This window comes from Oncorhynchus tshawytscha, linkage group LG12, assembly GCF_018296145.1.
Source record: "Oncorhynchus tshawytscha isolate Ot180627B linkage group LG12, Otsh_v2.0, whole genome shotgun sequence".
Classification (NCBI taxonomy): Eukaryota; Metazoa; Chordata; class Actinopteri; order Salmoniformes; family Salmonidae; genus Oncorhynchus; species Oncorhynchus tshawytscha.
Genome location: NC_056440.1, coordinates 37,457,326 through 37,745,241, shown reverse-complemented (window position 1 = coordinate 37,745,241; position 287,916 = coordinate 37,457,326). Strand labels below are relative to the sequence as shown.

The window sequence follows — 287,916 nt, the reverse complement described above, 5'->3', positions numbered from 1 at the left end:
CCGACGTGAAGGATATAAAAACCGATGCTGGCACTAAGATCATACTCAACGAGCTGTTTAAGGCCATAAGCAAGCAAGAAAATGCTCATCCAGAAGTGGCACCCCTAGTGGCCGGGTCACTTTAATGGAGGCAAACTTTTTACCATTTTACCTCATTTCTACCAGCATGTCACATGTGCAACCAGAGGAAAAAAACTCGAGACCACCTTTACTCCACACACAGAGACACATATAAAGCTCTCCCTCGCCCTCCATTTGGCAAATCTGACCATAATTCGATCTTCCTGCTTCCTACGCAAAAACTAAAGCAGGAAGTACCAGTGACTCGCTCAATACGGAAGTGGTCAGTCAAAGCGGATACTATGCTACAGGACTGTTTTGCTAGCACTGACTGGAAAATGTTCCAATCACTGCCTACATTAATAAGTGCATCGACGACGTCGTCCCCACAGTGACTATACATACATATGCCAACCAGAAGCCATGGATTACAGGCAACATCCGCACCGAGCTAAAGGCTAAAGCTGCTGCTTTCAAGGAGCGAGACACTAATCCAGACGCTTATAAGAAATCCTGCTATACCATCAGATGAACCATCAAACAGGCAAAGCTTCAATACAGGAATAAGATTGAACCCTACTACACCGGCTCCGACGCTCGTTGGATGCGGCAGGGCTTGCAAACTATTACAGACTACAAAGGGAAACCCATCCACGAGCTGCACAGTGACGTGAGACTATCAGACGAGCTAAATGCCTTTTAGGCAACCTTCGAGTCAATCAACACTGAAGCATGCATGAGAGCACCAGCTGTTCCGGACGACTGTGTGATCACACTATCTGTAGCTGATGTGAGAAAGATCTTTAAACAGCTCACAACAACGTCTGCCACGCTGATCCCCAACACGGGGGCCCTTCAGGGGTGCATGCTTAGTCCCCTCCTGTACTCCCTGTTCACCCACGACTGCGTGTCCAAGCATGACCCCAACACCGTCATTAAGTTTGCAGACGACACAACAGTGGTAGGCCTGATCACCGATAACGATGAGACAGCTTATAGGGAGGAGGTCAGACACGTGGCAGTGTGGTGCCAGGACAACAACCTCTCCCTCAATGTGAGCAAGACAAAGGAGCTTATCGTGGACTACAGGAAAAGGGGGGCCAAACACACCCCCATTAACATCAGCGGGGCTGTAATGGAGCGGGTTGAGAGTTTCAAGTTCCTTGGTGCTCACGTCATCAACAAACTATCAAGAACCAAACACACCAAAACAGTCGTAAAGAGGGCACGACAACACCTTTTCCCCTTCAGGAGAGTGAAAAGATTTGGCATGGGTCCCCAGATCCTCAAAAAGTTATACAGCTGCACCATCAAGAGCATCCTGACCGGTTGCATCACCGCCTGGTATAGCAACTGCTCGGCATCCGACCGTAAGGCGCTATAGAGGGTAGTGTGTACGGCCTAGTACATCACTGGGGCCAAGCTTCCTGCCATCCAGGACCTATATACTAGGCGGTGTCAGAGAAAGACCTTAAAAATTGTCAAAGACTCCAGTCACCCAAGTCATAAACTGTTCTCTCTGCTACTGGATGGCAAGCGGTACCAGGGCGCCAAGTGTAGATCCAAAAGGCTAATTAACAGCTTCTACCCCCAAACCATAAGACTGCTGAACAATTAATCAAATGAGCACGTTTGTCCAAAATATAATTCCAGCAGTCTCAAAAAGGCTTGGGTCTTATTCTGCTGACATGATGATCAATGATTGGCTGCCATTTGACAAATCAAAATAATCTTGCACTTTTGTCCATAATAATATCATTGTATATTGTAGGCTATACCCACACTGTATCTGCAAACTGTTGGCTGGAGTGCACGTGCCAATACCCGAGTGGGCACATTTGCTATACCTATACAACATTTGTCGTGACAAAATCAATTGTAGGCCTAGAGTTGAAAAAAGTCAATTAGATGGAAACACAACTCTTATGGGAAAATGTGCATGTTGTTTTTAATTCAGATTTTAGAATATTCACATGAAAATCTGTAGCCAATTGGATGAAAACCTAGCTATAGACATCCTAAAGACTCTGGCAAGTGTGTTAGTCCGGCTTCACTGTGATTATACCTGCACATCATGGTTCACCAGCAGCCCCAAACATCTAATGAATAAGCTACCAGCCAAACAAGCTTGTAAAAATTGTGTTTAAACTCCCCCCTCACACTCATCTGGAGGTCAAGCATTTGTTGTCTCTGTAATGTGTCTATCTATCTACAGTTGAAGTCGGAAGTTTACATACACTTAGGTTGTAGTCATTAAAACTTGTTTTTCAACTACTCCACAAATTTCTTGTTTAACAAACTATAGTTTTGGGAAGTCCGTTAGGACATCTACTTTGTGCATGACACAAGTAATTTTTCCAATTGTTTACAGACAGATTATATCACTTATAATTCACTGTATCACAATTCCAGTGGGTCAGAAGTTTACATACACTAAGTTGACTTTGCCTTGTAACAGCTCGGGAAATTCCAGAAAATTATGTCATGGCTTTAGAAGCTTCTGATAGGCTAATTGACGTCATTTGAGTCAATTGGAGGTGCACCTGTGGATGTATTTCAAGGCTTACCTTCAAACTCAGTGCCTCTTTGCTTGACATCATGGGAAAATCCAAAGAAATCAGCCAAGACCTCAGAAAAAATAATTCTCTCTATTATTATTCTGACATTTCTTATTCTTAGGATCACCACTTTATTTTAACTGACCTAAAACAGGGAATTTTTACTTGGATTAAATGTCAGGAATTGTGAAAAACTGAGTGTAAATGTATTTGGTTAAGCTGTACGTAAACTTCTGACTTCAACTGTATGTAATTGTATATGTATTTATGTTAAAAAAAATAGGGACCACAATGCAATCCAGCAAATAAAATTAATAAATCAATCCAGACTGTGCAGAAGGCCATTTGATGAATGGAAGGACACATCATTGCAAAACACCAAACAGTTGAATGACATTCAGACATTGTCATGCCAAGCCTTTGATGCTGGGTAGGCCTACAAGGTAGGGAGGGATGTATTTTCTGTTTTACAAGATTGACATGGTCTTTTTATAGTGGTGTTGAAAATGCAAACCATGATATTGAAGTGCCTGAAGTAGGTATGCTTTGTTTATTGGTTGTGTGATGCATTGGCACAGAAAGCTGTTGGTGGAAAATTTGTTGCATGTTTTTTTAATATATTCATAAATATGGAATCAAATGTTGAAAATGTGATTTCTCCCTTGCGAATCATTGTCTGCAGCCGGCTCTGACTTTAGTGTCATGAAACAGGCAGGGAGCGTGAGCTCGTCCATGGTGGTAGGTGAACCCTCAACCTTCTGGCTCGTAACCCTGCGTGGCATTGACTTTTCCACAAAAACATGAAGTGGCAAAGTCGATATCCCCATTTATAAACACAGGGCTTCTACATTTACTGTTATTTTTTGTCGTAAACACTATTTTGATATAATTCTATGAGGGGAGAGGGTGTGCAATTTATTTTACAGAACAAGGGAAGGGTCATGTGAAAATATTGTTTACATTGGGGAGGAGTGCACTATACAGTATAGACATACACTACCGTTCAAAAGTTTGGGGTTACTTAGAAATGTCCTTGTTTTTGAAAGACAAGGATTTTTTGTCCCTTAAAATCATATCAAATTGATCCGAAATACAGTGTAGACATTAATGTTGTAAATGACTATTGCAGCTGGAAAAACAGACAGCTCACAAGTCCTCAACTGGCAACTTCATTAAATAGTGCCCGCAAAACACCAGTCTCAAGGTCAACAGTGAAGGTGCAACTCCAGAATGCTGGCCTTCTAGGCAGAGTTGCAAAGAAAAAGCCATATCTCAGACTGGCCAATAAAAATAAATACAAATAAAAGACTAAGATGGGCAAAAGAACACAGACACTGGACAAAGGAACTCTGCCTAGAAGGCCAGCATCCCAGAGTCGTCTCTTCACTGTTGACGTTGAGACAGGTGTTTTGCGGGTACTATTTAATGAAGCTGCCAGTTGAGGACTTGTGAGGTGTCTGTTTCTCAAACTAGACACTAATGTACTTGTCCTCTTCCTCAGTTGTGCACTGGGACCTCCCAATCCTCTTTCTATTCTGGTTAGAGCAAATTTGCAATGTTCTGTGAAGGGAGTAGTACACAGCATTGTACGAGATCTTCAGTTTCTTGGCAATTTCTCACATGGAGTAGCCTTCATTTCTCAGAACGAGAATAGACTGATGAGTTTCAGAAAAAAGGTATTTGTTTCTGGCCATTTTGAGCCTGTAATTGAACCCGCTGATGCTCCAGATACTCAACTAAAGAAGGCCAGTTTTATTGCTTCTTTAATAAGCACAACAGTTTTCAGCTGTGCGAACATGATTGCAAAAGTGTTTTCTAATGATCAATTAGCCTTTTAAAATGATAAACTTGGATTAGCTAACACAACGTGCCTTTGGAACACAGGAGTGATAGGCTACAGAGGCCAATTATCAGCAACTATGTAGATATTCCATTTAAAAAATCAGCTGTTTCCAGCTACAACAGTCATTTACAACATTAACAATGTCTACACTGTATTTCAGATCAATTTTCTTTTCTTTTAATGGATAGAAAATGTGCTTATCTTTCAAAAACAAGGACATTTCTAAGTGACCCCAAACTTTTGAACGGTACTGTAAATGTATCTGCATTTTGTCATTAGTGCAGAGGCAATAATCAATGGGAAGCATAGTACAGATTGTACAGATGGGGGAAATTGTATAACATTTAACAAGGGAGAACCAGAGGATAACTCTTTGCTTAAGGTAGGAATTATTGCAAGATATGTGTCTGTACTTATTTAGCATTTTCTCTTTCCCTCTCGACATTAGCTTGACTGAGTAGTCTGGAGACTTACTTTCCAGTCAGCTCTCTGAGCACATCTGATTCACTTTGCCATTCCCCCTTTAAACGAGCCCCGCCCCGAAATCAGTCGATCAAATTCTGCAACAACTCAACCTCGTCTGTCCAATCATAACCCACTGGGGGTGGTCTTAGGATGGTGGTCCGGGAGGTTGTTAGCCAATAGGATTTACTGCTCAGTGAACTAACGGTTCACGTCAACTATCGTTGGTTCTCTGAACCAGACATTATTCAAGTTTATGTTGTAGTTATTTAAAGAGACACGATGAGGTGATATAGCGGAATTTAATTTTGAGAACTAACAGTCGGTTACTCCTAAACATGTATGAAGGCAGTATCGTGTATACATTCATTTGGCTAACTCCTCAATTCAGATGCACTTTTTTTATTTAAATGTTTCATAGTGTCGCAATAGTATATCCCACCCTGCTAAGCAGTGGCTTTAGTAGGCCTAGGCTACACTCAACATTCAGTTTATAAAGTTAGCTGGTGGTATGTGAATGAGCATGCGACGCCAATTCATTCACAAGCTCCCTTCAGCACAATCACGTTGTTAGTCTCATTACTTCATAATATTACTTGCAGTTTCATATGAAAGTGAACTGGTATAAAATTGTCAGAATCTTAAGTTTACTTTAAAATCATTGCATGGTTGAACGTATCCAAATACAAATCATTAGCCAACTATGTAGAGAAAATCAACGGCAAACATATCGAACGTGTTTTAGTTTGTGCTGTCTTATTATGGTGCTTTAAAGTAAAACACTGACCTCAGCCACACGGAAAGCACGCTACATTTTAACATCATATACCGTCATTGATTTTAACACACCCACCGCCCACCAGAGACCAAAACGACGCCTTGTTCGAGTTAATTTGAATCTGGTAAGGAGGGAGTGGAGGTCTTCCGCCCGTCCTCTGCACTGTGAGCTGCTATTTCTCCCGCTGCCTCAGAACAACACAGTCGATTTCCGTTAGGCACCGACTGTATGGGCAGAATAACAGGTTTTTTTGACAGCACTAAGTAGAAGTATTTCTTATTATCGAAGACAGTTTGCGAGTAGATAGCTACATATAAACGAGCAATTTTATATTCGTTTCAAGCGTTGTCTGTAGTGAGTATGAGGCAAAGTGAGAAGTAGCAGCTATCTTCGAGGAAAGAAAGTCAAAATAAAGATCAGAACCTACAGACAGTATTATCGTTAGTGTTATAAATAATTTCAAATTTGCCAAATTAGCTAGTTTGATAGCTGGCCAGCATCATGACTCGGAGATCATGTGCAATTTACGCTACTGGGATTCTCTGCGCCCATCTACTGATAGTGGGCATCGCATTGGTCGTGGCTCAAGTCTTCCAAACAATGATTTACAATCGGCTTAAAAAGGTGAGTTGTAACTTTTTCCCACTTCAAACATGCATTTTATAGTTTTTTTGTTGTCTGGTGGCTTTAACTTGTTAACGTCTGTTGTCTTTGCACTGAACAGCAGACGGTGAGTCACATTTCCCATCCCTTCTCGTTACTAGTTTTCAACCTGAGCTCAGGAGTAGACGTAACATAGTAAACGTGCCTTTATGGGAGTTTATCATTTATTTCGTGTGATATGTTATGAATTACAATTTGTACGATATGTTACGGATTGCAATTCGTACAATATGGTACACAATGCAATTCGTACATGTTGCGAATTTGCAAAAATGTATATGTTACAAATCCTTGTTTGTTGTGGTTAATGTTCGCTAGGTGGCAAGGTGGTTAACGTTAACTAGGCTAGGGGTTAGGAGTTTGGTTAAAGGGTTAGAGGATGGGTTAGCTCCCATTCCAAGTAGTTGCAAAGTAGTAAGTAGTAGGAAAGTTGTTCGTGATAAGATATGAACACGCAACCTTTGGGTTGCTAGACATTGAATTTATACCTCCTGTCTTATGTAACCATACCAAATGTAACACATCATACAAATTTCAGTGTCCCTGTTTACTATGTTACGTATAGTCTGAGACTAGGCTGGAGCTTTAAATGTGATGTTTGCTAGCTAGCTACAGCATTGAGTTCACTCAATCCCCAGCTCCAGTCATTAGCCCACCCAACATGGGTCAGTGCAACATACCATGCATTCCAAGGTCGCCAATTTATGTGCTGCATTTTTTTTTTTTTACCACCAACCAGTGATGGTTTTTGTGGTAGGATCGCAACATTTTATCATTCATAAATCCGCAACATTGATTCAAACCTCTTGAACAGCTCTGCATGTAAACTCAGTGTATTGTAGTAGCCTATGGATGGAATCTCTGGCAGATTTACAATGCGGGGTATGCTCATGTCACAGTGCGTCGTGGTAAGACCATCACCATGGCTGGGTGCTCTCAGAGCAAGCAACCTGCTTTATTCCATCAGTACAATAAACCCACTATAAATAACATTTTTAAATCATACTTAGCCAAGCTTTATTATACACGATACAGATGATTTGAATTAGAACTGCTGCACCTTCAACTGCAGTGTATTCATCTTATCTACATGTGTGTCTCACAATACAATTGATTTGGGATTTAAAGTTTTATATGAGCTTCCCAAGTGGCTTATTGGGTTTATCAGTCAGGGGTTGTAGTAGGGTAGGAATCCCGTCAGAGGAGGGTAGGGAGGCGTGTGCGTGCGTGCGCATTGGTGGGGGGAAGGGAGAGAGCTCGTGAAGGCTCGGAGTCAAGCTTCCTTTTGGAATACTTTGCATTTCATTCTTCCCCGTCTTTGCTGACAAGGTTGAATACCACACTATAAAAGAATCTCCCCCAAAAATGTCCTAGAGATCTGAACAGGTTCAATTTCTTTTTCTGAAACTGCGAACCTCAGCAGAAATGTCAAACTGGCAGGGAGAGTATACAGACACAAACAGCCCAATGTTCCCTGCCACAGTTTAATTGCTGTTGTTAAATTTGCGTCTGTGTTTATTTCGGATATGGTAGTGTCATCCTAGACCTAGAATACATAACATCAAGAAATGAAACAAACAAAAAATTATCAAATATCAGCCTATCAGGCGCTTTACGTTCAATAGAGTGCCCGAGTCGTATGTGGACATTGCCGGTGACTGAAAAGATACATGAGAAATAAAGAAGTTCTGTCCATCCACAACTGTACCACTTCTAAAACTGATCTGATGTTTCATGTCATGGTGCACTTTTAGAACAACTTCCCAGTATCCTACCTAGAGGACTTCTGGTAAAAGGGTGTGGATGGGAGAGGAGTGTTTAATTCACGTATGGAATCTGACGGACTCCTTGGCCTGGAGGCAGGATATTTTTTGGTCAAACAGCAGTCATCTGTTAGCTTGTTGTTTCAGCCCTGGCCTGATCTAGGTCCAGAGGACTGCTCTTCCAGGAAGAAACCCTCTGCTGCTCCTCAAACTATATTTTGTAGGGTAGAGTAAAAAAAACTTCAACAAATTCATGGGTGACAAACCTGTTTACTTAAATTCAAACAGGTTTCTTTCATAATTCATAGATGGGGAAAACCAGAGAGAAATATGGCACTGAATGTAATTTCATGTTATCTAACCACAACTCCTGCATATATTTTGGCTTAAGTTTTAATTTGTTTGTGAGTGACCCTAACAGTTGTTATGCTTTCATGTCCTTACCACTCATCATGTGACCCACCCCCACCCACCAACTACATGCACATAGTGAGTTTGATTTATGATAAGATTGATAAACCGCAACCCTCTGTCCCTGCTTGCTTGTGAGATCAAGGCTTTAAGCATTTCTAAGAGATGTCTATGGAAGCCTTTAGGTGGCCTTCCTTTTTCAAGGTTGGTAAACACAATAATTCTTCTAATCTAGACCTTGGTTTTAGTTAAAATGTTGTATACACAGAAACTGTCACTCTTGAATTGTATCTGTTTGAAAGGGACTCAGTTTAATCTAGAAAACAGAACAAACTTCACTGATTGTGAAATTTGGAAACTTGGTAGAACACTGCTTTGACTGAATCGCGTGTTAGTGTTTCCCTCACTCTCTCATATCCTGTACGCAATCAGTGTTTGGCTTTAAACGCATTCAATCCAACACACAGCATTGGGATAGCTACCTTACTTTGGCTTTACTTTTTAATTCACACCATTCAGGTGACTCAAATGATCTTGTAAAATAAAAGGAAATGTCTTCAAAGTATCATAGGCTTTTTGTTGCTTGTTCCTAAATAACTTGGATATTTTCTTTAATGAGAAGCGATATTTGACTCTATAGCAATCATAATTTGCTGTACAGCATTGATTATTCAATTAGAGTTGATTCACATTCAAGGCTCTAAAGTGCGACCATGTTGGTTACATATGCTCCGAGATGTTTTATTTTGGGAGTACCAGTGAAAGATCCCCCCCCCCAAAAAATTATTGTAATGATAGGCTTCACTGTGCAGTTGTTTCCGAGTGACCTAGAGAGAAAAAAAACCGTGAGTGCAGATTTGTTCAGTCAAAAGCCTAGATTTTAAAGATTGCCTGTATTTCTTGTAACTTTCTGAAGAGGTAATGGCTTAAGAATGCCTCTGTTGACCACTTTGTGTAGCCCGTCAGCAATGCTGAAACAGTCATTTCTAAAGGCTTTCTCATAAAACATAAATTAAATGTTAATTGCAAAGTCGGCTTACCTTTTTGAATGATTATATCATAAAGATCTGTATCAATCGGGTCGTCTTTTGTTTTGCAAACTCTGCTATTGCGCATGCAGTACAGAAACACTGCCAGCCAAACACCAGCCTCTTGAGGTGTGCAATTGAAATTTAAAGGGCAACAATACCCTCCAAAATATGATTTCTTTTCTTCCCTAGACCTCAAGTGTTCTTCATGGGCATTTGTTTACACCTTGTCCAGTAATGTTACCTCATTAGCTAGCTTTTGTAGCTAACAACCTGGTTACTTTACCAGTACATCTGAACATTTGGCGGCACAGATGGAAAGCAAAAGGATAGCTTCTTTAGAAGATTAATGACAATACCATTGAATGAATGACAGAGCTCATGTCGTCACTCAAACTTTACCTTCTTAACATCAGTGTAGAATTTTCAATGTAATGCATCTCAATAGGTTGCTCTCTTACACCGTGTAGAAATGTGATATTCCACAAATGACTTTAATTTCAATGACCTGTTTTTTATCAACATTTTAGCATTTTATAGTAAACAAATGTTTTTACAGGGTTAAATATTAGTTTCTAGAGTACAACGTTTGCTTAAAAAGTAGCTAGAATTTATATAGACCAAATATGCTACATACAGTGCATTCGGGAAGTATTCAGACCCCTTGACCTTTTACACATTTTGTTATGATACAGCCTTATTCTAAAATGGGTTATAGTTTTCCCCCCTAATCAATCTACACACAATACCCCATAATGACTAAGCGAAAACAGATTAAGATTTTTTTTGCAAATACTTAATTACATAAGTATTCAGACCCTTTGCTATGAGATTTGAAATTGAGCTTGGGTGCAACCTGTTTGCATGGATCATCTTTGAGATGTTACTACAACTTGATTGGAGTCCACCTGTGGTAAATTTAATTGATTGGACATGATTTGGAAAGGCACACACCTATCCATATAAGGTCTCACAGTTGACATTGCATGTCAGAGGAAAAACCAAGCCATGAGTTCGAAAGAATTGTCCGTAGAGCTCAGAGACAGGATTGTGTCGAGGCACCGATCTAGGGAAGGGTACCAAAAAATGTCTCCAGTATAGAAGGTCACCAAGCACACAGTGACCTCCATCATTCTTAAATTGAAGAAGTTTAGAACCACCAAGAGTCTTCCTAGAGCTGACCGCCCGGCCAAACTGAGCAATCGGGGGAGAAGAGCCTTGGTCAGCGAGGTGACCAAGAACCTGATGGTCACTCTGACAGAGCTCCAGAGTTCCTCTGTGGAGATGGGAAAACCTTCCAGAAGGACAACCAGCTCTGCAGCACTCCACCACTCCACCAATCAGGCATTTTATGGTACAGTGAGTGGCCAAACAGAAGCCACTCGTCAGTAAAAGGCACATGACAGCCCGCTTGGAGTTTGCCAAAAGGCACCTAAAGGACTCTCAGACCACGAGAAACAAGATTCTCTGGTCTGATGAAACCAAGATTGAACTTGTTGGTTTAAATCTCAAGCATCACTTCTGAAAGAAACCTGGCACCATCCCTACGGTGAAGCATGGTGGTGGCAGCATCATGCTGTGGGGATGTTTTTCAGCAGCAGTGACGGGGAGACTAGTCAGGAGATCCTTGACGAAAACCTTCTCCAGAGCGCTCAGGACCTCAGACTGGGGTGAAGGTTCACCTTCCAACAGGACAATGACCCTAAGCACACAGCCAAGACAACACAGAAGTGGCTTCGGGACAAGTCTCTGAATGTCCTTGAGTAGCCCAGCCAGAGCCCAGATTTGAACCCGATCAAACTTGTCTGGAGAGAACAGAAAATAGCTGTGCAGCGACGCTCCCCAACCAACCTGACAGAGCTTGAGAGGATCTGCAGAGAAGAATGGAGGAAACTCTTCAAATACAGGTGTGCCAAGCTTGTAGCGTCATACCCAATAGGACTTGAGTCTGTAATCGCTGCCAAAGGTATCAACAAAGTACTGAGTAAATGGTCTGAATACTTATATAAATGTAATATTTCATTTTTTAAAAATTGGCTAGCTAACTATATAGCTAGGTGTCGTCATCTAAAATAACCCTAATTTATAAGACTTCTTATTTGATTAATGGTGGTCTGACCCATCTATGTGAAGCTAGCCACAATAAGTATTAGCTGCAATAGTGGACTTTGCAGTTAGCCTTCAAAATAAATGTATGACATCATTCTACTTTTTGTATTCTTTTGCAAACCTGTCATTGACATACTTTTAGTTTGAAGGCAAACCGCAAATTCCATTATTGTGCCTAATCCTTATTGTGGCTAGCTTCACAACACATAACCCAGTCCGGTCGAGCTTCACTAGCCAGATGAAGGTAGCTGGCTGACTATAACGTTAGCTTTGGGCAACAGGGTTAAGTAGCTGGCTATTTATTTTCATTAAATTAAGTTAAATTTCAATAGGCGAACAACAAGTGGCAACCTAGCTAATGCTTACTCACAAGGATTCCTAAATCATTGATAAGAATAGTGAAAATGACTGCAGTTTCTACTGATCATTGTTTTCAGGCTGGTTGTATTGGTGCTAGCTAGGTACCAAGCTAAAGCTAGCTACCACAGAAGTTGTGGTCAAACAAATGATGCTTTATTACCAGCGCGGTATTGTAAACGCATAATTCGTGGCTGGTGTTTGCTTGATTGCCGACTTTTTTGTACAGCTTTGACTGCTACTGTATCTTTTTTGACACCAAAGACCCAAATGGTGTTCCATAGTATGTATGTCTTGAAGATAATAGCAGTGACTCTTTTACTGTGTAACTCCGGTAGGGCGACATCTGAAAAATAGCGCACTTGGTAGTGTGTGTACCGGTGCTTGATCAGTCGGCGAAAGCCAACATCACCCAGACAGAGAACGGTTGATTGTCAAGGGCAATGAATTCCATTATCTTGGCTTTAATGGATTTCGCCTTTAAGTTGTCTCGCTGAAAAATTATTACTCTTTCAAATGACTGTTGACTGCTTGATCCACACAGCAGACATTGTGTGCTCGGTTAAGAATGCTGTGCTGCACGTGTAGCGCAACATTTTACGCGCTGTCATTACGTCATGTACCTACGTTATATAGGAATGCACAGTTGCTTTAACATCGGTTGGCATTTTTAGCTCTTATCAGCCGATTCCGATATGTTCACCAATATATCGTGCATCCCTAGTTGTGCTCCTAACTTTTTATTAGAACCCTGTTTACAAGACTTGTGCTGGAAACTAGCCTATTTCACTGCTGCAATATGCCCGCTCGAAGTTATGATCATGTTTAAAAACTGACTGGAGTCTAAATGAAGCAATAGGCTTCTGTTTTGCCCCTGAGGACTAAGCCCCCCAGTTCAATGCTCTAGCTAGGGTGTTCTGACCTTTGGCCCAGTTGTATAGTGTGTGTGTGTGTGTGTGTGTGTGTGTGTATGAGCCAAAATACTGTTCTAACATTTAAGACTCCACAGGGAGTATGCACCTCCATTGTAATGAGTCATTCTACCATCTTATATCATGGTTGCACAAAAGTCTTGACAGGAAACAAGAGTTTTTGTGCATCCCTGTTGGGCCACACCTTAAAATAAACATCCTCTTTCAATCACCGAGCTTCGGTGAGCTTCTCTGAGACTTCAGCTGAGTGAGCTGTGTGAATGATGGTAAAGGCCTTTCCCAAGTACACCTCACTTTACTCAGAGGACAGAGAAAGCAATCAGGAACCCCTTACATAAAGGACTGGGGAAGTGAGAAATTTCTCACTTGAAGTTAGTAATACCAATATCTCTTTACGGTAGGCCCTATTGGCGTCGAGTACTTACCAGTATTTTATGGATCAACAGACCGCTTAACAGTAATTTGCTCTTCAGATTTGACAACCATGTTTCAACATGCTTCATTCATTCATTCAAAGTGTTGAATGTCACTGCGTTAGTTTTAATTACAGTTGAATTACCTTGTTGAAGCTACTGTCTTTTCTAGTCCAGGCATGATGGCTAACTTTAACCACTTTCCTGTATTCAGATGATGACTAATAGGACAGTGATGCTAGTCCATATTGTCTTTTCAAACTGTCATGCTGCCACTATTGTGGGTAGTAATTTAGGCTTTTTGAAGATTGTCCTGAGAAAAATGCAAATATCTTTCTCATCCTGCTGAAGTCGACAGAGACTCCCCCTGGGCAGTTTTCACTCAGGTTTTCTGCTTGTACTGTCAGTTATTCAGCTGTGAAGGACCTTCCCCCCTTACCCTGTTTTGGTGTGCTGGCATAGGGTGTACACTACATTAATTGCAGTGTGTGCTCTCTCCTGGCATAACCTGAGAAGGATTGTTGGTGGATGATGCTGCCACAATCAAAAATGTAATTGCTTGAAATATCCTTAGTTTAGAAATGAATTAAATGGTTTTAAATTGCATTTTTAGGCTAAATAGCTTTCTATCCCTCCGGAATGTACTACTGTAAACAAATTATGCTTGGAGATATCATTGTTGTTTTGGTCTGTCCTCCATCATTAACTGTATTTCTCTCTTTTTTTGTTGTTGTAGGAATTGACCTTGACTGAGGCGAGCCAAGTATTTGAGTCGTGGAAGAACCCACCACCTCCAGTCTACATGGAGTATTACTTCTTCAACGTGACCAACCCTGAAGTGTTCTTAGCAGGGGGCAAGGCAGCTGTCACCCAGATTGGACCTTACACTTACAGGTAGGTTGACAACACACTCACTGCTCTCCTTTCAAATGAGATGGCCTCAGTTCACAAAGGGCTTGAGATCAACACTCGTAACTCAGACTTCAGTGGAACTCTTATATCGATACCAATGAAAGGTTATTGCTAATATTTGTTTTTCGTGTGTATATCTCAAGTTCAGATTCGGTCCACTATGTATTTGTTTTATGATCTGTTTGTTTGATCATGGGAAGCTGGCGATGCAGGTCTTGGGAAAGTCACATGGGGGAGGGGGGAGGATATTTGTTTGGAATGACAACCTTTCTACTCACACCTTTCCATAACAGGGAATACAGACCCAGGGAAAATGTAACTTTCCTCGAAAACGGAACCAAGGTTTATGCCCTGAACCCCAAAAGCTTCGTCTTTGTCCCAGAGAAGTCCCGGGGTAATCCAGAGGTCGACATTCTGAGGACAGTCAACATCCCAGCTGTGGTGAGTTAGTGTGTGTGTGTGTCTCTGCTTGTTACCTCTACATACTTGTAGTCTTCACATATGCACTTTATCTTAGCTGCCATGGACATGGTATATCCGCAATACAGTGTGTTGGGCTGCAGATTAACTAGTGGTTAAGATCATTGGGTCAGTAACTGAAAGGTCTCTGGTTCGAATCCCGAGCCAACTAGGTAAAACAAATCTGCCGGTGTGCCCTTGAGCAAGGCTCCGGGGACGCATTCAATAATGGCTGATCCCTGGCCATGACCCCACTCTCCGAGAGTGGAATATGCAAAAAACACATTTCCAATTCACACTTGTACGTATGTGAAATAGGACAAATGTAAGCACCCACCTAATCATTATTATAAACTATGGTGCAGTGCCTTTCTAAGAAGACATAGAAACATGAGGGTGTGAATCATTCCACAGCTGTTTTGTTTTGGTCAACTTTAACCTCTCGAGAGTTTCAGTATAGCCACTATAACAATGTACTGACATTCCTTTACTGCTGAAGTATCAAACTCATTCCACTGAGGGCCGAGTGTTTGCGGGTTTTCGCTCCTCCCTTGTACTTAATTGGTGAATTAAGGTCACTAATTAGAAAGGAACTCCCCTCACCAGGATGTATAGAGCTTAATTTAAAGGAAAAAATAAAAACCAGACACTTGGGCCTCCATGAAATTTTGATAACTCTGCTTTACTGCATCATTCCAGTAGACTTTCCAAGCATTATGCTAAACGCCATATTATGACATCATGGTGACTTGTTCCTATAAGCTTGTTACTTTATCACAGACACTTTTGTGAACTTCAATTTCCAATGACAAGGACCAGACCAGATGGCAACAAAAGCTATGGACTTACAAATGTTGCTGATGGTTGTGTTGCATAGTGCCTATGATCTCTAACCCCCTCTCTCTCTCTCTGTTTCCTCCCCTCTCCCTGGACAGGCGGTGATGAACGAGCTGAACTCCTACTCTTTCCTGCTGCGCACCTTCGTCTCCATGTGGATGAACTCCATCGGTGTGGAAATCTTCATGACCCGCACCGTTCACGAGGTGCTATGGGGCTTCAAGGACCCCCTGCTCTCCAAAATCCACGCCATGAAGCCAGAGGTGGACGAGATGTTTGGACTGATGTGGAAGGTAAAGCACTGTTTGTATTCAGTAAAAACCTTGAAATACTGTAATAAACCATATGGTCACTCAGATTACAGTTCAGAGCTGGTCCTTGTTAATCCAGTCATTCACTAAAGGTATAGCCTTGCTAATGGCCGGTCTTGAAATTGTGATTTTAATAGAAGTGTTGACATTCCTCGATAAATCCTGTAGTCATCGGACCTGACGGCTGTTGGTAGAGATTGAGAGACGGGGATGAGGTATTGTGGGGTCATCACATGATGAGAGTGAAAATGACAATATGCTGAGGAAGCTTGCTTAGTTCCTCTTTTTCTGGGGCTTTGGAGACTTGTGTCTGCTATTCTGCCTCACGCAATAAAAAGCAACCAGTCCGATTTAATAAACAAGTTCAGTGCATTATTTGGAAAATCCCAGAAAGAAGTAGACGGGTAGAATTTTACCTGGACCTAAACTTTCAAATCTCAATCTCAACTGTCAAAGCGTTTATCTGGAAGGGACTTCTTATTGTTAGTTTGGCACTCTTACGGAGTCTTAATGTTGCCCATTAGGGTTGGGCGCTATCCATATTTTCATACTGTCATATTGTTTCTGTACCATACCGGGGTATTACTGGAAGTGCACACAAAACAATTTAGGCAATGGGGATCTTGATCCAGGAGGGGATTGAATGCCTCTGCTGTAACCAAGAAGCTTGATCTTGACATCTAGCCACTTAGTTAGCAAATCAAATGCAAAACTGGAGCCCTGAGCTGGATATATTTTATTTGACATGAGGGTATGAATCATTCCATACTTTGAAATCTTAGATTTCTTATAGTTATAATTCTAGTTATAAGCAGTGGTGTAGCACCCCCCCCGCCCCAGTTTTTTAAAATGGTATTGAAAAGCATACCCTCCGTATTTAGAAATACCCCGGTATAAACGGTACATCGCCCAAACCTACTCTCTAGAAAACTGTATTATGAGAAAGAGAAAACAGACCTGGATGGGCAGGCTACAGTAATAGTGGCATTTTTATTTGAGCCTTTAGAGCACAATATTCCTCGTCAGTACATTTCCAACAACGACAACCAGCCACTTTAAACACAGAAATTACTTCCCAATTCACTTAACAGCAATAAAGGAAGATGTTCTAAATTTAACTCTGCTTGTTTGTCTGTTTCTAATTCTGTACCTGTCTGCTGTCCCCCTGTTTGTTGGATGTGTTTGTTTTGATAAGACAGTCTCGCTGAACTATTGTTGCTCTCTCTATCCTCCCAGAAAAATGGAACTGACGAAGGAGAGTTTGTGTTCCTGACTGGCGAACGGGACTATATGGAATATGGCAGAATAGACACGTGGAACGGGCTGACGTAGGGACCCTTTTCCTCTGTTTTTCTTCCTTCATGTTGTTGTGATTAATGGATAACAAGAGTTTCATGTCATAATTTAGCTTTTTGGTCCTTGCCCCGGCCATTGGGTTTACTCAATGAACAGGGATGACTTGGTATCTGTCCAATTCAAGTATTCAAAGTCCAAGGTTATTCCCAGTTGCTCCCTGTCATGACAGAGCAGATTGCAAAATGTTATGTTTAATGGCTTCCAGGCAGTTTAAATGGAATCAATATTTGGTTCCGTTATGTTAGAATAACCTTATGTAGACAAATGCGTCCTCTTGATGTCTAACATTTCCCCTACCTTTCCCCTATCAACAGTGAAATGTCGTGGTGGTCCTCTAACCAGAGCAACATGATAAACGGCACGGATGGCAGTGTGTTCCACCCTCTGTTGTCCAGGAAAGAGCTGCTGTACATCTTCGCTGCTGACCTCTGCAGGTACGTCACAGTCATATCTCCAAATCTTGTATTATCGGTAGTCTATGATTTTTGTTTACAGTCAAAGTAGCAAGTACAAAGAGGGGCTGTGGTTTAGGTGACAACCAGGAATTCTTGGAAACGACAGACTCGTATCCCTATCAGACTGATAAACCATTGTAGAAGACGTCACGCCCTGATCATGGTAAACAAGTGTGAGCTGAGCATGGCCCAACCAACACCACGATGCGTGAGGAGAAACTGGGAAAACGGCACATGATATGAAAAGGAAGCTTTGACTCAGTCGAAACAGTTGCACTTTATCTTCTCATAGTTAGCCACTGCTCAGCACGGTATGTGACACATTTGAGACCTCCGACCTCGCACTCTTCTCTGGAAATGCCATGTAGAACTGAATGAAGAGTTTCAAATTCCTGCCATAATGCTGATATAATGAGAAAGTCCTACTACACGTCTTGTGTCCATATCCTTATTCCCACTTCTCCCTGTGTTCCAGGTCTATCCACCTGGCTTATGTTGAGGATGTGGAAGTGAAGGGCATCCCAGCCTACCGCTTCGCCCCTCCACGTGATGTCCTGCAGAGTCCTAAGGAGAACCCTACCAACGCCGGCTTCTGTGTACCAGCTGGGGACTGCCTTGGCACCGGGGTGCTTAAAGTCAGTGTTTGCCGAGAAGGTACGAGACGGTTCGTCACCCTGTTGCAACACTGGTTTGCTTAACAAAGCATCCCCCCCCCCACTTACCCACTGTTTGAGTTGACTAACAACATAACCTATTGTTTTGGACTGAAAAGAATACCCCAGTCAATCCAGTTCTAGCTGCGCTTCCAGCTGCAGTAAATATCAGAAATTTCCCATGTTTGACTATCCAGATTTTACAATGGTGTAGATGGTGAATGATTAACTCTGGATGAGGGCTATAAAACACTTGAATTGCCTGCATAGCTGTGGACTTCAGGGTTAGGATACAGCTAATCTCTAAATGATTTCCTCTCCTAAAACAATCCATGTACAAACACATGGCATATAAATGCCCTGCTGTAACCCTTAATTCTCGTGGGTAGATGCCTTTTTAAGTCCTGTACAGTATGTGTGTTAAACATCCGCATTCACGGTGTGGTGCAGCAGAGAAAGTTCAACAGTCTGGATGCTGTTATGACGGAGTCATCTCCGGACCTAGACGTGAACTACGGCCCTTGTTAATGACTTTTGTCAGTTTGAATTCCGTTTGTCAGATATTGCAGTTTTGAGTCGTTTCCATATTCCTTAGTGAGGGTTGTTAACTCACTCAAGTTGTGCCACATAATGAAATGGAACACATTCTATTGTGTCTCTGAGGTAGTACCTTGTGGAACTTCAGAATGGTCATTATGACCTCAAAGGAATGGTTTTTCTCTTGGGTTATGAAAAACAGCCATGATTTCACTGTCTGCTTATCAGAACCTGGTATGGGCTGCCTTTCCAATGGCTTATCAGAACCTGTCCGGTATGGGCTGCCTTTCCAATGGCTTATCAGAACCTGTCCGGTATGGGCTGCCTTTCCAATGGCTTATCAGAACCTGTCCAGTATGGGCTGCCTTTCCAATGGCTTATCAGAACCTGTCCGGTATGGGCTGCCTTTCCAATGGCTTATCAGAACCTGTCCGGTATGGGCTGCCTTTCCAATGGCTTATCAGAACCTGTCCGGTATGGGCTGCCTTTCCAATGGCTTATCAGAACCTGTCCGGTATGGGCTGCCTTTCCAATGGCTTATCAGAACCTGTCCGGTATGGGCTGCCTTTCCAATGGCTTATCAGAACCTGTCCGGTATGGGCTGCCTTTCCAATAGCAAGGAAGAACTCTACACATATTTTTGCTATCTGTTCCGCTGTCTCTGTGCTTGGGTTATAATATCAGATAGCAGACATTAGCAATATCTCACATCTGTCCATGATATTCCCTTTTAAGATATTTCATTTTCCTCAGTTTTCAAACATTTGACTCTGTTTTGCTTAATCCGCCCTGATGGCAGTCCAGGATAAGGATATAGGTTAGTTGATCATATTGGTTGCTCGTGTTTTATTTTTGTCTCTAAGGTCCAATACAGCCGTTTCTCAATGTCAAATAATTTCTGGGTAACAATTAAGTACACAACTGTGATTTTGTTTTCAATTAAAATGGTAAAAAAGAAACAAATAGCCTCTTGGCAAAGAGCAATTTCTCAAGCAAGAATTTTGCTAGGACCGTCTGGTAGTGGTCTGAGTGGGGAGAGAAAAAAAAGGTGCTGTTATTGGTAGAGAGGTTTGGAACTCTCTTATTAGTCTGTTAACAAATTTAGCACCTGGTGAATTTCACCAGGCAGGCCAAAATTCCATCCAACAAAAACAGGCTGAAATTTCAGGTGCCCTTTTCAGACAGCTCTTACACTAAAGGGCATTATCATAATTTTCACAATTTCATAGTATTATTCCAACGTCAGAGTGGAGATGTATATAAAACACAGACAATTTTTGACTGCACTGGGCCTTTAAATCGTGTTTTACCCCCATCTCCTTCCTCTTGTCCATAGGTGCCCCTATCGTGGTGTCATTCCCTCACTTCTATCAGGCCGATGCCATGTACATTAATGCTGTTGAAGGACTGAGCCCCAACAAGGAGGAGCATGAGACTTACCTTGACCTTAATCCAGTATGAACAAACATTTTATCTAACATGTATGTCATAAGGCCAATATGTGGGATTTGTTATGGGCCCTAAACTCAGTGGCCAGTTTATTAGGTACACCCATCTAGTATCGGGTCGGACCCCTCTTTAGCCACGAAGGGATGCACCTGGTCAGCAACAATGTTCAGATGCACTGTGGCGTTCAAACTTTGCTCAATTGGTATCAAGGGACCGAACATGTGCCAGGAGAACACTCCCCACACCAACTCCACCAGTCTGTACCGTTGACACTAGGCAGGATGGGGCCATGGACTCACGCTGCTTACGCCAAATCCTGACTCTGCCATCAACATGACACAACAGCAACTGGGATTTGTGTTCCTGTTTGGCCCGCCTGTTAGCTTACACGATTCTTGCCATTCTCCTTAGACCTCGCTCATCAACAAGCTGTTTTTGCCCACAGGACTGCTGCTGACTGGATGTGTTTTGCTTGTTGCACCATTCTCGGTAAACCCAAGACACTGTTGTGTGTGAAAATCCCAAGAGGCTGTCCGTTTCTGAGATACTGGAACTGGCGCACCTGGCACCGACGACCATACCACGCTCAGTCACCTAGGTTACTCGTTTTGCCCATTCTAACGTTCAATCGAAACAGTAACTGAATGCTTGTTTGCCTGCTTTATATAGCAAACCACGGCCATGTGACTCACTGTGTAGGAGCGAACCATTTTCATGAACGGGTTGGTGTACCTAATAAACTGGCCACTGAGTATACTGATTACATCGTTACATTATAAATAGACCGTATTTAATAGCCATTTGACATTTTTTGCATTTGTGTGTTTTATGAAGGATAGTAACATCTCATCCTGTGTTCTTGGAATCTGAAGTACCAGTGGATTATTAAAATAAGCTGTCTCCATATCGGAAAGGACAAGATGTAACTGCATTTTAAAGAATATTTTATTTTGTATTTCTAGACCACTGGGGTCCCCATCCGTGCCTGCAAGAGAGCCCAGCTCAATATAATTTTGAACAGAGTTCCAGGCTTTCCGTAAGTAAAGACCAGAACAGTTTTACACACTTTGAAGCCTGCTCTTTTCCCACTCGATTCGTATGAAGGATGAGAAGACCCATTGTTGAACCTTGTCCTCATTACATTTTCTCTTCCTCAGCAAAACCAAACATCTAAACGTTACAATTTTCCCTATCATGTTTGTCAATGAGGTAAGGCATATCTCCCTCCCTCTCTCTCTCTCTCTCTCCATTATTTTGTGAAATTCAGTCGGCCTCACGTGCAGCCTAGGAATGTCAAATGAAGTTAAAGGATTTTCTCTGGCAAAATTTTTAATTACTGGTCTATTATTAAGACTAGTTAATAACTGGTTTGCAGCATCTCACACCAGTTAATTAAATAGTAAAGACGGGTTGATAACCGTAGTGACCTCCCCCAGACGGCCACTATCGACGATGACTCTGCTACCCAGATGAGGACCCTGCTGCTCATCGTGACCCTGGTGTCCAACTTCCCTCTGCTCATCGTGGGCATGGGCGCCATCCTGCTCGTAGTCTTCGTCCTCCTGGTCTGCAGGTCTCGCCAGAAGAAGGTAAGACCTCCCCTCTACCCCTGCACTTACTCCCAGGACACCCCAAACAAGGATATTCATTGGCTTCTTCTGAAATATAGTGTAAATTGTACATTTTTAATTTACAATTGGGCACTTCACTCACAATGTCAGTTGTGGTGAAGGATTCCATAAGTGGTTATTAGTCTATAGTGGTGCAATGTCACAACAAAGGTTTAAAGTTAGCTTTGTTCAATGTTTATCTGTTTATAGACCATTTATACTTCTATATTAACATCACTGGTCTGGTGACTGGGGGTAACCTCTAACTACTTACATGATAAAACTCACATGGTCAGCATGTCCTACCTCCTATAATGTCTGTATCAAATGTTATTCCGGCTGGCCTTTCTAACAATTGAAACCACTGAGGTCAGAACAGGAAGTATACATCTGAATTGAGCAGTTCCTCATTGGCAGACAAGTCACAATGATGACAGTCTACAGTGACGTACAGGCACTGAACTCTAGTAATCCTGTAGGTTAGCCAGTGTACTTTCAACACTTATCTGTGTTTGTCGTGGTTAGTCTTTCTGACCCCTTGTGCATGACCCCATTCCCCACCCATCAGTCATGACTCGGATAAGAGTTATCTTAGTATCTTCCCCACGTGTTTCAACAAAACAGATATCGGCCTGCCGGCATGTTCATGCTGAGGAACAAAGTAGGAGTTCACATCACAGACAGAATTGGTATTTTAAAGTATTCAGATAAAGCTTGTTTTATCAAATAAAGCTGTAAGAACTGTATAGTTAACATATTATGATAAAACATTTCTGTAACCCCCCCCCTTTTTTTCCTTTCTGTTTTTAGAATGAAGTAAAACGTATTGATTTTACTGAAGCTTTTCATTCTTTTACTGTAAGTCTTAATTTTGCTTCGTTTGCTATTTTCTTTGAGCTGTTAGCAATTCTTGCTTGTTGCTTATAATTTTAAATTATCTTCAGGGATTATTTTTACACACAAGTATGTGGACACCTGTTCGTTGAACATCTCATTACAAAATCATGGTCATTTATATGGAGTTGGTCACCCCCCTTTGCTGCCATAAAACAGCCTCTATTCTTCTGGGAAGCATTTTCACTGTTGGAACATTGCTGCGGGGACTTCCATTCAGCCACGAGCATTAGTGAGGTCAAGCACTGATGTTGTGTGATTGGGCCTGGCTCACATTCGGCATTCCAATTCATCCCAAAAGTGTTCCATGGGGTTGAGGTCAGGGCTCTGCAGGCCAGTCAAGTTATTCCACACCGATCTCGACAAACCATTTCTGAATGGACCTCGCTTTGTGCACGGGGGGCATTGTCATGCTGAAACAGGAAAGGGCCTTCCCCAAACTGTTACCACAAAGTTGGAAGCACAGAATCGTCTAGAATGTCATTGTAGCATTAAGATTTCCCTTCACTGGAACTAAGGGGCCCGAACCCTGAAACAGTCCCAGACCATTATTCCTCCTCCATTAAACTTTACAGTTGGCACTATGCATTGGGGCAGCTAGTGTTCTCCTGGCATCTGCCGAACCCAGATTTGTCCGTTGGACTGCCAGATGGTGAAGCGTGATTCATCACTCCAGAGAACGTGTTTCCTCTGCTCCAGAGTCCAATGGTGGTGAGCTTTACACCACACCAGCCAGCACTTGGCATTGCTCATGGTGATCGTAGGCTTGTGTGAGGCTGCTCGGCCATGGAAACTAATTTGAAGCTCCCGACTAACAGTTCTTGTGCTGACGTTGCTTCCGAAGGCAGTTAGGAACTGTGTAGTGAGTGTTGCAATCGAGGACAGACCATTTTTGTGCGCTATGTTTCCACTTCACAATAACAGCACTTACAGTTGACCGGGGCAGCTCTAGCAGGGCAGAAATTTGACGAACTGACTTGTTGGAAAGGTGGCATCCTATGACGGTGCCACGTTGAAAGTCACTGAGCTCTTCAGTTAGCCCATTCTACTGCTAATGTTTGCCTATGGAGGTTTGCATGGCTGTGTGCTCAATTTTATACACCTGTCAGCAACGGGTGTGGCTGACTTAGCTGAATCCACAAATTTGAGGGGGTGTCCACATGCTTTGTGTGTATATATACTGAACATAAATATAAACGCAACGCAATGTAAAGTGTTGGTCCCATTTTTCATGAGCTGAAATAAAAGATAACAAATTGTTTATATTTAGCATTTATAATTTTGTTAAGTATAAATGCATGCATGCATGCATACACTGAACAAAAATATAATTGCAACATGCAACAATTTCAAGTTGTTACAGATCGTATAAGGAAATCAAGTCAATTTAAAAAATTTCATACGGCCCTAATATGGATTTCACATGACGGTCTACAGATGCATCTGTTGATCAGAGTACTTAAAAAGTTAGGGGTGTGGATCAGAACCAGTCATTGTCTGGTATGACCGCCATTTTGTTTCATGCAGCGCGACACATCTCCTTCGCATAGAGTTGCACAGGCTGTTAATTGTGGCCTGTGGAATATTGTCCCACTCCTCTTCAATGGCTGTGCCAAGTTGACATGTAACGTGATGGTTTCAGTTTCCAGGAATTGTTTACAGATCGTTGCAACATGGGGCCGTGCATTATCATGCTGAAACGTGATGGTAGTGGATGAATGGCATGACAATGTGCCTCAGGATCTCGTCATGGTATCACTGTGCATTCAAATTGCCATTGATTAAATGCAGTTGTGTTCGTTGTCCATAGCTTAAGCTTGCCCGTACCATAACACCACTATGGGCCACTCTGTTCACAACGTTGACATCAGCAAACCGCTCACCCACACAACATACACGTGGTCTATGGTTGTGAGGCTGGTTGGACATACTGCCAAATTCTCTAAAATGACATTGGAGGCGGTTTATGATAGAAAAATGTACATTCAATTCTCTGGCAACAGCTCTGGTGGACATTCCTGCAGTCAGCATGCCAATTGCACACTCCCTCAACTTCAGACACCTGTGGCATTGTGTTGTGTGACACAACTGCACATTTTAGAGCTGCCTTTTATTGTCCCCAGCACAAGCTGCACCTGTGTAATGATGCTGTTTAATCAGCTTCTTGATATGCCACACCTGTCAGGTGGATGGATTATCTTGGCAAAGGAGAAATGCTAATTAACAGCGACGTAAACAAATTTGAGCACAACATTTGAGAGAAAAAAGCTTTTTGTGCGTATGGAACATTTCTGGGATCTTTTATTTCAGCTCATGAAACATGGGACCAACACTTTACATGTTGCATTTATGTTTTTGTTTAGTGTATATCTATCTCATTCCTGCTTCATATTATATTTGTTCTTTAAGTTGAAAAATATTTTGGGTTTGTACAGTGACATTAATTCATGATATACCCACAATTAGTTTATTCTATAACATTGCATTAAACATTTCATTTTCATGTGTAAAATTTTTCCAATTTAGTTATACATATATAAATGGGTGTTGTTTTCATGGTGGGATTATTATGACCTTTTACAAAATGTTTTTCCCTCTTCAGACGGCAAAAGACGACACTGCCTACACTCAAGTCAGCGACAAACCAGAGGTTGAACCATCAGAAAACAACCACACCAACCAGCCAATGAGGAATGGCTCCTACATCGCCATGTCTCCTGTGGAGGCTCAGAAGTGTTGATGGAGGCTGCAGTGTGTGGAGGGGCAGGTGGAGCAGCCTGGTGGAGCAGCGGTATTATAACCAAGGCAGGGTTTTGCAGTGCGGACATGGGGTTTCACTTTTGGGGACTGTCCTACTCTCCTGCTGAGCATGGCCTTTCTTCCTGCCATAGTGCAAAACAACATCTCCGGTCTACTACTAATGTCACTTGTCTTTTTTCTGTCGAACTCACCGTTGATTTCATGACACAACACTAGTTATCTCAGCCAGGACAATAGGTTTTGTGAGTATTTTCTGCACTTTGAAGTAGAATATTAGTCAGTATTCTCAATGATTAACAACCACTGAGGCACCACTATCAGCCTTCCAACAGGGCGCAAAGAGCACTGACTGACCGTAGTATTTACCTGAACAATGAAGATCAGGAGGTCCTCTAACATTTCTTTGTAACGGTGTTTGTGAGGTTACCTCCAAAACAAGCCAACAGATTAAAACCTTTGCTCCTTAAGTTAAATAGTATGACCAGTACTATTCCCTCTCTCCCTGTAACTGAGTTTTCAGTGACTCAGAATGTGGGTTTGCTAACAAAACTGTGTACTTCCTTACCATATCTGTTTTTTAGAGAAAAAAAACTATAGAAGGGAAAGAGAAAAAAAAAAAAAGAAATGAACTGAGCCAAACTATTCATATTATGTTGAGCAATCAGTCAGGTCACATACCCAAGTTGTCATGAAACAGAATTTGTGACTGTGTGCATGTCTTACACTGTAGTGTCCAGTTTTGATTGGACTATGGGTTGCTTTTTCTTGATGCAGGCACTGTGTAGTATGACAACCGAGAGATTTAGCTTTTTTTTTTAACATATTGACATTTTTTGGAAGCCTTTTTGAAGACATGTCAAAGTCCTCAGAAGATAAGACATTAGTAGATGGCTGCTTTTCCCATTATGTGGTGTTAGGGGATTGTACCTATAGCCGAAGTAGATATACCATAAACCTTCATCTAATATTCAAAATGGAAGAAAAACCTACATTACAAGGGAGACTTGAACCTTCTTTCTGCCTTACAATTGTTCAGTGTGTTGATTCTTCATGTGGATGTGGTAAAAAGCTGGATATCTTAGTTGTACATGCGTAATGGGGAAATGTTATGCTACCTCTGACCTAATCCAGCAAGTAGTCAAAGGTGTGACTAAAACACTTTTTAATTTTAAGTGTCGACCCACGTTGTGTGTCTGCACTGATACTTAGAATAAGCACAATTTGGATTGCTAATACAGTCCTCATAAGGTAACAGGTCTTCACATAGACTGTACCCTGCTAGAAGCATATTATACTACTTGTATTTACAGTTGTGTGTTTTAACACTGCATTTTTGGGAAAGGGCTCGTAAGCAGGCGTTTCACTGTAATACAACACCTGTTGTATTTGGCGCATGTCACGTGCACCAAATGGGCTTGTATACGATTTGATTTGAAGACCGATGGGTGCCCTGTAAAGAAAACAACTAAGTTCTAGAATAAACGGTCAGGCCCTGCACACTGCTTCTGCTGTGCATGTTATGTCGAACAGAGTCAACTGGCTAGCCAAGGAGCTTCAGGTATTCAGACAAACATGACACTTGAATCACTATTTGTCTTACTGTATGTTTTGATGTGGTGTTTTTTGTTGCTGTCGTCGGTCACTAGTCTCTGTGTCGTGTCAAGGCTTTTGGCAGTCGCTTCTGGAAAAAATGTACTAAGTCCATAATACTGTCAACTTCAAAATGTGATTCCTGCACTTTCCAAAAAAAGAACTTGCCCTGTATTTTTTTGGGCTTATGTAAAATGCAATGGTCCTTCGGTGCATTTCAGTGGTTTGACCCAGGGTTGTTTTTCATTGGTTCCTAAGGTGTAATTCTAGATGGACACTTTGCCTTTGTTACTTGCTTTTAGGCAGAAAGAATATTTTTATTCTTTATCTATTATTGCTGCAATTAATTACCATAACCTATGGGCTTGTATTTTTCTGTGGAGAAACCATCCATGCTCATATTCTGTTTAGGGTTGTTCCAACAAACTGAGATCAACTCTTCTGAATTGTTAAGTCTGGTCTGTGAACTCCTTAAATGTTTAAGAATATTTGAGCATAGGATACAATGCCCAAAACTTGCTGTCATTTACTGGAATTAGCAGATAACTATAGATAGCAAAATTGTAACATCAAGTATAATGGTTTTTAACCCCACTTATGTTAACTGATGAGGACTTGACCTCAGTGGCTGAAGAATTGTCTATATTGAGAATTTTGTTTCTGTGGGTCATGATGGCTTGGGTTGTTAAAACTGGAAACTGTTTCTGGAGGTCTAGATGGATACTCTAGTAAACAAATGAAGGAGAGTTGTTCAAGTATTAGTTTGTTTGGTTGTGCCAGTAAGGACATCTGTCCGACATGGCTTTGGGCTGTACTATGATAAACTGGTCCTGATTTTTATATATCAAGAACCAATTCACAATAGGCCTTTTCAGTTTGAAACCTACTGTACTTATCAGGCAATTATTGCATTGTGCAAGCATGGCTGTACTTGTATAATCATCACAGTATATCATACTATCCTTTTTTTTTAAACTTTAACATATAAGACCTTGAACCAGAGCCATGTGTGTTGTATGCTTAACAGTGCGCATGCACGCACACACACCTACCTGAGACACTATCTGACTGACTAGTCCCATTCACCTTTGTACCCAATCATTCATGTCCATTCGCTCCTCTGTGCGTGACCAAAGATAACCTACATGGATCTGTTCTAGCTTGTGTCTACTCTCCTCCGAGATAACGGTTGTGTCACCGCCTACCTAATAGTAGTGGCACCATATACCTTTTATACAGTGCACTATTTTAGGCCAGGGCCCAAAGGGCTCTGGTCAAAAGCAGTGCACGGTTTAGGGAATAGGGTGCCATTTCAGATGCAAGCCATCTAAAACAGTGCCAGGATCCAATTGCAGTGTATTTACAACAGTGTTTGAGTTGTCTTTTCCCAACAAGACAAGAATTCCATAACTATTGTTCATATCAAGAGACTGGGGTGATCTGTATTGCTTGTTATGCACAAATGCTGCTCTAATGTGTGGGAGAAAAAATACGTTTTATGTATTGACACAACAATATAATGTTATGTAAAAATACATTTTATTAAATGTTTTTTTAATCTGACACAATTTATGTATCCATATGTTCAATGTTGTCTTTGTTTTTCTGAATTTGTATGTTTTTTGTTGTTTGGTCCCTTTTTTTTCTGTTTAGTAATATTCAACTTGGTCATCAATCACATTTCAGTTGAACATTGAATTTTTCTGTCTCACAAATGTTCTTAGAGAGAATTCTTAGTTGGTCGTGTGTGTTGGATGATAAGCTTATGTAGACATTTTTGTACAGCCAATGTACTGTTTTGTCAAACTGGAGTGATTTTTAATTGGAAGGCTGATAATGTGTATGCATGTGGAGGTAGATTGCCTTAGTGCCTGGATGGGTACATGGGTCGTGTACAAGCAGATTGCCTTAGTGCCTGGATGGGTACAAGGGTCGTGTACAAGCAATCTAACCCATAGATGAATGAAGCCCTCCTTCATGGAAAAACCACGGTAATACCATCCTTTTATTTCCTGAAATTGCTTTCAAGTAACCAATTTAGTTAAGCAGTGTGGCAACTGTATATATTTTTTTCACATTTCATTTTGTGTACATTTCTAAAGGTCTCAGTCACCATCTAACAGACATTTTAATGTTACTTCTGAGTTTAAGTTTTTTGCTGCTGAAAATGACAATCGTCATGTTGGGTGAAAAACTATTTCAAATGTAATATACATTAGTTTTGATAATTTACACTGCACAAATGTTTATACAATGCTTTTGGAAACATTTTTAGTGTATTTGCCAAAAAAAAAATAAAGTAGCAAAGAATACAGTTGATGGCTGTGTTTTGCTTTTAACACGATACCAACATTACCATTAAATACTGTTTTAACTTTTAATTAAGACTAGTTGATAAACATTTTTTTCTGCTCATGGTATTTATTGGTGCCTTCACATAGTATGTTTAGAATCTGCTTTCAGTTATTGAGGATTTAGGTGAGCTTTGTGCAGCTTATCCTAACTATAAGAAATGGTCACAAACTATAGCTTTAACTTATCAAAATAGTACTGTTTTCCTCCTTAGTAACACCTTGCAAAACTGTTCTAGTTTTCCCAAAAATGTTGGGTTTTCCAGAAATCCCAGTTAAAATATTCCTGGAATTGGGAGCAAATAAGCAGGAAATCTGATATCCTTCAATCAGGATTTCTGGGAAAACAAGGGAATTTAGGGAAAGATACCAGAATTTTGTGGGGTTGTGACTGAGAATAGGGTCGGCGGGCAGGCTGTGCCATGTGTGTTACCTCTGTAGAAGTCAGCCACCACCCCCACAGGCCCTTATATGGATTCTGGGAAACAAAGGAACACAGTAGTTTCAAAACATAAAAAAACCTTGCCTTGCTTCCAGCATAGAATAATGCTGTTTGTCCCTCTTCTAACATGACCTCAGGCTCAGAATTTCTATAGGCCATCCTATTCTTCCTACATACATTGGAAATGGACACTTATGGCATGGTTTTCCATCTCCATATCTTCTACCATAGTTTTGACAATGGACATACCACCATGCTGAATTTCAGGCATGTTTGGGCAATGCCTGGGTGTAAAGCTTATGTTTTTTTAGTGTTCTCATGTCCTTTTATTCCTGTTGAGTTTAGTAATTCAAATGTAGGAATTCAATGAACATCAATCTTTTTTTCTTCAGAAATCATACATGCAAGCAATAAAACAATATTTATTCATCACGAAAGGCTCATGCAGGAGGAGTGTAGGGCAAATTGTGCACTTCTACCCATGGTTGTATCTGAGGTCTTATGGTCCCCTTTCCTTCCTGACGGCTGACATGAATGAACATGACAGGTGAAAGAGGTGTGGCCTATCAGTAATAATTAAGGAAAGGAAGTAATCGAGTACTGAAACTGTCTTCTATCTGATTGGATATATCTGCGTGAACAAGTAGTGTGTGTGCGCCATCTGGTGGTTACTAGTAGAGCTCAGTATTCACATTTAAAAAATATAAATGCATTGCGCGGCTTGCAGTGTTTCTTATTTACTAATACCAATGTTTTCCTTTTGGATGTTTGACATTTTTATTTGAATGTATTGTTATATGATATTATGATCAAATACTTGCAACTATTGATCTCCAGTGCCTGTATTCTTTTGTACCTCTAAAGAAACTCATTGTTGCATCAAACATACTTTTTAAAAAATGATTTCCAGAACTTCCATTGTTACATTACCAAGTTTGCTATCATGTCATCAAGATTTTATGTGTGACACACACACACACACACAAATAAAATACAGAAACACTCTACCTGATATTCTTGGATTCATTACCCATACGTACACAAGCTTAGCATGTTTGGTTAAAAAGATTAATTCAAAGTAATGTCACTTATGTTTACATCCAATGCATTCCCAATGTTACCTTCCGATATGTCAAATAACATTCCAGCATCAACAGCAACTTACAGTAATTACAAGTGAATCAAACATCTGGCAAAGTTAAAGGTTGCCCAACAATTGCATTTTTAAAAATTGTTTCTTTATGATGGAAGGAATTATGGGTCTTTAGTAAAAGTTAGGACAATTACAGTGATGGGTGCAAACATTTGGAGAGGCAGGTTCTGCGTCGTCCTCCTGTAGTTGTGTTTATACAGTAAACCAGAGGGTGACACTGAGCTGGAGTTCCGCTCTTGTGAGAAAGGACCGATGTCCCCATGGAGATATAATCCTACTGCAACATCCAGTGAACCGGTGTCTGTTGGTAATGACCTTACAGTCCGTACACTAAGTGTCACTAAATTGATGGCTTTATCACTAAAGCACCAATAACAGTTAGTCCAGATGTATTTCTGGGAGTCTGACATCAATTGGATTTTTGAAAGTTTAAAATGATGCGTAAGTTACTCTGCTTGGAATGACAACGACGTGTATATTGCTCATTGGCCTCTGCATGTGGACTAAATGAATGCAAACCACATCCCTCTGTGGTGTCTTCTTGACCGTCAACCTATGATGAACATTATATCCATCCATCTCTCTCACCACCAAGGAGATGAATGGGCTTCTATTCACCTTCTAGCCTGTAACACTCCATAGTGTCAGTATCTCAATGTGCGTCAACGATCAAAGCAGCTTGTTGGTTGATTTGTTTGTTCTCGATTTCTAGTCCCTGAGGTAATGAACAAGCAGTCTCTTCCATCCTCTCTCTCTCTCCATACGGAACTACTCCCACTAGTAGTAGTTCCTGGTCTGGGGTGTATTGGGTCTTGAGTGTCTGCTTTTTTCACTTATTCCCACTACTCCCTCATATATTGGTGCACCCCTCCAGCCCCACTGCTTCCTCATATTGGTGCACCCCTCCAGCCCCACTGCTTCCTCATATTGGGGTCCCCCTCCAGCCCCACTGCTTCCTCATATTGGTGCACCCCTCCAGCCCCACTGCTTCCTCATATTGGGGTCCCCCTCCAGCCCCACTGCTTCCTCATATTGGTGCACCCCTCCAGCCCCACTGCTTCCTCATATTGGTGCGCCCCACTGCTTCCTCATATTGGGGTCCCCCTCCAGCCCCACTGCTTCCTCATATTGGTGCACCCCTCCAGCCCCACTGCTTCCTCATATTGGGGTCCCCCTCCAGCCCCACTGCTTCCTCATATTGGGGTCCCCCTCCAGCCCCACTGCTTCCTCATATTGGTGCACCCCTCCAGCCCCACTGCTCCCTCATATTGGGGTCCCCCTCCAGCCCCACTACTCCCTCATATTGGGGGCCCCCTCCAGTTTTGTCAGGTCAGTGGCAGTCCCCATGAAGCTCCCCTATCCAGCCGGCTCTTGTTGTCGGTCAGCAGGAAGGCCTCCTTGAACTCATCAGGGTTGCCTTCCCGATTGGTGTCTATGGTGATGGACAGGTCCGAGATGGCCTCGTCAGTGATCTCCATCTTTAAGTAGGCACTCAGCAGCTCCCACATCTGACGGAAGCCCTCCATTGTGATAAACCCTGGAGGGAAGAGGGGCTGAGGAGGAAGGGAGGGAGAAGCAGGAGAAAGGGGGAGAATGAGAGAGAGGGAGAGCCAGTGGGAGGAGGGGAGAGATGTAGTAGGAATGGCTTCAGTTGGCTGGATGTGACACTAGGAGATCAGTAGGTTAGTTCTCAACTTGGCGAGTCAGCCACCATATGCTGCTGGTCTTACCCATCCTATGTAAACCCTTAGACATCTGTAGCCTGACTGTTCTCACCCTGCGGTTGTGGCAGGCCATCCTGCTTGCACTCATGGGAGTGGCTGATGAGCTGCATGTTGTGTTTGAGGAAGACCCGGGTGACATCTGGCCCCCAGGAGCAGCCACCTCGCTGGGCACGCAGCCATTCTGAGGCATGGCGTCACTCCACAGCAGGTCCAGGATCTAATCACAGAAATAATACAGCATATTTTTAGTAGCATTTTTTCAGATCCAAAGACTTTACAATAGGGAATAAGAAAAACAAATACAACATTAAACAAATGACTGGTATATGGATATAAGGGGATATAGAGAAGACCATGCCTGCATCTCAAATGGCACTCTATTCCCTAAATAGTACACTAGTTTTAGCCAATGCTTATACCCTATCCACATCGACGGGACAGTAGTGGTGAAGGTGGAAAGTTAAGTTCCTCGGCGTACACATCCCGGACAAACTGATTTGGTCCACCCACACAGACAGCGTGATGAAGGAGCCGCAGCAGTGCCTCTTCAACCTCAGGAGGCTGAAGAAATTCGGCTTGTCACCAAAAATACTCAAACTTTTACAGATGCACAATCGAGAACATCCTGTGCAGCTGCTCAGCCCACAACCGTAAGGCTCTCCAGAGGGTAGTGAGGTCTGCACAACGCATCACCGGGGGCAAACTACCTGCCCTCCAGGACACCTACACCACCCGATGTCACAGGAAGGCCAATAATATCAAGGACAACAACCACCCGAGCCACTGCCTGTTCACCCCGCTATCATCCAGAAGGCGAGGTCAGTACAGGTGCATCAAAGCTGAGACCGAGAGACTGAAAAACAGCTTCTATCAAGGCCATCAGACTGTTAAGCAGCCATCACTAACATTGAGTGGCTGCTGCCAACAAACTCACTCATCTCTAGCCACTTTAATAATTACATTTATTACATCCAATTTTTATCACTAGCCACGGTCGGAAATAGAAGCACAAGCATTTCGCTACACTCGCATTAACACCTGCTAACCACGTGTATGTGACAAATGACATTTGATTTGATATATCATATGAGAATATACTGAACTCTGAAAACACTATTGGCGGATTCAGTCGACTAACTCTTGTACTGTAAAATCCCTTTCATACACAGACCAAGATCCCACGAATGTACCACGCCTGCTTCTTGGTATATCTGAACGAGGTAGGGGTAACAGCAAATTCCTCCAACAGGAAAGTTTGCCATTCTTGTAAATCATTTGTTGTGATTAACTTGTGATGTGTTCATTTTCTAGTTATATGTTGAATAAAAAGTAGGCTAGAGTTAAACGCAATAAAGTTGGCAGATATGTTCTGGTAATTATAAGAGCTGGTTAGCCAGCCACACTGAACAAAAATATAAACGTGACATGCAACAATTTCAAAGATTTTACTAAGTCACAGTTCATAAAAGGAAATCAGTCAAATCTATGGAGTTCACATGACTGGGAATACAGATGTATCTGTAGGACACAGATACCTTAAAAAAAAAAAATAGGTAGGGGCGTGGATCAGAAAACCAGTCTGGTGTGATCACAATTTTCCTCATGCAGCATGACGCATCTCCTTTGCATCTTAAACATGCTCAATGGGTGGCATGTCTGCTGAGAATTCAGGCCATGGAAGAACTGGGACATTTTCAGCTTCCAGGAATTGTCTACAGATCCTTGCAATATGGGGCTGTGCATTATCATGCTGAAACATGAGGTGATGGCGGCGGATGAATGGCACGACAATGGGCCTCGGGATCTCGACACAATTGCATTCAAATTGCCATCGATGAAATGCAATTGTGTTCATTGTCCTTAGCTTATGCCTGCCCGTACCAATACCCCACCACCACGGGGCACTCTGTTCACAACATTGACATCAGCAAACCGACATCTGCTCAGTACAGTTGAAAGAAGGATTCCTCCATGAAGAGCACACTTCTCTAGTGTGCCAGTGGCCATCAAAGGTGAGCATTTGCCCACTGAAGTCGGTTACAACACCAAACTACAGTCAGGTCAAGACCCTGGTGAGGATGGCGAGCACGCAGGTGATCTTCAATGACAGTTTGTGCAGAAATTCTCTGGTTGTGCAAACCCACAGTTTCATCAGCTATCCGGGTGGCTGGTCTCAGACGATCCCGCAGGTGAAGATGCTGGATGTAGAGGCTCTGGGCTGCCATGGTTACACGTGGTCTGCGGTAGTGAGACCAGTTGGCTGTCCTGCCAAATTCTCTAAAACAACAGAGGCAGCTTATGGTAGAGAATTGAACATTCAATTCTCTGGCAACAGCTCTGATGGACATTCATGCAGTCAGGATGCTAATGGAGTTTGAGTTTATTTTATTTTTACAGGGACAGTGTCTTCATGCATTTTGTGAAAGTGTGATATGTGGTGCAGTTATGTGTGTCTGATGGCAGTGATTTCCAGACATGGGAAACTCTCACAGACAAAGCGGATTTACTAAAGGTGCTTTTCCTTAAGGGAACTATACAGTCACCTCTCATGGCAGACCTTGTGGATCTGCTGCCATATGTTTGGGTTTTCTGTTTAACAAAAATACTGAGTGGAGGGGGAGCCAGGCCATTTAGGATCTTGAATACAAGATCTTGATAGGAAGCCCAATAGCCATCATCCCAGTTACATCCTCAGAAAGCATGAGCTCCTGCGTCGGTGTATTGCACAAGATTTTCCCGACGCAGGAGCTCATGCTTTGAGGATGTAACAGGGATGATGGCTATTGGGCTTCCTATCAAGCACTTTGAGAGCCTGTTTGTAGACAGACTGAATAGGTTTTAATGTTGTACAGCAAACTTGGGCCCAACAAGTCAAGCAGTATGTTAAGTGGGGGAGTATCATAGATTTTAAGTACAGTTTTGCTACCTCTGTAGTCAAACAATTTTGTATAAATCGGAAATTAGCTAGGTTAAATTTGGTTATTTGAATTATCTTTTTCACATGCTTTTTAAAAGAGAGGTTGGAATCAAGTATGATGCCAATGTATTTAAAATCAGATACCACCTGTAGCTTCTCCCCTCACACAACAACATCTGGCTCAATAGCATCTGTTGCCCTCTTTGTGAAGAACATGCAATCAGTTTTATTCACATTGAGATGCAAACGAGTCACTGAGCCAGTACGGCCAGTACGGAGAAGTCCAAATCCCTATCTCCATCTATGGCTAATTCATAAAACGTCCAATTTTTGCTAGCTAACAGTAGTCACCGGAGGATAACGACACAATGAGATGCAGCAATCAAAACAAATTCTCTCAATGATGTTTGGCTTTTGATGTTAAACTGGTTTCCTTTACACTTTTTTTTGTTGGTGCGCCAGGACCATTCACAGTTTAGCTCAATGCTGATTGGCTATTATTTATTTTTAATCAAGGGAGGTCAAGTGTTCACTGGCATTCAATGCTAAGGGTGGCAACAATGCCATACTCTTTTTGACCAGACAGCATCGGATAGGTGAGCTACACAGAGAGACAGAGGGCCAGTGTTTCGCTCACTCAAATGCTTTCTCCTGTGAGACACAGTCGTTGCCAAAAGTTGATGACACAAATATTCATTTTCAAAGTCTGCTGCCTCAGTTTGTATGATGGCAATTTGCATATACTCCAGAATGTTATGATGAGTGATCAGATGAATTGCAATTAATTGCAAAGTCCACCATGCAAATGAACTGAACCCCCCAAAAAAAAAAATCCACTGCATTTCAGCCCTGCCACAAAAGGACCAGCTGACATCATGTCAGTGATTCTCTCGTTAACACAGGTGTGAGTGTTGACGAGGACAAAGCTGGAGATCACTGTCATGCTGATTGAGGTCGAATAACAGACTGAAAGCTTCAAAAGGAGGGTGGTGCTTGGAATCATTGTTCTTCTTCTGTCAACCATGGTTACCTTCAAGGAAACATGTGCCATCATCATTGCTTTGCACAAAAAGGGCTTCACAGGCAAGGATATTGCTGCCAGTAAGAAGGAGAGTGGTTCAATTGTTGTTAAGAAGGCTTCAGGGCGCCCAAGAAAGTCCAGCAAGCACCAGGACCGTCTCCTAAAGTTGATTCAGCTGCGGGATTGGGGCACCACCAGTACAGAGCTTTCTCAGGAATGGCAGCAGGCAAGTGTGAGTGCATCTGCACGCACAGTGTGGTGAAGACTTTTGGAGGATGGCCTGGTGTCAAGAAGGGCAGCAAAGAAGCCACTTCTCTCCAGGAAAAACATCAGGAACAGGCTGATATTCTGCAAAAGGTACAGGGATTGGACTGCTGAGGACTGGGGTAAAGACATTTTCTCTGGTGATTCTCTTTCCGATTGTTTGGGGCATCCGGAAAAAAGCTTGTCCGGAGAAGACAAGGTGAGCGCTACCATCAGTCCTGTGTCATGCCAACAGCTGGACCCCACAGGCCCACGGTGGGGTGCAAACCTTTCCCCGCATGGAACCCTGGCCTCTCAACCAAGAATGTCAAAACTGCACTAAAAACATTGAAACTTCGTCACACTGCAAAAGCGTTGAAATGGTAACAGTTGGCATATGATTAAGTTTACAGTCAAATACACTGTTACACACATCTTGGAGGGAACGCAACACCCTGCTACACTCAACTTCCCGTGGAGTTTAAGAGGTATGTGACTGTAGGCACGGGTAAGGATGACAGAGGCAGAGAATATTACCGTTTACAGGGAATTTATTTCCTTAACAAGGTAAAATGTGGGAAAAGGGGACTGGACGGAACCAAAGCAAAATAAAGTAAAAGTTAGAGTACCCTCGCCTACCCACCTAAACTCCACCTGGCGCACTAACCAAAATACAGGGTGGTCCACCCATGTCTTACCTAGTGTGCATAGACAGAATACATACTACGGGTATATGTATGCCCACAGGCCTCTTGCCTAATCACTCCCAAGGTGCCTTCCCCTTCCGCCCTGGGAACAAATTAAACAGAACAATACAAACTTAAAGTGAATCATTTCAATAATCAAAAACACTGTCCTTTTGGCATACACATACCTCAGCAGGACCAGCTACAAAACCCTTTACAGAAACGTATACAGGACATACAAGGAAGCTCTCTCTCTCCTAACAAAGGAACACTGGCTTTATCCAGCTGCAGAAGGAGTTTGTAATTGCCGACAGCTGTATCCCCTAACGAGAGGGCGGGATCAGAGCTCCAATCTGCAATGGGGCCGACCAATCAGCTGCTTGGGGGAATCCAGGAAGCCATCCTGAAACATTCACACACACACAAACAAACTCAAAACAGCACAGAAACTGGGGAACATAACATGCACGTTTTGCAAACACAATGTATATGTGCGGCTATTCCACCTGATTCCATAGAAGTGGCTCCCTGTGCTTTGTCTGAACAAAGTGATAAAATAGAATGTGTTATGCATCTCTCAGTACAAGGTCACAGGTTTAAGGGTTAGTACCTTGTTCATCTAATTGGTTCTCACATTTGTTCAGCCAGGAAATGGTAGACTCAAGTAGACAGAGCAGACGTCTTAACAACCAAATATGATTTAAGGGTAAAATTAGGACACTACTGCGACCAACCTGCCTCTTTTTTTTATTTTTACCACAACTCAGATATTACGCTTTCCTTAATTTTTGGTTTTCTTCTCCCTTTCTACTCCCTGAACAAATGTGCTACTGGACAGATCATACCTGATTACTTCATTGTATTACTATAGTCTTTCATTTCAGATGATCAGCCTCGCTAAGAAGCATAATGCTGTCAATATACTGTATGAGTTTATTGGTCGCATACACAGATTTGCAGATGTTATTGCAGGTGCAGCGATTTGCTTGTGTTTCTAGCTCCAACAGTGCAGTAATACCTAGAAATAATAATATGGGAAAAAACAATACACACGGTAATCCAGAAAAATTATAAAGTTGAAATGAAGAAATATCAGAACGAGCAACGTCAGAGATCGGAATATATATATATATATATTTTTATACACATATGTACATAAATATTTACATACATATAATGGTGTGTAAGACATTTTGGACAGTGTATGAATAGAAAAAGTGTGTACAGCAGTAGGTATATAGGATTAACCTTGACTAGAATGCAGTACATACATATAAATTGGGTAAAACAGTATGTAATATAATTAAAGTGACCAGTGTTCAGTGACTATGTACATAGGGCAGCAGTCTCTAAGGTAGAGTACCGGGTGGTATCCGGCTAGAACAGTGACTAAGGTTCAGGGCAGGGTACTGGGCGGAGGCCGGCTAGTGGTGACTGTTTAACATTCTGATATGGCCTGGACATAGAAGCTGTTTCTCAGTCTCTATATTCCAGCTTTAATGCACCTGTACTGTCTCCACCGTCTAGATGGTAGCGGGGTGAACAGGCTGTGACTTGGGTGGCTGAGGTCCTTGATGATCTTCTTGGCCTTCCTGTGACACCAGGTGCTGTAGATGTCCTGGAGGGCAGGCAGTGTGCACGCACCCCTACCTCCTGTGTTGAGGATCAGCATGGCAGAGGTGTTGTAGCCTAACTTCACCACTTGGGGTTGGCCCGTCAGGAAGTCCAGGACCCAGTTGCACAGGGAGGAGTTCAGAGCCAGGGCCCTGAGTACTACGGGGCGATAGTCATTTAGTTCAGTTACCTTCGCTTTCTTGGGTAAAGGAACAATGGTGGATATCTTAAAGCAAGTTGGAACAACAGACTGGGAAATGGAGAGATTGAATATGTTTGTAAACTTTTCAAACTGTGATCTGATAGTTACTTACAGTTCAGTGACCTTTCCTTTTTTAGGTTTCCTGCTGCAAACCTGCATCCCGATAACTGGTGCCAGGTTTTACCTGGATGACTTCAACACACTAGTCATCTCCTCTGTGTATCTGACCCAGGACTACAGCTGGACACCACATATCAACCACCATTACCCTACTTACTAAACATGTCCATTCTTCAAGTATTCAATACTATGGTATGTAAATGTTCTGTAAATAGGACCTACTTCATTGTGTATGGTCCTGCTCACATAACTGACGTTGCAAATGAAAACATAGGGTTACTTTGAATGAGGTGTTACTTTTAATGTCTGTTGTTGCTAATCAAGTTTTTGGGGATTTCTTATAACTATAATCACCATATTATTATCATTCATGGCATAGGCCTACTTTATTGTATAGTTATTGGGGCTGACATGCAAAGCATCATTGTGGTTGTGTCAAAATAGCTTCATTATATTGTGTAAAAAGTATTTTATCCTGTGTAAGGTTGGATCCTTCATGTACCTAAATACAGTGCATTCAGAAAGTATTCAGACCCCTTGATTCTTTCTACATTTTGTTACGTTGCAGCCTTATTCTAAAACTGATTCAATCGTTTTTTTCCCTCATCAATCTACACGCAATACCCTACAATGACAAAGCAAAAACAGGTTTTTAGACATTGTTTCAAATGTATTCCAAATATAAAAACGGATATATCACATTTACATAAGATTTCAGGCCCTTTACTCAGTACTTTGTTGAAGCACGATTGGCAGCGATTACAGCCTTGTGTCTTCTTGGGTATGAAGCTACATGTTTGGCACACCTGTATTTGGGGAGTTTCTCCCATTCTTCTCTGCAATTCCTCTCAAGCTCTGTCAGGTTGGATGGGGAGCGTCGCTGCACAGCTATTTTCTGGTCTCGCCAGAGATGTTCGGCCGGGTTCAAGTCCGGGTTCTGGCTGGGCCACTCAAGGACATTCAGGACATTGTGTGCTTAGGGTCGTTGTCCTGTTTGAAGGTGAACCTTCGCCCCCAGTCTGAGGTCATGAGCACTCTGGAGCAGGATTTCATCAAGGATCTCTCTGTACTTTGATCTGTTCATATTTCCCTTGATCCTGACTGGTCTCCCATTCCCCACAGCATGATGCTGCTACCACCATGCTTCATAGTAGGTACAGTGTCAGGTTTCCTCCAGATGTGACGCTTGGCATTCAGGCCAAAGTGTTCAATCTTGGTTTCATCAGACCAGAGAATATTGTGCTTTAGGTGCCTTTTGGCAAACTCCTACCTTCTGGTTGCAAATTAAGGCTACCCAGCAATGGGTTTACCATGCTGTTTCCTTTACTGCTAGCACGCAAGGTTCATCTGGAACCTGCACGGGTTTGGTAGCACTCAGTTTTTCATACATTAGTCAAGTGTATGAGTCACATACATTTAGTCAAGTGCCATTTTAGGTCTCTTCCTACAGTTTCTATGGTAGTGTTGGAATAGTGCCTGATTTCAGATCTCATTTTGGATTAGAAAGTTGGCTCTGAGTACGGGTTTACTACAGACGCTACCTTTCCGTATACCTTTGGGGAGACTTTCGGACTAGTAGTCCACAGTTCATAGTTTTTTTACTTTACGGATAATAATTGGTGAATCTTTAGTGGGCCTCAACCTCATAGACCTAGCGTCAGCATGTAACACACTAGGCGAATCACATGAGTCAGGCACTACTATGCTGAGTTGCATCCTCATGTGCCATCTTTTCCTGTTATATCCAATCAGCACAACTGTTCATTGCAACACAATGTTTAATCTCTCCACTAAGCTACTTGCTATGTCCTATTTTCCAGTATATGCTCACAGCTTCAGACGAGTGTGCAAAGCCGTCATCAAGGCAAAGGGTGGCTACTTTGAAGAATCTAAAATATAAAGTGATTTGTTTGACACTTTTTTGGTTACTACATGATTCCACATGTGTGATTTCATAGTTTTGATGTCTTCACTATTATTCTATAATGTAGAAAATAGCCCAAATGAAGAAAAATTCATTGATTGAGTGGGTGTGTCCAAACTTTTGACTGGTACTGTATATATTTCTCACACTGACTGACTCACCCAGTTCTCCCCCGGATATGGAGAAGTCTCTGTCCAAAATGACTCACTTCTGGACCCTCTGGGCGTTTGAGTTGGCCTTAGCTCTATGCCCTCCTGGATGGCCTTGTAAACAGCTGGCTCCTTACTGGCTATAATCTCAGAGGCCTTGGTTTCCATGACACCACGCTGCTGGCAGAACGCCAAGGCCTCTGGGGTCAGCTCGTCCGTCGTATACCCGTTGTCGTCGACTACACACTACGGAGGGAGAGTGGGGCCCAAGGTTAGGAGTGATCCAGGAGTCTTTCTGAACAGAGCCTGGTTCCAGATCTGTTTGTGCTGTATAATTCTATTTGAATTGCTTAATAATTCTAAAGCAATAATTCTAAAGTATACCAATGAACATAGGAGTTGGCAATACAGTCCACATCTAATCTTTGAGGCCTTACTTTGAGTGTGAGCATCATAGAGAGGAATTTGAGCTTGTCTCCGAGCAACATGGCGTTGCTGATGATGGCGGTCTCTGCTTTCACTGCATCCTCAATGGGCACAGGTGGAATATTCTCTCCTCCTGCTGTTATGATCAGCTCTGCAGGACAAGATATGTCATACTTAGCTAGATATTTAGATCATAGATCTACATGATGTTCAATGATGATTATCTTGTATATCCAGGCTCAAGGTAGGAGTTACCCTTAGGCACAGACTTAGGATCAGGGGAAGGTACACAAAGGAAACAGCATCTTTCTCACATCAACACCCAACACTGGCAGCCATGTTGTGTAATGGCTATATACAGTACTGTCCATCTAGAAAACAAACTAGAAATAAGTACTATACCCTTTATCCTCCCTGTGATGAACAGGATGTTGTCCTTTTCGTGCTTGCTCCAGAGTGCAGCCAGCCCTCCTGGTCCAAGGCCTCATGACGCCCCCAGAAACAGATCTCACCATTCCCATCCTCGTCTGGCTTGTCCAACTTTGTCTGGCAGCCATTCACCACCTTTCCACAGCTGAGGACAACATCAAGATATTCTTTGTTGTTGACAGTTTGCTGTCAACTCTTTCTACGGAGAGACCACAAAGCAAGAATGTATTAAATGTCACTTTTATATCTGATGGCTTATCGGTATCAATTCATGTTTTGCTATCACAGTGCTAGCTTTGTCAACTACAAATGAATGAATGTAAACAGTTATTAAAAATTGTCAGTGGACATCCTAGTTTTCCAGTTGCTGACCTCATGATCTTGAAGTTATTCTCCCAGGAGATGGTGTGAGGGCCGGTGCTTTCACTCATCCCATACAGCTCATACAAGGGGAGGCGAAGGCTCATGAAATACTCCAGGGTCTCCATAGTGATGGGTGCGGCCCCTGTTAAGCAGTTCCTGTAGCGGTCCAGGCCCATGGCCCATGGCCCAGTGAACCTTCTTAAAAACCAGGTTGTTTGCCAGCATGAAGCCCCAGGGCAACAATATTTGTATTTGTTTAACACTTTTTTAGATTCCATATGCTTTATTTCATAGTTTTGATGTCTTCACTATTATTCTACAATGTAGAAAATAGTACAAATAAAGAAAAACCCTTAAATGAGTAGGTGTATCCAAACTTTTGACTGGTACTGTTTATCTTACATCATCCAGAAAACAGTCACTTTCAAAATATTGATTTAATTGCTTATTGAGGTAAAACAGAATACAATATGGAATTTTATTGAATAGTTTGGGGTAAGCCTCATCCTCGAGGAATGCTGGCTTTGAGGGGCATTTCTTAGAGACAAGGCCTACCCCAAACTATTCAATAAAATTACATATTGTTTTCTGTCTCTGTTGTCATTCAGTTAAGCTTGTACTCACTTGAACTCGGGTTGTCAACAAACTTCTGCAATTCAGGTTTAGGCTACAGAATCAAAAGTCATTCAGATAATTCTGATGCTTGTCTATTTTACATTTTGAGACCAACGTTATAAACCCAACTTTTGGAGAAAATTAGGCTACTAGAACTTCTGTAAATGGGTCATTCTACAAAAATGTCACGGGTTTAATATATTGTAGAACATTATCTGTACCATGAAACTGGCTTGTACCTGAGTCTTGGTTTAGTGACATATTTTGAGTTTTAAAAAAAAGATCTCCCACATTAAATGTTAAAATGCAAAAGCAAATATTAGCATTATTTAGTGGATTACATAAAGGCCCAATGCAGACGTTATCTCAGTATCAAATCATTTCTGGGTAACAATCAAGTAATTTACTGCGATTGTTTGCAGTCAAAAATAAACAAATTCCCAGCTAGCACAATGTTCTGAGAACCATGTTTCTTAGAGCTTAGTGAGAGCTTGGTTTTCCTATGATTATTTTGCATTCAACCTTCCCACAATGTTCTGGGAAAGGTATAGGATACCCAGCTAGCACATAACATTCTGAGAACCATGTTTCTTAGATGGGATTTCAGTAACTCAGCATAAGGTTTTCTACAGGTTTCATCATGGTTATATTTAAAGTCATGTTCTCAGAACGTTAAGAGAACTTTCCATAAAGACCACAAGAAAACAGTAAGGTTCAAAGAACGTTCTATGAATGTTATTTAAAAACATACATTCTGTTCTCAGCGTCAACAAAACTCAGGTTCAGGTGTGTTGGCCGTGCCCACTAATTGGCCACATCTGATCTTAATGAGTGCTTGTTTCCTTTGAAATGGGGTCTATTTGAATAGACTAAAATGAACAGCTTTGGTGCAGTGGACTAATTCCAAATGATAGAAAACAGATCGTAGGTTTGACTCAAACTGATGCTGTGGCACATATATATATATATTATTTATTTTTGCATATTTAATGCTTTAGCAGACTCATTTTCATGTGTCCTATCTGTGCTTGGAGTTCAAAACAGTTAACCTAAAATAAACTAGCAGTGTTACTAAAAGTCGTATTGAAACATATAAAAAAACATATAAACTCAGCAAAAAATGATTGTTACAAAAATAAAGTTGCACACTCTAAATATGTTCCCAACAATTTAATGGGTATAACCACGCAGTGCCTTCTTCAGATTTATAATTATTTTAATACAGTTTAGTTACTTTAGTCAGCACCTCTTCAAAAAAATGGGTGTGCATCAGCATATTATTCTTAATTGGATCAGTGATTGTTGCCACATGGGGGCATTACAGTATCATAAACTGTAACTAATGTGTGTGTATAACTTTTTCATATGGTGTAAAAAGAAATGTTCCATTTTGTAGTTATTCATTAATGATAGTCAGATATTATTGATTCAATGATTAATTGAATACTGTAATACGTAAAAACATTTTGAACATAATATTGAACCCATGTTAACCGAAGTAGGTCAGCATTCTGCTGCATGTTGTTGACAATGGGTTCCCGGTGCAGGTGTGAATGTTGGCTAATAAGGAGCTCATTGCTCTCTCAATGGATCATTTGATTGACCCATTACATAAAATCATCTCTTTGGGGATTTGGATTATATTCAACCTCAGAAATGGCAGTTGCCTATCTTGCTGCAAGCACATAAGGGATTTAACTCCGTACAATCAGTATGCAGCCATCAGTCATCTTTCCCCACAAATAAAATGCAAAGTTACTTTGACCAGTCGTTGATTTGATCAATTTGTCTGTTCAAATGTTGTTTGACAATTGGCCAAATTCTCTTTGTCCTACATTGGCCTTGACGCCTCATAAACTACAAGGACACTGCGTTGAAACCAAATGTGAGAACAGCAGTCAGTCTGGTTGACCAGGCTAGTGGCCTGGAGGGCTTTGAGAGGACATTCCTTCAAATCTCAACTGGCCCTTACTGTCTGTCACTCACACCACTGACAGTCGTTACCCCCTAAGCTTTTCTTCCCACTGTAGTTAGGTTCTGAAAGGAGTGGATAGGTGTAAACTATATATGAATAGAAAAAAATCGTGAAGCTTACTTTCAATTGCCCCTCCCTGTAGCACACAAGAAATGTCCATTTCAACTGACACAGGGGGATTTATAGCTGATTTAAGGTGAAATCGCCAACTCTGTTTGCCAACCCTGTTACTTTATTTGGTACTTAAAAGGCACTTACTATAGTCCATTTTTTCTTGAGATGGCAAAAATTGTTTATATTAAGTTGATCATGTGCTCTATATGAAATAATTTTAAAATGAGGTGAAATCAAGTTTCTTTTCACAAAGTTACACATGTCAAAAGGCACCAAATTGGTGGAACAACCTATATATTACTTACCTACCCAATCCTGTTGGATCTTTGAGGGGAAAAGTGGTCATTTTAAAAACTAGTGATAATTTGATGGTAATTCTAGTGTTAAGAATTTGAGACCTATTTGTGTGGAACCTCAACGTTTATGGCTTCAGTTCTTAGAATGAGAAACTTTGCCGTGGGTTCCTGTAGTTTGGTGACATCAATAGGTTCAGATACAGTACCCGAAGAAGACCAACCACTGGTTGGTGTCACTGTTTGCAAATACGGTGCATTCAGAAAGTATTCAGACTCCTTGACTTTTTCCACATTTTGTTATGATACAGCCTTATTCTAAAATGGATGAAATTGCTAATTTCCCCCTTAATCCACACACAATAACCCATAACGACAAAACAAAAACAGTTTTTTAGAATTTACATAAGTATTCAGAGCCTTTACTCAGTACTTTGTTGAAGCACCTTTGTCAGGTATTACAGACTTGAGTCTTCTTCAAGCTATGGGGTGGCAGGTAGCCTAGTGATTAGAGCATTGTAACATTATTTGAAAGGTTGCTGGATCGAATCCCTGAGCTGAAAAGTTGAAAATCTGTCGTTCTGTCCCTGAACAAGGCAGTTAAGCCACTGTTCCCCAGTAGGCCGTCATTGTAAATAAGAATTTGTTCTTTACTGACTTGCCCAGTTAAAGTTCAATTAAAATGTAAAAAATTAAATCCTTGATGAAAACCTGCCCCAGAGCGCTGTCGTGTCTTTACTATCATTAAACTGAAGATTCATCTTTATCAAATGACTCTCTGTAATTATTATTACACGATTAAACAGATTAATCATGTAACTGTAATTAACTAGGAAGTCGGGGCACCAAGGAAAATATTCTTATTACAAAGTTAGAATTTTCATAATATAACTTTTCAGATATTTTCATATCTGATCAATAGTCTTCTGATTAATGAATTCTTCTTTACCTCACGTTAGTCTCATTCCTCATTCAATCTGCACGAATCCAGTCTTAACTATGAGTCATCCATACATCAATTGTCTTAAAGTCATTTATTTACTAATTAAGTAATTCACAGAAATGCATAAACAAACAGTAGATAGTTACAAGGAAATGATAACGGAGTTTCCCTAGTGGGATAAACCGGCAACGTGGCTTGGTGTACAAAAGGGGAGTGGGGGTCAGCTGAGAAGTCACTACAGAGTTGATCATTATAACAATTGAAATGCTAATCCTTTGCACATGAACTCATTAGGGAACAATTGCAATCAATATATATATTTACGCTCAGTGTGTCGTCGGGGTCTCTGTTAAAAAAATTGTTTCTGTTGGAGAGTGTCCATCCTCTCTCTCTCTCTATCATGGTTAGAATGGATAGTTCAGAGAGACATTCATTCATGTCGTTATGGATAGATGTTTCGGCGGTTGTCGGTCTTCGCGTTCAATGATACCGAATTCCTAGCTGCAGACTAGTAATTAATATCAAAGACTTGTTCTTATTCTGTCGGTATCGATAGTCTAAGAGTTTAACCACATGTTATGGTTAAAAGATTCAGCCATCTACTCAAACCTTGGCTCTCTCGTTATCGGGGTAAGCTGGTCTGCAGCCTTTGTCCTCTCGTAACTGAGGGAAATATGGTCTGTTGAGAAATTCTCAAAGTGGGTTTTTTATTCGGAACACCGATAAGGACTGTCTCATGACGCCTGGTCCTGTCTGTGCCCCTGGGGGCGTGCCAAGGACTTAGTGAAACTTTTTAGGAAATTGGAGTTTCCTTCATTAAACAGTTCAAAATCACATTACACAATTTTACAAACTGTATCATCCTCACTCATTCATCTTAAACAACAATTAGATGTAAACCTCATATCTGAGGCTATTATATGAAGAGCGTTATGGTAATGTGCCCGTATTGTCTCCCACGAGTTTCACAAAATTGTACCAAACGGACCAGTTCGTAGCTGGATTCTTCACCGATCTTGTATACCTTCTCCAGAACATAAATGTAGTTTGGTTCTCCAGTTCTGTGAGGTGGAAGAAATTCCTTTGTTCTCTATGAAAATTCACTCTGTCTCTATACTGTGGCCATGAGGAGATAATCTCCTCCAGGAATTTACGACCTCTCTCTGACCACATCAGCCTGGGTGTAGGAGACAGGGAGAGGGGGATGGGGCTTGCTGTACCCAAAGAGGGCAACGTCATGACAGCGCTCAGGACCTCAGACTGGGGGTGAAGGTTCACCTCCCATTAGGACAACGACCTTAATCACACAGTCAAGACAACGCAGGACTGGCTTCGGGACAAGTCTCTGAATGTCTTTGAGTGGCCCAGCCAGAGACCAGACTTGAACCCGATCGAACATCTCTGGAGAGACCTGAAAATAGTTGTGCAACGACACACCCCATCCAACCTGACAGAGCTTGAGAGGATCTGCAGAGAAGAATGGGAGAAACTCCCCAAATACAGGTGTGCCAAGTTTGTATTTTTTGTAATTTTATTTAACCTTTATTTAACTAGGCAAGTCAGTTAAAAAAAAAATCGTATTTAAATGACAGCCTAGGAACAGTGGGTTTACTGCCTTGTTAACAGTGGGTTAACTGCCTTGGCAGAACAACAGAATTTCACCTTGTCAGCTCAGGGATTCAGTCTAGAAACCTTTCGGTTACTGGCCCAACGCTCTAACCACTATGCTACCTGCCACCCCAGGATCTCTCTGTACTTTGCTCCTTTCATCTTTCCCTCGATTCTGACTAGTCTCACAGTCCCTGCTGCTGAAAAACATCCCCACAGCATGATGCTGCCACCACCGCCCTTCACCATAGGGATGGTGCCAGGTTTCCTCCAGACCTGACGTTTGGCATTCAGGCCAAAGAGTTCAATCTTGGTTTCATCAGACCAGAGAATCTTGATTCTCATGGTCTAAGAGTCTTTAGTTGCCTTTTGGCAAACTCCAAGTGGACTGTCATATGCCTTTTAGTGAGGAGGGGCTTCCGTTTGGCCACTCTACCATAAAGGCCTGATTGGTGGAGTGCTGCAGGGATGGTTGTCCTTCTGGTTGGTTCTCACATCTCCACAGAGGAGCTCTGGAGCTCTGTCAGAGTGACCTCCAATGCCTTAGAATATTTTTGCTACCCTTCCCCAGATCTGTGCCTCGACACAATACTGTCTTGGAGCTCTACGGACAATTTCTTCAACCTCACGGCTTGTTGTTTGCTCTGACATGCACTGTCAACTGCATAGACAAGTGTGTGCCTTTCCAAATCATGTCCAATCAATTGAATTTACCAAAAGTGGACTCCAATACAATTTTAGAAACATCTAAAGGATGATCAATGGAAACAGGATGCGCCTGAGGTTATAAGGTTATAAATATTTATGTAGATAAGATATGTTTTTATTTTTTTAAACTTGCAACAATGTCTAAAAACCTGTTTTCACTTTGTCATTATGGGGTATTGTGTGTAGATGAATAAGGAATTATTTGTATTTAATCCATTTTAGAATAAGGCTGTAATGTAACAAAATGAGGAAAAAGGGAAAGGGTCTGAATACTCTACCAAAGGTGCTTCAACAAAGTACTGAGTAAAGGTTCTGAATACTTATGTAAATGAGATACTTCAGGTTTTTTTTAAATCTAAATTTGCAAAAAATTATAAAAACCTGAATTTTGCTTTGTCATTATAGGGTGTTGTGTGTAGATTGTATGAGAGAGACAATTCAATCAATTTTCGAATAAGGCTGCAACGTAACAAAATGTGGAAAAACTCAAGGGGTCTGAATACTTTCCAAATTTACTGTATGTAGCTAGTATAAAGCCTCTTCACAAATGGTTTCTATCAAGTCATAGCTATAACATCACTGGCACCGTTCTCTGATGAGGAGATTTTTAATTGCTGTTCCAGTGAAAAAACAGACACTAACTTGGACAGCAGCAAGTAAGGTGTGTGTGAGGTACTACCAAAGTTACTTTTTTTGTCCAGAAGAGCTTGTTGGCTTGAAATCGTTTCTGATTTTATTGATCTAGTTCATTTAACACATAAACAGTTACATTTCAATATTTCTTCATGTACACAGAAAAGCATTGGGTAAAATTCCAAACAATTGTTGTGATTCATAGTATTTTTATGGGATCAAAAACATAACATTAATGATAAAAGAATATGTTTCCGTATCATTGTCCTTCACTTAAAGTGATGTGTACTATATTGCAGTGCTAAATGATTGTCCTTGGTATGTCCTTAGATTCTCCTTGAACATGTTGAGAGAAAATAAGTGTTTTTTTGCAAACATATATTTTACAAATAATAAAATAAAAGTCTATGACAGTGATACGACTTTGAAAGTATTGCTACGGTTGCAATTACAGTTATTATTATTATTTTTTACCAGAAGCACAAACTGCTTGCACAGTTGTGGACACTAGATTTGGCAATGATGATTATATGGTTTATTTACAAAAAAGTGCTAATATCGTTGCTGTGTAATCTTATGTGCATAAAAACAGCTTAAATATTGACATAGAGCAGATATATTTGATAGGTCAATAACTACAACAGTCCAATGTTCTCCAGTCCTGTTTGAGTGCCTCTGTTACTCTTGTGCCATTCCATAAATAGCATTGATTTTCTCCTGGAACATTTTGACAACAACCCCCCTCTTTAGCTTCATGGTAGGTCCTGGAGAGAATATTGAAGAAAGAAAGGATATTGAACCAGACTTACTGTGCTCTCAAAATAAGTGTCCCCTCTTTCCTGTGCTCCAATCACATTTGATGTACTCAACAGCTTGGAAGAAAGATTATATCATGTAATGGTATCCAGAGGAATGTTGTTTAGTTTGAAACAGTCACACGACTGCCTCGTCAGATACGGTACGTGATGAACATTACTGGTAAAACATTCATTTCAGATACCGTATGTGATTAACTTCAGATATTGTGCGTGATAAACATTACTGGCAAAACATTTACTTCAATCTCGACGTTCTTTGTAAAAGTGTGTCAAATTCTGAAAAAGCTAATTATCTATTGAAAATTACATACAGTAACATCACAAGACTAGCTTTAGTTTAACAATCTAAGTTAGTTTAATATACAGTACTATCAAAAGTTTGGACACACCTACTCATTCAAGGGTTTCTCTTTATTTCTACTATGTTCTACATTGTAGAGTAATAGTGAAGACATCAACACTATGAAATAAAACATATGGAATCATGTAGTAACCAAAAACGTCTTAGACAAATCAAAATATATTTTATATTTGAAATACTTCAAAATAGCCACCCTTTGCCTTGATTACAGCTTTGCACACTCTTGGCATTCTCTCAACCAGCTTCATGAGGTAGCCACCTGGAATGCATTTCAATTAACAAGTAGCCTTGTTAAAAGTTCATCTTAATGCATTTGAGCCAATCAGTTGTGTTGTGACAAGGTAGGGGTGATATACAGAGTTGCCCTATTTGGTAAAAGACCAAGTCCATATTATGGTAAGAACAGCTCAAATAAGCAAGGGGAAATGACAGTCCATCATTACTTGAAGACATGAAGGTCAGTCAATCTGGAAAATTTCAAGAACTTTGAAAGTTTCTTCAAGTGCAATCGCAAAAACAATCAAGCGCTATGATGAAACTGGCTCTCATAAGGACTGCCACATGAAAGGAAGACCCAGAGCTACCTCTGCTGCTGAGGATAAGTTCATTAGAGTTAACTGCACCTCAGATTGTGGCCCAAATAAATGCTTCAGAGTTCAAGTAAGAGACACATCTCAACATCAACTGTTCAGAGGAGACTGTTTGAATCAGACCTTTATTTAATTAACCTTCATTTAACTAGGCAAGTCAGTTAAGAGCAAATTCGTATTTACAATGACGGCCTACCCAGGCCAAACCCTAGCCAGGACGATGCTAAGCCTATGGGACTCTCAATGACGGCCTGATGTAATACAGCCTGGAATAAAACCAGGGTCTGTAGTGATGCCTCCAGCACTGAGATGCAGTGCCTTAGACCACTGCGCCTGTCACGACTTCCGCCGAAGTCGGTCCCTCTTCTTGTTCGGGCGGCGTTCGGCGGTTGACGTCACCGGCCTTCTAGCCATCGCCGATCCACTTTTCATTTTCCATTTGTTTTGTCTTTGACTTACACACCTGGTTTCAATCCCCCAATTACCTGTTCATTATTTAACCCTCTGTTCCCCCATGTTTGTGATTGTTTCTATGTAGGAAGGTCCGTTATTGTGGGTTCTGTTTTTGTATTGCATTTATTATATGTTGAGTAAAATACGTTTACACCAGCTACACCCAGACTTCCTTACAGCGTCACTCGGGAGCCCGATGGTTGAATTGCTGCAAAGAAACCACAACTAAAGGACACCAATAAGAAGAGGAGACTTGCTTGGGCCAAGAAACATGAGCAATGGACATCATACCGGTGGTAATCAGTCCTTTGGTCTGATGACTACAAAAGTACTTCCAACCGCAGTGTCTTTGTGAGACGCAGAATAGGTGAAGGGATGATCTCTTCATGTGTGGTTCCCACCATGAAGCATGGATAGGGAGGTGTGATGGTACTTTGCTGGTGACACTGTCAGTGACTTATTTAGAATTCAAGGCACACTTAACCAGCATGGCTACCACATCATTCTGCAGCGATACGCCATCCCAGCTTGTTTGCGCTTAGCGGGACTATCATTAGTTTTTCAACAGGACATTGAGCCAAAACACACCTCCAGGCTGTGTAAGGGCTATTTGACCAATAAGGAGAGTGATGGAGTGCTGCATTAGATGACCTGGCCTCCACAATCACCCAACCTCAATCCAATTGAGATGAGTTGGACCGCAGAGTGAAGAAAAAACAGCCAACAAGTGCTCAGCATATGTGGGAACTCCTTCAAGACTGTTGGAAAAGCATTCTTCATGAAGCTAGTTGAGAGAATGCCAAGAGTGTGCAAAGCTGTCATCAAGGCAAAGGGTGGCTACTTTGATGATTCTAAAATATAAAGTGATTTGTTTAACACTTTTTTGGTTACTACATGATTCCATATGTGTGATTTCATAGTTTTGATGTCTTCACTATTATTCTATAATGTAGAAAATAGCCCCCAAAAATACAAATCCTTGAATGAGTGGGTGTTTCCAAACTTTTGACTGGTACTGTATATATTTCTCACACTGACTGACTCACCCAGTTCTCCCCCGGATATGGAGAAGTCTCTGTCCAAAATGACCCACTTCTGGACCCTCTGGGCGTTGGAGTTGGCCTTAGCATTTACTCGCTCTATGCCCTCCTGGATGGCCTTGTAAATAGCTGGCTCCTCACTGGCTATAATCTCAGAGGCCTTGGTTGCCATGACGCCACGCTGCTGGCAGAACGCCAAGGCCTCTGGGGTCAAGTCGTCCGTTGGATCGCCGTTGTCGTCGACTACACACTACGGAAGGAGAGTGGGGTCAAAGGTTAGGAGTGATCCAGGAGTCTTTCTGAACAGAGCCTGGTTCCAGATCTGTTTGTGCTGTATAATTCTATTTGAATTGCTTAATAATTCTAAAGCAATAATTCTAAAGTATACCAATGAACATAGGAGTTGGCAATACAGTCCACATCTAATGTTTGAGGCCTTACTTTGAGTGTGAGCATCATAGAGAGGAATTTGAGCTTGTCTCCGAGCAACATGGCGTTGCTGATGATGGCGGTCTCTGCTTTCACTGCATCCTCAATGGGAACAGGTGGAATATTCTCTCCTCCTGCTGTTATGATCAGCTCTGCAGGACAAGATATGTCATACTTAGCTAGATATTTAGATCATAGATCTACATGATGTTCAATGATGATTATCTTGTATATCCAGCCTCAAGGTAGGAGTTACCCTTAGGCACAGACTTAGGATCAGGGGAAGGTACACAAAATCGACCTTAGATCAGTGTCTTGAGGAAACAGCATCTTACTCACATCAAAACAGAACACTGGGAGGCATGTTGTGTAATGGCTATATACAGTACATCTAAAAAATAAACTATTTTTTTATTTCTTTTTTATTTCACCTTTATTTAACCAGGTAGGCCAGTTGAGAACAAGTTCTCATTTACAACTGTGACCTGGCCAAGATAAAGCAAAGCAGTGCGACAAAAACAACAACACAGAGTTACACATGGGATAAACAAACGTACATTCAATAACACAATAGAAAATCTGTAACAGTGTGTGCAAAGGAAGTAATGAGGTAAGGCAATAAATAGGCCATAGTAGCGAAGTAATTACAATGTATCAATTAACACTGGAGTGATAGATGTGCAGATGAGGATGTGCAAGTAAAAATACTGGTGTGCAAAAGACCAGAAAAATAAATAAATATGAGGATGAGGTAGATAATTGGTTGGATGGGTTATTTACAGATGGGCTGTGTACAGCTGCAGCGATTGGTAAGCTGCTATGACAGCTGATGCTTAAAGTTAGTGAGGGAGATATAAGTCGCCAACTTCAGTGATTTTTGCAATTTGTTCCAGTCATTGGCAGCAGAGAACTGGAAGGAAAGGTGGCCAAAGGAGGTGTTGACTTTGGGGATGACCAGTGAAATATACCTGCTGGAGCGCGTGCTACGGGTGGGTGTTGCTATGGTGACCAGGGAGCTGAGTTAAGGCGGAGCTTTACCTAGCAAAGACTTATAGATGACCAGGAGCCAGTGGGTTAGGCAACGAGTATGTAGCGAGGACCAGCCAACGAGAGCATGCAGTTCGCAATGGTGGATAGTATATGAAGCTTTGGTGACAAAACGGATGGCACTGTGATAGACTGCATCCAATTTGCTGAGTAGAGTGTTGGAGACTATTTTGTAAATTACATCGCCAAAGTCAAGGATCGGTAGGATAGTCAGTTTTACAAGGGTATGTTTGGCAGCATGAGTGAAGGAGGCCTTGTTGCGAAATAGGAAGCCGATTCTAGATTTAATTTTGGATTGGAGATGTTTAATATGAATCTGTAAGGAGAGTTTACCGTTGTTATTGTTGTCCACATATTCTAAGTCAGAACCGTCCAGAGTAGTGATTCTAGGCAGGCAGGTGCAGGCAGCACCTGCCCGCCTAGCATCACTACTCTAAGTACTATACCCTTTATCCTCCCTGTGATGAACAGGAAGTTGTCCTTGTCGTGCTTGCCCAGGTCTCCAGAGTGCAGCCAGCCCTCCTGGTCCAAGGCCTCCTCAGTCTTTTCGGGCTCGTTCAGGTAGCCCATGAACACATGACGCCCCCAGAAACAGATCTCACCATTCCCATCCTCGTCTGGCTTGTCCAACTTTGTCTGGCAGCCATTCACCACCTTTCCACAGCTGAGGACAACATCAAGATATTCTTTGTTGTTGACAGTTTGCTGTCAACTCTTTCTACGGTGAGACCGCAAAGCAAGAATGTATTAAATGTCACTTTTATATCTGATGGCTTATCGGTATCAATTCATGTTTTGCTATCACAATGCTAGCTTTGTCAACTACAAATGAATGAATGTAAACAGTCATTAAAAATTGTCAGTGGACATCCTAGTTTTCCAGTTGCTGACCTCATGATCTTGAAGTTATTCTCCCAGGAGATGGTGTGAGGGCCGGTGCTTTCACTCATCCCATACAGCTCATACAAGGGGAGGCGAAGGCTCATGAAATACTCCAGGGTCTCCCTGGTGATGGGTGCGGCCCCTGTTAAGCAGTTCCTGCAGCGGTCCAGGCCCATGGCCCAGTGAACCTTCTTAAAAACCAGGTTGTTTGCCAGCATGAAGCCCCAGGGCAACAGGTTCTCACTGGAATCCACAACAAACAAGGAAGAATGCCACACATGGTGTAAAAGATTAAAGAGATTCTCTGTTACCTCTGTATATTTTTTTAAGCAGTTCTGATAGTGGCACTCACGAGCCAAAAGTGGTCCCCGGAAATTGTGCACCACGTCATTGCTCGCTAGCTCTCGTTTTGCTGTGTGTGCATCTTGCTAGCTGTCTCTCAAATGGTGAGAGGTTGATTGGCTGAAACTCAAATTGCTAGGGGCCTGGCCCACATGGTGGAAAATGTAGGGAAAATGGCGCTGCAAAGCTTCCAGTGAACAAACTAGGGGTTTGCTGGCTAATTGAGGTAAGACAGTGATTCTGCCCATAGATTATGCATGTATGAACAAAACAAATTGACATATCCAGCCCAAAGCGGGAGGATTAAAAAATATTTACTAGTCGCCAAACTTGGCTGGAATTGAATCTAGTTTAGAATACAAAAAATGCTATTTGGGCATGAGTGAGGATGTATGTTTTTTTTTATTGTTATTGATAAGATCATGTCTATGGGTGAAATTTGATGCACTGAAAATCTGCATTATTTCTGAAGTACGGGTTTGATTGAACAACAAGAACCTGAGCTAAATCCTTACCCATTCATGGCACTGTAGCTGGCTTGCAATCCGATGGATTTAGCCCAGTCTGCCACTCTTTTCCTCATACCAGAGGACTTGGCACCAATGGCTTTCATCTTCTCCTGCATCTTCTCCCACACACGGGGAACTCCCAGGAAACTGGTGGGGCGCACCTCTTTCAGAGTAGTCCCCAAAGAGCCCTATGAAATCATAAAGTTGCTGGTTATCAAGTCATATCAAGTTACTCCAGTCCAAGTTACTCCAGTCCCACCCTTCCCAACCAAGTCAAAACCAAACCACCACAATTCAATCAATTGTTCCCAATGGAAATAGCATTTTGAATGGAAAGTAATGCACATCATCAATTTCTGTAGTATAATAGTTATGGATTCTGACCTTCAGGGCATCTGGTTCTGCGAAATACGTCACCGCTGCGAATCTCATGGCGATCCACATGTCGTTGACCTGGGCAGCTACATGGCTCAGGGGCAGGTAGCTCACCACCACCTCCTCACCATGTTTCAGATCTGGCATGATGCCCGCCGCATTTGAAGTCCAGGTGATCTGAGGAGAGAGTCGGTTACCACTTAGAGGAAAAAACCATACGCTACTTTTTTGTTTGTCCTTACCGTGAACAATACATGGACAAAATTGTGACTTTTTCACATACTGTATCCAGAGCACAGTGGCCACAGAGCTATCTCAACCATATAGTACTACTGTAATGTGTCTGAGGGAGCCACCACATTCTGTGAGGAGGAGGGGAAGGCCAGCTGGTTACTGCAGTACAGTAAATGTACATGTAAATATAGAGCTTTTTCCTCAATTGGAATACTCACATTGTCATGACTCAGCATGACCCCTTTGGGGTTGCCTGTGGTTCCAGAGGTGTAGATGAGTGTACAACACTGGTTAGCCCTCTGACTGTCCACCACAGCATTCAGCTGTTCATCAGACACCTCCTCACCCAGCTTCATAAACTCAGCCCACTGTAGGAGGACAGAGGTTGAGTCGGTAACACCTGATTCACATTATAGAGCCAATCCGAATCATACTGTGCTGGCTTAGATATTTTCTATTCACATGATCCTTTTCAGAAGGGTTCCAACAACTATGGTGGCTGTGTTAACAAAGCCAGCCCAGTGCAGCTGGACTTGGCTCTGTTTGCTCAGTAATGTGAATGGATTAACAGTCTCACAGTTACAGTGTAGGAAAGGAAATATTCTAGGAAATAATGTGTGCTACTAACATTTCTATCTATTAGGCAAATAAATCATGTTTTTTTTTCCAGCTGGCTAAACTTGATCTTGTTTATAGATATTCTTTTGATGCAAACTTACAGTGTACAAGTTTGGCAGCTTCTGTTGCAGTTCATCTTTGTACTGAACGATAGCTTTCAAGTGTGGAAGCTTGTCCTTAATCTGAAAGGTATGGACAAAGTAGGAATTTTAGAATGAATCATTTTGGCTCAAAAAAAACAACATTTTCACTTGATCTACTTACAAATAAAACAGCACAGTAATGGATTAATTCTTTTTTAATGTGTACATTATTTGCATAATTCTGTGCATAGGTTTTATGGCTATTGGTATTTTTCAGTTTTCTCCATATATTATTGTATACAAAATAATTGATGCTTTTGTCTCACCCGTTTTTGCACACCTACTGTATATTACTTGACATGGATAAATAAAACCAAAGTGTATTCATGTTTTCCTTATGTCTACTGTGTCATTTATTGTGATGTTAATGTGTCAAATGTATTCAACTGACCGGATGTACATGCCTCTAGAGGTTATTTAAGTAGGTGTGTTTCACAGTGGTGTATCACCTGACGAAGATCCAACTCAGATCGAAACATATGTTTTTCTGCGTTTAATAAAATCACAATGGGAGTATACCAGAGTTGTGTACATTTCTTTTTTTATTTTATTGGCAGACACGACCAGGGGAACCGTATAGTTCAGTATATGTGTTATGGGGTCTCACCTGGAGGATTTTGAGGAGCTGTTTGTGGTTCTCCACCACAAGGACATTGGCCTCACAGTTGTCTGCTACATACTGACAAGCCTCGGGGGAGTTGGTGGTGTAGATGCCTGCAGCAAAACCCCTGGCACACAACACACATCAAACAACTTTCTTATTGAGGCGGTTTAGACTGTGAAGGCGGTTTAGACTGCTGAAGCAGCTGGTTGTCCAAGTCACACAGCATTTACAGTATGAACAATAGTGCAGGGTAGTGCATGGTAAGATAGTGTATGGTAAGATAGTGCATGGTAAGATAGTGCATGGTAAGATAGTGCATGCTAGATGTATAATAATAGGGGCGGCAGGTAGTCTACTGGTTAGAGAGGTGAGCCAGTAACCGGAGGTTTGCCAGTTCGAATTCCGGGTCTGACGGGAAAATATTTGGCCTGCCGTTGTTCCCTTGAGCAAGGCACTTAACCCCCCACAACAACATCTCCCCAGGCACCCAGTGTGGCAGCCCCCCCGCATCTCTCCAAAAACCTGTGTATGTACAGTATGTGTGTCTTTCAGAGAGGGTTAAAAGCAGAAGTCAACTGTTGTTATTATTACCCAGCCAGGATACAGCCAATGTCTGAGATGAACCACTCTGGAGAGTTAAAGCCCAGAATACCGACGCCATGGTAACGCTCCAGCCCCAACTACAGTAGAGAGAGGAAGAGAAAGAGTCCGAAAGAAACATTTAGAATTAATAAGAATGTGGCACACTGCCTCATTTACTGTTGACCTACGTGATGCTTTGAAAAGTACTCCAGTTTATAGCCTCTCCTTGACACTGGAGACGTAACTTGAATCTTTGAATTGAATCTAACACACCCAAGTGTTGGTTTTCACCAGCACCATTCTTACAAGGAGACAGACATGGCAATGAGAAAAAAAAGGAAATTATTTCTGCTGTGTAAACATTCATAATCCCCTTTCTCTGGAGGTAAAATTCTAAATAGTCCATAGCCTAGGGATCATCAACTAGATTCAGCCTTGAGACAATTTTTAATTAAGCAATAAGGCCCTTAGCCGTGGTATATTGGACATATAAAACAACCCCCTGAAGTGCCTTATGGCTATCATAAACTGGTTACCAACATAATTAGAGCAGCAAAAATACATATTTTGTAACACCCGTGATATACCACGGCTGTCAGCCAATCAGCATTCAGAGCTCAAACCACCCAGTTTATAATGAAAAGTATGAAAATGTATGCACTCACTAATGTAAGTTGCTCTGGATAAGAGCGTCTGCTAAATGACTAAAATGTCAAATTTTAAATTTTAAAATGACAAATAATTTGTAGACCGCAGATTGACTGCAAGAAGCACAGAAATATATGTTTGACTAAAACATAATAATTTCAAACCTTGCTTACATTTGTGTACGATCACGCATCTCTCTATTATCTGTGGGAGATTTCTTAAATTAATTTCACTTAGCGCTTATTTATAACAATGAAAAAAAAAATTTAATAGTAATCAACATATATTTTTTTTAGCTTAGAAAATTTGGGGGTCTAATAAAACCACCCGCTGGCCAAATCTGGCTCAAATTTGCCAGTTTTCAGTGATCTTAACAGATCTTCATTAGAATTCACTGGCAAAGTTCAAAAATACTCATACGCCTCTGTATAGATACAGACACTAAAAAATGCAGAATACATCCTGGTAAAAGTACATCATAACATAGAACTTTGAGAGATTATTTTCCATTAAATTCCACGCAAGCATAGAACAGAGAGCAACTAAAGAGCACAGACACCGACACAACAACTACACCAATAAACAGACCTTGAGGAAGCTCTTGGCCGCCAGTCGGCACTGCTGGAAATACTCCCTCCAGGTCAGGGTGACCCACTGCCCCTCTTTCTTAGATGCCAGTGCAGGCAGGTCTCCGTAGTGCTCCACCGTCTCCAGGAACATCTGGTGGACGGTCATGGGGGCCTTGCAGCCCAGCCCTGTCTTAGTCATCCTCAGCTTGACCGCCTGATTCCTAAAGGAGCACCAGAGCTGCTCCGCTGGGGCCAGAGACACATCCGACAGCTTCAGGGGCACCGAGGCACCTGTAGTGAAATCAAATCAAATCAAACGTAATCTGTCACATGCGTCGAATACAACAAGTGTAGACCTTAGTGTGAAATGCTTACTTACAAGCCCTTAACCAACAGTACAGTTCAAGAAGAGTTAAGAAAATATTTACTAAATAAACTAAAGTAAAAATAATAAAAAGTAACACAATAACATAACAATAACGAGGCTATATACAAGGGGTACCGGTACCGAGTCAGAGTGCAGGGGTACAGGTTAGAGGTCATTTGTACATGTAGGTAGGGGTGAAGTGACTATGCATAGACAATAAACAGCGAGTAGCAGCAGTGTACAAAACAAATGGAGGGGCGGGGGGTCAATGTAATAGTCCGGTGGCCATTTGATTTATTGTTCAGCAGTCTTATGGCTTGGGGGTAGAAGCTGTAAAGGAGCCTTTTGGTCCTAGACTTGGCGCTCCAGTAGACTTGGCGCTCCGCTTGCCGTGCGGTAGCAGAGAAAACAGTCTATGACTTGGGTGACTGGAGTCTCTGACAATTTTATGGGCTTTCCTCTGACACCGCCTATTATATACAGTGGGGAGAACAAGTATGTGATACACTGCCGATTTTGCAGGTTTTCCTACTTACAAAGAATGTAGAAGTCTGTCATTTTTATCATAGGTACACTTCAACTGTGAGAGACGGAATCTAAAACAAGAATCCAGAAAACCACATTGTATGGTTTTTAAGTAATTCATTTGCATTTTATTGCATGACATAAGTATTTGATACATCAGAAAAGCAGAACTTAATATTTGGTACAGAAACCTTTGTTTGCAAATACAGAGATCATACGTTTCCTGTAGTTCTTGACCAGGTTTGCACACACTGCAGCAGGGATTTTGGCTGCCGCTGGGCAATACGGACTTTCAGCTCCCTCCAAAGATTTTCTATTGGGTTCAGGTCTGGAGACTGGCTAGGCCACTACAGGACCTTGAGATGCTTCTTACGGAGCCACTCCTTAGTTGCCCTGGCTGTGTGTTTCGGGTCGTTGTCATGCTGGAAGACCCAGCCATGACCCATCTTCAATGCTCTTACTGAGGGAAGGAGGTTGTTGGCCAAGATCTCACGATACAAGACCCCATCCATCCTCCCCTCAATACGGTGCAGTCGTCCTGTCCTCTTTGCAGAAAAGCATCCGCAAAGAATGATGCTTCCACCTCCATGCTTCATGGTTGGGATGGTGTTCTTGTGGTTGTCTTCATCCTTCTTCTTCCTCCAAACACGGCAAGTGGAGTTTAGACCAAAAAGCTCTATTTTTGTCTCATCAGACCACATGACCTTCTCCCATTCCTCCTTTGGATCATCTTGATGGTCATTGGCAAACTTCAGACGGGCCTGGACATGCGCTGGCTTGAGCAGGGGGACCTTTCGTGCGCTGCATGATTTTAATCCATGACGGCGTAGTGTGTTACTAATGGTTTCTTTGAGACTGTGGTCCCAGCTCTCTTCAGGTCATTGACCAGGTCCTGCCGTGTAGTTCTGGGCTGATCCCTCACCTTCCTCATGATCATTGATGCCCCACGAGGTGAGATCTTGCATGGAGCCCCAGACCGAGGGTGATTGACCGTCATCTTGAACTTCTTCCATTTTCTAATAATTGCGTCAACAGTTGTTGCCTTCTCATCAAGCTGCTTGCCTATTGTCCTGTTGCCCATCCCAGCCTTGTGCAGGTCTACAATTTTAACCCTGATGTCCTTACACAGCTCTCTGCTCTTGGCCATTCTGGAGAGGTTGGAGTCTGTTTGATTGAGTCTGTGGGCAGGTGTCTTTTACACAGGTAACGAGTTCAAACAGGTGCAGTTAATACAGGTAATGAGTGGAGAACAGGAGGGATTCTTAAAGAAAAACTAACAGGTCTGTGAGAGCCGGAATTCTAACTGGTTGGTAGGTGATCAAAAATACTTATGTCATGCAATAAAATGCTAATTAATTACTTAAAAATCATACAATGTGATTTTCTGGATTTTTGTTTTAGATTCCGTCTCTCGCAGTTGAAGTGTACCTATGATAAGAAATTAGAGACCTCTGTATCAAATACTTGTTCTCCCCACTGTAGGTCCTAGACTGCAGGAAGCTTAGTCCCCTCTGTAGTGCCTTAGGGTCAGATGCCGAGGAGTGCCATATCAAGCGGTGATGCAATCGGTCAAGATGCTCTCGATGGTGCAGCTGTAGATCTTTTTGAGGATCTGGGGACCCATGCCAAATCTTTTCACTCTCCTGAGGGGGAAAAGGTTTTGTCGTGCCCTCTTCACGACTGTCTTAGTGTGTTCAGACCATAAATGATCTTTGGTAATGTTGTCACCAAGGAACTTTAAACTCTCGGCTCACTCCACTACAGCCCCGTTGAAGTTAATAAGGGCCTGTTTGGCCCGCCTTTTCCTGTAGTCCACGATCAGCTCCTTTGTCTTGCTCACATTGAGGGAGAAGTTGTTGTCCTGGCACCACACTGCCAGTTCTCTGACCTCCTCCCTATAGGCTGTCTCATCAGGTCTACCACTGTTGTGTCATCAGCAAACTTAATGATGGTGTTGGAGTATTGTTTGGCCACACAGTCGTGGGTGAACAGGGAGTACAAGAGGGGACTAAGTATACACCCCTGAGGGGTTACCGTGTTGAGGATCAGCGTGGCAGACGTGTTGTTTCCTACCCTTACCACCTGGGGGTGGCCCATCAGGAAGTCCAGGATCCAGTTGCAGAGGGAGGTGTTTAGTCCTAGGGTCCTTAGCTTAGTGATGAGCTTCGTGGGCACTATGGTGTTGAACGCTGAGCTGTAGTCAATGAATAGCATTCTCACATAGGTGTTCCTTAAGTCCAAGTGGGAAAGGGCAGTGTGGAGTGTGATTGAGATTGCGTCATTTGTGGATCTGTTGGGGTGGTATGCGAATTGGAAAGGGTCTAGGGTATCCAGGAGGATGCTGTTGATGTGAGCCATGACCAGCCTTTCAAAGCACTTCATGGATACCGACGTGAGTGCTACGGGGCGGTAATATTTAGGCAGGTTACCTTTGCTTCCTTGGGCACAGGGACAATGGTGGTTTGTTTGAAACATGGAGGTATTACAGACTCGGTCAGGGAGAGGTTGAAAATGTCAGTGAAGACACCAGTTAGTTGGTCCGTGCATGTTTTGAGTGCTAGTCCTGGTAATCCATCTGGCCCAGCGGCTTTGTGAATGTTGACCTGTTTAACGGTCTTGCTCACATTGGCTACCGAGAGCGTTATCACACAGTCATCCAGAACAGCTGGTGCTCTCGTGCATGCTTCAGTGTTGCTTGCCTCAAAGAAAGCATAAAAGGCATTTAGCTCGTCTGGTAGGCTCACGTCACTGGGCAGCTCTTGTCTGGGTTTCCCTTTGTAGTCTGTAATAGTTTTCAAGCCCTGACATATCTTATGAGCGTCAGAGCCGGTGTAGTAGGATTCAATCTCACTCCTATATTGACGCTTCGCTTGTTTGATGGATCGTCTGAGGGCATAGCGGGATTTCTTATAGGCGTCTGGATTAGTGTCCCACTCCTTGAAAGTGGCAGCTCTAGCCTTTAGCTCGTGGATGTTGCCTGTAATCCATGTCTTCTGGTTGGGATATGTACGTACGGTCACTGTGGGGTCGACGTCATCGATGCGCTTATTGATGAAGCCAATGACTAAGGTGGTATACTCCTCAGTGCCATTGGATATATCCTGGAACATATTCCAGTCTGTGCTAGTATAACAGTCCTTTTGCGTAGCATCCATGTCATCTGACCACTTGTAGTATAGGGACAGCAGGGGCAGCAGTTTCCTGCCATCAGTGGTAGTTTATGAAGTAATCTCAAAGACTAGTATTCCCCTGCCCTGTCCCCAGTGGACCGCAGGCAGGTACAGAATGAGAATGTGTTCTCAGTGAACTTACTTTGTAAAATAAGGGTTAAATAAAACAGAAGTCGGGGTGTGTGCCTATTTCTGAGAATCAGACTGGACTATCTCTATCCCACCCTCCTTCGCTGTCTCAGTGTGAAGCATAACCATTTGAACCCTCTTAACTAGAGCTGGGCTGCCTGTATCATATTGATTCAGAGAATAGGGGAAGCTATGGAATGTCCCTGCCTACCCACCAATCAGGTTTGATTGGTGAAACTGGCTCTCATTAAATAGAAAAGGTTGATTGATCAAAATCATGCAATGGGGGACAGGTAAATCATTTTCTTCCTCAAGAGATGAAATAACACATTTCCTCGAAGGTCAGAATAACTGTAACCTTGAACTGATTATGCTTTTAGGCACATTTCTGTCAACCTGTTCCACACGTTTCTTTATAACTGCTGTATTATGAACTACAAAACATAATCATGTATCTCTTATAGGTGATAAAAATCTGATCTGCATCAGTTAATTAAGTTTAGTCCATATCCTATAAAAAAACAAACATCTTAGCTCTACCTATGATCACCATAAACTGCTATTACCTGAGAGAGGATCCCATTGAGGTCCCTCTAGTCCGGGTGATCTGGGTGGTTTGGCTGGTGCTTCAGGTATGCTTGCTGGGGTTATCATTGCAGGTTCTACAGCAGCTGTCTCCTGGCTGTCTTTGCCCTCTCCATCTGACTCGGACTCAGAGTTTGGTTGTGGATGGTCTACTACTCCTCCATTGACAAGGGGACTGTTCTGTTGGAGTTTGGAGACTGGTGGTAACTGTTCGGTTTCGCCAAGAGGAATGTCACTCACACAACTAGAATGAAGCACATGAAAATAAAATATGCTTTAAAGAAACACTCAGTCATAAAATACTGTACCATTATTTGGTGAATATTTAGCAACTATAAATTGGTACTTCAACTGTCCTGACAGAATTTGTTCTCCAGCATAGAAGATTACTATAAGTCCACATACCTCTCAGAACTCTTCTCTATGACAGGAACCCCATTGAGGACAATGGAATCCTCTTGTTCAGACATCTTGTAATTGCTTAAATAAAAGACGTAAATGATCTACATTGGACGTGCAGAAACCACTAGATCATGATGAACAAGCTTTACATATCAAATTAATAAAATCTCTAAATAGTTTGTGCAAAGGCTCCTGATATTCTACTGATTCAAGAGAAAAAGTGTAACCTCCTGGATCTTTATATGAGTGGGTATTGCAACATGACAGCATCAGGGGTAGTGTGTCAATAGCTGCTTAGTTCAATTGATAACGAATGGCGAAATTAAAGGGTTTGTACCAAAAAACCTGTAACCATTTTCAGAGCTTTTTCCGACCTTTCACTTAAATATAGCAGGTTACACCAAGACGGTTGATTTTTAAATTAGAAAGTGACTGAGAAAGAGCTGGTATTTCCGCCGACAACCCCATTTTTTGTCTTATCTTCAAAGGCAGATCTCAGTCAAGGTCCTGTACAGTAGTTATCTCCACAGGCACACATAGTAAATGTGTTGGTTTTTAACATGTCTCAAATACAACATAGGCCCAAAGCATGTAGTGCACATAGAGTAACATGTTGGGTTACTTGACCATGATACCTCATCATTATCTCCGACATGATGTCAATCAGCCTAAGATGAAAAATGTCAGTGAAATCATCCCATCTTGTGTTTTATCTTGAAATTGAAGACAATTTTCACACATATCTACTCTAGTTTTAGCTATGACAGTTATAATGATGACATGCCTTGAGTATACCATATTGCCAAGAAGCTGCTGAACATGTATGGAGAGAGAAAAATGGATGCGGTCACTTCAAATTCCAAACAAGTAGTTACAATATTGAGACAGAGCTCATAACAGTGACATAGCATTTTTCTCTGGTTCATGAGGACATTGTTTTGTTTCACCACTTCAACAAGAAAATAACAGAAGATCCGTCCAGATAGATCAGATAACTATGGTCAAAATGTCTCTCGGCAAAAGTTAATCATAATTGCAAAACAATTGCCTAAGTTATGTGGCATAGTAAACACTGAACTTTTGCACAGAATGCTGCAAACATGAGTGCTTACTGATGTTTGTGCAACAAAAAAAACAATGAACTGAAATAAGATAAATTGGATAGAATCTCTATGCGCTCTTAAAGGATCAATGCACGCGTTTTTATCTCAATATCAAATAATTTCTGGGTAACAATTAAGCACCTTAACATGATTGTTTTAAATTAGAAATGGTAAAACAAAATGAACAAAAATAGCAAGAGCAATTTCTCAAGCAAGAAATTTGATAGGACTGTCTGTGAGTGGTCTAAGTGGGAGTGGAAAACTAAAAACTAGCTGTTATTAGCAGAGGGGATTGGAACTCTTTCTTATTGGTCTATTTATTGCCTGGTGATGTCACCAGGGCAGGCAGGTCAACACTCTATCCCACCAAAACAGGCTGAAATTCCAGGCAGTCTTTTCAAACACTAAAAAGGCATATCATCAATTTCACAATTTCACTGTATTATTCCAAACTCATAGCGTGTAAATACATATAAAACACAGATAAATCAAGTTTTTGACTGCACTGGTCCTTTAACAGATTACCTCTAAACAGGTAGCAAATGGACACAAAAATATACAATTCTGTATCTATGTTCCTACATGAGCAAGGCCTCAACCCATCAAGTAATGAGCTGTCCATTTCAAATATTGAAATATATTTTAGTATGTGTGTATCTCTCCAGCAGCATCAGCTCTAGAGTGACCCAGGCTAGCACTGTATGTGTTGGCTTTAACAAGACAATAAAGAATAAGCCTGAGCCTGTTGGCAAAACAATAAAACCAGAGGAACCTGCTTGTTTAAGTTTAGTTCAAAAATGTTTTTTGAATGTATGTCCTAAGATGTAGGCCAGGTCATGTTTGTTTGTTTGCTTTGAACACATGTATATATCTATATATAGATTAGGCAACCAATACATGCAGCTATTATAGGTTACCGGTCAAATTCTTTTCACTCTGAACATGCCTCTGCCCCTGAAATTCAAACATTACATTGGATTTATACCGTGAAGGCTACTGTATCAGTACCAGAAAGCAATCTAAAACTCAAAATCACAGTTACTCTTGGTTATAATGGTTAGACAATTACATGCAATTATAGGCAACTTAACACCTCCCAGTATCAGTCAATGCTTTGCTGTAGATGCTGAATAAATAATCCTACATATTCACCAAGGTTTATAATGCAATAACTGTCCAACTGCTTCAAATTGATTTCACAAACCAAGACAGATGGACCAATGTAAACCAAGACAGATAGACGGACAGACGGACAGACGGACAGACGGACAGACGGACGGACGGACGGACGGACGGACAGACGGACAGACGGACAGACGAACAGACAGACAGACAGACAGACAGACAGACAGACAGACAGACAGACAGACAGACAGACAGACAGACAGACAGACAGACAGACAGACAGACAGACAGACAGACAGACAGACAGACAGACAGACAGACAGACAGACAGACAGACAGACAGACAGACAGACAGACAGACAGACAGACAGACAGACAGACAATTGACCCTAGTTCCCCACTCTGACATGTGAGCAAGGACTGTAGGAACATGTTGCAAGAGCTGTCTGTGATTTGTAGATTGACGTGGTGGTCTGGCATATGAAAAAATAGCCTATCGTGAAAGAATTGTAAGCACACATAAACAAATGTATTAATTCATTCCAGAGTAGTAATATTCAGCAGAATATTATAATACCTTTCTATTGAATAAAGACAGAGCAGATATCCTACCTTGTTCAGAGACTTTGTTCAGACAGGGATAGACAGAGGCAGGTGCTATATGACATCACCTTGACAGGAGAGAGTGCAGGGTAAACTTGGATGGACCTCGATGTGATGTGCACAACGTGGGACTGTCACCCAGGACAGCAGCTGATAAGCCTGTGGAGGTATGTATGGGGAACAGTACTATCCAACTCAGGTCTGTATGCACTCTTACGTAATTTCCCCCACACCTGAGGGTCAAATAGCTAGTTAACGATCCATCAGTAGACTTGAACAAAGGTTACCTTCTGCAGCAGTAGGTGCTGGAAACTGACAAGGAGGTTGTGTGGGGGATAGCAGACTACATTACAGCCTATGGATCTAAGTTAAGCCTGTGTTGACATTGCTGTGCATGTTTACATGAATGTTAAACAGTTTTAAGACACATGTCATGAGAAACATATTTCTGATTCTAAGAATATGAAGTAAAACCATCACTTTAGCTCAAGACACTGGTCATTTTGACTGGACTAAAGCAAGCTATTGTGTCAGCCCTTATCAGTTCTAAATCATGGGGATGTAACATTAATCGATATAGTAAGATAACTTCTGAAAGTTTATGAGAAAAGAAGAGACTTTGACCCACATACACAGATCTTTAATCTGTGGAACAAACATTGTGCAACAACAACTTGTTGTAATGTGAAACACCTCTGCATTGAAATAAGTGTAACAAATTAATGCCAACTAAGTTGTTTTCTAAGATTAATATATATTGTTATTGTCCCGTATTTAATTTCCAGTGGTTAAATTCTGTATTTTAGATCAAAGTATCAGTCTTATGTTGTGTCTTGAGGGGTGTTGGATTGTATGAGGTGAGAACTGCAATAATCTGAAACTGGACATGGTGTTTTAGTAAATGCAGGTGAGAGTTCAACCACGTGCTCGAGTTATTCTGGGCACCAAGGTCATTTAGTCATACCACCAGTCACACCACACCTGCCCTCACTTATCATTGCCGCAGCAAGTCTGGAGATATGCCAGAAATATTAACAAGGCTACAATATCAAAATTGTACATAGCAACAACTATATATATATATATATATAGGCCAGACTTGTCTATGAAATTGGGTCCTGCTTGTGACATCTCAAATTTGTTTTGCTTTAATTTAAAAAAAAATAACATTCAAAATATTTTTGTTTATTAAAAAAAAAAAAAGGTACATACAGGAAAACTGTACAATTACATTAATCAACAGCAGACTGAACACAGCAGTGCAGATCAACTCAAGATAAAAACGTAGTATTCAATATCTTTAAATATTAGCACTTCAAGTACTGGTGGGTAATAACATTCAATCTGGATAACGACACAAAACAAATTATATGGCTAGAGAAATGTATCGACAAATATTACGAAAACAAGCAAAACCCCAAACATGACGGAGAGTAAACATGGAGAACCAATCTCCAAAAGAAAACGTGAGTCGATGGATACAGACGACTTAAGCTTTTCATCACCGGGAATCTGTTAAAATCAATAAATTACAAACTGGGAATACTTGAACTAGTCAGTAAAGATATAAACGAATTGTAGGCGAGCCTACAAAACAAACACAATAAACAAACAAGCTAAAAGGGACAGTCAAGAAGATTGAAATGGACGTTAATGAACTTAAAAAGGAGAACATCTTTCTGAGAAAAGCCTAACCGCTCGTGTTCACTAGCACGCGATATATTTCCCAGAGTGGCTCGGTTGTGGGCGTGCTGGCAGCATAAGGCAGCACTTTTGATTGTGCGTCAAGAATTCAGCATAGCAAGTTTGTATGAAGGTCTGGGTATTAAATGGGTAAATAGTTGAATCCTTTCTCAATTTCAGGAATTTATTCACAGGTAAATAATAATATGCTTTAAAACGCTCTGGTGACAAACACACTTTGTTGCCCTGTTTCCAATCGTCCACATGGCTGAATCGTCCACATGGCTGAATCGTCCACATGGCTGGGAGAACCTATTCAAGCAAGTAAATACATTTTGAAAATGTAAAAAAAAAAAATGATGCATTAAATATCACCAGCTGCCTAACTTCATATTAGCTAGGTATCTTGATGTATTTATCACTGTAAAAAAAAAAAAAAAAAACTCCAAATGCATTTGTAGGTAGCTAGCTAGCTGTCAAAGTGAGAGAGTAGGCTATTCTGGATAGGGCAGTTACTTTGTGTAGTTTCAGTCCATAGAAGTGATGACGGAGAGAATAGTAACATAATATTCAGTGCGGTCTATTTTGAGTATGATGAAGTCATAAGTCATATGATGATGTTTCTTGTGAGGTCTTTGGTCCTCAGATACAGAGAGCTGTGAAAGCCTGTCTGCAGATGAATAGGTCCCAATGAAGAGCAGTGGTTCTTAATCCTGGGGACTCAAAGAGGTGCACATTGTTGTTTTTGCCATAGCACGACACAGCTGATTCAAATGATCAACTCATCTTCAAGCTTCAAGTGGTATTTATGTATTCATTTGTGATGCTATCCTTGGTGGGGCAAACCCCCCAAAATTGTGATGCACGCCAGAAAAGCCACTACACATAAAAACATAGCTGATATGGCAGACTTGCTTAGACAAATGTGGTTTCTAATGACAATTAAGATGTACAAACTATGGCATAAGGGGACGACAAGCGGATAAGGGGCAATCCATAATTTCGATTAAGACATTCATGAGAAAGCGCCGACGGACATAGTCAATTACTCTTTGTTCAGCACTTTTGAAACGTACAGCGTGTGATGAACACGATGGGAGACAGAGAGGTGGTTTCAAGCGCAGGGCGCAGCAGGTGTTTATTTGTAAAGGACAACAGGAGGAGGCAGGAAGCTGGGTCCAGGGGCAGGCAGAAGGTCATACACAGGGGGTCCAAAAAGGCAACAGTACAGGCAGGGAAAGGGCTAGTAATGTCGTCCAGGAGATCAGGCAATAGCTTAATAACAGGAAATACGAAAGGCTAAGGTACAGGCAGGGAATAGGCAAAAGGCGTCGTTAGTGAGACAGGCAAAAATGATCATGCACGGGAGGATTACATTACAGGAAAAACAGCGCTCCGAATAGAAACAAACAATAGCTCACAATGATGAGGTGCAAAGAACTGAACTAAATAGTGTGTGATCATAACTATTCATCATGAACAGGTGATCGGAATTCAGGTAATTGGGATCTGGAGAGTGAGCTGTGTTCAGGGGATCCTATGTCTTTGAGAGTGTGAGCTGGAAAGTGGGCTGGAAAGTGAGCTGCGATCAGGGAATCTACTGTTTGAGAGTGGGAGTTGGAAGCAGACGTTACACAGCGACAGAATTCAGAACATTGGCCGTTATTACAGTGTGCTCCCTGTACAACAAGTCAAAATAAATGGGGCATATAAACAGACAATGAAAGCTCTTACAATATTCGATGATTACGTTTCTGTAAATCAGGTTATAGGCTATTTGAGCACCACCATGTTAGAACAGTAGATGAAATTAAGAGGTGAAAATAGACCAACTTATTAGGGTGAGTCACATTGAACGCCGTTTGGGTCTTTGCGTGTCAAAAAAGATAACATCATATAACACGATTTGATGCATTAAATAAGCTGTTTTAATAACGCAATTATATTATAGAATGTTGTGTGTGCTGAATTTGCACGTGCAAGCCAAGCACCACAACTACTATCAGTAGCACTGTCAAAGTTGTACAAAAAAAAGTTGCCAAACAAGCACACCACGGGCCACGAACAATGTGAAAATAGATCAAATTATTAGGGTGAGGCACATGGGCTACCAACAGCTTACTACACAACATGCACTTGGTATTACTTTCTTAGCTACAGTATACATTTCTCCCTTGCAGAGTACATCATTTATGTAGCAGCATATGTAGCCGATGTGAAATGGCTAGCTAGTTAGTGGTGGTGCGCACTAATAGCGTTTCAATCGGTGATGTCACTCCATCTGAGACCTTGAAGTAGTTGTTCCCCTTGCTCTTCAAGGGCCGCTGCTTTTGTGGTGCAAAGGGTAACGATGCTGCGAGGGTGGCTGTTGTTGATGTGTGCAGAGGGTCCCTGGTTCCAGCCCAGGTAGGGGTGAGGAGAGGGACGGAAGCTATACTGTTGTATTGATGCTGTTGACCCGGATCACTGGTTGCTGCAGAAAAGGAGGAGGGCAAAAGGGGGCGAGTGTGGATTTGCAAGTAGATTGACAACTGATAATGACTGCTAGCTAAGATTTTGAAAGTAAGATGTTGACATGATCAGTCCAATCAAAGCTAATGTAGATATAACGTGATTTGATGTCATTCTGTGGCCAATGACCTTGAGCCTTCTTGGATGGGCACTTCTAATATAACTCCATGGCAGAACCCAAGGGGAATTTTTTTTCGAGCTCTAACCTTAGAGTTGTGGATGACGTACTGTCCCATGAGTGACAAAAAACTGAGTCAATCATGACAGAAAACTGAGCCAATCAGGCACAACGCTCTGTATTTTCTGCTGGCTAGCCTCACCACCACAGAAAGCACTGAGCTAGGCTGAAATACCTGCATTTTGGAGCTGCCTTACTCAAGAAAGCAAAAAAGACACCATGTTTGTATGCGGCTTTATTAACTCAATTTAAAAATATATATATTGTTTGTTTTTTTAACCTAAAAGTGTGGCGCTCAAAACAGGTGGGGCTCTACACACACGTGTGTGCACATGCATCTATCTATCCAGTGTCATCAAATCAAATCAAATTTTATTTGTCACATACACATGGTTAGCAGATGTTAATGCGAGTGTAGCGAAATGCTTGTGCTTCTAGTTCCGACAATGCAGTAATAACCAACAAGTAATCTAACTAACAATTCCAAAACTACTGTCTTATACACAGTGTAAGGGGATAAAGAATATGTACATAAGGATATATGAATGAGTGATGGTACAGAGCAGCATAGGCAAGATACAGTAGATGGTATCGAGTACAGTATATACATATGAGATGAGTATGTAAACAAAGTGGCATAGTTAAAGTGGCTAGTGATACATGTATTACATAGGATGCAGTCGATGATATAGTGTACAGTATATACGTATCATATGAGATGAATAATGTAGGGTAAGTAACATTATATAAGGTAGCATTGTTTAAAGTGGCTAGTGATATATTTACATCATTTCCCATCAATTCCCATTATTAAAGTGGCTGGAGTTGAGTCAGTGTCAGTGTGTTGGCAGCAGCCACTCAATGTTAGTGGTGGCTGTTTAACAGTCTGATGGCCTTGAGATAGAAGCTGTTTTTCAGTCTCTCGGTCCCAGCTTTGATGCACCTGTACTGACCTCGCCTTCTGGATGATAGCGGGGTGAACAGGCAGTGGCTCGGGTGGTTGATGTCCTTGATGATCTTTATGGCCTTCCTGTAACATCGGGTGGTGTAGGTGTCCTGGAGGGCAGGTAGTTTGCCCCCGGTGATGCGTTGTGCAGACCTCACTACCCTCTGGAGAGCCTTACGGTTGTGGGCGGAGCAGTTGCCATACCAGGCGGTGATACAGCCCGCCAGGATGCTCTCGATTGTGCATCTGTAGAAGTTTGTGAGTGCTTTTGGTGACAAGCCGAATTTCTTCAGCCTCCTGAGGTTGAAGAGGCGCTGCTGCGCCTTCTTCACGATGCTGTCTATGTGAGTGGACCAATTCAGTTTGTCTGTGATGTGTATGCCGAGGAACTTAAAACTTGCTACCCTCTCCACTACTGTTCCATCGATGTGGATCGGGGGGTGTTCCCTCTGCTGTTTCCTGAAGTCCACAATCATCTCCTTAGTTTTGTTGACGTTGAGTGTGAGGTTATTTTCCTGACACCACACTCCGAGGGCCTTCACCTCCTCCCTGTAGGCCGTCTCGTCGTTGTTGGTAATCAAGCCTACCACTGTTGTGTCGTCCGCAAACTTGATGATTGAGTTGGAGGCGTGCGTGGCCACGCAGTCGTGGGTGAACAGGGAGTACAGGAGAGGGCTCAGAACGCACCCTTGTGGGGCCCCAGTGTTGAGGATCAGCGGGGTGGAGATGTTGGACATGATTTGTTGTAAGGGATATTATACTTTAGTAATCCACAATGACCTAGTGATGTAAAAGTCAAATAATGACATTATCATCCATATTCCTACAGATACCTTTTAACTGGAGATCCCTTCAAAAAGATTGCCAACAGTTACCGTGTAGAGTACTGCCAGATTGGGTGACCAGGGCCATCTCGGACTGCCTCCTGGGGAATTCAGGCGTGTGAAGGCTACCTGTGTCCTGCATAACTTCATACGAATGGACACGAGGACCAGGAGGGGATCTGCAGCTCCCCGCCGTGTGCCAGAGGAGAAGTCTGCTGCTCTGCAGGATGTTTCAAGGATGGTGTCCAACAACGCAGGAAGAGAGGCAATCTGTGTGCGGGAGATTTTCACCTCCTACTCCTACTCCTGCTGTTCCCTGGCAACACCATAGACTACACTATGCACAACCAAAGGCTCTTCCATTTACTTAGCTATGTCAACTGCAGTTATTCTATTCCCAGTTTCTTTCCCTTTGATTTCTGCTTCTCGGGTGAGGGTACTGTTTAGGTAATGGTGTGATGTCTGTACAAAAACAAAACAGGCTATTTTAAGTCCCTGTTGGGGTTTGTTTCCTTATTCCTTGTCAATCATTGGCTCATTGGTGAAATTAGCATTTTGACAACATCTTTAATTAAATCGTTCAAAAACCTTTATTAATGCAATTGCAGACAGAAGTTGACAACAGGAACATAACGCATGTTTCCGAGTAAGTTCTGCAACATTTAAAAGGTCCCAAGTTATTTTATTAAACCCGAAGTCCAGCCCTTGTGATGTCACTGTATACGTCATTACCTTCTACGCTTCAGACCAAGCCCATGCATACACAGCTACATAAACTTGCAAGAGAGATACAATAGTTCCAGTGTTTCTAAGGCCTAGGCAATAAATGTCTGCTCCCCAAAGTTGATTTATTGTGGAATGTCTGACTAGTCTCTTATCTCCTACACTCCCCTGCAGAGTTCTGTCTCAGTCACACATTTCTCAGAGGGGTCTCTTTATACGAGGCAGAGTCTAGAAAACAACTGTGGAACAATACTAAACTTCTATAATGAATATATATATATATTGTTAATCTGTAGTCTAGGACCCTATAAATGTAAGGAGGTCTTATGACCCCTCCCCTTCTATTAATACAACTTAAGCATAACCAATTATTATAATACATTGAACATTTGGTACAGCCCCTATTATGACCCCTAGGTCAACCAATTTAATTTCCCCCTTTGAGACTAATTAGTCTCACAGCTTTAATCATAATATTCTCATCTGAAATCAAATAGATTAGGCAAATCCCCTGGATCCATTTGATCCCAGGGATGGGATTCCCACACACCCTTTTGACCTCCTCCTTTTCCGCAGCAACCAGTGATCCGGGTCAACAGCATCAATGTAACAGTATAACTTTCATCCATCCCCTCGCCCTGACCCGGGCTCGAACCTGGGACCCTCTGCACACATCAACCACAGTCACCCACGAAGCATCATTACCCATCCCTCCACATAAGCAGAGGCCCTTGCAGAGCAAGGGGAACAACTACTTCTAGGTCTCAGAGCGAGTGACGTAACCGACTGAAACACTATTAGCGCGCACCACCGCTAACTAGCTAGCCATTTCACATCAGCCACAATAGCAGAGCATAAGATTTGCCAAATCAATGTTACACTGAGTTAATTAGTTAAGTTATTCTTAATATATGTTATTTCTGATGTTATTTAATGTTATTAGTTATATTCTATTCCAATATTATAGTCCAATTTTTTTTGTTTTTATGGGAATAAAAAACAACTATTGAAAACCTTTTGCTCCTGAATGTCACCTTATAGACTGCTGGGATGTAAAATCTTGCATTATACAAATAATATTTTGTGTAATTGTACATAATGTATTGTTTGGAAAAGGAACAACAAAGAAAATTCATGTGCAGGTGAGTTAAAAAGAGGGACTTTACATGGAATCTCCTCATAGTTCAGATATTAATGGTGACATTTATTTCCCTTTATAATTTATTTACCTATGCATATACCATTTTTTTTTGCCAAACGTTGCTTGTTTTGTCTAGTAGGAGGCACTCTTTCCTCTGGTCTAAAAAAAATATCCCAATGCCCCAGGGGGACGTTAAACGGGTGTCCTGACTCTCTGAGGTCATTTAAGACCCCATGGCATTTATCGTAAGAGTAGGGGTGTTAACCCCGGTGTCCTGGCTAAATTCCCAATCTGGCCCTCAAGGTCACCAAATAATCCCCAGTTTACAATTGGTTTATTAATCCCCCTCCCCTGTAACTATTCCCCGGGTCGTTGCTGCAAATGAGAACGTGTTCTCAGTCAATTCACCTTGTAAAATAACGGAAATCCTCAAAATAGTCAGAATTCATCTAAAATAACTCAAGAAATCTGTCAATATTGACGTTTTTGCCGAGGAGATCTTAGGCGCGCAATTGTACATATAACTAAGATGTTTGGTGCATTATTTCTCTATGGGAAACATGTGCATGAAAACGAATCGTCTTTCGTTGAATGACAACAAAGACTCCATACACTTGACCAATCACGGACGAAGGGGTGTAGACTTCGGCTCCCGAACTGGCCTTGATAAAAATGTCTGCCGAACAGCGCAAACACTGCTGTGGCAGTGCACCACTGTCAACTGGAAAACGTCAATGAACCATTCTAATAATGCCAACCACTTGGTGAGTAGGCACCACTGTGCCACCTGGACGACACATTTGCCCATGATCATCTCCGTCATTAAATAAATGCTGACGAATAAGATTCAAACAATTAGGTTTATTCTCAGAATAGCTACATCAGTTCGGCATGTAGGGCGTGAATGGCAAACACTTGTCCTGAAACATTGTGCCTGCGAAAATGCATAGCTATACATTAGTTCAGAATCGTGCGTTACATGATTGGTGTAAAATGTTGTAGACATAACCTTTTAGATTAGAATAACCATTCCATTTATAGCATACAGTTTCCAGTGGCCCAGACATTATTTTAACTCGAATAGTATTTCAACCTCCACATAGAGGCGATATTCCACGTTTGAGGATGTTGGACGAGACACACATAAGAAGAATCTACTGTCATTAGCAACAACCGTGGCGGTGCCCGCAATGTTGACTTTACAGTCATTAATTCATTTAAAAAAATGACTTGTGTTTAGAAGCGACCATATCGTTAATACTAAGACCGAATTTAAATAACCTGCATGGATCTGTGCAAAACTACTTCAATAAGTGTATAATGTTATTTGAAGGATTCTTTCTCGCTGACGAAAGGTAAGATCCATAAGGTTTCGAAAGCCGCGTCGCAAGCGATAGCTTGTGGGCCAAGGTAATGGCTGGGACTTTAGGGAGAAGGCAGAATGCCGCCCAGGGTTTTCGAGAGCTAGCTAGTATCATATGTCAAACATTGACGTCAAGCTGGGTTTTGGCTAACTGTTTTTTGGGCATGGAATTAGACCTACATTTGAGTGCGAATAGTTTCCAAATTAAAGTTTACCCCAGACCTGCTTCCCATATTCAGGAGACAGTATGATAACATCTTAACAGGTAATAATGGAGTTGGAGCTGGATGTTAAGTGAGTGTCACAAAGTTTTGGTTGTTAATCTAGAAATATTGATCAATATGTTTGCGCCAGCCTGCAACCGGTCTGTTTACGCTTTAGTCATTTACTTTGTTATTCTCATAGGGGGTGCTTCAACCAAACACACATTGTTTCCACTAGTGTTGGTGGTAGTAGTATCAAAGTATTTTGTGTCTGTGTCTATTTCAACATGGTTATTTTTCTCTCTTTGCTTTCCCAGGAGCCGTTTCCTGACCCAGGCTGTTATGGCCACACCCAGTTCCACCTGGTCCCTGATAGGTATCGCAGGGACAAAATGGCTTATCTGAATCTGACTGACCAGATTGAGGTCTACCTGAGCTCATGGCATTGACAGTCTATTCACATGGACAGGAGCACAAGCCATGTATCATGGTGTGTAGTCATTACTTGAATATCAGGTGTTATTCTCCTTACCACCCTAAGCGTCAGTAACTTTTAATTCATTTTACCATTCAGCTGTTTTCTGCCTGCTCTTGAATACATTTATTCATGATACATTTCAGTTGTGAATACCATCAATTGTTGTTAAAGGACATTTTGTAAACTTGAACAAAACATCATCAGGTTTCTGGAGCCATGAGGATGTGGCCAGGTCCTTTGTGTCCCACTATTGGCCAGTACTTCTCTTTCTTCTGTTACCAGCTCAACTCCCTGTCCATGAGACGGATGCTGTGAACCCCAGGAAGAACTTGTGCTGGGGGACAGACAGTATTCATCTGTATGATATGAAGCATGGTGTTGTGGTTGGGCTGGATGACAGGGTCCTCAAGCTCCTGGTCTGGTTCCTACTGGGCAGGTCAGGTGGACATGGATAGATGGTGTATGCAGGGTGAAATAAGTGTTTTTGTTGAATTGTTTCCATCTGGATTCAACAGTGGCAAATGTAAATTAATGTACACTGTGTGTGTGTGTGTGTGTGTGTCTCTGGTATGATCTGGCAGAATGTATTCATGTGGAAAGTAAAAACAGTTGCATACAGGGTTGATTGTGTCCATATCACTAAGGACCTATCATGGTTCAAACACACCAACATAGTTGTGAAGTGGCCACAACAATGCCTCTTCCCCCTCAGGAGGCTGAAAAGATTTGGCATGGACCCCTCAGTTATTCAAAAAGTTATACAGTGGCACCATTGTGAGCATCTTGACTGGCTGCATCACCTCTTGGTATGGCAACTGCTCGGCATCTGACCGCAAGGCGCTGTGGAGGGTAGTGCGTGCCTACGGCCCAGTACATCACGGGTTGAGCTCCCTGCCATCCAGGACCTCTACCAGGCTGTTTCAATGGGGAAAGATTGGCTCGTACCCCGCTTCAGTGATTATTGTTGAAAACCCTGCTTCCGGTGTTCTGCTGTTTGCCACTAGGTGTCGCTTAGTCAATGTGGACAAACGGCACAACCACAGATGGAACAAGGAGACTGATGTTTCACCGGATGTATAAATCTGAAGGATCCGGTTGGAATTTCCACCCCTCACCAAATATGGTGAGAAGAGGAAGCCCAGTGGGAGAGTATGGAGCGAGATGGAACTGGGCTGGCATTCTGCTGATTTTTCTCATAGAAGAAAAGCCCGATTTCAATTAGTTATCTTTTCCCAAAACTAGAATCTGTTACAGAGTGCAATAAGTTTTGTAGATGTGACCCTTTGCCAAAGTTCCCTAATGCAAATAAATGCTAGAACGCACAAATAGGATCTCGGTAGCTTGTCCTTTGCTCTGCCCACCTCCTTGCTTGTTCTGCCCACTCTGCTTAATTTTCTCCTATGAAAAACTGCACAGATGAATGATCTTGTTAGTTATAAATGTATTTGGCACAACCATTTATCAGGGATACCGACAAAGATGATTCATCATTAGGATTTTTATTTACCATTCACATACAACAGGAAAGTTTCATCTGAGTTAGGACAACAATAATATAGCATTTTAAAATGTATATTAAAGGCACACTGCTTTAACACTGACAGATAATGTAACATAAACATCATATGGGGACTTCAAGGGATTAATTATATCAGCAAAGCAGAGAATTGACTTGTTTGTCATAGTACAAGGCACTGCACACCAACTACCATATGTAATTGATAAGTGTAGTTAGGCTAGAAGAGTGCAAGAATAAGAAGACTTTTCAAACAAGAAGACATTGGCATTTATGTCAAACCATAGGCACGCACATCATGTTAGGCAAAAGTGAAGGCCTCTCAAGCGATCTCACCAACCGAACCAAGCAACACACTGTGCTCAGATATCACTGCTATTTTCACAACCTCATAGGTACTGGTAGTATGATGTTGACTGAAACATGGACAAATAAAGATAAATTATGTCAAAATGCAGAAAAATATATTGTTGCATTATAATTATTGACCCAAAAATAAAACAAATATTTTACTAATATGTCTCAGTTGACACATTCAGAAAGGGGGACATTTTGTCTTTGGTAGAGGATGTCCTTGTTTTTGTGAAAAAGGTGTTCCTGCAACAGTTTACCATAAGACGTTTTCTTGTTGAGTAAGGTTATGAAACTACTTAGAATTGTGCTATTGATTTATGAATAAGAAATGGTTTCAGCGACACTCAGAAAACAAAACTTGGCACTAGGAACATTTCTTATAATTTATTTACCCTGTTGATGCTGTATCGGTTTAAATCTTTCGTTGTCTCGTTGTGGTATTCTCATCAATTCCATTATTACCTTCCCTTGTCCTAAAATAGCAGAAGTTAAAAAGAACATCATAGTCTTGAAAAGATACCGCATGTGCAAAGTAATGTCACTGTAAGAATCAGTCAAACAATACAATTCCCTTGAGTAAGGTATGATTAGCTTAAAAAATACTCACAATTTATGTGTTGGTTCAGCATGCACCCCATTTTCTGAGAATAAGAAAATGTGAGTTTAGTTTTATACAAAGGATGACCTTCATGTGATAAAGAACACATTGTACATGGAGGATAAAACAATGGCCCTGAAAGCTACTGCAAAGCTGTATACACAGCTGCTTGCTTAGCGAGTATCGCTTCCTCCTGATTCGACTTGCATGTGACACGTGACCGCCTCCCAAAGTGTCTTACCAGTCGCGCAAAACACGAAAAGCTAGCTGTTCGCTGGCACGCTTCAGTCCGAGTAGTAAGTTCCCCACATCCCGATGTGCTACACAGAGCTGTATGTAAAGCAGTGTGTATGTTATTACCTGTGGGCGAGTGACTGCTCCTCTGTGAGCTCCACCTCTCATAGAGCAGAATGAGGAGGACCAGGATGATCACCTCAGCCACGATGGCTATGAAGGGTTTCAGAGGCTCCATGAAGGTGATGACCCGAACTTCCACCCGGCTCACACTGGCCTTGATGTTATAGATGGCACTGCAGACATAGACACCAGAGTCCTCCTCTGTCAGGTTCATCACAGTGAGCTTGGTTGTGTTTCCATCCACACTGATCTTGTAACGAAGGGGGTCAGTAGTTGCATTGATGAGTTCCTGAAATCAAAAGAAAACAATGGCACGAAGCCTCTAACACGAAGTGGTAGTATTGATAATTGTCATAACTGTCAAATGAAATAACATATGATTTATTAATGGTCAACTGTAAGTTGAATGAAATAAAAACATCTTAGGTTACAATATGTAACTAATGTTGATGGCGTCTCCCTTTACACATTGATTACATTGTGGCAACCTTCTCACCTGCTCGGTTCCGTTTGCTCTGTACCAAAGCCAAGTGTTAGGGGGAAGCTTGGTTTTACAGGCCATCGCAACAGAGTCACCCACATACGCAACAATCGGCTTGTCCTTCTTATCATCCATCTCTGGGGCTGGAGGAAAAGAAAGGGACCAGTATCAAGATGCTATGTATAGGCACACTTCATTATTCAATAGAAATTGCCAGGGCCTTGCACAGATGGGTTTTTTCTCAATTTCTGTGTGTAACAGTATAACTTTAGACCGTCACCTCGCCCATATCCGGGCGCGAACCAGGGACCCTCTGCACACATCAACAACAGTCACCCACGAAGCATTGTTACCCATCGCTCCACAAAATACCGCGGCCCTTGCAGAGCAAGTGACGTCACCGATTGAAACGCTATTTAGCGCACACAACCGCTAACTAAGCTAGCCGTTTCACATCCGTTACATGTGCATCCTTGTAATGTTGTGAATGATCACGTCACTATACTTTTTATTTAATAAAAACATACGTGTAATATTGGATGACAGAGAACATGTAGCCTAACTTGACATGCCTGTAGCAATACTTGGCTATGCATGAGACTAGAGAATGTGAAATATGGTGTATGCATTGCCTTATGTCATAAAACATACTGTACCTGCCACATTGAAATCAATTTTTGCCTCCTCGGTATCACTAAAGATGCATGAGTAGTTCCCAAGGGTATCCCCAGTAATTCTGAATCTGTAAAATATATAGTCATAGCTTAATTTTCACTTACACATGTCTTGGGAAAATATATCTAAAATATAATTGTTTTGTCAGTCTAAGAAACATTCACTGTCAAATGTCAATTAGGCACATCATTAGAAGATGTTGGCAAAGCATGGCCTCTGGCCATGGGCCAGAATTGGTTACAGTCAAGGAACCAATTACTCTGGGATACAATATAACAGAGGCTAAGTGTATAATATTAACTGCTTCAGTAGTGAAATATAACCTAAGTCCTGACGTACCAAAAGTGTATTTGCACAAAGTAATACACAGTAGAGGTCTTCACGGGTCCACCCGAACCTGAATAGGCGAGACCTGACCCGGGACCCAAACTTTTCCCTCTGGTCCGGGTCATGCCCTGTTTGATTGTCATCGGGTCCCAGACCTAATCTTGGGTCTATGTAACTACAGCTGATAAACTCGAGTGGACCTGAATGGACCCGCTCTGCATAGCCTATAGCATATTTATTTTACGCTAATAAGCTGAATTGATTGACTTATAGAAGGCCTAGCCAACATATAAAGACCTATTCGTTAACCTGAAGAGCAGCTTAGCTGATAAACATGTTGTTTTTTTGTCACTCTGGTCCAATTGGGTTTGGTCTAGACCTGGACCCGTTAGGGTACGGGTCTAGGTCTGGTTGTCAGGTCCATTCGAGTTCGGGTCTGACTGTTCTCGGGTCCAGATCTGATTGTCTTCGGGTAAGTTAAGGTCAAAGTCCAAGTTTTTGGACCCGAGAAGACCTCTAATACATAGCTGCCTAATTTGGAGAGTAGATACTGAAGATATTCTCCCTACCTCTATAATTAACATTTGGGTCCATAGACCATTGTATATTTACATGTAGATGACAGGCTGTTACATTTCAGATTTACATTCTCTATCCCTGATGGAATAATGAATACATACTTACACTCTTTTGAGATTATATTGTTCATTCTCCAATTGTACAGTAAGCCGAGAGTTAGTAATTTCACTCCCATCTTTTCGCCAGTACCCGGTAATGTTTGGTAATTTGTTTGGATTACCGGTCCAGGTACATGCTAGCTCTAAATCGATGGGTTTCAAGATTTCAACTTTTTCAACCAGACTGTCACCTGTGTTTAGAATTTTGGTGGGATTTCAAACAGATAGAAAGAAAGAAGCTAAAATGAGACATCTGTTCAACCCTATAATACAGCTAAAATAGATATGTAAACTTTACACAAAACATACAGATGAACATATACCAGAATTTCAGACAAAACATTTTCTAAAGTATCACAAGATGACTGAGTGAAGAATGAATTAAGCATGTAACACTACACGACTGTACACAAAGAAATTGTGTACAGCAACGACACAAACTTGTGACTAAACAAGAACACTCTAGTAGTTACCTTTCAGGACTGCACTCTTAAAGACTGTTGTGACTGGAACTGTCAAAGCCAACGGAGGATTTGTTTCTGCTATAAGGGAAATGAACACAAACATTATGTTGTTTGATATGACGAGTGTTACTGAGTGATGTGTTGTGTTAGATTTGTTCCAAACATAAAGCTTTCTATTCAGGACATAAAATTCGATTTTACTTTAGTGCCTTGTTGCAAACAGGATACATGTTTTGGAATATGTTTTATTCTGTACAGGCTTCCTTCTTTTCACTCTGTGGTATCTTTCCTCTCCAGCAACTAAATTATGAAGGACGCCTGTATCTTTGTAGTGACTGGGTGTACAGATACACCATCCAAGGTGCAATAACTTTACCATGCTCAGAGTGATATTCAATGTCTGCTTTTCATGTTTTATTAATTTATAAAAACAATTCCACTTTGACATTATTGGGTATTGTGTGTAGGCCAGAGACACACATTTTAAAGGCAGGCTGTAACACAATAAAATGTGGAAATAGTTAAGGTGTGTGAATACTTTCTGAAGGCACTGTATGTACATATTTTTTCAAAGCTCAGTAGTCTAAACACTTAGGGGTAGGGTTGATCCACGAAAAGAGTACATTTTGCATCCCTTTGATATTTTAAGTAGAAATTCTGCACCAATATTGCATTATAAAGGCCTGTTATAATTCTGCCATTTAATATAGACCACATATAAAATTCAATAAATCACATTTTTAATATGAACAAATGCTCGCTAAATTGCCAAAAATTCTGCATTTTGTTATGTCCCTCTGTGCACCCTCTGTGACTTCTTGGAAGGTTTTAACCCACTTAACCTCAGCATTTCTCAAAGTTTTCACCATCATTTTAAAGCGCTAGTTATGCCATTAGTTATTTTGTTGCTTTTACATAGTCATTTCTGAAGATTATTACTTATTTATTAGTAATTCATTTACACTCACCAGCCAATTTATTAGTTACACCACCCTATTCCCGAAAATAGATCGCTCCTACAGGCAGTGAGTCACGTAGCCGTGGATTGCTATATAAAGCAGGCAGACAGGCATCGAGGCATTCAGTTACTGTCCGATTGAACATTAGAATGGCCAAAACTAGTGACCTAAGCGACTTTGAGCGTGTTATGATCGTCAGTGCCAGGCATGCTTTATTCAGTATCTCAGAAACGACCGCCCTCCTGGGCTTTTCAAACACGACTGTGTCTTAGTGTTTCCCGAAAATGATGTGACAAAAAAATAATAACATGCAGTCAGCGACAGTCCTGCGGGCAAAAACAGCTTGTTGATGAAAGAGGTCGAAGGAGAATGGCAAGAATCTTGCAAGCTAATAGGTGTGCCACAAACAAACAAATAGCGGCGCAGTACAACAATGGTGTGCAGAACGGCATCTCGGAACGCACATCAATCCTTGTCATAAATGGGCTATTGCAGCAGATGACCACACAGGGTTCCACTCCTATCAGCTAAAAACAAGAACAACAACTTCAGTGGGCACACGATCACCAACACAGGACAACTAAGGAGTGGAAAAACATTGCCTGGTCCGATGAATCCCGGTTCCTGTTGTGTCATGCTGATGGCAGAGTCAGGATTTGGCATGAGCAGAATGTGTCCATGACCCCATCCTACCTGGTGTCAACGGTACACCCTGGTAGCGTTGGTGTACTGATGTCCAATCTGGAGCAACTTTGTGATGCCATCACGTCGGCTTTGACCAACATGCCTGTCGAGCGTCTCCGACTTGTAGAATCCATCCCCCATAAGAATTCAGGCTGTTCTGGTGGCAAAGCGTGTTCCGACCCGGAACCAGATGGGTGTACCTAATAAACTGACCGGTGAGTGTACGCCTGTCCCTCATAATATTTTGAAACTATTCCATTAGTTAAAGACAATTCTAAAGAAACATTCAAATAGTGAAATAGTGTTTAAAGAAATCACTTTTTGGCCATTTTGTGGTGGAAAACTGAGCGGGTTGAGCATAACACGTCAACCCTATTACATATAGAAAAACAGGCTAGATATGTCTTAGCAATTTAAAATGTTTTTGTGAAGCTTATATTCCATTGTCACTCACTGTTGCACACAACAAGCTTCCATTACCCCTATCACAAGGTGATTCATGGCTGATTTAAGATTCAATCGTCAACCCTGTTACGGTCACCCTTTATTTGGCACTTTATAGGCACATACTATAGTCATTTTTAATTTAACCTCTTGAGATGATTAATTATGTTTTTTTATTAAATTGAACATGTAGTATTTCTTTTTACTAAGTTACACTACCCAAAAGGTACTCAATTTGGTGGAATGACCCAGTAATGTACAGTGGCTCCAGAATTTCTGGCACAAACAAATATAAACAATATAATTTTAGAGATAAACTCAAAATACCAACATGTGAGAAATACTGTACTTTATTAATGTTTCAATGGAACCAACCAAAATAATTTATTGATTTATTTCAAAATCAATGTCCTCCAAACCAAGGTTTCACAATTAATGGCACCCTTAAAGATTATTGTAAATAACATCTACCAAAATTAAACCACAAATTAAATTCCACTTATTTAAGTTTATCTAAGTCTTATTGAGCCATTACATCACTTCCAGTTTCACTAGGGTATAAAAATGAGGTAACACACATGCAGTATCCCGCTGTCATCCAACACCATGAAGAAAACAAAAGAACTAGCAGTTCAAAAAGAGACCGATGGTCGTAGACCTTCGTAAATCTGGTAATGGCTACAAGAAGATCCACAAACTATTGAATATACCACTGAGCACTGTCAGGGCTATTTTGAATGTTTTAATAAGATATGGAACAGTTGAAAACCCCACGGGTAGAGGATGCAAATGCATTTTGCCCCCCAGGATCGGGAGGAGGATGGTGAGAGAAGCAACACAATCCCCAAGAATCACTGTGAAAGAATTGCAGGCTTTGGTGGCGTCTTGGGGTCACCAGGTTTCAAAACGCACCATCAGTCGCCACCTCCACATCCACAGGCTCTTTGGAAGGGTTGCCAGAAGAAAGCCATTTCTGACCCCAAGACGTAGACACAAGTGCTTGGAGCCAAATGTCATTTAAATTATGTCTGGAAGAAGGTGCTCAGGTCAGATGAGACCAAAATGTAATGTTTTGGTCAGATATAGCATCGGCATGTTTGGCATTGAAACAGAGATGCATACAAGGAGAGGCACCTCATACCCACTGTGAAATATGGAGGGGGGTCAGTGATGTTTTGGGGCTGTTTTAATTCCAGAGGTCCAGGGGCACTGGTTAAGATTGATGGCATAATGAATTCTAACAAGTATCAGGCAATTATGGCTGACAATCTGGTTGCCTCTGTCAGAAGGCTGGGACTTGGCCGTAGGTGGACTTTCCAACAAGACAATGACTCGAAACATACCTCAAGATCCACACAGAAATGGTGCTGTGACAACAAAATCAATGTTCTGCCATGGCCATCTCAGCCGGACCTCAATCCAATCGAAAACCTGTGGGCTGAGTGGAAGAGGGCAGTTGATAAGCGCAAACCGAAGAATGTGAATGCTCTAGAAAGGATCTGCATAGAGGAATGGTCCAACATCCCTCCAAATGTGTTCCTTAACCTTGTCAAACATTACAGGAAAAGACTCCATGCTGTTATCCTTGCCAGAGGTGTTTGCAATAAGTACTAAATGAGGAGTGCCAATAATTATGAAACCTTGACTTTGGTGAAATGTATTTTGTATTAAATAATTGAAATATTTTGGTTGGTTCCATTGAAACATTAATAAAATACAGTATTTCTCACATGTTGGTATTTTGAGTTTATCTCTATAATTATATTGTTTATATTTTTTAAAGTATTGTTTGTGCATTGCCAGTCAGGGGTGCTAGTAATTTTGGAGCCACTGTATATGACATACAACTGACATTTAAGCAGTTAACTGCCACAAAGGGTAGTCATGTAAAGCACAGGGTGCTTACAATACACACTTCAAAGTCATTGCCAGCAGCACACCACCAGTAACGAAAAATGATCTCAGTAACGAAAAAAAATGGCATCTCTGGTGATCCATACAACAGACCCAATTATTGGTCCAATGTCCTTCTGATACATAATACTGAAGGATTAGAAGCATATTGAATACACCACACCAATGCAGTTACTGAAATCTAATGCACATTTGCAGATGTACTGCTGCAGCTAAGACTCTCAGCCACACTTGTTCCACTGGCTACAAGGTCACATCACAACCAGCCAAGCAGAAAGTCCTGTCTACAAAGCTGATACATATAAAATCCAGAATCTGTATTTACTTGTATAGATGCCTCTCCAGAAGAGAGGAAACAGGATGAGCTGAAGGGAAAGGATCCAGGGCGAAAACATGGTTGTTTCAGTCAGTCAGCTAGTCCTGCGTTATCTGCTGCATAGAGTTTTTCTATAAGATCTCCCTCTCATCAGCTGCCTGCTGCTCCTCTCTCTCATCCCCTTCCCTCCCCTTCCCTCCCCTCCTTGTTCTTCCCCTCAGCATCGGTGACGCAGCAAAGATATCAGCCTGCTGGTGTTCCTCTATTATTCATACAGACACAGACCGAGGGTACAGACAGTCCTGTCCCATGGTGCAACAGTCACCTTGTCATGGAAGGTGCAAAAAAAGTACATTACAGTGAGTATCAGATATACAGGTCTTGTAAGATGTGATGTAGGACGGCTGTAAGTCACATGGTACAGAATGCCTGTCATCTTGGAGATCACTGTCCAAAGTCCTTGTCCATTATTCCCATCAAATGATATGTGCAATATCACGTTTATACCATAAACATCACCTATGCTAATATTAGCAACGGTTGAGTTTACTTCTGTATTCATTACTATTTCTGTATTCACAGTTGTTATATTCTAATGAAATGTATATCTTTAAAGTTGTTTACCTCGGACAAAACAGTATAGTTTAATGTATTGAGTGTAGATCTGGTGATTTACTCAGGGGTATACAGATTCCACTCTGTTGGCAACAGGGTACTCAGGCTATGGTTGGTGATGTAAGGGGATTAAAGTCAAATTCACACACGTAGCATGAGACGAGTAGTGAGTATAGCACCACGCCCTGTCTGTAGAATATAACACTGTCCCAGTCTAAACCACAATAGTACCCATCTCAAAAGCAGTCCCTGTGAACTTTCACTTTCATTACTTATATTAAATGTTTAAATTTATACTATCTTTCCCCAAAAGGATTAATCCAGATCATGGCGTTGGCAGAAATTCCTCAGATTTTAGTCACCCGGACCATCAGTGATCAGCCATGCCCTTCACAGCGCCATCCCCCAGTCGGAGGCCTCTCTTGGCTTAGCCCGCTTGGAGACCAATCGAATTCAGGGACTCAGTGAACAAAACTTGACAGAAAAAACAAAAGTGCTGTCTGCAAATCCCCTGGTAGGATATTCACCCTGCTGAGGCTGATACTGAGTAGTCGAGCAGTTTGGTGAAGAGCTACAGTAGTAGAGCACTGTCCAGTCCAGCTCTCTACTGCAGTGTTCTACCAGGGGAAAAGGAGACGTCACCATGTCCACCGAGGGGATGTCTAGAGAGGAGGCAGAGGAGTACCAGAAACAGGTGGTGGAGGAAAAGTAAGTCACTACTACTAGCCCTTATTTTACAGTACTGTAAAAGTCATACAAAGTGATAATCAAACAACTGCAAAGGAATGCTTCAAGGTTGGGGTCAATTCCATTTCAATTCAGCCAAATACAAGAAGTAGAGATTAAATTCTTATTCAATTGAAATGAAATGTAAAATAAATTATGCTCCTGAATCTGAGGCCAACCTCATTGGAATGATTAAAATCGACATTTTGGATTAGATGTATTCAAAAGCAAGCAAGAGCAGAGGATTTACTTTGAAACGTTCCCTTTTTTGAAAAATGTTAGCAATTTTTTATTATCCTAGCTATGTGAAGTAAAAAAGACAAACAGTTGTAAGGGAGATACAACGGCAATTTACACCTGTAAATGTACCTCTAGTCAAGAGAATTACACTGATGAAAATACAATGAAATATATTTTACAATTTTTATGAAGAATGCTTTACCAAATAGTAGGGGAGTCAAACTGGTAGGCAGACTAACCTCCATGCAGTCCTATATTACTTCACACTCAGATTATTTCAGAATTACTGTCTGTCTCCAATATCTGAGAGTGGTGGGATTGACAATGCTGCCATAATCTGGAGATTAATAATATATATATATATTACTCTGCTGCCCCAGAAACTGAGTCATTTATATTGTTTTGTTTTCCTACATTATCTTATTTAGAGCTGACGCCTATAACGTGATTGATTGATGTGGAAACTGCAGTGGCCATGAATAATTATCATTGCACAGAAGCATAGAAACAGATTTATATCTCTGAAAACAAATAATGCACATTTTTACACAACCAGCATCACGCAGTGAAAATACAAGCTGTTTACCTTTTAAGAATTTTGTAAGAGTTATATGATCGACTGCTGGACAATATATTAATACGCTTTTATAGGTTTGGTAACAAGGTTTCTTTTCTTGTCTGAAAACAGGATGGAGAGAGATTCCGAGTTCTTGGTAAAGAAAGCTGAGAGGGCCACACTGAGAACGTGCTTAAGAGACAAATACAGACTACCAAAGGTAAGACAGTCTCCTGTCATTGTCCTCCATTCTCATGTCATATGAAACAAGAGGAGAAATGCTCATAAATACTTAGATAAAAATGCCCTCAATAGCAAAATGACCCACATTTGTAATTTCCTGTGAATGACGTATGGTGATAATCTTATGCAATTTCTCAGTAAACGAGAACACATTATCACAAATGAGTAACATGATGAGACAGAGGCTGTGTCGGTCAGTGTCAGAGTGCGTGACTGAGTACATTTACAGGAGCACATGGCCTGCTAGTCAGATAGGCCTGAGTAGAGCCAAGAGATTAAGGCATAAAAAAAGCCCAGTGACCGCAGCTATCCTGCGTTTGAGCCCCAGGCCTGAAATGCCCTGTGTGTGTGTATGCCATCTATCTCAGAGGCCCTGTCAGGGTCATAGAGGGTCACATGTGATGCTAAGCTGTTTTCTTTAGCTGTTGGACCTAGAGACAGCAAAGTTTTAGGACCATGTGTCTGGATCAGGTGCCTTCCGACCCAAAATCTTACCTGGTCAGGAAATACCTATAATATGTTTGTTTTTTTAAATGGGCCAGGAAGAAAAAATATAGAATTTAAACATAATATTTATACTGTGCCTGGGCATAATAATGTCCTCCTCAGCCAGTCTGAACAGTGATTCCTCTTCAGCCAGTCTGACCAGTGCATTGCTTGCTGTCTTTAGAGTGAACAGGACGCAAACCTGATGGAGTTGGCAGGGGACGACATTGACGTGCCTGAAGAACTACTCAAAATGGTGGACGAGGACGCCACAGAGGAGGAGGAGAAGGACTCTATCCTGGGCCAGATACAGAACCTCCAGAACATGGACATGGACCAGATCAAGGAGAAAGCCTCAGCCACCATGGTTGAGATGAAATCTAAAGCAGAGGAGAAGTGCTCTGTAATGTGATGTGATGAGAGGAAACACTGGTTCAGTTGATCTGAGATTAGTTCCTAAGCACCAAGTTTGACCAAGGATAGGACTTCCAAGGTTGGACTTCCCTGAAATATTCTAGCTTTCAAGTATTCTAATCTAGACTGTGGGCTTGGATTTATCCGAAACACATACAGTAGTCCTACTACACAATCTAAATTTAACCAGTCTTAAATTGGTTAATCTGTCAATAGAGGGCCCTCTCTCCTGGAGAGATGACTCTTAATCTGTCTTTCTCAGAAAGCTGTGGGGAGGAGGTCAGGAAAAACATCACAGGGATGGCAGTAAAAGTATTTTTGTTGTTGTGGTTAATACGGTTTTATTTTTTTTTATATACAGTAAACCTCATGTCTTCTTTGCAAGACGGTACAATTAAGAGGATGTCATGTCATCACGGTTATAAATGCTCTGAATTGTTTCATGTTAAAAAATACGTTCCTCTGAATCTTTGGTAAAGCCTTTGTAAAACGGACCGTATACAATTGGATTTTGTACTTGAGCACGTTTGTAATAAATATAGAGATGTTTCATAAGAACCCCATGAAAAACAATCCATGTTCAGAGCTGTGGTTTATATAATGAGAGACAATGCCTCCATGTGGATAAAATCATTACATTTTACATGAAACTGCTCTTAAAGTTTCCGGACATATATCTCTTTATAGGATATGAAAGAGGCTGGTTCACAGGCTGACTACATAGCATGCGTCGCGTGCACGAGCGTTGCAAAATAAATGTAGGAATCTATTGTATTCAATTATTGCACCCACACTGCTTGCGCGCTCCAACGAACATCTGCGTTGCCAAGGGCTAAAGTAGAAGTCAGTTCTATTTGTGACGCAGATCGCGCTGCAAGTCCTGCCTCTCCCATCTCCTCATTGGTTTATAGAAGCAGGTACCCACGTGCCATCTCCTCCTTGGTTATACCCACATGGGTGACTGAAAGACGAATGAGGTCAGTGGCGGTAATGCACCTAATTTATGAAAGTTGCCAATCGCAATATAAAGTCAAGAGAAGATAAAGTCTAGAAGGAGGAGAGATGACTGGAAACGATTCGGTTGACCGTTTTATGTGTGGATTAATTGTCGGAGTAGAGGACCTTGTGCATTTCGGGTAAAATAACAACTCAATGTTTATATCCCAGGACAAATTAGCCAGCAACAGCAAGCTAGCTAAATAGGACAAATTAGCTAGCAAGTGCAAGCTAGCTAGCTAAATTGCCATAAATGTTTAATGGTTTTCGACCTGTCCCCAAATTAATGGAATTGGTTCAGAGTTTGTTTTGATATTTTAACCTGCGTGTCGTGATTGCGTTTGGTGTGGGGGGACAAAATACATTTATGCACGATGGCGCACGCGCACAGCCAGTTTGGGTTCCGTGTAAGACCGGTTTAGCTATTCAAAGCTCAATAGTACACATTATATGAGAATTATCTAATAAAATTAAAGATATTTGCAAAAACCACAAACTTTTCAAGAGATATGTAACAGTTTGACATTATTAAGACGTATTTCTGCAGCAACAGGAAATGTGGATCATAATGAATAGAAGTTCGTTGTAGGGGTTGATACATTTTTCATTAGGGCAAATCAAGTCTGACATTTTAAAATCGAATTTACTAACATTAGAAGCCTTTTAAAACCTTGAATACACTACAAGTTTGCATTTCCTGTAGTGCAGAAAAATTCTCAGCAATAAAAGAGTGCTCAGATTAAGATCCTACATCTGTAGTCAAAAATACAAAATACATATAATATCCATTTAAGCCAGGCACATAGAATACAACAGGATTTACAGAGCAGGCCTACACTAGGTAATGTCAGTTTCCTCCCCAAAATCCCCCAATGCCATAGCCTGGTACCAGATCTGTTGACCATCGGAGTTGGCTAGACAGCACAAATAGATCCTGCACCAGGCGACCAATGCCCCAGAGAGGGCCTCGTCACTTGTGGTGAAGCTGCAGGCTATTCATGAAGACCGTTTGTGTTAGGGGCTGTGGGGCAGGTCTGCAGACCGCTGTTCCTCATGGTGCACTGTAGGTCTATGGCGATCAGGGGCTTGCCGATGTTGACGTCCGTGGTCCACTCCACCAGCTCATTCACAGCTTTGAAAGAGTACTGTAGACACACTGTGAACCCCAGCAGATTCTACAGAGATGAAGGAGTAGAATAATATTTTTTTTGACCTTATGTATTTATACTAGAGCTACAATGGAGATCAAAACTCTTGTCCAAGGTGAATACTGCCCTAAGATGACACCAGCTGCTCCTACAGGAATGTAGTTTTAAAATGTTTTTTTTTTCAAGAGATCAAACAAAAGGGGCAAATACAGTATAATAAAGTAGTAGTAATGTGAGAATGTAGAGAGTGGTGATTATATTGTACGCTTCTGTGGAGAGCTGAGACGTGTGTACAGGCAGTGCTGGGGCAGACTGCTGGAGAGCAGGAAGATGTGAGTCTCCTCTGGGGCCTGCCTTTTCATCGGTTTGGGGTCAACATGTAGGAAAAGATTATAGAAAGTATTCACACCCCTTAACTTTTTCAACATTTTGTTGTGTCAGAGCTTGAATTTAAAATGTATTAAATTGAGATTTTGTCACTGGCCTACACACAATACCCCATAATGTGAAAGTGGAAATACGCTTTAAAATTTAAATTATTTTACAAATGGATTAAAAATGAAAAGCTAAAGTGTCTTGAGACAATACGTATTCAACCCCTTTGTTATGGCAAGCCTAAATAAGTTCCATAATAAGTGGCACGGAATGACTGTGCAATAATAGTGTTTTAATAGTTTTTGAATGACTACCTCATTACTATACCCCACACATACCAATCATCTGTAAGGTCCTACAATCGAGCAGTGGATTTCAAACACAGATTCAACCAAAGACCAGAGAGGTTTTCAAATGCCTCGCAAAGAAGTGCACCCATTGGCACATGGTTAAAAAAGCAGACATTGAATATCACTTTGAGCATGGAGAAGTTATAAATTACACTTTGGATGGTGTATCAATACACCCAGTGACTACAAAGATGCAGGTGTTCTTCCTAACTCAGTTGCCAAAGATGAAGGAAACCGCTCAGGGATTTCACCATGAAGAAAACTGAGGATGGATCAACAACATTGTAGGTAGTCCACAATACTAACCTAGTTGACTGAGTGAAAAGAAGGAAGGCTGTACAGAATATAAATATTCCATAGCGTGCATTCTGCTTGCTACAAGACACTAAAGTAATGTGGCAAAACAATTCACTCTTTTTGTCCTGAATACAACGTGTTATGTTTGGGGCAAATCCAATACAACATATTACTGAGTACCACTCTTCATATCAGCAAGCATAGTGGTGGCTGCATCATGTTATGAGTTTGCTTGTTATCGTTAAGGACTGGGGAGTTTTTCAGAATAAAAAAGAAACTGAATGGAGCACAGGCAAAATCCTAGAGGAAAACCTGGTACAGTTTGTTTTCCACCAGACACTGGGAAACTAATTCACATTTCGGCAGGACAATAACTTAAAACACAAGGCCAAATCTACACTGGAGTTGCTTACCAAGAAGACCGTGAAGGGTGTATCCAAGTTACAGTTTTGACTTAAATCTACTTGAAAATCTATGGCAAGACCTGAAAATTTGACAGTGCCTGAAGAATTTAAAAAAATAATAATGGTCAAATATTGTACAATCTAGGTGTGCAAAGCTCTTAGAGACTTACCCAGATAGCCTCACAGTTGTAAATCACTGCCAAAGGTGATTCTAGCATGTATTGACTCAAGGATGTGAATACTTATGTAAATTAGATATTTCTGTATTTCATTTTCAATAAATTGGCAAACATTTCTAAAAATGTGTTTTCACTCTGTCATTATGGGGTATTGTGTGTAGATGGGTGAGGAAATACAACATATTGAATCCATATTGAATTCAGGCTTTAACACAACAATATGGAATAAGTCAAAAGGTATGAATACTTTCTGAAGGCACTGTAGAGTCTGTAAAGACAGACTCTGCAGTCTGCACAATGCCACCTATGCTCCTAATGTTGTTTCAGTAAACCCCAAGAAAGGAAAATGCTCTCATTGGTATTGAACAGAGCTGGGAAGAAACATTATGGCATCAGTGGCATATTGCGTTTAAATTCCTTTCCCTATCCTCCTATCCCTTTGGTGTTCACGGATCTGAAACGCTTCGATGGATGGATTGGATTAGGCTATTGGATTAGTTACACCTTTTCAGATCTGTGAACACTTGAAGGGGTAGGGGATAGGAAAGAAACAGTGAGAAATTGGTGACAGGAGATTGGGGAAGGAACAAGTTTGCATAATTGAACTGGGTGAAAGACTGTAGCATCTCACCAGGGAGAAGTTGGTGACGTGGGCCTGGCAGAAGGACATGTCCTGTGGTTTCTTCATGATGTGGGTGTAGATGACCAAAACGTCAGAGAACTCTGCAGCGAAGCCCAGCTTGAGCTGAGCCCCACACTCAACGTCCAGAAACATTATCTCAGGCAGTAAAAACACAACGTTACATCCACCATAAGTACATTGAGCCCAACCTGTTTTGAAGGGGGTGGGGGTGGGGGGAGGGGCTGGACATGTTATTTTGCCATTAATATGCGTCACATATCAGTTTGGATACAATGTAAAAAATAAAATAATTGAGTTCATAAAGCTGCATTCAAACATGAGCTGTGTTCGAATACTCATACTAACCACACTAACTATACTATTTGTGATTTAAATTGGGTATGTAGTATGCTTATTGGTCATAGTATGGATATGGTTAGTATGCCAAAAGTTCCCGGGTATCGTATCAAATTTGCCAAAATACGAAGTATACAAGCAGTGGGCACCATTTCCGTACTTTTAGGGCAGTTGTTCAGAAAATGGGCGTGGGTTCAGAATGTTTTCATATTTGAAGAAAATGGGGGAAAATATACAGCCGAAGTCCAACGAGAGTGGATACAAACTCATTGCTTTATCTAATTATGACAAATGTTAAGAAAATGTAGAGCAATTTAATTAATAAAGTAATAACTTTTCAAATAAGTTATGTTGCACATTATGTTGGCTGACAATTTGTTAACTACGCTACCCTTATGAATCACATAGCATTACAGCAGTATGTACCGCTAACAAGCTATCAAGAGGTTGCATAGCAACAGCATCAACTTCCAGGAGACAGGCGAAGCGCTAGTACAATAAAACTGTAACAATACTGTTAGTTTACAGTATACTAAAATGAACTAATAGTATGTAGTATATACTCATTAAGTATGTACTATACAGTATGTTAGTATGGGTATTCGAACACAGTTATGGTCTCTTTTTTGCTTTCTTGAGTAAGACAGCTCCAAAATGCATGTGCTTCAGGCTAGCTCAGTGCTTTCTGTAGTGGTGGGGCTGCCAGTGGAAAATACAAAGCGTAGGGGTTGGTAATGTTCTCTAGTTGCGCCGTGATTGGCTCAGGTTTCTGTCACTCATGGGGACACTGCGTCTCCACCAAATCTAAGGGTAGAGCTAAAAAATTCAAGCTCCTTTGGTGCCGCCATAGAGTTACATTAGAAGTGCCCATCCAAGAAGGCTCAAGGCTAAAATGACGTCAAACTACGTTATATCTACAGTGGCTTTGATTGTACTGATCATGTCAACATTATACTTTCAAAATTTTAGCTAGCAGTCATCCTCGCGAATCAAGTCGACAATCTACTGGCAAACTCGGAACTGGGAAATCTGACTTCAGTGAGTTCAAGACAACTGTGAACTCAGGAAAAAGCACCATAAAAAAAGCACCATAAATCCAGATAATGTTTGATGACAAAATTTGCCCACGGAGGTCCGCCGCACAACCTTCCTGTTCAAGTGAGCACAGCACAACAAGGTGAGTCCAAAAATGTATTGTATGCTGCTGCATAAATGATGTAATATGCCAGGGAAATATGTATATTGTAGCTAAGAAAGTAATACTAAGTGTATGTTGTGTAGTAAGATGTTAGTAGCCCATGTGCTTCACCATAATAATTTGGTCTATTTTCCCCTCTTAATTTGCCTACTGTTCTGACTTGGTGGTGCACATGTAGCCTATAACCTGTTTTAGAGAAATGTAATCATTGAATATTTGTGAGGGATTTCCTCCTCTTCTTCCGAAGAGGAGAGGCGAAAAGGATCGGAGGACCAATATGCAGCGTGGTAAGTGTCCATGGTTCTTTTAATAAGAAATAGTACACATGAACAACTGAATACAAAAACAATAAACGTGGAATGAACGAAACCCAAAACAGTACCGTGTGGTGAAAAACACAGAAACAAACACCCACAAACACACAGTGAAACCCAGGCTACCTAAGTATGATTCTCAATCAGAGACAACTAATGACACCTGCCTCTGATTGAGAACCATACTAGGCCGAAACATAGAAATCCCCAAATCATAGAAAAACAAACATAGACTGCCCACCCCAACTCACGCCCTGACCATACTAAATAATGACAAAACAAAGGAAATAAAGGTCAGAACGTGACAATATTGTAAGAGATTTCATTGTCTGCTTATATGCCACCTTTATTTACCTTTATTTATTATCCTATGGTTCTGACTTGGTGTACAGGGAGAACACTGTAAGAATGGCCCATGTTATGAATTCTGTCGCTGTCCATTTCAAAAGTGCTCAACAAATAGTTATATTAACTACGTTCATCCTAGCTCGCTCATTAATGTCTTAATCAAAAATACGGATTGCCCTTTATCCGCTTGTCGTCCCCTTATGCCACAGTTTGTACATAGAAACCACATTTGTTTAAGCAAATCAGCCATATCAGCCATGTTTTTTGAAAATGCAGTAAATTAAGCTGAATTAACTGTTTTGCTGCCAGACAAGGCTCTGCTGATAGCCAGGTGTAGCAGTGGTGTTGGGACTGCTGTTGGGATGTAGGCCCTAACAGTTTGTGTGCACCATTAATGTATTGTTTAGTGTTGTGTTGTGTTGTGCTATTTTGTGTAGTGGCTTTGCTGGCATGCATCCCCCACCCCCCCCAAAATGGTTTGCCCCTCCAAGATTTAAATGCTGAAATCCCCACTGACTGTGAGCCTTGGCCCACTGACGGTTGTGAGCCAGGTCCATGTCAGAGCTGTCATCAGGCACAATAGGGTCAGTCAAGAGCCCTGAGCTCTGATAGGCTGCTGCGGATCTCCAGAGCCTGCTTCCCCTTAGTGGCGTCGAACTGGCCCATGTCTGGACAAAACAAACAACACCACAATAACATTATCTCAGGCTCTCACAGAAGAGATTTGTCAGGCAAGGTATTATTGCCATGATAATCAATTCATGGAGGTACTGTATACAGGGTAGGAAAGGATATATATATTTTTTTGTTTCGCTTTTACTTACTTTGCATGGTACTGCACTAGAGCAAATCTGTGTATTTTATTATTAATTGACTTGCATACTCCATGAACACAAATAGTGACATTTGCAAAATGATGATTATTTTACCAATACATAATTGGTCCATTACTCCATACCCTCAGCCACTTTGTCCAGCAACACAGTGATCTTCTCATCCTCCAGAAGACGTTCCTTCAGAAACTTGATGAAGACACCGTTGGTGAACCTGCTAGCCCATAAGCATCTGCATCTTGGTAGCTGCACAATAGAAGAATGGAGCCACATAGAGGAATATATCATTTCATCTGTTCCTACAAAGTAACATGCTACAAATAGAAGTTTAGATATATTTTTGAGTAATCAGATTACTTACGTTGCATATCCAAAAACCATGTTAGCTGTGACCCTCAATAGTATGAATATTTATAAAAGAAAAATGAAATAGTCTAACAATATAACAACAACAGTATGGTGAGGGGCTTTATATCCCATGTTAGTAACAGGGAGTGGACACTGAATATTAGTGAAAATCAAATGAACATACTGTAGCATAAGCATCACGGCTAGCATACCTCCTTGGCACAGACATACGTTCAACTTTGATTTACATTTGTTTGAGATGTCAAGTAACGTCAATTCAACGTGAACTCCCCCGTTGGACGAGTAACTGAAACGTTGCAATATTGAATCCCTGAGCTGACAAGGTAAAAATCTGTTATTCTGCCCCTGAACAAGGCAGTTAACCCACTGTTCCTAGGCCATCATTGAAAATAAGAATTTGTTCTTAGCTGACTTGCCTGGTTAAATAAAGGTTAAATAAAAATTCTCTGCAACCTGGCTTGAGGTGAGTAAAGGACTCCCTCTGCTGGAATCAGAGTTTTCAGAAGCTACACTACCTGACCAAAAATATGTGGACACCTGCTTGTTGAACATCTCATTCTGAAATCATGTGCATTAATATGAAGTTGATCCCCCCCTTTGCTGCAATAACAGCCTCCACTCTTCTGGGAAGCTTTCCCACTAGATGTTGGAACATTGCTGCGGGAACTTGCTTCCATTCTGCCACAAGAGCATTAGTGAGGTCATTCACTGATGTTGGGCTCGCAGTCGGCGTTCCAATTCATCCCAAAGGGGTTCGATGGGGTTGAGGTTAGGGTTCTGTGCAGGCCAGTGAAGTTCTTACGCAGCGATTTCGACAAACCATTTCTGTATGGACCCTTTATGGACCCTTTCTTTGTGTATTGTCATTCTGAAACAGGAAATGGCTATTTCTGATTTAATTTAAGACATTATCCCCGATTAATAACAAAAATAATGACATCCTCTTTAATCATTATTAAGAGATTTAAAATGGCACTTTATTTTTATTTTTTGTGTGTATTTCAACTCTCTTCTTGTTTTTAACTGTCTGTTTTGTTTCGCGTTAGATGTGTTTGATGCAGTAATGTAAGATGTTGATTGCTGATCATTTGTATAATTGTGCTTGATATTTGTAATTTGCACTTGGAATAAAAAATGTATTCATAAATTTACGTAAAAACATTTAAAAAAGGCCTATCAATTTTGTTCACTGGGTAGGCACGTTTGCCTACAGAAAACATTTTGCTCCTCTCTAGAGCATTTCTGACAGGAATTTAGGCTGTGAAGTATGCCTACATGCACATACACAGTAATTCTCAGGGATAATGTTTTGAGAGTTGCACCAGCCTCAGAAATAGCAGCCCAAATAAATGCTTCACAGAGTTCAAGTAACAGACACATCTCAACATCAACTGTTCAGAGGAGTCTGAGTGAATCAGGCCTTCATGGTCGAATTGCTGCAAAAAACAACTACTAAAGGACACCAATAAAAAGAAGAGACTTGCTTGGGCCAAATTGGAGGTTTTTGGTTTCAACTGCTGTGTCTTTGTGAGACGCAGTGTGGGTGAATGGATGATCTCCGCATGCGTATTTCCCACCATAAAGCATGGAGGAGGAAGTGTTATGGTGTGGGGGTGCTTTGCTGGTGATACTGTCTGTGATTTATTTAGCATTCAATGCACACTTAACAAGCATGGCTACCACAGCATTCTGCAGTGATACGCCATCCCATCTGGTTTGGGCTTAGTGGGACAATCATTTTAGACCCAAGCCACCCCCTGTACCCAGACTTTGAACTACTCCCCTCTGGGCGCAGGTATAGGGCACCCCTCAGCAGGAAAAACAGAACTAGACAATCATTTGTGGCAGGTGCGTCCCTACTAAATAGCTCGGGTGAATGTTCCTATCGACTCAGTAAGGGCCAGCAGGCTAGTCTTCAAAAAAAAAATGTTTTTAATGTATTGGTATGTAACTGTTATGAAAGTTGTATTGTCAATTTAGTTTTGTATTTAAAAGCCACATTAAACGACACTGCAACCACATTTCCCCATGGGGGACAATAAAGTCAGTAAGTAATGACCCAACACACCTCAAGGCTGTGTAAGGGCTATTTTACCAAGAAGGAGAGTGATGGAGTGCTGTATCAGATGACCTGGCCTCCACAACCCCACGATCCCTGTTACTTAAATTGTTTTGTTCATCCCCCTCAAAATAAAAACTACTTCCGGTAGGGGCGCTGAGAAGTTACTGGCCTGGTCGGTGCTGCTTCTTTGAATGCACACCAGATTGAAAGGTACTGGGGCAAATGCTGTCTCACCACAAGTTTTCCGGCAGCTCTTCCCTTCTCCCTGTTTTCTCCAAACTATATTTTCTATTGAACTCCAAGAGCAAATTCCGTACCTTTCCATGAGGTCACACTCCCAGCTCATCACAACCCACCTCAGTGTTGCCCTGAGCAACCAACGCCACATAACCTTGTAAATTAACTGTGTTTGTCTGCCCTGTATTGACATTTTTCGTATTTCTGATGACCCACAGTTCATAGCTATTGTTTGGGGTGACAGTGGTTACGAGTGCAGCGATCACATTGTTAGCCACATCTCTCTTCTATCAACTGTTTTGGGTCATTGGTTTTTGGTCTTTCAGTTGTTTCTGTCCGGGAGAGATTCTGGGTAAAAGTGCTAAACACTAAATATGTTTCAGTAAATTCATTAAGCTGTTATTAATAATCTGTCAAATCATTCCAATTGTACAGAGTAGGCTCCCTCCTCCTTTTCAATACTGATCTTAGCCCCTCATGACTATACTCAATGGTCCCTAAAACTCTTATTTAATTTGACTTTGCACTCTCTTGTACTATAGTAGTGAAACTCCTTAGATCACATAAAGGGGAAATATAGCCCTGCAGAATATGGTTGCAAAGTTTGTGTCCAATATACTGCCACATTTACTCACACACATAAGATTACATACAGAGAAGCATAGTATGTATGTCAAGCCTAGGGGATTTCTTAGATTTATGGTTAATGGTATTTCGTTGATGTTAATCTCTAATTCATTTGATATACAGTGGGGCAAAAAGTATTTAGTCAGCCACCAATTGTGCAAGTTCTCCCACTTAAAAAGATGAGAGAGGCCTGTAATTTTCATCATAGGTACACTTCAACTATGACAGACAAAATGAGAAAAAAAATCCAGAAAATCACATTGTAGGATTTTTAATGAATTTATTTGCAAATTATGGTGGAAAATAAGTATTTGGTCACCTACAAACAAGCAAGATTTCTGGCTCTCACAGACCTTCTTCAAGAGGCTCCTCTGTCCTCCTCTCGTTTCCTGTATTAATGGCACCTGTTTGAACTTGTTATCAGTATAAAAGACACCTGTCCACAACCTCAAACAGTCACACTCCAAACTCCACTATGGTCAAGACCATAATTTGTGTAATTTGGGGGCCAATGGTGTATGTAAATGTATATTATTATTAAATATAACTTGTTTTGTCTCATGAATTCCACATCTTCAATGGGATTGCATTGTATTAATCTAAGTTGCCATTGTTGTATAACTATGGTGTGTTTATATGTTTTCATACATTTGTAATGTTCCACAACATGTTATGTCCAGGTACAGGTAGATTGTCATGGGCTAATCAAAGATGGTGGATAAATGAAGATAGTTCACTCAGGCTGTTAACTATTGGAAAAACATTTAAATTCCTCTCTACTTAATTCCTGTCTACTTCCTGTCTCTCCCATGGTGATAGCAGCTAGGTCTGGTCTTCTTAGTTCATTGACTTCCATTGAAACATTAAAAAATGAGGGAGTGGGATGCCTGCTTTCTCTTCAGTCTCTAGGCTAATGTTCGTCTGTGACCTGTGTGTGCGCCCAGGGATCTCTCCCCCGTGAGAAGGAAACCTTTACATGCTGGTGGGAGCCTGGTTTTGATTATCCACCACCCACCAAATCAAATAAAGTGTATTTGTCACGTGCGCCGAATACAACAGGTGAAATGCTTACAGTGAAATGCTTACTTACAGGCTCTAAACAATAGTGCGAAAAAAAAGTATCTGTGTGTGTGTGTGTGTGTGTGTGTGTGTGTGTGTGTGTGTGTGTGTGTGTGTGTGTGTGTGTGTGTGTGTGTGTGTGTGTGTGTGTGTGTGTGTGTGTGTGTGTGTGCGTGTGCGTGTGCGTGTGTGTAGGTAAGTAAAGAAATAAAACAAGAGTAAAAAGAGATTTGAAAATAACAGTAGCAAGGCTATATACAGACACCGGTTAGTCAGGCTTATTGAGGTAGTATGTACATGTAGGTATGGTTAAAGTGACTATGTACTGTATATATTATGAACAGAGAGTAGCAGTAGCGTAAAAGAGGAGTTGGTGGGTGGTGGACACAATGCAGATAGCCCGGTTAGCCAATGTGCGGGAGCACTGGTTGGTCGGGCCAATTGAGGTAGTATGTACATGAATGTAAATAGTCCGGGTAACCATTTGGTTACCTGTTCAGGAGTCTTATGGCTTGGGACTAAAAACTGTTGAGAAGCCTTTTTGTTCTAGACTTGGCACTCTGGTACCGCTTGCCATGCGGTAGTAGAGAGAACAGTCTATGACTAGGGTGGCTGTGGTCTTTGCCAATTTGTAGGGCCTTCCTCTGACACCGCCTGGTGTAGAGATTCTGGACGGCAGGCAGCTTTGCCCCAGTGATGTACTGGGCCGTACGCACTATCCTCTGAAGTGCCTTGCGGTCGGAGGCCGAGCAAATGCCGTACCAGGCAGTGATGCAACCGGTCAGGATGCTCTCGATGTTGCAACTGTAGAACCTTTTGAGGATCTCAGGACCCATGCCAAATCTTTTTAGTTTCCTGAGGGGGAATAGGCTTTGTCGTGCCCTCTTCCGGACTGTCTTGGTGTGTTTAGACCATTCTAGTATGTTGTTGATGTTGACACCAAGGAACGTGAAGCTCTCAACCTGCTCCACTACAGCCCCATCAATGAGAATGGGGGCGTGCTCGGTGCTCCTTTTCCTGTAGTCCACAATCATCTCCTTAGTCTTGGTTACGTTAAGGGATAGGTTGTTATTCTGGCAACACCCGGCCACGTCTCTGACCTCCTCCCTATAGGCTGTCTTGTCATTGTCGGTGATCAGGCCTACCACTGTTGTGTCGTCTGCAAACTTAATGATGGTGTTGGAGTGTTGCCTGGCCATGCAGTCGTGGGTGAACAGAGAGTACAGGAGGGGACTGAGAATGCACCCCTGAGGGAGCTCCAGTGTTGAGGATCAGCGTGGCAGATGTGTTGCTACCTACCCTCACAACCTGGAGGCGGCCCATCAGGAAGTCCAGGATCCAGTTGCAGAGGGAGGTGTTTTGTCCCAGTCCTTAGCTTAGGGATGAGCTTTGAGGGTACTATGGTGTTGAACGCTGAGCTGTACTCAATTAATAGCATTCTCACATAGGTGTTCCTTTTGTCCAGGTGGGAAAGGGCAGTGTGGAGTGCAATGCATCATCTGTGGATCTGTTTGGGCGGTATGCAAATTGGAGTTGGTCTAGGGTTTCTGGGATAATGGTGTTGATGTGAGCCATTACCAGCCTTTCAAAGCACTTCATGGCTACGGACGTGAGTGCTACGGGTCTGTAGTCATTTAGGCAGGTTGCCTTTGTGGTCTTGGGCATAGGGACTATGGTGGTCTGCTTGAAACATGTTGGTATTACAGACTTAATCAGGGACATGTTGAAAATGTCAGTGAAGACACCTGCCAGGTGGTCAGCACATGCCCGGAGCACACGTCCGGAGCACACGTCCTGGTAATGCGTCTGGCCCCGCAGCCTTGTGTATGTTGACCTGTTTAAAGGTCTTACTCATGTCAGCTACGGAGAGCGTGATGCTCTGATGACAGCTGATGCTCTCATGCATGCCTCAGTTGCTTGCCTCGAAGCGAGCATAGAAGTTATTTAGCTCGTCTGGTAGGCTCGTGTCACTGGACAGCTCGCAGCTGTGCTTCCCTTTGTAGTCTGTAATAGTTTGCGAGCCCTGCCACATCAGACGAGCGTTGGAGACGATGTTGTATGATTCAATCTTAGCCCTGTATTGACGCTTTGCCTGTTTGATGGTTTGTCGCAGTGCGTAGCGGGATTTCTTGTAAGCTTCCGGGTTAGAGTCCTGCACCTTGAAAGTGGCAGCTCTACCCTTTTGCTCAGTGTGCATGTTGCCTGTAATCCATGGCTTCTGGTTGGGGTATGTAGTACAGTCACTGTGGGGACGACGTCCTCAATGCACTTCTTGATAAAGCCAGTGACTGATGTGGTGCATTCCTCAATGTCATTGGAAGAATCCCGGAACATGTTCCAGTCTGTGATAGCAGAGTAATATTGACGGTAATGGCAGCTTTCCTACTCGCCTTCTTCGGGTCCTGACGAGGCATCCGGCTCTTCGTCCTCCGGCTCTTCGTACCTGCGTCGCTTCCTCTTGCGAATAACTGGGATGTCGGCCCTGCCGGGTGTTTGGAGAATATCTTGTGAGTCTTGCTTGTGAGTGATCGCTGTCCTGATATCCAGAAGCTCTTTTCTGCCGTAAGATACGGTTGCAACGAGCCCAGGCTCTGTCGCAGCCGGCCGCGACCGGGAGGTCCATGGGGCGACGCACAATTGGCCTAGCGTCATCCGGGTTAGGGAGGGTTTGGCCGGTAGGGATATCCTTGTCTCATCGTGCACTAGCGACTCCTGTGGCGGGCCGGGCACACTGCACGCTAACCAGGTGCACTGTGTTTCCTCCGACACATTGGTACGGCTGGCTTTCGGGGTGGATGCGCGCTGTGTTAAGAAGCAGTGCGGCTTGGTTGGGTTGTGTTTTGGAGGACGCATTGCTTTCGACCTTCGTCTCTCCCGAGCCCGTACGGGAGTTGTAGTGATGAGACAAGATAGTAGCTACTAACAATTGGATACCACTAAATTGGGGAGAAAAGGGTGTAAAGTTTAATTATTTTTTGTAAGATACGGTTGCAGAAACATTATGTACAAAATCATTTAAAAATATCGCGGGAAAAAAACACATAATAGCACAAGTGGTTGGGCGCCCGTAAAACTGCTGCCATTTCTTCCATCATCACCTCAAATCAAATCAAATCAAATTTTATTTGTCACATACACATGGTTAGCAGATGTTAATGTGAGTGTAGCGAAATGCTTGTGCTTCTAGTTCCGACAATGCAGTAATAACCAACGAGTAATCTAGCTAACAATTCCAAAACTACTACCTTATACACACAAGTGTAAAGGGATAAAGAATATGTACATAAAGATATATGAATGAGTGATGGTACAGAGCGGCATAGGCAAGATGCAGTAGATGGTATTGAGTACAGTATATACATATGCGATGAGTATGTAAACAAAGTGGCATAGTTTAAAGTGGCTAGTGATACATGTACTACATAAAGATGCAGTAGATGATATAGAGTACAGTATATACGTATACATATGAGATAAATAATGTAGGGTATGTAAACATTATATTAAGTAGCATTGTTTAAAGTGGCTAGTGATATATTTTACATCAATTCCCATTACTAAAGTGGCTGGAGTTGAGTCAGTGTGTTGGCAGCAGCCACTCAATGTTAGTGGTGGCTGTTTAACAGTCTGATGGCCTTGAGATAGAAGCTGTTTTTCAGTCTCTCGGTCCCAGCTTTGATGCACCTGTACTGACCTCGCCTTCTGGATGATAGCGGGGTGAACAGGCAGTGGCTCAGGTGGTTGTGGTCCTTGATGGTCTTTATGGCCTTCCGGTGACATCGGGTGGTGTAGGTGTCCTGGAGGGCAGGTAGTTTGCCCCCGGTGATGCGTTGTGCAGACCTCACTACCCTCTGGAGAGCCTTACGGTTGTGGGCGGAGCAGTTGCTATACCAGGCGGTGATACAGCCTGACAGGATGCTCTCGATTGTGCATCTGTAGAGGTTTGTGAGTGCTTTTCGTGACAAGCTGAATTTCTTCAGCCTCCTGAGGTTGAAGAGGCGCTTCTGTGCCTTCTTCACGATGCTATCTGTGTGGGTGGACCAATTCATTTTGTCTGTGATGTGTACGCCGAGGAACTTAAAACTTACTACCCTCTCCACTACTGTTCCATCGATGTGGATAGGGGGGTGTTCCCTCTGCTGTTTCCTGAAGTCCACAATCATCTCCTTAGTTTTGTTGACATTGAGTGTGAGGTTATTTTCCTGACCCTCACCTCCTCCCTGTAGGCCGTCTCGTCGTTGTTGGTAATCAAGCCTACCACTGTTGTGTCGTCCGCAAACTTGATGATTGAGTTGGAGGCGTGCGTGGCCACGCAGTCGTGGGTGAACAGGGAGTACAGGAGAGGGCTCAGAACGCACCCTTGTGTGGCCCCAGTGTTGAGGATCGGCGGGGTGGAGATGTTGTTACCTACCCTCACCACCTGGGGGCGGCCCGTCAGGAAGTTCAGTACCCAGTTGCACAGGGCCGGGTCGAGACCCAGGGTCTCGAGCTTGATGACGAGTTTGGAGGGTACTATGGTGTTAAATGCTGAGCTGTAGTCGATGAACAGCATTCTCACATAGGTATTCCTCTTGTCCAGATGGGTTAGGGCAGTGTGCAGTGTGGTTGAGATTGCATCGTCTGTGGACCTATTTGGGCGGTAAGCAAATTGGAGTGGGTCTAGGGTGTCAGGTAGGGTGGAGGTGATATGGTCCTTGACTAGTCTCTCAAAGCACTTCATGATGACGGAAGTGAGTGCTACGGGGCGGTAGTCGTTTAGCTCAGTTACCTTAGCTTTCTTGGGAACAGGAACAATGGTGGCTCTCTTGAAGCATGTGGGAACAGCAGACTGGGATAGGGATCGATTGAATATGTCCGTAAACACATCAGCCAGCTGGTCTGCGCATGCTCTGAGGGCGCGGCTGGGGATGCCGTCTGGGCCTGCAGCCTTGCGAGGGTTAACACGTTTAAATGTTTTACTCACCTCGGCTGCAGTGAAGGAGAGTCTGCATGTTTTGGTTGCGGGCCGTGTCAGTGGCACTGTATTGTCCTCAAAGCGGGCAAAAAGTTATTTAGTCTGCCTGGGAGCAAGGCATCCTGGTCCGTGACTGGGCTGGTTTTCTTTTGTAATCCGTGATTGACTGTAGACCCTGCCACATACCTCTTGTGTCTGAGCCGTTGAATTGCGATTCTACTTTGTCTCTATACTGACGCTTAGCTTGTTTGATTGCCTTGCGGAGGGAATAGCTACACTGTTTGTATTCGGTCATGTTTCCGGTCACCTTGCCCTGATTAAAAGCAGTGGTTCGCGCTTTCAGTTTCACGTGAATGCTGCCATCAATCCACGGTTTCTGGTTTGGGAATGTTTTAATCGTTGCTATGGGAACGACATCTTCAACGCACGTTCTAATGAACTCGCTCACAGAATCAGCGTATTCGTCAATGTTGTTGTCTGACGCAATACGAAACATATCCCAGTCCACGTGATGGAAGCAGTCTTGGAGCGTGGAATCAGATTGGTCGGACCAGCATTGAACAGACCTCAGCGTGGGAGCTTCTTGTTTTAGCTTCTGTCTGTAGGCAGGGAGCAACAAAAGGGAGTCGTGGTCAGCTTTTCCGAAAGGAGGGTGGAGGAGGGCCTTATAAGCATTGCGGAAGTTAGAATAGCAATGATCCAAGGTTTTACCAGCCCTGGTTGCGCAATCGATATGCTGATACAATTTAGGGAGTCTTGTTTTCAGATTAGCCTTGTTAAAATCCCCAGCTACAATGAATGCAGCCTCAGGATATATGGATTCCAGTTTGCAAAGAGTCAAATAAAGTTCGTTCAGAGCCATCGATGTGTCTGCTTGGGGAGGAATATATACGGCTGTGATTATAATCGAAGAGAATTCCCTTGGTAGATAATGCGGTCGACATTTGATTGTGAGGAATTCTAAATCAGGTGAACAGAAGGACTTGAGTTCCTGTATGTTGTTGTGACCACACCACGTCTCGTTAACCATAAAGCATATGCCCCCGCCCCTCTTCTTACCAGAAAGATGTTTGTTTCTGTCGGCGCGATGCGTGGAGAAACCAGCTGGCTGCACCGACTCCGATAGCGTCTCTCGAGCCATGTTTCCGTGAAGCAAAGAACGTTACAGTCCCTGATGTCCCTCTGGAATGCTACCCTTGTTCGGATTTCATCAACCTTGTTGTCAAGAGACTGGACATTGGCGAGTAGTATGCTAGGGAGTGGCGCGCGATGTGCCCTTCTCCGGAGCCTGACCAGAAGACCACTTCGTTTGCCTCTTTTACGACGTCGTTGTTTTGGGTCGCAGGCTGGGATCCATTCCGTTGTCCTGGGTGAAAGGCAGAACACAGGATCCGCTCCGGGAAAGTCATATTCTTGGTCGTACTGATGGTGAGTTGACGCTGCTCTTATGTTCAGTAGTTCTTCTCGACTGTATGTAATGAAACCTAAGATGACCTGGGGTACCAATGTAAGAAATAACACGTAAAAAAAACAAAGAACTGCATAGTTTCCTAGGAACGCGAAGCGAGGCGGCCATCTCTGTTAGTCTCTACTAACAGAAAGAAGAGATAGTAGCACGCAGTTGTGTCCACTGTTGATTTGTAAGTCTAGTGTCAAGATCACTCTTCATTTAATTAAATTTAGTGGCTGCTTATATGTGTCCTATTTCATGTACAATTGTGTATTAATACAAGTGTGAATTTGGAAATGTGTTTTTTGCATATCCCAACTCCACATGAGACACACTCGGAGAGTGATTATATGGTGGTAGTCCTTGTTACTCAGCTTCAACAATATTGATATGTGTACTTGAAGCTCTCCTGTGTCAGCACTGAACACCATTGAATTCTACTGACTGGAAAAGTCTTAGCTCAGTCTCCATTCTTAACATGTGCAAGATCAGTCCACTGACTCTCAAATAAAATAAATTAAAATGTTATCTGTCACACACTTTGTAAACAACAGGTGTAGACTAACAGCAAAAAAGAAAGAAAAATAACAGTAAAAAAATATAACACAAGGAATAAATACACAATGAGAAACAATAATTTATACACAGGTTACAAGTACCGAGTCAATGTGCAGGGGTATGAGATAATTAAGGTAAATATGTACATAAAGGTAGGGGTAAAGTGTCTAGGCAACAGGGTAGATAATACACAGCAGCAGCAGCATATGTGATGAATCAAAAGAGTTTGTGCAAAAAGGGTCAATACAGATAGTCCAGGTAGCTAATCGGTGAACTATTCAGCAGTCTTATGGCTTGTGGGTTTGCTGTGCAGTATCAGAGACAACAGTCATATGGCTTGTGGGTTTGCTGTGCAGTATCAGAGACAACAGTCTTATGACTTGGGTGGCTGGAGTCCTTGACCATTTTTAGGGCCTTCCTCTGACACCGCCTGGCATAGAGGTTGTGGATGACAGGGAGCTCGGCCTCAGTGATATTCTAGGCCGTACGCACTACCCTCTGTATCGCTTTCGGTCGGCTGCCAAGCAGTTGCCAAGAGGTGATGCAGCCAGTCAAGATGCTCTCAATGGTGCAGTTATATAACTTTTTGAGGATCTGAGGGCCCATGACAAATCTTTTCAGCCTCCTGAGGGGGAAGAGGCATTGTTGTGCCTGCTCCACGACTGTGTTGGTGTATGTGGGCCATGTTAAATCCTTAGTGATGTGGACAACGAGGAACTTGATACTCTTAACCCGCTCTACTACAGCACAGTCGATGTGGATTGGGGCGTGCTCGGCCCTCTGTTTCCCGAAGTCCATGATCCGCTCCTTTGTCTTCCTGATGTTGAGAGAGAGGTTGTTGTCCTAGCACTACACTGCCAGGTCACTGACCTCCTCCCTATAGGCTGTCTCATCGTTGTCGATGATCAAGCCTACCACTGTCGTATCAACAGCAAACTTAATGATGGTTGTTGGTGAACAGGGAGTACAGTAGGGGACTAAGCATGCACCCCTGATGGGCCCCATGTTGAGGGTTATCATAGCGTATGTTGTTGCCTACATACCACCTGGGGGCGGCCCATCAGTGTGTTGTTATGTGTTAATAATAACACTGAGATTATGTTACCCAGCAAGCTATGCGAGGGTGGAGGGTGTTAAGTATGCATTGCATGGCTACACAAGGATATTGCTAGCTGAAGTATCTGTTTATTAAAAGTATACATACAGTGGCTTGCGAAAGTATTCACCACCCTCTGCATTTTTCCTATTTTGTTGCCTTACAACCTGGAATTCAAATGGATTTCTTGGGGGTTTGTATCATTTGATTTACACAACATGCCTACCACTTTGAAGATGCAAAATATTTTTTTATTGTTTTATTGTGAAACAAACAAGAAATAATAAAAGAAAAACAGAAAATTTGAGCCTGCATAACTATTCACCCTCCCAAAGTCAATACTTTGCAGAGCTACCTTTTGCAGCAATTACAGCTGCAAGTCTCTTGGGGTATGTATCTATAAGCTTGGCACATCTTGCCACTGGAATTTTTGCCCATTCCTCAAGGCAAAACTGCTCCAGCTCCTTCAAGTTGGATGGGTTCCACTGGTATACAGCAAACTTTAAATCATCCCACAGATTCTCAATTGGATTGAGGTCTGGGCTTTGACTAGGCCATATCAAGACATTTAAATGTTTCCCCTTAAACCACTTGAGTGTTATTGTCCTGCTGGAAGGTGAACCTCCGTCCCAGTCTCAAATCTCTGAAAGACTGAAACAGGTTTCCCTCAAGAATGTCCCTGTATTTAGCTCCAACCCCCATTCCTTCAATTCTGACCAGTTTCCCAGTCCCTGCCGATGAAAAACATCCCTACTGCATGATGCTGCCATCACCATGCTTCACTGTGGGGATGGTATTCTCGGGGTGATGAGAGGTGTTGGGTTTATGCCAGACAGCATTTTCCTTGATTGCCAAAAAGCTCAATTTTAGTCTCATCTGACCAGAGTACCTTCTTCCATGTGTTTGGGGATTATCCCACATGTCTTTTGGCAAACACCAAACAGGTTTGCTTATTATTTTCTTCAAGCAATGTCTTTTTTTCTGGCCACTCTTCCATAAAGCCCTGCTCTGTGGAGTGTACGGCTTAAAGTGGTCCTATGGAGATATACTCCAATCTCCGCTGTGGAGCTTTGCAGCTCCTTCAGGGTTATCTTTGGTCTTATTGTTGCCTCTCTGATTAATGCCCTCCTTGCCTGGTCCTTGAGTTTTGGTGGGCGGCCCTCTCTTGGCAGGCTTGTTTTGGTGCCATATTCTTTCAGTTTTTTAATAATGTATTTAATGGTGCTCCGTGGGATGTTCAAAGTTTCAGATATTTTTTTATTTAAAAAACCCTGATCTGTACTTCTCCATAACTTTGTCCCTGACCTGTTTGGAGAACTCCTTGGTTTTCATGGTGCCGCTTGCTTGGTGGTGCCACTTGCTTAGTGGTGTTTCAGACTCTGGGGCCTTTTAGAACAGGTGTTTATATACTGAGATCATGTGGCAGATCATGTGACACAGGTGGACTTTATTTAACTAATTATGTGACTTCTGAAGGTAATTGGTTGCACCAGATCTTATTTAGGGACTTCATAGCAAAGGGTTTGAACAAATATGCACTCACCACTTTTCCATTTGTTATTTTTTAAGTAATTTTTTAAAATTCACTTCATCAATTTGGACTATTTTGTCCATTACATGAAATCCAAATAAAAATATATTTAAATTACAGGTTGTAATGCAACAAAATAGGAAAAACGCCACAAACACAACACAATGCCACAGATGTCGCAGGTTGAGGGAGTGTGCAATTGGAATGCTGACTGCAGGAATGTACACCAGAGCTGTTGCCAGAAAATGGAATGTTAGTTTCTCTATCATAAGCCGCCTCCTAACGTCATTTTAGAGAATCTGGCAGTCCATCCACCCGGCCTCACAACCGCAGACCACATGTATGGCATTGTGTGGGTGAGCAGGATGCTGATGTTAATGTTGTGAACAGAGTGTGCCATGCTGGCGGTGGGGTTATGGTATGGACAGGCATAAGCTACGGCCAACGAACACAATTGTACTTTATCGATGGCAATTTGAATGCAGAGATACTGTGACGAGATCATGAGGCCTATTGTCGTGCCATTCATCTGCCATCAGCTCATGTTTCAGCATGATTATGCACGGCCCCATGTCACAATTCCTGGAAGCTGAAAATGTCCCAGTTCCTCCATGGCCTGCATACTCACCAGACACCAGTTGAGCATGTTTGGGATGCTCTGGATCGACATGTACGACAGTGTGTTCCAGTTCCCTCCAATATCCATCAACTTCGCACAGCCATTGAAGAGGAGTGATACAACATTGTGTAGGCTACAATCAACAGCCTGATGAAATCAAATTAAATCAAATGTTATTGGTCACGTACACATGGTTAGCAGATGTTCATGCGAGTGTAGCTAAATGCTTGTGCTTCTAGTTCTGACCGTGCAGTAATATCTAACAAGTAACCTAACAATTTCACAACAACTACCTTATACACACAAGTGTAAAGGAATGATTAAAAATATGTACATAGAAATATATGGATTAGTGATGGCCGTGTGGCATAGGCAAGATGCAGTAGATAGTATAGAGTACAGTATATACATATGAGATAAGTAATGTAGGGCATGTAAACATTATATAAAGTGGCACTGTTTAAAGTGACTAGTGATACATTTATTACATCAAATGTTTAATTATTAAAGTGGCTAGAGATTTGAGTCAGTATGTTGGCAGCAGCCACTCAATGTTAGTGATGGCTGTTTAACGGTCTGATGGCCTTGTTTTTCAGTCTCTCGGTCCCAGCTTTGATGCACCTGTACTGACCTCGCCTTCTGGATGACAGCGGGGTGAACAGACAGTGGTTCGGGTGGTTGTTGTCATTGATGATCTTTTTGGCCTTCCTGTGACATCGGGTGGTGTAGGTGTCCTGGCGGGCAGGTAGTTTGCCCCCCGTGATGCTCTTGAGAGCCTTACGGTTGTGGGTGGAGCAGTTGCCGTATCAGGCAATGATGCAGCCCGACAGGATGCTCTCGATTGTGCATCTGTAAAAGTTTGTGAGTGTTTTCGGTGACAAGCCTAATTTCTTCAGCCTCCTGAGGTTAAAGAGGCGCTTGTGTACCTTCTTCACCACGCTGTCTGTGTGGGTGGACCATTTCAGTTTGTCCGTGATGTTTACGCCGAGGAACTTAAAACGTTCCACCTTCTCTACCACTATCCCATCTATGTGGATAGGGAGGTGCTCCCTCTGCTGTTTCCTGAAGTCCACAATCATCTCCTTTGTTTTGTTGACTTTGAGTGTGAGGTTATTCTCCTGACACCACACTCCGAGGGCCCTCACCTCCTCCCTGTAGGCCGTCTCGTTGTTGTTGGTAATTAAGCCTACCACTGTAGTGTCGTCTGCAAACTTGATGATTGAGTTGGAGGCGTGCATGGCCACGCAGTCATGGGTGAACAGGGAGTACAGGAGAGTGCTGAGACCGCACCCTTGTGGGGCCCCAGTGTTGAGGCTCAGCGAGGTGGAGATGTTGTTTCCTACACTCCCCACCTGGGGGCGGCCCGTCAGAAAGTCCAGGACCCAGTTGCACAGGGCGGGGTCGAGACCCAGGTTCTCGAGCTTAGTGACGAGTTTGGAGAGTACTATGGTGTTAAATTCTGAGCTGTAATCGATGACCAGCATTCTTACATAGGTATTCCTCTTGTCCAGATAGGTTAGTGCAGTGTGATTGCGATTGCGTCGTCTGCGGACCTTTTGGGGCGGTAAGCAAATTGGAGTGGATTTAGTGTGTCAGGTAGGGTGGAGGTGATATGGTCCTTGACTAGTCTCTCAAAGCCCTTCATGATGACGGAAGTGAGCGCTACGGGGCGATAGTCATTCTTGGGAACAGGAACAATGGTGGCCCTCTTGAAGCATGTGGGAACAGCAGACTGAGGGATTGATTGAATATGTACGTAAACACACCAGCGTTGAACAGACCTGAGCACGGGCGTTTCCTGTTTTAGTTTTTGTCTATAGGCTTGGAGCAACAAAATTGAGATTTGCCTGTATGTGAAGGAGATGGGTTGTGCTGCATGAGGCAAATAGTGGTCACACCAGATACTGACTGGTTCTGATCCAAACCCCTACACTTATATTTAAGGTATCTGAGACCAACGGATGCCTGTCTGTATTCCCAGTCATGTGAAATCCATAGATTAGGGCCGATTTAATGTATTTCAATTGACTGATTTCCTTAAATGAACTGTAACTTAGTAAAATCTTTGAAATTTTTGCACATTTTGTTTATATTTTTGTTCAGTGTGTATATACAGTGCATTCGGAATGTATTCAGTCCCATTGACTTTTACCACATTTTATTAAAAAAATGCATTAAATCGTTTTTTCCCCTAATCAACCTACAAAAAAAACCCTATAATGACAAATCAAAAACAATGTTTGCAAAATCTGTAAAACTTAAATATCACATTTACATAAGTATTCAGACCCTTTCCTCGGTACTTTGTTGAAGCACCTTTGGCAATGATTACAGCCTCGAGTCTTTTTAGGTATGACGCTACAAGCCTGGCACTACAGTATTTGAGGAGTTTCTCCCCTTCATCTTTGCATATCCTCTCAAACTCTGTCAGGTTGGATGGGGAGATGTCGCTGCACAGCTATTTTCAGGTCTTTCCAAAGATGTTCGATTGGGTTCAAGTCCGGGCTCTGGCTGGCCCACTCAAGGACATTCAGAAACTTGTCCCGAAGCCACTTCTGCGTTGTCTTGGCTGTGTGATTAGGGTAGTTGTCGCTGTTGGGAGGTGAATCTTCCCCCCAGACTGAGGTACTGAGCACTCTGGAGCAGGTTTTCCTCACGGATCTCGCTGTAGTTTGCTATGATCATCTTTCCCTCAATCCTGACTAGTCTCCCAGTCCCTGCCACTGAAAAACATCCCCACAGCATGATTCTGCCACCACCATGCTTCACGCAGTAGAGATGGTGCCCGGTTTCCGCCAGACGTGATGCTTGGCATTCAGGCCAAAGAGTTACATTTTGGTTTCATCAGACCAGTCCTTTATGCGCCTTTTGGTAAACTCCAAGCGGGCTGTCATGTGCCATTTATTGAGGAGTGGCTTCCGCCTGGCCACTGTCATGACTGTCATGTGAGGATCAGAATGGGTCGGATCAGTTTGGCTATGAGGAACAGTAACCAGACCTCCTCTCACCCACAGAAGAGGAGAGGAGGGAACTGGTGTGGGGGTTATGACACCTCTACACCCTTTTGTAAATTAAGGTAGAAGAACCCTCCCTCTTCAAATGTGCATAGGAATGTGCATTTGTTTCACAGACAGTTTTCCCGCTGAAACTTTAACACGCTCAAGAGTGAATACTGGAACAATATTTCTAACATAAGAATGTGGGGAATGGTCAGAGATGAGCTATAGAAAACAAATGTTATTAAACTGATGTTATTAAAAAGGTTATGGAGGAAATACTGTAATTTGAAAAGTATTTACACTACAGGTATGAAGTCTCCATCTTTAACGTTGTATATAATGCCTTCATAGTGCTTTATTATGAAGCATGATACATATATTACTGAGGATAGAAATAAGTTGTTTCATCTAACACGTTCAAGCAGGAATGCATGATTCAAGATATTTTGATGTGTAACCTAATCCAGTGACTGTCATGAATTTCGGGTTGGCAATTAGACTATAGTTGCTATTTTACTGTCAAAATAGGACTCCACAATTTCCGGATTTGTTTTTGGTTCAAATAGAGATGAATTACATACATATGTACGTGCACTAACTAATATCATAGGCTAATTCATTTGGGGTTCAACACCTGAGGAAGTGGAAACTCGAAACACATTATCTAGATTGCTAAATGTAATACCCACTGATCTCGAGCACACAGGGGGAGAGGAGAGTGGCTCGCTCATCACAGCATCAGGCTCCAGCGAGGGCACATGGGCAGACACTTTCACTACAGGAATCATGAGTATTTATGCACTTTACTGTTTGACCAAATTATGGCTTTAGCCACCCAGAAAATAGGATATTTTGAGTGAGGTGACAATGTAGAATGTGCTCTTTATACTTTTTGTCTAACTGATGAGCAGGTCTCTTGCCTGATGCCGTGTTTGACTTTGAATGTACGTTTTTGAGGCATATCGGCCAGCCCATCTTGGTAAGGGTGGCGGTCATTGCACACTGATCAGACAAAGGCCCATTATACACAGTGTACAAAACATCAGGAACACCTTCCTATTATTGAGTTGGAACCATTTTCAGAACAGCCTCAATTCGTCGAAGCATGGACTCTACAAGGTGTCGAAAGCGTCGTTCCACAGTGATGCTGGCCCATGTTGACTCCAATCCATCCCACAGTTGTGTCAAGTTGGCTGGATCTCCTTTGGGCCGTGGACCATTCTTGATGCACCCGGGAAACAATTGAGCGTGAAAAACTCAACACGGTTGCAGTTCTTGAACCGGTGTGCCTGGCAACTACTACCATACCCCGTTCAAAGGCACTCAAATCTTTTGTCTTGCCCATTTACCCGCTGGATGGCACACACACAATCCATGTCTCAATTGTCTCAAGGCTGAAAAATCCTTCTTTAACCAGTCTCCTCTCCTTTCTCGACACTGATTGAAGTGGACATCAATAAGGGATTGTAGGTTTCACCTGGTCAGTCCATGTCATGGATAATGCTTTTCTAAACTCAGTGTAGATTATTATAACAGAATAATTTCACAAAAATCTTTTAAACAAATCTTTATAGGCCCATGGGCCGGAGGCCATGTCATGTTTTTCTAATATTTTTGCGTGTGTCAATTTTAACCAGCCCATCCAACTAAAAAATGCTCCAGCTCCTCTGGTATTTGCCAGAATTGCCAGATGGCAAATCCGCCCAAGTCCATGTAATGTAACCACTCAAATCGTGGTCTTTAGTCTACAGTAGTAGCCAGCTGATGAAACTGGTTAGGCTAAAGATTGATTTTGAAAAATGTGATTACAATGTATAAAACATAATTGCGAGAATGCATTACAAATCAAGGAATAACAAAAGTTGATAACATACTTTTCTTGTTCTGTTTTATTTCAGAAAACAAACATGTTACATTTCCCCAATCCCCCCTCACCTACCATGCATCAAACACATCAAGGTAAGACACCCATGCATACCCCACAAGTCAACAGACTATGGGAGGCTACATTGGGGGAACTACATACATTGGGGAGACTTGGGGAAACTACATACATAGATTGGGGAAACTACATACATAGAGCCATGACAACATGGAACTCTATTCCACATCAGGTAACTGATGCAAGCAGTATAATCAGATTTAAAAAAGACACATTATGGAACAGCAGGGACTGTGAAGCAACACAAATATAGGCAGACACATGCATACACACACATGATCAAATACGCACACATACACATTTTGTGTAGATATGTGGTAGTAGAGTATGGAACTGAGGGCACACACTTAGTTGTGAATTCTGTAACAAATGTATTGTAATGTTTTTAAAATATTATAACTGCCTTAATTTTTCCAGAACCCAGGAAGAGTAGCTGCTACCTTGGCAGCAGCTAATGGGGATCCATATTAATACAAAAAATACAATACAGAGTTTTCAATACATTTGACAAATACATGTCCTGGGAAAAAAGCAGTCTGCAGCATGGAGTCAGTGGTCCAGTCGTCCCTCATAGAGCCCTTCTTCACTAGCCCCATCAGCTGCACTGTGACCAGGAAGGTATACATTTTACTGACGGTAGTGTTCACCAGTTTTGAGAGCCTCCCTTTTACGCCAAGGGCAGTCTTCTTTTTTCAGTTCATGAGCATACTTGCAAACAAATATGCATATTTAGTAGGCTAAAGGCATTCTGGATGTGGATACATTTGAAGAGAGCCTTGGGTTTTTCTCTAATATGATAATGAGCATACCTGTTGGTTTCCTGCACCACACTCTCCACCAACTCCTCATCATGGAACATTTTAAAACCCTTCTGAGGGGGTAGGCAGGGTGCTTGTACACCAGACAGGGCATCATTGAAGTCTGTCTCCAATGGTGTGAAGTGACAGGATTTGAAATATGCTGAAAAGTGGCAATGGGCGCAGCAATTCTTGACTGTTTATTTGCGATTTATAGTGAAAGGAATTCTATGATTAGGGAGTTTTCGCTTGTCAAACATACATTTGCTTATTAGTGTTTTTATAGTGAATGGCATTTTTGGAACCAACATAAACAGAAATGGCTGCCATCACAAAGAACTTAAACAATATTATATTTCTCCCTTGTGCTCACCAGAGATGCGGTAAATTGTAAACAAGTCTAGCTGTTAGGTCGCTAAATTGTTTTGTTGTCAGCGCAACCTGTTATTTACACTGGTTTATGGAATGAGTTTGGCTGTGGATGTGTTCCGTGTGATGCTTGGATGAGGAAGTTTGCATTTATCTTTTACAATGAAAGGTATAAGGAATAAAGTTGTGAATGCCTTTTATTTTCCGACTGTACAAAACATTGTTTCGATGCTTTCAAAACAATGCTATTTAGACTTGTTTGTTGCGTCATATGTAGTTCTGTTGATACTGTTCTAATCACATATTTGCGATGGTATGCTGCAGTGACCACTCAACAATGATCACTAATATGTAATTGTATGCATCAAAAGGCTATTAAGTAATCTTCTGTCTTATGTAACCATACCAAACGTAACATATCATATTCATTTATGTGTCCTGGATTGTATTTTACTATGTTATGTCTAGTCTGAGACCAGGCTGATTGAATACAAACTGGCTACTTGTATGAGAAAAACACTGAGTGTTTTATTTATTAAATAAAGGTTGAGTGTGATGTCAATGCAGATTTACAGCTGTTGCCCCTCTCCTCAATATTCCCCCATCCATTGTACATACAGTTAGGCTAACAAGTAATGTTATTTCTCTGAAAAGGGTAGGAGTAAAAATAATTGACTCATTTTCAAAACCTCACCTTGCAAGGATAACACCACTGAGCCTTTTTCTAAAATGTTTTTTTTTGAGTTGGGAGTGATACCATTCTTCCTTTCAGAATCCTTCCAGAACCTTGATATCCTTTGTCTGTGCTTATGGACTGCCCTATTCAATTCAAACCATAGGTTTCAATGGTCAAGTCCGGACACAGATGGCCATTGCAAAATGTGGATTTCGATGTGTGCTTGCAGTGGTCGTCTTGCTGGACGATCCACGTGGCCAAGTTTCAGCCTCCTAGCAGAGGCAACCAGGTTATTGGCAGAGGCAATCCTGGTACTGGTTAAAGTTCATGATGCTGTTGACCTTAACATGGGCCTCAGGATCAGCCCAATAACATCAAAGATCCACCTCCATATTTTACAGTAGGTATAGGGTTGTTTTCGGCTCATACACAAAACCCACCACTGGGGTTCGTGGCCAAAGAACTCGATTTTCATGTCATCCAACAAATGTAAACGGAGTTTGCTAAACAGCATTGTCATTTAGACTGGAACCGGTGGTTTGGTCCGATGAGAATACAAGAGCAGAAAATAACCCCATACCTACTGTAAAATATGGTGGTATATCATTGCTGTTATGGGGCGGGCTATTTTGCTTCCACTGGTCAATTTTGACCCCTACCTTTGAGAGAGAAAAAATATTGACTTGTTTCTGAGCAATTGTACTGTATTAACATATACATTTCCCTTTTTCTTAGCATACAATATTGCTCAGTATTTAAATTATTTATTTTATAATCATTTTTGATAATCCTTAACAAGGGTGTCAATCATTTCAGTCCCCATTGTATTTACAAAAAAACCACCACCTCTTTCTCTAGATGAGACTAGGATTTTTTTCATTGCTTCGTCCTCAGGAACAGTTCAGGAACAGCTAATATCCTTAAAACAAGGAAGTGTTTTCACAAATGAAATATCTATAAAACAATAGTTCTAGGATAGTCATTTATTACAAAAATGTTAAAAGACAACAGGATGAAAATATTAAGAAAGCACCAAAACTAATTTGTTGGAAATGTGAACCGCTGTCATTCTGGGATAAGACTTTTTGTCCTTTACAACAATAGCTGCAGTGTCTCCTCAGTCAAGACTAGTTACACGTGGAAACAATATGCAACCGTTTCAATTGAAATTCACATAATCTCCTTGCTGTTAAAAAAAGCATTTCTAAGCAGCAACACCCTCAAAGTCAGTACATCCTTATCAATTGCACCGACACACTGAGTTACAAGCCATGGCGCATCACATGTCGTTCCAGGTCAGTGCTGTTCATGAGAGTTCGGCCACAGAGCTTGCAAGAAAGCGCATTTTCATTTCTGGTCGATGGAATTATCCTCAGGATAGCGGAGGCATCTATACTCAAGGCAGTGGAGGCATCTATATTCAGGGTAGTGGAGGCATAGAATAGGAATGATAATAGAATGAGTAGCAGAGTTAAACACCTGACAGGGAACCAGAAACAGTTTGATCAATTGGATGTCAATAGTTTCATCATGTCAAAATGTACATACCTTTTGGTACAGATGTGTTGCCATTTTCATGATCTTGCTTATCGTCACTCATGGGGTTTTCCTCAGACTTTTCGTCCTCTACAGACCCTTGCTCCTGTTTCGTATTGCACTCAGGTTTCAGACTGTCATTCTTCACCACCACCTCCTCATGTTCCGGTTTCTCACTAGGATTCCTGTGTGTTTCCTCTTTGCCCTCTTCATTTTCAAGCACTGGCATTTCATGATAGTGGCAGGCTTCATTTTTAAGCACTGGCATCTCATGATATTGGTCATTTTGTTCTCCTATGTCCATCTCTCCAGGTTCTCGGTTCTCTTCCTCAAAGTCCATAAATTGTTCCTCTACCATCTCCTTATCCTCATGCTCGAGCTCCCCATGGCATTCTTCATATTGTTCCTCCTTGTTCTCCTCATAACTAAAATCATGGCTCTCGTGGAATTCACTGCTTTGGGCACTGTTCGCTGACACCTCATTATCTCCACCTTTGTTCACCTGATCTTGTTGCCCATGGTTCTCTTCACAGTCCATGGATTTTTCTTCTACATACCCTTTGGTCTCATATTTTTGGGGGGCAATGTTCTCCCCATTTTTCTCCAACCCTTTTTCCTCAACGGTATCCCCTTCTTTGAGCCCTTGAGTTTCTTTAAGTCTTCTGTTAGTTTCTTCCTGGTCTTTCTCTTCTTCTTTTCCTAGCTTCTCTATGTTCTCTCCCTCCTCCAGCACCTGCTGCTTCTCACTATGTTTGTGGTTGGTTTTTTCCTTCTCTTTGTTTCTTAGCTTGTCAGCGTTCTCCCCCTCTTCCTCCAGCCCTTGTTTCTCACCATGTTGATTTCTTTCTTCTTTGTCTTCTTCATTTTCTAATTCCTGGTCACATTTCTTTTCCTTTTCTCGGTTGACTCTGTCCAGTCTGGTCTCCAGTTCCTCCAGATGGACCTGTCCCACCAGCTCATGGTTCCTCACGACCTACAAGAAAGAACAACACAAGTCAGAAGACATTTACATCAGATATAGAAGGTCAAACGACTCAAAAGAGAAGAGTTGACTATAGAACAAACTTTCAGAATTAGCATGAATAAAACAATGTGTAAGAATACTACTAGTTGTGACCTTTGGCTATTGGCTATTTGTCAACATAACCACTGTCCATGTGTAGAGACACAGGCTCATCCAGAAACATCCCTGATCACAAAGGTACTGTGCAGCTCTGATGGGAGTACAGGTGTAAGCAGTACAACAGAAATCCCCTCTAGTCTTTCAGAGGAAAAGTTGCGCAGCGGTCTAAGGCACTGCATCTTAGTGCAAGAGGTGTCACTACAGCCGTTGGTTCGAGTCCAGGCTGTATCACATCCGGCCGTGATTGGGAGTCCCATAGGGCGGCGCACAATTAGCCCAGCATCGTACGGGTTTGGCCATCATTGTAAATAAGAATTTGTTCTTAACTGACCTGCCTAGTTAAACAAAAAAAAAACAAGTGGATACACAATCATATTGCTTACACCTATGCAGTCCTTTCAGATCCTAAGGGTAGAACACTAACCTGATGCTTATTGCATAGGTGTGCCTCCAACTCGCTCAGCTGTGTGAAGTCAAAGTAGCACAGTCTGCATTTGTACGGCTTGATATCATCGTGCTTAATGAGCATGTGCAGATGCAGCTTCTCGTCACTGGAACTAGTGAAGGTGCACTTGTGGCAGCGGAACACGAGGCCCTGGAGATATCGCGATAGCCTTGAACGACGCACCTCTATCGGGGCCACCGGCTCCTCTGTTGTAACATGTGATAAAAACCAGGATCAGCAGCATAGAGTCGGGTAAGACATTGATAAGTATCCGACAGAATAAACGGTAGACAGACAGATTAAGTGTCTAGTGAGTGTCATGGATGTATAAAGCATAATTGGGTATAGTCATAATATAATTTATTGTATTAATACCAAAAAATACCTACCACGATGGAGGACGATGTGGTCGATCATGCAGTTTTTGTTTTTGGTGTGGTAAAGACAGAGAGGGCAGCGTAGGTCCTTAGGAGCTTCTGTTGCGCTACTGGCATGTGCCGTCTCTATGTGTATATCCAAATTCTTCCTAATGTAAGCATTCAGAGAAAAACGTGTTACACTCATTTGGCAATACAGCATATTGAGGCTTAATAGTTCGAAACAATTATGACCACGAAGTGATCATTTAAAGAGGGAGTTAATTTAGCAACCCTTGTCGTCAAAGGTGCTAATTGTTCAATCACTTCAATTAGTTTCTATATTCTTAGATATCCATAGCAGGAATGTGTATACTAAAGCCCCAACTATGACCCAGCAAAGTCAAGCATTGGCATTTGAGCAGATTCTACCACTGAAAATAATATATTACCTGAAGCCCGTGAAAAAGGAGCAGTCCTTGCACCTCACCAGCCTTTTCCCATTGTGCCGATTTATGTAGTGCCGGCGCATACTCTTGATGTGTGTTGAGGTGTAGATACAAAACTCACAGATGAATAACGCATCTTGAGTGGTCGCGGTGGCCTGTTGGCCTGGATGTCTGGAGGCCTGAGCCACCTGCCTGTAGTGGTTGAGCTGCCGCTGGACATCTGGGGGCTCCAAGTACACTGGTTCTGTAATGGAAAGTACACTGGATATTAGAACCACATTACATTCAGTCACTCAGCAGATGCCTTCTGATTTAAAGAAAATGTAGGGAAGGTATTGACAAAATACTTGAGGGGTCAATACGCAAGACGTTATGCATTTTTCAAAAATATTGATTGTCTGTATGCTGCACAACACATTTGATAATTTATAGAAAAGGTTCTTAATCATGAAGTTTAATCATTCAAATTCAAATAATGAATGTAAAGGGGAGCACTTGCTTTCAGTGAGGTCTGTTTCCTCAGAATCGTCAGACATGTGATTGCCTTCCTGAGGTTCTGGCAGGTTAGGGACCTCTTCATTGGCCTCCAGGGTGTGTTCCCTGTCCTGGCTACCGGTCACGGGGGAAGGAAGGTTCTTGGATGGGTACTCAGCTACTCCAGCAAGACAGATTTAAAAAAGGAAACGGGTTTTAAAATGTTTTCCACAGCTTTTGCCATTTCAATTGACATTTTATACAGTATCAAAATCTGCAAAATTAACAGATAAATATTTTTTTTAATCTTTAAAATGTGGTGACATGACAAATCAAATCAAATTTTGGTCACATACACATATTTAGCAGATGTTATTGCGGGTGTAGTGAAATGCTTGTGTTCCTAGCTCCAACAGTGCAGTAGTATCTAACAATACACAAATCTAAAAGTAAAATAATGGAATTAAGAAATACATAAATATTAGGACAAGCAATGTCGGAGCGGCATTGACTAAATACAGTAGAATAGAATACAGTATATACATATGAGATGAGTAAAGCAGTATGTAAACAGTATTAATGTGACTAGTGTTCCATTATTAAAGTGGCCAGTGATTCTATGTCTATGTATATAGGGCAGCAGTCTCTAAGGTGCAGGGATGAGTAGCCGGGTGGTAGCCGGCTAGTGACAGTGTGCTATATTAGTAAGGCTGCCTCACCACCATGTACTTTGAGCAGGTGGTTCTTCAAAAGGCTCAAGATGGTAGTTCTGTACCGACAGAGCCCACAATGGAAGGGTTTGATGGTCCCGGGGCGATGTCTAATATGGCGGTCAAACCTGAGGAGACATTTGCAGACAAGCAGTCATTTCACAAATTGATTTATTCAGATGTTTAAGCAAATCTTTATGGTTATATAGAAGCAAGAAATAATGTTGTATTGTGGTACTTAAAGAAGGTAACATTACAAGATAGAATCAATCACATACTATAAATACTCTCCTCTGATGTAAATATACAATATATTTCCTCTTACATCTGCTTCTGTTGATGTGGTATGTTGTCCAGCCGTTTGAGCGCTGCCGTAGCTGCATGGCTCCGCTCATGTGAGCGTAAACCTTTCAAAGACATGAAAGTTCGCCCGCAGTGCTTGCACTCCTCTCCTGCTGACCCCCCCTCTGGTTCTGTTGTCGACGGGACAGGGGAAGGGGACCCCATTGGACCCATCCCTGTTGCAACAGATTCCACCTTTGTCACAATCCAATGACTGTCCGATTCCGCTGCCGTCAGAACATCGGGCAGTTCTTGTCTTTCATGCTGAAAGACAAATAAATGATTACGGTTGAGAATCACATATGGGAAAACACAGATGTATTTTTCCAATGTTGTACAGTACTACCATCTGTCAAACAATCACAAGCCCGTAGGTTTGCAGTTTACTGCATTATGTGCCACTTACCTTAACAGACTTGGTCTTTATTGGTGGCTCACTAAGGTGTTGTTTCCTCTTCTGTCCATTTTCCAGCGTCTGAAACTCCTCATTATGATGGTCGAGATGGGAGCCGAGGTCCACACTGCCCTGGATTTGGAGGTTACAGTATCCACATCTGTAGAACTCTGTGCCAATCTCTGAAGTCTTTGAAAGTATAGTGAAGTCCCGTTTGAAATCTTCGTTGTGGAAATTGGTGTAGTGGATACTTAGCAGGAGATTTGAATTGAAGAATAATTTCACACATTTCTTGCATTCAACTGGACGCAATGCGCTGCCTTTCTCACATTCTGGATCAAATAACTTGCAGACAGGTTTCTGCTGCCTGTGGCGATTTCTGGGCTTTGGGGGAGAGTGCAGTGTGTTAATCGGTCGGTGTTCGCTAGATTTGTGCATGCTGTTAGAGACTCCTGGATGGCAAATCACATAATGGGAGACCATGCCTTTTTCACTAAGACATTGGAAAAAACAGAGAGAACAGTTTCTCTTCTCACCAGGTGATTTGGTTTCCGGACTCAAAGAAGCCTTATGGTGTGGTGAGGTTGGAGGAATGCGGTGAGGTCTGAATGCTGGAACAAAGTGGTTGTTGAAAGCGGCATTGTCATGTTGCCTCCTATAGTGGGCTGCAAGGTACTTACAAATCAAAGTCGTATACGAGCACAGTGCACACTTGTAGGAAAACTCTTTGTCCTCAATTGGAGCCACTGTACTGTGGTTAATGCGAAGATGGCGGGCAAGACCCTTTTTAGTGGTGCAAAAGTACTTGCAAAGGTGGCATTTGACTATGATGGATTTCCTATTTTTTAAAATGGCAGCTTGGGCAATTGAGGTCTGGGAGCCTCTATATTTGGAGAGAAGATGTTTTTTAATGGCAGCGGATTTTTTCAAGGCCGGTTTGAACATATTGGGGGCAGATCGTTTGTGATCCATCTCATAGTGAGCTTTCAACTTCTTGAATTTTGCATGGATGACTGGACACATATTGCACTGGAAGCCTGCCAATCCTATCCTCTTACCCGATCGGACTTTCACACATTCATCTGGGTCACTGAAGTGTACAATTTCTTGTTCAAGTCTCTCAGTTCTGGCTTTGGTGGCTGGATGCCTCATCTGGCAGTGAGTTAGAACACCATGAGGGCGAGAGTTCACATACGGACAGATTGAACACTTGAATACCAGAGTCCCATCACCTGTACTAGATTTAGGTTCCTTTTCACAAGTTGATGGATCATATTCCGGATGTTTCTTTCCACAATGAGTTAACATACCATGGAGGGTGTTGAAGTCTCCGGAACAGACAGGGCACCTCCATCGCTGGCTTGGATTTGAGGTTTCATGAACATCAGACTGTTCATGGACCTTCATATCATATTCTGGATGTTTCTTTCCACAATGAGTAAACATACCATGGAGGGTGTTGAACTCTCCGGAACAGACAGGGCACATGTGTGTCTCGCTTGACCTCGAGGTTTCATGAACAGCTTGCTCTTCATGGACCCCTGACTCTTCATGGACCCCTGGCTCTTGGGTCTGCCTACTACTAATGACATCTAACACAGATCCATCTTCCTTGACAGACCATGGATGAACTACACGGTAGTGGCTGCCGATACCTCCCATTGAAGTAGCCTTAAAGGAACATGCTCGGCATGGATAGACTGTTGTGTCACCTTCTCCGGACTGAAAAGATGGGGAGGTCTTCGGAACTTCCCCAAACCTGAGGGTAACATTTTCATGTTTAACATTGCGCTCTGTGTTAGGCTTAATTGTTTTAGATAGAGAAGTCTTAGGGCCAACATGTAACCTCAGGATGATGGACTCAAGTCCAGTATTTTTATCTGGATGACGTTGCCGGTAGTGCCGGAGGAGTCCCTTCGCTTCAGTGTGTGAACAAACACACCACTCGCAATGATAACCTGCTTGTAAATGGCCATCTTGGTAAGCCCAACTCATAATCGTTGTGATTGGGGCTTTCTCTTGGTGGTTATTCCTCAGATGCCTTTTCAAAAGATATATATGGGGAGTTATATAAGAGCATTTGCGGCATTTTAAGGACCTGAGTGGTGCAGCTTTCTGCGTGCGAGATTGTGAAGCTTTCATGGGGGACTTTTTAGGTTGTTGGGTTATTAATTTCTTGGGGGGGGTGCAAACAATGGTAGTATACCGGACAACTTGATCCGCAGTAGCCGGCAGATCACTATGTCTTAATTTCTGATGATTCAAAACACCCCTAACTGTGGCATTGTCATAGTCACAATGCTGGCAGTAAAACAACTTCCCCTCTTCTCCTTGGGATGGGTTAAGTGTGTCTTCTTGTACTGGCTGCGATTTGCCCATAACCGTAGCAGTATATTCAAGTATTTGCTTAGCAGTTAGTTTCATATCAAGGTGTCTTTTCCTTTGATGATTCAAAACCCCTATCACTGTTAGATTGCTATAGTTGCAAAGCTGACAGAAAAACATGTCTGCAACCTCGTCCTTCAAAAGAGGACGAGACAAGATGTGAGGAGAGTTGGGTGAGTGGACTGCTTTTGACTGAGATTGTTTGGTTTGCCCTTGAACCACAACAGTATGCCTTAAGATCTGCGCAGCGTTTGTTTCGAGATCACCATGCATTTTATTTTGATGATTCAAAATCCCCCTTACTGTAGAATTGCTATAGTCACAATACTGGCAGAAGAACTTCTCTAATTCTTCTTGGAAAATCTCAGATGTTAAGAATGATGAGTGAGGTGATTTGCCAGATTGGGCCAAAATCATAGCAGCAGTATATTCAAGGATTTGTTTATGAGTTGCCTTAAGATCAGGGTGTCTTTTCCTTTGATGATCCATAACCCCACTCATGGTTGGATTGTTATAGTTGCAAAGCTGACAGAATAACACAGCCTCTTCCGTCACAAGAGGAAGAGGTAAGATGTGAGAAGAGTTCATTGAGTTGACTCTTTTAGACTCTTCTGATGTTTTCATTTGCCCTCGAACCTCAGTAGTATGCCTGAAGATGTCATCAGGAGTTGTTTTGAGTTGACCGTGTCTTCTCTTCTGATGATTAAAAATCCCACTCATTGAGGGATCTCCATAGTTGCAAAACTGACAGAAAAACAAGTTACCTGCCTCATTCCCAACATCAGATCTGAGGAGAGAGGAGTTAGGGGCCCCAAATCCATCAGACTGAGATGTAGATTTTTGACTAAGAAGCTCAGATGTGTATTGAAGAATCTGATTAGTGGATATCTGAAGACGGCGATGTCTTAATTTCTGATGATTCAAAACCCCTGCAACACTTGGGTTGCCATAGTTGCAGTACTGGCAAAAAAACAAGTCAGCTACCTCATTCTCAACAGTGGATTTTAAAGAGGAATTAGATGAGTCAAATCCAGTAAACTGAGGCTTTTCACATTGACCATGAACCTCAGCAGTATGTTTGACGACATTATCAGCAGTCACCTTGAGATGACTATGAGACGACATCTGATGATTCAAAACCCCTCTCACATTGGGGCTGCTACGAATCATAGCAGTATGTTTGATTATACTTTCAGCAGTTGACTTACGAGTACTGTGTCTTAACTTCTGATGATTCATAATGCCTCTCACTGTGGGGTTGCAATAGTCACAAAACTGGCAGAAATATGGACTCTCAACATCTGCCTGTGAAACACTGGATATGGGAGGGGATGTGTTTGGAGACTTAACTTCTGGAAGTTTGAATGGCTTTAAAACGTCTTCCTGTGCAACATCATTTTGGAGGGGAGTGCTAGGTGAGACTATTACGATGCCCTGTGATTTTTTACATTGACTACGAACCTCAGCAGTATAGAGGTGTATCTGCTCAACAGAAGCCTTGAGATCACGGTGTCTTGACCTTTGGTGATTCAACACCCCCCTCACTGTGAAGTTGTCATAGTTGCAATGCTGGCAGAAAAACATGTTCTCTGCATCTTCCTGTGCAACATCTGGTCTGGAGAGGGAAATGTTGGGGGACTTAACTTCTAGGAGTTTAAATGGCTCCAAAACCATATTTTCAGGAGACACCTGTGTTTCGTCCTCAGGTTTCCTGGAAGTGGCAAGAGAAGCTTGTTTTATGCTGTCAATTGTCAATCCTGCCTTCGGGTGGCTTTTTTGGTAGTGGACAAGCATGACAACCACTGACTTATTGCTGAATACACAATGTTTGCAGTGGTACAGTTCCACATCCACTCCCATGGAAGCAGAACATGCTGATGAGGGTGTATGGGTGATATTAACAGTTTCTTTATGTGAGGTCGGAGACCTCTCAGGAGAGACAACCTCTGCATTCTTTAGGCTGGAGGTTTGCCCTAAATGTTGTGATGTAGAGGGTTCATGTTCCGTGGGCTTGGTAGTAAAACTGCAGTACATTAAGGGATTGCTCATTTTCAGTTTTGGATGCTTGTTTTTGTAATGGGGTTTCAAGTACTTGCCATTGGAAATGGTGAATGGGCAGGCAAAGCACTTATACACCAAATCAAGCTGATCTGATCGCATCATGAACACATTTGGGGCTTCTGGGTGATGATCCCTATAGTGCTGCTTAAGGTCATCTGGGGTGGCAAAATCAACCGGACACTCCAAGCAACGGAAGGTGGCAGTCCAATCATCTGGATTCATGATGTACTGAAAGTCATACCTGATGTAAGGGTGCATTCTCTGGTAATGGGTGCTCACACTGCGAGATGACTTGTGACTGTAGTCACAGTGTTTGCAATGATAAAGATTTTTTGGGTTGTCCCTGCTTTCCCCATTTGCCAACTGATCTTCTATTTCATTTCCTGAGGCATCTAGTTCAGTTCTCCAGGCATTTCCCTCCTCTTCATCCTCGCTAACCTCAAAGGTGAAAGCAGTGCCCCCTGATAGCTTACTTTGGATGACTGTACTTTCGGGGCTTGTTTTGATATTTTTCTTAGCAGGACTTAAAGGAGTGTCATCATGCGTTCTCTTCTTGGTGGTTTTAGCTAATGGCTCTGTCAGTGACATTCCATTATACGTTTCAGGTTTGAGATTCCGCTGTTCTGTCACCGTTTTGTCCAGCAGACTTGACCCCATGCTGTAAAAAAGGTAACTGTGCTTACTTCGCTGGTGAGTGTGAAGATCTTCCAACCAAGTGGCAGAGAAGTTGCAGAGCGAGCAGCAGTGAGAGCCCATCTGTTCACTTTCTGAATGAAATCTCTCGTCAGTTACTTTAGAAACACCTTTACCATTGTCTTGGTCATAGCTATGGAAAGGCACATCTGACATGACAGTCACATCACGCGCACCTGATGGCCTTGGGAGGGTGGACATCTTCATTTGCAAGGAATTTAAAGATGACTCATGCGCTGAACTTCCAGGTACGACTCTGAATTTAGAACAATTTCCTGAGGATCCCACTTGAGTTCGGAGGTTCTTCAACAATAAGCTAGAGCTAGGAATGTTTATGGTTTTCAAGGTAGACTTGGAATTCACTCTCCCCACGTCCCCTTTTTTGCGTTTGAGTGCCGACACATTTTTGTGATTCTTCTTACCTGGCAGTGACACTTTGGCATTGAGAATCTTGCCCCTCAAATACCGTTTCTGTGTTTTCAAGGTCCCGCCCTTACCAGGACCCCTTACCGGCACCTTGTGATATGTTTTTTCATGTTTGATAATAACTGTCCAACTGGAAGACGTAAACACACAATGCCGGCAAGAGAAAAACTTTTTTGAACTGTTGTAGCGAGTGCTACTGTGAGGTGGCGTGGAACTCTCTGAGGGAGTAGAACTCCCTTCATTTTGTGAAGGATCCACATCAACGCCATGCACCTTCTTCATGTGTTCAAGGAGGAAATACTTTGATTTGAAGAGGAGGACACAATGGTTACACTGGAATGACTGACTTGGAGACACAGATTGTTGAGAGCCTGGTTGCCCTTGGGTCATTTGGTCAGACTTGTTGAGGCGCCCGGAATCTGTGGGAGTATAAAATATCTTAATAATGAATGAAAATAATATACAACTACAGAATAAAAATGTGTATCATCAGATATTAATGACTAAATGTGCCATGCACCTAAGCATTTCCAGACCGACTAAGCAGTTAAAAACATCAGGTGATAAAGTTCACCATTCTCCTGTTCACAACTTGTATTATGGTATAAGAACAAGTCATACCTTCCTCCATCTCCCCTGGCTCTGTGAGATTCTTGATCCCAGAAATTCACTGACAAACAGGAGAGAAACCTGTTGGGCAGCATAATAATTTAATGACAGTAACCAGGTTCCCATCCCAAAATGTTTAAGTTAATTACGCGAGAAATGGTGGTGAAAACGCCTTTATGCGCAAATGTTATACGACTCGGGAAAGCATGCAGTTTATTAGGATACAGATGAAATACATTTAGATGAAAGTGCACTATGATGAGCTTGATGCTCCTTTCCAATTAATAGTGAGGGTCTTATTCTGGTGACATGATAAAATGCTTGGCTGCTGTTTGACAAATAAAAATAATCTCACTCTCATCTATAATAATCTCATGTACAGGATAAAATGTAAAAAATTCCACTCATCAAGCTACACAGAAGACCCAATCATGACAAAGCAAAAAAACAGGTTATTTAAAATGTTTTCAAATTTACTTTAAAAAATGTTCTTCACATTTGCATGAGTATTCAGGCCCTTTACTCAAATCAAACTTTATTTGCCACATGCGCCAAATACAACAAATGTAGACTTTATTGTGAAATGCTTACTTACAAGCCCTTAACCAACAGTGCAGATTAAGAAGAAAAAAATACTTACCAAGTAGGCTAAAATAAAGAGTAACACAATAAGAATAACAATAACGAGGCTATATACTGGGGGCACCGGTACCGAGCCTGTGTGCAGGGGTAGTTGAGTCTTAAAATGGTATCCGTGAGTTCACCTGACTCTGGGTAAATAAAACAAACACCAGAATCTAGCAGTTTTATCCCTTTAAAGCTTACTTTGTGGACTGCACCACCAGTCAGTGATAGTAGCAGGGATAAAAATAGCCATTTGACAAGACCATCATTGTCAACCCCCCAGAGTAACTACAAATATAAATGTATAATCCATGTTTTTTTATTTTCTTAAAAGCACATGGATGCAAGTGAAACGGTAAGCAAAAACATGGAATTTGGTCATATGTGAAAACGTGCCTTTTGGATTTTGTGTAAGGTCACCTGCATTACGCAATGTCGGCACTCCACTTGTTAGAACAAGGAAGTAAACCTTGAAGGTTTTAGAATCTCCCTCTGGTGGACAAGTTGACCTGTTTAACAAATGTGATTGGATGGTTGCTTAACATAATGGATCATTTTGCCAGGTTTACCTGAGAAAAGCTATCAGCTAGCCATTTTAGACAAAAGGTCTAAACAATGGGTCTGTACAAAAGTTTGTGAGTATGGAATCTGCAGTAAGGGAAACAGCACCACTGTCTGTATCCCCACCTATTGTTTCGTTGATGAAGCAGAGGTAAGGAGTGTTGCGCAAGGTGGTCATTTTGTTTTTGCAGTACACATTATGCTGTTCTATCACGCATACAAAGATGACCAAAGGACAAAAAAAACTGTTCATTATTTGCAGTAATGTCTTTGTAATATCGCAAACAGACGTAGCAGTTTCAGCATTAAGGGTTCCAGCTTTAAAGTTGGTAAACAAGTCTAAATACGCTATAAAAGTCCTGCCTACTTCCTGGATCATGTCCCTTGCTGTGCAGCGATATGCTTATGTTAATATATGCTAATGTTAATATATGTTAATATATATGTTAATATATGCGATATGCTTATGTTAGCTAGTAGCGCCTAACAATGCAGTAAAACGTCAAAGTACAACAAAAAAACAAGGCCAGGAAGAATCCAATCAACAACCCAAATAGCAAAGTAACAGTAATCCAAATGCAAACTATACGTATGTAAACGGGAAGAATTTCCACAAGATATACAAAGAATGATATGAACAGCAGTAGATACAAGTGAGCCATGTCAAGAATCCAGTATTTTAAATAAGTGTGTATAAACAGTTTAACTAAAATATAAAGTACAAGTACAAATATTATACTGAAACAAAATATAAAGCATGTAAACATGTAAAGTGTTGGTCCCATGTTTCATAAGCGGAATTAAAATATCCCAGGAATTTTCCATACGCAGAAAGCGTATTTCTCTGAAATTTTGTGCACAAATTGGTTTACATCCCTGTTAGGGAGCATTTCTCCTTTGCCAAGATAGTCTATCCACCTGACCGGTGTGGCATATCAAGAAGCTGATTAAGCAGCATGATCATTACACAGGTGCACCTTGTGCTGGGGGCAATAACAGGCAGCTCCAACAACTACTGAGGGTAGTGCGTATGGCCCAGTACATCACTGGGGCCAAGCTTCCTGCCATCCCAACCTGACAGTCAGAGACTCCAGTCACCCAAATCATAGACTGTTCTCTCTGCTACCGCACGGCAAGCGGTACCAGAGCACCAAGTCTAGGTCAAAAAGGCTCCTTAACAGCATCTACCCCCATGCCATAAGCCTGCTGAACAATTAATTGTGTTTATGTAATAAAGCCCTTTTGTGGAGAAAAACAAATTCTGATTGGCTGGGCCTGGCTCCCCAGTGGGTGGGTATGATTTTATGCAAGAGACATCTAAGCCTCCCCTAACACGGATGATGCTGGGCCAATTGTGCGCCGCCCCATAGGGCTCTTGGTCATGGCCGGCGGTGCCACAGCCTGGGACCGAACAAGAGACATAGTGGCGCCTCAGCACTGCGGTGCAGTGCCTTAGACCACTGTGCCACTCGGAAGGCTTAGATGTCTCAAGTTGAGGGAGAGTGCAATTGGCATTCAGGAATGTTCGCCAGAGCTGTTGCCAGAAAATGACATTTTAATTTCTCTACCATAACCTGCCTCCAACATTGTTTTAGAGAATTTGGCAGTACGTCCAGTCGGCCTGACAACCGCAGACCACGTGTATGGAGTCGTGTGGACGAGCGGTTTGCTGATGTCAACGTTGTGAACAGAGTGCCCCATGGTGGTAGTGGGGTTATGGTATGGGCAGGCATAAGCTACGGACAACGAACACAATTGCATTTTATCGATGGCAATTTGAATGCAAAGAGATACCTTGACAAGATCCTAAGGTATCTGTGACCAACAGATGCATATCTGTATTCTCAGTCATGTGAAATCCATAATTAGTGAATTACTTTCAATTGACTGATTACCTTATATGAACTGTACTCAGTAAAATCTTAAACTGTTGCGTTTATATTTTGGTTTAGTATATTTGTCCTACAGTACTTCACACATATTATACACACCTCAACCTAACGTAGCAGGCGTAAAAGAAACACCTGAAACTAGATCCCTTACACACTGGTCTTGACGAGAAGGGGGGGGGGTTCTCTTCTGCACTGTTCAACCAATCCAGTAAACTGTCTCAGCCTCCAGTATTTATGCTGCAGTAGTTTATGTGTCAGGGGGCTAGGGTCAGTTTGTTATATCTGGAGTACTTCTCCTGTCCTATTCGGTGTCCTGTGTGAATCTAAGTGGGCGTTCTCTAATTCTCTCCTTCTCTCTTTCTTTCTCTCTCTCGGAGGACCTAAGCCCTAGGACCATGCCCCAGGACTACATAACATGATGACTCCTTGCTGTCCCCAGTCCACCTGGCCGTGCTGCTGCTCCAGTTTCAACTGTTCTGCCTTATTATTATTCGACCATGCTGGTCATTTATGAACATTTGAACATCTTGGCCATGTTCTGTTATAATCTCCACCCGGCACAGCCAGAAGAGGACTGGCCACCCCGCATAGCCTGGTTCCTCTCTAGGTTTCTTCCTAGGGAGTTTTTCCTAGCCACCGTGCTTCTACACCTGCATTGCTTGCTGTTTGCGGTTTTAGGCTGGGTTTCTGTACAGCACTGAGATATCAGCTGATGTACGAAGGGCTATATAAATAAATTGGATTTTTGTTAAGATGGAGTGTCACCTTGTTAACATCCAAAAGCAGAAAGTTGTGTCACAGGCTCTCTTTCCATGTCCCCTGAAAACCGGAACACCCGGATGCTGGGGACTCGGCGAGGCTTTACGCACCCTGAGACACCCTCGGAGAGTGGGTGAATGAGATTTAAACATGAACACACATTGAAAACCTATTTAGCTTCAGCTATTCAAGCACAACAGAGGCATGGCAGTGACTAATGACAAAATAAACAAGGGAAACTTATAGGCAGGTGTAATTGTATATGTTGGACATTTTGGATTCAGAATGGGCATAAGCGCTGTAACCTTCAAATGGCAGCCATATTGGATTTGAGGCTAAATCCGTGGTGAACCCAAAGAGAATCTGTGGTGGCCCCGGACATAATTACAAGAGTAGGGCCTAAAGATGCAACAGTCTGCGTGTGTAAAATAAAGTGGTTAATGTGAACCTAACAGCTAAAAAATGTAAAGAAAGCAATCCAATGTTACTTGTTGCCTAGACTTTACTGCAAATGACACTCTTGAGAAAAAACATTACACTAATATTGCAGTTAGCCATGGCAGCCTTTACAATAGAACGCTTGTGACCACACACATCTAAATATTGCACTTAAAGTAAACATCTTAAAATAGAATGAAACAAACAGGCATTCTATTTTTGCTCTATTATAGTGGCCACTATAGTAGATATTGATCAAGTGCACAAGGCTACATGTGTGCAAAAATAACATTCACTGAGTAAAACATTTTATAATCCTCCCTCACAAGTGTTTCTGTCAAATTCAACAACAAAATCAATATATTTGGGCTACACTGCACATTATTACATTATACACTTTCTGCCCGTGGACATCTGTTCTACAATGTGCCAGCAGAGCACGATACTGTTTGTTGGCATAATTGATCTCTTTCAGGCAGAGTACACCTGACATACCCCTTTTTATCCAGTGAGAAAGAGGGAACGTGTGTTGTGTTCCTTTCACCTCTATAGTGGCATCCAGCTTAAGCCAGGCCCAGCTCCAGCTCCACTTGTTAAACAAGCAACACGTCATTTTCACTTAATTCTCTCATTCTGAAAATGAACCACATACTGTAAAGGGAAAACATTAGTTAACAGATAGTGGTTTGCTAGTTAACATTTCAGATTGCCAGGGTCCAGTAAGCAACCAAAGCGTTATAACTCGAGGAACGGCAAGGAGTCGTATACCAGTTAACACTATCGCGAATTGGTTAGGTTACTAATGTTAGCTCATCTGATGTTGTAGTGTTAGCTGTCGGCCTTTAATAGCTAGCTAATTTTCAAAAACTCAATAATTTGATCAGACAAGTTGGCTAATGTTGCTCAACATTTCTCTGGCTAGCTAAAGGAGAATTTGATCCAGCTAGTAAGATTCTTAACAATGCTAACCATACTTGTTCCTCCACACTTTCTCCCTCACCTCAAACTTTACAAATGGCCAGTTGTTTTTCAGTTACAGCTCATGAAGTTCGTTCAGGGGACGCGCTGCTGTAAGTTAACTGGCAGAGCGCATGCTGATGCTGTAAGCAAGTTGGTTGTCTCGCAGTCGCGTGCTGCATTCTGTTGTAATGTGAAGGATTGGAGCCTTGATACAGCCAGTATTGCTCCAACAGGGTGCTGTTGTGTAGATCCCTCTCATCGGATCTACACAAATCACGTAGTTCACCTATTTTGGATTCAAAACAGCAAATTTCGCCAAAAGGTGACTAGTTTGCATGCCTGTCAGACGTCCGTTGACGCGCGCAAGACGTTTGGATGTTATGATTGAATAACATGTAGGGGTACATTTATTTCGCTATGCTCGTGCACGCAACGCGGACAGTGTGTTGTGCATGTAACAGTATGTATTTTTTGTCAGGGAGGCTCATACAGCACGGAATAAGAGCACATTTGACTTGGAAAGTTGTCTATTAATCAGCTACCAAAAAGTAAAGCTTACATTCATAAATATTCATAGTTTAATATGTCTTCCTATTGTATCTGTGTTTACAGGTATGCATTAAAACATCCAAATGCTGTTTGTTTATGTATGTAGGGCAGACAACCGACTACTTTTATTCCACATTTTTGCTACAGTATATCAGAGCTTCCACTATTGGGTTACATGAGCTTATGCAGCCCATCCCCTTTCCAGCCAGGCATTATTCTGCATGTTAAGTTTAAAACCTCTTGTGGCTAGGGGACAGAATTTTCACTTTTGGAAAAATAGCGCGCCCAATTTCAACTTCCTGCTACTCATGCCAAGAATATAAGATATGCATATTATTCATAGATTTGGATAGAAAACACTCTGAAGTTTCTAAAACTGTTTGAATCATGTCTGTGAGTATAACAGAACTTATGTAGCAGGCAAAACCCTGAGGACTAACTGTTCAGATTTCCCCCCCTCTGTTCCCTGAATTGTCTTTGCCAAGGAATATTTCATTAGGAACTTGTTTTCAGTTCCTACCGCTTCCACGGGATGTCATCAGTCTTTGGAATTTGGTTGAGGTTATTCCTTTGTGCAATGAAGAAGTAGGCCAACTAGGAACTGAGGACACTTTTGTGAGTTGCGCAAGATGTGAAAAGCAGCACTGGTTTGTTTTCTTTCCTATATTGAATATAGATTGCCCAGTCTACAATTTGATCGATTATTAACGTTGAAAAATACCTAAAGTCGTATTACAAAAGTAGTTTGAAATATTTTGGCAAAGTTTATAGGCAACTTTTGAATTTTCTTGTAGTGATGTTGCATTTTTTGTAAGCTGTTTTCTTCTGGATCAAACGCGCTTTACAAATGGACATTTTGGATATATATGGACAGAATTAATCGAACAAAAGGACCAATTGTGATGTTTATGGGACATATTGGAGTGCCAACAAAAGAAGCTCGTCAAAGGTAATGAATGTTTTATATTTTATTTCAGCGTTTTGTGTAGCGCCTGCAGGGTTGAAATATGCTAGCTCCTTTGTTCACTGCTGGTGCAGATGGTGCAGGCTATCAGATATTAGCTTCTTGTGCTTTCGCCAAAAAGCATTTTAAAAATCTGACATGTTGGCTGGATTCACAACGAGTGTAGCTTTAATTGAGTATCTTACATGTTTGATTTAATGAAAGTTTGAATTTTATTTGAATCTGGTGCTCTGCATTTTCCCTGATAATTGGCCAGTTGAGACATTTGCGTCCCGCCTATCCCTAAGAGGTTTTTAATGGGTGTGCCACAATATCTTTAAATGTAACCATGTTTGCAGTAAACTATTTTTACCCAACCATCCATTTCATAAATCGGAGACATTAGGGATGTGAAAAAACATATTTTGCTTGTCCATTCCCAGCGCGCCTCTACAGGGTGCTGTTGGAGAGATGCATTGCTGAGGCACTCCACCAATGTTCAATCAAATAAATCATGTATCAGATATAGGATATGGTAAAAAGAGTGTGTGGCCCTTTTCTGTAGCCTACAGGCTGGAGATAAAATGGATGACAATGTAATGAGATGGACACTAGTGATGCACCGATATGACATTTTTGGCTGATAACGATATCTGAAATTTTCCTTGCCAGAAAAACCGATAACCGATGTTTAAAATGTTAGCGGCCTTTTAAACATTCTAGTACAGTTAAACAGTTAACACACACGCAGCGGTCTAAGAGGTGTCACTATAGTCCCTGGTTCGAATCCAAGCTGTATCACATCCAGCCGTGATTGGGAGTCCCATAGGGCGGCGCACAATTGGCCCAGTGTTGTTCGGATTTGGCCGGGGTAGGCCATCATTGTAAATAAGAATTTGTTCTTAACTAACTTGCCTAGTTAAATAAAGGTTACACACACAAACACCACACTGACCAAAAAGTTATTTTGTTGGCATTTACGTATGTCCCCATTACCAGTAAAACAATCAAAACCTGTTTCTTTCACTTACTTGCTATGTTGTTTCGTTGTTCATTTGTTCAGACGTTCCATTCTCAACCAGGATTTCTATGGAACGCTGTTTGGGTCTTTGCATGTCAAAAAATATACCAAATAACACTATTTGACGTGTCAAATAAGCTTGTTGACAAAACAGGACCTGAATATGACTGCACGTAAAATAATACTTAAATGTGTTAAAAGTAGTTATTATACTAGCACTCGTATTTCATATGTCACAGCGATTCATCGATACGTATGCTATGATGCTGGTAAAGTTGTCTCGCGCACCTACAGTGCTGGTCATAAAAAAATCTAGCTATCTCATGGATGCAAACAATGTTCTCCCCAAAAACATAGCAAAACAATCTGTTTCAGTAGCTATAGTTAGCTAGCTAACTATATAGCTAGGTGTCATCATCTAAAATAACCCTAATTTATAAGACAGTTTTAATTATATTAATGGTGGTCGGAACCATCTATGTGAAAGCTAGCCACAATAAGGATGAGTTACAATAGTGGACTTTGCGGTTTGCCTTCAAAATAAAAGCATGTCATTGACAGTGATGCAAATGCATACAAATAGTAGAACTATGCCTTAATTTAATAGATCACGCTAAATGAGGTTGGAATGTTATATAGAATCAACAAAAGACTATTTGTTAATTTGACAAATCTGTTAATCACACTGGATGTATTATACTTTAGAATTGCATTGGGGGCATACTTATTTCACTGTACAGCCTTACATATGGATTGTGGAACAATTACATGGTGTTTCAGTCTACTCAGTGACACCCAGAAAACATTAGCATTGTAGCTCTTATTGCGGGACTCAAACAACTGAATTGAGACACATTTATTGTCAACCTGTGTATTGAACAGTATTCCAGAGATAAACAATACTGCGTGGATGTTAACTCTGAGCAGGATGTTCTGAAAAAATATATTGGGTATTGAGTAGACTGTTACCGCATTTCATTAATGCCCAATCCTTAGGTAAAGCTTTACAGTGCAATATGAATGTCAATACACCCAATAGGCTGACTGGGGAGGTGATTTCACACAGTCACAGTCCAGCAATAAGAGCTACAATGCTAATATTTGTGTAAACTCTTCAGTTGTGTTCTGTGGGTGTCACTGAGTAGACTGGTACCCCATTTCATTGCTTCACTGTCCAACCTTGTTTAACATTATCTAGTCTAAATATGGCATGATTCCACCAATTGTAACCTTCTGCATCACTTTCAAATAGGTACTTTTATTTTGAAGTCAACCGCAAATTCCACTATTGTGCCTAATAGTCAGATAGAGCTTCACAGTAGCTCCACAGTGCTACTGATAGTAGTGGTGGCGCCTGCCTTGCAAGTGCAAATACAGAACACACAACATTCTATAATAGAGCTGTGTTATTTGACGTGTCAAATAGTGTTATTTGACATATATTTTTTGACACGCAAAGATCCAAACGGCGGTCCATAGTATGCCATGAAGCTAATAGCAGTGGTGCTATTACTGTGTAACTCCGGTTGGGCAACATCTGAACAGTAGTGCTCTTGGCAACGTTAGTGTGTATCGGTGCTCAACCAGTCGCAAAAGCCAACATCACCCACGGCAGAGAACGGTTGATTGTCAAGGGCAATGAATTCCATTATCTTGGCGTTAATGGATTTCGCCTTTGAGTTGTCTCGCTGAAATGTTGTTACTATTTCAAATGACTGCTCGACTTGTTGACTGCTTGATCCACACAGCAGACATTGTGGGCTAGGTAAGGAATGCTGTGTTGCAGGTGAACCGCAAAATTGTACATGGTGTCACTTACCTACTTTGTATAGGTATGCACGTCAGCTTTGACATTGGTTTATCAAATCAGCGTTAAACGAGACATCGGGCCGATACCGATGTTGGCATTTTTAGCTAATATCGTCTGATTCCGATATGTTCACCGATATATTGTGCATCCCTAATAGACACTTTTTAAACCATGCAGGTTTCTCTGACCAAACAGCCTAACCTAAAATGGTGCCCAATCCAACAAAAACAAATGTGTTGTCATGTAACAAACTATCCTAAAAAATGTATCCTAAAAGCAGGCCAGGTCAAAGTAAAATGGACAATATGGAATGGACAATCACAACTGCTTTCCGGGAGTTTCGCCCCATTGTCATAATCAGTGGTTTAAAGTTTGTCAATTTTTGACAAGTTGTCATAGGAAAAAAAATTATAATTCTGCACTTCCTGCTGTGTAAACATGTTGTAACTAGAGTCAAGATAATTCCTGATAAAGATGGGTAGTTGATATTCAGAGCTTAAATAGCCAAACTGATTAGTCACAGGAATCTGGACTAATAAAGCCAATGCAACAGCCTGTTTTACAAATGGTGGGCCTACCACATGGATGGGCATTCATACAATTCTATTGTGGGCTGATATGGTAGGCTACACCCCAGTAAGCAAGGGCCGACGTATTTTTTTGGTACAGTCCGGTCACCTTGATTTCCACATCCACAGACATTCGTTTTTGGTCCGGTCCAAATCTGAACCAATCATAGACATCTATGTTTGGTTCAGATTTTTTAGCGGCCTGGACCAGCCTTGATTTGACCCAAACATAGACGTCTATAAATTACGCCCTTTCAATTTATAGTCAACCCAAAAATGAGCCTGATAACATTAGGAAAATACGTATTTTTCAACGTCCTGGAAAATATGTACACTGGCCTTAACAGTCCTCACGATAGTGTATCCGTTAAGTAAATAGCGACCATTAGCGGCTGGCTGGAAAACAACATACTGCAAACTCCCGATAACTCACTGCAGAGATTGACCAAAAATCACTTGCTGCATTTGTTATTAGAATCAAACTTGTGAACAAAATTAAGACGATCCGACTAACGTTTTGGCCACTCAATTAAATTGACAACATTTACGTCCCAGCCCTAACGTTAGGTCTTGTCGAAGAAGAATTAACAAGGGGCGTGGAATCTGAACCCCTCTCTATTTGATCCACCATAGAAATCTGAAATTGTTTAGAATGCAAATAGTTAACGTTACAAAACGTGGCATAATTTACCAAAACGTTAACGAAATATATTGAATAGCCTACTTACACGTTCATACAGAGAAAAGGGGCGCCTCAGACAATATTTTGAGTCCTCAATGTGCTAGCTAGCTTCGTAGATGTTCGTCGCCATGTTTTTCCCGCTCCTACAACAACATGTATCTTCTTACGTCTGCGGACCAAGCTACACTGGTGACCAGTAGCTAGAGCTAGAGACTACAAAGAACTCTGCAGTCAAGCAAGAAACGGGGTGGCGGTGCAATGCAAAAAAAAAAAATCTGGCAATTGCCGCTAAAGCTCATCCCATACTGTCTCTGATGGGCCCTCGTGCACACTGATTTATTTTGAAAGAAAGTCTACTGAACATACACTGTACCTATAAATTGTAGCCACTTTAACTAAGACTTGCATGTGATAATGTCATCTTTCGTATTTTCAAAAATAAAGTTGAATTTATGTAGACACCCTAAAATCTACTAGCGACAAATGTATTCGTTTCCACCTGGCTTTTAAAAGTGTCAACCCCGAATATGACCATAAAACATTTAGCTGCGCCAAAATTGGCGGTGTTTTGATATCCCACGTGGAATATCGTCCCACAAGCAGAACAACAACCGACCAGGCGAGTGTTTCTTGCGGAACATTTAACATGTCGTACCAAACATTCCGCGAGAAAAAAACGGGAAGCCATTTTAGTAAGGTATGTTTGCATGTTTTGTAAAAATATGACCGTTCAGTGAAAAATATTAAATGTAACACATTTCGTCCTACAATCTGAAATAATATAACAAGTGAACTCTAACCTCAATGCGTTCAGCGTTATAAATCCATAGATTACTTAGACCGATAGTGCAGATCTAGCGCCCATGCACTAAGCTTGATATGCATTCCCGGCGGTCGTGTCCCCCGTGGACCTGTTCATACATAAAGTATCCACCATTTAGCCTGCGAAGGCAACATGTTTCTCTAACTAGCTTTAATGGCGAGAAGGCGAAGAAAACGGGGAAATATACGTATTTTATTAAACATAATTTTTCTATTTTCGGACAATTTAGGATTTTGCACATCACGTTCTGCCAAGGGTATGCAACAACCTTAATTGTCTGAAATCGGACATTTGGTGCCTAAACTATAGGCTGCATAGGCTATTAAGAGTAATTGATTCACGGCAGGATTTATATTGTGGATTGCAAATGTCACAAAACACTTGGTTAGCTTGTTTTGAATTTAGAAAATGCTCCTTTTAGCCTTTACAGTATCTAACCTGGAACGGCGAATGGAGCACCACATTAGCCCGTTACAATCAGCTGTATATTACATTATATTTTAGTTTTTCCACAGTCTGATGGTGTGTCAGTCATGTAAAGCCATTCAGCTATGGCACACAAAACACTAGACTGTAAAGGCAAAGCGTGCAACCCTATTGTGTGTGGTTGGCCCTTCGTGACAAAGGACATAATTTGCATATAAATGACAACGTCACGTTCCCATCATGTTTCCTCTCTCTCCAGATGTGACAAGTGTCAGGGAGGATAATGTGCATTTGACTGCAGAGAGAGGAGATGATGCTCCCTGCCAGATTAACTTCTCAAATCATTCTGAACACCTGGAGGCTGCGTCACCATGGGACCTGCTACTCCAACCTCCCTAGCCTCTCCAGCAATTACCTGAACAATCAGAGAAAAACCACAGCCTCTACCCACCACCCAGAAAATAGCCTGCAATCATGGTTGTTAAATCCACCAACCAGACTTGATGCCACCAGGAAAAGACTGTTTAGCCTGTCAGCGGCTGGGATTGTCAACTCTGCCCCAACGCCCATGCAACCCTACCTCAGATTAATGAGACTTGACAAACCAATCGGTTAGTAGCTTTAATGTTGACCTAGGGTTTGAATGTTATATTATGTGGTAGGTGGATAACTGATGGACTATAGATTTAACAGTCTGGAATCATATTATAATTTTGTATTTTTAATGGCAGCCCTTTACACTCATACCTGTATACATACGGGTTGAAAATGGCTAGATCTGGACAGTAGTAAACAGCTACATTGGAACCTAGTGTCTGTACAGTAACATGATATACATGTCAGAGTTCTGACTACGCTTCACAGCCCTGTATAGATTTTTACTGACAGCCATTCTGAACTTGAGCACCACGCACAACAAGAAGTTGCCATCAGCCCTCCTGGTAATTGGGCAACTTTCTCATATTTATTGTTGTCTGAGTGAGGGAAATTATGTAAATTAAGATTACTCAATGTATTTTGAAAGACGAGATGTTGAGGATTATAATAAATACCGCTTTGATGTCACACAAGCAAGTCAAACCCCCGTGAGTCCAAATGTGCACTTCACATTTCCAAATCATAAAACTTGTCATATACAGTGTCAATGTTGATTATCACTATGTTTGATGTACAGTTACAAGATGACATGGCATCATAACCTGAGTTGTTCTAACCCTATGTTTGTTTTATTGTGAAAACAATTTGTCGCAGAATATTCACCTAAATGCACTCGTGACTCCTTTTTATGCATTCCAAAATTACCAACCGTTTTTCTGAATTGCCCTGTGACAGCCTAACACTGTAAGACCTTTTTTTTTTTTTACTTCCCTAGTCAGGTTGGCAATAGAACAAGCTTTCAAATCATTCCCACCTGACCCAGATAGTGATTTATAATGGACTGATTTTAGATTAGGTTAACAACAACAGTAATTCAGGGATGCAGGGTGGTTTAGTTATTCAATGGCACAGCTAGGAGAGCACCAAAAAGTACCTTATAGTTGGACTCTTCTTTGAGCCATAAAAGTGCATTGAAATTGCTTAGGAACTGCACACTTTGTAGAGGTGTGTGCCGACTTGGAGACATCAATTAGTCCTCTCACATAAACCCTTGTCATTTTTTGTTGTTGTCTTATGTTGTACCTACCCCACATTTTCCAGGAATACTCTTATCATGTTACTGAATGTATCCAGAGTATTTTCAGATGTACTTATCAACAAATATGCCGAAAGTACAGAATGTAAAATGCACATAAAATCAACAGTGTAATGTTGGGATTCAGTCTTGTGTCGGGTGAACTCTTGTGCACTCACCTTTGGTCTAATTATTTTCCCATGATCTCCAAACTGTTCACTTTCAATTGCTACCATGGTCATGCATATGCTTTTCATAGTTATTTTTTAAGAACTATTTAAATTCAGCCCTATCCATATAGGCCAATTCCCATGAATGTAAAGGGTTAAGAGGTGTACGTATTTATGAGGTGTCTGAAACACCATCAGTTGTTCTTCATTTAATGTTTTGAAACATTGATCTGATTGCCTGTTCTTTGTGACATAGGAACATGGTTGTTGTACCTGCCTTGCACTTGGAGCATTGGCCTGGCTGCAGACCCAGGCTGCCTCCCACATCTGGGCATGCTCACATTATTCGGCACGGGGGCCCTGCTGATGAGAGGGGCTGGCTGCACCATCAATGACATGTGGGACAAGGACTTTGACAAGAAGGTAATCTACTAGTTGTCACTTTTTTTATCGTATAGGCCTACTCATCGTTTTTGTTGAAGTCCTACCCCAGTCTCCTTTTCACCTCATCTGATTTACTTTAAAAAAGGCACATCTCAATAGGTGGTCCAGGTGCCTCATGACATAGCACATGGGGAGGGGGGACTTTCCTCTTTTGTTCTCTGTTGTCCCTCAAGCTAGGGAGGAGACTGAGGAAATCAGCGGGGCACCATCAGACTAACTACTACTTGAATTTTGTCCTTTACTGTATTTTGACATGGGATATTGTTTTTCAACAGGAAAAGTAAAAAAATATATATCGCCAGAGGGTGTCTTTTTAAATCACACTTGTCACATAGTTTATGGCCAAAAGTAATTCATCTTTACTCAAAGCAGCACAAAATGGAACAAACTGCCATGGAAATGATACAATCAGAGGACTTAATTGAAAGGCTTTTGACTGTTTATTTTGCCTCATCTTTGTACTTTGCAGGTTGCCAGGACAGCTACTCGGCCAATTGCTGCAGGGGAGATCACTCAGATGCAGGCCCTAGTCTTCTTGGGGGGTCAGCTTTCTCTTGCATTGGGGGTCCTGCTTTGTCTCAATTATTACAGGTACATGCCCCATTCAAACCAAAGAACACATTAGCCAGCTGTAAAATACTTTTCTAAAATTAAATTAAGGCTAGATTGTGAAAGTGCACAAGATTGTGACCGGAATACTGTCTTGTCCACGAGCAGTCCACTTGGACAGATGTGATGACATTTCACTTTCCCGTTCACAGTATAGCTCTTGGAGCTGCTTCCCTATCTTTGGTAGTCACATATCCACTAATGAAGAGGATCACCTACTGGCCACAGCTTGTATTGGGTATGTTTTTGTAAATACTTTTTAATCCGCATTGTTTCAATTGTCACAAATAGTAGCTTCCCCTTTGCAATAGATAGTTTGAGAAGTAATTAACCTTGCATGATCCTTGGCTTGTAGGAGCCAGAACTTCTCAGGGCGATCTGGACAAAAATCCATATCGCGATAAATGTATCCATTTTTTACGATAACTATGAATCAGCGCTTAAATTACAATAAATATTTTTTGGGGAAGGTGGTAGAGCTGGGCGTTATGGTAAAAAGTCATATTGCAATAAATGTAACTATTTTTCTCGATAACAACCAACACAATGATAAAGACATTTTTGATGGACAGTTACTTTACATTAGCGTCAGGGCTCCAGACCTAAACATTTTCAGTGCCAAGTAAGACAATGGCGATGGTGTAGCCTATGATTAAAAAAGTAAGCTATTGCATCTAACATATCCAGGAAATGCATGATTGATTTTTTCTTTTTAAAATGCCACCTGGCAAAATAGGATCCAGAATTATAAGATTTCTTTTGGGCTTTTCAGAGAATTATCCAACATCTTTGGGCATATTTTCCGTGGTTATATTATTCAACACCTGAGGAAGTGGGGACTCAAAACACTTAGCTAGATTTCTAAATGGGGTATTGTTGCTAGGTAGCCATGTAGGCTAATTGATTCATCTTTAAATAAATGTAATGTCCTACAAAAACTTTCCAGTGCTAGGACTAGACCTATTCATTGCAAATGGCGTGCCCCGCGGGCGCACCAAAACCATCCTAACTACATCCTACTTCAGTTGTAAAGTGGTGCCATGAATTTTAATATTAAGAGGTGAGAAATATATTATATACTCACAGAAAAGCTGTGACTCTACTATCTGTAACTAGAACAACAGTAGTTGCTTTGAAAACGGTCTTTTTCCCGCAATAGCATTTTGCGCAACAGTCGTATGCTTCTGCTTCAGTAGTCGACAGTGAAACAGGGACATTCAGATACTTTCATAACAGGAATCGACATAATGCATTACTGTTGACCAAATAATGGTTTTAGAACAATCTACAGGAACGTTGTATGGCAAAATGACTGACGTAAGAGGAACTGAAATCTCGGTGTCAGTAATTTTTGGTATATCGTCCCAGCTCTAAGCAGGAACCCATCTCCTTTTTCTGTAGCGTGAGGCAGGTGTATAAGTACACCCCCTGGACAGGACGTTAGTTTGTTGCAGGGCCTTACCCCCAATATGTCTCCTTAATGCTGAGTGCCAAGCAGAGACTCATCTGGTCCCATTTTTACAGTCTGATATTACTTGGCCAGGGTTCGAACTCCCAACCTTCCAATCTTAGGGAGGACACTAACCACAAGGCCACTGAGTTGGTCTTTGCAATAGAGCTGCCATATGCAGTGCATTTGGAAAGTATTCGGACCCCTTGACTTTTTCCACATTTTGTTATGTTACAGCCTTATTCTAAAATGGATTAAAGAAACAAATGTGCTCATCAATCTACACACAATACCCCATAATGACAAAGCAAAAACTGGTTTTAAGACATTTTTGCAAATTTATTTAAAATAAAAAGTATTCACTCTTTGCTATCAAACTTGACATTTAGCTCAGGTGCATCCTGTTTCCATCATCCTTGGAGTCCTTGGAGTCCACCTGTGGTAAATACAATTTATTGGACATGATTTGAAAAGGCACACACCTGTCTGTATAAGGTCCCACATGACAGTGCATGTTAGAGCAAAAATCAAGCCATGAGATCGAAGGAATTGTCCGTAGATTTCCGAGACAAGAACATTTCTGCAGCATTGAAAGTCCCCAAGAACACAGTGGCCTCCGTCATTCTTAAATGGAGGCAGTTTGGAATTAGCAAGACTCTTCCTAGAGCTGGCCGTCTGGCCAAACTGAGCAATCGGAGAAGTGCCTTGGTCAGGGAGGTGACCAAGAACCCGATGATCACTCTGACAGAGCTCCAGAGTTCCTCTGTAGAGATGGGAGAAACATCCAGAAGGACAACCATCTCTGCAGCACTCCACCAATCAGGGCTTTATGGTAGAGTAGCCAGGCGGAAGACACTCCTCAGTAAAAGACACATGACAGCCCACTTGGAGTTTGCCAAAAAGGCACCTAAAGGACTCTGACCATGAGAAACAATATTCTCTGGCCGAATGAAACCAAGATTGAACTCTTTGGCCTGAATGCCCAGCGTCACATCTGGAGGAAACTTGGCACCATCCTAGCAGCATGGTGGTGGCAGCATCATGCTGTGGGGATGTTTTTCAGCGACAGGGAGACTTGTCAGGATTGAGGGAAAGATGGAACAGAGCTCAGAACCTCAGACTGGGGCGAAGGTTCACCTTCCAAAAGGACAACGACCCTAAGCACACAGTCAGGAGGGGCTTCGGGTCAAGTCTCTGAATATCCTTGAGTTGCCCAGCCAGATCCCGGACTTGAACCCGGTCGAACATCTCTGGAGAGACCTGAAAATAGCTGTGCAGCAACGCTCCCCATCCAACCTGACAGAGCTTGAAAGAGTCTGCAGAGAAGAATGGGAGAAACTTCCCAAATACAGATGTGCCAAGTTTGTAGCGTAATACACAAGAATTTGCTTCAACAAAGCACTGAGCAAAGGGTCTGAATACTTATGTAAATAAGGTATTTCTGTTTTATATTTGTAATGAATTTGCAATAAAAAAAATAAGTATTTGCTTTGTCATTATGGGGTATTGTGTGTAAAAAATGAGTAAAAAAAAAGCAATTGAATCAATTTTAGAATAAGGCTGTAACATAACAGAATGTGAAAAAGGTCAAGGGGTCTGAATACTTTCTGAATGCTCTGTAAACAAAATAAAACACTTGTTTCTCCTCAGGACTGACCTTCAATTGGGGAGCACTGCTTGGTTGGTCAGCGGTCATAGGCTCCTGTGAGTGGTCGGTGTGCCTACCTCTGTATTTCTCAGGAGTGATGTGGACATTAATTTATGACACCATCTATGCCCATCAGGTATTAAGTGTACACATGTGCTATGACTGTCATTTTGTGACAATTTAAAATTGCCGATGCAAATGTTGGTGCTTCCTCAGTTCATGCTGTTTGTTGGAGAACATTCTAGATTGTTCTATGAATGACGACTCTGTTTATAATGTGTGCACTATATTCCTTCCTATTGTCACTAGGACAAAGATGACGACATCAGGGTAGGAGTCAAGTCTACAGCATTGAGGTTCCAGGAGCAGACCAAGCCTTGGCTCAGTGGGTTCATGGTGGCCATGATGTCAGGGCTGATTGTGGCTGGGGTCAACGCAGAACAGACTCTGCCTTACTATGCAACACTGTCAACTGTGGCTATTCACCTCACACATCAGGTGAGGGTATATTTGATATACTGTGTGCTAACATTTTAGTTTGAGATGATTCAATAATGATTTAGCCTTGGTTATGCAGAGAAATATTATTCTATGTGGTTATGTTAATGTTTTACACAGAACCCTCAACTGTGAATCATTCCTTAATAATCGAGACAAATGCATCCCAACAACTATTTTCAATGGATGTAACTGATTGTGATGCCTTTCTCTTTATCGGGTAGATCTACACATTGGACATCAACAAACCAGAGGACTGCTGGAAAAAATTTGTTTCAAACAGAAACCTTGGACTACTCCTGTTCTTAGGAATAGTCTGTGGAAACTTGTGGAAAGAACGAAGAGACACTTCATTGCAAAATGATTAACTAGCGGTACAATGAACTTCTCAGAACACAAGATTTACATTCTAGTGTGCAGAGGACATTCTAGTTATATAGTAGTACACAACCCATTATTTTGTAAGTCTTGACCGTATTGGGTGTTTTCTCCTAATAAAGCTCATGTTAAGCTCTGGCTTCTATGAAAATCTATGTCAAGAACAGCTAATCAACTATAATTCAAACAGCCCTAAAAAAAAAAAAGATGCAACAGCCATACAATTAGGATAAAATCATTAGGTTTCTACAAATCTACACTGACCCTCAGCTGGTAGATGCATTCAACAAGGTATACTGTTCTGTAAATAAGATAACAATTGCTCCAAAATAATCAGATGGTTGCACTCTCTCAGAACACGATACCTTCCCCTTCAGTCCTCCAAAACAAGCAAGAATAGAAGTGTGCTTTTTGTGTCAATGACTATGAATAACGTCAACTAATTGATTTTACAGCAACATTTAAAAACCCAGATGATATGATTATTCTTGATCTTATCATACAATGAAGATAAAGAGAACATTAAGAAGAGGAAAAACTCCAGTGTATGTCAGACCCAATATTTTCAAAGAGGAAGTGCTTCGAAGCTCGATTGCAATAACAACACACGCCATTACCATTTGAGTGTTTAACCAACACAGACAGGTGCGCACCAATCTCCTCCTAGTAGACGTGAGCTTTGGCTTCAAGTACTTGTGTATCTGGTAGTCTGCTCTCACAGCTGCAGCCCAGAGAAGAAACCCTACAAACTGACCCAGGTGTATGCCATGCCACCAGATGGAAAACCCAAATGTCATTACCAGTGGAGCAGTTTTGCATCTTTGGAAAACCAGCCTACGTAGCCATGTAGCTGTCGTACCATTCCACCGACGGGCAAATTCGGACACCTGGCAGGACATCTCTGTGGTCCAAAGATCTCCGTCAGACAGGCCACTCCAGTTTGGGCTGTCCTCCCTGACCATCCCCCTGAACCCAAGCCCAGCAGCATTATTCAGACATTCACTGATCTTCCAGTGGGAGTAGTATCTGATCCTCAACACCACAGCAAGGCCCCATATCCACAAGACATCGGTGAGGACGTTGTTGGAGACGGCCAAACTAAAGGCATTGTCTCTGAGGAGACGAGTGAGATGGTTCCTAGCCCACTCCAGAGATAACACCTGAAAGCCCTTGTAGGATATAACGGACAGAGGCTGGGGAGGAGGGCTGATTGTAATCTGCTCTACAAAATATACAAATTGGTCAAACGAGGACAGGGGTCCGCCGAGCAAGGCAGTGAAGTTTAGTGCATAGCTGATGAGTGGGAGAAAGGCCCGGCATTGGGTCATTAATGTCACCCTGCCCCCGTCCTGTAGATCCATTGACACGGAGGTGACTCTCTGGGTGAGTAGCATCAAGGAGGACATTGATAGGAGAAGCCTGAGAGAAAATAAAAGTAAGACAGTCAGTCTGAGATGAAGTTCTGTACTTTACACATTTTATTGGTGGATTGGGACTGGGAGACGACTACTTTATTTCAAATGTACTTATTGTGGAGCTGATGTTATGTTTTCCATTGTGAACTCATTGATTCCCCCCCAAGCCCCAGATTATAGTTTGCTCATGAGGTCTACTGCACAGACAATCAACACAAACATTTAAGTCACAAGGACATGTAGGAAACTAACATCATTTTGAAAGTCTTGACTGAATTAAGAACAGTGCTGTACCTGGAATCAGTGGGCTCATTGAGGTAGTATTCTCTGTACTGTATGAGCAGGTGCCAGAATGTTTGCCAACCCATCTGCAGTCCAAAGACCCATGGATGGACACGCTCTGGGCTCAGTGAACACACCAGCAGCACAAAGATCACAGTGGAGATGAGCAGAAGCAAGCTGTATACACCCATGGTGATAATCGCTAGGATACAGCCTCCGGATGCCAAGAAGAGGTACCTGTTAAGACCAGTGTTATACCTCCTACCGCTCAAACAAAATAAGCAGTTTGATTGAAATCCTTTGTTAATTCCAAATGGAGGTTCCAACAAGTGTGAATTAACCAGTGGATAAACAATTTGTATAAACAAGTGTGTGTGTATACTAAAAGTAAATTATAATTGGTCTGACCTTAGTTGCAATTTTCTTTTTTAAATGCCCTGATCTTCAACTTAATACTACAATAGATGTATAAAATATATAATACAGACCTGTATGTCAAAGAGAGACATCCCTGTTTAGCCAAGACGTAGAATAGAAAAGCAAAGGGAATGGAAAAACATTGGTACGTCAGAAATGGATGCTGCTCACACAGCCACTGGATTGGCTCCATTTTAAATCCTTCCTGTGAAATATCAACACTATTATGAGTTGAGAATGGTGGGACTTTCGGCCTATATATAGTGTTGACTGTTTTGATAGGCAATTCCACCTGTGTCTGGCATGAACATAATTATCATTGTTTAATGATAAGCATGCAGTACATTTGAGCCATCTGCAAACCACTTTGTTTTCTCTTTGTCTATAGCAACCATGAAATCTCTATACTTTACAGTCCACTGTTGATAATGTAAAATGGCCTGAATATACTGTAGTTGTCTCCACCCTGATATATTGGATGGATAAATAAATTGTATTCTACTTTTTTAAAAGAGCCATCCACAATGAGCAGCAGTAATCTATTATTTTAATGCAAAACAGTTGAGCACATATGAGCCAATATTTATCTTAAAAAACAAGGCCATAATGTGTTTTGAAAAGCTTTTACAACCGGCTGCAGGGGCAAATTCAGTGACATCTATTGTACAACATGTTTTGGTCAGGGTAATGAGGAGAAGCACTATGGAAACTGCCTCCATTCTCATCTGTGCTCAAAGTATTTTAAAAGTAATTGTTTAGTAGACAAACATTATTGCAAAGATTGCAACAATACAGATTGCCAAAAAGACAGTAGGCTTGGCTTCAGTTTGACCTCCATTCACAAAAAAGTAACAGTTCTGTCATTGTTTTTAACCTTTACAATTTCCGTGGTGCATGGGAGGCCCTATTAATGTTTTATATACTAAACAAAAATATAAACTCAACATGTAAAATGTTGGTCCCTTGTTTCATGAGCTGAAATTAAAGGTCCCAGAAATTTTCCAGACGCACAAAAAGCTTATTTCTCTCAAATTGTGTGTACAAATTTGTTTATATACCTGTTAGTGAGCATTTCTCCTTTGCCAAGATAATCCATCCACCTAACAGGTGTGTAAATAAAATGGCACTCTAAAATGTACAGTTTTGTCACACAACACAATGACGCAGACTTGTCAAGTTTTTAGGGAGCGTGCAATTGGCATGCTGACTACAGGAATTATGAGGTTGGTCCCTTTACATGGTGTGACAGCTACTTTAGTCTACCAAAACATTAAGAACACCTGATCTTTCCATGACAGACTGAACAGGTGAATCCAGGTGTAGAGGAAGGGGAGGAAACCAGTCAAAGAAGGATTTATTGGCCTCGTGTTTTAGGTTATTGTCGTGCTTAAAGATGAATTTGTCTCCCAGTGTGTAGTGGAAAGCAGACTGAACCAGGTTTTCCTCTAAGATTTCGCCTATTCTTAGCTCTATTCAGTTTATTTTATCCCTAAAAAAAAACTAGTCCTTGCCAATGCAAGCATACCCATAACATGATGCAGCCACCATCATACTTTAAAATATGAAGTGGTTCTCAGTGTTGTGTTGGATTTGCCCCAAACATAACACTTTGTATTCAGGACATAAAGTTAATTTATTTGCTACATTTTTTGCAGTTTTATGTTAGTGCCTTATTGCAAACCGGATGCATGTTTTGGAATATTTTTATTCTGTAAAGGCTTTCTGCTTTTCACTCTGTAATTTAGATTAGTATTGTGGAGTAACTACAATGTTGTTGATCCATCCTCACTTTTCTCTTACCCCAGCCATTAAAATCTGTAACTGTTTTAAAGTCACCATTGGCCTCATGGTGAAATCCCTGAGCGGTTTCCTTCCTCTCCGGAAACTGAGTTCGGAAGGACGCCTGCATCTTTGTAGTGACTGGGTGTATTAATACACCATCCAACGTGTAATTAATAACTTCACCATGCTCAAAGGGATATTCAATGTCTGCTTTTATTTACCCATCTACCAATAGGGGCCCTTTTTGCGGTGCATTGAAAAACCTCTCTGGTCTTTGTGGTTGACTCTGTGTTTGAAATTCACTGTTCGATTGAGTGACCTTACAGATAGTTGTGTGGGGACAGAGATGATGTAGTCATTAAAAAAGCATGTCAAACACTTAATGCACACATACTTATGTGACTTGTTAAGTAAAATTTTACTCAATTTATACTGAACAAAAATATTAATGCAACATTTGATGTGTTGGTCCCATTTTTCATGAGTTTAAATAAGATCACAGAAATGTTCCATATGCACAAAAAAGCTAATTTGTCTCAAATTTTGCGCACACATTTGTTTACATCCCTGTTAGTGAGCAATTCTCCTTTAGCAAGATAATCCATCCACCTGACAGGTGTGGCATATCAAGAAGCTGATTAAACAGCATGATCGTTGCACAGGTGCATCTTGTGCTGGGGACAATAAAAGGCCACTCTAAAATGTGCCATTTTGTCACATAACACAAGGCCACAGATGTTTTGAGGGAGCATGGAATTGGCATGCTGACTGCAGGTATGTCCATCATAGCTATTGACAGATAATTTAATGTTAATTTCTCTACCAGAAGCCACCTCCAACGTTGTTTTAGAGAATTTGGCAGTATGTCCAACCAGCCTAACAACCACAGACAACGTGTAACCACGCCAGCTCAGGACATCCACATCTGGCTTCTTCACCTGCGGGATCGTCTGAGACCAATCACCCGGACAGCTGATGAAACTGAGGAGTATTTCTATCTGTAATAAAGTCCTTTTGTTGGGAACAACTCATTCTGATTGGCTGGGCCTGGCTCCACAGTGGGTGAGCCTATGCCCACTCAGGCCCACCTATGGCTGTGTCACTGCCCAGTCATGTGAAATCCATGGAATTAATTTACTTCAATTGAATGATTTCATAATTTGAACTGTAACTCTGTAAAATCGTTACAATTGTTGCGTGTTATATTTATATTTTTGTTCAGTATACTTAAACACTTCAACCATTAAATTGGCTATTTGGCTAGCTTTTGCTAAAGCCGATATCAATTAGCATTCTAGCTAACAACGGCTGCATCCAAAATGAGCCATTTTGCAAAGATCACAACCAAATATAATCTTAGCACCACCGTTGAAGCAAGAATCAAAACATAATTGTAAGTGTATGAGCACCCCAAAAAGTTATTTTATTTAGAAGTAATAAAAATGTACATCTAGGCTACGTTGAATGGGTGCAGATGGCGATGGCTTTTTACTGCCGCCAAAAGTCGCGCGAATCTCTCAACTGCGTGATATACGTCATTAATTTCCCGTGTAAACGCAGGTTGCAACCTGAGAGCCACAAAGTTGGTATAATCACAGATGGTGGATATATGTCCCGTTTACGATTGGGGAAAAATGTGTCTACTAACCGGGGTGGCTCTCCCATAGGCACCAATGCATTGGCAACTGGGTCTGGTCGGCTTTCATTGACTGTATATAAACCAGAAAAATTAAGGAGTTTGATGTCTCGCTTCCGTATCTGGGCTCAGTGCAGCCTGGCATATTCAGCGACCGTTCTCTTATCGATTGGTTAGTTCTTGTGGAATGGGCAGGCGTATAAATTAAACAGTTTCAAGTAGTTTGCAGATACTTTGGGAGAAAGCAGAGCAGTGTCTAAGGGATTCAGTTGAGGTCGGCCGCTTGGAAGATTTCTTTAATCTATATATATACATTTTACATTATCGTTTTAGTGAGTTAAAAATGCAAAGCTGTGCAAAGTCATGGGGGATCCTATTCGCCAAGTCTGTGAATCCCCATGCGCCTTGCAGACACATTCATGGTAAAAGCCGTATTTTTGGGAAACAACATAATATAATCCAAACACTTAATAATGCTTGTGTAACTGTACGGGGTCTACGGACTTCTGCAGTCTATGCTGCTTCTAGACAGATAGACAGAATACTGCCGAGACACGATGATTTTGCAGAGAGGCACATTGGCCCAGGTGAAAGGGACAAAAGGGAGATGCTGGATGTGCTTGGACTTGAGGTAAGTTTTAAATACATTTTGGATAAAGAGAGAAATTATAGGACAGAAAGTAAGCTAATGTGTCGGTCCAATGCATGGCAGGGACTCTTGCATGTTTCTTATCATATACCGTAAACTTGCAACTATTTATACAAGTTCAGTTGGTTTTGACTTGTATCGCATTTATTGCTTTTCAGTCGATCGCCCAGTTGATAGAAGATACAGTTCCAGAATCCATCCGTATTCAAAGAAGTATGAAAATGGATGATCCTCTCTGTAAGTGTTTCTTCTTTCCAACATCTTTGACAGCACGTGTTATTGTTGATGTTTGTGTTCTCGATAGATATATTGCCTCGTCAATGTTATAAAATGCTGAATTTGCTAGCCGGTGATTTTTCTTTACAAGTGCGTTATAATGTATTTCTGTTGATATCCCTGACAAAATCATCGTGAATTGATTGAGTAATAAATCATCTTGCATATGTCACTTTTTATGTTTTGTCAATATATTTTACTGATCTCTGAATTGTATTCTACAATGGGTGTAAATCAAGCCAAACGAGTGGCTGAAATGTAGATTGCACTCCTATTGTGTGCCATTGGGTGAAGCGCTCTTCACCCTTAAGTCTTCCTTTGAACATATTTGGAGTTGTTTTTGCGAAACTCAATGACCAGCACCAATCTCCAGTTGGGGAGCCGATGCTAATAGGATGGCAATTGGAGTGTAAAGTTCAGCCTTGAGCTCCTGTCCCAACTCCAGTTCAATCTGGTTATAACATTACATCACAGTTGAATGAAATGTACAAAGGAACTTCATGAGATTCCTTGATGGGTTAGGCATTTATTTTTCTTACTTGAATACATATTTTTCACATTTAATAATAGACTGATTTCAGTTGATTGAGCGAATAGTGAGACCTTTTGAAACGTGTTTCTATCAATAATGGTTTGTCTACAGCAGACCTACATATACGAGGTGTATTTCATTAGCAAACCCATGCTGCATAATTCCATTAGAGACTGACATATCAGATCACTTGCTAGAGATTTACAAGGCTACATACACATAATATTCTGGACAAGTGCAGTACATTGTATTACTACTTTACCTTGTTTTGTATAATAAATTACATTTATTTAAACAATAGTTCTGAAGCAACTGACAATATGGCCATAATACAATGAATTAAACATAAGTCAATTAAACAGACAAGCATTACATGCAAAGTAAATAAACACAATAGTATTGCTTAAGACAATTATTTGTAATAACATAGATGCATATTTTTTGCCAATATTTTCACTACTGTACATTGATGCTCTAATGCGCTCTTTCCATTTGATAGTGATCCATAACCTATATCATACAAACTACTGCATTCTTTTCAGAGGTCAATAGTGAAACTGGCTCAGCTGTCAAAATTCCTAGTATTATTGTTACGTCATTTTCTATTTTACATTAGATACATTAGTCATTGTTTTCACTATCCTGATACACTATATATTATATACAAAAGTGTGTGAACACCCCTTCAAATGAGGGGATTTGGCTATTTCAGCCATACCCGTTGCTGACAGGTTTATTAGATAGAGCACACAGCCATGCAATCTCCATAGGTAAACATTGTCAGTAGAATGGCCTTACTGAAGAGCTCAGTGAATTTCAACGTTGCACCGTCATAGGATGCCACCTTTCCAACAAGTCAAATTTCTGCCCTGCTAGAGCTGCCCCGGTCAACTGTAAGTGATGTTATTGTGAAGTGGAACATCTAGGAGCAACAACGGCTCAGCCGCGAAGTGGTAGGCCACACAAGCTCACAGAACGGGACCGCCGAGTGCTGAAGCGTGTTGCAAAACTTACTACTGAGTTCCAAACTGACTCTGGAAGCAATGTCAGCGTAATAACTGTTCGTGGGGAGCATCATGACATGGGTTTCCATGGCCGAGCAGCCCCACAAAAGCCTAAGATCACCATGCGCAATGCCAAATGTTGGCTGGAGGGGTGTAAAGCTCAACGCCATTGGACGCTGGAGTAGTGGAAATGCGTTCTGGCAGTCAGACGGAAGTTCATCTGGCAGTCAGACAGACGAAGCTGGGTTTGGCGGATGCCAAGAGAACGCTTACCTGCCCTAATGCATCGTGCCAATTGTAAAGTTTGGTGGAGGAGGAATAATGGTCAGGGGCTGTTTTTTTTCATGATTCGGGATAGGCCCTTTAGTTCCAATGAAGGGAAATCTTAATGCTACAGTATTCAATGACACTAGACGATTCTGTGCCTCCGATTTTGTGGCAACGGTTTTAGGAAGGCCCTTTCCTTTTTCAGCATGACAATGCCACCATGCACAAAGCGAGGTCCACAAAGAAATGGTTTGTTGAGATAGGTGTGGAAGAACTTGACTGGCCTGCACAGAGCCCTGACCTCAACCCCGTCAAACACCTTTGGCATGAATTGGAACGTCGACTACGAGCCAGGCCTAATCGCCCAACATCAGTGCCCAACCTCACTAATGCACTTGTGGGTGAATGGAAGCAAGAGTCCACAGCAATGTTCCAACACTGAGTGGAAAGCCTTCTCAGGAGAGTGGAGGCTGTTACAGCAGCAAAGAGGGGACCAACTCTATATTAATGCCCATGATTTTGCAGTGAGATGTTCGACGAGCAGGTGTCCACATACTTTTGGTCATGTAGTATATTTCAGAAGTGCTCAACTTGGGGGAGAGGAATAAGTACTTCAATTGGTAATGAAGACTTTGCCTAGTGTATTCTGAAATAACACTGTACTACTAGTCACATGTTAGAACAGAACACAGTATCTATTTGCATAATGGTTGACTGAATATCGCTCGGACCTTATTCTAGGTTGGGTAATAAGGTCCGTGGATCGGGGGGTTTAATACCACTTTCTGTCACTCCTTTCTGTCGCGTTCCGTTATGTAGCAAGCCATGCATGAAGGAACAAACTGATGGCCATTCTGGTTTTTGCTTGTTCAAGTTGGAGGAGCTTGGTTTGCAAAGCCAGCAAGGGATTCTCTCCTCAACAATGGTTCTGAATCAGGCTTTTCTGTTGCTTTGAGGATCTTTGCGACCATAGTGAAACTCCCCTTTGATGAAATGTGCAAATCCACAGTACGGCCCCCCACACTAAACCACTGGCCTCTACTACTAATGATGCTTCCACTTGTTTTGTTTATTAATGTTAGATATTTCCAAACAACATCTTGTGCTGCTGTGTACTAAAGCATCACATTTTTAAATGCAGGATGGATTTACAGTAAATCGTCTTGTGCCACCTAAATTCAAACTGCAAATGTTCACATCTTTGTGTGGTGTATAACAGGAGAAATGCTCATCCTGAATATGAGCGTAGTTTGGGCACTCGGTTCAGAGGGGTCGTGTTGTCCATTCTTTTCTGAGGGAGTTGCTAAGCAGCAATGGAATGCCTGAGGAATTCCAGTGTCTCTGTGTGTATTGGCTGATCTCTGCCACAGCACTGAGGAATTAGGCTAGATAACTAGCCATCGGGAAAGGGACCATATGTTGCACATAATTGTCCCCGCCAATGCATAGTAATATGATGACCAAATGGAAATTCATTCGACATGTACCAAAATGTTGTATGCAGTTCACACACTAACATGACACAGAGATGTGGATTACACATCCAATCACATAAAGCTGTTTAGTTTAAATTCCTATCCACTCCATTTTGAAAGCAAATCTGATGCTATATGATGTCACTGCCCATTTTGTTTTGGTGGGTTGTTCAGAAAATGGATGTGTAAAATCATTTTCAAGTTGGTTTCATGCAAGCCTCCTCCCCATCCTGACTGAGTCAGGATGATCCGGAATCATAATGCAGCCACCTGCCTAGATGGGAGAGAAGATGCCATCAATCTTGTGCTGTTTTGCAGTTGAAATGAAGATACATTTTTAGTCATTTAAATAAAACCAATAAGGAAACATACACATCAGAAATTCCTTTTTATTGAAATGCATTTTTTTTTGTCTCAAATGCATGTGATACCAATTGTGATGGCTATTTCTCCAGGCGAGAATGAAGTCTTGGAGCGTCTCCAAAAGATTGCATCAATGAACAAGGTGTGGAGGTCTTACATCGGAATGGGCTACTACAACTGCTCCGTGCCTCCAGTTATACAAAGAAACCTTCTAGAGAATTCGGGATGGTAAGGGCCACTTTGACACACACACAGAGTGATATGTTCGTCTTGTAGCCAAGTTGTCCCCATTTTAGTAGGGCATTCTATATTTGATTGTGTACTCAAGGTGTGTATATGTATGGGCTTCTGTTAGTCATTAAAGCACTAATTGCTATGTTGCAGAAGAACTTGCCCCTAATCAGAAATCTTGTGACTTGATGCTCAAGTTTCCAGTTTAGGTTTGCACTGGATTAAATTACATGCTCATGTGGAATCTTGTGATCCATATTTGTTCAACTTAAAACGAGACAACACTCTCAATCATAACACTTTGAGTTTACATTTTACAAATGCATTTCTCTCTCTTTATCTTTGTAAACTTCCACTCACGTCAGCCTAGTGTCTTGATTCCTTGAAAACCAGCTTGTTTTTCTGTGTGTCTTTTAATGATTTCTCTGTATCCTCTTCTCCTCAGGGTGACTCAGTACACCCCCTATCAGCCCGAGGTGGCTCAAGGTCGCCTGGAGAGTCTGCTCAACTACCAGACCATGATCTGTGACATCACGGGCATGGCTGTAGCCAACGCCTCCCTGCTGGACGAGGCAACAGCTGCCGCCGAGGCCATGCAACTCTGCCATAGGTAAGGCGAGAATAAACACAAGTGAGAGATAGTGGTTGACCATTAAAGGATAGTTAATTTAATAAAGTTCATGTATAGGGTCTAGTTGTAGTCTATAAATTGGGATCAGGCCTGGTCAGGTCACTTAGTCAGGAAAAACTCCTGGTCCTACAGGTGTGTTCATAATTTTATTGTTACATGCTCTCCACAGACAGAACAAGAGAAGGACGTTCTACATTGACCCACGTTGCCATCCTCAGACGATCGCTGTAGTGCAGACAAGAGCCAAGTATGGGCATCCTTTCAATACTTCAGGAACAAGGTTAGAACAGTGTACCAAAAGCAGCATCCTCACTATTGGGTGCTCTGCTCTGTGATTGTTGACTAACAGCTACATCGGGGTGAAGACAATGCTGAAGCTGCCTCATGAGATGGACTTCAGTGGGAAGGATGTGAGCGGGGTGCTGTTCCAGTACCCAGACACCGACGGCAGAGTGGAGGACTTAACAGCGCTGGTGGACCGCGCTCACAAGGGAGGGGTAAGAGAGCCGCCACGTCTGACGTTATTGTTAGTAATGGTTTATTAACCTAGGATGATATGGGGTGGCAGGTAGCCTAGTGGTTAGAGCGTTGGACTAATAACCGAACGGTTGCAAGATCGAATCCCTGAGCAGACAAGGTTAAAATCTGTCATTCTGCGCCTGAACAAGGCAGTTAACCCACTGTTCCTAAACTGTCATTGAAAATAAGAATTTGTTCTTAACTGACTTGCCTAGTTAAATAAAGGTAAAATAAAATACATCTTCAAGTAAATTGGGGTGGGGGTTTGGTAGACTTATTTGGATTTGTCGCTCCTGGTTTGGTAGGAAAGGATCCCTTCTTGCTACGCCACATAGCTTGCCCCGGTCTACTAACTGCTAGCTTGCCGGCCCCGGCCTGCTAACTGCTAGCTTCCCTGCCCGGTCTGTAACTGCTAGCCCCTGCTAACTGCTTGCTTGCTAAGCCGGCCTGCTAACTGCTAGCTTGCCCCGGTCTACTAACTGCTAGCTTGTTTATCTCCGGCCTACTAACTGTTAGCTTGTTAGCATCGGCCTGCTAACTGTCTGAATCGCCGTGTCTCCAGTCAGCCCAACCACTCACTGGACCCATATGTTCACTTGGCTACGCATGCCTCTTTCTAATATCAATATGCCTCATCCATTACTGTCCTGGTTAGTGATTACGGTCTTATTTCACTGTAGAGCCTCTAGCCCTGCTCAATATGCCTTAACCAACCATGTTGTTCCACCTCCTACATATGCGATGACATCACCTGGTTTAAACATCTCTAGAGACTATATCTCTCTCATCATTACTCAATGCCTAGGTTTACCTCCAATGTACTCACATCCTACCTTACCTTTGTCTGTACACTATGCCTTGAATTTATGCTATCGTGCCCAGAAACTTGCTCCTTTTACTCTCTGTTCCGAACATGCTAGACGGCCAGTTCGTATAGCCTTTAACCGTACCCTTATCCTACTTCTCCTCTGTTCCTCTGGTGATGTGGAGGTTAATCCAGGTGCTGCAGTGCCTAGCTCCACTCCCACTCCCCAGGTGCTCTCATTTGTTGACTTCTGTAACCATAAAGACCTTGGTTTCATGCATGTTAACATTAGATGTCTACTCCCTAAGTTGGTTTTACTCACTGCTTTAGCACACTCTGCCAACCCAGATGTCTTAGCCGTGTCTGAATCATGGCTTAGGAAAACCACCAAAAACCCTGAAATCTCCATCGCTAACTATAACGTTTTCCGCCAAGATAGAACTGCCAAAGGGGGCGGTGTTGCAATCTACTGCAAAGATATTAATACAGAACTCTGCAGGCTATCTAAGTCTGTACCCAAACAATTTGAGCTTCTATTTCTAAAAATTCACCTTTGCAGAAACAAGTCTCTCACTGTTGCCGCTTGCTATAGATCTCCCTCTGCCCCCAGCTGTGCCCTCGATACCGTATGTGAATTGATTGCATCCCATCTATCTTCTGAGCTCGTGCAACTAGATCACCTAAACTGGGACATGCTTAACACCCCGGCCATCCTACAATCTAAGCTTGATGCCCTCCATCTCACACAAATTATCAATGAACCTACCAGGTACAACCCCAAATCAGTAAACACGGGCACCCTCATAGATGTCATCCTAACTAACTCGTCCTCCAAATACACCTCTGCTGTTTTCAATCAAGATCTCAGCGATCACTGCCTCATTGCCTGCATCCGTAATGGGTCTGCGACCAAACAACCACCCCTCATCACTGTCAAATGCTCCCTGAAACACTTCTGCGAGCAGGCCTTTCTAATCGACCTGGCCGGGGTATCCTGGAATGACATTGACCTCATCCCGTCAGTAGATGATGCCTGGCTATTCTTTAAAAGTGCCTTCCTCACCATCTTAAATAAGCATGCCTCTCTCAATAATGTAGAACTAGGAATAGATATAGTCCTTGGTTCACTCCAGACCTGTCTGCCCTTGACCAGCACAAAAATATCCTGTGGCGTTCTGCATTAGCATCGAATAGTCCCCGTGATATGCAACTTTTCAGGGAAGTTAGGAACAAATATACACAGGCAGTTAGAAATGCTAAGGCAAGCTTTTTCAAGCAGAAATTTGCATCCTGTAGTACTAACTCAAAACAGTTCTGGGACACTGTAAAGTCCATGGAGAATAAGAGCACCTCCTCCCAGCTCCACACTGCGCTGAGGCTAGGAAACACTGTCACCACCGATAAATCCACTTTAATTGAGAATTTCAATAAGCATTTCTCTACGGCTGGCCATGCTTTCCACATGGCTACCCCTACCCCGGTCAACTGCCCGGCACCCTCCACAGCAACCCGCCAGAGCCCCCACCATTTCTCCTTTACCCAAATCCAGATAGCTGATGTTCTGAAAGAGCTGCAAAATCTGGACCCCTACAAATCAGCCAGGCTAGACAATCTGGACCCTCTCTTTCTAAAATTATCTGCCGAAATTGTTGCAACTCCTATTATTAGCCTGTTCAACCTCACTTTTGTATCTTCTGAGATTTCCAAAGATTGGAAATCTGCCGCGGTCATCCCCCTCTTCAAAGGGGGTGACACTCTAGACCCAAAATGCTACAGACCTATATCTATCCTACCCTAAGGTCTTCGAAAGCCAAGTTAACAAACAGATTACTGACCATTTTTGAATCCCACCATACCTTCTCCACTATGCAATCTGGTTTCAGAGCTGGTCATGGGTGCACCTCAGCCACGCTCAAGGTTCTAAATGACATCATAACCGCCATTGTCAAGAGACATTACTGTGCAGCCGTATTCATTGACCCGGCCAAGGCTTTCAACTCTGTCAATCACAACATTCTTATTGGCAGACTCGACAGCCTTGGTTTCTCAAATGATTGCCTCGCCTGGTTTACCAACTACTTCTCTGATAGAGTTCAGTGTGTCAAATCGGAGGGCCTGTTGTCCGGACCTCTGACAGTCTCTGGGTGTGCCACAGTGTTAAATTCACGGGCCGACTCTCTTTTCTGTATACATCAATGATGCTGCTCTTGCTGCTGGTGATTCTCTGATTCACTTCTACGCAGACGACACCATTCTGTATACTTCTGGCCCCTCTTTGGACACTGTTAATTAACCTCCAGATGAGCTTCAATGCCATACAACTCTCCTTCCGTGGCCTCCAACTGCTCTTAAACGCAAGCAAAACTAAATGCATGCTATTCAATCGATCACTGCCCGCACCTGCTCGCCCGTCCAGCATCACTACTCTGGAAGGCTCTGACTTAGAATACGTGGACAACTACAAATACCTGGTTGTCTGGTTAGATTGTAAACTCTCCTTCCAGACACACATTAAGCATCTCCAATCCAAAATTAAATCTAGAATCGACTTCCTATATCGCAACAAAGCATCCTTCACTCATGCTGCCAAACATACCCTCGTAAAACTGACCATCCTACCGATCCTCGACTTCGGTGATGTCATCTATAAAATAGCCTCCAACACTCTACTCAACAAACTGGATGCAGTCTATCACAGTGCCATCTGTTTTGTCACCAAAGCCCCATACACTACCCACCATTGCGACCTGTACGCTCTCGTTGGTTGTCCCTCGCTTCATACTCGTCGCCAAACCCACTGGCTACAGGTTATCTACAAGTCTCTGCTCGGTAAAGCCCCGCCTTATCTCAGCTCGCTGGTCACCATAGCAGCACCCACTCGTAGCACGCGCTCCAGCAGGTATATCTCACTGGTCACCCCCAAAGCCAATTCCTCCTTTGGTCGTCTTTCCTTCCAGTTCTCTGCTGCTCATGACAGGAACGAATTGCAAAAATCTCTGAAACTGAAGACTCACATCTCCCTCACTAGCTTTAAGCACCAGCTGTCAGAGCAGCTCACAGATCACTGCACCTGTACATAGATGGGCTGTTTACAGATGGGCTATCTATCTACCTCATCACCATACTGGTATTTATTTATTTAATTTGCTCCTTTGCACCCCAGTATCTCTACTTGCACGTTCATCTTCTGTCGATCTACCATTCCAGTGTTTAATTGCTATATTGTAATTACTTCGCCACCATGGCCTATTTATTTCCTTAACTTACCTAATTTGCACTCACTGTATATAGACTTTTTGTTGTCTTTTGTTCTACTGTATTATTGACTGTATGTTTTGTTTATTCCATGTGTAACTCTGTTGTTGTATGTGTCGGATTGCTACACTTTATCTTGGCCAGGTCGCAGTTGCAAATGAGAACTTGTTCTCAACTAGCTTACCTGGTTAAATAAAGGTGAAAAACAAAAAACATTCACAGTGATTCCCTTTGATGCAGGTCTTTGGTTGAACAGTGGGCACAGGAGAAAGTGTAGGATGTGGTGACTCCAGTTTGGTACCTAAGTGCTGTGTATTTATTTAGATTTTTTTATTTTACCTTTATTTAACTAGGCAAGTCAGTTAAGAACAAATTCTTATTTTCAATGACGGCCTAGGAACAGTGGGTTCAGGGGCAGAACGACAGATTTGTACCTTGTCAGCTCGGGATTTGAACTTGCCACCTTCCGGTTACAAGTCCACCGCTCTAACCACTAGGCTACCCTGTCGCCTCACTGTCACTCATCCCTGTAGGCTCTGGCTTGCTGTGCCACTGACCTGCTGGCCCTGTGTGTGCTACGCCCCCCTGGAGAATTTGGGGTGGACATTGCCCTGGGCAGCTCCCAGAGGTTCGGGGTACCTCTCTGCTATGGTGGTCCCCACGCTGCCTTCTTCTCTGTCAAAGAAAACCTGGTCAGGATGATGCCTGGCAGGATGGTGGGAGTGACAAGGTGAGAGCCCTTGAGATTCACATTGGTCCTGTTCAGAATGGAAGTCAGATCTCTTGATGTTGTTCAATTTTGGGCAATATAAGCAGCATATCGAGATTTACTTTATATCATACTTGCTCATAGTCTAAAAGACTGAAGTATGTGGAACACATACATAAAGACAATATCTTGATGTACATTTGTTTTAAATGTCCCTTTTTCACCTGCAGGGATGCCGCTGGTAAGGAGGTGTACCGCCTGGCCCTGCAGACCAGAGAGCAGCACATCCGCAGAGACAAGGCCACAAGTAACATCTGCACTGCGCAGGTACTGTACACCCGACACACTGAGCCTCCATCCAATATTGACACACTGAGCCTCCATCCAATATTGACACACTGAACCTCCATCCAAGATTGACACACTGAGCCTACATCCAATATTGACACACTGAGCCATCCAATATTGACTGTTGGAATCGGCTAAACTTTGAACATTGAGATATGAAATAAATGATAGAAGCCTTGAGTAGAAGGAGTGAATGGGGCTGGGTTTTATGTCAGAAGTTAATGGTTCTCTGTAGGAAGACAGATAGCTTCGGAATGTGTTGGGTGGAAGGGAGGAAAGCAACGTGTTGAGATAGAGATGACAGATGCAGATCTGTGGATTAGGTGAAGGAGGGGTTGAGGTCAGTAGGTGAGAACAGAGTCCCTTAAGGGAGTAATAAGGGTTTGGTGTTCTGTTACCCTTTTCCTGTTGAACCATAAAATGTAAGGATTGGAGAGAAGGAGGAGTTTCTTAAGTGGGATGTATATAACTGTGATGGTGAGAAATGTTTTGCTGTCTGAATTACAGCTGTACAGATCCTATGGGAAGAATTAAACTTGGTTAAAGCTTCTCTAGAGTCTGTGAGTTACTTACTCTGAAAAATTAGAACCTAACATGACACACACTGAGACACTGAGACACTGAGCCTCCTTACAATACCGACACACTTTGCCCCAGAGCAGTTATTTTGTGTACATTTAAAATTAAAAATAAACTAGGTGTAGTGGTTGTCTGCATTTTTCTAAGTATATTTTTAAAGAACTTTCTCTCACCTTCAAACTGTATATGTCTCTTCCAGGCTCTGCTGGCCAATATGGCAGCCATGTTTGGAGTGTATCATGGTCCCCAGGGCTTAAAGCACATTGCTGAGAGGACACACAATGCTGCACTGATCCTGGCTGAGGGTATGTCCTCCAACACTCTCACTGCACATGTGCATTGCTTTATCTGCCAACCCTTCTTCTCTTACATCACAACACTTAGGGCCTTATGTCAATCAACCGTGACCTAATTCAATCACAAGCGTGTATTAAGAAAGAAATAGTAACATTGCTTTTCTTTAGATAACTTATGAATGATACTGGGTTTTTAGAAATGCCTTTCTCTCCCTCCCTTTGTATCAGGTCTGAAGCGGGCCGGACACAGGCTGCACAGCGAGATGTTCTTTGACACACTGAAGGTTGGCTGCAGTGTGGCAGCCAAGGACATTCTGGCGAGGGCTGTCCAGAGAGAGATCAACCTGCGTGTTTATGGCGAGGGAGTGGTGAGTAGTACCAGATACGTTTTAGGAATAGATTACATACACGTCCATCCAGTGTTCCTACTGTAAGCAGGGCAACAAAGGTACAACAAAACACATCACACTTCAGTCCATGCTCCCATGTGCTTTATTGACAATGTATGACCCTTAGAATACGTTGTCGAATAATTTTGTAAATGAAGCATAGATACTCTTACGTTGAGTCCCCCCTATAGATAAAACCAGGGGCTAGTTCCAGATGAAGTGTTACAGAACATTCAGATAGAAATGTATTGTAGAGCCATTTGAGCTCTACTCATTAAATATCTATCTGCAGCATTGTAGAATTAGCACCCCTGTGAATAAGCCACGTGTGGCCATGTTCATTTATGCTTTAGACACACACACACACATTTTTTTCACTCTGAAATGATTACTGTGTTTCCCTAGTTAGGTGTGTCTCTGGATGAGACGGTGAAAGAGAGGGACTTGGACGATCTGCTCTGGGTCTTTGGATGTGAATCCTCAGCGGTACGTTTTGATTTCAATATTCCATATAGGAGTATGCATAAACTCTGCGTTGACCCGATTGCTATCTTGAGAGTGAGTGCAAAAGATGCATCTTGAAGCCATGGGACAAACACTGATTTCAGCTATCCCATATATAATTCCATTAAATCTCAATTGACAGGAGCTCATTGCTGAAAAGATGGGTGAAAGAGTGAAAGGCATTATGGGTAGTCCTTTCAAGAGGACCAGCAAGTACCTCACCCACGCAGTCTTCAACAGGTTGGTCTGTTTGTAACGAACTCAAATTCCAGTACTGGCCTGGGCGTGATGAGGATGACGCTTGATATGCCATAATTGTTATTATGACTTGTGTTCTCAGCAACAATAGTATTATCAGTATGATACCATAATGGTGAGAGACATTAGCTGACCTTCCATATTGATTAGTTCTTTCTGTTGTCCCAAACTGCACTTGATGCCTGATAGAATAATTTCTTACACTGGTAACATAAGGTTGTTAACACATGTACTGTAAGTGATAATACAAGGTTTTAGAAGTGAAATAACATATTAGGCCTAAAACGTGTGTTATGATCTTGATTCACTCTGATTCTTCGTCCCCGTGCAGTTACCACTCTGAGACCAACATTGTGCGCTACATGAAACGCCTGGAGAACAAGGACATCTCTCTGGTTCACAGCATGATCCCACTGGTGAGTCTCATGGGAAAGCAAATAAGACATGTTTTACTTTAGACATGGTGCTGTTCACATGATCTGAATACTACACAAAAAAACTGCAAACCACTGTAAAGATTAGTGGGCTATCACCATTTTTAATATCCATTTTGTTTTCCATGTCAGGGTTCCTGCACAATGAAGCTGAACAGTTCTTCAGAGCTCATGGTGAGTTAATAACAGGTCAATTTGAATTAAAGGCAGTCAATTCAGGACATAAACTGAAATTCCAATTCAATAATTTAAAAAAGGGCATGTATTTTCAATGATTTCTCAATAAACTTAAAAGTAAAAGCTATTTATTTAAAAAGTTGTTGTTTTTTCTCCTTCATTTTAAAATCCAATCAGTGCCTGAATTGACTTTCTTCCATTTGAATTGAACCCTGGTTAATATCTCTCCTTGGACAAAACATTAATACACCTCCCTAGTATTGAGTGGAAAAAATCCTTCTTTAACCTCTCCTCCCCTTCATCTACACGGACTGAATTGGATTTAACAGGTGACATCAATAAGGGATCATAGCTTTCATGTTTTGTACACTCAGTGTATGTCCCCTTTTTACCCTGATTACTGCAGTCCTTTTTTTATGATGGTGTTCTGACTATTTCTCACATTGTTCCCTCTTTCCAACTGTTTTAGCCCATCACCTGGAATGAGTTTGCCAACCTTCACCCCTTTTGTCCCCTGGACCAGGCTGAGGGTTACCAGCAGCTCTTCAGGCAGCTGGAGAAGGACCTCTGTGAGGTGACTGGCTATGACAAGATCTCCTTCCAACCCAACAGGTAAGCCCCTCACTGACACCAACATTCTGTGTGCGGGGGGGGGGATTCATGACCAACTGGGATGTCAGTTTCCCACACATCGTCTGAGCGTGATTTACCAAACTGATTTACCCCACTGTCAAATGATCGTTGGATTTAGTTCAGGTCATTTTACTTGATCATTTAACGATCAAAGCTAGCTTTGTGGCTGATATCTCTATGGTCCCCCCCCCCACTTATTCAGTATTATCTGGGCTGATGTATAGCACACCGTGTGACATTGGCCTAGATGGCTAGATAGCGGTATGGTTGTTCAACTTAGTCTATGCTTTCCCTTTACAGTTACTGTAAAGCCCATTGACCAACCTTAGAACTTGGCACGTTTGATGGTTATGCTGAGACAGGACTTTACTGGGAGCATGTTTCTGAGCATGTGGCTGGTACATTAACAAACTGGATGACCTTGTCTTTTTAGTGGTGCTCAGGGAGAATACGCTGGCCTCGCTGCCATCAAAGCCTACCTGAACTCTAAAGGAGATGCCCATAGAACGGTAAGTATTGTTCTAATGGAACGAAACACACTCATTTTTGCTAGCACACGTACTAGGCAAGGCAGAGTCATGCAGTATGGGAAAGGGGGATACCTAGTCAGTTGTACAACTGAAATGTGTCTTCCGCATTTAACCCAACCCCCCCGAATCTGAGAGGTGGATGTCGATTGTGGCAGCCCCCTGCACATCTTCTGCGCCCGGGGAACAGTGGGTTAACTGCCTTGCTCAGTGGCAGAACAACCTTGTCAGCTTTCGGTTACTGGCCCAATGCTCTAACCTCTAGGCTAGTATGTCCACCCTTTGTTAATTGTTAATGCAATAAAATGTAGATTATAAAATTACAGTATTTTTGGGAGTATATTGTCAGAAATGTGGGGGTGTATGTACTATAAATGATAACCCTAATAAATGTTCAGCCTGAATGTTTGCTGTATTCAGCCTGTAATAAGCGTGTCACATGGTATTGCACATGGGATACTTAGACCTGCCTACAATCATTTGTTTATCAGCGCATGTAAAGGCATCAAGAGACTTGTTTTAGGTACAGACCGCTTATAGGTATGATGATGGCAAAGATAATCATCCACTCGTTTGCCAACAGACATTGTATTGGAAAAGCCTTCTGAAGAATATCGCGTTTTGGATACTTAAACAGGAACTGTTTGAAAGTCCTCAAGTAGACTAGCGGTTAAGAGTTGAACCAGTAACTGAAAGGTTGCTGGTTCGAATCCCTGAGCAGACTAGGTGGAAAATCTGCCGATGTGCCCTTGAGCAAGGTACTTAACCCTAATTGCTTCTGTAAATCGCTCTGGATAAGATCGTCTGCTAAATTACTAAAATGTAAATCTAAGTATCACAACCGTGTCAAGTAGAGTTCCCGTTTTGTAATTTGACATTTGTCTCAAGAGCTCTCACCACTATCAAAAATAACAACTCCCTTATAAGCACATCTTAGATAGTGGTGTGAGCTTTTCAAACAGTCAATGTCCACAGTTGTGCAAATAAAGGACAGAAAACCCAACACTACCTGGAGGTTACTTGATTTCAAGATCCCATATTTGGTGATTTTTAAGACTTTGGGATCAGCAAGTCATGGGCAAAACTGATTGAGCGCGGCTGTTTTTCCCGTCAGGGGGGAATGTAAATGTTACCCAACAAACACACAGGTATTCGTGTCCCTGTGACATGGTTGAAAATGTATAAATAAGTCACCTAATAAGGGATAAAATCAGCTGATTACCTATTTTGCATTGATGTCAGAGATTTGCACAAAGAAATGTTAGGACTCTAATGCTGTAATGGTTGACTTACTTAGGCCTAGTTGGATCTCTTTTACTTTGTGATGGTCTGATTGTAACTGTCTTTGATGTTTTCTATTTTGCTCAGGTTTGTCTGATCCCCAAGTCAGCCCATGGTACCAACCCAGCCAGTGCCCAGATGGCTGGCATGAAGGTGCAGGTGGTGGAGGTGGACAAGGATGGCAACATTGACATGGCAAACCTCAAGGCACTGGTAATAGCTGGTTGGAGTGATTCTGATAATAAGCTTGCTGTTACAGAAGAGCCTTTAAATATAACCAATCATCTTGAGTATCCCCTCAAATGCTTTTAAATCTAGGCACAAAGAATAGTTGAGAAACATGGTGGCCAGAGAGTCGGTGGTCACTATCTACCGGTCGTGCAACCAGCAGTGAATTAGCCCCCTTAAAAGTGGCCTCTCACATTGCAGAGTCACACGGACTAACCCATTATTCCTCACTTAGGTGGACAAACACAAGGCTAACCTGGCAGCCATGATGATAACGTACCCCTCCACCTTTGGTGTGTTTGAGGAGAGCATTGATGATGTGTGCAATCTCATCCACCAGAATGGTGGACAGGTCTACCTGGACGGTGCTAATATGAACGCACAGGTGAGAGAAGAGTATATTTTTGTCACCTTGCTGATAAAGTATGTTTTTGTGTGGACATACTGCATAGATACTTTTTAAGTTGAACAGTGTGTTTATATAAACTATTTTGTAGAGTAAAACTTTGACCCTTTTTGCCAAAATAATTAAAATAACACATTGGGTTGCTTATCCAGGTGTTCAAATCATGGACCCATCAATCACAAGACTATTTTGAATAAATGTAGTTATTTTATTTAATTGAGATACTGTGTGCATGTGTGTGTGTATTCACATACACACACAAGAATGTGGACACCCCTTCAAATGAGTGGATTTGGCTATTTCAACCACACCCGTTGCATATATAAAATCGAGCACACAGCCATGCAATCTCCATAGACAAACATTGGCAGTAGAATGGACTTACTGAATAGCTCAGTCACTTTCAACGTGGCACCGTCATAGGATGCCACCTTTCCAACAAGTCAGTTCGTCAAACTGCTAGAGTTGCCCCGGTCAACTGTAAGTGCTGTTATTGTGAAGTGGAAATGTCTAGGGGCTGGGGCTGTTGTTCATGGTTTGGGCTTAGTTCCAGTGAAGGGAAATCTTAATGCTACAGCATACAATGACGTTCAAGACGATTCTGTGCTTCCTACTTTTTGGCAACAGTTTGGGGAAGTTCCTTTTCTGTTCCAGCATGATAATGCCCCCGAGCACAAAGCGAGGTGCTTACAGAAATGGTTTGTCGAGATTGGTGTGACCTCAACCCCATCGAACACCTTTGGGATGAATTGGAATGCCGACTGGGAGCAAGGCCTAATCGCCCAACATCAGTGCCCGACCTCACTAATGCTCTTTTGGCTGAATGGAAGTAAGTCCTCAAAGCAATGTTCCAACATCCAGTGGAAGACTTCCCAGAAGAGTGGAGGCTGTTCTAGCAGCAAAGGGGGGACCAACTCCATATTAATGCCCAAGATTTTGAAAAGAGGTGTTCGACGAGCAGTTGTCCACATACTTTTCGACACTACTTTTGGTCATGTAGTGTATATTATTTAGTTACTTATTTGTAGCATTTGAACATAGCATTTTTACAAGGCTCCCAGGGAGTGCATGGGTGTGCTATTCCACAGTGTACAGAGTGACCTTTGACCACAAGGCTGTGAAAAATACACATTTCTTCAAACCTCCTTGCACCAATAGCCATTGGTCTGAGCACCCCAAAATTCCTTTCTTGAGCAGAGGTCAACTTTCTCATGCTTTTCCTCCCCTGTCAGCATTGGCCTCTTGCATAGTCAGTCTACATAGGATCCTAAGGGCAGGGATATTTGGATGTGGAGTGGTGGGGGAAAAACCCTCTTTCATATGAATAACATGTTTCACTACCTCGTGCATTGCAGGCATGGATTCAAATAGTATTTCAAATCATTAAAATACTTAGGCTGTGTTTCATAGAGCTTGCCTGGGGCAACAGAAGCAATGCAATAGTCCCAAACGTGCAAATAAACAAACATTTGGTACTCCAGGCAGGATCAAGTATTTGAGCAATTACGTTTGAAAGATTATTTTTAAACTCAAGTCTGATGCATTTTACCCTCCACCAGTACAGTAGCACCTGCTTCTGCAGATAAGAGGAAATGTAATTTTGGAGAATTGCCTTTCTATCACCCTGTAATCTCCTCTCTCTCCTGCCTGCTCTGCTCTCTACAGGTGGGCTTGTGTCGTCCTGGTGACTACGGATCTGACGTGTCTCACTTGAACCTACACAAGACCTTCTGTATCCCCCACGGGGGCGGAGGACCAGGGATGGGTCCTATCGGAGTGTAAGTGACCGTAACAGGATTGTTTACATCAAATGCACAGTAATGGACTAAGTACAAAAACTGAACCTGCCCAAAGGAATATAACTGGCCAAATCCATTATAAATGGGGAGTTCTGTCCTGGTCAGGGTCACATAATATATGTATGCCATTTAGTAGACACTTTTATCTGAAGTGACTCAGTAATGCGTGCATTCATGGTAAGGAAACACTCCTGGCACTATTTTTTTTGTGCAAAACATGACTTAAAAGTGGATCATTAATGACTTTTGATGACTTAATGGAGTTGTGCATGTTTAACAGGAAGGAGCACCTCGCCCCGTTCCTGCCCTGCCACCCAGTGGTCAGCATGTCAGCAGGCAACATGTCCAGCTCCCTGGGCACCATCAGTGCTGCCCCCTGGGGCTCCAGTGCCATTCTGCCAATCTCTTGGGCTTACATCAAGGTCAATACCAGTGTACTGTAACTATCCTATGGTTCAGTGCCATGAAATGTAAATAGAGATAATGATAGATTTGTTAGAATAGTGATACTTTATTGGTGATACTTAAAGGTCTTTATAGGCAAATGCATGGGAGAAAAACATGCAACTGAAGTGGGGACGTACCAGTTTAGTACATGCGTTGATACCCTTTTTGGATCCTACTGTGTAGATGATGGGAGCCAAGGGACTGGTTCATGCCACAGAGGTGGCTATCCTTAATGCCAATTACATGGCCAAGAGATTAGAGAGCCACTACAAGATCCTCTTCAAAGGCAGGAAAGGTGAGTGGTGTTGGTCCTATTCACCCAAGTATGATGTCCTGTGTCCATCAGTAATCGGCCAACACTAGCAAATGTTGATTTTTCTTAATTAACACATATATTTTGGGGGGGTCCACAGGTTTTTGTGCCCACGAGTTTATTTTGGATGTGAGGCCATTCAAGAAGACCGCCAACATTGAAGCGGTGGATGTGGCAAAAAGGCTACAGGATTATGGTGAGCTGGAACATGGATATTCACATTGCATTTACGGATAGTTTGGTACTGCTTAAAAGTCAACAGGGTCTACTTCTGTCTCTTTCTGTATATTATGTAAAAGATAATTGCAAATAAAAAATATTTAAAAAAAAAAAAAAAATATATATATATATATATATATATATATGCAAATGTTTCCCCACATTCCACACACAGGACCTCTGCTTACTTAAGTACATATTTAAAGTAATGTTTTTTACTTTTTTATTTATTTAACTGAGCCCTCTCCTCATCCCCCTCTGTCTGACCCTGGCCAGGTTTCCATGCACCCACCATGTCGTGGCCCGTGGCAGGAACCCTGATGATCGAGCCCACGGAGTCGGAGGACAAGGCAGAGATGGACCGCTTCTGTGATGCATTGATGGGAATCAGACAGGAAATAGCAGACATTGAGGAAGGCAGGATGGATGCCCGCGTTAACCCACTGAAGGTGCACTTCACTGGCCTGACTCATAGACAAATTTACACTGTGTGTATTAAGCCATGCAATCAGCTACATACAATGGTCTATAAACTCATAGCTATTTTCCTCAATTAAATGTGTGTGTGATAGCATCCTATATTTCAACCTAAGTTATAACAACTGATTGTGATAAGACATACCACTCTGGTGTTATAAAAAATGTGTGCTTTATTGATATGACCTAAATGTAGCAAGAGTTGAGGTATGTTGCCAGAGCAGCTAAAATAGGTGTTCACTTGCGTCTGTCTGTGTCCACAGATGGCCCCTCACTCCCTGGCGAGCATCACCTCCTCCACCTGGGACAGGCCATACTCCAGGGAGTACGCTGCTTTCCCCCTGGTGAGTCTTCCATCTGGAAAACATCACTACCAACTCCACTTCCACACTGAGGAAATTATGGCTCTGTTTACAATTTGATTTACCAAAATCGTTAGACACAGATTATTTTACTCTCTCTGTATTAATGTTAACAAATTGTAAGCATGGTAAACTCAAATGTTTCTCATTTTAAAACTTCCAGCCATTTGTGAGGCCAGAGACCAAGTTCTGGCCATCCATCTCCAGGATTGACGACATATACGGTGACCAGCACCTGGTCTGCACTTGCCCCCCTATGGATGTGTACGAGTCACCGTATGAGGAGAAGAGAGCTTCCTCATGACACTAACGCCTCTGTTATACCAGCCCTCATCATTCACCACACTTCCAAATTCTGAAAGTCCAAGAGTTGTGTATCTTTTTTCTGTATTTCTGTGATGTACCCTTGGTGCCTCAACTCTGTCTATATTCTATGTTGTACAAATAGTTGCCTTGACTCTCCCTTCACGCTGTTTTATTCTCTAAAGTTCAGGATCGGCCCAAAAAAACGTATATCTCAACTTGGTTGTTGTTTATTTGCCATGTGTTTTGTGTATGAATATTTTTAAATGTGTATTTTGACACTTGTTTGCCTAATTACTTATACTAACGTTAGTCTTGATGTTAATACTTTATGGGGATAAAGAAAGTTAATCATCTTTAAATGACCTGTTAGGAAAAATAGTTGTAATAAACATTTGATTGTCTGGATCTTTTCTTGTTCAGTTTTGGAAGTAGACTAGACTTCAGTAAAAATCACATTTTGAGGTAATACTGCCAGCTAGATGTGACTGTTGGAATATCGGCACTTGTTTTGTCTCCCATGGTGTGCCACATGATTTATTCTGTGGGACACAACACTAATACATTTGGACATTCAGAGGTTTTTTTTAAAATCACCAGACAACATTATATAATTGGGTGAAAAATAATAAGTGACGATTACAGTTCTCGTAACTGTCCTGTGTTCAGTCTTTGATGCTAATTAATTGGGCTTTTAAAGTATTACAGTTCAAAATATGAGCATGAGAACCTAAGGGAAGTTCCTTCATTTAATTAATATGGTTAATCCTATTGGGTGATAATCATTTTGCTTTGCCTCAAATCTAGTTTGTGTGGTTTATGACTGAAAGCACAATCAAAGGAACTGTTGGGGGTGCATGCCTAGTTTAAAGTAATACCTACACTTACTGTATGCAAGAAGCTATGGCATTTTTCCATTTCTTAAGACACACACCCTATTTTTACCCCATCTGCTTTTCAACTCCCCACACGGTGCTAAAGTTTTGGGGATTGACATTAAGAATTTCCCTATTGCCTGGGGCAAGTGAGCAGTCCTGCTCTGAGGTTGCCCCATTGGGCAGGTTGTATTTTTTTTTTAAATGTGAAAAAAATAAAACTGCTAAGAATTCCAGTTGCCTAAAATTAATCATCTGGGGCCAGATTCCCAAAACCTTATTAAGAAGAAATGTCTTCACTGATATCTTTTCCTTAACTATAGACTTAAGAAGAAAGAACGTGTTTTAGAACAGCAATCTCAGTATGAAATATGCTAACATGACTGCCATTGCTAACTAGATAGCTAGCTAAATTGGTTACCCAGCAACATCTTAAGATTCGTTGAGGAAATGCACTTACAAACTATCTTAAGAAGTTCTTAAGTTTTTGTGTAAGAAGTGTTTTGTGAATCCAGCCCCTGGTTCCTCCCCATTGTTTAAGTGAGAGACAAATTTTAAAAAATTACACTCCTTGACATTTTCCACATTTTGTGTTACAGCCAAAATGTTAAATGGATTACATTTGTCACACAATACCCATAATGTCAAAGTGGAATTGTTTTTTGAAAGTTTTACAAATTAATTAAAAGCTAAAATGTATTGAGTCAAGAAGTACAGTGCATTCGGAAAGTATTCAGACCATTTGACTTTTTCCAAGTTTTGTAATGTTAAAATAACCAATGTTTATATCCCAGGACAAATTAGCTAGCAACAGCAAGCAAGCTAGCTAGCTAAATTGCCATAAATGTTTAATGCTTTTTTTAATACGTTTCTACCTGTCCCCAAATGAATATAATTGGTTCAGAGTTTGTTTTGATATTTCAACCTGGGTGTCCTGATCACGTCTGGTGTGGGGAGACAAAATCAACACGCATGCAATGGTGCATGCAGACTCACACGTGTGTGTTCGGGTCAGCATGTTATTCTAAAATTGATTTAAACAGTTTTCCCCTCATCAATCTACACACAATACTCCATAATGACAAAGCAAAAACAGGTTTTTAGCAAACGTATTTTCAAGTCTCTTCAAATATGTTAGATCAGGTTCAAGTCCAGGCTCTGGCAGGTCCACTCAAGGACAATCCGAGACTTGTCCCGAAGCCACTCATGCATTGTCTTGGCTGTTTGCTTAGGGTCGTTGTCCTGTTGGAAGATGAACCAGTCTGAGATCATGAGCGCTCTGCAGCAGGATCACTCTGTACTTTGCTCTGTTAATGTTTCCCTCAATCCTGGCTAGTTTCAGAGTCCCTGCCGCTGAAAAACATCCCCCATAGCATGGTACTGCCACCACCAAGCTTCACCGTAGGGATGGTGCCAGGTTTCCTCCAGATGTGACAGAGCTTTGCACAACTGGATTGTACAATATTTGCACATTATTCTTTTTAAAATTCTTCAAGCTCTGTTACGTTGGTTGTTGATCTTTGCTAGACTGACATTTTCAAGTTTGCCATAGATTTTAAAGCCGATTAAAGTCTAAACTGTAAGTAGGCCACTCAGGAACATTGATTATTGATTATAACTCCAGTGTATATTTGGCCTTGTGTTTTTTGTCTCCCAGTGTCTGTTGGAAAGCACACTGAACCAGGTTTTCCTCTAGGATTTTGCCTGTGCTTCATTTTATTCTGTTCACTTTTATTCAAAAAATCTCCCTAATCATTGCCGATGACGAACATACCCATAACATGATGCAGCCACCACCATGCTTATTTATATTATTAAGAGTGGTACTCAGTGATGTGTTGTGTTGGATAAAAAATATCCACTGTCCAAATAACTTTTGGAGCTTACTGTGTGTAAACTGGCAACTTTAAAATAGTGACTGACCGGGTATAATATCAACACCCTCTGTTACTTACTGTAACTCCTGTGAAGCAGCTTAATAAGGATAAAACCCTAACTACACACTACAAGCTCTGACTCGAGAAATCCCAAGAGCTCATAAACTGCAAACACAGTTACTGCAATATCATCTTAAACAGATTCATATTATTTGCAGTAGCTCTCACAAGAACCTCCTTCAACCCCTTACCCCTTAACTCCCTAACTTAACTCTCTCCTTAACTCTTGTAAGCGCAGGCCTGGGTGACCATTGGGTCTGTTTCACTGGGAGCTGCCTTCCTCCTCTCGACAAGCCAGTCTACTAGTGCCACAAGCACATCAGATATGATGAGAACCAATCCAGACAGGTAGAAGCCTGCACCGAAGTCATTGGCCCGGTCAACCAGCCAACCTGTGCCAAGGAGAGAAGGAGGAGAAATGAGACCACATAAACAAGTGGCCTGGATGAATAAACCAATAGCTTCACTGAATTCAAGCTTAGTTCATTCAAAGTGCAAATTAATGCAAACCCTTAGTAGGAAGCAATTTTTTGAAACAAATTGTCCCATAATCTCCAAACTGTTCCCTTTCAATTGTTACCAAACTTATCCCTTTTTTATTTATTTTGTAAGAAAATGATTTATTTAGCCCTATCTATACATACTCAGTGGCCAGTCTATTAGATACAGCACCCACAAAAATAGTTTGCTCCTACAGACCGTGAGTCACGTGGCTGTATATTGCTATATAAAGCAGACAGACAGGCAACAAGACATTCAGTTACTGTTCGATTGAACGTTACAATGGGCAAAATGAGAGACCTAAGTGATTTCGAGCATAGTATGATCATCAGTGCTAGGAGCACCGGGTTCCACTATCTCAGAAACAGACGACCTCCTGGGCTTTTCATACACAACAGTGTCTAGGGTTTACCGAGATCGGCATCTCGGAACGCAAAACTCGTCCGTCATAGTCACGGATAGGCTATTGCAGAAGACGTTCCACTCCTATTAGCTAAAAACAAGAAGCGGCTCGTGGGCACGTGATCATCAACACTGGACAATTGAAGAGTGAAAAAACATTGGTCTGGTCTGACGAATCGCGATTCCTATTGCGTCATGCTGATGGCAGAGTCAGGATTAGACGCAAGCAGCGTGAGTCCATGGCCCCATCCTGCCTGATGTCAACAGTACAGGCTGGTGGCAGGGGGTGTTACATGGGGGTGCACACGTTAGGTCCCTTGATACCGATTGAGCAACGTTTCCATACCCCAGAGAATTCAGGCTGTTCTGAAGGCAAAGGGGGGTCCAACTCAGTACTAGATTGGTGTACCTAATAAAGTGGCCATTGTGTGAAGGCTAGCCTTAGTGGGCGCTATGGATCTCCGCTATCGTCTGGGCTTAATGTGCCCAGCTAGTAATACACTCGTGTTCCCCGGCTACCGACAGAGAGGGTTGCCCTCGCTTCTAGTCCTCAGGAAACAATGCAGTATTTTGTTTTTTATGTATAATTTCTTACATTGTTAGCCCAGAAAATCTTAAGTGTTATTACATACAGCCGGGAGGAACTATTGGATATCAGAGAGACTTCAATTTACCAACATTACGACCAGGAATATGACTTTCCCAAAGTGGATCCTTTGTTCGCACCACCACCCAGGGCATTTAATCTGATTCCAGAGGCCGACCCAAAACAACGTTGCCGTAGAAGAGGTAGACGGATCGGCCTTCTGCACACCACCCACAGCTTCCAAGTATGGTTATCTCGTTGGTTATTGTCACGGCCGAGTATATCCCCCCTCAAGCTGATACCACGTTGTCAAAGAACTTCACTGGACTCTATGCAAACTGGAAACCATATATCCTGGGGCTGCATTTATTGTTGCTTGGGGTTTTAACAAAACAAATTTGTGAACAAGGATACCTAAATTCCATCAGCATATTGATTGTAGCACTCGTGTGGGCAATGCACTGGATTACTGCTACTCTATCTACCTCTATGCATCTTCCGCGATGCATAGAGGGCCCTCTCCCGCCTTGATTCGGCAAATCTGATCACGACTCCATTTTCCTCCTCCCATCCTATAGGCAGAAACTCAAACAGGATGTACCCGTGACAAGAAATGTTCAATGCTGGTCGGACCCATCAAAATCCACGCTTCAAGATTGTTTTGATCATGCAGACTGGGAAATGTTCCGGGTAGCCTCAGAGAATAATATCGACTTATAGTGAGTGACTTTTTAAGGAAGTGCATTGGTGGTGATGTACCCACTGTGCCTATTAAAACCTACCCTAACCAGAAGCTGTGGATAGATGGCAGCATTTGCACAAAACTGAAAGCGCGAACCACCACATTTAACCATGGAAAGATGACTGGGAATAAATACAAACAAATACAAACAGTGTAGTTAATCCCTCCGCAAGGCAATCAAACAAGCAAAATGTTGGGATAGGGACAAAGTGGAGTTGCAATTCAACAGCTCAGACACAAGACGTATGTGGCAGGGTCTACAGGCAATCACGGACAACAAAAACCAGCCACGTCATGTACACTGACGTCTTGCTTCCAGACAAACTAAACACCGTCTTTGCCCGCTTTGAGGATAATACAGTGCCACCAATGTAGCCAGCTACCAAGGACTGTGGGCTCTCCCTCTCCTTCTCCGTGGCCGGCGTGAGTAAGGCATTTAAATGTGTTAACCCTCGCAAGGCTGCCGGCCCAGAAGGCATCCCTAGCCGTGTCCTCATGGCATGCGCAGACCAGCTGGCCTGTGTGTTTACGACATATTCAATCTCTTCTAATCTACTGTCCCCACATGCTTCAAGATGGCCACCATCATTCCTGTTCCCAAGAAGGCAAAGGTAACTCACTTCTGTCATAATGAAGTGCTTTGAGAATCATATCACCTCCACCTTACATGCCACCCTAGAACCACTTCAATTTAGACCTACATACTACCTCAATTACCTCAACTAACCAGTGCCCCCACACATTGACTGTACCGGTACCCCCTGTATATAGCCTCGCTATTGTTATTTTACTGCTGCTCCTTAAATATTTGTTACTTTTATTTATTTTCTTTTTAGGTATTTTTCTTCAAACTGCATTGTTGGTTAAGGGCTTGCAAGTAAACATTTCACTGTAAGGAAAACACCTGTTGTGTTCAGAGCATGTGACAAATAACATTTGATGTGATTTTATTATCAAGCATGACAAGGCATTCTAGGCATGCTCAGAGGGGGAGAGAGCGTGCATCTCATCAATGCAGGTCAGGAACAAAGAGAAAGAGAATGAATCTGAGTCCTTTTTATAACATCTGAGTTTTTGGGATTCAAAATCTGAGTACTTGACCAATAGTATTACTGTAAAATTAACCTGCAATTAGATATCAGAGCTACAGGATGTAAAGACAACAGAACCTCTGCTTCACAGAGGTGTGACATAATGGGGTTTGGAGAGCAACACAGAAGGCTGAATTCCTGAGAAGACAATGAAGCCTTTTGCATAGAGTGTAAAGACTCAGGTGCCATTATTATGGATGTATACATAAAATATATATGCTCCCCTGAACAACAGTGTCCTTGCTGTTATTCTGGTTGCACTATTTGACATGACTGTAAGTTAGCCGTAGTTGGCTAGCTAACAAGCAAGGGATAAGAACGTTGCCAGCCAGTATGGCAATGGAACACTTAGAATGAACGACTAGGTCGTGACTCCAGCAACCGTAGATTTGTGTCGGGACTATATCTTGTGGAATTTTTAATGAAAATATGTCAACCATTATTTGAATATGTTGGTAACCCGTTGTATAAAAGGGATAATGCCCGAGAAGCCGGTGTTTGGAGGATATAAGTCGAGGGCCGGACTTCATCTCGGACTTAACACCCATACCAATATATCCTACAAACACCGTCTCCTCGGGCATTGTCACTTAAATAATCAACATCCTAAGTTTGAGAAAGCTCCAAATCGACCCTATGCTGCAAGTAAAATCGAGACCCTCTCTAAATCGTAAAATTTGTGCATTGACTAATTAAATTCGATTTGATTTTGATTTGAACCAACCATTCCATTCAGGAACAATACTGCCCTAGTCGCTGCAGCTTGCCCAGAACGACTAGTTAGCTGTGAAAGCTGGTCAGGCTACATTGCAAAAAATAAATAAAATGTAACAACACCTCACAGCACAGTGCAGACTGTGAAGAAACATGCACAAACACACACACACACAAACATAACACACACACTCTACACACATACATTGTAATGTAATTGACACGCCCTGATCTGTTTCACCTGTTCCTATGATTGTCTCCACCCCCTCCAGGTGTTGCTTATTTCCCACAGTGTATTTATCCCTGTGTTTCCTGTCTCTCTGTGCCAGTCTGTCTTGTACGTTTAAGTCAAGTCAACCAGCATGTTTTTCCCCGTACTCCTTTTTCTAGTCCTCCCTGTTTTGACCCTTGCCTGTTTTCTGGACTTTGTACCCACCTGCCTGACCATTCTGCCTGCCTTGACCACGAGCCTGACTGCCACTCTGTACCTCCTGGACTCTGATCTGGTTTTGACCTTTAACCTGTCCACGACCATTCTCTTGCCGACCCCTTTGGCTTATTAAACATTGTAAGACTCCAAACATCTGCTTCCTGTGTCTGCATCTGGGTCTCGCCTTGTGTCGTGATAGTAATATTGTTGTATTACACATTTTGTCATGTAGATGTGGAATAATTTGTTGAATGATGCATTGTTTTATTATTTTTTTTAGATGTAATTGTTTTAATCTTGTCTGGACCCTAGGAAGAGTGTGCCTTGGCAGCAGCCAATGGGGATCCTAATAAATACAAATACTGTCACGACTTCCGCCAAAGTCGGTCCCTCTCCTTGTTCGGGCGGTGTTCGGCGGTCGACGTCATCGACCTTCTAGCCATCATTGATCCATTTTTCATTTTCCATTGGTTTTGTCTTCACACCTGGTTCCAATCCCATCATTTCATGTCGTATTTAACCCTGTGTTTCTCCTCATGTTTTGTCAGAGATTGTTTTATTGTATGCTTGTGCAAGTCATGTGTTGGTGTGTGGTGAGTTTTGTACCCAATTATGTTATTTTTTGTATATTTTGGTTTTTGGAGTTTTATGACTACTTATTAAACGACTCCGATTATACCAAGTTTGTTTTCCTGCGCCTGACTTCCCTGCCACCGACACGCACCCATTACAAATACCACCACTGGCTACTTTGTCTCCTCATCCGGTTAGGACACACATGTCCTGGCCACCTCAAAGACATTGCATACTTAATTTTAGTGTGGAAAAGAGGGCTGTGCATATCTGCTACTAGAGTAGTTGACTGTTGTATTACGGTTGGTTACCTGTAACTTGGTTACACTGCTATGTGCTTCTGTCCTGAAAGGCTTTTTATATTTTGTGGTATTGCCCATTGTTTATATGCTGTAAGTGTGTGAATGAGATTAAAACATGAACACACATTGAAAATCTAGTTGGCTTGGGCTATTCAAACACAACAGAGGCATGACAGTGCCATTCCCTAGATATAATGTACCAAGACTCTTATGAAACACTTTCAAAGACAGAATAACATTATATAAAATAAACAAGGGCTACTTATATGCTGGTGAAGGTGTTTGAGTGAAATCATGTTGGCTATATAGGATTCAGAATAAAATTGTTTTCCACTAACAGTCTTTATAGGCATGAGTTTTGTACACATTTTTGAAAAAAGTACTAATTTCAATCATTTATGTTTACAGGTGATTTAACCTTCATCAAATTGTATTATTGCAGGCATATTGGATTTTGTACTCCAGACTCGATTTGAGGCTAAATATAATGATAATCTGTGATGATTTAATTGAAAGACTAAGGGCTAAAGTTACAAAATCCTTTAAGGAACCTTGGACCCCGAAAAAGGTAATTTCGATGTCGGAGCCCACTTGTTTTCCTTAGAGACCAACACAATAGCCAAAACATCAAAAAGCATGTCTAACTGTATGCATTTTTCTCAGGCAGGACCATGCAGTACTGGTTAACGTTCATCATAAATATTAAAATCTGATATTTCCACCTATTGTATGTCTGTTTAAAGGTCTATGTTTCCAAGATGAATGAAGATATCTTAATGCTGTTAATTTGTGTATTTTGGGCAGACAACGGACTACTTGTTTTCCAAATTTGAGCAATATCAGAGCTTGCAATATTGGGTTACATAAGCTTATGTGGCCAACCCCTCTCCAGCCAGCCAGGCATTATTCCGCGTCGTGCCTAAGAACAGTCTTTAGCTGTGATATAAATGGCCATATACCATACCTCCTCGTGCCATATTGTTTAATTATACCTCGGGTAGGGGTATCTAAAACATTTAGATAAAAAAATATAAAAGATTGAGAATGGAGTTGTGGTTGAATCCATTAAAATGGTTGTATTCTCTTTGCTTGTATCCTACTTGTCCTGAAGCCACTCCTGCGTTGTCTTGGCTGTGTGCTTAGGGTCGTTGTCCTGTTGGAAGGTGAAACTTTGGCCCAGTCTGAGGTCCTGAGCACTCTGGAGCAGGTTTTCATCAAGGATCTCTCTGCACTTTGCTCCGTTCATCTATTCCTCAACCCTTACTAGTCTCCCAGTCCCTGTCGTTGAAAAACATCCCCACAGCATGACGCTGCCACCACCATGCTTCACAGTAGGGATGGTGCCAGGATTTCTCCAAACATGACGTGGCATTCAGGCCAAAGAGTTCAGTAGTAGTTTCATCATACCAGAGAACCCAAGAGGGTTGTCATGTGCCTTTTACTAATCTATGGATTTCACATGACTGGGAATACAGCTATGCATCTATTGGTCATAGTGTCTTCAGCATGACACATCTCCTTTGCATAGAGTTTATCAGGCTGTTGATTGTGGCCTGTGGAATGTTCTCCCACTTCTCTTCAATCGCCGTGTGAAGTTGCTGAATATTAGCGGGAACTGGAACACAATGTCATGCACGTCAAACCAGAGCATCTCAAACATGCTCAATGGGTGACCTGTCTGGTTAGTATGCAGGCCATGGAAGAACTGGGACATTTTCAGCTTCCAGGAATTGTGTACAGATCCTTGCAACATGGGCGGGCTGTGCATTATCATGCTGAAACATAAGGTGATGGCGACGGATGAATTGCACAATGGGCCTCAGGATCTCACGTTATCTCCATGCATTCAAATTGACATCGATGAAATGCAATTGTTTTCGTTGGCCATAGCTTATCCCTGCCCATATCATAACCCCATTGCCACCATGGGGTACTCTGTTCACAACATTGATATCAGCAAACCTCTCGCCCAGACGACATCATACATGTGGTCTGGGGTTAAGAGGCTGGTTGTATATACTGCCAAATTCTCTAAAACAACATTGGAGGTGGCTTATGGTAGAGAAATTAACATTCAATTCTCTGGCAACAACTCTGGTGGACATTTCTGCAGTCAGCATGCCAATTGCATGCTCCCTCAGAACTTGAGACATCTTCGGCATCGTGTTGTGACATAACTACACATTTGAGTAGCCTTTTGTCTCCAGCACAAGGTGCATCTGTGTAATGATCATGCTGTTTAAACAGCTTCTTGATATACCACACCTGTCAAGTGGATGGATTATCTTGGCAAAGGAGTAATGCTCACTAACAGGCATGTAAACAAATTTGTGCACATCATTTTAAAGTATTAAGCTTTTTGTGCGTATGTAAAATGTCTGGGATCTTTTATTTCAGCTCATGAAACCAACAGTTTACATGTTGCGTTTATATTTTTGTCAGTGTATATTGGGTATCATGTGTATATTTATGTAGTATATACAGGGCACATTTGTAAAAGAGACCTAGGTCTTAATGTGTCTGCCCTGTTAAAATAAAGGTTAAATAAACCATTTTTAGTTGACTGATTTCCTTATATGAACAGTAACTCAGTAAAATCTTGTAGTTAAGAACAACACCATAACCCCTAGAACCATTCAGGGGGAAAAAAACAAATAGAATACGTAAGGAAAAAATGAAGGTTTTTCTATGATAGACAAATCTCTTTTATTAACACGATATTATACCAATCACGAGTGTAGCACTTTGCGTTCAAATGTTTTGAAACTGTCAATTAAATTACAGTATGCATTGATACTTTAAATTGTATTCACACAACCATTCTTAACAAAATCACATGAATTACATACTTTTTTTTTAGAAAGGTGGAAAAAGAGTATTAACATAGTTATTTGAAAAGACATGAAAAATTATAATTCCAAGAGGACATTAGTGCACACTTACAAATGTACAGAAACAGCATTTAAAAACAGAACACAGTTCCTGCTTCTCCTGGTTCTTTATGTTCAAAGGTTCACCTGTATAGAAAGTGTCAGTGTTGTGTAGATGTGCTCAGTGCATTAGTTTTTAACAGCTTTACCTGTATTACAAGTGTATCAGTAACCCATAGTATACCCACATGGTATAAACAGAACATTACATCAGCCAACAACAAAATATTATTTTTGGAACTATTCAATTATCATTATGGGCTAAAACATTTGTGTTCTCACATTTGAATAATGCAATAACCGTTTGTGTACTGTAAAAAATAATACATACAAAAAGTGTGTTTCATTATGTTTGTGTAATCGTTATTATTATCAATAAGTAAAATTTACAAATATCTCAGGTTCATAAATATTTTCTTGAATGTGTGAATTTAATTACTCCAGTGAAAAGAAATAGTAAAAGTACCATTAAAAGCTCGCTTAAGAGGTCCAACGTTCATTCAGGATGCCCAACAGGCCAAAAGCCCAGACCCGCTGAGTAGAGCACAATACTCAGCCACAACCATTATACTTTTTCAAGGAAGAGAAAGCGATAGATTATCCCATCTTAAAGGACCATCCAGAGAACTATCAATCACAAGGTATCATGAGACCCTCCAAACTGTACTGTCCTTGCTGAGGTTATATTTGGCATTGATGTTAAGTTGGTCTATTGTAGCTTAATTGTTCTGGAGTCCCTTTGAAACGTGCCTGGATCTGCTCCAGAGTCTTGCCTTTGGTCTCCGGGACAAAGATGATGGTGAAGACTATGTTGAGTGCACAACACCCAGAGAACAGCCAGAAGGTTCCAGCACTGGTTAGGAGATCCTGAAACACATTTTCATGGATTGTTATTAAAATACCCAAATACATCCTTACAGTTACCAGCATTACCTTATAGACCTCTGAGCTGATCCTCTAAAAATGTACTGACACTACACATGAACTGCAGAGTAAACTTCTTTGTTCAGCACATTAAGTGTCTATCTGTATACACAGCAATGTTTGTATATCTGTAATAAAAATGTTGTTAAAGTTCGCATATAGACATTTGTGTCTCTGCTTGGCTAAGAAAATGCGAACCAGTAAAACCACAACTGCTAAATGGCTTCCTCACAAGCCCTCTTTATCAGCCCGCTCAACATCTCTTTATCCCCCACATCTGCCATATAGGATGCCCAAAATCAACAGCAGCTCACCATCAGGTTCTGGAAGGTCTTGGTGATGACGAAGGCAGAGCCCCAGTTGGTGAGGACACAAACAGAGCTGGCAAACCCCTTTACTCGCGTGGGAAAGATCTCTGACATCACCAGCCATGGGATGGGACCCCAACCAAGAGAGAACCCTGAATTGACCACAAGGTATGACGATTAGAATAAGTTTCACACTAAGCTAAATGTCAGATCTGAACTTACAATGTATGGCTGATAGTAAGTTCAAAACACATGGAAGAATTTACAGGTGACTAAACTAACTATACTCTAAAAGAAACATTACTAGGCAATGCAGACAATTAATTTCATTGTTTTTATCTAGCCAGGATAGTTTGCTGGGCCCCAATAGTCACAATTTAAGAGTGGGGTTCACCTGTGATGAAGAAGCCCATGCTGGACAGTGCGAGCCATGACAGATCAGACGCAGGGTTCTGGGCAAGGGGACTCTCTACTAGAAAGAGTCCTGAGGAGTTACCATGGGTTTCACTGGACAACTTGAAGTAGACACCAAAGGCAGCAGTGCTTAGACACATAAACACTCCTTAATAGAGAAAGAGAGGGAGGAAGAGAGAGAGAGGGACATTTCTTTTCACAATTGAACATGGATTTTCAGGTAGTTGGGGCCCAGTTTGGGTGATGGGTGTGGTAATTTGATGTCAAGCTTGACAGTGCCTTATTTCCGCCCTACAATTTTGGAGAGTGATTGCTACAAAGGACTCTATTGATGCATTATAAAATCAGTGGAGGAGAAAGATAAGTAACTGATAACACGCAGACAGAGACAGACACACACCAGAGAGGATGAGGAGAAGCTTCCTTCCAGCGCGGTCCATGACCAATGCTGCTACTGCAGTGAATACTACCTGGGTTGCTGCTACTACTACCGTAGCAACATTGCTGTTCTGAAAAACAAATAATCACCTGTTATTTTATTACATATAACTGCACTGGTATGTCAATATTCATAGTATCTATAGTACTTAGATAATCAATTTACAGCTTATGAATAGTAATGAGATTAAAATACATAAAAAAGATTACAATAAATAAAGCATTGGTCGGTCCAGCTGCCAAAATACCGATAACACTGAACAATTCTTACCTTAAAATTGGCCTTCTCAAAGATAGTCTCAGCATAGAACATGATGGCGTTGATACCGGTGAGCTGCTGGAAGAGCATCAACATGATGCCCACTCCAAGGGGCTTGTATACTCCAGGATCCTTAAGATCAGCCATCCCAAAACTACCTCCCTGGTTTAACACAAAGCACACAGTCATCACACACTCTAATGCCAATTAACATGGGTCAGATGTGTTAGCATGCTTCTTTGTTCCAGATTCTCCTCAGACTAAATCCACAACGTAGAGGACAACCGTTTCTCAGCTCTGTCAAGTTTCTCTCTGCTCTGGTTCCCTACAGTAGGTGGGCTGACCTAAATATACTTACTCAGACACATAACCATGCAAGTAAAGAGAGGTACCGCAATAAATATTCTAAGACTGTTCCTACTGATTTGGTTAAGTGCAACACAGCGGTGTGACTCTTTCCCTACCTGAGTATTATTCTACAATCAATACCTTTGTCGCACACATTGTGAAATGGCATAATGCCTTTCTTAAAGCAAGTCTTATACTTCAAGATTACAAGGGAATACGCAAAGCTCACCTGGTCGTCAGAAGCATCCTCGATGCGGGCACACTCCCACTCTGCAGGGGCGTCTGGCCCCCTCAGAAAGCGCAGTGCCTCCTCAGCTTCCCTCCGTTTACCCTGAGAGAGCAGGAACCTGGGCGTCTCAGGCATGAAACACATGAACACCATCATCAGGGTGGGAGGGATGGAGCAGCAGATCGCTAGCCAGCGCCAGTCCAGTGACAGCCCTGGGAAGCATCTACATTTAAGTCATTTAGCAGACACCATTATCCAGAGCGACTTACAGTTAGTGCATTCATCTTAAGATAGCTACATGTAGGTGGGGCAAACACATATCTCAGTCACAGGAAGTAAATTTTCCTCAATAAAGTAGCTATCAGCAAAGTCAGCGCTAATAAAGGGGGGTGAAGTCAAGTGCGAGTGTTAGTTCATGAAAGGTGGGGTGAGTAGGGGGTGCGAGGGGGAGGGTGATGGTTGTGATTATTTAAGATACTCTTTGAAGAGGTAGGGCTTTAGATGTTTTCGGGAAGATGGGCAGGGACTCTGCTGTCCTAGCTTCAGGGGGAAGCTGGTTCCAACATTGTGGTACCAGGACAGAGAAGACCTTGGACTGGGCTGAGTGGGAGCTGCCCTCCCATAGGGGTGGGAGGGCCATGAGACCAGAGGTGGAAAAACGAAGTGCTCGGGTTGGGGTGTAGGGATTGAGGATAGCTTGAAGGTAGGGAGGGGCAGTTCCTCTTGCTGCTCCGTAGTCAAGTACCATGGTCTTGTAGTGGATGTGAGCTTCGACTGGAAGCCAGTGGAGCATGCGGAGGAGCGGGGTGACATGGGAAGGTTGAACGCCAGGCAGGCTGCAGCGTTCTGGATAAATAGCAGGGGTTTGATGGCACCCAGCCAACAGAGAATTGCAGTAGTCCAGATGTGAGATGACAAGTGCCTGGACTAGGACCTGCACCACTTCCTGTGTGAGGTAGGGTCCTACTCTACGGATGTTGTAGAGCATGAACCTGCTGGAGCGAGTCACTGGAAGCAGAGAGACAGTAGAGTATGGAATGTGAGAAGGCAGTAGTGTGATGACCCTAGTAGAGTCATTCCGTGTGAAAAGAAACTATTAAGTTCGGGATTCTACAGCTGTGTTGTCGATATTACGTAATTTTATGTTTTTTTAATTATTGTTATTTTTTTACAAGGTAACTCCAGAACATGAACAATGAAAATGTAGAATGTTGATCATTAGTATTCATCACTAGCCTAGCACGAATTAGATCAGGATAGCTCGTACAAGGCAAATCCATCACCCCGGTTCATTAAATTGAAATTCATATTTAGAAGAGCATATACAGGAAATGAAACGTTTCTTCCTTTCAACATTCCTCAGCCAGAGACCATTTGCCTCTAAATATTAGAGACTATGGAGACAAAACAGCCAACCGCTCCTGCAATGGTACTGTCTATTGAGGAAGCAAATGGTGAAACACGCATGGTATGTCGGTAACTAGATTAGGTTTACCGGTGGCTTGTGAGGCCGGCATAATTGAGAGCATTCTCAGTTAGTAGGCTGGAATCTTGATCATGCCTGGCGATGATGATCACATGACAATACCGATTGCAGCTGAATAGCCTTTGATGGTGGTTTGTACCTTGAACAAAACACCAGATCATTAAAATATTGCCCTCTACAACTACCTCCACCCGTATGACTACTGCTGTAACTTCTGTCATAAAATTGTACAACACTGAAACTCTTAATGACATGGTCAGATGCTTGTCAAATCCTGTCTCCAATCCTGTCTGCTGACCAGATACAGTATACAAATGGCATATAAAATTTCTCATGAGATTCAAACCAATAAATCATAACATTCAAATGCTGCTAACAAATGGACATCTGTGGCGTACCTGCTATATATACTCCCATGATTCCTGTGACCACCATGAGTTGAACACAGGAGCCCATTGCCCCACGGACACGCTCATGGGCCATCTCTGAGATGTACAGCTAGAGCACAGAGGAAGAGAAAAATTATGTTCACACAGGAAGAGTACGAAGCATGACATATTGCTAGAAGCCATAAAACAGACGTACAACGTAAAATAGGAATATATGAGGAAATAAACTAATTAGAATGCATGCATTCATTTATACAGTCATGCATCTTGGTCAATTTAAGCAGATAGCATCAGAGTAGACATTCCATAGTACTTACTGGGACCACTAGAGATGTAACCCCACTTGCCAGTCCTGTGAGGACCCTTCCAAGATACAGCATCCAGACATTCTGAGCAGCAATGATGATTGTAAAACCAAAGATATAAGGTATGGAGCAGAACATAAGACTCAGCTTCCTCCCGATCTTGTCCACCATCCAACCGCCGAGTAGACCCCCTATAGCAGCTCCTATCGTCACGATAGACTGAAAAACAGAACAGAGTCAATTAAATGGATAATGTCCACTTTAATCCACTCAGGAATGATTAGGGCCCCGAATAGACCAGGAAAAAAAACTGAGTCCGTGTTATAGCATGACAATGACCCAAAGCTCATCCTGGTTGGGTTATGGGGGGAGGGGAAATCAGGGCCCCATGACAAGAATGCTATCTTACCCCAAACCAGGAAGCCTCTTCTTTGTCTAGTTGTAATCTCGGGTCAGTGATTGTGCTTAGTTCAGGGATGGCAGGGGAGCTGTACCCTAACACGGACCCAAAACTCAGGGGGCCAAGGACTGCTGCAAAAGTAGCAAGGTACAACTTTCCATTCTTCACCTTGCTGTTGAAAATATAGAACAGATGGGGTTAAAAAAATGAGCTTTATTGTAACAACACTATTTACATGCAAGAATTCACCAAACCAACAAAACTAGACCATGTTGTTAGTAAAAACTACAGTGTGCTACTGCTGTCAAGTAAGCAGACACTCACAAAATGCAGTCAAGCCATCCCCCTGAATTTGGGTGCTCGAATACACAAGACTTTACCGGCGCCGCTTGTTTTCTGGTAGGGAAACTGAGTCGGATGCACAGATGGAGACGATCGCTACAAATCATTCCAAGCAAACAGTTTGAAGCGCACATTCAAATTTTCCACAAAAATCATACCAAACGTATATTTCAGTTTTGCATACATTTCTTTAAAGTGTTAAATAACTACATTTTACTTGGTCTATTCCCACATTCTTTATCTTAAGCATTATTTTATGTACTTCTATTAAAGCTTTAAACTTTGATGACTCCTAGGAAATCCACATTGAAAATGTCTGGTAAACTTTTTTTTATTTTTTAATGCATGTCACTAGTAGATAATTAATCCAGTATGATGACCACTGCATACCAAAGTGACAATATTATGCCACATCTTAAAAGGAGCTGACACACACCAATTCTATGTAGCCTCTTGAATGATGTTCATTTCAATACTTGCCCCTTGGAACTGTTCCTAACATTAACCTCTCTCGTCTGTCTCCCTTACAGGGTTCCCAGGGGAACTATGAGGCGCGGACACAGGAGAGAGGGATGAGGCAGATGACAGGAGAAAAGCGAGGGAGGGGATGGAGAGGGGGGAAAACAGAGAAGGTGTTGCACAGGGGAGGGGGAGACACACCCGAACCAGCCCTCACTCCTGATCTAAGCACACACACACACACACACACACACACACACACTTGAGCCAGCTATACCCTTCCTGTGATGTTATACGCTTGTTTTCTAAATACAGAATCATGTAAGAAAGATATAATTTGTGCTTGAAAATGATATATTTATGACTGACTTAATTACAAGATTTTTTAAGAATTGTCATTAACGTCAGATAATTTCATATGTTATCGCTTGAAAAACATGAACCCCTGTGGTGCTGTAGAGCAGGTATGTTGGAGGTGAAAACAATGTCTTTTTCCACCAGAAATTAGTATAGGCGATTTCAAAAGGCTTCTGATGTTCTTATGCTCGTAATTTGTGTAACTCTGTGTAATAAACAGCTCCCTATCCTCTGGATGTGTACCAAACTCACTAAAAGTGGCAGTAATAAAGCCCCTCCTGAATAAGACAAACCTTGACCACCCAAAAATAAAATAACAAATAAAAATGGCCTATATCAAATCTCCCATTCCTCTCAAATCTTTGGGAAAAAGCTGTTGCTCAGCAACTCACTGCCTTCCTGAAGACAAATCAAGTTTACAAAACGCTCCAGTCTGGTTTTAGACCTATTCATTGTACTGAAACTGCACCCGTAAAGGTGGTAAATGATCTTTTAATGGCGTAAGACCAAGGCCCTGCTTCTGTCCTCGTGCTCCTAGACCATAGTGTCGCTTTCGACACCATCGATCACCACATTGTTTTGGAGAGATTGGAAACCTTAAATTGGTCTACATTGACAAGTTTTTGCCTGGTTTAGATCTTATCTGTTGGAAAGACATCAGCTAACCTCTGTGGATGGTTTGTCCTCTGATAAATCAATGGTACGTTTCAGTGTTCTGTTCTAGGACCACTATTGTTTTCACACATATATAACACACACCCTTTTTCAGGACCCCGTCTTTCAAAGATAATTTGTAAAAATCCAAATAACTTCACAGATCTTCATTGTAAAGGGTTTAAACACTGTTTCCCATGCTTGTTGAATGAACCATAAACAATTAATGAACATGCACCTGTGTAACGGTCATTAAGACACTAACAGCTTACAGACAGTAGGCAATTAGGGTCACAGTTATGAAAACTTAGGACACTAAAGAGGCCTTTCTACTGACTCTGAAAAACACAAAAAAAGATGCCCAGGGTCCCTGATCATCTGTGTGAACAAGGAGGCATGAGGACTGCAGATGTGGACAGGGCAATAAATTGCAATGTCCGTACTGTGAGAAACCCACCGTCGCTGGACCAGACAGGACTGGCAAAAAGTGCTCTTCACTGACGAGTCACAGTTGTGTCTCACCAGGGGTGAGATGGTCGGATTCGTGTATATCGTCGAAAGAATGAGCGTTACACCGAGGCCTGTACTCTGGAGCAGGATCGATTTGGGGATGGAGGGTCCGTCATGGTCTGGGGCAGTATGTCGGACTGCATCATCGGACTGAGCTTGTTGTCATTGCAGGAAATATCAATGCTGTGCGTTACAGGGAAGACATCCTGACATGACCCTCCAGCATGGCAATGCCACCAGCCATCCTGCTCATTCTGTGTGTGATTTACTGCAAGACCGGAATGTTGGTGTTCTGCCATGGACAGCAAAGAGCCCGGATCTCAATCCCATAGAGCACATCTGGGACCTGTTGGATCGGAGGGTCAGTGCTAGGGCCATTCACCCCAGAAATGTCTGGGACCTTGCAGGTTTCTTGGTGGAAGAGTGGGGGACCATCTCACAGCAAGAACTGGCAAATCTGGTGCAGTCCATGAGGAGGACATGCACTGCAGTACTTAATGCAGCTGGTGGCCAGACCAGATTCTGACTGTTACTTCTGACCCCCTTTGTTCAGGGACACATTATTCCATTTCTGTTAGTCACGTCTGTGGAACTTGTTCAGAATATGTCTGTTGTAGAATTATGCAGAAAAACTAATCCATGATTTGTCACTTCAAGATTGGACTACTACAATGCATTACTCTCTGGTTACCCGGATTAGTGCTAAATACGGCTGATAAAATCTCGAGTTGAACCCTAAAATTCTTATTACTCCAGTGCTAGCCTCCCTACACTGGCTTCCTTTTAAGGCTAGCCTACAAAGCATTACATGGATTTTCTTCTACCCAGCTCTCCGATTTGGTTCTGCCATACATACCTACGGTATGGCTACCTGGGGCAGCAGGTAGCCTAATGGTTAGAATGTTGGACTTGTAACCGAAAAGTTGCAAGATCGAATCCCGAGCTGACAAGGTAAAAATCTGTTGTTCTGTCCCTTAACCCATTGTTCCTAGGCTGTCATTGAAAATAAGAATTTGTTCTTTACTGACATTCCTAGTTAAACAAAAACGTGCACTACAGTCACAAGACGCAGGCCTCCTTATTGTTCCTAAAATATCTAAGACACCAGCTGGAGGCAGGGCTTTCTCCAATATAGCAACATTTGTATGGAATGGTCTTCCAATCCATGTGAGATGCAGACCCGGTCTCAATCGTTTAAGTCTTTAATGAAGACTTATCTCTTCAGTAGGTCCTATGATTGAGTGTAGTCTGGCCCAGGGGCGCGAATGTGAATGGCAAGGCACTGGAGTGACGAACCACCCTTGCTGTCTCTGCCTGGCTGACTCCTTTCGCTCCACAGGGATTCTCTGCCTCTGATCCTATTACGGGGTTGGGTCACTGGTATGCTCTCCGTCCCTAGGAGGGGTGCAACACATAGTGCCAGACTTTGTTGCTATACTCGACTTGAGTGGGTTGAGTCACTGTCGTTATTTTCCTGTCCGGTTTTGCAGCTCCTCTGGTTTGTGCAGTGGGGGAGATCTTTGTGGGGTATACGCAACCTTGTGTCAGGATAGTAAGTTAGTGGTCTGTTGATATCCCTTTGGTGGTATGGGGGCGGTGCTTGGGCAAAATGGGTGGGGTTACATCTCCTGCCTGGTTGGCCCTGTCCAGGGGTAACTTTGGATTGGGCCACAGTGTCCCCCGATCCCCCTGTCTCAGTGTCCAGTATCTATGCTGCAATAGTCTACGTGCCAGGGAGCTAATGCCAGTCTGTCATATCTGGTGTAATTCTCCTGTCTTATCTGGTGTCCTGTGTGATCTTACGTATTTATCTAATTCTCCCATCTCTCTCTCCCTCCAGTAGAGTCTAGGACCATGCCTCAGGACTACCTGGCCTGACGATTACTGTCTGTCCCCTTCCCCAGTCCATGCTGCTGATCCAGTTTCTGCTGTTCTGCCTGCAGCTATGGAACCCTAACCTGTTCACTGGACGAGCTACCTTGTCCCGGATCCGCTGTTCGACTGACACTCTCCCTACACCTCTGAATGCCATTGACATTTACTCCTGAGTAGGGCTGGGCGATAAATCAATAATTAGAAGTAATTACATACCTCAATAACAATGTAAAATGTTTAGATTAATTTTCAGTAATGTCGATATAGAATAATTAGGTACAACCGTCCATTTCACCTCTGTGACGCAGCAGGAACGTGCGGAGAAGTGACAATATGCATGTGGAGAGGTATACGCCCATTAAAAACCACTTAGTACCTCGAGTGATGGAGTAGCCACTATTAACCACGAAAAATGAGTGATGTAGGTGAAAACAGTGGCAGTGATGTAGGTGAAAACAGTGGCAGTGATGTAGGTGAAAACAGTGGCAGTGATGTAGGTGAAAACAGTGGCAGTGATGTAGGTGAAAACAGTGGCAGTGATGTAGGTGAAAACAGTGGCAGTGATGTAGGTGAAAACAGTGGCAGTGATGGCCATGGAGAAGGAGCAGCTTCCAATGAAGAAAATATTGATAAAAAGGGTTCAACTGTTTCAGTTATTTGAAAGTGGTTTGGCTTTTTGAAGTCCGACAAAGAGCAGAGCAATGTTCATTGCAAATTGTGCCGTAGACCGGTGGCTACCAAGTCTGGTAATACGACAAACCTTTTTCATCATCTGAAGCAAAATCACTCTTTGGAACATGTAGAAAGTTTGAGTTTGCGCCACGGTATTGATAAACTCTCCTCAAGCACCAGCCAATCTAGGGATGTTCGCCCGAAGCAGTCAACACTGACAGCGTTTATGCTCTACGAGCAATCACAAATGCTATTATGCATTGTTACCAATCAGCACAGTTGAAAAGGAAGGTTTCAACAGGCTTATCAATTTATCTGACCCCAGGTAAGTGCTCCCTGGCCGCAAACATTTCTGTGTATGGATAAAGTTGAGGAACAGCTCAAGACAGATTTAACGTATTTTGCTACTACTACCGATCTGTGGTCTAGTCGCACGTCAGAGCCTTATATTAGCCTCACTATCCACAATATTGACAAAAGAGTGGAATCTTCTAAATAAATGCCTTCAAACATCATACTTTCCCGACGACCACACGGGTGAAGCTATAGCAGAGGGGCTCATTGACGCTCTCGCCTCCTGGGGACTCAGTCAAGACAGACAGGTCTGCATTACAACGGATAGTGGTGCAAACATGTAGAAGGCCGCGCAAATCAACAAATGGACCCGACTGCAATGTTTTGGACATCGTTTGCACTTGGCCATTGGTAAGTAACCATGTCAATTGTGTATATTGAAGTGATTTGTTAGATGAAACTAAATATGCATTTTTCTTCAACTGGATTACGTCAAATATTACATTTATACATAACTAAAATGGATTATTGTGATTTTAACATTGTATTAAAATCTTGATTTCTCTTAAGAGTGGGTAGAGACAAACAGGTGGATCGAGCAATTGGAGTGTGTAAGAAAGTGGTAGGTGCCTTTTCCTATTTGTGGAAAAAGAAGAGACCTGGCAGTTACTCAAAAAAAACACAACCTACCCCAGCACAAGTTGGTGACAGAGTCGCCTAATAGGTGGAGATCAGATCAAAAGATGGTGCAAAGAGTACTGGAGCAGGAGCCATTTCACAGGTCTTGTCCAGTGACAAGTAGACCCAGCACTCCCACCTATACAGATATAGATGTTCTTGAGTACATCAACCAGGCATTGACCCCACTCCTAGAATCCACAGATGCTCTGTCTGGTGAGTCTTATGTCAATACAGAGGTCATGAAACCTGATGATGGTGAAACAGAACTCAACCAAACCATCAAAACGATAGTCATGGACTATCTGAATGAGAACTATGATGACCTAGCCACAGATGACCTCCTGGACATAGCCTCGTTGGTCGACCCTCGGTTTAAAACACATTACATCAAAGAGGCAAAGGTGGGCCACATAAAAGCAAGAGCTGTCTCAGAGATGGTCAATGAGGGACATGAAAACCCAAGCCCAGCACAGGGAGACATTGCTGCTGCTTCACCACAACTGCCAGCTAAAAAGAAAAAGTCACTGGGCAGTGTTTTCAAAAAGCCGTGCTCCACCACAGGTCTTACTGAAATCCAGTTGGTAGAAAAGTAACTCAGCTGCTACCTTCAGTCTCTTGATGCTGACATTGAAATCAATCCACTGGTGGAAGATCCACCCCCCCCAAAAAAACATTCCTAAAGTCAGCCACCTGGCAAAGCGCTACCTGTGCATTCCTGCAACCAGCTCCACCCCAGTGTGTGTTTTTAGCACAGGTGGCAACATAGTAACCTGCCACAGGGCAGCTTTAAAGCCAGAGACCGTAGACCGACGTCTTTCTTGCTTGTAACTTGTAAGAGAACAACTACCCCAACTTCAACTGTGATGTGCCATTAGGCTAACAGTTATAATGCATATTGACTTGCACGATTTTTAAATTTGTATTTCTTGTTCATAACTTGTACGGGTTTATGTTAGTTAATGTTATTTGTGAGTTCTACTTCTGACAATAAATAAGAAACATTAAAGCCTTCGGTTTGTTCAGACATTCTTGAGTCTGAAGAAGAAATTCACCTTTTAAACATTATTTGATTAATATCATGATCATTATGAAATTATATATAAATAAATATATATATATAAATAAGTCATTTGTTTGCCATGTCGCCCAGCCCTACTCCTGAGATGTTGACCTGTTGCACCTTCTATAACCACCGTGATTATTATTTGACCATGCTGGTCATCTATGAACATATTGAAGAACGACCTGGCCATGTACTCTTATAATCTCCACCTGGCAATGCCAGAAGAGGACTGGCCACCCTTCAGAGCCTGGTTCCTCTAAGGTTTTTAATCCTAGGTTCCTGTCTTTCTATGGAGTTTTTCCTAAACACTGTGCTTCTATATCTGCATTGCTTGTTATTTGGGGTTTTAGGCTGGGTTTCTGTATAAGCACTTTGTGACAACTGCTGATGTAAAAAGGACTTTATAAATACATTTGATTGATTGAGACTCTGGACTTTATCCCCATTTAAAACCTGTAGTTTGAATTGAATAGAGGAGTCCATAAGTGCAGATGAAGGATATCAAAGATCTGGAAAGATCATGTATGGAGGAATAGTTGGAAAAAAGTTCCCAAACAGTCACCGTTTCCCATGTAAAATAGCACTTTGAGTGATTAAAATATCACCCATAATGTTGGTTTGGATAGAAATACTTAAAATTTGAAAGTACTCTCAATGGCTAACTACTTGGAAGTTTCAAAGTTTTTTGGGGCATGGAAACATTGTTCAATTGGTATCAAGGGACCTAACCCCCAGCCTACACCATCAACAAAAGGCCGGATGGGGCCATAGCTAGCTAACTATAGCTACTGAAACAGATTGTTGTTTTGCTATGTTTTTGGGGAAGAACATTGTTTGCAACTTTACCAGCATCAAAGCATACGTATCGATGAATCGTTGTGACATATGAAATACAAGTGATAGTGTAATCAATGTGTAATAACTACGTAAAAAATTTATGAATGAATTAAATGCAGTCATATTCAGGTCCTGATTGGTCAAATAGTATTATATGACACGTCAAATAGTATATTTTTTGACACACAAAGACCCAAACGGCGTTCCTTAGAAATCATGGTTGAGAATGAAACGACTGAACAAATGAACAATGAAACAGCACAGCAAGTAAGTGAAGGAAATAGGTTTTGATGATGTTTTACTGGTAATGGGGACATACGTAAATGCCAACAAAGTAACTTCTTGGTCAGTGTGGTGTGTAACCTTTATTTAACTAGGCAAGTCAGTTAAGAACAAATTCTTATTTACAATGTAGCCTACCCCAGCTAAACCCGGACAACGCTGGGCCAATTGTGCGCCGCCCTATGGGACTCCCAGTCATGGCCGGATGTGATAGAGCTGGATTCGAACCAGGGACAGTAGTGACTCCTCTTGCACTGAGATGCAGTGCCTTAGACCGCTGCATCCATGTGTGTGTGTGTGTTACCTATTTAACTGTACTAGAATGCTTACAAGGCTGCTAAAATTTTAAATATCGTTTTTTTTTTGGCAAGGAAAATATTGGATGTCGGTATCGGCCAAAAATGTCATGTCGGTGCATCACTAGTGAAAAGCCCAGGAGGCCGGTCATTTCTGAGATACTGGAACCAATGTGCCTGGCAGGGACGATCATACCATGCTCAAAATTGCTTATGTCACTCATTTTGCCCATTCTAATGGTCAATTGAACAGTAAGTAAGTGAATGCCTCCTGGTTGCTTTATATAGAAAGCCACAGCCAAGTGATTCACTGTCAGAAAGAGCAAATCATTTTCGTGAAGGTGGTGTACCTAATAAACTGTAGGGTAGTGTACATCATTGGTGTTGGCTCACTTGACCGCAGCATGGAAATGGCGCCAGAGGGGATGATTGCCGTTTTATGTGCTATTTTGTCAATATTTTTTGCATTGTTTGTATTTTTCTTAAACTTATGTACATAATGTTGCTGCTACTGTCTCTTGACCAAAAATAACTTCTGGACATCAGAACAGCGATTACTCACCTCGAACTGGACAAAGATATTTTTCTTTAACGAGTCCGACGCGAAGAATATACTGCTTTCTCGGGAACGGGCCCAAATCCCCGTCATTTTCCTGAAGAAAAGACTGTGAAAAAGGGGGTGGAGGTCGGGCTGCCTTCTGAGAATTTGTAGGTGAGTGAGTAAACCTCCACTACCATCCGTTCTATTGGCCAACGTGCAATCATTGGAAAACAAAACTGATAATATACGATCAAGACTTTTCTACCAATGGGACATTAAAAATGGTTATATCTTATGTTTCACCGAGTCGTGGCTGGACCACGACACATAATATAGAGCTGGCGGGATTAGCCATGCATCGGCAGGACAGAGAAGCTAAGGGCGGGGGTGTGTCTATTTGTCTATAACAGCTGGTGCACAATGTCTAATATTAAAGAAGTTTCGAGGTATTGCTCGCCTGAGGTAGAGTACCTTATGATAAGCTGTAGACCACACTATCTACCAAAAGTGTTCTCATCTATATTATTAGTAGCCGTCTATTTACCACCACAAACCAATGCTGGAATTAAGACTGCACTCAACCAGCTGTATAAGGCCTTAAGCAAAAAATAAAATGCTCATCCACAAGCGGCGCTCCTAGTGGCCGGGGACTTTAATGCAGGCAAACTTAAATCCGTTCAACCAAATTTCTACCAGCATGTCACAAGTGCAACCAGAGGCGGAAAAAACAACAACTCTAGACCACCCTTACTCTACACACAGAGACTCATACAAAGCTCTCCCTCTCCCTCCATTTGTCAAATCTGACCATAATTATACCCTTCTGATTCCTGGTTACAAGCGAAAACTAAAGCAGGAAGTACCAGTGACTTGCTCAATACAGAAGTGGTCAGATGACTCAGATGCTACGGGACTGTTTAGCTAGCACAGACTGGAATGTGTTCCGGGATTCATCCAATGGCATTGAGGAGTATACCACCTCAGTCACCGGCTTCATCAATAAGTGCATTGACGACATTGTCCCCACAGTGATCGTAAGTACATATCCCAACCAGAAGCCATAGATTACAGGCAACCGCCGCATCAAGCTAAAGGCTAGACCTGCCTCTTTCAAGGAGCGGGATACTAATCTGGACGCTTTTAAGAAATCCCGCTGCGCCCTCAGACGAACCATCACACTAGCAAAGCATCAATACAGGATTAAGATTGCATCCTATTGCACTGGCTCTGACGCTTGTCGGATGTGGCAGGGTTTGAAAAATATTATGGACTACAAAGTGAAACCCAGCCGCCAGCTGCCCAGTGACGTGAGCCTACCAGACGAGCTAAATGCCTTTTATGTTCGCAACACTTAAGCATTCATGAGAGCACCAGCTGTTCTGGACGACAGTATTATAAACGCTCTCCGTAACCGTTGTGAGCAAGACCTTTAAACAGGTCAACATTCACAAAGCCACGGGGCCAGACGGATTGCCAAGACGTGTACTCAAAGCATGCGCGGACCAACTGGCAAGTGTCTTCACTGACATTTTCAACCTCTCCCTGACTGAGTCTGTAATACCTCCATGTTTCAAGCAGACCACCATAGTCCCTGTGCACAAGGAAGCGAAGGTAACCTGCTAAATGATTACCACCCCGTAGCACTCACAACGGTAGCCATGAAGTACTTTGTAAGGCTGGTCATGGATCACATCAAAAGTATCATCCCAGATACCCTAGACCCACTCCAATTCGCATACCGCCCCAACAGAATCACTGATGACACAATCTCAAATCACACTCCACACTGCCCTTTCCCACTTGAACAAAAGGAACACCTATGTGAGAATGCTGTTCATTGACTACAGCTCTGTGTTCAACACCATAGTGCCCACAAAGCTCATCACTAAGTTAACTTCTTAAGGTATAGGGGGTAGCATTTTCACTTTTGGATAAATAGCATGGCCAATTTCAACTTCCTGCTACTCATGCCAGGAATATAAGATATGCATATTATTAGTAGATTTGGATAGAAAACACTCTGAAGTTTCTAAAACCATTTGAGTCATGTCTGTGAGTATAACAGAATTTATGTAGCAGGCAAAACCCCGAGGAATAACCGTTCAGAAATTGTTTTTGAGGTCTCTGTCTGTTCAGTGAGTTCTCATTGGGAAACGATATTTCGTAGGCACTTGATTTCAGTTCCTACCGCTTCCACTGGATGTCACCGGTCTTTGGAATTTGGAAGTTGAGGTTATTCCTTTGTGCAATGAAGAAGTACGGCCATCTAGGAACTAGGTAACACTGTTGAGAGTTGCGCAAGACTTGAAAAGTAGAGTTGGTTGGTTGTCTTCCTGTATTGAACACAGATAGACCCGTCTTCAATTTGATCGATTATTAACGTTTAAAAATACCTAAAGTTGTATTACAAAAGTAGATTGAAATGTTTTGGCAAAGTTTACAGGCAACTTTTGAGATATATTTTGTAGTGACAAATTGGAAGCTGTTTTTTTCTGGATCAAACGCGCCAAATAAATGGACATTTTGGATATATATGGACGGAATTAATCTAACAAAAGGAACAATTGTGATGTTCATGGGACATATCGGAGTGCCAACAAAAGAAGCTCGACAAAGGTAAGGCATGTTTTATATTTTATTTCTGCGTTTTGTGTAGCACCTGCAGGGTTGAAATATGCTACTCTTTGTTTACTGTTGTGCTATCATCAGATAATAGCTTCTTATGCTTTCGCCAAAAAGCCTTTTTAAAATATGACATGTTGGCTGGATTCACAATGAGTGTAGCTTTAATTTAGTATCTTACATGTGTGATTTAATGAAAGTTTGATTTTTATATCATTTTATTTGAATTTGCCGCGCTGCATTTTCCCTGGCTGTTGGCCAAGTGGGACGCAAGCATCCCCTATCCTAGAGAGGTTAAGGACCCTGAAATTAAACACCTCACTCTGCAACTGGATCCTGGACTTCTTGATGGGCCACCCCCAGGCGGTAAGGGTAGGCAACAATGCATCTGCAACACTGATCCTCAACACTGGGGACCCTCAAGGGTGTGTACTTAGTCCCCTCCTGTACTACTCCCTGTCCACCCACAGCTGTGTGGGCAAAAACGACTCCAACACCATCATTAAGTTTGCGGACAACACAACAGTGGTAGGCCTGATTACCGACAATGATGAAACAGCCTATAGGGAGGAGGTCAGAGACCTGGCAGTGAGGTGCCAGGACAACAACCTCTCCCTCAATGTGAGCAAGACAAAGGAGCTGATAGTGGACTGCAGGAAAAAGCGGTCCGAACAGTCCCCCATTAACATTGACGGGGTTGTAGTGGAGCGGTTTGGGAGATTCAAGTTCCTTGGTGTCCACATCACCAACAAACTATCATGGTCCAAACACACCAAGACAGTCATGAAGAGGGCACAACAACACATTTTCCCTCTCAGGAGACTGAAAAGATTTGGCATGCATCCCCAGATTTTCAAAAAGTTCTACAGCTGCACCATCGAGAACATCCTGACCGATTGCATCACCGCTTGAAATGGCAACTGCTCGTAAGGCACTACAGAGGGTAGTGCATACTGGGGCCAAGCGTCCTGCCATCCAGGACCTATATACTAGGCAGTGTCAGATGGAATCCCAAAAAAATGTCAAAGGCTCCAGTCACCCAAGTCATAGACTGTTCTCTCTGCTACCGCACAGTGCCAAGTCTAGAACCAAAAGGCTCCATAACAGCTTCTACCCCCATGCCATAACACTGCTGAACAATTAATCAAATGGCCACCCAGACTATTTACATTGAACCCCCAACCTATTTGTTTTTACACTGCTGCTACTCGCTATTTATTATCCATTCATAGTCACTTTACCCCTACCTACATGTACAAATTACCTCGACTAACATGTAACGTACTCCCGCACATTGACCCCCTGTATTTAGCCTCGTTATTGTTATTTATTTGTGTTACTTTTTTACTTTAGTTTATTTCGTAAATATTTTCTTAAGTCTTTCTTGAACTGCGTTATTGGCTAAGGGCTTGTAAGTAAGCATTTCCCGGTATGGTCTACTCCTGTTCTATTCGGCGCATGTGACAAATAAAGTTTGCTTTGATCGTGCTGGGTGGTATAGGGCCACCGAAGACACTGGGTTAAAACTTTTCTTGCCATAATCATAACACAAACTTACTCAAGATATTCGTCCTGTTCCGACCTTACGCCTGTCTCTTCTTCTCCATATTCTGCATCAAGCAATCGTCTCGACTCATTATTTTGGATTTCCATCATGTTTTGTTCTGTTGTTTGCGGTCACTTAACAACAAAGGCCAGGGATGCTGGACATGCAGAGCCAGCGAAAATCTTTGCCAAAAACACTTCGCGAAGGGAAAACCGCCGCACGCGAGACTACAAACCCTCAATTCAACAAGAACATTCTCAGGAACTTATGAAAATCATAATAATATTACTATTTTTGTAAGCAAAATATATCCGTTTCACTTTTGTCAACTGACCGACCGGACGGTTATTGTCAAATTGGGTCATATACTTTCACAGAATCAGCTGATTCGCATTCTTGCTATAAATTCATATTTCCGGTTCCGTTTAAAAAAAGTTAAGTTGCAGCCGTTCGCAGGGTGTTCCGTATAATGATAATGTCATCATATTTTGAAACAAAGTACAAGAAGTTGGTGAATGGGGTGCTGATAGACAATCGTTGATGGATATTTATAGAGCTCTGATCAGGACAACACTTGATTACGGGTGTAGAGTTTATGGAACAGCGCGGAAGGCTTTTTGCTTCAGAGGCTGGACAGAATCCAGTATATAGCTTTAAGGATGTGTATTGGTGCATTTAGGCCATCGTTGTAAAATAAGACTAACCGATTTGCCTAGTTAAATCAAATAAAATATTTTTAATTATCAACATCTGTATATGCCTTAGTAGTGGAGGCAGGTGAGATACCTTTGGAAATACGGCATAAAAACCCAATAAGCATTTTCTTAAGTTGAAAGGCTGCCATTGCACATTGAGTTTAACATGTCAATAGATTGTTGTAGCTTTGACATTAATGTATATTAGCTACTTTAATCACATTATGATTTCTGAAGATGAGTTGAGTTTACCTTAAGGGGCATTCACCTAGATTTAGCAATTTGCAGCTATGGAGAAGAGGCAATGCCAATAGCCGTATCAATTTTCAGTCTGTGACTTGCTTCGCCAAAGTCATCAATAGTTGGGCTCCCGAGTGGCGCAGTGGTCTAAGGCACGAAATCTCAATGCTAGAGGCGTCACTACAGACACCCTGGTTCAATTCCAGGCTGTATCACAACTGGATGTGATTGGGAGTGCTGTAGGGCAGTGGACAATTGGCATATTGTCATCTGGGTTTGGCCTGTGTAGACTGTCATTGTAAATAAGAATTTGTTCTAACTGACTTGCCTGGTTAAATAAAAAACATATTCAGCAGAAACAGGTATAGAACCACATAAATATAGTCTGATTTGTATAAAATAATTGTCTGAAGTTATCATGTGTTCTGACTTCCAGCTCTATGTGACCAAGGTGGAGGACTTCAGATGTGTGACTTCCAGTCTACAGCCATCAGCTGCAGACATGCCTGCCTCCTGGAGCCTCAAGCTAAGGCCCTCCACAAACCTCTGGCCTGTGATCTTCTTAGAACAGTGGGAAAACATTCAGACATAATGATCATCTCTACACAGTCAAGCACGCACCCAGCACTGTTGAAATACCTCTTGCTTTCACTTGAAAAAACGTTGTAAAAATCTGAAAACTGTTGTCTTGTTTAGATAATATTGAGTTTTGTCCACTCCACAGGGGATGTTCCTGGATGCTCTGGAGTTGTTTGCCAAGGCCTTGCTGCTGGTCATATCACATGAGGAGGTCAGTGTGAAATTTGAGGTATTCACATAGCTATGTGCATGAAAATTAATATAGTTGTTACTGTTTCCACCATATACAAACACTTTCCTTGGTTTTATCCAAATGTTATCTGCCTAAGGGGGGCATGTGAAATCCTTTGACCTCAGCCATCTCTACAGACAGACACTCCTTGCACAGCCAACAGATGGTGCTATTCACCTAAGATTTAAAACCATGTTTCACGGGTGTGAACCACGGAAGTGTCTCTCTTTGTTGCTGTTGTAGCCTGGCATGTCTGATGGCCCTGGGCCGCTATTCTGACTCTGAGGCTGGTTAGTAACTGGCATCAGGTAGACTCTGAGACCGCAGATCTGCTCACCCTCAGAGCACGTCTCCACAAACAGCTCAACCAGGTCAGTAGTACACTCTCACACTCTGTTTCCTCGGTGTTAACGCTTGGCAATATCTGACAATACCATGCTATAAAGAACGCAGGTGTGACGATTTCTAGCACCAAATGTAATTTCAACCACTAACCTTATGAGCTGTAACCTTTGGGAAAAATTGCTTATGTACCAGTTCAACACTTGTGACATCATTTCCACTTTTGTCCTCTCGGACCATCTAGTGACTACCTATAAAAAATATTTAAAAAGCCAAATTTACATGCATTCTAATGGAATGACAGGACCATTCTTCATTAGTGATGGGGGAAAAAAATCTATACAGTTACATATCGCAATATTATTTTTGGAAGATATATAGATATTTGACTCCCAAAAATTGCTACCATAGGTAGCGTTAACTAGCGCTAGTCAGCTGTGCCTCTTCCAAAACGTAAGTATTTTTCATCCTATAGATTGTTCTCCATCTTCTTTTTAAATAGGGAGCCAACATGTTTTCAGCACTTTTATTTCTCTGACTGATCAAAACTTGTTTTCTCTTGTCTCTCTGCAGCAGACATTTAGTGAGATATATGTTTGGAACATAAAATCGCAATAAAATGTCAGTATGGAATCGCAATACATATAGAATTGTGAAAATCGCAATACATATCTTATTGGCACTAAGTATCGTGATAATATCGTATCGTAAGGTCCTTGGCAATTACCAGGACTCTTCTCCATACAGGTAACACTGTGCTACCCTGATCTGAGGTCAGCCTTGGTCCTCAGTCCATCGTGCCTAGAGGCAGGTGCCCTGCTGGGCTAGAGGAGGCCTGTGAGAGGGCCAGGCAGCAGGCCATCAGCAGGGCCCTGGCAGGGAAGCTCACGGAGGCCCTGTCCAAGATCAACATGGCCCTGGAGCATTGCACTGAGACTGAAGAACGATCTGGCCTTAATAGCGATGCACTCTTATAATCTCCACCCGGCACAGCCAGAAGAGGACTGGTTCCTGGTTCCTCTCTAGGTTGCTTCCTAGATCTGCCTTTCTAGAGAGTTTTTCCTTGCCACTGTGCCTTTAAATCTGCATTGCTTGGGGTTTTAGGCTGGATTTCTGTATAGGCACGTTGTAACATCTGCTGACGTTAAAAGAGCTTTCTAAATAAATCTGGGAAAAAAGAGCTTTATAAATACATTTGAGCAGCACTACCTCTTCAGGTGTTCAAATGAAATTTTATTAGTCTCATGCGCCGAATACAACCTTACAGTGAAACGCTTACTTACAAGCCCCTGACCAACAATGCAGTTTAATAAATAAATAAAAATATGACTAAAAAAGAAATACAAGTACCAAGTAATTAAAGAGCAGCAGTAAAATAACAATAGTGAGACTATATACAGGGGGGTACTGATACAGCAGGTGGTCATAAGGTTCTTGTTAGAAGCTAGAATCTTGATCTTGTTGACAGAGTATTTATCTGTACGTGTAAAGGTTCTGATACAGCAAGCAAGAGTGTTGTGGTTTAGTTGATACATGCCTGGTTGATCCCATTTTACCAGACCATTCTCCTAAACCAATGAAGAGATCTGAGTGCACAAAACATTAAAAACACAATCATAATATTGAGTTGAACACCCCCCCCCCTCCCTTCTCCCTTTCCCCTCAAAACTCAATTCGTCTCAATTCGTCAGGGCATAGACTACAATGTGTCGAAAGTGTTCCACAGGGACGCTGGCCCATGTTGACTCCAATGCTTCCCACAGTTGTGTCAAGTTGGCTGGATGTCCTTTGGGTGGTGGACCATTCTTGATACACATGGGGAAACTATTGGGTGTGAAAAGCCACCTACTTCCATACCCCGTTCAAAGGCACTTAAATATTTTGTCTTGCCCATTCACCCTCTGAATAGCACACATACATAATCCATGTCTGAATTGTCTCAAGGCTTAGCAATCCTTCTTTAACCTGTCTCCTCCCCTTCATCTACACTGATTGAAGTGGATTTAACAAGTGACATCAATAAGGGATCATAGCTTTCACCTGGATTCACCTGGTCAGTCTAGATCATGGAAAGAGCAGGTGTTCATAATGTTCTTTTTAGAAGCTACAAGCTTGATAATGTTGACACGTTTTCAGACTGATTCCCGTCTACCAATTTACAGTAAACAAATAAGGATACATCATCTACATTGTGTTGCTGTGATATGCTCCATACTGTCTATTATCCACTAATATGTAGTATTTTGCACCATAGGGGTATTCTGTACCGCAGGCTGAAAGACTTCACTTCTGTCATTGAGGACCTGGTCCTGGCTGTGGAGCTGAGTGAGGCTTGAGTCCAGGGGGCGGAGCCGAGCGGACACACCCAGGAAAAACTGAGGGCCGTGCAGTAGGCGGCCCAGGCCCAGCTGGTGCTCACCTATAACGACTTTGCCGTGCCGTGCTTCTTCCCATAGCTTCTACGCCGAGGAAACCATGCTGCTCAGCAAGGCCATCCAGGAGCAGAAGGAGGAAAGCGGCCTCCACATTAACAGAGGAGGTGAGGGGAGGGGAAAGGAGAGGACGGGAGAGGAAAGCAGAGGAGAGATGAGGGAAGGGAGGTATGTTTAAGGGGGTGGGAGGAAGTGGAGGCGAAGGGGGTGAGTTTGGCTGAGGTAAAATGAGAGAGGTTGTGGGCTCCCTCTTGAAAAAGGTGCAATTGATGTCTGGCTCTGTGAAATAGAAATAGTGTGTGAATATGGACGGTGGGCAGGAGTCTCTGAGATCAAGAGAGGATGTGTTTAAAGTGACTGGAGATTTGATTTCATATCACCTCACAGACCTTGAATACATCAATGCATAAAGTTAGTACCTATATCCATTAGATCCAATTTCAGGAAGGAGTGCATCTGAGTCGACAGTAGATATCACCTCTGATATTTACAGAGGTGGTTGTGGTTTGTGCAGACTGTTTCTTCCAGCAGGACGAGTGGGAGTTTGCCCTGGCTGACTACCAGCAGGCGGAGGAGATGTCTCCTGATGACCAGGCCATCTGGATCCGCCTCGCTGTCATCCTCAACACCCTGGGCACACACTGCTACCAGGACTGGTGAGTCTCAGTCTGTCATCCATAACACTGTGTATTGTCTTCACCGCAGGAAGTACCATGAGGCAGCTCTGACAAGTTCTCTGAGGCCATCAAGTACAACCCTGGAGTTAGACAGTACTATGAGAACTGGGCCAAAGCCCCACCATAAAGTGCCCAACATGGAGGGGGCCAAGCAGGATGCCATCAGTACCCTTCTCCTGGACCCCACTAATGATCAGGCAAGACCCTCAATGCCTGTACTGTGTGTCTCATCAACTCTATCCATAATACTGGGCTGTTATAGCTAGGGTCTAATGTGGACTAAAGACCCTAGTTATGCAAGTACTAAGCTCTCACCACTTGTTTCCAATGCAGATTGGGGGGGGCATGTTTTTATAAGTATATGAACAGATTATTCTTTCTTTTAACGCACATTTCATTTTATGTAATACATGTTTCATAAAGTGGTGTGAAACTCCCACTTGGTGCAGAACTGACTACTGTAGTAAATCTGTACCTCTGTCTGCATGTGTGTGTTTCCAGTTTTAATGTCACATGGACAGGTACAGTGAAATGTCTTTCTTGTAACCAACAAAGCAGTAATCAATAACAATGTAATACAACAAATAGCATGGTAGAACAAAAACAAGTGAGATATAAACATAAAAAATAAGAACACAATAAAGTAAGCATACTATATACAGGGTCAGTGTTAATAATGGTATTGGCAATGTGCAGGGATACTGGATCGATAGAGGTAGATATATACAGTACCAGTCAAAAGTTTGGACACACCTACTCATAAAATAAAGGGTTTTTCTTTATTTTTACTGTTTTCTACATTGTAGAATAAAAGTGAAGACATCAAAACTATGAAATAACACATATGGAATCATGTAGTAACCAAAAAAGTGTTAAAACAAATCTAAATATATTTTATGTTTGACATTCTTCAAAGTAGCCACCCTTTGCCTTGATGAGCTTTGCACAATCTTGGCATTCTCTCAACCAGCTTCATGAGGTAGTCACCTGGAATGCATTTCAATTAACAGGTGTGCCTTGTTAAAAGTTCATTTGTAGAATTTATTTCCTTCCTAATGTGTTTGAGTTGTGTTGTGACAAGGTAGGGGTGGTATACAGAAGGTAGCCCTATTTGGTAAATGAACAAGTCCATATTATGGCAAGAACAGCTCAAATAAGCAAAGAGAAACAGGCCATCAAAACTTTTTTTTTGCTGCAGAGGATAAGTTCATTGGAGTTAACAGCACCTCAGATTTCAGCCCAAATAAATGCTTCAGAGTTCAAGTAACAGACACATCTCAACATCAACTGTTCAGAAGAGACTGTGTGAATCAAGCCTTCATGGTCGAATTACTGCAAAAAAAAACTCTAATAACGGACACCAATAAGAAGAAGAGACTTCCTTGAGCCAAGAAAAACGAGCAATGGACATTAGACCGGTGGACATCTGTCCTTTTGGTCTGATGAGTCAAAATGTGAGATTTTTGGTTCCAACCACCGTGACTTTGTGAGACGCAGAGTAGGTGAACAGATGATCTCTGCATGTGTGGTTTGCTGGCGACACTGTCTGTGATTTATTTAGAATTCAAGGCACACTTAACCAACATGGCTACCAAGGCATTCCATCTCATCTGGTTTGCACTTAGTGAGACTATCATTTGTTTTTCAACAGGAAAATGACCCAAAACCCACCTCCAGGGTGTGTAAGGGCTACTTGACCAAGGAGAGTGATTGAGTGTTGCATCAGCATATGTGGGATCTCCTTCAAGACTGTTGGTAAAGCATTCCTCACGAAGCTGGTTGAGAGAATGCCAAGAGTGTGCAAAGCTGTCATCAAGGCAAAGGGTGGCTACTTTGAAGAATCTAAAATGTAAAAAGGAAAATCTGATTTGTTTACTTATTTGTTAAACTTATTTCATAGTTTTGATGTCTTCACTATTATTCTACAATGTAGAAAGTAGAAAAAAAATAAAGAAAAACCCTTGAATGAGTAGGTGTTTCCAAACTTTGGACTGGTACTCTGTACGGTGCATTCCAAAAGGATTCAGACATTTACACATGTTGTTACATTACAGCCTTATGCTAAAATTGATTACATAAATTTAAAAAAAATAATAATAATCCTCATCAATCTACACGAAATATCCCATAATGACAAAACAAAATCAGGTTATTAGAAATGTTTGCAAATTTATAAAAAAATTAAAACAGAAATACCTTATTTTCATAAGTATTCAGACCCTTTGCTATGAGACTTGAAATTGAGCTCAGGGGCATCCTGCTTCCATTGATCATCTTTGAGATGTTTTTTCAACTTGATTGGAGTCCACCTGTGGTATGTTCAATTACTTTGACATGATTCTATATAAGGTCCCACAGTTGACAGTGCATGTCAGAGCAAAAACAAAGCCATGAGGTCGAAGGAATTGTCCGTAGAGCTCTGAGACAGGGTTGTGTCAAGGCACAGATCTGGGGAAGTGTCCCAAAACATTTATAGTATTGAAAGTCCCCAAGAACATAGTGGTCTCCATCATTCTTAAATGGAAGAAGTTTGGAACCACCAAGACTCTTCCTAGAGCTGGTCGCCTGGCCAAACTGAGCAATCGGGGGATAAGGGCCTTGGTCAGGGAGGTAACCAAGAACCCAATGATCACTCTGACAGAGCTCCAGAGTTCCTCTGTGGAGATGGGAGAACCTTCCAAAAGGACAACCATCTCTGCAGCACTCCACCAATCAGGCCTTTATGGTAGAATGGCCAGATGGAAGCCACTCCTCAGTAAAAGGCACATGACAGCCTGCCTGGAGTTTGCCAAAAGGCACCTAAAGACTCTCAGACCAAATAAAATTGTCACATGCTCCAAATACAACAGGTGTACCTTACCGTGAAATGCTAACTTACAAGCCCTTTACCAGCAATGCAGTTAAAATAAATTGGGTTAAGAAAATATTTACTAAATAAACTAAATGTAAAAAATTTCAAAGATTAACACAAGAAAATTACATAACAATAACGAGGCTATATACGGGGGGGGACAATGTATATAGTCTGGGTGGCCATTTGACTAATTGTTCAGCAGTCTTATGGCTTGGGGGTAGATGCTGTTAAGGAGCCTTTTGGTTCTAGACAGTGCTCCGATACTGTTTGCCTTGCGTTAGCAGACCGAACAGTCTGCTCTGACTTGGGCAACTGGAGTCTTTGACCATTTTTTGGGCTTTCCTCTGACACCACCTAGTACATCCTGGATGCTTGGAAGCTTGGCCCCAGTGATGCACTGGGCAGTACGCACTACCCTCTGTAGCGCCTTACGGTCAGATGCCGTGCAATTGCCATACCAGGTGGTGATGCAACTGGTCAGGATGCTCTATATGTTGCAGCTGTAGAACTTTTTGAGATTCTGGGGACCCATGCCAAATCTTTTCAGCCTCCTGAGGGGGAACAGATGTTGTCGTGCCCTCTTCACAACTTTCTCGGTGTGTTTAAACCATGATAGTTTGTTGGTGATGTGAACACCAAGGGACTTGAAACTCTCGATCCTCTCCACTTCAGCCCCATCAATGTTAATGGGGGCCTGTTCAGCCCTCCTTTTCCTATAGTCCACAATCAGCTCCTTTGTCTTGCTCACATTGAGGGAGAGGTTGTTGTCCTAGCACCACACTGCCAGGTCTCTGACCTCCCTATAGGCTGTCTCATCGTTGTCAGTGACCAGGCCCACCACTGTTGTCGTCAGCAAACTTAATGATGGTGTTGGAGTCGTGCTTGGCCACGCAGCCTTGGGTGAACAGGGGAGTACAAGAGGGGACTAAGCATGCATCCCTGAGGGGCCCCAGTGTTGAGGATCAGCGTGGCAGATGTGTTGTTGCCTACCCTTACCACCTGTGGACTGCCCGTCAGGAAGTCCAGGATCCAGTTGCAAAGGGAGGTGTTTAGTCCCAGGGTCCTTACCTTAGTAATGAGTTTTGTGGGCACTATGTTGTTTAATGCTGAGCTGTAGTCAATGAACAGCATTCTCACATACGTGTTCCTTTTGTAAAGAAGGGAAAGGGCAGTGTGGAGTGCAATTGAGATTGCGTCATCTGTGGATCTGTTGAGGCGGTATGTAAATTGGAGTGGGTCTAGGGTTTCCAGCATGATGGTGTTGATGTGAGCCATGACCAGCCTTTCAAAGCACTTCATGGCTACCGTCGTGAGTGCTACGGGGTGGTATTCATTTAGGCAGATTACCTTTGCTTTCTTGGGCACAGGGACAATGGTGGTCTATTTGAAACATGTAGGTATTACAGATTCGGTCAGGGAGAAGTTGAACATGTCAGTGAGGACACTTGTCAGTTGGTCCGCGCATGCTTTGAGTACACATCCTGTGAATTTTGAATGTTGACCTGTTTAAAGTTCTTGCTCACATCGGCTACAGAGAGCGTGATCACACAGTTGTCCGGAACAGCTGGTGCTGTCATGCATGCTTCAGTGTTGCTTTCTTCAAAGCGAGCATAAAAGGCATTTTGCTCATTTGGTAGGCTCACATCACTGGGAAGCTCGCGGCTGGGGTTCCCTTTTGTCGGCCGTAATATTTTTCATGCCCTGCCACATCCGACGAGCGTCAGAGCCGGTGTAGTAGGATTCAATCTTAGTCTTGTATTGGCGCTTTGCCTGTTTGATGGTTCGTAGCAGGATTTCTTATACGCGTTCGGATAAGTGTCCCGCTCCTTGAAAGCAGGACACTCATTGAAAGCGGCAGCTCTGTACTTTAGCTCGGTGCAGATATTGCCTGTAATCCATGGCTTCTGGTTGGGAAATGTACATACAGTCACTGTGGGGAGGACGTCGTTGATGCACTTATTAATGAAGCCGGTGACTAAGGTGGTATACTCCTCAATGCCATTGGATGAATCTCGGAACATATTCCAGTCTACGTTAGCAAAACAACAACCATGAGAAACAAATTTCTCTGGTCTAATGAAACCAAGATTTAACTTTTTGGCCTGAATGCCAAGCGTCACGTCTGGAAGAAACCTGGCACCATCCCTACGGTGAAGCATGGTGGTGACAGCATCATGCTGTGGGGATGTTTTTCAATGAGAGGGACTGGGAGACTAGTCAGGATCGAGGAAAGATGAACGGAGCAAAGTACAGAGAGATCCTTGATGAAAGCCTGCTCCGGAGCACTCGGGACCTCAGACTGGGCCAAAGTCTTTCAACAGGACAACGACCCTAAGCACACTGCCAAGACAACGCAGGAGTGGCTCGGGACAAGTATCTGAATGTCCTTGAGTGGCCCAGCCAGAGTCTGGATCGAACATCTCTGGAGAGACTGAAAATAGCTGTGCAGCAACGCTCCCCATCCAACCTGTCAGAGTTTCAGAGGATCGGCAAAGAAGAATGGGAGAAACTAGAGGTGTGCCAAGCTTGTAGCATCATACCCAAGATAACTCAAGGCTGTAATCACTGCCAAAGGTAATTCAACCAAGTATTGAGTAAAGGGTTTCAATACTTATGTAAAGTTGATATTTCATTATGGGGTACTGTGTGTAGATTGATGAGGATTAAAATACAATTTAATCCATTTTAGAATAAGTCTTTAACGTAACAAAATGTCAAGTGGTCTAAATACTTTCCGAATGCACTGTAAATGTGTGTGCATATTATGTGTGAGCAAATGATGGAGTGAGTGTTTGTTTGTATGTGTTCGAGTGTCAGTGTGCGTAAGTGTATAGGGCTCTGTGAGTGTGGTCAACTCTGATTGTGGTCAACTCTGATTGTGGTCAACTCTGAGTCCGTGTAGCCATTTTGTGTGTGTGCGTAGGTGGTCCCTCTGCTGCTGAGTCTGTTCCCAGGCTGCTCAGTGTCAGATGTGCTGTCCAGTGAGACGGCCAGAATGGTTAAAGCCGAGCTGATGGACAACATCCAGGCCTGGAAACACTGCATCCTCCATGCTAAAGTGAGGTTAGGCTAACACTGTTTGTCCACAACCCCTCCCTGCCACGGCTAAAAGTGGTCAGACCTGAATCAGAAAGATATATAAATACCTGGTTTACTTTTCCAGGTACAATAGAATGGAAAAACCCCCAAAGTACAGAATCAAAGCTAAATCAAGCACATGTACTTTTGTGTTTTTAAAACATATTTATTTAACTCGGGTCTGAAAATGGTCAAAAGGGCAGTTGCACAGATCCAGATGAACACTTCTCCTGGACTAAAAAGAAGCCTGTTCAATAGAGAGTCTCAATTGGAAGTGCTTTGTAGTCCTTACTTACATAGGCCAAATATGGGTGTGTACACCAGTCCCAAAGTGTACAAACTAATTGTGGTTGATGCTCATTTCAGATGTGTTCCCCCAGAATCTGCAGTGGGCTTGACAAGATGACCCTGTCACATGACACAGACACCCAGTCTGACATCCAATCCTCAGAGGACCAGTCTGACCAGGTGGCGGAGCCGCTTAAAGCCTGTGTGGCACCCCAATACGTGTACAAGCAGATCGTCAGGATCAACCAGCGGGTACTAGACCAGAAAAACACCCAGACACTGGGACAGACAAACTCATCTACCCTCATCTAGTGAGGTCACTTAATATAGCCCTTCAGTTCAAACTCTCTTTCCATACCTCTTATTCACAAAATCACATAAAACACTCAACTTATGCTTCACCATTGATCAGTATTGGTTTTAGTTGGGTCCTCCACCCGTAGAGATCATTGAAAGAGTCTCTCATACTGAGCAGAGGTGCACTTCCTGTGTTGGCTGTGCCAGGTGAAGCGAGCAGTACGATTGGCCCTTGAACGGCGATAGCCTCTGCAGTATGATGGGTCCAGTCTGGCCCCCACCCGCACAGTGGAACAGGAGCAGTCTGCACTGGTCTCTAAGGACAGGCTGTACCACTGTAGGAAGTTTGGGGGGTTTGGAGTGAATTCCACATAAGCAGCAACACTATGGTGTTTACTACTCTTAGGGTGACATGGTGGAGTGTGGCCATAGTACTATAGCTTGAGGTTGTCATGGCACAACACTATTCTCAAATCCAACAGGTGTCAGTAGAGGCCCAGTTTTCCTTAGTTCCACCTCACCTGTTTGGATTTACAGTCATTTATCCATTAGTCTAGATTGTCAGGGCTCAAGGATTTTCTAATGGGATTGTTTTGTATTGTTTATGTCTATAACTTTGATTGACAGGCAAATGGAGACATGTAAACGGCGTATGACAAAAAGCAAGAGGTGGGCCAGTTAGATGAAGGCAGTTCAATAATATGACAGATAGAAATGATGGAGAAGCTGTAGCTCTTTTGTATACGTTATATTCCCTTGAGAATTTAGTTGAATGGCAAAGGTATTGTGCCTTGGACCGTTTTTTTCCTCAACATTACAGTACATCTTTATTTCGGAAAAGCTGACCACGACTCCATTTTGTTGATCCCTGCCTACAGACAGAAACTAAAACAAGAAGCTCCCACGCTGAGGTCTGTCCAACGCTGGTCCGACCAAGCTGACTCCACACTCCAAGACTGCTTCCATCACGTGGACTGGGAGATGTTTCGTATTGCGTCAGACAACAACATTGACGAATACGCTGATTCGGTGTGCGAGTTCATTAGAACGTGCGTTGAAGATGTCGTTCCCATAGCAACGATTAAAACATTCCCTAACCAGAAACCTTGGATTGATGGCAGCATTCGTGTGAAACTGAAGGCTCGAACCACTGCTTTTAATCAGGGCAAGGTGTCCGGTAACATGGCTGAATACAAACAGTGCAGCTATTCCCTCCGCAAGGCTATCAAACAAGCTAAGCGCCAGTACAGAGACAAAGTAGAATCTCAATTCAACGGCTCAGACACAAGAGGCATGTGGCAGGGTCTACAGTCAATCACGGACTACAGGAAGAAACCCAGCCCAGTCACGGACCAGGATGTCTTGCTCCCAGGCAGACTAAATAACTTTTTTGCCCGCTTTGAGGACAATACAGTGCCACTGACACGGCCTGCAACGAAAACATGCGGTCTCTCCTTCACTGCAGCCGAAGTGAGTAAGACATTTAAACGTGTTAACCCTCGCAAGGCTGCAGGCCCAGACGGCATCCCCAGCCGCGCTCTCAGAGCATGCGCAGACCAGCTGGCCGGTGTGTTTACGGACATATTCAATCAATCCCTATACCAGTCTGCTGTTCCCACATGCTTCAAGAGGGCCACCATTGTTCCTGTTCCCAAGAAAGCTAAGGTAACTGAGCTAAACGACTACCGCCCCGTAGCACTCACATCCGTCATCATGAAGTGCTTTGAGAGACTAGTCAAGGACCATATCACCTCCACCCTACCTGACACCCTAGACCCACTCCAATTTGCTTACCGCCCAAATAGGTCCACAGACGATGCAATCTCAACCACACTGCACACTGCCCTAACCCATCTGGACAAGAGGAATACCTATGTGAGAATGCTGTTCATCGACTACAGCTCGGCATTCAACACCATAGTACCCTCCAAGCTCGTCATCAAGCTCGAGAGCCTGGGTCTCGACCCCGCCCTGTGCAACTGGGTTCTGGACTTCCTGACGGGCCGCCCCCAGGTGGTGAGGGTAGGCAACAACATCTCCTCCCCGCTGATCCTCAACACTGGGGCCCCACAAGGGTGCGTTCTGAGCCCTCTCCTGTACTCCCTGTTCACCCACGACTGCGTGGCCATGCACGCCACCAACTCAATCATCAAGTTTGCGGACGACACAACAGTGGTAGGCTTGATTACCAATAACGACGAGACGGCCTACAGGGAGGAGGTGAGGGCCCTCGGAGTGTGGTGTCAGGAAAATAACCTCACACTCAACGTCAACAAAACTAAGGAGATGATTGTGGACTTCAGGAAACACCCCCCCATCCACATCGATGGAACAGTAGTGGAGAGGGTAGCAAGTTTTAAGTTCCTCGGCATACACATCACAGACAAACTGAATTGGTCCACTCACACAGACAGCATCGTGAGGAAGGCGCAGCAGCGCCTCTTCAACCTCAGGAGGCTGAAGAAATTCGGCTTGTCACCAAAAGCACTCACAAACTTCTACAGATGCACAATCGAGAGCATCCTGGTGGGCTGTATCACCGCCTGGTATGGCAACTGCACCGCCCTCAACCGTAAGGCTCTCCAGAGGGTAGTGAGGTCTGCACAACGCATCACCGGGGGCAAACTACCTGCCCTCCAGGACACCTACACCACCCGATGCTACAGGAAGGCCATAAAGATCATCAAGGACATCAACCACCCGAGCCACTGCCTGTTCACCCCGCTGTCATCCAGAAGGCGAGGTCAGTACAGGTGCATCAAAGCTGGGACCGAGAGACTGAAAAACAGCTTCTATCTCAAGGCCATCAGACTGTTAAACAGCCACCACTAACATTGAGTGGCTACTGCCAACACACTGTCAATGACACTGACTCTACTCCAGCCACTTTAATAATGGGAATTGATGGGAAATGATGTAAATATATCACTAGCCACTTTAAACAATGCTACCTTATATAATGTTACTTACCCTACATTATTCATCTCATATGCATACGTAGATACTGTACTCTATATCATCGACTGCATCCTTATGTAATACATGTATCACTAGCCACTTTAACTATGCCACTTGGTTTACATACTCATCTCATATGTATATACTGTACTCGATATCATCTACTGTATCTTGCCTATGCTTTATGCCTTATGTACATATTCTTTATCCCCTTACACTGTGTATAAGACAGTAGTTTTTTTTTTTTTGGAATTGTTAGTTAGATTACTTGTTCGTTATTACTGCATTGTCGGAACTAGAAGCACAAGCATTTCGCTACACTCGCATTAACATCTGCTAACCATGTGTATGTGACAAATAAAATTTGATTTGATTTGATTTTTAACAAGATCATTTAGAGCTGTGTAAATTTGCCTGAAAATGTTTTTTTTTCCCTTGACAAATAAAATAAAGATATGTATCAAGATTATAGACAAGTGTATAGATTGAATTCACCCTGAAACTGTAAATGTATCTAGAGTTTAAAAGATTTGAATATGTGTGGCAATAATGTGGTTTACAGTGTGTACCAGGTATTGTAGCATACTGTACATGGTGGAGACTGGAGAAGGGAGGGGGTTGTTTTGAGAGAGAAGCAGCTGCCCCCCCCCCCTGCTCTGACAGCAGCTATAGTAACAGCCGATAAGGAGATTGTGACACTCAACCCTGTAGGAAACACCCCAGCAGCATCTGATCACATGCATTCCATCCACACCAGCTATTGTTTCAATTACTGAACATACAATCATTTGTGATGAACGTACAGTACAAATTCTACTCAGGCTCCCCCCTTGCATGTATAAGACGTCATTGAGAGCAGTGGCATAATCACATGCGGAGTGTGGCGTAGCAGAGAAGCTAGTTTAAAAGTACATGTTCACACAGTACGCCCGGTACCACCCAAATCTTCTCAATGGTGTCTGCCCAATGTTTGTGCAGTCGACCACGGAGCCCATGCCTAGACTGATGTCAATCATCAGATGTGGTGATGATGTTGTGGCTCCATTTGGAGAGCGTGGTCGACCGCCGCCTCACAATGCGATGTCGGCGTGGGGATGGGGCTTGGTGCTTGGTTCAGCTCCCTCAGACAGTATGTGTGGGCTGCAGCCCTTGAACAAAGTGGTCTGGGACAGACAGTGGTCATAAAGGAGCTGAAAAGTGTTTCACCCCCTCGCAATAAAAGTTTAAGGTTACCGTCCTGTCAGGAATGGGAAATGCAGCCAGGAGAGCCCAGTGGCCGCCAGGTTCTACCCCAGACAAAAACACCTTTCTCTGGGCACAGGAGCTGGTGGCTTTGCCCCCCAGTCAAAAAATGATTGGTGGACCGGAGGAGTTTCATTCACGTTTGGCTAGAGACTGTTTTGTCTAAGACTTGCAGAACACGTTTGTAATCTTTGGGTAGTGTTCGGAACAGGTGACGTGCAGCTAACGCACGCCGCTTTTTCCTCCCGAAGGGAAATGTAGAATTCTTGCAGTTTTATGATGTGAAGGGCTTTAAGTGGATTAGTGCTGCTTGAATTAAGTATGTGCCAGTCAGGGTGTGTATCAATGGTGAAAGAGCTGTTCCTGTGCAAAAGAAAATTACTCCGATACAGGTAGTTATTTTCACATGAGGGGTGTCTGCTCAATTCCATCCATGAAACAAGGATACAGAATCATATCAAAGGAAACATCAACCATGGCTTTTCAAATATTTATTTGAAAAATAATTACATACATTATAGTGAAACCATCACGGTTAAATAAAACCCTTCCCATTGCAATAAATAAGCATTATGTAAAGTTCATCATAAAAACGCTTAGCGAGAGTGAGGCTGAAAAGGAAGGATACAAAGTCGAAGTTGCTTGGTCACTCAATATATTGGAATAAATACCTGCCACCTCATTCTAAACATTCTAAAACACTGCAGTTGGTTTACAGTCTAGTGTCTGGACCGGATTCTGCTGCACTCAAATGTCTGATGCACCAGATGACATGTTTGGCACCTAGGGGATATATAAAGCGAGTAAAATGTGCTTTTACAATCTTGTAATTTTCATAACTGAATTTAACTGCATAGTTCCTTTCTCAGAGAGAGAGAGCAGCAGACGAAAGGTCCCTCCTGAGAAACATTTGAAAGACAATTTATTCATCTTGGAGAGAAAAAATGTCTGCCGCCTGTGCTACTCACAAATTTTCCAGTCAGTTTTACTGGCTTGCCTCAGGAACCCTTCTCCCTGTCACTCTCCTCATGTTTTGAAGTAAAGGGCTTCTCTCCTGTTTTCTGTACAGACAGAAGAGACAGCCATACTCTTTGTCTCCCTGGGGGCACAGGCCAGGTCTTGACCTTCGTGGATGATGTCTGTGTTCCTGTAACCCCGTATTGTATGACATCGTTCTCTCTCTATTTGCTTTCTCCCTGGACATCACCAAGACCAACTGACTCATAAAAGTTTATCTGTCTTGTGGGGTCACTTCCACCCATTCTGTTCTTTGAGCTTGCTGATGTCCAGTCCTTTGTGAACAGGTTTAGTGCTGCTAATATCTAGTCTGATGTCCAGTCCCTTCTCAACTGGTTTAGTGCTGCTGAAGTCCAGTGCTCTCTTAACACTTTTAGTGCTGTTGTCCAGTCCTTTCTTAACAGGTGTAGTACTGATGATCTCCCATCCTTTCTTAACAGGCGTAGTGAAATCCAGTGCTTTCTTATCAGGTGTAGTGTTGATGTCCAATGCTTTCTTATCAGGTGTAGTGTTGATGTCCAATGCTTTCTTAACAGGTGTAGTGTTGATGTCCAATGCTTTCTTAACAGGTGTAGTGTTGATGTCCAATGCTTTCTTAACAGGTGTAGTGTTGATGTCCAGTGCTTTCTTAACAGGTGTAGTGTTGATGTCCAGTGCTTTCTTAACAGGTGTAGTGTTGATGATCTCCCATCCTTTCTTAACAGATGTAGTGATGTCCAATGCTTTCTTAACAGGTGTAGTGTTGATGTCCAATGCTTTCTTAACAGGTGTAGTGTTGATGTCCAGTGCTTTCTTAACAGGTGTAGTGTTGATGATCTCCCATCCTTTCTTAACAGATGTAGTGATGTCCAGTGCTTTCTTAACAGGTGTACTAGGTGGGTTGTACAGAGGGAGAGTTGGTGAGTTGCAGGCCCGTGTCCAAGGCCGCTCAGTGGGAATGGTCCAAATGGTTCGAGACGGGGTCTTCTTCTTGTCCTTCTTCTCCTTCGTAGAAGCAGGAAAAGGTGTCTGATAGTACAGAGAGAAAAGTTAGAGAAACCTTGGTAAGGAGAGTTGGAGAGACAACAAATATGTTTTGAAACAAATGTAGCTTACAGCACCTTCTCTGACTAGCAATTCAGCAAGTGTGTTTGGTTCAACTGTAAAAGACACGGCAGCTCCGGGAACAAGCACCATTGTAGTCGATGCGACTGATTATCTAAGTTATAGGCAGAATCCAACTTTTCATTGAACAAGCTGAAATGAACTTGTTCTGTACGTCATGCAACATGTTCATAGCACTGAAACCCTGTGCATTGGTGAGATATAAAGGGAGACATACGCAGCAGAGGAGCGTGTAGCAGCTGAGTTTGGCGGGGTTGCCGTCGGTCCCCGCGTAGCGGTTCTTTTTGGGTAGCAGCAACACGAAGGACACCGCCATAGACAGGTGGTAGAAACTGTGGACATAGGCGTAGTCCCACTCCTGACAAACAAATTGAAATCGATAAGTCTCCCCCCCCCAAATGTCAATGTTGTTCCCACTTGTGCAAGTGAAACACAGATCTCAACAAGGTGTTTTGCAGTTGACCGTCTAGTTATTGTCTTGATTGTGAATGGAGCGAGGGGAAGGAGGGAGATGGAGTTGTTCTGATACCTCGAAGTAGAAGCGGAGCATCAGAGCCAGGGCACCGAAGCAGCATCCTGGTCCCACCTGTTGAGTATATACTCTCTTCTCGGGGTAGAGGCCCCTTGTCTCTTTCATTTTCTGTAACTGAAATATCATGCACGGGATGTGTTTAGAACAAAATAGGTTTAGTTGGAGAGACAGTCAATGCAATGTTTCTAGGCAATACCTCAACTAAGTATGGACTTCGGTGTACATTTCACATTGACGAGATTATGAGATCTCTTATCAAATTACTGTAAACATGACCATATTAGGGCATTTCATTATCAGTGTTTGTCATAGCCATATTGTAAGTTGTCTTCACACACCCATTTGACAGTGATTATGAATACTGCTGATCCTATTGGCCCAGAGTAGATCCCATAGCCCCAGCGGTCCTGGTAGATCCTCACAGCACAGGTCAAAACCCCAAACATGGTCAGAGTAGAACGCTTTGGCTCATCAAAATCCCCTAAAGCTGGAGAAGAGAGTGTGTGTGTGTGCGTACAAGATAGTGAGAGACAGACACAGCACATGCTTCCCGAACAACTGCTCAGTGGTACTGAATGCAGAACTCACGAGCTCTCTGAACATAGTTTTAGGCCACTTAACACACTCCGAGGGTAAGCCATTCAAGTGTCATCACACAACAGCGTGCTGTTTACACTCACCTATCAGTGTGACCCAGATCGAGATGGCTGTTCCGTACACGCTGAAGTACTCCAGGATCTCATACTTCATGAAACATATGATGGAGAGGCCTGGCCCATCACACGCATGGTAAATCTAGGGTCGAACACATCCCATGGGTTTCACATACAACAGTATTACACAGCCACTTTCTTTCTGCTCGTTTCAGTTCTGATAGGACATCCTGTCTCTGGTAGGTTAGCAGAGACACAAAGTAGACCCACTTTAGGTTGTAATCATAAGCACCCCTACGAAATGGCTCAAATGACTGTACAGGGGACTGTACCACAGGAGGTTGGTGGCACCTTAATTGGGGAGGATGGGCTCGTGGTAATGGCTGGAGCTTAATGATGGAATGGTATCAAATGCATCAAACACATGGTTTGATGCCATTCCATTCACTCCCTTCCATGCATTATTAAGAGCCGTCCTCCCCTCAACAGCCTCCACTGGTCACTGTGCAATGCATTTTCTTCAGTATTACAGTACTAATCATAGCTTGTTTGAAGTTGTCTACACAATCACTCACAAGTACAGTACACACACACAAGTATAGTACACACACACACACAGCCCCACTCACAAGTATAGTACACACGCACACAGCCCCACTCGCAAATATAGTACACACACACAGCCCCACTCACAAGCAGTGTCAGTAACACACAGACAGCCTCCATAATACAGTAATGCACATTGTCAACATCTCAGCGTCATGCCATGGTTCTTACCGTGGTGAAGAACATGGTGAAGAAGTAGACCATGGCCTCCATGTGGAAGCCTCTCTTGGTGGCCACGCTGGCTGCAGGCAGGAACACCAGGCTACTAACGGTGGGCAGCAGCATCTTGGCAATGTAGGCTCCCATGGTGGCTAACTACAGCAACACTGACTCACTGGGTGTTGGGTATCTGGTGCAGATGATAGGTTGATCTGATCCGAGTTTTCAACCAGCAATAATCACACCTCAGCTGAATTGATATTGATACAGGCTGTCTACAGTAGTACTGCTCTGTGGCTGTCTGGCAGCGCTGGATTGGAAGATATCCTTGAGTCCCTCAGTCCTCTACCAGTGAAATGAGAGAGCTGGTAAGTGGACAGGGAAATGTACACCACACCACACACACTCTCACACACAGCTGTCCTGTTGGAGCTCTTTAAAGTTTTCATTTACCCCAGCGAGGCGTGTATGTGCGCTGTCGTCGTAGGACAGCTGTCTGCATACCAGGTCTGGCAGGCACGGCTGGGTGGGGAGAGTGGTCGCATGCCATGGCATTGCGGCATGTTTGTGAAGTGTCGTGTTTCAGGTTGTTAGGCTCTAATTTTCAAAGCACAAACTCAACGGAGACAATGAAAGCTTTAAAACCAAGATAATTCTGCCCAGAGGGTCAATACAACTGCATTCAGACAAAGACATGGTTTCAGCCGTGGTAGTATACAAACCCCACTTTGGGTGGAGTCTCCTCCTTATCGCTACACATTGCATCGTTATTGCTAGGCAGGGAGCTGAGTGAAATTGTCCTTAAATGGTTCCTCCTCTTATCAGTACTGCCACATGTGACCGTGTTCCCTACACTCAGCCCCTCCCAAGCTTCATTATGCCCCCCCCCCTCATGTCTCTTTTAGAACTAATGATTGGTAATAGTTCAAGCTCAGAAACCAAGCCTATCAAGGTCAATGGTGAGGCACACGTTAGAGTCGAAGCGCTGCCATGGGTTTTGTTGTGGTTGTTTGACTGTTGTTGAGAACCTCTATCTCTTGTGGCAGTCACTCCAGACAAGTCAACTTTTTAGCAGTGGCTCTGTTAGTGTCCCATACAGAGAAACACTGCTCGTCTGAATTTGCCAATGGTGACCATGCAATAACAGTCCACCCCAGGCAGCACTCTTAAAGTATTTCTATGAGTATGTATTGTACATTGGATCAATGTTTTTCCAGAGCCAATTGTGAAGTAGTAAATGTTAAACTCGCATGGATCTAATTAAATGAGGAGGTCACGGTCGAGAGGGAGCTCTTTAAGCCTTTCGAAGTAGCTGGTGGTGCAGCAGTTGCCCTCTCCTCTCCTTCTCTCCTCTGTTCCTTCTCTCCTCTCCTCTCCTCTCCGCTCAGCTGTTGCACCTGCCCTGTGGGGCTGACGGGGGGAACACAAAGGGTGCAGTGTAGTTGGGAACACACCCCACGCCTCAGATTCCTGGAGGGACTCCGTAACATGAGCACTCGGGACATGGTCAAAACGGCACTCTCAAGCTCGGCTTGGGGACCCCTATTGGCTGGACCCTGCGCTCTGTCAGTATCCTCTCTATACCAGCCCATAGTTTTTATTTTATTTTATTTTTTTACCTTTATTTAACTAGGCAAGTCAGTTAAGAACAAATTATTATTTACAATGACAGCCTACCAAAAACCAAAAGGCCTCCTGCGTGGACAGGGGCTGGGATTAAAAATGTAAAATAAATAAAAAATATAGTACAAAACACACATCACGACAAGAGGAACAACACATCACTACATAACGAGAGACCTCAGACAACAACATAGCATGGCAGCAACACAACATGACAACAACATGGTAGCAACACAACATGGCAGCAGCACAACATGGTAGCAGCACAACATGGCAGCAGCACAACATGGTAGCAGCACAAAACAAGGTACAAACATTATTGGGCACAGACAACAGCACAAAGGGCAAGAAGGTAGAGACAACAATACAGCCAATACAACAAGTACAGCCTTTGGAATTTGGAATGACCCCTGGAATGGGGTGGCTGGTCCCAGGATTCTGAGGTTGAAGTTTGTTCAAGTTCGAGTTTGTTGAGAGTACAATGTGAGAGCAGGGGGATAGCTAACAAAATGAAAGTGTGTCATTGTTACTTTCACCCCAGCAGGCCCATGCCCCTGCTCAGTCCCTGTCTAAACATGGGCATGGACGGTAGTGTGGGAATGTGGCAGCCAGGGACTTCCTGTAAGCATCTGAGAAAACACTGGGCTTCCTTTTGATTTTCTCATAAATAGTTCTGCCCTCTGCCCTCTAGTTCTTTTATAAATAATTGAAAAGTAGATGTTTTAGTTAGTTTTCTCTGTGAGCGCACAATTACAAAAAATATATTCGTTTTAAAGCTGTGGGAATGTATCCAAAGTACAGTGCATTCGGAAAGTATTCAGACCGCTTGACTTTTTCCACATTTTGTTACGTTACAGCCTTATTCTAAAATTGATTAAATATTTTTTCCCTCATTAATTTACACATAATATCCCATAATAACAAAACAAAAACAGGTTTTTGAAATGTTTACAAATGTATAAAAAACATGGAAATCTTACATTTACATAAGTATTCAGACCCTTTACTCAGATGGGGAGCGTCGCTGCACAGCTTTTTTCAGGTCTCTCCAGAGATGTTTGATCGCGTTCAAGTCTGGGCTCTAGCTGGGCCTCTCAAGGACATTCAGAGACCTGTCCCAAAGCCACTCCTGCGGTGTCTTGGCTGTGTGCTTAGGGTCGTTGTCCTGTTGGAAGGTGAACCTTTGCCTTAGTCTGAGGTCGTGAGCACTCTGGAGCAGGTTTTCATCAAGGATCTCTCTGTACCTCTCTCCCTTCATATTTCCCTCGATCCTGACTAGTTTCCCAGTCCCTGCTGCTGAAAAACATCCCCACAGCATGATGCTGCCACCACCATGCTTCACCATAGTGATGGTGCCAGGTTTCCTCCAGACATGGCTCTTGGCATTCAGGCCAAAGAGTTCAAGCTTGGTTTTATCAGACCAGAGATTCTTGTTTCTCATGGTCTGAGAGTCCTTTAGGTGTCTTTTTGGCAAACTCCAAACGGGCTGTCGTGTGCCTTTTACTGAGGAGTGGCTTCTGCCTGGCCACTCTACCATAAAGGCCTGATTGGTTGAGTGCTGCAGAGATGGTTGTCCTTCTGGAAGGTTCTTCCATCTCCACAGAGGAACTCTGGAGTTCTGTCAGAGTGACCATCAGGTTCTTGGTCACCTCCCTGACCAAGGCCCATCTCCCCCAATTGCTCAGATTGACCAGGCGACCAGCTCTAGGAAGAGTCTTGGTGGTTCCAAACTTCTTCCATTTAAGAATGATGGAGGACACTGTGTTCTTGGGGACCTTCAATGCTGCAGACATTTTTTGGTACCTTTCCCCAGATCTTTGCCTCAACACAATCCTTTCTCGGAGCTCGATGGACAATTCCTTCGACTTCATGGCTTGATTTTTTTCTATGACATGCAATGTTAACTGTGGGACCTTATATAGACAGGTGTGTGCCTTTCCGAATCATGTCCAATCAATTGAACTTACCACAGGTGGACTCCAATCAAGTTGTAGAAACATCTCAAAGATGATCAATGGAAAAAGATGCACCTGAGCTCAATTTCGAGTCTCATATCAAAGGGTCTGAATACTTATGTAAATAAGGTACGTCTGTTTTTTATTTGTTATAAATTTGCCAACATTCTAAAACCCTGTTTTTGCTTAATCATTATGTGGTATTGTGTGTAGATTGATGAGGACTTTAAAAAAATGTAATCCATTTTTGAATAAGGCTGTAACGTAACAAAATGTGGAAAAAGTCATGGGGTCTGAATATTTTCCGAATGCACTGTATATTTCGAAAATAACATAGATATACTTATAGAACAGTATAGAATATAGAATAGTATAGAATAGTTTTGTGTATAAACTGTTATTGCGAGTGCATTGTGCCCCATTGAGAAATTATTTCCAGGGCACGTGCATACGTGTGTGTGTGTTGGTATGTAGGTATGTAGTTGTATTTTGTGTGTGTGTCAGTCTGTGTCATCTGCTTGATGATGTGTAGGTCTGCCAATCTGTCTGGCTGTCTGACTTGCTGCCTGCCTGTTTGTCTGTCTGTCTGCGAGCATGAATGTGTCTGTCTAAAGTGCAGTACAAGCCTGAATAAACCTGGGCTGTGAGCCAAGAGGACATCAGAGAATTTTATGACAGCTCCTCTCCTCTCCTGCTGAAGAAGAGCAGTCTCTGTGCTTCTAAAGTCAGAAGAAAAAGGTTGGAATTTGAAAATATAAGACTCTAACCTTTGAAATGGACTGGAAATCAATTTACCAGGTACCTAGATAGCTGATATACATTTAAGAGAAATGAAAACGTTTAAAATAAAATGTGGAAAAGACATCTCACAAATGAATAGAGGTTTATCGCTAACCAATTCAGATAGGTTTTATAATTCCGACTTTAGACATGATATAATTATAATACACACTAAATTACGTTTTTTTGTGGATTGTTATATCTCAGTTTGAGAATACACCTTTTTATTCTAGAACATTTCTCTCACTGAAAGAGTGTCATCGACTTAAACAGTGTATATTTATTTTCCAACATCTGTGGAGGGGAAAAAACACACTCTGTTTTTTCTTGTCTGTGTGTAGCCTACTAACCACAATGTTTCTCCACACAACACAACACCTAGGGACTATTGTTAGCCCTCCACGACCCATTTCCTCTGTTTTCCTCCTCTATTTAGAGAGAGAGAGAGAGAGAGAGAGAGAGAGAGAGAGAGAGAGAGAGAGAGAGAGAGAGAGAGAGAGAGAGAGAGAGAGAGAGGAGAGAGAGAGAGAGAGAGAGAGAGAGAATGAGAGAGAGAGAGAGAGAGAGAGAGAGAGAGAGAGATGAGGCTGCTGGAGTGAGAGAGAGGAGAGGCAGAGAGAGAGAGCATGCTTCTTGACTTGCAGACTGTGCAGTTCTCCCCTGAACTACTGTATGTCTATCACCATATAAATCTTTGATGGCATGGAGGATGTGATTGATGCCTAGCAGTGTAGTGTAGCAGAGCAGGCCTAATGCACGTAGCAGACACCGAGGCAGCGCAACAGAGAGAACATGTGGCTGCTGGGTGCAGACGTCGTGGGCAGGCATGGTGGTCCTCCCTGTCCCAGCGTCTGTCACTCTCTCTCTCCCTGCTGCTCAATACATTCTAGAGACTCAACCTCTGTGTGTGTCTCTGTCTCTCTTTCTCTCTGTGCTGCTCAATACATTCTAGAGACTCAACCTCTGTGTGTGTCTCTCTCTCTCTTTCTCTCTGTGCTGCTCAATACATTCTAGAGACTCAACCTCTGTGTGTGTCTCTCAACCTCTGTGTGTCTCTCTGTGCTGCTCAATACATTCTAGAGACTCAACCTCTGTGTGTCTCTCTCTCTCTTTTCTCTCTGTGCTGCTCAATACATTCTAGAGACTCAACCTCTGTGTGTGTCTGCTCAATACATTCTCTCTTTCTCTCTGTGCTGCTCAATACATTCTGAGACTCAACCTCTGTGTGTGTCTCTCTCTCTCTTTCTCTCTGTGCTGCTCAATACATTCTAGAGACTCAACCTCTGTGTGTGTCTCTCTCTCTCTTTCTCTCTGTGCTGCTCAATACATTCTAGAGACTCAACCTCTGTGTGTCTCTCTGTCTCTCTTTCTCTCTGTGCTGCTCAATACATTCTAGAGACTCAAACTCTCTCACTTTCACCATAGATTTTCTTTTCTCTTTTTCATTCACTCTTGGTTCATGTAGCTTTCGATATGCATATGCTTTCTAATGGGAATATTTGTTGAGATATTCTGGATTCACCTCAGAGATAGGTAAAGGCCTGCTCTGAAACTCATGACATAGGTAGGCCATTTCCAGGTGTGTTCTCTCCATATAGAAACATATGAGATGAAAGAGGGGAGCACACAGGGCAAGACACCAGCATCTGAGGAGGAGATGGAACAAAGGACGTGAGGGGGACTGATAAGATGGGGTGATGGGAGGTCTCCCGGGTGGCGCAGTGGTCTAGGGCGCTGCATCGCAGTACTAGCTGTGCCACCAGAAACACTTGGTTCGAGCCCAGGCTCTGTCGCAGCCGGCTGCGACCCGGGAGGTCCATGGGGTGACGCACAATTGGCCTAGCGTTGTCCAGGTTAGGGAGGGTTTGGCCAGTAGGGATATCCTTGTCTCATCGCGCACGAGCGACTCCTGTGGTGGGCCGGGCACAGTGTGCGCTAACCAGGTCGCCAGGTGCACGGTGTTTCCTCCACCACATTGGTGCTGGCTTCCGGGTTGGATGCGTGCTGTGTTAAGAAGCGCAGCTTGGTTGGGTTGTGTTTCGGAGGACGCATGGCTTTCGACTTTCCTGTCTCCCGAGCCCGTACGGGAGTTGTAGCGATGAGATAGTAACTACTAACAATTGGATACCACGGAATTGGGGAGAAAAAAGGGGTAAAAAAATATGGGGGTAGGGGTAGGGGGTATGGGGGGTCGCACTGTGGGAAACAGCGACTTCCTCTGTCTGTCTGCCAGTGGAGCGAAGTGGAGTAGAGGGGGAGAGCAGAGAGAGAGAGAGAGTTGAGAGAGCAGGGAGAGCAGAGAGAGAGAGTTGAGCTGCCAGGCTTGGCTTTGGGCTGTCAATGGGACAGAGTCCCCACCACATACAGCAGCAGCAGAGGCAGGAGAGGCAGACCCCAGTGCTTGGCACTGGGCAGGAGCCTCCTGTTTGTCTAGGCGTTCCTCCCTACTGCCACTCTCTTCCTGCTGCTCGGAGGAGGAGGGGTGGGGGGGAGGAGGAGAGGGGCTGAGGGAGGGAGGGGAAGAGGGATGCAAGGCACACACCTTACCTCTCTCCCTCTCTCTCCCTCTGCACACACATCTCTACAGCACCACCACCACCACACCACCCACTCTGACCCGGCATCACACAGCTCGGCGGCCCCTGGACTGCAGCTAGGTGAGTGGGTAAATATTTACACTCCTCCAGCCTGTCTGTGTGTTTAAGTGTGTATACGTGTGTGTGTGTATGTGTGTGTGTTCATATGTGATTCTGTGTGTGTGTGTCTGGCGTTTTGTGAGGTGGCAGGCGAGCCAATGGGACTTGTCTCCTGTTCCAGACCAAAACAAATCCTCACAATGATGTTTACTTTCCTACAGCGGTGTGTGTGTGTGTGTGTGTGTGTGTGTGCGTGTGTATGTGTGTGTGTGCTGATGCCAGACTCTGTCTGGAGAGCTCTCTGTTGCTGTGGGAGAGACGGATGAGGTGAAGGTTTCATGCTAATTCAATTTCTGAAAGTGATGTAATAATTTGGTGCTCCCAAATGAAACTGTGATTTGGAAAGGTGATAATGTGTCTTATAGTTTACCACATGCATTGTGTTCTGTAAGTTGTTCTATCTAAGAAAGACAAGTGTTCAGTCATGTCTAGGTCATAGGTATCCAGTTAAAAGTGTGAAGATGGTCAGATCTTGTTCTCGGGGAGGCGACTGCAGCAGCATAAGTACCGTATCAGAGCAACAGATACATAGGGTAATGTACCGTATCAGAGCAACAGATACATAGGGTAATGTACCGTATCAGAGCAACAGATACATAGGGTAATGTACCGTATCAGAGCAACAGATACATAGGGTAATGTACCGTATCAGAGCAACAGATACATAGGATAATGTACCGTATCAGAGCAACAGATACATAGGGTAATGTACCGTATCAGAGCAACAGATACATAGGGTAATGTACCGTATCAGAGCAACAGATACATAGGGTAATGTACCGTATCAGAGCAACAGATACATAGGGTAATGTACCGTATCAGAGCAACAGATACATAGGGTAATGTACCGTATCAGAGCAACAGATACATAGGGTAATGTACCGTATCAGAGCAACAGATACATAGGGAAATGAATAGTGGCACTAGTGAGATGATCCACCTGTTGCTTTTTCCTGTTAATGACACAGCTCCAGGAAGTTTCCCTGATAAAGGAGGAATACCACCAGCTGCTCTGAGGAAGGTAGGCTGTTTGGAAGTGCCTCGGTGTGAAGGAGAAGTATTTGGTAGCTAGACCATTACTCACAAAGGACACATCAATTGCTGTTATGGTCACTGAGGGAAAACAATGTACGCAGAATGAGGTGTGGAACAAACTAGTGGAAGGCACTCTATCACAAAGAGGACTGAGTCCCCAAAGGGGTGTTTACTCGAAACAATGTCTAAAATGTCACTCATTCTGCAAATACATACCACATGCACTCTCTCTCTCCACTCCAAAACATCAGTGTCCTCTCCTCTCCTTCTCTCAGCCATGCCTCTGTGTGCACTTTGTATAAGCAGAGCGAGGTCAAGGACTCGTGGAGAGCAACAGGCGATTGAGTGGGAGCAACATCAATTTTCCACTTCACATATGAACGTGAGAAGGCTGCTACGAAAGGACGAAGGAGGAAGGAGCCCCAGTCTGGTTAAACAGCTCCTCCAGAAAGGATGAGTCTGCCTGGGCCTTCCATCCAGACCAGACAGCCCCGATCCGACCGGCCCCAGCTCCCCACAGCCTCCCCAGGGATAGCCTGCTGTCTGTCTGCTGCCTGTGAAAGAAAAACACCCCTCCTACCCTGAACAGGGGGCCCCAGGGGGGCAGAGGGCCGGGAGGGGAAAGGGGGACGCAGGGGGGTGTGGCTAGGGGGGAGACGCGCAGGGCTGTGTTTACTCTCCTCTGTGGCCCTGTGAAGCCATGTGAGGAGGAAGGCCTGTCTCGACGGCGACAGACTGCGTGGTCTGTGGGAGAGAGAGAAAGGGAGAGCGAGAAAGAGAGGCATGGGAGAGGGAGAGAGAGAAAGGGAGAGCGAGAAAGAGAGGCATGGGAGAGGGAGAGAGAAAAAGAGAGCGAGAGAGTTTGGCAGCTGGACACGTTCCAGCTGTGTCTGGGAGGATAATGAACTCCAGGTGTTCCAGCGGGTAGTTTAAGACACCTGTCACCAATATTTAGTGCCAGAAAAAGCCAGACTGCAAACAGGGCTAGACGATCTGTTTGCTTATTTTAAGAAGCCTACCTAACTGGAGTTGTGGGCCTGATGAGGAGGAGAGGTGGGACAGGGGGATGTGCAAGGGGGCTTTTTCTAGAGTCAGAGAGTGTGTATGTCACTGACCTGATGTGTGTGTGTGTGTGTGTGTGTGCGTGTGCGCGCGTGTGTGTGTGTGTGTTTGCATGAACGTGTGTATGTTACCTTACAGTAAACGTCTGGGCAGCCGGTGCATTCACACTAAGGTGGAGGAAACAAAGGCCTACCTGTGTGTGGAAGGGCTAGGCCTTCAGTTAGGAAACTTACCTTAGTCCCTCCAGCACTGAGCCTTGTTTGACATGCTGCTTCCATGTTCCAAATCCTGTCTCCAACACCTGTGCTCACTCAACAGCCTGTCTTTGTCACCACCTGTCTGCGTCTGAAGGTTTTCATCCAAGTACACGGTGATTGCCAGTGCACTAAAAAGTCTGAAGACATTTACGTTGAAGCCCACACAGATGTGGCACGAATAGGTTTCCTCTGAAACATGTTTAAGTGCTCTCCCTTGCAAGGACAGTAGATCCCTGATATACGCAAAAGCTAAGGACGGTTATAAAAGCCTGTTTTATATCACAGCATACAGATATCCAAATGTTGTATTGGAATTGGGACTGGTGATCTGTGAACTGAGTTTACTTCGCACTAATCATACAGTGCATTATGCTCTAGGTAGGGGTCTGCTGTATCAGATATACCAATGTAAGTTCATTAAAGATGTCTTTTCATTTCCACAGTGTTCTTCCCATCCTGTTTGTCTGTACCTAGTTCAGGTTTAACGGTGTGAGTCTTCAGCTCCTACCTTTCTGTCCCATTGAGGTCTTTCTGTGTATTTGATCGTGTCAGGATGAGGATCTGGTCGTGGGAACAATGTGGGGAGACCAGCCTGGTGCTACTGGGGTTTCTCACCTTGGCTTTGTCTGTAGGGAACCTCTCAACCAGGGGACAGGTACGCTTGTCCTACTCTCTCTCTCTCTCTCTCTCTCTCTCTACATGCTCGCCCAACTCAGGCCTCTCTCTTACACACACACACACACACACACACACACACACACACTCTATCACTGGCATCATTTCAGTCAGTCAGTCACACTGCTTGTCTGTTGGTCTGTCTTTCTCTTCTTCTCTATTTGCCAGTTGTTCCCTCACTCACTCTTGCTCCCTCTTTCTGGCCCTCGCATCTCCAGACTATTCTTTGTTACATGTCTTCTTATAAAAACCCACAGCTGTTTTCTCTCACACCTTTTACAAGGAGAGCACAGTACATATCACTTGTCTCCACTTAACCCAGATTGGCAGAGTGGCTAGACATGCTTATAATTAGTCACAGTGTGTACAGGGCCCTGTTCTGCTGCTTCTCTCTAAGGGTTCTGTGTTGTGTCTAGGAGGAAGGGGGAGCCTCCAACAGTCTGGAGGACGAGCTGGAGTCCACCACATACTGGTGGGGGGAGTGGGCCAAGTGGACCGCCTGCACACGCACCTGCGGAGGGGGGGTCATGTCCCAGGAGAGGCACTGTCTCAAACAGAGGTCAGTCCGCTGACAGACAGTTTCGATTCTATACTGTTCTGTTCTATTCCATTCTATTCTAACCCGTTCTATTTCATTGCATTCTATTTTACTCAATAAAGGTGTTATTTATCTTCAAATCTCAACATGCAGGTTTACTAAATTCATTCATTTTCTATCCAAAGAAAGAAAGCAGCCGCTGCTAGAGACAACATGACCTGCACTGGCACTTCGAAGAAATACCTCCTCTGTAACACCAAGGTTAGCATGCATCTATTACTGCCACCCCGTTTCCTGCTGTTAGCAAAATACATGTTGACACAACACCCCACAACCCGAAGCCTATGATGCAGAAGTCAATGTAGACCACACAGCTTTTTTTGTAATCAATTGAGATACAAATTGCTTAAGGTTTAGTACAGCGGCCACAAAGCCTGGTCCTGGAGAGGTACAGGGTGAACGGCCTTTTTGTCCTAGAATTGTCACACCCTTTCATAATATATTGTAAAACTATTCTAAAATTAAAAATACATGAAGCAGACAGAAAAGTGTGTGTATATTTTCTTTCTTGTGCAGGACTGCCCTTCCTCTGGGAGAAGCTTCAGGGAAGAGCAGTGCTGGTCGTTCAACTCACAGGTCTACAATGGCAGGAACTACCACTGGAAACCCCTGTATCCGGGTAAGACCCATAATAAACCCGCTCTGCTCTGTGTCACTCCCTCCTGTGTGGCCTGTCCTCGAAGCTCGTTATTACACTGTGACTGACCTTTGTATCCATTCATCTACAGATGACTATGTCCATATCTCCAGTAACCCATGTGACCTGCACTGCACCACGGCCGACGGCCAGAGACAGCTGATGGTTCCTGCTCGGGACGGAACGTCCTGCAAGTACAGCAACTACAGAGGGGTCTGTGTGGACGGCAGATGTGAGGTCAGGGAACGCTTGTTTCTTCATCTGCTGAGGAGATTGCTTTGCATATTCTGTGAGAATGGCCGAAATGCTTATTATCCTGGTCACATGATAGTGTCAATAAAATAATTCAGTTTACTTGCTATATTCCGTGAGTGTCATACATTCAACTTGCTTTGCATGTGCTGAAATGATTCAAAATGATAATCATCCTGTTTGTCTTAACATCATTTCTGCAGCCAATCGGGTGTGATGGAGTACTTTTCTCGCCCAACATGCTGGATAAGTGTGGTGTGTGTCAGGGGGATGGCAGCAGCTGCAGCAGGGTCAATGGAAATTTCCGCCGCGGGGCCACCACTTTGGGTAGGAGTGTGTTCAACCTCAACCACAAATGGAGATAGTTTGGGGTGTGTGGATGGATGGATGGGTGGGTGGCATGGATAGAGGGTACTGATGGAGGAAATATGTCTCTCCATCTATTCCAAACCTTGAGCACACCTATCTGGGACGAGCCCCACAAATACAGTAGGGCAAAAAAGTATTTAGTCAGCCACCACTTGTGCAAGTTCTCCCACTTAAAAAGATGAGAGAGGCCTGTAATTTTCATCATAGGTACACTTCAACTATGACAGACAAAAGGAGAGAAAAATCCAGAAATTCACAATGTAGGATTTTTAATGAATTTATTTGCAAATTATGGTGGAAAATAAGTATTTGGTCAATAACAAAAGTTTATCTCAATACTTGTTATATACCCTTTGTTGGCAATGACAGAGGTTAAACGTTTTCTGTAAGTCTTCACAAGGTTTTCACACACTGTTGCTGGTATTTTGGCCCATTCCTCCAGGCAGATCTCCTCTAGAGCAGTGATGTTTTGGGGCTGTTGCTGGGCAACATGGACTTTCAACTCCCTCCAAAGATTTTCTATGGGGTTGAGATCTGGAGACTGGCTAGGCCATTCCAGGACCTTGAAATGCTTCTTACGAAGCCACTCCTTCGTTGCCCGGGCAGTGTGTTTGGGATCATTGTCATACTGAAAGACCCAGCCACGTTTCATCTTCAATGCCCTAGCTGATGTAAGGAGTTTTTCACTCAAAATCTCACGATAAATGGCCCCATTCATTCTTTCCTTCACACGGATCAGTCGTCCTGGTCCCTTTGCAGAAAAACAGCCCCAAAGCATGATGATTCCACCCCCATGCTTCACAGTAGGTATGGTGTTCTTTGGATGCAACTCAGCATTCTTTGTCCTCCAAACACGACGAGTTGAGTTTTTACCAAAAAGTTATATTTTGGTTTCATCTGACCATATGACATTCTCCCAATCTTCTTCTGGATCATCCAAATGCTCTCTAGCAAACTTCAGACGGGCCTGGACATGTACTGGCTTAAGCAGGGGGACACGTCTGGCACTGCAGGATTTGAGTCCCTGGTGGCGTAGTGTGTTACTGATGTTAGGCTTTGTTACTTTGGTCCCAGCTCTCTGCAGGTCATTCACTAGGTCCCCCCGTGTGGTTCTGGGATTTTTGCTCACCGTTCTTGTGATCATTTTGACCCCACGGGTGAGATCTTGCGTGGAGCCCCAGATCGAGGGAGATTATCAGTGGTCTTGTATGTCTTCCATTTCCTAATAATTGCTCCCACTGTTGATTTCTTCAAACCAAGCTGCTTACCTATTGCAGATTCAGTCTTCCCAGCCTGGTGCAGGTCTACAATTTTGTTTCTGGTGTCCTTTGGCAGCTCTTTGGTCTTGGCCATAGTGGAGTTTGGAGTGTGACTGTTTGAGGTTGTGGACAGGGTCTTTTAAACTGATAACAAGTTCAAACAGGTGCCATTAATACAGGTAACGAGTGGAGGACAGAAGAGCCTCTTAAAGAAGAAGTTACAGGTCTGTGAGAGCCAGAAATCTTGCTTGTTTGTAGGTGACCAAATACTTATTTTCCACCATAATTTGCAAATTAATTAATTAAAAATCCTACAATGTGATTTTCTGGATTTGTTTTTCATTTTGTCTGTCATAGTTGAAGTGTACCTATGATGAAAATTACAGGCCTCTCATCTTTTTAAGTGGGAGAACTTGCACAATTGGTGGCTGACTAAATACTTTTTTGCCCCACTGTATGTCTCTGAAAGAGAACTATAGCCAGTTAGTCTGACAACAAGCTCAATATGTGCTTCTTTAGCCAACTCTTCTGATGTTCAGGCTATTTAGTTGCAGGTAAAATGGAGTCATCATAATGTTTCCTGTCTCCAAGGTTACTCCTTCATCACATCAATCCCCGAGGGCTCCTGGGACATTCAGATCATTGAGAGGAAGAAGTCAGCTGATGTTTTGGGTGGGTACTTCCTTCTTATCCTGCTCACCATGCCATGTATACACACATCTCTAATGTTCGCTGTTGGTACGGTGTGATGTTGTTATGTTGCAAATAAGGTGCAAAACATTTATTCAAGATTTTCAGAAAATACAGCAATGGGATCCCTATTAATCAACGAAATTAAACTCTGATGATCTACAGTCTGAAGTTTACATACACCTTAGCCAAATACATTTAAACTCAGTTTCACATTTCCTGACATTTAATCCCACAAAAAATTCCATATCTTAGGTTAGTTAGGATCACCACTTTATTTTAAGAATGTGAAATGTCAGAATAATAGAGATAATTATTTATTTCAGCTTTTATTTCTTTCATCACATTCCCAGTGGGTCAGAAGTTTACATACACTCAATTAGTATTAGGTAGCATTGCCTTTAAATTGTTTAACTTGGGTCAAACATTTCGGGTATCCTTCCACAAGCTTCCGACAATAAGTGGGGTGAATTTTGTCCCACTCCTCCTGACAGAGCTGGTGTAACCGAGTCAGGTTTGTAGGCCTCCTTGCTCGCACAAGCTTTTTCAGTTCTGCTCACACATTTTCCATAGGATTTAGGTCAGGGCTTTGTGATGGCCACTCCAACACCTTGACTTTGTTGTCCTTACGCCATTTTGCCACAACTTTGGAAGTATGCTTGGGGTCATTGTCCATTTGGAAGATCCATTTGCAACCAAGCTTTAACTTCCTGACTGATGTCTTGAGATGTTGCTTCAATATATCCACATAATTTTCCTACCTCATGACGCCATCTATTTTGTGAAGTGCACCAGTCCCTCCTGCAGCAAAGCACTCAACATGATGCTGACAAACTCGTGCTTCACGGTTGGGATGGTGTTCTTCGGCTTGCAAGCCTCCCCCTTTTTCCTCCAAACATATTGATGTTCATCATGGCCAAACAGTTCTATTTTTGTGTCATCAGACCAGAGGACATTTCTCCAAAAAGTAAGATCTTTGTCCCCACATGCAGCTGCAAACCGTAGTCTGGCTTTTTATGGCGGTTTTGGAGCAGTGGCTTCTTCCTTGCTGAGCGGCCTTTCAGGTTATGTCAACATAGGACTGTGGATATAGATACTCTCGTACCAGTTTCCTCCAGCATCTTCACAAGGTCCTTTGCTGTTTTTCTGGGATTGATTTGTACTTTTCACACCAAAGTACATTCATCTGTAGGAGACAGAACGTGTCTCCTTCCTGAGAGGTATGACGGCTGTGTGGTCCAATGGTGTTTATACTTGCATACTATTGTTTGTACAGATGAACGTGGTACCTTCAGGCGTTTGGAAATTGCTCCCAAGGGATGAACCAGACTTGTGGACGTCTACAAAAAAAAATGTTGAGGTCTTGGATGATTTCTTTTGATTTTCCCATAATGTCAAGCAAAGAGGGACTGAGTTTGAAGGTAGGCCTTGAAATACATCCACAGGTACACCTCCAATTGACTCAAATGATGTCAGTTAGCCTATCAGAAGCTTCTAAAGCCTTGACATCCTTTTCTGGAATTTTCTAAGCTGTTTAAAGGCACAGTCAACTTAGTGTATGTAAACTTCTGACCCACTAGAATTGTGATACAGTGAAATAATCTGTCTGTAAACAATTGTTGGAAAAATTACTTGTGTCATGCACAAAGTAGATGTCCTAGTTTGTTAACAAGAAATCTGTGGAGTGGTTGAAAAACTAGTTTTAATGACTCCAACCCAGGTGTATGTAAACTTCCGACTTCAACTGTATATACTTTTATTTCCTTTGCGATCTCTTGAATTGACTGTATCCATTTATGGTCATGTACGGGGAGGAGAAATTCCAATGTAGGGTGAACATCAAAGATATGACCTTTTCTGTAGAGTCAACCAACCGGTCCTCCTCCAATGGTCGTCCATCCCCTCAATGAGACTATGTTCTATCCTATCCCCCCACAGCTGTGACCGATCAGGCGGGGAACTTCTTCTTCAATGGGAACTACAAGGTGGACAGCCCCCAGAACTTCCATGCGGCGGGGACCGTCTTCAAATACCGGCGGCCCATGGATGTGTATGAGACGGGGATCGAGTACATCGTAGCCAAAGGGCCCATCGACCAGGCCATCAATGTTCTGGTACTGTAGCCTGCTGTGGTCTGCTCTGCTCCCTCCCCTCATCTGGCTGCCAGGGCCTCTGGGTAATGTCTAGTTTAGAAGTAGTGTACACGTATCCAGTAGCTTGCAGGTGCAGGGTAGAAGAAGGAAAAGTTCTGCGATATAGATACCTGCAAACTGATAATGCTCCTTCATTTTCATTGCGCATCTTTTCGTGTTAATGCGTTACACAGTAAACTTCAATAGTGTACATGTATCTTTTCTTTCATGGCCTCACTCACTGGCAATCAAGCCCCATGTCTGAATGAGTGCAGGCAGGCTAGACGGCTGACTCTAACAGCAGTCATGTACTGTACAGTATTTACTGTATCTGTGCAATTGACTGAGTTTGATAGGAGGGAGGAGGGAATGGGTGAGCGCTCGGTCTCTGGTGCTATTCTGGTCTGTCTCTGCTGCTTGCATGTTCTCTCTTAAGTCATCCAAAAAAAGACCTTGGCAAATACCTGGTCAGTAATAATTCTGTTTGACTGTGCTGTATTTGTGCACGATGTAGTTTATTACGCAGAGCATTACCTCTGGTGTAAGACACTGTAAAAGAGAAGTATAACCAACATCATTTAATCCCCCCCCTCACTCTCTCACTATTTTGACTCCTCATAGGTGTGGAACCAGAATGGTCGTATCCCTTACATCACGTACGAGTACACCGTCCTGAGAGAGTCCCTGTCCCCTGTCCCTCAACCTCCTGTCTACACTGGCCCCGACAGCACCGCCCCAGGGGTTTCCGTGGAGATGGGCAGTATGGTGGCCCCCAACGGGAGCACGTATGACAAGGTGGCCCCTGAGACCCAGAGGAACCAGGTGCTGAAACAGGGGGCCAAGGCGTCAGGGGCCGAGGGCCAGAAAGGCCAGGAGACCAACGAGGTGTATGAGGAGACAGGAGCCATCGACTGTCACCAGGACAGCCCAACCCCACCACAATACACAGGTAACACCAGCATACTAGAAACCAAAAAACCAATACAATAAACATAACACAAATAATCCTAATTATACATAACCCCAATGCACAAGTGATTAACGCAGGTAACTGGGAGGGAGGGAGGGAGGGTGGGAGAGAGAGATTTGTTCTCGACTTGCAGACTGTGCAGTTCTCCCCCTGAACTACTGTATGTATCTCCATATAAATCAGTTCACCACTCAGATATCAGATGAGATAAAATGTTGTTTTAAAAAAAAGAGAGTCCTCGCTGCTGGCCCTTTGGAGTCCTGCATTATTCACAGGCATATATACAAAGAGGAGCTGGGGGAGATGAAAAATTCAGAGAGCTCTGGCATTTTCTCCTTTTTTAAATGGCTGCATCACAAACACGAGTGGTAATGAGTGCAAGCCGACCTGCCTGTACCAAGATCTCAGACAGCCCTTCCACTTAGACTGTGGGACAGTTATGCAGGGAGTTTGGCCATTGGGTGAGACCGAGGCCCTCTACTGCCTTAAGGAATATGTTGAAAGGCTTTGTGTGCTGTTTTGTTGTAGTGCACAAACTGCACATAAAACTCCTCTTTTATTAAAGAAGCACCAGGAGTTTTTCCTGACCACCTGACCAGGAAACACCTCTGGTGCGACTTAGTATAAGGCTTTCTCCCACTTTAATAATTTCTCTATCTTTCCACGCCCTTCTTGTTATCCCAACAGATGGCAACAGCAGTCACACAGGTAGCGTAGCAGTCCCTGCCCCGGCAGCCAGCAGGCCTTTAGAGGAGGGACCAGACTCAGAGAACCTCATCTGGAGAGTCTTGCTGGGCAAGCAGATTGGTCCAGATGAGCTGCTCACCAACATCTCAACCAATCAGCTCCTGACGGAGGGAGAGGGAGTGTTCTCGTTGGAGGTGGACTATAGCAGTGTGGAGCAGGGAGGCCAGTTCCCCCTCAACAGCTCTCTGGGGGAGTTCAGTCTGGGCGCGCGGAGGAATGATACTGGAGACCTGCTGTTCCCCAACAGGACGCTGCTGACGGGGATGAGGAGCAACAATCGCACCAACAGAACCAGGTAGAGTAAGGAGGGATCCACACAATGTTGAGCAGAAGTAAAGAGGCAATGTTGACCCAACGTCAGCTTGCTATCTGGTATAGGAACCCATCCAAACAATATCACTTCAGAATCCCATCCACAACCCCTCTGGTCTTCATCTTCCACCTCTAATACTCTTCACTTATTGATGCTGCTGCTGAGGGGTTAGAGTGAACACAACAGACCCACTGGGCACACACTGGTTGAATCAACGTTGATCCTTGTTAATTCAATGAAATTACGCTGAACCAACGTGGAATAGATGTTGAATTGACGTCTGTGCCCATTGGGGAGTCCTTCTCTCTCTAAGTAAGGATTGAAGTGAAGGGCTGTGACAATACCAGTATAGCAATATGTTTTTCATGGAAAAAAGGAAAACACGAAACAGACAGAACTATTTGGTCCTTTAAAAGCCTGCTTTGTAAAATATAGCTTGGAAAATATATACATGTGACTGTGGATGACAACATAATGATGTTTGTTTCCAACATTAAGGCTGTTTTCCTAAAGAAGTTAAATTCGCTTCATGTTTTGTTTCCTTACCACGATACTGACACGTATCGCGATATTGGTATCGTCCCGGCCCTACTGGAGTGAGTCATTTCAAGGCATGTAAAAGGGCTGGATATTCTCGTCAGGAAAAGGGCCCATGCTGCTGGCTGGGCTGGCTGGGGGAATGGAATGTGCTCCAGGCTGGCTTCTGGCCCCATCCATCCCTTACTTCTTTTTCTTTTTGAGACATCCAAAGAATCGCATGGAGAGGAGACAGCCAAAGAATCATATGGAGAGGAGACAGCCAAAGAATCGCATGGAGAGGAGACAGCCATAGAATCGTATGGAGAGGAGACAGCCAAAGAATCGCATGGAGAGGAGACAGCCATAGAATCGTATGGAGAGGAGACAGCCAAAGAATCGTATGGAGAGGAGACAGCCAAAGAATCATATGGAGAGGAGTCAGCCAAAGAATCGCATGGAGAGGAGTCAGCCAAAGAATCGCATGGAGAGGAGAGAGCCAAAGAATCACATGGAGAGGAGACAGCCAAAGAATCGCATGGAGAGGAGACAGCCAAAGAATCGCATGGAGAGGAGACAGCCAAAGAATCGCATGGAGAGGAGACAGCCAAAGAATCGCATGGAGAGGAGACAGCCAAAGAATCGCATGGAGAGGAGACGGCCAAAGAATCGCATGGAAAGGAGACAGCCAAAGAATCGCATGGAGAGGAGACAGCCAAAGAATCGTATGGAGAGGAGACAGCCAAAGAATCACATGGAGAGGAGACAGCCAAAGAATCACATGGAGAGGAGACAGCCAAAGAATCGCATGGAGAGGAGACAGCCAAAGAATCACATGGAGAGGAGACAGCCAAAGAATCGCATGGAGAGGAGACAGCCAAAGAATCGCATGGAGAGGAGACAGCCAAAGAATCACATGGAGAGGAGACAGCCAAAGAATCGCATGGAGAGGAGACAGCCAAAGAATCACATGGAGAGGAGAGAGCCAAAGCGCAGGGCTGGCTGGGGTAGCATTCCATCATATTTATAATTCATGTTGGCTTCCCTGCACTGTGTCCAAACACCGCTTTGCCAGTTCTCCTGCCAGAGCCCCATAAAACACATCACATGACACACCCTGTCTTCCCCTGCCCTGGGGAGAAGAACGGATTGGAGGAGAAGAAGAAGAGGAGGAGGAGGGGTGGAGGAGAGGAAAAGAGGAGGAGGACGAGTAGGAGAAGGAGGGGGACAGATGAGAGGAAAAGGAGGAAGGGAAGGAGGAGGAGGAGGAATAAAAATGGGATACGGTCCACTTAAAAGCAAATAATTCAAGGTATTTGCGTCAAAGTGAAAAATATGACTGGGAAGAAACATACTGTCAGACTGTAGTCACCTCTAGGGATAAATGTGCAGGAATTAGTCACAGTTGCACTGAGATATGCCGGTTAAGAATGATTCAATGTTCCTGTGTATTTTCAAATAAACATCTCTGCTCTGGCTATAAAAAAAACAGCCAGTGATATGACAAGAATGTTCATGTCACTTTTATGTGAATTAATGAAAAACAGAATGTCGCTGGCTGTTATGATTTGGAGGGTGAGGTGAATCAGCCGTGTGTGTGTGTGTGTGTGTGTGTGTGTGTGTGTGTGTGTGTGTGTGTGTGTGTGTGTAAATGAGAGAGACAGGTTTAGAGAGCTGGGGTTCAGTGGGTTTACTGTGAAAGCCTGGTCATGTCTTGTTTGACAGTGTGAAACCTTCTGAAAACCTTAAAACCTTATTGTCATGTTGTGTTTGACAGGACTAATCAGAGGTTCCTGCAGAAGAACTTCAAGCTGAGCCCTGCAGACATGTACCGCTGGAAACTGTCTTCTCAGGAACCCTGCTCCTCCACCTGCTCTATAGGTAGACACACACACACACACACAGTATGTATGGATTAGTTATGAAATTGTAAGTTATCATTTCTGCTGCAGGAGTGTCAAAGTCCTTTGCCATGTGTGTTCGCTACGACGGCGCTGAGGTGAATGACATGCACTGTGACACTATGACCCGACCTGAGCCTGTTCATGACTTCTGCATTGGGAGGGAGTGCCAGCCCAGGTATGCACCAGAAAACAACACACTGAGAAAGTACTTAAAGGACTGTTTACCGGTCGGACGACTCTTGAAGTGATGCAAAGTTCTTTGAGAACAATGTTTGCCTCTTGGCCATTACCATTTTATCTAAGATTCGATTTCATTTACTTCCGAAGATAACTAATTGTGCCTGAACTCTGCTCTATTTGCATCCCCTCACCCTCAGGTGGGAGGCGAGCAGCTGGAGTGAGTGTTCTCGTACCTGTGGTGAGGGCTTCCAGTTCCGTCTGGTGCGCTGCTGGAAGATGCTGTCCCCCGGGCTGGACAGCTCTGTGTACAGTGACCTCTGCACCCTGGCAGAGCTGGAGAGGCCCCTTGAGCGCCGCGCCTGTAAGAGCCCAACCTGTGGCCCCCAATGGGAGGTGGCCGAGTGGACTGAGGTGGGTGGAGCTATACTGTGGGAGTGGATGGTGGGACAGGGGTTGTGTGTGTGTGTGACTAATGACTGAGTAGGAACACTATAGTAGGTAGATTGTTGCATCCTACTGTTTGAGCAACTGTAGGTGATATTGAAGGTGAGTGTGTCCTCTCTCCTCTTTCCTGTACAGTGTCCAGCGAAGTGTGGCCGCAGGGCCCAGGTGACCCGGGAGGTCAGGTGTTCAGATGAAACCAAGTCATGTGATCCCCTGACCCGCCCCCTTAACACCAAGAACTGCACAGGCCCGCCCTGCGAGCGCCAGTGGACTGTGTCAGAGTGGGGGCCGGTGAGTACACTACTTCCACTCACTACTACATTTCTGTGGTACATTGATGACTGATACAAATAGTGATTGCACTGGCTGTTTCTCTGGATCAGTAATACTATGTGTTATTGCCGTGTCATCCCCGTTGAAACTGTGACCTCTGCAGTGCTCTGGGTCGTGTGGCCAAGGGAAGATGGTACGTCACGTGTACTGTAAGACACCAGAGGGCCGTGTGGTGCCTGAATCCCAGTGCTCTCCGGAGAATAAGCCCCTGGCAATCCACCCCTGTGGGGAGAAGGATTGTGCTCCACACTGGCTCACTCAGGATTGGGAGAGTGTAAGGCAACTGGGTCGTTTTATTGATGTTCTGATGATCTATATATGGTCTCTTAATGCTCTGTTTGTGTCCTATTTTGACAATGTTTACTTGATGTTCTCTTGATGTTCTGCTGGTGTTCTCTTGATGTTTTGACAATGCTATCCCAATGTTCTGTTCTATATACGTTTTCTTGATGTTCTCTTGGTTAGAGATTCATTAGCTGAGAGCAGTCTTTTTTTCCTCTCAGTGTAACACGACATGTGGCCGCGGTGTGAAGTGGAGAATTGTGCAGTGCGCCGGCATCACTGCTGGGAAGTTCCAGGCCCACGACGACGAGGCTTGTGGTGCCAGTAAGAGGCCCGAGGACGAGAACACCTGCTTCGAGAGGCCCTGTTTCAAGTGGTACACCACGCCCTGGTCTGAGGTGAATAACATTTCAACCATGACATTGTTCACAAAGGCAGTCGGTCACACTCACCTGCTACAAATATCATATCCCCAAGATATGCTATCCTCTGACCATTACAATAACAGCGGAGGTTAGCATTTTTTTTGAGGGGGGGTATGATATTGGTACTGCTGTAACTTTCTAACTGATCATTATTCACAGTTAATTCAGAACTACCCATAATCATGGTAGCATCCACATTACTGTAGAATTGTTTAGAAAAAAATAATATTATTTTACAATAAAAGTGACTCCACAATGACACAATGCATCATTTATCATTCATTTCTATTTGGCACAAGATGATAGTCTGAAACACAACCAAAACAAATAGCAAATCCAACCAACAAGTTTGTAGAGTCACGAGCTTGATGTTATCATTGCATGCTAGGAATATGGACCGAATACTAAACTTTTGACTAATTGAATACATACTGTATATAAGTGAATTTGTCCCAATACTTTTGGGCCCCTAAAATGGTGGGACGATGTACAAAACGTGCTGTAATTTCTAAATGGTTCACCCGATATGGATCAAAATATCATCACATTAAATCTGACAGTGTATACTTTTTTTTAACCTTTATCTAGACAAGTCAGTTAAGAACAAATTCTTATTTTCAATGACGGCCTAGGAACAGTGGGTTGACTGCCTTGTTCAGGGGCAGACTGACAGATTTCTACCTTGTCAGCTCAGGGATTCAATCTTGCAACCTTTCGGTTATTAGTCCAACACTCTAACCACTAGGCTACCCTGCCGCCCACTTTAACCTCATATTGATTGTATCATTTCAAATCCAAAGTGATGGAGTACAGTGTGTCACTGTACCAATACTTTTGGAGCTCACTCTAGATGGTGTTCTATTAAAGACAGAAAATCATCCAATCAAATTGTATTCGTGACATGCGCCAAATACAAAAGGCGTAGTAGACCTTACCATGAAACGCTTACTCACGAGCCCTTAAACAACAATGGCGAGTTTTAAACAGTAAATAAGAAAAAATGTGCTAATTGAGCTAAAGAAAAAAGAATAACACAATAAATGAACAATAACAAGACTTTATACAAGGGATACCAGTACAGAGTAAAAGAGCAGTGCTGCTGTGTTCATTCCTCAGTTCACTAACACACGTGGTGTGGGTGTCCGGATGAGAGACGTGAAGTGCTACCAGGGCAGGGAGATTGTGAGAGGGTGTGTTCCAGTGGTGTAGTGCTATTTCTTTTTGGTAAGGGAGCGCAAGTTTCTCAAGTTTGTGGCAGATGTGGCCAGGGCAATAAATTGCAATGTCCGTACTGTGAGAAGCCTAAGACAGCACTACAGGCAGACAGGATGGACAGCTGATCGTCCTCACAGTGGCAGAGCACCTGCACAGGATCATTACATCCGAACATCACACCTGCGGGTCAGGTACAGGATGGCAACAACAACTGCCCGAGTTACACCAGGAATGCACAATCATCAAATCAAATCCCTCCATCAGTGCTCAAACTGTCCGCAATAGGCTGAGGGAGGCTGGACTGAGGGCTTGTAGGCCTGTTGTAAGGCAGGTCCTCATCAGACATCACCGGCAACAACGTCGCCTATGGGCACAAACCCACCGTCGCTGGACCAGACAGGACTGGCAAAAAGTGCTCTTCACTGATGAGTCGCAGTTTTGTCTCACCAGGGGTGATGGTCGGATTCGCATTTATCGTCGAAGGAATGAGCGTTACACCGAGGTCTGTACTCTGGAGCAGGATCGATTTGGAGGTGGAGGGTCCGTCATGGTCTGGGGCGGTGTGTCACAGCATCATCGGACTGAGCTTGTTGTCATTGCAGGCAATCTCAACACTGTGCGTTACAGGGAAGACATCCTCCTCCCTCATGTGGTACCCATCCTGCAGGCTCATCCTGACATGACCCTCCAGCATGACAATGCCACCAGCCATACTGCTCATTCTGTGTGTGATTTACTGCAAGACAGGAATGTCAGTGTTCTGCCATAGCCAGCAAAGAGCCCGGATCTCAATCCCATTGAACACGTCTGGGACCTGTTGGATCGGAGGGTGAGGGCTAGGGCCATTCGCCCCAGCAATGTCCGGGAACTTGTAAGTGCCTTGGTGGAAGAGTGGGGTAACATCTCACAGCAAGAACTGGAAAATATGGTGCAGTCCATGAGGAGGAGATGCACTGCAGTACTTAATGCAGCTGGTGGCCACACCAGATACTGACTGTTACTTTTGATTGACTGTTACTTTTACTGACTGTTACTTTTTTCTGACTGTTACTTTTGATTTTGACCCCCCCTTTGTTCAGGGACTCATTATTCAATTTCCGTTAGTCACATGTCTGTGGAACTTGTTCAGTTTGTGTCTCAGTTGTTGAGTCTTGTTATGTTCATACAAATATTTACACATGTTAAGTTTGCTGAAAATAAACGTAGTTGACAGTGAGAGGACGTTAGTTTTTTGTTGAGTTTAGAATAGACCTATGCATCATATGCATCATCAAACTGCAACGTCTGCCTATGCCCACGCATATTGTAAATTTTTCATAAGCTTAAACGCTAAGTTAGGCATACCATGGGAATATGCTTTTAGATCTTCTGGAATGACTGTTTCATGGGTGAATTAAAGCAGATGGTGATAAACAACTATTAGCCTTGCTTGTAGGCCTATTTTTTTCAATCTTAGCATATATCTTGCCTAGTGGCGCGCTCTGTTACGTTTTGGCCACATGAGGAAAACAATTAGATCATTCAGCTTCAGATAAGAAATGACTGAGGAGTTGTTTTGGGTGTAACATTTTCTAGGCCAACTATCCTACAGTTGAAGTCAGAAGTTTACATACACTTAGGTTGGAGTCATTAAAACTCATTTTTCAACCACTCCACAGATTTCTTTGTTAACAAACGATAGTTTTGGCAAGTCGGTTAGGACATCTACTTTGTGCATGACACAAGTAGTTTTTCCAGGGTCAGAAGTTTACATACACTAAGTTGACTGTGCCTTTAAACAGCTTGTAAAATTCCTGGCTTTAGAAGCTTCTGATAGGCTAATTGACATTTTCTGAGTAAATTGGAGGTGTACCTGTGGATGTATTTCAAGCCCTACCTTCAAACTCAGTCCCTCTTTGCTTGACATAATGGGAAAATCAAAAGAAATCCTCCAAGACCCCAGAAAAAAAAGTTGTAGACCTCCACAAGTCTGGTTCATCCTTGGGAGCAATTTCCAAATGCCTGAAGGTACCACGTTCATCTGTACAAACAATAGTACGCAAGTAAAACACCATTGGACCACACAGCCGTCATACCTCTCAGGAAGGAGACTAGAGATGAACGTACTTTGGTGCGACAAGTGCAAATCAATCCCAGAACAACAGCAAAGGACCTTGTGAAGATGATGGAGGAAACTGGTATGAAAGTATCTATATCCACAGTAAAACAAGTCCTATATTGACATAACCTGAAAGGCCGCTCAGCAAGGAAGAAGCCACTGCTCCAAAACCGCCATAAAAAAGCCAGACTATGGTTTGCAACTGCACATGGGGACAAAGATTGTACTTTTTGGAGAAATGTCCTCTGGTCTGATGAAACAGAACTGTTTGGCCATGATGACCATCATTATGTTTGTAGGAAAAAGGGGGAGGCTTGCAAGCCGAAGAACACCATCCCAACCGTGAAGCACGGGAGTGGCAGCATCATGTTGTGGGGGTGCTTTGCTGTAGGAGAGACTGGTGCACTTCACAAAATAGATGGCATCATGAGGTAGGAAAATTATGTGGATATATTGATGCAACATCTCAAGACATCGGTTAGGAAGTTAAAGCTTGGTCGCAAATGGGTCTTCCAAATGGACAATGACCCCAAGCATACTTCCAAAGTTGTGGCAAAATGGCTTAAGGACAACAAAATCAAGGTATTGGAATGGCCACAAAGCCCTGACCTAAATCCCATAGAAAATTTGAGGGCTGAACTGAAAAAGCATGAGGCCTGCAAACCTGACTCAGTTACACCAGCTCTGTCAGGAGCAATGGGCCAAAATTCTCCTCAATTTACTGTAGGAAGCTTGAGGAAGGCTACCCAAAACGTTTGACCCAAGTTAAACAATTTAAAGGCAATGCTACCTAATACTAATTGAGTGTATGTAAACTTCTGACCCACTGGGAATGTGATGAAAGCAATAAAAACTGAAATAAATCTGAAATCTAAAGCTGAAAGAACAGCACCGTAACCAAGTGGTTGCATATTGTTCTGGGTTCGACCCCAAGTCCATAACAACCTGCTTTGAGGAAAGACGTTTTAGCAACCCCTGGCAGAGTTTTCTGTCTCTGGCTGTTCTTGTTACTTCAGATTTGGCCCGCTCAAAGTGGTCAAGCCTCTGACAAGTGGGCCCCTGTACACACGCCTAAAGTTATTCAACATTTGCGCCACCGCCAGAGAGAGTGAAGACGGAGAAGAAACCACCATTTACCTACCTATGGGCTGCTACACATTTATTTAGTTTATCATTCTATAATTTCCATGGAATGTTTGTGGTAATTAAATATAATTTATTTATAATTGATCAGAATTTGAATTACCAGCTCTGTGTTATCTCAAATTGAAAAAAGTGAGGGAGCGCCACTCCTCAGTGCAACGGTAGCACTGTACCCCTGGTATAAACCTGGTATAGTGCTGACGTGTGGTGTGTTCTCTCCCCAGTGCACTAAGACATGTGGTGTGGGTGTCCGGATGAGAGACGTGAAGTGCTACCAGGGCAGGGAGATCGTGAGAGGTTGTGACCCCCTGACCAAGCCTGTGGCCAAGCAGACCTGTGCCCTGCAACCTTGTCCCACTGAACCCCCAGGTACGTAAGCAAAAGCCTGGTCCCAGATCTTGCCAACTCCAATGACCATAGGAGTTAGCAAGACAACACAAACTGATCTGGGATCAGGCTCTGTAAGCAGCAAATCACTCTGGAAACTTTAGGAGAGTTAAAGTCTAGTCACAGGCAAAAGTCAACCGCGGAATACAGCATGTTTAAAGCACTTGTTTTTAATTGTATTATTTAAGTACACCTCTTTCTTTCATAACAGCCTAAGGTCCTGAGCATTTAGATTGTGGAGGTAAAAAGGCATTGATTGATTAATTCATTCATTAATTCATTCATTGATAGGTTTATCATTGTAGTATTTTTGGGTCGTGATGAGGCTACTTTTTCCATATCATTGAACATGTCATATATGTCTCTCTGCCATGCAGATGAGAGCTGTCAGGACCGTCCCACCACCAACTGCTCTCTGGCTCTGAAGGTGAACCTGTGCAGTCACTGGTACTACAGTAAGGCCTGCTGCCACTCCTGCAGGGCCCAGCACGCCTCTTAGTATTGCCTGACACCTACAAAACCTTACCCTGCAGCTCTCCAACCCCCACTTCCCACCCCCTACCTCCAGCAGACCCCCACAAACCCCTTAACTCCAACCACTGCAAACCCATACCCGCAACCCACTTACTTCCAGCCAAAGAGCCCTCTACCCTAGACTACTCGTCGACAAATTACCCCCAGTAGGTTCCTCTACTACCCCCAGTAGGTTTGTCTACTACCCCCAGTAGGTTACTCTACTACCCCCAGTACGTTACTCTATTACCCCCCCCAGTAGGTTACTCTACTACCCCCAGTAGATTACTCTATTACCCCCAGTAGGTTACTCTACTAACCCCCAGTAGGTTACTCTACTACCCCCAGTATGTTACTCTACTACCCCCAGTAGGTTATTCTACTACCCCCAGTATGTTACTCTATTACCCTCCAGTAGGTTACTCTTCTACCCCACAGTAGGTTACTCCACTACCCCCAGTAGATTACTCTATTACCCCCAGTAGGTTACTCTACTAACCCCCAGTAGGTTACTCTACTACCCCCAGTATGTTACTCTATTACCCTCCAGTAGGTTACTATATTACCCCCAGTAGGTTACTCTATTACCCCCCAGTCGGGTACTCTACTACCCCCTGTAGGTTACTCCACTACCCCCAGTAGGTTACTCTATTACCCCCCCGGTATGTTGCTCTATTACCCCCAGTAGGTTACTCTATTACCCCCCAGTAGATTACTATAGTACCACCCAGTAGGTTACTCTATTACCCCCTCCCCCAGTAGGTTACTATAGTACCACCCAGTAGGTTACTCTATTACCCCCTCCCCCAGTAGGTTACTCTATTACCCCCCCCAGTAGGTTACTTTATTAACCCCCAGTAGGTTACTCTACTACCCCCAGTATGTTATTCTATTACCCTCAGTATGTTATTCTATTACCCTCAGTATGTTACTCTACTACCCCCAGTAGGTTACTCTATTACCCTCCCGTAGGTTATTCTATTACCCCCAGTAGGTTAGTCTATTACCCTCCCGTAGGTTATTCTATTACCCCCAGTAGGTTATTCTACTACCCCCAGTAGGTTACTCTATTACCCCCAGTATGTTATTCTATTAACCCCCAGTAGGGTACTCTACTACCCCCAGTATGTTACTATATTACCCCCAGTAGGTTTGTCTACTACCCCCAGTTGGTTACTCTACTACCCCTGAGTAGGTTACTCTACTACCCCCAGTATGTTACTATATTACCCCCAGTAGGTTACTCTACTACCCCCCAGTATGTTATTCTACTACCCCCAGTAGGTTACTCCACTACCCCCAGTAGGCTACTCCACTACCCCCAGTATGTTACTCTATTACCCCCAGTAGGTTACTCTACTACCCCCACAAGAGGTTACAATACTACTACCGCCCCAGTAGGTTACTCTACCCCCCTCCCCCAGTAGGTTACTCTACTACCCCCGCAGTAGGTTACTCTACTACTACTACTACACCCCCCAGTAACTTACTCTACTACCCCCAGTAGGCTACAGTATATCTAAAGGGCCTGGTCCAAATGAGAAGGAACAGTAGAATATGATAAAGGCTTCAGTCTGAACCACAACCACATACCTTTCTTTCAGAGAGGTTGTCAATTGGGCACATACAAAGAATGACACCCTGAAGTACTAAGAGTTAAGGGGGATAGATGAGAGAGCGAAGAGTGAACTGGTGCGTCTATTTGTGTCTTTTGAAGAGAGAATCATACACCAGAAATCTCTTAAACCATCGCTGTTATTGCTCCAAATATTAACAACCTATTTAGAGAAGGGTCCACACTAATGTGGAAAGATATATTAAATTATTTCCTGGTTGACTATACTGCATGTCTAGTCTGAATTTAAGATAAATATTGACTATGAATATTATTTAATTATCTTTTAAATTAGTGTGTGGCACAGGAAAGGTGTCCATACTGAGTGTTATCCTTAACTATGATATGAGAAATAGTACAATACAATGTAACTGCCCCATTTCAGTTTTTATTATTGGGCCCATACTGCTATTTTTTGCAGAACATACAATTTATTTATTGCTCATCACACATGATTTTATCAATCATGGCATATAATTCATGAAGTTACTAAATGCCAGGTAGTTAAGTGTGAATGAGAGAGTGAATTTAAAGGTTAAGACTAAAGACACATGGTATGGCCATACAGTTATCCCATTCATGGACTGAAATATTCTTGACACTTGAAAAGGTTGAATTACATTGAAGAGTTTGTCTCATTTTTTACAATATATATCCAGTGTACTGTTTTTGTGTAACTGATACCTCTTTGTACAAAGAAGTAATCATTGAGCTTTTGTACTGTCGTTAACTGAAGTCCTCAATGTATTTACCTGTATTTCGATTAAAAACTGTAAATTATCGTTGTTTCTTTGATTGATTTGTTGTGTTCAGCATACGAAAAAAACATGCACAAATTGTTCTGTTTATTGCTGACGCTATTTTGTACAATGTAAAACGCTGTATTCCACATATGGTTCATCCATAGTAGTTGATGGGAAATGCATATACCAGGACCTGATGCCACCTGCTGGTTTATGTATAGGGCTCTCCCTCTCACATTTACTGCTGAAATAAAACACAAATATCCCATACACCAAGAAGACAAAACACTGTTAAATCAAAACAAGACATGCCATGTTACATTTTTGGGGGGAAATCAAAAAGAGTTTGGCCACCCATACTTGCCAAGTAAACAGTACACACATTACTAGAGCAACCAACTCAATTTACATACACTAACTTTTTATTGTGGAACTTGAAGTATATGACTTGACAATGAGCTACATGAAAATCACTTCAAATATATATTTAAACATATTTTCCCTTTAAGTTTGAACCAAATGAGCTCTTAAAATAGTTACGCTTCCTCTCGATCAAGAATATATTGAGAGGACACTCAAAACTGAAACAACAACACTTCAGAGGATTTGAGAATCAGGCTAATGAGACCAAGATATTAGGGTTCTGTCCTTATTTTAGCAACTTACAGTGCCTTATGTGTCATCACCTATACATAAACCCCAAGAAAATGTACCGTACAGATATCACACAACAGACACAGTTATTACTATGCCTCGGAGGTGGCACCACATGTCCCAGAGGGGGTGGGGCGATTCTTTTTTTCCTGGGGCCCATAGTTTTTCCTGATCTGGTAACCTAACGAGGTAAAACTCTGGACCTTATATGGTATGACATGATTCATCAGTTGTAAAAAATAAAATAAAAGCTTTAAAATGGGCTATGATGAGAGCAGCGTTTTCTAATCAGGTCACGTTTATAATAACCAGGAGAAAAAGAACCTGGCAGTGGGGAGGATAAAAACCCTGTCAAACTGCAGCAACCTGTTCATATGAGTTATATTTTAAAGCTAGACTAACAGGGTTTCTCTCTACACAGACATAGATACAGCAATATGATTGGATAATAGAACTCACAGGGCTTAGCTTGCTTTATGCAAGTTTGCATTTTGGAGGCCTGCCCTCTGCAACTGTAGGCCTAATAAAACATTGAACTCACAGTCTATGTCAGCTATTGTGTTTACTCGTTAATTCCGGTTAATCATTTTGGATAGAAAAGGTCTAGGCAGCCCAAGTGTGAATATAAACCAAATATGATCCGTTCCTATAACACAAACAAATGGAGCAATAAATACATACCGTTTCCACTTCGTTTACCCCGGCCAGAGGTAGACCAACCGGCTGATGGTGTTATTATTCCTTGTATGTCGTTTGTCATCTGCGTCCAACAGAAATGTAATTCAGCCGGCTATACACTTGTGTCCCCTGGCCATTGGCTCGTACATTAAACCTATTTCTTTTCAGGCTGCAAAGGCGTCAGTTGTCTTGTTAACTAGCTTTAATGCCAAGCAGGCAAAAAAATAAATATGGGAAAAATGATGTATTGTCTTAATAAAACATTTTCAAATAGATAATGCTACTTCCTGATGTTGTACACAGCGTTCAGACAGGGGTACGCAACCGACTGTTGCAACTTGATTGGCTGAACATCAGGAAGTAGCATCAGCCACTCTAGCATGGTGGTGGAAAATTGTGTTTTATGAACAGGATTATTAAACTAGCATATGGAGTTGTTTTAATATGGCCATACCAATGGTAATTTTGCTATTTGATTTAGAATTTTAAGACCTCTTAAGGTATCCAAAATATATATTTAAAAAAATATTTGATGAAACATTGAATTTGGCCTTACTGCTATAAGCCCAGAAACAGATTCACTGCATGGGACAACAGATAGTCCCCAAAAAATCAAAAGGAAGTTTGTTCTGAAATATATCTGAGAGATATAAGAAAGATCAGGAAACTATTTATATATTTTTGTACACCTATTTAACCCTAGATTTTAGGCACTAAACTACTTCCATATATACTTCCATTCATTTTTTAAACTTGTACCAGGGTACCTTCAGGCGAGGCTTGAAAATCGTCCTAGAGCAAAACAAGAAGGGGTCATATTTTTGCGTAGGCCAAAGCGCTAAAGACATTTTCGTGAGAAGACCGATTTTCGGGATGTCTCATGGTCTGACAAACACCAAACACTGCTGTAGCTCAGCCACCTTTCACCACAGATGTGAATGTGGTGGATTGAAAGGCATCTAAAGCATCCAAACAAATCTATCTAGCTTTAACAGATGGATTTTGATGGGGATTTTGATATTATGCTAATTACAATTTTGCCGTGGAAATCGACTCGAGGGGGTTAAGGGGACACACTCTTTTCACACTCCGATACAAAGTGATTGTCATAGCAGGATAAGAGAGAATTTATGCTAACCCTTTTTCTAACCTTTACCTCAGTCTCATAACTTTCTATGGTAATTCTCCTAACCTGCTCTGTATGTTCTCCTAACCTACTATGAAAACATCAATTTGTTATTGAAGTGGCGTGAAAAGAGTGTTTCCCTTTTATTAAGGCAGTACGCATATTTTTCATGGGTATTTTTTCAGGCGGCTCACCATTAAAGCTTGTTGAGGAGGCAATCAACGCCCTTGCAGCCTGAATGGAGGACAAATTAAGTCAAATTAATAATAGCTCAATTTGCCGGCAGGTTGAGCTAGGCTAGATGGACAGGGTGTAGTAGACTGTTTGCAGCTGCTGTTGTTAGTAGCCTACAGTTGATCAGACTGAAGAATCGTCTCGTTTCCATGCAATACAGCATGTCAGATTGCTAATGTTCAGGTGTAGGCTGCTACAACATTTATGTAAAGACTTTTTGCTTGTGTCTGTCGGGAATGATATGTTATCACATTTGCTAAATAAATACTGAGGAAAGTGAAGCTTGCCTTGAGCTTTGTGCCTGGCCTAACCTAATGTAGCAGGTGTAAAATAAATGCCTGAGCGGAGCTCCGGTTATCAATGGAAAAGGAAGCTAGGTTGAGTTAGCTGTGTCCCCGAAAACTGGGTGCATCCGGTTGTTGGCAATTCAGATGAGGGTGTGCCAGGCCAGACCTGTGATTTCCGTTCATCTTTTTTGTCAAGACACTGCAGCAGCACAGCGATGTGAAGGACAGAGAAATTGTGGGCGAGTTGACAAATCATGAGGCAAATCGGTCTAAAAAAACTGCACATTTCCCCTATTTTTTTACGCCTTTCTCATCAATATTTTTTTGTAAACTAAATCAGAAGTAGTGGAGCACTGCCACATCTGATTAAAAAAATGCTGGTGCAAATGCCAGCTCGCCACACATTTTCCAGCGGCCCTGTTCTGCCAGCTTAAGCTTTTCTTGAGAAAAAATGTCTCCCTCACAATCACAGATCCTCTATGCTGCCTATGATATTAAGCCCTTTTTAAAATACTGTACTGCTTCCCCACACACAAACACACACACCTACACACACACACACCATGTCCTTGCTGTGTTCTTGCTGTCTGAATCATAATCCTCTAAAGAAAGACGAGCAGATTGACACATTGCCATCAACATACTGACAAATTAACCTGTGAAGTGAAAGCATGACGTGAGAAAAGAAAAAGGTGAATTCAGGACTAGGTGTCCATATATCTACACGTGAGACCAAAAAAAAAACTCTTTACATCATGTGAGTGAGTGAACATACCCATCGATTTGTTGAGGTGGAAAATATCTACACTAAGTAAGAGTTAAATCAAATTCCCTCCAGCCAGGTCAGGTCCCTGACATTGGTCCTCCCAGCCACCAGGGGGCTACACGTCAGTGCTGACACTGTGGCTGTGGGTGACCACCTCCCTCATGGTGACAGAGCGGATGAGGTTGAGCTTGTGGTTGAAGCTGGCCAGGTCCATGGGCAGGTCCAGCTCCTGCTGCTGCACAGTCCTGTAGCTGATGCGCCCACCGCCGTTACGCAGCCTCTCAGAGGGGTGCTGCAGGTAGAAGGGCAGGGAGTAAGGCGTGCAGGAGGGGCAGAATGTATGGGAGCGTGTCACTGGTTTGCGGACCAGGGGCGGAGTGTAGACAAAGGCGGGCCCGTTAGGCTCGGAGGGGGGCGTGGTCATCACGTCGAGGTCCCCAGCTGTGTGTACTGGTGTGGGGAGAGAGGACATGGTGGTGATGTCCGGTTGCTCCTCCTCCTCCCTCTCTGGCTCCTCCCTCTTACAGCAATAATACTGCAGAGAGAATCATATGAAAGAGTGAACAAGCTGGTCGCCGTAAACCCTGAGCATACATGCACTTATCATAGCTAAGTTAGACAAAACTATAACCTACCTGCAACCTACAGTAGCACAGTACTGCAACGATAGTCAGTAAGATGACTGTAGCTAGAATTCCACCACAGATAACCACTGTCCCGGCTGACATTCGAAGTCCTCTCCATCAACACTCTGCAGGAGAAGAGGATAGGAGGAGAGATGGATTGAAAGGGGGTGCGGTGCTTAAACTTACATCATCTGTCAGTTATGTACTGTAGATTTGTATCCTTGCCAACAGCCCTCATTGGGAATCTGATGTTGCTGCTTTTAGTGATCACTTCCACTCTTTGAATCAAAGGACTGGGCATAGTGCAGTAATTGCACATTCCTTCAGATCATCTGGTCAACTTAAAGAGTCAAAATGGTGATATTGCCATTTTAGCATAAGAACGTTTTGGGGGAAAAAACACCTGGAATTTCAGCCTATTCAGGTGGGAGGGAGTTTCAGCCTGTTCAGGTGGGATGGAGTTTTGGCCCACAGCATGACATCAAAATCTGATCTGATTATTCTGACCAATGTCCAGTCATGTTTTATTTGCATATGTGTCCTACTTTGAAGGGGTAAGTGGGGTTGGCTCTAGAGTCTAGAAGATTCTATCCACCAATCAAGGCTGTTTATGTTCATATATTTAAATGTGCATCAACACGCCTGAACGATCACACTGAGCATTTCAAAGGCGAAAGGAGGCTCAGGGAAATAAATTATAAAAAATATGTTTTAAGTTATTTTCATGAAATAAACCCACAGTGATGTATTAGAGATACAGTGATGATTTAAAAATTAAATTGAAAAGACTGCATGAGTGCTTTAAGCTATTTCACGGAAATACAGTATGTACATTAGAGGGGATATTGAAAAGCCATCGATTTACTAGTTTTAGAGAGAAAATCAAGCTCAAATCCAATCGTTGCGCAGAGACATGGTAAAAGAACTGTCGCATATACTATAAATACACACGGTTGTATGATTCTTAAATTAATCCATCTTAGTCCATCTTAGCTTGCTTTTCCTACTGCTGAGACAGTTAGATACTGTGGCAAAGGTTCTTGGAACATGTCCTTGGGACCATCATGGAATAATGCATGGGAGTTACACAGCAGAAATGACATCAAACCCAGAAATAGCCCCAACACTAAGGCAGAGACAGAGAAAGGCTCCCATGTGAATTTCAATAAGACGCTCATTTTCCACCTGATTCTCACCTCCTACTAAATAAAAGCAATCAAAGCCCAAAACAACCACTCACACATAATATTAATCAGGAATATTGTAGAATATTTCACCAGACCAAAGTAGTTATGGATCAAAGTTGAAGATGCTTGATGCTGTAGATGTCTGGACTGTTCTATTGAGTGTCCCCTGCTCAAGCAAATGTTAATGGAATGGTCACTTCTAAAGCAGTTAGAAGTGATATGTGATAGGTTTGATAGTCAAACTCAGCTGGTATCTCATCTCAATAGCTATGAAAGACTAGCTTGTATGTAGAGCTACACAATTTCTCGCGATGACCATACAGATACTGTATTCTCTAACAGAAAAATGGCTAACCTTGCTGAAGATATCTTGTGACAGATAAGGAAAATGGTGGCCACCACAAACGCTCAGACCATTATTTATCCTATCCTCCCTGAGTGTGGCAGCTCAGCTTGCCACATCTCTCAGACCTAAGCACTTCATCAGCCCCAGGATCCAGTCAACCCAACATATTGTATTCTGTTCTCATGACGAGCTGGCATGGACATCAGTGTCCCTGAGCGTAGGGAGTCATTTTCACCCATAGATTCACCATCAAACACAAATCACTGGCCAAAGACATGCGGCCAAGACTGAAAAGGTAATCATGATCCACACTGTAGAACACACAATTACTTTCACAGTAGAGCTGACATTATTGTATTGACCATGGCTCTCAGATTGGAATCTATTGAAATAGATATTTCTGAGAACAATCTCTGACATGACCTCTAGAGACTCCAAAGACATTCAACCGACTCTCTAAGTCAATGGACAGGCTTTTACACTTGGTATTCTATCATCAACTAACCATGAACGTTTCCCTCAGACTGACAAAATGCTATTTCGTTGGAGAAAGTTCAATTGTTTATTTGTTTAACAAATGTGTACAAGGCATCTAACCATAATAAACAATTGCAGTGTTGAACCATTGAAAAAAAATGGCTAAAACCCCCACAGCACATTACAGATATAGGCTATAACATTAAATAATCGCTTGGTCCAAGACAGAGATGCATATCCGGGCCACGAGTGAAAAATATCCCCCACAGGCTACGCACTTCAGCCAATCTACAGTCTGCACAGAGTTGCTTTAGGTTTTAACCGCACGGCTGCATGGAGAGCATATCAGCACCATGGACAGCCGCTCAGTGCCCAGAGCACGCGACCAGTGAACTGGATTGATCAAATACATGTCGTATTAAATGATCATGATAGCCTAGATAGTGTCTCTTTCACTCTCATGACACGTTTCACTTTCTATCTCTGTCTCATCGGATCTCTTTATCTATCCAGTTTCATGATCCAAACTTCTGCCTTCAAGATAGCACTTAGTCCACGTACAGTTATTTAAAAAGGCCATAATCACCCGAATATGACAGAACAAAGAAACACAAACTTTTCTCAATATATAATAAACCAATTGCAAAAAGCAAAGGTTTTTATAATATGCCCAAATTAGCCAAGTTTAGCCAACTCCATGAGCACAAGCAAGACGGTCAATTCATTTTGTTAAAACAAAGACACCAGACCAATCAAACTACTTCATGAATAATCTACTCACGCGCAGTCTATAATCTTACCTCTATAAGTATTTGAATCGTCCCATGTTGCTTCTCCGGCGCCTACGGCTCCTGCAACACCGGTTCTGGGCATCCGTGTGGCAGCCACGTGACGCTCAAAGGCAGCCGCGCCTGAAGGTGATTGATAGAGTTTCAACAGAGAGGAATGGACCTCTCATAAACTACTGCTACTCTTCGGAGCACACATTTGTCTTGTACCTTTAACACTGAACACCACAAAAGTGACTATCCCTGTGGATCTTCTGTGGTAAAGCACTTATTTCCTTGGGAAAAACGAGTCGAATCTAAAAGAAACCAAACATAATTAAATTCCCATCACAATTTCCCAGGTTTATCACCATCTGTCTTCATTTCCAAAAAGGGTTGAAGAGATGGGTGCCTGCAAGCAATATTGAAAGATAACTGAAGTAGGCCTACAAGTTTATTTGGATGCCTATGCAAGAATGGTTATGCGCAACTGAATTATTTCCCGCGCTCCCAAGTACATTTTCTCCTTACCGCGCAATTTTATCAGGGACATTTGATAGGGGAACGCTGAAGAATGGCACTAATGATGCAAAATACATTACTAAAAAATGAAATAAACTGCTAAAAATAAATAAAGATGACGACCCAAAAAGAGAAAAAAGGTTGGTAATTGCACAGCGGATACCATTAAATGTATTATCTTTTCCGCGTGCGTTGTCCTGTGCCGTCCCCTATGTATTGCACTTTAGCAGGACATCGGACCACGCGCGCATTAGTTTCCTCTGCTGATCTGACGAAATGTGGCCATGCGGCAAAGCAGCGGTGCGTTGTTTTTCATTGACGCACTTTTACTAAAGGGCATACAGTTGACTTTCATGATAGAATAACTGTGCATCTACAGGGTCATCGTTCTTTCCAGTTGCCACACAACGATATGGAGTAGGATGTAATTGATTAAAGGATCCTTGGTCGGTTTCCTTGAAGAATTGCCAAGAGTTGACAGTTATTAGGACAACTGGATGAGCTACTATAGGACCTACTGATTACAATTTGATGGTATTTCTTCAGAAGGAAATACAACATTTACTATAAAGATAGAATAGAAATGCTGAATCCCTTATCATATCAATTTAGCACAAACAATGTTCATAGGAACACTTAAATATCTGTAATTATTTGAGCTTGAACTTCTGATCTCAATAGTAGAGAAATCATCAAACATTGCTTTCAATGAGTCAGAAATAATCAAATTGTCAGCTGGGAGAGGCACTTAGTCAGAATCATGGACTTAGTTTCCACAAGTATTATCTAACCTTTTCCTATTATCTAACAACCTTTCTCTCTCTCTATCTCGCACGCACGCAGGCAGGCACGCACACGCACGCACACACACAATCCCCTTCACCTCTACTCTCTCCCAGCACTTTGCCTGGCCCTGAAATCTTGTTCCCCACTGCTACCACTTTGAGAATGGCCAAGAAAAGAAGATAGTCTGAGGGAAGTGAAAAAAAACACAGATTTTATTGCATTAATTATTCAGATGTTAAAGGAGGCTGAGATTCCACTGTATTGTACAGACAAGGACGTGTAATATTTATGAGTAGAGATGTGGTGTGATGATGGTTGGGTTATTTTCCGTCTTGTCCTGTTCTGGTTCGTCTTCCATTCAGGTCTGCTTGTGTTATCCCCATCACCCCATCAGGAGCCCATGAAGCACTGGTGGTGTACTGTATATCGACTGTGATCAGTGTAAGATGGCCTGAACACACTCATATAACCTGAACCATAATGTCACAACATCTCTGCAAACAAAAATGAGTTGTTAGGACATCCAGGAAAGTCACAAAAGGGTTGCCTAAAGTCGTCAGGACGTTGTGTCATGGTCCCCTGGAGGTTTTGTCTAGTTCACAATTTGTCCCGGGGACGTTTTTAGTACATTCTTGGGATGTTGTGTCATGGTCCCCTGGAGGTTTTGTTTAGTTCCCAGTTTGTACTGGGGACGTTTTTAGTACATTCTTAGGACGTTGTGTCATGGTCCCCTGAAGGTTTTGTCTAGTTCCTGGTTCTTGGGACGTTGTGTCATGGTCGCCTGGAGGTTTTGTCTAGTGTATTGTAGGCAATGTATGTGTAGGGACTTCCAAAATTATACAGACTTTGTGGTGCAGCAGAATGAATAGCATGCCCCAAATCCAGAGGTTGTGAGTTAAAATCGCAGGTGTGGTCATATTGAAAAGTTAGTGCTAAGGGATGATGTCAAATGTAATCATATTGTAAATGATTGAAGATTTGTTTACTATTTTAGCTGACCAGCATACCACTTGTCACGAATATCACCGAAGGTGGCTCCCCTTCCCATTCGGGCGGTGCTCGGCGGTCGTCGTCGCCGGTCTACTAGCTCCACCGACAACGGTGGAGAGTCCAGACCAGGTTTCCACTGTGCGCATTCCCGCTGAGTATGCCGATTTGGCTATCGCCTTCAGTAAAAAGAAGGCGACCCAATTACCACCCCATTGACAGGGGGATTGTGTGATAAACCTCCAGGTAAACGCTGCACTGCCCAGGAGTCACGTGTATCCTTTGTCCCAGGAGGAGACGTTGGCTATGGAGACATATGTCACGGAAGCTCTGGGACAGGGGTACATTCGGCCCTCCATGTCCCCCGTTTCCTCAAGTTTCTTTTTTGTGAAGAAAAAGGAGGGTGGTTTGCGTCCGTGCATTGATTATCGAGGTCTCAATTACATCACGGTGGGTTTTAGTTACCCACTACCTCTCATCGCTATGGCGGTGGAATCATTTCACGGGGCGCGGTTCTTCGTGAAACTGGACCTCAGGAGCGCATATAATCTGGTGCGTATTCGGGAGGGAGATGAGTGGAAAACCGCTTTTAGTACCACATCTGGCCATTATGAGTACCTCGTCATGCCGTACGGTTTAAAGAATGCTCCAGCCATCTTTCAATCCTTCGTCGACGAGATTCGCAGAGACCTGCACGGACAGGGTGTGGTGGTATATATTGACGATATCTTGATCTACTCTGCCGCACACTGTGCTTTTTTTCGGAAGAAGCTTGGGCCGGCGGAGCAAAACTATGATGTGGGAGACAGGGAGTTGTTGGCTGTGGTTAAGGCCCTGAAGGTGTGGAGACACTGGCTCGAGGGGGCTAAGCACCCTTTCCTCATCTGGACTGACCAGAGTAATCTGGAGTATATCCAAGCAGCTAGGAGACTGAATCCTCGTCAGGCAAGGTGGGCCATGTATTTCACCAGATTTCGATTTACGATCTCGTATAGACCAGGTTTCCTCAACACTAAGGCCGACGCGCTTTCGCGTCTCTACGACACCGAGGACCGGTCCATCGATCCTACTCCCATCATTCCGGCGGCTAGGCTGGTGGCACCGGTAGTATGGGAGGTGGACACGGACATCGAGCGGGCGCTAAGGGAGGAACCTGCGCCTCCACAGTGCCCGGAGGGTCGTAGGTACGTGCCGCTCGCTGTTCGTGATCAATTGATTTGGTGGGCTCATAGTCTACCCTCGTCGGGTCACCCGGGTGTTTCGAGGACAGTGCGAAGTCTTAGGGGGAAGTACTGGTGGCCCACCTTAGTTAAGGACGTGCGATTCTATGTCTCCTCCTGTTCGGCGTGCGCCCAGAGTAAGGCTCCTAGGCACTTGCCACGAGGGAAGTTACAACCCCTCCCCATTCCACAACGGCCGTGGTCCCATCTATCGGTGGACTTTCTCACTGATCTTCCCCCGTCTCAGGGAAACACGACGATCCTGGTCGTTGTGGATCGGTTCTCTAAGTCCTGCCATCTTATCCCGTTGCCTGGTCTCCCTACGGCCTTACAGACTGCGGAGGCTCTGTTCACCCATTTCTTCCGGCACTACGGGGTGCCCGAGGACATCGTTTCTGATCAGGGTCCCCAGTTTACATCACGAGTGTGGAAGGCATTTATGGAACGTCTGGGGGTCTCGGTCAGCCTGAATTCGGGGTATCACCCGGAGAGTAATGGGCAGGTGGAGAGAGTGAACCAGGAGGTGGGTAGGTTTCTGCGGTCATATTGCCAGGACCGGCCGGGGGAGTGGGCGAGATACATCCCCTGGGCTGAAATGGCCCAGAATTCACTAAGCCACTGTTTCAGTGCATGTTGGTGTGCCAGCTGGTCCTGGCACCATGGCATCAGAGCCAGACCGAGGCTCCTTGCAGTGGAGGAGTGGGTGCAGCGCTCTAAGAAGACCTGGAGGCCCGTCCAGGAGTCATTACGTCAGGCGAGTGGACGGCAGAAGAGGAGCGCTGACCGTCACCGCAGTGAGGCCCCGTGTTCGCAACGGGAACAGGGTCTGGGGGGTACTGTCATGAATATCACCGAAGGAAGCTCCCCTTCCAGTTCGGGTGGCGGTCGGCGGTCGTCGTCGCCGGTCTACTAGCTGCCACCGATCCCTCCTTTCCTATTTCGTTTGGTTTTGTCTAATTGTTTTCACCTGTTCCTTGTTGGGGTTTTTGAGTTGGGATTATTTAAGTTCGGTTAGCCCGCCTGTGTTTGTGCGGGTTTGTAACTGTTTATGTTAGAGGTGTACTCTGATTATTGTTGGGTTTTTACTGTCCGGTATTACCAGTTGCACTTGGGTTTGGTATTGTGTTCGGCGTCACCCATTGTACGTGTTCCTGTTTTGGACACTAAAGGGTTTTTTTCCCAGATAGTTCTGCTCTCTGCGCCTGACTCCACATCCATCCTCTTCGGGCGTTACACCACTTACCTTGAAATCCCCATACCATTTCATTACTTTACTTCTAATGGTTTGGGACACCTGGGACCATCATGTGACAAAAACCTCCAAAGGACCATGAGACAACGTCCTGGGAACTTACAGGGAACTACACAAAGGTCCCCAGAGAACGTTCCCTTGGGTCTATCATGCGAAGTCCTAAGGACTAGTAAAATGTAAGTCCTGAGAACGTCCTGAAATGGTCAGAAGGTCAGAAATGGTCCTCAGTGACGTCCTGGGAACTTACAGGGAACTAGACAAAGATCCCCCAGAGAACGTTCCCTTGGGACTATCAAAAATAATTATATGTGTGTGTTTTATTGTCACACATCGGATGGGTGCAGTGAAATGTGTTGTTTTACAGGGTCAGCCATTGTAGTACAGCACGCCTAGAGCAAATTGGGTTTAAGTGCCTTGCTCAAGGGCACATTGACAGATTTTCCCCCTTGTCGGGTTAGGTATTCAAACAAGCGACCTTTCAGTTACTGGCCCAATACTTTAACCTCTAGGCAACCTGCCACCCTATCATGCGATGGCCTAAGGACTTGTAAAAACTAAAGTCCTAATAACATCCTAAAAAGGTTCTGATTACATAAAAGTCCCCCAGAGAACGTTCCCTTAGGACCATCATGCGACGTCCCCTTGACCATCATGAAACGCCCCCTTGTGGTCATTGAATGTTCTATGGATAACGTCACGCTGAAAACCTTTAAGGGACCTAATGGGAACATCCCTAGGACGTCCCCTGTTTACGGGGATACAAGTGTTTTGGAGATGTATCCCCACCACATGGTATGTATAACTGTATATAGTGTCTGATGCTTTGGCCTCAGCAATATGATAGAACAGTATAGGCCTGCTGGAACTGCAGATACAAAAATCAAGTGAACATGGTCCATGTCTAAATAAACAAATAAAACACGGCTTTGAGGCAGGGTTCGGGGCAAGTATGCGTCCTGTGTTCAGAACTTCTCAGCAATTTCAAGTAAAGGAATACTTTTCTGCTCCTGCCTTCATGAAGTCAAACCCAACTGCAAAGAAATACACTACAGTCTCCTGCTGCTCACTTGACTTTCTTTCCCTTTTTTTTATCCTCTCCACCTCATCTGTGTGTACTTGTCAATATCCCTCCTTGCTCTGGCGTCTGCCTGGGCTCTCTCCACCCCATACCCCTCCCTCCCTTCCTCTCTCTCCCACCCCTCTCTCTCTGCCCCCCTCTTTCATTTGATTGCATGTCCGATAACGTTGGCTGTGCTGTTCACAGTTCAATACAACAAACATGGATCCAGTGTTGTCATCTACTTAGCATTGGTTCAATCGGTAATGTCGTACATTAGGGTACAGACACTTACTGTCAAGGTCACCTAACAAGCCCAGTCCACAGATACCAACCCTGTTTAATATGTGGTGCACTAACTAACCCTTTGTATCGTCTGAATTGAATCGATTCACACTATAGGTTTCAATGGATGTTCACTCATCTGAAACATGAGTCTTTGGAATCGCTTGTGGCGTGCTTATAATAAATGTAATCTCTATACAATGTCGATTTGACCATTTTGACTTATAAATGCCTTTTTTCGAGGGTTGGTAAAACTGTTTATATTGTTCAATCAAATCCATCATATGGGTTCACTATTTCTCCATTACTCTTTCTCTTACTATGATGTTCCCTTCTGATCCTCTTTCTTTGCTGTCTATGAAAATGTGAGGTTCAAAAAAGATCCCTCCATCTGGGTTCATGTCATTCCAAAGCTCAGATGTATGCATGACTTACCTAACTGACTAGAACTGAGAAAAAGACACAAAGGCATGAACAAGCTGGTGAATGTTTAATGTGGCCAGGCATAATGATACCCACCAACTGTTATTGCGCTTCCTGTATCTCTCATTCTGACAAGTCCCCTGTTCTGAAGCACTGATGTGTTGTACACGCATGGGCTCATTCAGAGGGATACGGAGAACATGATTTGAAACCCAAAGAATGTTTGACTCCTTATACAAGAGACCACAAGAGCAACAGCAGGCTTGCTACAGTACAACAGTGGGGGCTGGTGGGAGGAGCCATAGAAGGATGGGCTCATTGTAACGGCTGGAATGGAAATAATAGAACGGTATCAAATACATCAAACATCATATGGAAACCACATGATAGACTCCGTTCCATTGATTCCATTCCAGCCATTATAATGAGCCCATCCTCCTACAGATCCTCCCACCAGCCTCCACTGCAGTACAGTAGCGTACAAACACAGCTGCTCCTGCAGCTCCACTATATTACCTCCTTCTGTAACTCTTTGGCTGCACTTGAGGCTTATTCTCCATAATTATAGCAATAACCATTTATGCAGAGTCCATCATAAGAGATAGCCATAGAAAAAACTGAGCTCAATATGGGCTTGACAGAACCCTACACTATCTCCCTGCTGCGGGTATTGATTTGTAGTGCTGCAGTGCTGAGTCTATGGACACCCGGGGCCCATAAAACTTCCCTCTGGGCACTGCCCATCCCATCTGATCACTCATACCGAATGACTGAATGAGAGGAGCTCCTGCAACTGGCAGATATACAGATTGATACAGCTGCTGAGGAGTCTATCTCAAACATCAACCAGTCAGAAGTCATTTGAATGTTAAGGATCGTTTGTGAATTTTGGTGGTGTATCGTGACTGTCTGAATAAGATTGGGGTAGAAATAGTCCTATGTTTATAACCAATTACTTTTGGCATATGGACAACGCTGCATTTCACAGTTATGATGATAGTTACTGACAGTTCTTCAGCACACATTGCAGTTTGTTAATGCCAAAATAACTAGGCTGACAAGATGAGTCCTCTTGCTTGTGGCATCCAGCTCCAGCTTTGCCCAATCAGATTTTGACTAACAAGCCCAAGGCAGGCTCTAATGAACTGCAGTTTTGGGAAAGATTCACATCCAGATAACCCACGCACGAGGTACGAGGCTAGTTTGAGGGAGTTCTTCAGAGTTTAGACTAGAGACGCAGAAGCCAAAGAGCTATTGAGAAGAAGGGCTGCTGTGGTTGACTCCTTTGTTTGCCAGTTTCCCAACCTACAATGAATTTATAGGGCTTTATAAAGAGAGGTCACATTGCATGAGCAACCAGACCAATTGGCCTTAGTCATGTACTCCTATCTGAAACCTGTCTGGGTAGAGTGTACTGGCATATTGATGGATAGAATTGGGGAAAACATGTTTCATTGCTTGTTTGCAATGTCCATTTTCCTGATTGATTGAATCGATACAGATCCATACAACTAGTAGTGTATAAGTTTCAATATGAGAAGTTCAGTGACCAACCTCTTGGCCATGTTGGGGAGTAGTAAACAACATGTAGTCAACTAGTCATTTAACTACATATTTGCAGTAGCTTGGTGGAAGTTGAACTAAAATCAAATCTTGGTAGTGTTTTCAGTAGTTAATTACTTTTTTTGTTGCCGTTTAGCGGTGTAGCTAACTACTGGAACAACATACTACTTTTTATGCAAAAAGAGAAGATATGGGTGAAGTAGGGAAGAATTACCTTTATTTTTCGGCATCCAACCTGCCTAATTCTCACTTGAAACGTGTGTTTAATAGGCTAAATTACACATTCTAGTAACATCTGACTCCAGAGGGATCTGTCTTTCAATTTGTAGTCTATGAAATATCAGATGTAGATATGATAATGCATCACTTAGTAGTTTGGATGTAGTGAACTACTTTTTCAATGTAACTTTAGAAAAGTAAACTATATTTTTCTTAAGGGTAGCTTTAGTGTAGCTGAACTTCTTCCATTGTGAAGTAATTGTAGCTTGGTAGGCTCTATTTTCAGAGGAGCTTCCCCAACACTGCCTGTTGGAAGCTCTTGGACACACTACATGACCAAAAGTATGTGGACACCTGCACATCCAACACCTCTTTCCAAAATCATGGGCATTAACATGGAGTTGGTCCCCCCTTTGCTGCAGCAACAGCCTCCACTCTTCTGGGATGGCTTTCCACTAGATGTTGGAACATTGCTGCGGGGACTTGCTTCCATTCAGCCAAAAGAGCATTAGTGAGGTCGGGCACTGATGTTGGGCAATTAGGCCTGTCTCGCAGTTGACGTTCCAATTCATCCCAAAGGTGTTCGATAGGGTTGAGGTCAGGGCTCTGTGCAAGCCAGTCAAGTTCTTCCACAACGATCTTGACAAACCATTTCTGTATGGACCTCGCTTTGTGCACTGAAGCATTGTCACGCGGAAACAGGAAAGGGCCTAAAACTGTTGCCACAAAGTTGGAATCACAGAATCGTCTAGAATGTCATTGTACAGTGCCTTTGGAAAGTATTCAGACCTCATGACTTTTTCCACATTTTGTTACGTTGCAGCCTTTTTTTTTAAACTCAGCAATCTACACAATACCCCATAATGACAAAGCGAAACAGGTTTTTAATTTTTTTTGGAAAAGTATTACAAATAAAAAACAGAAATACCTTATTTACATAAGTATTCAGACCCTTTGCTACGAGACTCGAAATTGAGCTCAGGTGCATCCTGTTTCAATTGATCATCCTTGAGATGTTAATACAGCTTGATTTGAGTCCACCTGTGATAAATTCAATTGATTGGACATGAAGGCACACCTGTCTATTTAAGGTCCCATAGTTGACAGTGCATGTTAGAGCAAAAACCAACCATGAGGTCGAAGGAATTGTCCGTAGAGCTCTGAGACAGGACTTTGTCGAGGCACAGATCCATCATTCTTAAATGGAAGAAGTTTGGAACCACCAAGACTTCCTATAGCTGGCCACCCGGTCAAAATGAGCAATCGGGGGAGAAGGGGCTTGGTCAGGGAGCTGACAAAGTACCCGATGATCACTCTGACAGAGCTCTTGAGTTTCTCTGTGGAGATGGGAGAACCTTCCAGAAGGACAACCATCTCTGCAGCACTCCACCAATCAGGCATTTATGGTAGAGTGGCCAGATGGAAGCCAGTAAAAGGCAAATGGCAGCCCGCTTGGAGTTTGCCAAAAGGCACCTAATACTCTCAGACCAAGAGAAACAAGATTCTCTGGTCTGATGAAACCAAGATTGAACTCTTTGGCCTGAATGCAAAGCGTCACGTCTGGAGGAAACTTGGCAGCATTATGCTGTGGAGATGTTTTTCAGTGGCAGGGACTGGGAGACTAGTCAGGATCGAGGGAAAAATGAACGGAGCAAAGTACAGAGAGATCCTTGATGAAAACCTGCTCCATAGAGCTCAGGACCTCAGACTGAGGCGAAGGTTCACCTTCCAATAGGACGACCCTCAGCACACAGCCAAGACAATGCAGGAGTGGCTTTGGGACAAGGCTCTGAATGAAGAATGGGAGAAACTCCCAAAATACAGGTGTGCCAAACTTGTAGCACCAGTGCTTCAATTTTAGAATAAGACTGTAACATATCAAAATGTGAAAAAAGTGAAGGGGTCTGAATACTTTCCGAATTCACTGTATGCTGTAGCGTTTAGATTTCCCTTCACTGAAATTAAGGGACCTAGCCAGAACCATGAAAAACATCCCCAGACCATTATTCCTCCACCACCAAACTTTACAGTTGGCGCTATGCTTTGGAACAGGTAGCGTTCCCCTGGCATCCACCAAACCCAGATTCGTCCGTAGGACTGCCAGATGGTGAAGCGTGATCCCTCACTCCAGACAACGCATTTCCACTGAGTCCAATGGCGGCGAGATCTACACCATTCCAACCAACGGCATTGAGCAAGGTGATCTTAGGCTTGTGTGCGGCTGTTTGGCCATGGAAACCCATTTCATGAAGCTTCCGACGAACAGTTCTTGTGCTGACGTTGCTTCCAGAGGCCGTTTGAAACTCGGTGGTGAGTGTTGCATTCAACAACAGACCTTTTTTTTTTACACAATACGCGTGTGTGGCCTCCACTTCGCTTCTGAGACGTTATTGCTCCTAGACGTTTCACTTCACAATATCAGCATTTACAGTTGACCAGGGCATCTCTAGCAGGACAGAAATTTGATGAACTGACTTGTTGGAAAGGTGACATCCTATGACGGTGCCATGTTGAAAGTCACTGAGCTCTTCAGTAAGGCCATTTTCCTGACAATGTTTGTCTATGGATATTGCATGGCTGTGTGCTCTATTTTATACACCTATCAGCAACGGGTGTGGCTGAAATAGCCAAATTCACTAATTTAAAGGTGTGTCCACATACTTGTGTATCTTTATTATATTTGTGTTAACTTCAGGGGGATAGGAGGTAGTCCATTAAAGGCCAGGCTCCTGGCTAGACAGTGACTTTAGTGTGAAGGTTTCAGTTTTGTGGGTGTAAACGGATTTAGTTGAAATCGCCAAAAGTGCTGCGGGCAAGGAAATACCAGACCTCATAGCTGCCCCCAAAATCCCAAACCTCAATGTTTATAAAATATATAGAGTTAGCCTCGAGTTACTGTCTCTGATGTCAGAATGCATGGGAGGTTACCACTTAGCGCCCTCTCCATGCGTCACCAATGGGTCTGGGTATGAGGGTTCAGAGTCTGGATTCATTCAAACATCTTTCAGCTCCCGGACATTAGAAAAACACCCCCACCTGTAGACAAAACAAAGTAAGAACCTGTCTTCCACCTGTCTTTGCGGTTCAGGGTGTTTTTCCTTTCTTTTCATTTGTTTCCAGTAATTTGCTAGATCTATATCTTTCGGAACCACTCAACATGGTTTTCTGTTTTGGGTCAAGAGTTTCAATGCACTGACTGGAGTAAATTCAACACTGCAAGTGTGCTGTCTCTGACTTCAACCTAAATTCCCCTGGAGAACTTTACTCAGAGCAGAATACTGACATTTGACCCTCACTTGCTTTGAGTATACATAATAACAAAGCAGCACTGAATACAGTGTGTATGTTGGTTTCTAGTTATTAACTGTATGATCTATGACATAACTGGAGCAGCTACTCAGAAATAGAGGAAATGCACGCTTTATATGTAAAAAGTTTAAAAAAGTAATTTTCTCAAACACAAACACCAGTATAGTTTGTGAATCTGAGCTACATCACTTCAGTTAATCTCCTAGACCATCCATGTCCCAACTGATTACAAACTCCCCAAACCCACTCAGAGCACATAACTAGGAACCAACAGGAGATAAATAATGAATCAAAATGTTTCAATTTGATGTTATACTCTTACAAGCTGTTCTGCGACCCCTACTTTGAGAAGAGGCTTTTCAAAGAATTCAGGCCCGTATCCATTGAAGCGCATGGGAAAGCATCCCAGGAGGAACTTCTCGTTGGAGGAGAGGAACTGGAAGGCTATTAAAGTATACAGCGCTTAAGAGCACCTGGCCTGTAGTACACAGCCTCAATTACCACTACATACATCTCAGCACCAATAACATGCATTCTGTGATGTACATACGCCATACTATGCTTCATTGTGTACTTATATTATTTCGTTATAGTCAGGGGTGGGTTCAACTTGGACTTTCAAAATGGTGGACCGTATTATCCACAAATCAAAGCATTCTTAGTATGTTAGTTATTTTAACGGTACTATTGGAGTACAGTGGTGAGTAATGCTGCAGCTGTTGTTAGACGGTAATTCTGTCCAGCAGGCTCAGACACATGTCCTCCTGACACCCCCTTAGAGTCTCTCTATGACATCACTCTCTGGCTCCACTGTCCTTACTCCTTAAGCCAATGATAAACTCATTCATATGCATTCATGACATTAGCATTTTCCTCATATAGATTAACATTTCCTCCGACACAAACAAAGGCATCAAGAGAGAGGGGGCAGATGAATCAGATGGCATGGGGAGTGTGGGCTGAACTGGCTCAAAGGGAGGACAGGTCAGCATTCGTTACTTGCCTGAGCTGGGAGGGTTGAGCTGGGGAGGGGAGAGAGAGGTGGCAGAGAAAGTTCATTGGAGTTGTAATGCTTATCTGAGATGATGAGGCTCATGGTTTAGATCTGCAACTATCACACACTCATGCGTCATGCACACATTCACATGCATGTACAGTAGCACACAAACACACACACACAGTTCTGAGCACACAGCTCTGATGGAGGTTACCGAGTAACGTTGAGGCCTTGAAATGCAAATGTGCTGAAAGACAAAGTCAATGCATATTTAATGGGGAACAAGGCAGCTTAGTTTCTGCTGTGTGACAGTGACCACTTGTGTGTGCTCACTGGGATGTGCTGTTGCCAGAGATGGGCAGTAGTTATGTTACAAGTATTTGAAATACAAATTTGGTCATTTGAATTACACTGGGCTGAACTACACTCCAATGTATTTTGTATTTTTAAATACTGTAATTTGTATTTTCAAAATACTTTTCCTATACCATTAAAAAAAAATAGTGATTCACATTTTGTGGACCCCTTTCACCCTGCATTTGTATCAGAAGTCTGATAGCACTGTTGTTTAAAGAGCATCTGCTAAATTAACTAAATATAAATGTATATGTAAAAATGTTGATAAATACTTTATTGAGGGAAATGTACTTGATATAATTGTGATATGTTGTTGTCTCACCTAGCTATCTTAAGATGAATGCCCGAATTGTAATTCGGTCTGGATAAGAGTGTCTGCTAAATGACACATGTAAATATGAAAAATTGCAAAGCATGCTGAGTATTGTTCTAATGAACTCCGCCCCAAAACAACGGCAATAATAATAATAGCCAGTGTGCTTTGCAGTTCATTTTGGTATGTTCATTTTCATAGATACATTTATATGTTGTTCATTTAGCAGACACTCTTATCCAGAGTGAATTACTCATCTATGCTAGATAAACAACATTTCACAGTCATAGCAAGAAAAATGCTTTTGTAACCGTTGTTGCTGTTCGGGCTAGCTAAATACAAATGTTTTTTTTTTGTATAATAAAATACAAAATTCATGTATTTGAATTAAATACATTACAAAATACAATACATTTCAAAATACATGATCTTTATGGAATTTTGATTCTGTATTTTGTCATTCTATTTTGCCATTTTTGCCGATCCCTGGCTGTAGCCGTAGCGGGCACAGATGCCCCCCTCTCTCTTGAAGATATCCAGTTGCACTACTGGGGAGCAGAGAACAATTCAGACGCCGCATTTTATGGTTTAACTCATGTAAAATTCTGTAAGGATCAAAACGTAACAGATCATTTCAGGCACAACAGTTTGTCGCAGCGAGACGCAATATTTAGTCTCAGTGAAGTGACTTGTTTGTAGATTTGATAATGAAGCTGTTGACCCAGGAGACAGCTTGTGTGCGTGTTTGTGCACGTCGGTGCCGTTTAAAGATGAGAGAGGATGATAAAAACATGTATGAACTGCCTTGTGTCTATTTCAGCATATTGGATGACTGTCATTCACATTCCATTCACCCAGCTCAATGTAACATCTGTAGGTTTAGGCTACTACACTATACTAACATTTTCCCCGTACCCATCATGAGGTGGCTACAACTTAGCCTATGAATGAAAGCTTACAACGTAGGTTCAAGATCATTTTTAGTAATCAAGGTGACAGACAGTGACACATTCAATACCGTCTTGCACACCCGTGCCTGCATCCAGCTAATCTAGGGTGTAGTCATTAGTCCAACAGTTGCAAATTAGAGTTTCTATTTGACGAATTCAGCTTGCTCACATAGCATCCCGCTGTGTTTGAGGCGGGTGCTTGCGTAGGCTAAACTAGCTAGCTGGCTGCATTCACTAGTTAAGTGAAAGTAAAAAAAAAAATTACAACCAAGTAAATATATCAATCTCTCTCTCTCTTCTCCTTCATTTTGGATGAAATACATTTGTTCAAAACTGTTCAACTATCGTTTTTTTCTCTTTTTGAGTCAACTCCTCACCACATTTAATGCACTGCAGTGCTAGCTAGCTGTAGCTTATGCTTTCAGTACTAGATTCATTCTCTGATCCTTTGATTGGGTGGACAGCATGTCAGTTCATGCTGCAAGAGCTCTGATAGGTTGGAGGACGTCCCCCGGAAGTTGTCAAACTTACTGTGTAAGTCTATGGAAGGGGGTGAGAATCATGAGCCTCCTAGGTTTTCTATTGAAGTCAATGTACACAGAGGAGCTTCCACTGATGTTAATGTTTTACTATTTTTATGAAATTCACTGAGGAGGATGGTATGGAAGGGGGTGAAAACCATATATTGAAGTCAATGTATCCAGAGGAGGACAGAAGCTAACTGTCCTCCGTCTACACTGTGGTGCTACTCTACAGAGTGCTGCTGAGGATGCTATAGATCTTCATTGCAAAACAGTGTGTTTTAATACATTATTTGGTGACATCTAGCATAGTTTTATTGAAACTTTATTAATGTTTCACTATTTCTATGTTTAGGAAATTCACTGAGGAGGATGGTCCTCCCCTTCCTCCTCTGAGGTGCCGCACATGTGCATGTGTGTGTATGTGTGTTTGTGCACATCCGTGTGTGTGTGTATTTAGCGGGACACAAAGGCTGGTGTTCGATGTGCAGTTTGCTTTCTGGTTACACTGCTGTAATCCTACTGACTACACAAACAATCAACACACACAAACTTCATCCTTGCAATACTGGAGTGATAATGGGGACCATCTTCAAGCTAAAGGAATGCCATGGGCACTTGGATCATTCAGGGATACTGTTAGGATCTCATTAATACGAACATGTCTAACAGAAGTTACACAGAAATGTCGTACCCTCCAAGCATCGTACCCTCCAAGCTCGTCATCAAGCTCGAGACCCTGGGTCTCGACCCCGCCCTGTGCAACTGGGTACTGGACTTCCTGACGGGCCGCCCCCAGGTGGTGAGGGTAGGCAACAACATCTCCTCCCCGCTGATCCTCAACACTGGGGCCCCACAAGGGTGCGTTCTGAGCCCTCTCCTGTACTCCCTGTTCACCCACGACTGCGTGGCCATGCACGCCTCCAACTCAATCATCAAGTTTGCGGACGACACAACAGTGGTAGGCTTGATTACCAACAACGACGAGACGGCCTACAGGGAGGAGGTGAGGGCCCTCGGAGTGTGGTGTCAGGAAAATAACCTCACACTCAACATCAACAAAACTAAGGAGATGATTGTGGACTTCAGGAAACAGCAGAGGGAACACCCCCCTATCCACATCGATGGAACAGTAGTGGAGAGGGTAGCAAGTTTTAAGTTCCTCGGCATACACATCACACACAAACTGAATTGGTCCACTCACACAGACAGCATCGTGAAGAAGGCGCAGCAGCGCCTCTTCAACCTCAGGAGGCTGAAGAAATTCGGCTTGTCACCAAAAGCACTCACAAACTTCTACAGATGCACAATCGAGAGCATCCTGGCGGGCTGTATCACCGCCTGGTACGGCAACTGCTCCGCCCTCAACCGTAAGGCTCTCCAGAGGGTAGTGAGGTCTGCACAACGCATCACCGGGGGCAAACTACCTGCCCTCCAGGACACCTACACCACCCGATGTTACAGGAAGGCCATAAAGATCATCAAGGACATCAACCACCCGAGCCACTGCCTGTTCACCACGCTATCATCCAGAAGGCGAGGTCAGTACAGGTGCATCAAAGCTGGGACCGAGAGACTGAAAAACAGCTTCTATCTCAAGGCCATCAGACTGTTAAACAGCCACCACTAACATTGAGTGGCTGCTGCCAACACACTGACAATGACACTGACTCAACTCCAGCCACTTTAATAATGGGAATTGATGGGAAATGATGTAAATATATAAACAATGCTACCTTATATAATGTTACTTACCCTACATTATTCATCTCATATGCATACGTATATACTGTACTCTATATCATCGACTGCATCCTTATGTAATACATGTATCACTAGCCACTTTAACTATGCCACTTTGTTTACATACTCATCTCATATGTATATACTGTACTCGATATCAGCTACTGTATCTTGCCTATGCTGCTCTGTACCATCACTCATTCATATATCCTTATGTACATATTCTTTATCCCCTTACACTGTGTATAAGACAGTAGTTTTGGAATTGTTAGTTAGATTACTTGTTGGTTATTACTGCATTGTCGGAACTAGAAGCACAAGCATTTCGCTACACTCGCATTAACATCTGCTAACCATGTGTATGTGACAAATAAAATTCGATTTGATTTGATTTGAAGTTTGAAGAAGCCCCCTGCCTTGTCCCTGCCACCGTGCACACAAGTATCTGGCCACCCAGCTGGAACTGTTCACTCACCCATACTAAAGCCTTTTAGGGCCTTTGAGGGCTAACATCAGACCACACTGTACTAGCGGATGGACTTTCACAACAAACAAACAAAAAACAGTGTTAGATCAAGTCAATGCCATAACAATTCTCATATCTACATTCTGGTGTTTTTCTTTTTATAGAAGATTTTAAAAAGCATACATTTCAGGATTGAGAGTGTCCTATTTTCTGGAATAATCTAAAAATCTATAGTTCTGAGTTACTGTGGTAACATTACATCATACAAGCAGTTCACAGCATCATTCCCATTCCAACGGCTACAGACACCAGACCCTGCCCTGACGCAATCGATAAGGGGAGAGGATTCAGAGTGATACAGAGCACACCTTGGCCATTATTCCACATGAAGGAAAATTACTGGAGCATTTCATCTCAGCCATGAGAGAGAGGGAGAACAGAGGGCATGAGACATATTTTATTCATCCCACTGGTAAGTGCAGTCACAGTGGAGGGAGGAGGCTGCAGGTCCACTCCTCTAGGCCAGAGGTTTCATACAGACTGGCCGCCACATCATGGTCTTCTCTACTGTACAGACCATCTCTAAGAAAGCACTTGTATAGCTGTCAATAATTGTCAATAGCAACTCTGAGTTGGGCGCAGCTGAGTGCACAGCTTTCATGTAGAACCCTGATACACCTCTCTTCTTAGACATGGTGTATAGTTGCAGTAAGCAGTAAGTGCTTATTGACACTGTGGAGAGGACATGCACAAAACACACACACACACACACAGAGAGATGTCCACGCAAGGACGCAAGCAAGCACACACACACACACACACACACAGGTTGTGTAATCTGATCCCAACTTCCATCTCGGGCCAGCTGTCAACTACTCCTGCTCTCCAAAATCCATTAGCTGTTGCTGCCCTCTGCTGCTCCATTATAGTAATTGCAATGGAGGCAAAGTTATGAGCTGTACCGTCATGTCAGTAGCAGTAATTTGTTAGGCCTATCAAATTGTAGATTTTAAAAAAGGCAATAACAAGGAATTCAATAAATATAAAGTGCAATATTTCTATGTGAAACAGATAAAGGCACGTGTGTGTATTTGCTGTCATTTCCCTTCTCAAGCATAAATTGTGAAAAAGCTTTTGAACAGAAGAATCACAGGAGTCAGTTTTGCCATTGCATTGTAGTTTACACTTGGTCAGGAACCACAAACTGTACAATACTTATGCAAAATTTACATCACATTAATCAGTGTTGGTATAGCCTTGGAAGTTACAGGAAATCCGGACCATATACATTGGAACATATACTGTACACTTATGAGTGTAGATAGATTTATTAGGTTCAGAGTAATGAGTCAGTTTGGATGAGATCAGTCTTAAGGACAGGGTTTGGAGTCTACGACAGGCTCACAGCGGTCCACCACGGCCCGGATCTCGCCAATCTGAATACCATCGTACACCCCAGAGATGGAGGTCCACTGGGTCTCTCCGTTGCGGTATGTACGGCTCAGCCTGGCTGTGAAGGGGATGTCTGCGGTGATCTTACGGCCCTCCATGCGCACGCTACAGGAGTGGTTGGGTGGCACCTTGAGCTCCACAGACACAGAGTGGCTGAGGGCTTCCACCATGGTGGTGCCCCTGTTGAACTGCAGGGTCTTCTCCCCACTGAACTCAACCCCTGCGGAGCCGATCAGGGGGATCTTGGCGGTGATGCCGGCGGTGATGCCCAGCATGGTGGTGCGTCCGATGTTCCAGGTGCTCTCCACCTCCGACGTCTTGGAGATGGTCACCGTCTTCACCACCGTCTGGCACTCGTTGTTGGTGACGCCGGAGAGGCGCATGGTCTCAGGGGGGTAGTGGAACATTTCCACCTCATCAATGCCATACTTGACGTGGGAGATATGCTGGGTGTAGGCATCTCTGTTGATGGCCAGGACCTGGTAGCTCTTGTACCAGTACTCATCGCCCTCCCAGGGCAAGAAGAAAGCCTCAAACTGAGGGACCACCTTCCCCAAGCCATACTTGTTCTTCCCAACGTAGATGCCCACTCCAGAGCACGTTCTAACTGAGTGTTTGGGCAACGAGCCGTATGAGTCCTCCTTCCACTCAACAAACTCAAAGTTGTCTCTGTTGGCCAGGATCTCAAACTCTGAGGCTTTGTACTCTCTCTCACCGTAGGGGTATTGGCAGTACGGGCCCTTGCTAGGAGTGTAGAAGCCGGCTTCACAGTTGTATTTGCAGATGTAGTCGGTGCGTTCGGTGTAGCCGTTGTAGATGCCCATAGCTGCGGTGGGGAGAGAACCATTCCAGCTCAGCCACTGCAGGTTGACATTGTCCCCGAACATGAATGGAGCAGGCTTCTGTTGGTCCTCAAACTCAGGCGGGTTCTTTGGACCCTGGATAGGACCATTACTGGACAGTGGGGGGACCTTTCCTTCCAGCACTGGGTTTAACAGGGACACTGGAAGACAAAGAATACACTGGACATGTCAGAATACCAATACTTTAGTCCTAAATAGTAGGCAATTTGAGTACGCACATTTTTTTGGTTTAATAGTATGCAACATTTTGAAAATCGAGTATACTTTAAATGCCCGCATGTCATACTCGTTTTGGCTTTTGTCAATGAGATATGGGGATGCGCTATCGAAATCAACGAATAGCAGGAAACAACGCAATCGCATATGACACATTCTCAGTATGAGAAAAAAAATGATATTTTATAGTAGCCTATGTGATTTTTTTTTTTAATCGAGTATGGTTTAAATGTCAGGATGTTATAGGCCTACTTATTTCGGCTCTTCATCTAGTAGAATTTGATGCACACTTTTCCACAACGCATTGGAAGAGGTGGGCTGGGGGTGATAGGCCCTAGTTCTCTTCAAGTAGCCAAACAACAACATTAAGCTACTTAAATGGGAAGACGCCGAATAGCGAAGCTGCTGCGGTGGTGTTCAAATGTAGGCCAAGTAGTTTTTGTTCTCCTTAATATGATCACAAGTATTGCATCGTAGGCTACATCTTTGAAAACAGAAGTCTTTAAAAAAAATTTTTTTACCCAATGTGGATTTATGTTTTCCCACTGAAAACTGCTTCTTGTCCTCTTGGCCTTCACCAGGGCTTTTAAAATAAATACTAAACCACCTTTTGATTTCTGAATGTGTCGGCACCAGGGACTCAGGATGTGGCTGCATTATTGATGTCAAGTAAATCAGGCCTTTTGATTTGAACATATGGTTTGTCTTAGTTTTGTAGGCTGAGGTCGTTAAAACATACGTGAGTGACGATGGTGTCAATATTGGAGTAATTGGCCAGAACCGTAGGCAGGAGAGAGTTGATGTCATGGACACAGGCTCCTGTGTGACAGTGGACTTTGGTCGGTCCACAGACCGTAGGCAGGCCAAAATCTCTCACCATCGAGCTGCCCACAATGATGGTGGTCGTGATGGAATCCGATGGGTAAACAACCTGCTGAACTGTGGTGGCCATGGGGGAGGGTTTCACTGGGCGGCCGCCGGCTGTTGGTATACACCCAGGATCTGTAATGACCCCTGGGCCTGGTATGTCCGTCTTAAGCGGGGAAAAGCTGTTTGATAGCTGGATGAGACCTTCTCGGATAGATGGGTGGCCAGACTGCCTCTCCGATCTCCTACGCCTTGCGAGTGTCCAGTCTCCCAGTTGAGCTTAATATCTGTCAGTTGGATTAGGACAGATCAATGCCACCTGACTCATCGATAGCTTTGCTACAGGAGGCATTTAAAACTGATATTCAGTTTTCCCTTGGTTACAGAAAGGTCGGTGTACATAGAAAGCAGGTTGTCCTTTTTTCTTGCAGCCGCGCTAACAGCCGGAGAATCACTTCCCTAAGATGCTTGATGGTGGTGCACTTAGGGCAGACAAATCCCTGTCCATTTTCCAGTTCCACCTTATCTTCAACTTGTGATTGTGTGGAAATCATCTCACACCTGAAGCATTTGTGCCCAGCCATGGATAAAAATACAGATGGGCTAGCACTGCTAGCGTTACCCTGCTCCATTTTTATGATGTCTAGCAGCTGCTACTCAACAGGAATCCGGGACAAAAATTTGCAGTCCCAGCCATAAAGGCTGACCAGTTCACAGAACCAGTAGCAATTGAAACTTAAGCTACGATTAAAAACGATTTAATAAAAACTATTACATAAAAACAACAAACCGGCAGTACACTGTTCTGTTGCGTGCTATGATGACGTCCGTTGCGTGCTCCTATAGCGCCATGATGATGTGGCTCCTATATGTTACAGCACTTTGGTTTCACTAATAAATATGTTGAAATGGAACCAAATGATCAGTTTATGTATGCAGTCCTTTTAAATAGGATAGACGGACTATATGGGCTACATTATAGGTCGAATGTGATAGTCTGCCTCCAACCAGCCTGAGTAGGCCAATAACTCCATTCCTATCCTATTCAGAGTTTAGAGAAATTAATCAAATTGGAAATGAGCTATTATCAGGTTGGTTAATGTGATGCATTTTTATTTAAAATTGGAAAAAATTCATCCGCACATGGCCCCGCCCCAGCCCACCTACTCAGCCAGTCAGGAGCCAGTACTGCATTGAGGCCGTGGCATACTGCAAACGTTTTACTAAACGGTACATGCTAAATAGTATGTGATGATGAGTACATAGTATGCAGTTGAAGTATGTAGTACGCTGGTATGGGTATTCGGACACGGACACTGTCACAACATTACTGTTGTGTTGAAACAACTGACTTTCGGAATGTTTTCTGTTTTCCTTTCTAAGAGGTTGAACGCTGGGATTGGTTGAATAAAAGGGGTATATAATTTACCCTTCTGTCTCAGTGAGCTCTTCCTCACTATGTCCTTCAGGCTGCCTGGAGGGGAGCCTGCATCCTGGGCACAGGACAGCCCCAGGTGCAGCAGGGAAACGACCACCAAGACGAACAGCTTCATCTGAGGAAGACCAGGAAAGAGGAGGAATATTAGGAAACATTAAAGTACAATAGTGGTTACCACTATAGCTATAACACTATAGTGTTACACAAATTCACGTTAAATCAACATGACGTTGCATTTGAAACGTTGTGTTAGCGATTCTTCTTCCATTAGCTCCATTGAAATAGTGTCCTAAATGCACAAGTAGAAGAGCCAGTGCACTCACCCTCACAGTCTTCCCTCAGTGAGCAGTGAAGCTGTCTGTTCTCCAGGGTTATATAGCTAGCTCCTTTATGACACTCATAAATTACAACACTCACTCTCTCAGGGCTTTGACATGGACTAGCATGATAGGACAAACAGGAGGAAAGTGGATCAAATGCTACACGCTCTTCTTTTTGTTTTATTTTTATTATTGGTTTCATTATCATAATCATCTAAAATGTATGAGCTAATCTCTCTCTCGCTCTCTTCTCTCTCTCCAGCCCCCTCTCTCTTATGCCCTTGACCGCACCACACCATGACAATGTATTATCTTGACAAAATAATGTAACTTGGAGTTAGCTTAGACACTTCAGAATATTTTTGTTGTTGTTGCCATCTTGTTGATGTGCAGTTTTCTTTGGAAGACAAATTGTCCTGTCCTCTCACTTGTCACACCAGCTATGAGAAGGGAAGAACAGACACATTGAAGACGAGGGATTATTAACATGATTACGCAAACAGAGTAATAACAGAGATAAGAGGTAAAAGGCTTCTAGGCCAGAGCTGACTGTCCTGAAATATCAGACAGTCTTATCGGTGTTCCCATACGTTTCCTCAAAGTTGGTTAGGAAGGAGAATTTAGTTGTGGGCATAATAGCATGATTCAATTCAATGGATCTTTATTGTTTCCAAAGGGTAACTTGTGCATTATTGATATAGAGTTGAATGGCAGAAAGGACGACAAGTGGGGTGATAAAGAATGATCAAATACAGATTCTAACAATGTAAAGACCTTTATACAGCCTATCAATGTAAAGACCTTAATACAGCCTATCAATGTAAAGACCTTTATACTGCCTGTCCTATTTCATTATCTGCAGAGGAACATTGAACTAGCGTGATAAAGACATTGATAATAGCTATCTGTGTCAAGGACTTATAGAGATGGCCTTGACACTTGGGATCATCAGTAGATTTGGCCAATCAGTACAAATCCAATTTTTTGGCCTTCACCCAATAGGGTCAACATTAAATCTGGGGGATTCTGAAGGAGGTTCTTGTCTTGGCTTATCAAAGGAAGGCTTGTGATATCTCTGAGAACAACCTCACTTGCTAGTCAGGCAAAGCTTCAATACAGGACTAAGATCGAAGCGTACTACACTGGCTCTGACGCTCGTCTGATGTGGCAGGGCTTGCAAACTATTACAGACTAGAAAGGGAAGCACAGCTGAGAGCTGTCCAGTGACACGAGCCTACCAGACAAGCTAAATAACTTTGAGGCAAGTAACACTGAAACATGCATGAGAGCATCAGCTGTTCCGGACGACTGTGTGATCACGCTGTCCGCAGCCGATGTGAGTAACACCTTTAAACAGGTCAAAATTCACAAGGCCGCAGGGCCAGACGGATTACCAGGACGTGTACTCCGAGCACGCGCTGACCAACTGGTAAGTGTCTTCACTGACATTTTCATCCTCTCCCTGTCGGAGTCTGTAATACCAAGCAGACCACCATAGTCCCTGTACCCAAGAACACTAAGGTAACCTGCCTAAATGACTAGCGACCCGTATCCCTCACATCTACAGCCATGAAATGCTTTGAAAGGCTGGTCATGGCTCACATCAAAACCATTATCCCAGAGACCCTAGACCCACTCAAATTTGCATACTGCACCAACAGATCCACAGATGTCACAATCTCAATTGCACTCCACACTGACCTTTCACACCTGGACAAAAGGAACACCTATGTGAGAATGCTATTCATTGACTACAGCTCAGCGTTCAACACAATAGTGCCCGCAAGCTCATCACTAAGCTAAGGACCCCTAAACACCTCCCTCTGCAACTGGATCCTGGACTTCCTGATGGGCCGCCCCCAGGTGTTAAGGGTAAGTAACAACACATCTGCCACGCTAATCCTCAATATTGGGGCCCCTCAGGGGTGCGTGCCTAGTCTCCTTCGTTACTCCCTGTTCACTCATGACTGCACGGCCAGGCACGACTCCAACACCATCATTAAGTTTGTGTGTGTGTGTGTGTGTGTGTGTGTGTGTGTGTGTGTGTGTGTGTGTGTGTGTGTGTCAGTG

General features: G+C 42.7%; 14 protein-coding genes and 2 long non-coding RNA genes across 28 annotated transcripts; 7 read left to right on the top strand and 9 right to left on the bottom strand.

Annotated features, from left to right (window-relative positions):
• The first annotated feature begins 5,795 nt into the window (after positions 1-5,795).
• Positions 5,796-29,514, top strand: LOC112263136 (lysosome membrane protein 2). 2 transcript variants are annotated; one of them, XM_024439139.2, is made up of 13 exons: positions 5,798-6,325; positions 14,114-14,271; positions 14,583-14,730; positions 15,684-15,878; positions 17,133-17,224; positions 17,567-17,686; positions 18,183-18,361; positions 20,234-20,352; positions 21,309-21,382; positions 21,504-21,555; positions 21,783-21,935; positions 22,767-22,814; positions 25,453-29,514. In XM_024439139.2, exons 1-13 carry the CDS (start codon positions 6,203-6,205, stop codon positions 25,588-25,590), a joined length of 1,599 nt encoding a protein of 532 aa, XP_024294907.1. In that variant the 5' UTR covers positions 5,798-6,202; the 3' UTR covers positions 25,591-29,514. The 2 variants fall into 2 exon arrangements, with proteins under 2 accessions (XP_024294908.1, XP_024294907.1); XM_024439140.2 differs by lacking the exon at positions 22,767-22,814 and having other exon boundaries at positions 5,796-6,325.
• Positions 29,515-41,707: 12,193 nt separating this feature from the next.
• LOC112264009 (long-chain-fatty-acid--CoA ligase ACSBG2-like) lies at positions 41,708-43,106 on the bottom strand. Of its 2 annotated transcripts, XR_002955578.2 has the most exons (4): positions 42,974-43,106; positions 42,575-42,746; positions 42,184-42,323; positions 41,814-41,992 (listed from the first exon to the last, which is right to left on the bottom strand). XR_002955578.2 is itself a non-coding variant. In XM_024440623.2 (2 exons), the coding sequence occupies exons 1-2, from the start codon at positions 42,232-42,234 to the stop codon at positions 41,741-41,743; spliced, it is 303 nt and encodes a 100-aa protein (XP_024296391.1). In that variant the 5' UTR covers positions 42,235-42,403; the 3' UTR covers positions 41,708-41,740. The 2 variants fall into 2 exon arrangements, 1 of the variants encoding a protein (XP_024296391.1); XM_024440623.2 differs by lacking the exons at positions 42,575-42,746; positions 42,974-43,106 and having other exon boundaries at positions 41,708-41,992; positions 42,184-42,403.
• A 6,824-nt stretch (positions 43,107-49,930) lies between these two features.
• On the bottom strand, positions 49,931-68,248 carry LOC112263133 (long-chain-fatty-acid--CoA ligase ACSBG2). Of its 4 annotated transcripts, none has more exons than XM_024439135.2 (15): positions 68,116-68,248; positions 65,279-65,353; positions 64,855-65,117; positions 60,117-60,388; positions 58,890-58,978; positions 58,302-58,422; positions 57,653-57,733; positions 57,152-57,301; positions 56,709-56,876; positions 56,331-56,512; positions 55,483-55,716; positions 55,038-55,255; positions 53,557-53,696; positions 53,122-53,365; positions 49,931-50,617 (listed from the first exon to the last, which is right to left on the bottom strand). In XM_024439135.2, the coding sequence occupies exons 2-15, from the start codon at positions 65,341-65,343 to the stop codon at positions 50,532-50,534; spliced, it is 2,313 nt and encodes a 770-aa protein (XP_024294903.1). In that variant the 5' UTR covers positions 65,344-65,353; positions 68,116-68,248; the 3' UTR covers positions 49,931-50,531. The 4 variants fall into 4 exon arrangements, with proteins under 4 accessions (XP_024294903.1, XP_024294905.1, XP_024294904.1 ...); XM_024439137.2 differs by lacking the exon at positions 68,116-68,248 and adding an exon at positions 67,531-67,549; XM_024439136.2 differs by lacking the exon at positions 68,116-68,248 and having other exon boundaries at positions 65,279-65,488.
• LOC112263135 lies at positions 68,153-75,104 on the top strand. The gene is made up of 2 exons (XR_002955452.2): positions 68,153-68,273; positions 74,254-75,104. It is a non-coding gene; the product is annotated as an uncharacterized LOC112263135 (long non-coding RNA).
• A 1,342-nt stretch (positions 75,105-76,446) lies between these two features.
• On the top strand, positions 76,447-78,779 carry LOC112263132. 2 transcript variants are annotated; one of them, XR_002955451.2, is made up of 3 exons: positions 76,518-76,876; positions 77,996-78,168; positions 78,361-78,779. It is a non-coding gene; the product is annotated as an uncharacterized LOC112263132 (long non-coding RNA). The 2 variants fall into 2 exon arrangements; XR_006078516.1 differs by having other exon boundaries at positions 76,447-76,876; positions 77,996-78,779.
• Positions 78,780-79,639: 860 nt separating this feature from the next.
• Positions 79,640-88,119, bottom strand: emb (embigin). Of its 3 annotated transcripts, XM_024439134.1 has the most exons (9): positions 87,932-88,119; positions 83,615-83,683; positions 83,149-83,332; positions 82,119-82,204; positions 81,478-81,605; positions 80,985-81,270; positions 80,634-80,667; positions 80,419-80,499; positions 79,640-80,088 (listed from the first exon to the last, which is right to left on the bottom strand). In XM_024439134.1, the coding sequence occupies exons 1-8, from the start codon at positions 87,999-88,001 to the stop codon at positions 80,439-80,441; spliced, it is 918 nt and encodes a 305-aa protein (XP_024294902.1). In that variant the 5' UTR covers positions 88,002-88,119; the 3' UTR covers positions 79,640-80,088; positions 80,419-80,438. The 3 variants fall into 3 exon arrangements, with proteins under 3 accessions (XP_024294902.1, XP_024294901.1, XP_042150829.1); XM_024439133.1 differs by having other exon boundaries at positions 79,640-80,499; XM_042294895.1 differs by having other exon boundaries at positions 79,640-80,499; positions 83,615-83,680.
• Positions 88,120-89,049: 930 nt separating this feature from the next.
• Positions 89,050-91,775, top strand: LOC112264008 (complexin-4). Its single transcript, XM_024440622.2, has 3 exons — positions 89,050-89,245; positions 90,192-90,279; positions 90,973-91,775. Exons 1-3 carry the CDS (start codon positions 89,181-89,183, stop codon positions 91,198-91,200), a joined length of 381 nt encoding a protein of 126 aa, XP_024296390.1. The 5' UTR covers positions 89,050-89,180; the 3' UTR covers positions 91,201-91,775.
• A 29,161-nt stretch (positions 91,776-120,936) lies between these two features.
• Positions 120,937-142,953, bottom strand: LOC112263128 (zinc finger protein 462). Its single transcript, XM_024439128.2, has 11 exons — positions 142,826-142,953; positions 131,984-132,052; positions 125,810-131,781; positions 125,387-125,667; positions 125,071-125,189; positions 124,377-124,529; positions 123,881-124,121; positions 123,462-123,598; positions 123,052-123,278; positions 121,517-122,477; positions 120,937-121,382 (listed from the first exon to the last, which is right to left on the bottom strand). The coding sequence occupies exons 2-11, from the start codon at positions 131,991-131,993 to the stop codon at positions 121,231-121,233; spliced, it is 8,253 nt and encodes a 2,750-aa protein (XP_024294896.1). The 5' UTR covers positions 131,994-132,052; positions 142,826-142,953; the 3' UTR covers positions 120,937-121,230.
• A 201-nt stretch (positions 142,954-143,154) lies between these two features.
• On the top strand, positions 143,155-151,035 carry coq2 (coenzyme Q2 4-hydroxybenzoate polyprenyltransferase). 2 transcript variants are annotated; one of them, XM_024439131.2, is made up of 8 exons: positions 143,155-143,476; positions 144,288-144,639; positions 146,127-146,293; positions 146,784-146,905; positions 147,076-147,161; positions 150,024-150,157; positions 150,331-150,519; positions 150,744-151,035. In XM_024439131.2, exons 2-8 carry the CDS (start codon positions 144,339-144,341, stop codon positions 150,885-150,887), a joined length of 1,143 nt encoding a protein of 380 aa, XP_024294899.1. In that variant the 5' UTR covers positions 143,155-143,476; positions 144,288-144,338; the 3' UTR covers positions 150,888-151,035. The 2 variants fall into 2 exon arrangements, with proteins under 2 accessions (XP_024294899.1, XP_024294900.1); XM_024439132.2 differs by lacking the exon at positions 143,155-143,476 and adding an exon at positions 143,516-143,858.
• A 73-nt stretch (positions 151,036-151,108) lies between these two features.
• mboat4 (membrane bound O-acyltransferase domain containing 4) lies at positions 151,109-153,959 on the bottom strand. Its single transcript, XM_024439130.2, has 3 exons — positions 153,083-153,959; positions 152,607-152,831; positions 151,109-152,316 (listed from the first exon to the last, which is right to left on the bottom strand). Exons 1-3 carry the CDS (start codon positions 153,202-153,204, stop codon positions 151,395-151,397), a joined length of 1,269 nt encoding a protein of 422 aa, XP_024294898.1. The 5' UTR covers positions 153,205-153,959; the 3' UTR covers positions 151,109-151,394.
• Positions 153,960-156,572: 2,613 nt separating this feature from the next.
• Positions 156,573-177,533, top strand: LOC112263127 (glycine dehydrogenase (decarboxylating), mitochondrial). Of its 2 annotated transcripts, XM_024439127.2 has the most exons (26): positions 156,573-156,851; positions 156,942-157,060; positions 157,237-157,315; positions 161,088-161,223; positions 161,672-161,836; positions 162,027-162,104; positions 162,207-162,354; positions 166,970-167,166; positions 167,376-167,472; positions 168,272-168,377; positions 168,597-168,736; positions 169,163-169,243; positions 169,404-169,501; positions 169,851-169,935; positions 170,086-170,127; positions 170,600-170,742; positions 171,197-171,272; positions 172,659-172,784; positions 173,035-173,184; positions 174,871-174,983; positions 175,285-175,426; positions 175,635-175,746; positions 175,865-175,960; positions 176,260-176,432; positions 176,724-176,804; positions 176,986-177,533. In XM_024439127.2, exons 1-26 carry the CDS (start codon positions 156,773-156,775, stop codon positions 177,124-177,126), a joined length of 3,003 nt encoding a protein of 1,000 aa, XP_024294895.1. In that variant the 5' UTR covers positions 156,573-156,772; the 3' UTR covers positions 177,127-177,533. The 2 variants fall into 2 exon arrangements, with proteins under 2 accessions (XP_024294895.1, XP_024294894.1); XM_024439126.2 differs by having other exon boundaries at positions 156,573-157,060.
• A 10,437-nt stretch (positions 177,534-187,970) lies between these two features.
• On the bottom strand, positions 187,971-207,090 carry LOC112263125 (solute carrier family 2, facilitated glucose transporter member 8). Its single transcript, XM_024439125.2, has 10 exons — positions 206,752-207,090; positions 193,718-193,880; positions 193,321-193,527; positions 193,013-193,112; positions 191,129-191,340; positions 190,564-190,713; positions 190,255-190,363; positions 189,835-190,002; positions 189,447-189,592; positions 187,971-189,075 (listed from the first exon to the last, which is right to left on the bottom strand). The coding sequence occupies exons 1-10, from the start codon at positions 206,847-206,849 to the stop codon at positions 188,908-188,910; spliced, it is 1,521 nt and encodes a 506-aa protein (XP_024294893.1). The 5' UTR covers positions 206,850-207,090; the 3' UTR covers positions 187,971-188,907.
• Positions 207,091-223,129: 16,039 nt separating this feature from the next.
• Positions 223,130-227,587, bottom strand: mymk (myomaker, myoblast fusion factor). Its single transcript, XM_024439123.2, has 6 exons — positions 226,737-227,587; positions 225,987-226,101; positions 225,645-225,793; positions 225,304-225,420; positions 224,992-225,132; positions 223,130-224,678 (listed from the first exon to the last, which is right to left on the bottom strand). The coding sequence occupies exons 1-6, from the start codon at positions 226,869-226,871 to the stop codon at positions 223,902-223,904; spliced, it is 1,434 nt and encodes a 477-aa protein (XP_024294891.2). The 5' UTR covers positions 226,872-227,587; the 3' UTR covers positions 223,130-223,901.
• Positions 227,588-233,629: 6,042 nt separating this feature from the next.
• On the top strand, positions 233,630-254,869 carry adamtsl2 (ADAMTS-like 2). 3 transcript variants are annotated; one of them, XM_024439121.2, is made up of 20 exons: positions 233,630-233,739; positions 234,747-234,799; positions 236,685-236,787; positions 237,224-237,366; positions 237,531-237,606; positions 237,922-238,024; positions 238,134-238,279; positions 238,498-238,621; positions 240,514-240,594; positions 242,551-242,726; positions 243,366-243,693; positions 244,402-244,756; positions 247,068-247,171; positions 247,243-247,369; positions 247,572-247,785; positions 247,954-248,109; positions 248,255-248,425; positions 248,655-248,831; positions 253,539-253,683; positions 254,079-254,869. In XM_024439121.2, the coding sequence occupies exons 3-20, from the start codon at positions 236,686-236,688 to the stop codon at positions 254,198-254,200; spliced, it is 2,850 nt and encodes a 949-aa protein (XP_024294889.1). In that variant the 5' UTR covers positions 233,630-233,739; positions 234,747-234,799; position 236,685; the 3' UTR covers positions 254,201-254,869. The 3 variants fall into 3 exon arrangements, with proteins under 3 accessions (XP_024294889.1, XP_024294890.1, XP_024294888.1); XM_024439122.2 differs by lacking the exon at positions 234,747-234,799 and adding an exon at positions 253,913-253,942 and having other exon boundaries at positions 254,079-254,164; XM_024439120.2 differs by lacking the exon at positions 234,747-234,799.
• A 1,244-nt stretch (positions 254,870-256,113) lies between these two features.
• On the bottom strand, positions 256,114-264,021 carry LOC112264106 (protein FAM163B-like). The gene is made up of 3 exons (XM_042294894.1): positions 263,754-264,021; positions 260,953-261,068; positions 256,114-260,852 (listed from the first exon to the last, which is right to left on the bottom strand). The coding sequence occupies exons 2-3, from the start codon at positions 261,043-261,045 to the stop codon at positions 260,433-260,435; spliced, it is 513 nt and encodes a 170-aa protein (XP_042150828.1). The 5' UTR covers positions 261,046-261,068; positions 263,754-264,021; the 3' UTR covers positions 256,114-260,432.
• A 17,829-nt stretch (positions 264,022-281,850) lies between these two features.
• LOC112263122 (natterin-3-like) lies at positions 281,851-285,952 on the bottom strand. The gene is made up of 3 exons (XM_024439118.1): positions 285,850-285,952; positions 285,518-285,641; positions 281,851-283,145 (listed from the first exon to the last, which is right to left on the bottom strand). The coding sequence occupies exons 2-3, from the start codon at positions 285,639-285,641 to the stop codon at positions 282,061-282,063; spliced, it is 1,209 nt and encodes a 402-aa protein (XP_024294886.1). The 5' UTR covers positions 285,850-285,952; the 3' UTR covers positions 281,851-282,060.
• Between the last annotated feature and the right edge of the window lie 1,964 nt (positions 285,953-287,916).

Excerpts from the sequence above, each read along its gene's own strand:
- emb (XM_024439133.1), bottom strand. The coding sequence starts at position 88,001 with ATGTTTTCGCCCTGGATCCTTTCCCTTCAGCTCATCCTGTTTCCTCTC. Across the intron at positions 83,333-83,614 it reads TAAGAGTGCAGTCCTGAAAG|GTGACAGTCTGGTTGAAAAA; the intron begins GTAACTACTAGA and ends TTCTAAACACAG. Across the intron at positions 80,500-80,633 it reads GCTGAACCAACACATAAATT|GACAAGGGAAGGTAATAATG; the intron begins GTGAGTATTTTT and ends CTGCTATTTTAG.
- LOC112263136 (XM_024439139.2), top strand. The coding sequence starts at position 6,203 with ATGACTCGGAGATCATGTGCAATTTACGCTACTGGGATTCTCTGCGCC. Across the intron at positions 6,326-14,113 it reads TTTACAATCGGCTTAAAAAG|GAATTGACCTTGACTGAGGC; the intron begins GTGAGTTGTAAC and ends TTGTTGTTGTAG. Across the intron at positions 21,383-21,503 it reads AACAGAGTTCCAGGCTTTCC|CAAAACCAAACATCTAAACG; the intron begins GTAAGTAAAGAC and ends TCTCTTCCTCAG.
- mymk (XM_024439123.2), bottom strand. The coding sequence starts at position 226,871 with ATGGGAGCCTACATTGCCAAGATGCTGCTGCCCACCGTTAGTAGCCTG. Across the intron at positions 225,421-225,644 it reads TCATAATCACTGTCAAATGG|TTACAGAAAATGAAAGAGAC; the intron begins GTGTGTGAAGAC and ends ATGATATTTCAG. Across the intron at positions 225,133-225,303 it reads TGCTCCGCTTCTACTTCGAG|GAGTGGGACTACGCCTATGT; the intron begins GTATCAGAACAA and ends TTTGTTTGTCAG.
- LOC112263122 (XM_024439118.1), bottom strand. The coding sequence starts at position 285,641 with ATGAAGCTGTTCGTCTTGGTGGTCGTTTCCCTGCTGCACCTGGGGCTG. Across the intron at positions 283,146-285,517 it reads GAGCTCACTGAGACAGAAGG|TGTCCCTGTTAAACCCAGTG; the intron begins GTAAATTATATA and ends TTTGTCTTCCAG.
- LOC112264106 (XM_042294894.1), bottom strand. The coding sequence starts at position 261,045 with ATGTCAGCCGGGACAGTGGTTATCTGTGGTGGAATTCTAGCTACAGTC. Across the intron at positions 260,853-260,952 it reads TGTGCTACTGTAGGTTGCAG|TATTATTGCTGTAAGAGGGA; the intron begins GTAGGTTATAGT and ends TTCTCTCTGCAG.
- LOC112264008 (XM_024440622.2), top strand. The coding sequence starts at position 89,181 with ATGTCCACCGAGGGGATGTCTAGAGAGGAGGCAGAGGAGTACCAGAAA. Across the intron at positions 89,246-90,191 it reads AAACAGGTGGTGGAGGAAAA|GATGGAGAGAGATTCCGAGT; the intron begins GTAAGTCACTAC and ends GTCTGAAAACAG. Across the intron at positions 90,280-90,972 it reads ACAAATACAGACTACCAAAG|AGTGAACAGGACGCAAACCT; the intron begins GTAAGACAGTCT and ends TGCTGTCTTTAG.
- adamtsl2 (XM_024439120.2), top strand. The coding sequence starts at position 236,686 with ATGAGGATCTGGTCGTGGGAACAATGTGGGGAGACCAGCCTGGTGCTA. Across the intron at positions 243,694-244,401 it reads AACCCCACCACAATACACAG|ATGGCAACAGCAGTCACACA; the intron begins GTAACACCAGCA and ends TTATCCCAACAG. Across the intron at positions 248,110-248,254 it reads CTGTGTCAGAGTGGGGGCCG|TGCTCTGGGTCGTGTGGCCA; the intron begins GTGAGTACACTA and ends TGACCTCTGCAG.
- LOC112263128 (XM_024439128.2), bottom strand. Across the intron at positions 124,530-125,070 it reads CCTGCTCAAAGTACATGGTG|CTGAGTACCCATCCAAGAAC; the intron begins GTGAGGCAGCCT and ends TTGCTGGAGTAG. Across the intron at positions 123,599-123,880 it reads TCCTTTTTCACGGGCTTCAG|GAAGAATTTGGATATACACA; the intron begins GTAATATATTAT and ends TGCTTACATTAG.
- LOC112263125 (XM_024439125.2), bottom strand. The coding sequence starts at position 206,849 with ATGATGGAAATCCAAAATAATGAGTCGAGACGATTGCTTGATGCAGAA. Across the intron at positions 193,881-206,751 it reads GAACAGGACGAATATCTTGA|CAAGGTGAAGAATGGAAAGT; the intron begins GTAAGTTTGTGT and ends TATTTTCAACAG. Across the intron at positions 189,076-189,446 it reads AGACCTTCCAGAACCTGATG|GATCTCCTAACCAGTGCTGG; the intron begins GTGAGCTGCTGT and ends AATGTGTTTCAG.
- mboat4 (XM_024439130.2), bottom strand. The coding sequence starts at position 153,204 with ATGGAGCCAATCCAGTGGCTGTGTGAGCAGCATCCATTTCTGACGTAC. Across the intron at positions 152,832-153,082 it reads TGTCTCTCTTTGACATACAG|GTACCTCTTCTTGGCATCCG; the intron begins GTCTGTATTATA and ends TGGTCTTAACAG. Across the intron at positions 152,317-152,606 it reads AATGAGCCCACTGATTCCAG|GCTTCTCCTATCAATGTCCT; the intron begins GTACAGCACTGT and ends ATTTTCTCTCAG.
- LOC112263133 (XM_024439135.2), bottom strand. The coding sequence starts at position 65,343 with ATGTCTGAACAAGAGGATTCCATTGTCCTCAATGGGGTTCCTGTCATA. Across the intron at positions 58,423-58,889 it reads ATTGGCTGTATCCTGGCTGG|GGGTTTTGCTGCAGGCATCT; the intron begins GTAATAATAACA and ends GTTGTGTGCCAG. Across the intron at positions 56,877-57,151 it reads TCATGCTGAGTCATGACAAT|ATCACCTGGACTTCAAATGC; the intron begins GTGAGTATTCCA and ends CTCTCTCCTCAG.
- LOC112264009 (XM_024440623.2), bottom strand. The coding sequence starts at position 42,234 with ATGTTGCTCGGAGACAAGCTCAAATTCCTCTCTATGATGCTCACACTC. Across the intron at positions 41,993-42,183 it reads CTATGATGCTCACACTCAAA|TGTGTAGTCGACGACAACGG; the intron begins GTAAGGCCTCAA and ends CTCCCTCCGTAG.
- coq2 (XM_024439131.2), top strand. The coding sequence starts at position 144,339 with ATGATGCTCCCTGCCAGATTAACTTCTCAAATCATTCTGAACACCTGG. Across the intron at positions 146,294-146,783 it reads ACAAGGACTTTGACAAGAAG|GTTGCCAGGACAGCTACTCG; the intron begins GTAATCTACTAG and ends TGTACTTTGCAG. Across the intron at positions 147,162-150,023 it reads CTGGCCACAGCTTGTATTGG|GACTGACCTTCAATTGGGGA; the intron begins GTATGTTTTTGT and ends GTTTCTCCTCAG.
- LOC112263127 (XM_024439126.2), top strand. The coding sequence starts at position 156,773 with ATGCAAAGCTGTGCAAAGTCATGGGGGATCCTATTCGCCAAGTCTGTG. Across the intron at positions 169,502-169,850 it reads ACCCACGCAGTCTTCAACAG|TTACCACTCTGAGACCAACA; the intron begins GTTGGTCTGTTT and ends GTCCCCGTGCAG. Across the intron at positions 170,743-171,196 it reads ATCTCCTTCCAACCCAACAG|TGGTGCTCAGGGAGAATACG; the intron begins GTAAGCCCCTCA and ends TTGTCTTTTTAG.